This window comes from Solanum lycopersicum, chromosome 10, assembly GCF_036512215.1.
Source record: "Solanum lycopersicum chromosome 10, SLM_r2.1".
NCBI lineage: Eukaryota > Viridiplantae > Streptophyta > Magnoliopsida > Solanales > Solanaceae > Solanum > Solanum lycopersicum.
In genome coordinates this window covers 654,513-857,788 of record NC_090809.1, presented here as the reverse complement: position 1 = coordinate 857,788, position 203,276 = coordinate 654,513, and the positions used below count along the sequence as shown (strand labels likewise).

The 203,276-nt window shown below is 34.5% G+C and overlaps 23 protein-coding genes and 1 non-coding gene across 32 annotated transcripts; 14 read left to right on the top strand and 10 right to left on the bottom strand.

Moving 5' to 3' along the window:
• Window positions 1-5,618: 5,618 nt before the first annotated feature.
• LOC101257412 (WPP domain-interacting protein 1) lies at window positions 5,619-10,246 on the bottom strand. The gene is made up of 3 exons (XM_004248268.5): window positions 9,902-10,246; window positions 8,254-9,354; window positions 5,619-6,531 (listed from the first exon to the last, which is right to left on the bottom strand). Exons 2-3 carry the CDS (start codon window positions 9,272-9,274, stop codon window positions 5,792-5,794), a joined length of 1,761 nt encoding a protein of 586 aa, XP_004248316.1. The 5' UTR covers window positions 9,275-9,354; window positions 9,902-10,246; the 3' UTR covers window positions 5,619-5,791.
• A 3,706-nt stretch (window positions 10,247-13,952) lies between these two features.
• On the bottom strand, window positions 13,953-18,333 carry LOC101254538 (uncharacterized protein At4g26450). The gene is made up of 5 exons (XM_010328917.4): window positions 17,882-18,333; window positions 15,609-17,789; window positions 15,167-15,368; window positions 14,934-14,988; window positions 13,953-14,494 (listed from the first exon to the last, which is right to left on the bottom strand). Exons 2-5 carry the CDS (start codon window positions 17,480-17,482, stop codon window positions 14,442-14,444), a joined length of 2,184 nt encoding a protein of 727 aa, XP_010327219.1. The 5' UTR covers window positions 17,483-17,789; window positions 17,882-18,333; the 3' UTR covers window positions 13,953-14,441.
• A 2,367-nt stretch (window positions 18,334-20,700) lies between these two features.
• Window positions 20,701-28,345, top strand: LOC101252124 (chloride channel protein CLC-f-like). Its single transcript, XM_004248250.5, has 9 exons — window positions 20,701-21,366; window positions 22,053-22,455; window positions 23,569-23,763; window positions 24,554-25,008; window positions 25,104-25,208; window positions 25,995-26,231; window positions 26,364-26,576; window positions 26,736-26,968; window positions 27,897-28,345. The coding sequence occupies exons 1-9, from the start codon at window positions 21,019-21,021 to the stop codon at window positions 27,976-27,978; spliced, it is 2,271 nt and encodes a 756-aa protein (XP_004248298.1). The 5' UTR covers window positions 20,701-21,018; the 3' UTR covers window positions 27,979-28,345.
• Window positions 28,346-30,408: 2,063 nt separating this feature from the next.
• Window positions 30,409-31,525, bottom strand: LOC112940039 (probable WRKY transcription factor 2). Its single transcript, XM_069290273.1, has 2 exons — window positions 31,340-31,525; window positions 30,409-31,198 (listed from the first exon to the last, which is right to left on the bottom strand). The coding sequence occupies exons 1-2, from the start codon at window positions 31,450-31,452 to the stop codon at window positions 30,673-30,675; spliced, it is 639 nt and encodes a 212-aa protein (XP_069146374.1). The 5' UTR covers window positions 31,453-31,525; the 3' UTR covers window positions 30,409-30,672.
• Window positions 31,475-32,513, bottom strand: LOC104649509 (probable WRKY transcription factor 2). Its single transcript, XM_026027812.2, has one exon. The coding sequence runs from the start codon at window positions 32,407-32,409 to the stop codon at window positions 31,576-31,578; it is 834 nt and encodes a 277-aa protein (XP_025883597.1). The 5' UTR covers window positions 32,410-32,513; the 3' UTR covers window positions 31,475-31,575.
• A 7,694-nt stretch (window positions 32,514-40,207) lies between these two features.
• Window positions 40,208-43,249, top strand: LOC101250931 (putative 4-hydroxy-4-methyl-2-oxoglutarate aldolase 3). The gene is made up of 2 exons (XM_004248332.5): window positions 40,208-40,417; window positions 42,536-43,249. Exon 2 carries the CDS (start codon window positions 42,542-42,544, stop codon window positions 43,040-43,042), a length of 501 nt encoding a protein of 166 aa, XP_004248380.1. The 5' UTR covers window positions 40,208-40,417; window positions 42,536-42,541; the 3' UTR covers window positions 43,043-43,249.
• A 1,170-nt stretch (window positions 43,250-44,419) lies between these two features.
• LOC101259087 (COP9 signalosome complex subunit 6a) lies at window positions 44,420-49,326 on the bottom strand. The gene is made up of 9 exons (XM_004248273.5): window positions 48,914-49,326; window positions 48,520-48,608; window positions 46,590-46,683; window positions 46,238-46,299; window positions 46,056-46,134; window positions 45,821-45,913; window positions 45,369-45,469; window positions 45,031-45,086; window positions 44,420-44,664 (listed from the first exon to the last, which is right to left on the bottom strand). The coding sequence occupies exons 1-9, from the start codon at window positions 49,197-49,199 to the stop codon at window positions 44,583-44,585; spliced, it is 942 nt and encodes a 313-aa protein (XP_004248321.2). The 5' UTR covers window positions 49,200-49,326; the 3' UTR covers window positions 44,420-44,582.
• A 3,138-nt stretch (window positions 49,327-52,464) lies between these two features.
• On the top strand, window positions 52,465-65,752 carry LOC101251822 (peroxisome biogenesis protein 5). The gene is made up of 15 exons (XM_004248249.4): window positions 52,465-52,833; window positions 54,535-54,663; window positions 54,743-54,899; window positions 55,377-55,570; window positions 56,630-56,878; window positions 57,437-57,559; window positions 60,178-60,342; window positions 60,707-60,903; window positions 61,404-61,650; window positions 62,481-62,565; window positions 63,278-63,387; window positions 63,679-63,903; window positions 64,506-64,571; window positions 65,037-65,131; window positions 65,213-65,752. The coding sequence occupies exons 1-15, from the start codon at window positions 52,720-52,722 to the stop codon at window positions 65,289-65,291; spliced, it is 2,235 nt and encodes a 744-aa protein (XP_004248297.1). The 5' UTR covers window positions 52,465-52,719; the 3' UTR covers window positions 65,292-65,752.
• Window positions 65,753-65,984: 232 nt separating this feature from the next.
• LOC101260276 (probable protein phosphatase 2C 6) lies at window positions 65,985-71,316 on the bottom strand. Its single transcript, XM_004248277.5, has 5 exons — window positions 70,658-71,316; window positions 68,971-69,348; window positions 67,505-67,622; window positions 67,166-67,389; window positions 65,985-67,040 (listed from the first exon to the last, which is right to left on the bottom strand). Exons 1-5 carry the CDS (start codon window positions 70,958-70,960, stop codon window positions 66,393-66,395), a joined length of 1,671 nt encoding a protein of 556 aa, XP_004248325.1. The 5' UTR covers window positions 70,961-71,316; the 3' UTR covers window positions 65,985-66,392.
• A 2,493-nt stretch (window positions 71,317-73,809) lies between these two features.
• LOC101266872 (cold-responsive protein kinase 1) lies at window positions 73,810-78,486 on the bottom strand. Of its 2 annotated transcripts, none has more exons than XM_004248299.5 (7): window positions 78,203-78,486; window positions 76,815-76,938; window positions 76,558-76,673; window positions 76,245-76,455; window positions 75,033-75,270; window positions 74,721-74,871; window positions 73,810-74,417 (listed from the first exon to the last, which is right to left on the bottom strand). In XM_004248299.5, the coding sequence occupies exons 2-7, from the start codon at window positions 76,882-76,884 to the stop codon at window positions 74,046-74,048; spliced, it is 1,158 nt and encodes a 385-aa protein (XP_004248347.1). In that variant the 5' UTR covers window positions 76,885-76,938; window positions 78,203-78,486; the 3' UTR covers window positions 73,810-74,045. The 2 variants fall into 2 exon arrangements, with proteins under 2 accessions (XP_004248347.1, XP_010327222.1); XM_010328920.4 differs by having other exon boundaries at window positions 76,815-76,945; window positions 78,203-78,475.
• Window positions 78,487-80,752: 2,266 nt separating this feature from the next.
• LOC101259984 (uncharacterized) lies at window positions 80,753-84,766 on the top strand. The gene is made up of 9 exons (XM_010328921.4): window positions 80,753-80,985; window positions 81,075-81,174; window positions 81,257-81,437; window positions 82,152-82,224; window positions 82,326-82,505; window positions 83,287-83,384; window positions 83,520-83,608; window positions 83,783-83,956; window positions 84,425-84,766. Exons 1-9 carry the CDS (start codon window positions 80,943-80,945, stop codon window positions 84,594-84,596), a joined length of 1,110 nt encoding a protein of 369 aa, XP_010327223.1. The 5' UTR covers window positions 80,753-80,942; the 3' UTR covers window positions 84,597-84,766.
• A 2,637-nt stretch (window positions 84,767-87,403) lies between these two features.
• On the bottom strand, window positions 87,404-88,879 carry LOC101244039 (uncharacterized). The gene has a single exon (XM_004248307.5). It carries the CDS (start codon window positions 88,619-88,621, stop codon window positions 87,506-87,508), a length of 1,116 nt encoding a protein of 371 aa, XP_004248355.1. The 5' UTR covers window positions 88,622-88,879; the 3' UTR covers window positions 87,404-87,505.
• A 4,915-nt stretch (window positions 88,880-93,794) lies between these two features.
• TRNAH-GUG (transfer RNA histidin (anticodon GUG)) lies at window positions 93,795-93,866 on the bottom strand. Its single transcript has one exon. It is a non-coding gene; the product is annotated as a tRNA-His (tRNA).
• Window positions 93,867-94,992: 1,126 nt separating this feature from the next.
• Window positions 94,993-102,682, top strand: LOC101268724 (BTB/POZ domain-containing protein At1g04390). Of its 3 annotated transcripts, XM_010328923.4 has the most exons (10): window positions 94,996-95,220; window positions 96,873-96,999; window positions 97,757-98,264; window positions 98,357-98,490; window positions 98,582-99,027; window positions 99,264-99,733; window positions 99,814-99,893; window positions 100,018-100,388; window positions 100,834-100,986; window positions 101,717-102,682. In XM_010328923.4, the coding sequence occupies exons 1-10, from the start codon at window positions 95,111-95,113 to the stop codon at window positions 102,165-102,167; spliced, it is 2,850 nt and encodes a 949-aa protein (XP_010327225.1). In that variant the 5' UTR covers window positions 94,996-95,110; the 3' UTR covers window positions 102,168-102,682. The 3 variants fall into 3 exon arrangements, with proteins under 3 accessions (XP_069146571.1, XP_010327224.1, XP_010327225.1); XM_069290470.1 differs by having other exon boundaries at window positions 94,993-95,220; window positions 99,264-100,378; XM_010328922.4 differs by having other exon boundaries at window positions 94,994-95,220; window positions 99,264-100,388.
• Window positions 102,683-103,611: 929 nt separating this feature from the next.
• On the top strand, window positions 103,612-110,367 carry LOC101257116 (serine/arginine-rich splicing factor SR45). Of its 2 annotated transcripts, none has more exons than XM_010328924.3 (12): window positions 103,612-103,987; window positions 105,170-105,244; window positions 105,736-105,824; window positions 107,802-107,848; window positions 107,967-108,047; window positions 108,149-108,314; window positions 108,398-108,608; window positions 108,682-108,747; window positions 109,190-109,300; window positions 109,601-109,667; window positions 109,786-109,826; window positions 110,041-110,367. In XM_010328924.3, exons 1-12 carry the CDS (start codon window positions 103,755-103,757, stop codon window positions 110,102-110,104), a joined length of 1,251 nt encoding a protein of 416 aa, XP_010327226.2. In that variant the 5' UTR covers window positions 103,612-103,754; the 3' UTR covers window positions 110,105-110,367. The 2 variants fall into 2 exon arrangements, with proteins under 2 accessions (XP_010327226.2, XP_019071656.1); XM_019216111.3 differs by having other exon boundaries at window positions 103,655-103,987; window positions 108,679-108,747.
• Window positions 110,368-111,245: 878 nt separating this feature from the next.
• On the top strand, window positions 111,246-116,181 carry LOC101261167 (uncharacterized protein At4g15545). 2 transcript variants are annotated; one of them, XM_004248280.5, is made up of 10 exons: window positions 111,246-111,723; window positions 111,820-111,888; window positions 113,938-113,991; window positions 114,476-114,539; window positions 114,685-114,756; window positions 114,838-115,095; window positions 115,276-115,321; window positions 115,412-115,490; window positions 115,594-115,706; window positions 115,784-116,181. In XM_004248280.5, the coding sequence occupies exons 1-9, from the start codon at window positions 111,427-111,429 to the stop codon at window positions 115,684-115,686; spliced, it is 1,032 nt and encodes a 343-aa protein (XP_004248328.1). In that variant the 5' UTR covers window positions 111,246-111,426; the 3' UTR covers window positions 115,687-115,706; window positions 115,784-116,181. The 2 variants fall into 2 exon arrangements, with proteins under 2 accessions (XP_004248328.1, XP_069146380.1); XM_069290279.1 differs by having other exon boundaries at window positions 111,279-111,723; window positions 115,594-115,813.
• Window positions 116,182-117,846: 1,665 nt separating this feature from the next.
• Window positions 117,847-122,077, top strand: UBQ7 (ubiquitin). The gene is made up of 3 exons (NM_001368699.1): window positions 117,847-118,067; window positions 119,966-120,225; window positions 121,768-122,077. Exons 1-3 carry the CDS (start codon window positions 117,975-117,977, stop codon window positions 121,877-121,879), a joined length of 465 nt encoding a protein of 154 aa, NP_001355628.1. The 5' UTR covers window positions 117,847-117,974; the 3' UTR covers window positions 121,880-122,077.
• A 4,627-nt stretch (window positions 122,078-126,704) lies between these two features.
• On the top strand, window positions 126,705-128,141 carry LOC104649494 (transcription factor MYB58). The gene is made up of 3 exons (XM_010328925.3): window positions 126,705-126,941; window positions 127,089-127,218; window positions 127,302-128,141. Exons 1-3 carry the CDS (start codon window positions 126,803-126,805, stop codon window positions 127,762-127,764), a joined length of 732 nt encoding a protein of 243 aa, XP_010327227.1. The 5' UTR covers window positions 126,705-126,802; the 3' UTR covers window positions 127,765-128,141.
• Window positions 128,096-131,584, bottom strand: LOC101265175 (tRNA (mnm(5)s(2)U34)-methyltransferase, chloroplastic). The gene is made up of 6 exons (XM_004248293.4): window positions 131,244-131,584; window positions 131,099-131,165; window positions 129,873-130,065; window positions 128,929-129,002; window positions 128,668-128,823; window positions 128,096-128,357 (listed from the first exon to the last, which is right to left on the bottom strand). Exons 1-6 carry the CDS (start codon window positions 131,485-131,487, stop codon window positions 128,234-128,236), a joined length of 858 nt encoding a protein of 285 aa, XP_004248341.1. The 5' UTR covers window positions 131,488-131,584; the 3' UTR covers window positions 128,096-128,233.
• Window positions 131,585-133,349: 1,765 nt separating this feature from the next.
• LOC101249122 (nuclear cap-binding protein subunit 1) lies at window positions 133,350-150,547 on the top strand. The gene is made up of 19 exons (XM_004248239.5): window positions 133,350-133,558; window positions 133,641-133,700; window positions 134,930-134,986; window positions 137,516-137,587; window positions 138,244-138,306; window positions 138,828-139,004; window positions 140,129-140,260; window positions 141,361-141,427; window positions 141,704-141,903; window positions 142,337-142,407; window positions 142,605-142,689; window positions 144,817-144,885; window positions 145,005-145,123; window positions 145,887-146,025; window positions 147,066-147,563; window positions 148,948-149,247; window positions 149,366-149,538; window positions 149,669-149,780; window positions 150,234-150,547. The coding sequence occupies exons 1-19, from the start codon at window positions 133,475-133,477 to the stop codon at window positions 150,339-150,341; spliced, it is 2,586 nt and encodes an 861-aa protein (XP_004248287.1). The 5' UTR covers window positions 133,350-133,474; the 3' UTR covers window positions 150,342-150,547.
• Window positions 150,548-151,185: 638 nt separating this feature from the next.
• On the top strand, window positions 151,186-157,129 carry LOC101259679 (putative DEAD-Box RNA helicase). The gene is made up of 6 exons (NM_001301280.2): window positions 151,186-151,899; window positions 152,532-152,854; window positions 154,527-154,730; window positions 154,812-154,893; window positions 155,964-156,062; window positions 156,773-157,129. The coding sequence occupies exons 1-6, from the start codon at window positions 151,303-151,305 to the stop codon at window positions 156,932-156,934; spliced, it is 1,467 nt and encodes a 488-aa protein (NP_001288209.1). The 5' UTR covers window positions 151,186-151,302; the 3' UTR covers window positions 156,935-157,129.
• A 2,459-nt stretch (window positions 157,130-159,588) lies between these two features.
• On the top strand, window positions 159,589-165,230 carry LOC101256813 (glyceraldehyde-3-phosphate dehydrogenase GAPCP1, chloroplastic). The gene is made up of 14 exons (XM_004248266.5): window positions 159,589-159,828; window positions 160,000-160,097; window positions 160,180-160,247; window positions 160,345-160,383; window positions 160,577-160,677; window positions 161,259-161,371; window positions 161,461-161,560; window positions 161,655-161,801; window positions 161,895-161,955; window positions 162,057-162,154; window positions 162,290-162,432; window positions 162,528-162,611; window positions 164,697-164,786; window positions 164,920-165,230. The coding sequence occupies exons 1-14, from the start codon at window positions 159,766-159,768 to the stop codon at window positions 164,972-164,974; spliced, it is 1,260 nt and encodes a 419-aa protein (XP_004248314.1). The 5' UTR covers window positions 159,589-159,765; the 3' UTR covers window positions 164,975-165,230.
• Window positions 165,231-165,998: 768 nt separating this feature from the next.
• On the top strand, window positions 165,999-168,533 carry LOC101261962 (metal tolerance protein 9). Of its 2 annotated transcripts, none has more exons than XM_004248283.5 (6): window positions 165,999-166,630; window positions 166,889-167,001; window positions 167,076-167,321; window positions 167,394-167,474; window positions 167,742-167,972; window positions 168,081-168,533. In XM_004248283.5, exons 1-6 carry the CDS (start codon window positions 166,408-166,410, stop codon window positions 168,423-168,425), a joined length of 1,239 nt encoding a protein of 412 aa, XP_004248331.1. In that variant the 5' UTR covers window positions 165,999-166,407; the 3' UTR covers window positions 168,426-168,533. The 2 variants fall into 2 exon arrangements, with proteins under 2 accessions (XP_004248331.1, XP_069146407.1); XM_069290306.1 differs by having other exon boundaries at window positions 166,275-166,630; window positions 166,897-167,001.
• A 1,292-nt stretch (window positions 168,534-169,825) lies between these two features.
• LOC101248817 (protein FORGETTER 1) lies at window positions 169,826-198,077 on the top strand. 3 transcript variants are annotated; one of them, XR_011212218.1, is made up of 32 exons: window positions 169,826-170,516; window positions 173,457-173,522; window positions 174,045-174,218; window positions 174,293-174,423; window positions 174,641-174,717; window positions 175,358-175,539; window positions 175,706-175,783; window positions 178,450-178,582; window positions 182,018-182,078; window positions 182,153-182,234; window positions 182,937-183,065; window positions 183,180-183,323; window positions 183,481-183,580; window positions 183,657-183,782; window positions 184,415-184,488; window positions 184,584-184,756; window positions 184,872-184,965; window positions 188,351-188,448; window positions 188,525-188,660; window positions 188,869-188,975; window positions 189,190-189,285; window positions 189,378-189,465; window positions 189,572-189,692; window positions 193,203-193,314; window positions 193,390-193,513; window positions 193,580-193,657; window positions 193,729-193,847; window positions 194,753-194,806; window positions 194,927-195,029; window positions 195,852-196,232; window positions 197,016-197,127; window positions 197,668-198,077. XR_011212218.1 is itself a non-coding variant. In XM_004248238.5 (32 exons), exons 1-32 carry the CDS (start codon window positions 170,073-170,075, stop codon window positions 197,697-197,699), a joined length of 3,777 nt encoding a protein of 1,258 aa, XP_004248286.1. In that variant the 5' UTR covers window positions 169,826-170,072; the 3' UTR covers window positions 197,700-198,077. The 3 variants fall into 3 exon arrangements, 2 of the variants coding, with proteins under 2 accessions (XP_004248286.1, XP_010327228.1); XM_004248238.5 differs by having other exon boundaries at window positions 196,104-196,232; XM_010328926.4 differs by lacking the exon at window positions 195,852-196,232.
• Window positions 198,078-203,276: the final 5,199 nt, after the last annotated feature.

Genomic DNA, 203,276 nt, shown 5'->3' with positions numbered 1-203,276 from the left:
CAAAAAAAAGAGATAATCTTGAGTTCCTATTTGTGACCTAGAAACTTCAAAAAAGCAACATCGATCATTGAGAAACAATGAGTATCATCCACTAAGTGATTTCGAACGAATTCAAAAGATTTAGGGCCAATAAGAGTCGGTGAGATGATGTAAATATGAAACAATAGCCTAATTCATGTAAATTCACATGTAAGTACCAAAAAATATCGTAAAATATGGTGAGACTGTACGTATTGCTCCCCCAACTCCGTATAAAAGGTTCCACAAAAATTCTGCAAAAGAATCATATAGGAGTCAAATCACCACAATATTCATGGGCTAACACACACAGAAAAATCAGAAAATCACCTACTTCCCATAAATTAGCATCTAAATGCCCAAAAATATCGTAAAAATGGTGCAGCCATGCATAATTTTTTACCTGAGTCCCTACGGAGGGTTACATAGAGGTTTCACAAAAATATAACTCAGAAGTGATATCACCAAAACAAGCATGAGCTAACACACATGAAAGCCTGAAAAAACCCACTAAATTCTTGAAATTGACCCTTAAATGCCGAAAAATCACTACAAAAATTGTGATATTATACGTACTACTTTCCCAACTCCGTATGGAGTGTTCTGTAATGGTTTTGCAAAAAGTTCGTCCAAAAGTCGTATCACCAAAATAATTGTGGGCTAACACACACGAAAATTGAGAAAATCGCCTAATTCTTGTAAATTGATCCCTAAATGCCCAAAAATTACTCTAAAAATGATGAGATTGCTGCTTCCCGTACTCCTTATGGAGGATTCCGTAATAGTTTCACAAAAAAATCTTCTGAAAGCAATATCACCAATATATTCATGGGCGTTATAACACACATAAAATTGAGAAAATAGCCCAAATCCTGTAAATTGTCCCCTAAATGCCCAAAGAAAACTCTAAAAATAGTGAAACTTTACATACAACTCCCTTAACTCCCTACAGAGGCTTCAATAATGATTTCAATTTTTCTTTTGTCGAAAATCCATATCACCAAAATATTCATAGGCTAACATACACAGAAATTGATAAAATTGCCTAATTCCAGAAAATTATCCCCAAAATGCCCAAAAATCATCTAAAAATGGTGAGACTGTAAAAACTACACCCCTAACTCCTACAAGGGGTTCATCAACGATTTCACGAGAAATTCATCGAAAAGTCATATCACTCAAATATTCACGGACTAACACATACGAAAAACTAAAAAAATGGTCTAATTTCTTTAAACTGGTACCTAAAATGCAAACAAAACATCACTCTAAAAATTACGAAACTGTATGTAGTTTTCCCTAGACTCATTATGGAGGATTCGTAATGGCTCTGCAAAAGATTGTCCAGATTTCATATCACCAAAATACTTATTGGTTAACACACATGTAAAACTAAAAAAAATTCTCTAATTCATATAAGTTGGCCAAAAAATCACTCTTAAAATGGTGAGATTGTGCATGTTGTTCCCTAACTATCTACAGAGGGTTCCGTAATGGTTTCACAAAAAATCGTCTGAAAGCATATCGCCAACATATTCATGATCTACAGACACAAAAAGTTGAGAAAGTAACTCAAATCCTATAAATTGTCCCCTAAATACCCAAACAACACTCTAAAAATGGTGAGATTTTACATACTGCTCCTCTTAACTCCATACAGAGGGTTCGACAATGGCTTCCAAATTTTTTTTGTTCAGAATCCTTATTACCAAAATATTCATAGGCTAACACACACAAAAAATTGATAAAATCGCATAATTCCTGGAAATTAGCCCCTAAATCCCCAAAATCACTCTAAAAATGGGGAGACTATATGTACTGCTCCACCAACTCCCTACGAAGGTTAAACAATGGTTTCCCAAAAAATTCATGTAAAAATCATATCACCAAAATATTATGGACTAACACGCACAAAAAACTAAGGAAATTGCCTAATTTCCTTACATTGGTACCTAAATGCATAAAAATCACTCTAAAAGTTATGAAATTGTATGCACTGCTTCCCAGACTCCTTATAGAGGATTTCGTAATGGTTTTTGAAAAAATCGTCTAGCTATCATATCACTAAAATATTTATGGAATAACACACGTAAATCTAAATTTTTTTGTCCAATTTATATAAATTGGCCAGAAAATCACTCTTAAAATAATGACATTGTGCGTAATGTTCCCTCACTACCTAGGAGGATTATGTAACGGTTTCACAAAAAATTTGTCAGGAAGTCATATCACCAATATACTCATGAGTAAACACACACAAAAAAAACTAAGAAAGTAGTCCAAATCTTGTAAATTGTCCCCTAAATACCCAAAGATCTCTCTAAAATGGTGAGACTCCATATAGAGGGTTCATTAATGGTTTCACAAATGAATTGTCTAGAATCCATATCACCAAAATATTTATAGGCTAACACACACCAAAATTGATAAAAAAAATTGCGTGATTCCTGTAAATTGGCCGCTAAATGCCCAAAAATTACTCTAAAAATGGTGAGGCAGTACGTACTGCTCCCCCAACTTCCTACGAATCAACAATCGTTTCCCAAAACTAAGAAAAAATTGCCTAATTTGTTTAAATTAGTAACTAAATGCAAAAAAAAGAAAAAAAAATCACTCCACAAATTATGAGATTGTATATACATCGATCTCCCAAGATTCTTTACGAAGGATTCCATAATGGTTCCACAAAAAAAAACATCTAAATGTTATATCACCAAAATATTTATAGGCTAACCCATTCGTAAAACTGAAAGAATTGTCTAGTTCATATAATTGGCCAAAAAAGCAAGAAAATCACTCTTAAACTAGTGAGAATGTAGGTAGTGCTCCCTAACAACCTACCGAGGGTTTCATAATGGTTTCAAAAAAAAATTGTCTACAGCCATATCACCTAAATATTAATGGGCTAACACACATGAAAAACTAAGAAAATCACTGAAATCCTGTAAATTAGTCTCTAATGCCCAAAATCACTCTAAAATAGTGACTTCCCCAACTCAGGTCTCGTAATTGTTTCACAAAATTTCATTTAGATGCAATACATTTAGATGCTATATCTCTAAAATATTATAGGTTAACACAAACGAAAATTTGAAAAGATCGCCAAATTTCTATAAATTGGTCCCTAGATATCCAAAAATAATTCCAAAATGGTTAAACTTATGTACTACTCCGTAATGATTTTGCAAAACGTTCGTACGTCATCTAATAAAAAAAATACTTATGGGCCAACACACACAAACTATTGAGAAATCGCTTAATTCCTGTAAATTAGCTCCTAATGTCCAAAAATCACTCTAAAAATAACGAGACTTGGACATATTGCTCTTCAACAACCTACGGAGGGTTTCTTTAATGGTTTCGCAAAAAATTCATCTTAAAGTTATATCACTAAAATATTTATGGGCTAACATATACGAAAAACTGAGAAAATCACCTAATTTTAGTAAATTGGCTCCTAAATGCCAAAAAAAACATTCTAAAATGGTGAGACTGTATGTATTGCTACCCTAACACTCTACGAAGGGTTCCAAAATAAAATCGTCTGCATGTCTTGTCACAAAAAAATTCGTGGGCTAATACACACAAAAACTGAGAAAATCTGCTATCTGTTGATTCCACTAACTTGGTGCATAAATGCAAAGAAATTACTCTAAAAATGACGATATTGTACATATTGTTCTCCAACTCTCTACGATGGGTTCCGTAATGATTTTGCAAAAAGTCGTCTGAAAATCATATTACCAAAATATTTATGAGCTAACACACGAAAAATTGAAAATTGAACATTTAATTGAAATAGGACCTATGATTTTTTTTTTAAAAAAAAGAGATAATCTGAACTCTTCTTTCAGAGCCAAAAACTCCAAAATAAAAAAATGATGTTGGTCAAAGGCAAAAGTATCGTTTACTAGCCCATGACAAATGAACCTACAATATTTGGGGTAAAACGGAGTGGGTCAGTTATATTTCGAAACATTCATGACCTAATACATATGAAAAACTGAGATAATCTTGAATTGTTGTTTCATGACCAAAAAAATAACTGTCATTGAGAAGTATCGTTTACTAGATCAATTACAAATGAACTCTGGTTCATACTACAATTTAAGCATGTGTAAATTGGGTGTAGTCTGGGGTTCAGCATAGGAGTATGGCTGGCCAGTGGGAATTTCATGGTTGCCTTCTACTTTTCAAGCTTTGTTGCTCGAAGTCTTCAAAAATATTGACGGGTGTATAGATCCTCCAAAAAATAGTGTATTTTGAAGGATCCGACACGGGTGAGACAACATTTTTGAAGAGTCCAAGCAACTTAGGTTTCAAGAACATAAACTTCTGTAAACAAGTTAAGTGATATGCATGAGGAAAGGAATAGGGTCTATGAATTCGTATAAGCATCCATCCCCTGATTCAGGTTTCAGCCTATTCAAAAATGCACTAATGGCATGATTGAGGTCTAAAGTTAACCTAGTCGTGGCTCTATCAAATGCCTCCTGAATCTCACTCATGGTGTCATCAAATTTAGTACCAAATCTGTCAGACAGCGCATAGATGTACTCCTCCCAGCAAGGAGAGGGCAGATGACTTTTACTCCGCAAGTAAGCTTGGTGCATTGCAGTGCAAGGTCATCGAAATGCAGAGCTGCAATGTCACCTTCTACTGAGACTGAGCCTCATCAAAGAAGAATTGATCCACCATAGACGTAAATCGTGGAGTTGGTTAGGTTATGGTGTTTTGGTACTGGGGGTGGTAGAAGTGTTTGACATTAGGTGGGGTGGGGGTCATTTGTAGAAGGTTTGTGATACAATTGGGATTGAAGAGACTCTGTAATTGGGGAATTTGACGAGGAAGAGATCTCGTAGTGAACTGTGCTTGCATGGTTGAGGCAAGGCTAAATCGATTTGGATTTGCCAGAATAGGTAGGAACTGATTGGGTTCAGCTGCGAGATGGACCTCTCAATATCAGAGTACTCACCGTGGGTATGTTAAATAGTGGAGGAGGTGGAAACGAAGATAGAGGAGGAGCTGAGATCATAATACCTGGCATAGCTAGTGGTCTGACCGTGGCTGAATAGATTTCTTATGAGAATCTCATCGGTGCTACTGGTCTCTTCCCTTGATCGGGGTCCTTGCCATTCTCAATCGCCCTCACTTCTCATTCACCAACTCCATCTAATTTTGTAGAGCAGCAACATTAGCCTTGTCAATGGCCATTCTATCCAATCTTATGAGAACTTCCTAATTTCAATTGTCATGGATGAATTCCCACAGTGCTGGAAAGTGCTCTGATACCACTGATAAGAATTATGCTAATACTAGAGAAAAACATTTGAAGAAGAAGAGTATTAAGAAGCAGCAAAAACAGAATAATTATTCAATGCCTTCCTCTTCACTGCTTCTGGTTACCAACAGACTAAGGGACTAATTGTGAAAGATAACTAATATAGGGACTATTATGTATAGACAATAAAATAAAATAGACGGTCTAATAGTTAAGTGGGAACTGGTTAACTAACATAACCACCTGATGAACACACAATACAGCCCATATCATATCAGATTACAACTATTTGATGGTCAATATCTGCAAATGTCAAAACTTATGAGCCACCAAACCATTTTTTATATTTATCATTGAATTCAATATCGACTTGACAAAAAAGAAAGTAGGTGTTCCATCTATCTATGAACACATAAAACGACTAAATTAACATTGGTCGTTGCTCTATGTTGAAAATACAAGAGAAAGGGAAAAAAGGCTCACATCTCAAAATTATGTTGGCACAACTTCAACAGCATCAGATGACATCTGCAACATATACAGTCCAAAGACGATAACCAACAATACAAATTGTATCAAAAAATAGGAACTATACTTGCAGACTCCCTTCCGCAGCTCCAGTGTTTTATTAGTGCTGGCTACATTATCACAGTAATTGTCCAAGATTTCAACCTGTAACTTGTGCATTGCAACCTTTGTTTCTGAATCTCCGAGCTTCTTTACCATCTGTGCTTGTTCGGTAGCTAATATTTTTTGTTCTTCCATGAGAGTAACTTGATCAACTGCTGCAGCTCTCCACTTTTGGATGGTTCTTGATATTACTAAATACTCAAGTTCAGCTTCAATCTTCTGCCTAAAGAGGCCCTCAAGCTCTTTTTCAATGTCCCCACTACTCTGGTGCAAGTCATTTCCTGTTCTCTTTTCTTCCTTCTCCGTGTTACTACTTAAGATGGCTTCCAGTTCAGCAACTCTGGCTTCCTTTAACTTAATCAAGTTTGCTTCATCATTAAGCTTGTGTTGCAATAGTATAACATTCTGCTTTAAGCTGACTACTTCAGACTCCAACGAGTTAAATGAATGTTGCACACCGTTACTGGGTTGTGACTGTTCAGATGTGTTTGGTCCAGGAAAATCTGTGTCACCTGAACTGAAGTCTGAAATAATACCAACATCCCGAACAGAATGGTCAATGACATCATCTTCTATTCTAATTTCTTTCCATTTCCGAATTTCTGCAGAGAAAAGCATGCAAACTAATTAATATCAGATAATAGGTATTAGATGGAGTAACTGATTTCTTCGTTATATTATGGGTTGAAGGGTAAATATAGATTGATGAAGTCAAAGGCACAAAGAAGGTCCAGAAGATACATGTAAACAAAGTGACTGAAGTGCTAAAGAAACAATAACTAAAAGAGGTCTAAAGAGCTCAAGAACAGCATGAGATAATCATCCCAATCTGCATATTTTCCTTGCAACAAAAGCAGGGCAAGCTTAACGACAAAAAAAAAGAAGCAAGAAATTGGTCCTTATGCTTTGCACTGCAGCCATTCATAGAAAGAGAGACCAATAACCTTTCACCAATATAAAAGCCCTTGGGTCCATTAGAAAGTCAGAACAATATTTACTAGAATCAGCTTACCATTTGCTATTGAGAGCTTTAGGTCGGATTTAAGTTTAATCTGTTTGCTTCAAGGAGCATAGGATACTCTTATCATATTGCAGAAAGAGATCAGGTGTAGCCATTCTTTCAATTTATTTAACTCTTCCTCGTTACAGTATTTGATATAGTATTATGAGACTTCTGAGACAATTTTTTCATTTTCCCTCGTGATTTTACTTCTCCATCTTCTTGACTGTTCTGCTGCTTTGCAATTAATACAAACACCAAAAACAGCCTAATCCTCGAGATACTCTTTCTATTCCGGAGTCCCTACTTTTATACCAATCACCACAGGAATATTTGTAGAAACAGAAAACTGTAACAGGAAAATATTCCGAGGCATTTAAAAATCCTTGTATTTTTATCAGGACCTTTTCTTACCCAAATCACTTCCTCAACTTCGGCTGAATAAAACCTGTAGTTTTAAGTCCCAAGTAAACCACTACACCTTCTAACTCCCCATATTCCAAAGAAACATGTTGGCTATTCATGCCTTAAATTGGACAGAATTATCTCTCCTCCAAAACCTTTTTTGTGGTAAAAAATAGAACAGAACATGTTAATTACAGCCAATGAAAATGCACGTCCTGGTGCTTAAACTACATATCTTGAGCAAGCCAACAATATCAAAATAATAAATAGCAACACATTTATCCACCTTCAATGTTGCAATATCAGAATTTATTATAACAAATAGATATCAACTTTTCAAAGAGTATAACCAATATTTCATCATAAAAAAATAAAAAAAAGCATAACCAACATCTGTTGTACTAGCTACGAACAAAGTTAAAGGATTATTTTAGGCAAACTGAAGAACTTAATGGTATTGTTTCAATAACCTTAACTCTTTTGACATAATCTTGATTCTTGAAGCAATAAATGCATCATAGCGAAAACCATTAGAACACACTCAAATCCTTCTATTATGTACATAACCATTAAGATTACCAATACTACATCAGATCGAATTTCATGACTTGCTGTCACCTCTTCCTGAAGCAATGCCAGTCCTAAATTCTTGGGCATGACAACAAAATGTTCAAATTTGGGGAAAGCAGGGACGCGTCCGGGTCGCGGGGTGTGGGGACGTCGCACATAACTATGCAATGACTGCAATCATTCTAATACTTCTTTGAACTTAGAATAAACTTCCACCCAAAAAAGAAATTTGCTTCATACAATATGCTGAAGACTCCAAGCAGAAAATAGAAGGCATAATCAAAACCAAAAAAAGAACATACTAGAATAGGCTCAAAATCGTATACTTCAAAGAAAACTGAAGATCTACCTCTTTCAAGATTTTCCTGAGCAGCTTGAAGGGTGAAGATAGACTCCAGCAGAGGATCATGATCTGTGGACAACCCCTGATACCCACTCCTCTCTTCTTTAACCTCCCAGGCGGATTCAACGCCTAGATCTTCTTGAGTTTCACACTCCTTATCATTTCTTCTGTCTAGAGCAGTCTGAAGTTCCTCGCTGAATGGTCTTTCTCTGGTGAGAACTTCATCACTGAATTGTCCATCATTATTCACTGAGCTTCCACCTTTCATACCATTACTTGTTGCATGATTATTACTCTGCATAGGTAGAAAATTGGAGCTTTGTGAGTCGGATTCCATGCTTGAATGAGAGTTTTCCTTCTCTATTTTGACCCTTTCTCCTCTAGGCTTTTTACTAATTTCAGCCTGACCCTTTCCCCGATGAGATTGCTGAGCTGAAGTACCCATCTTCCCACCCAAAGTACCTGGCCCATTCTTAACAGGCATATAACCATGGAAAACAGGTGCTTCGTACCTTGACTTTGGAGCACTGGCTGCAGTCGAAGACCTACTACTCCGATCCTCACTATTTTCCGAGTCTGTTCCACCCAAAAATATAGGATGAATCGCCAACCCAGAATTACCAATAAGACCAAAGCCATCAACAAGAACATCAGGGCTACCCAATAGTGCATTTACTGAAGAAACAGATCCATCACTATTTCGGATCGATCCAGTGGACAAATGTACAGGTTTTGCTGAGTTTGCAGCAGAGCTCGACAAACCACGCTTCAACAACTTAGCATTGTCTGTGTTACTGTCCTCATCCTTGTGTGCTTCCCGCCTGATCCTCCTCCATTTCTTCAAGCCAAATCCTTTAGCTGTTGGTGAGGATTTCACTGAGGGAGGTGAACCCACTGGGTCCGCAGTTTCAATACCTTTACCTTTAGACTCATCTAAAATAGGGGTATTGTGATTAATAACACTGGAACCATTGCTTTCAACCTTGTTCCGATCTGGATCATCCAAATCTTGAAGTGTGGTGGTCATTGCTTCATGTCTTCCACCAACTAAAGCTCCAAACTTTGACCAATCAAGTTCGATTACAGCATAAAGTTCAGGGTTTTAGCCTTTTAGACAACATAAAGAAGAAGAATAAGTCAGATCGAGATCGAGAATTTACTTACATAACTTGGATAAATGAATTGGATTATCCGATCATTACACTAACAGCAACAAACTAATTGGATTTAGCTAAACAAATCATCACTATCGATTATACTCAATCTGGAACCAAAGATGAATCCAGTAAATTGATAATGAACTGAATAGACAAATAAAAGTTGGGAAAGCGACAGAACACTACATAAACAGAAAGTCCAATATAAGCAGATTAAACTGCACTCATTATTAAATGAAAAAAACAGAAATGAAGAACTCAGATCAAGATCGAGAACAAACAAACAACCATCATTCCAGTTCATGGAAACTGAAAATCTATCAAAATTCACTATAAATTGAATTGCATAGCTTGAGTAAAAATTCCAGCTAAAAACACTAACAACAACAGCAAAATAAGTGGATTCAGCTAAATGAATGGATTATGCTCAATTTGGAACTAAAAATGAATTCATAAATTTGTGAAGCTATATAAAAAGAATACGAAATCGTTCATACCTTCTCCTCCATGATCGATGGATTTGCAGAAATGAGATGGAATTGAGGAATATGGAAACCCTAGATTTGATGTGGATTCAGAAATTTATAGCCACAAAATTGCTACAACTGATAATTTGGGGAAGACGACTTGAAAAGGAGTGGGGTAGATCGGGTCGGGTTGGGAGTTGTTAATAATACGTAATTGATTATTATTATTTTCAATAATTTTATTAATTATTATATGAACTATAGGAAGAAGTTGACAACTTCAATTTTTTTTTCTAATTTACTATTGACATTACGAAAGATTAAGAATTTGGGGGATTACTTTATGTTTGCGATGGAATCACTACACAATAACTCGATATTTATGATGCACGATTTGAAATTTCAATAAGCAATAAACTCGCTTATTATTATCTTCCACTTAAATTTCTAACTTGATGTTTAAAATTCATAACGTGTATAACTCATAGTCACAATATATTCTATATCTAAGTGCAATATCACTAAGAAAGGTCGAATATTAGTAGTGCACGATTTGAAATCTCGATAGAAGATTATACTTTTTAACTTAAATACCAAATGTGACCGTTTCATCAACAACATTGTTTTGTTTGGTACAAATGTGATAATTTCTATAACATGCTATTACACAACGGTAACCAAAATTAAAACGTTAGCTTAACTTATTATATCAATCAAATCATTAAAAATATATATATAAAAAGAAATCATATTAGTTTTGTAAAAATTTAACACAACCAATTTGATTTAATTGGTTAAAAACTATTCTTTGTACTTATTTTTTATAATGAATAAAGTTGTGTTAGTCCACGTGAAATATTTCCTTTAGATTAATGAACTAAGTTAAGAATTATGCAAGTATCGAATATAAATTTTGTAATATCTTTTCATTTGTACATAACTTTATGTGAAAAAAGTTTACATATATGTATTGATGGGAGGTAAAGATTAGTAGATATCTTATTAAAATATAATCGAGATACGTATAAACTAACTCAGACGTCACGATTATAATAAAAGGATGTGGATAGAACATGGGAGAGCCAAGAAGATAAAGAGACCAAAGTGGGGCAAAGTAGTGTGCAGATGATGTGGAAACCCACATGATGCAGTGTTTTTTAGGGGAAAAAAATGGAAAATGACACTGCAGAAATAACTAAGTGGAGGTCAAATCTGTGTGTTCAATTATTGATGGAATCTTCTTTGTGTGAGAGGAAATAATTAGGCACTTTGCCAGAGTATTTGACAGAGAAACATGTTGCATTTAATTGTTACCTTCCCATATATTTGTATTTTCAAAAACGATCTCTCTATCTTCACGAGTAAGATCTATATTTATTTTTGAAAAACGATCTCTCTATCTTCACGAATAAGATCTACATTTATTTTCAAAAAAACAAAAGAGTTCTCTTCGAATAAATGGATTGTTCTATCTTTTTGTTTCCTTCAATAAGGAACACTTCACCTCATGGCAATTTCCAACACGAATCCAAATTAATTGATTCTAAAGCTAATATTGTACCTCGAGTGACAACAAAAGAGGTACCCACTCTAAAAGAATAATACATAAATATGACTTTTAAATTGGCTTCAACGAATAAGTATGCCTTTCCACTTTGAGTGTGCACAAATAGTCACTTACACTTGTATAAAATTGAACAAGTAGACACACGTGTACTACAGGACGTAATACATGTAGGATGCCACGTAAAGTTAAAGATTATAGTTTTAAGTGTCTACTTATGCACAACTAAAGTTAAAGGTCATAGTTGTCAACTAACGTCAAATTAAGGTCATAGTTGTCCACTCTAAATGGTGAAAAATGGAAAAGTTCGAGGGCAATACAGGAACTGACGACATCCCCCATGTTTGAGTTCTTACAAGCATTTGGACAAACTTTGTCCCCATTAGTTTAGTAGATCAAAGTTATCTACAGAGAGATAAATCCATTCAACCACTTGAAAATGTGAAGCTTAGTCCACTGAACACACGAGGGTAGATTTAAAGAGCAGCCTCGAACAAGGCCATACAGTGCACATAATCTCGACTAACACTTCCATGAGTGACTGAGTCCGACCATCATCAAAAGACCAAACCAGCCAATGTAAAGACGGCTTCAGCACTGTTTTACAGTATCTCTTGCTTTAGAGACTCCTTTACATGCAGAAGTCATAGCAGCTATGGAACTCTGTAGTAGCATCGGCATTTCAATACAAGAGGACCATAGTTGGCCAGAAATGAAAGCATTTCAACAGGGGCCAAATGTAGTGTATAACTTATGGGTTCATCAGAACCAAGTAACTACTAAATAAGTACAAGGAATAGATCTTGACTTCTATACAACAACATATCCGGTATTGTCCCACACATGGGATCTGGGGAAGATAGGATGTATGCAAACCTTACCCTACCTTTATAGGGTAGGAAGGTTGTATTCGATAGGCCCTCAGATAGTGACTTTATATACACAGTATAAAGTTATCTTTAGTGTACTATGCATCAGCATTTCCTTTTTGCGGATTCTCATCAATAGTACACTTACATTACCTATCCAAAAAAAAAGTTTCTGAAACATTTTTTCTACTACATGGCAGAAGTGTTGTATTTGCCACATTTTCATTTCATACTAAAAAACAAACATTTCTTCTTGTCCATATACCACATCTTCCTTGATGCTCCAGAGAAAAGCAGCCTCCACCCCCACCTCCAAACCACTATAAGGACCCAAAGGAATAATCACAACACGAAATGTAATACTACAAAAAAGGCACATCTGTGCTTGTCAATCCACTATTTTGTCTCAGCCATTATTAAACAAATGGAACTTACACAAACTGGTTTGATTCATCCAACAATGTTTAGCCTATTTCTAGATAGGATTTTGAAAACTTTACATTGGCTTCACAATGGAACTGGCACTGTGAGTTCCACGAACCAAACCTGCTATTTGCATTCAACTTTGCCTCCATGGCTCCTAATACTCTACTGATTCTTCCCATAACATAGAAAACCTCATCATCAAAAAAAAAAAAAGATCCATTCTTGAAGCTATCTCCGCATGCAGCACGCACGCGCAGAATGGTAAACCTCTGCCTGACTAGAAAAAATGTTAACATGACCAGCTTCAAACTCACCAAATTTTATGTTCTAGGATTTAGATAAACTCACCGTTAGGACCCCAATCATAAAATTTTAATCATTATAATTTAAAAATAACCAGCTTCAAACTCTCCTAATTTTATGTTCTTGGATTTAGATCAACTCACCATTAGGACCCCAATCATAATATTCTAATCAGTACAATTAACACATATTAGGTGATTGTATGGGCAATACAAGTTTAACTTATCGTCTTATCAAAAAAAAAAAAAGGAAACCAATCATAAAATTTTATGAAATAACAAGGTGCAAGAGATGAGCTGTTTTACATAAAATACAAACACAAGGTCATTATTCTTGAGAAGATTGTATGTACTACTTGTGAAAGACATCCACAATCAAAGAGAAGTTCAACTTTATAGGAAGGAACAGAAACAAAAAAGAAGAGGGGGCTTTTCAAAGATCTATGTACTTAGATGACCATCAAATCCCAAAGATTTGCTCATCCAAATTTGACTCAACATACAAGCAAGTATGCATAATCAACAGGATAAAATGTTATGAGAAACATGTGATGATGTTTGCATGTACATACACAAGTCCAAGATTTAAAGATTCTAGCTTAACCAAATTTCAATGAGTGGAGGTTTTATTTGTCAAGAAGCATAAAGGACACAAAGGTGTCGCACAACCACAAGTTACAATGCTAAGTACAGAGTACAGACCCTTTTTGTTAACTCAATGTATACTTCAACAGCCAACAGATTTCAAGGAGCAGAATGATTGTTGTGGTTTTGGTTTAAATTAAAAACAACTAAACCACACAGTTGTTTCATGGTTACAATTTTTGTCTGACAGAGACAGGCTTCAATTTGGTTTCTCAAAAGTTTCCATCAACTGAAACAAGTTATTGCATGCCAAAGCACTGCTATAAATTTTCCAGTTTAGCTTTTAAATCCTGCAAGGAGGTAGCAACCTTTTTTCCAATTCAATCAAGAGGTGAAACATGAATTGAGTTACAAAAAAACACACTGCTGCCTAACTTCAAACAAGAGGGAGAGGAAGGGGGAAAGGGATACATCATCAGCCAGAAACAAGCAAGATTTTGCATAAGGCATACAAAGTTACAAAGTTGCACTCAGCACTACTAAAGAGCTAGTTTTGAGAACTGATGTTAGGTATAAAGAAAACATTGTGATAATTCATCAGCCCCAGGACTTTGATATAGTGGTAACAGCGCAGTGTGATATGTGTGGGTTAGGCACACATCAGGGGTTAGAAACTTGCCACAGACAAAAGCCTAGAATTTAAGTGGAGAAGAGTAGAGAGCAATCCATTATCCACCTGAGTTTCGAACCATGCACCACTGACCCTTGAGATTTCTTGGTTATCAAAAAAAAATACATCTCAAGAAAACATGGATCATAGCACCTCAAAATGGCTTTCCAAATTCTTGTGCCGGCTGCTCCCAGGGTGACAGAAAACCTACAGCAAATACATTCAGAATGATCAGAAAAGAAAGAAGACCTCAGACACCTAGTATCTTAATTCTCATCCACAAGAGATTAGCAGAAAAGTGCAGACATTTTTGTATGTGCTTATAGCCAAGTAGCAGTACGTGAATCTGATGGTAAGAAAAAGCACAATAGTTTCTTAAAGAATGAAGCCCTGGTAAGTATGGCAAGCCACTTGATCAACATAATGAAATTAACATAATGGGATATCTTTATCAAAGAAACATGGTTTTATTTTTTTTTAAATAGATCAAAGGAACATGATTTCATAATATGCATACTGAGAATCAAATGAATGGTGACTGCATTAATGCATGGACAGATGCGCGCACACACAGAGGGCATTGCATTCAAAGACAGCTCGATAACTAAATTCAGATCAAGAAGTGTTGCTAAGATCTTTAGCATACTTATCGGAATTTCTCCCAAGGACATATATATTGAATCATCATCACCAAGCATGCCCTGAAAGAAAAAGACAAATACTTAAGAAAATATACAAATAGGTGTTTTCAAAACATTCAACTGTAGATTAACATATTAAATTGTAAGTGAAACAGAGAAGAACAATAGTAAATGGACTTGTTAAATGCATTACAAATATCACTGCAAAGATTCCCTATCAGAACTGTGGCACTAGTACCTCTCCATTATGGAGTCCATTGTGGAGGCCCATATCATTGTGCAAAGAATCCATATCTGCTGGTAAAGGAGGACAGTTTGCTATATCATTCCCAAGTAATTCTGAAATCATAAGTCCATAACCATCCTGAGCATGGGGTATATTGTTGGTACTATGTGCATTATCAGAAAAGCCATCTGCTCCAGTGAATACAATTTCAGACCTGTGTAAAGACATTCAACAATTAGAATAGAACCAATGCAAGCAAAGCAAAGCAGACCAGGTAGAACCATTTTAGGGAAAACTTTTGCTAAAATAAGTTAACAATGATCCTAATAATACAAACTCCATAAATCAGCTAAATCAACATGAAGATGAAATCAGTAATCAATTCAACAAAATGAAACTTACACAAAAGAAAAAGTGATGTAAAAGGACAAGTAAATTAGAGGTGTAAACTTACTTTCTCTCAGGGTTGATGAGAGCCTTCTCTTCTTGTTCAGAATCATTTTCCAAATCAATCACCTCAACATCTCTCCCATCAAAGCTAGATTTAGCATAGTTACTTGGTATATCAGAGTTACTACTCATGGTCAGATGAATATCAACTGGTGCTTCTTGTTTTACACCTTCAGTAATCAAAGGGAAGATATGAACAGGATCAGCATCATGGTTCTCATTCACATCAGAAGTTTCCATAAGATTGAGATCGAAAGCCTTAAAGGAACTGGGCGAAAGTTGTTTTTCTGTGAAGTCACTGCCCAGCCTTGCATCACCCTCGGGTATCATAGAAATGTCTACCAATCTCTTCTCCTCAGATGGAAATATTAACGGCTCGCTATGTGATCTCCTCGGTTCCTGTGAAATCTGCTGCTTTTCCATTGAACTAGAATGGTACAGAAAGATATCTGAGAAAGTACTTGTTAATGAAGCCAGTTCTCTAGGTCTCTTAGTTACTCTTCCTTTACAATCATCATTATCATCCAATTCCCGTTTCTCACCTCTTCCCATGGCTATAGAACTGCAAGTTTCCATTTCAGTAAGTCCCTCTATTTTCTCTCCCTCCCTCATTAACGTACTTCCAGGAAAGGATGAAGAGCTTGTCTCATTTAACTGCTTATTGGCATAAGTAAGACATTGTTCTTCCTCGGTGGACTGCGGTTTCAGTTTGTCAGAATCAAGGCTTTTCGCATCACGGTTTTGATCTGATAAAATAACACCAGGGGAAACATCCACAGGGATGTCTTGGGAATGCACTTCAGTTTCTTTAGGGATATCACTCGCATGAGCATCCTCATCTTCAGAATCATGACAAACCTTCAAACCTCTGTTTGCCAATGAAGAACGTGTTCTTGTCGGAACTTTCTCAAACCTGCATAAGCTAAGTAAATCATTATCAGTCATGCTGGTCTGGTTATGTTCTTGGCTGAACAACTTGACTTCTGTATCCTCGTTAACACCTATTTTCTCCAACTTATCAGTACTGTGGGCATGATTAATAGGATCAGCTTCTTCTTCCAACATTCCAATGTCTACAGACTTCTTTGGTTCAGGTTCACCATCTGATGGGAGATCATTTCCAGTGTTGATGGGACCTGTCTCTTTACCAGAATCTCCCAGGACAGGTTTTGGATCACAGCATATAGACTCCTCCACACTCTCTATATCTGGATTTTGTTTACCAGGAAGGGAACTAGGTAACATCCCATTACTGTCTTTAACCACTTGCTGTTCATCTCTATCACGTGGGAAAGCTTCATCTTGACCATTCACATCAGGGTAGGCCCTGGCTTTATCTGACGACCCAGTCCTTTGCAATTCTCGATTGAACTCAGAGCTGTAACTTCGAAAGGACTCGTTTCTTCTCCTTCCTCTCATATAATTTCTTGAACCCATTGGTTCATATTCATCAGAAAACCTTCTCCTACCAGGACCCACATCACTCTCCGTTCGTGAAAGAGTTGATGTCTGACCTTCATCAATATCTTGTTGCTTAAATCCCAGAAAATTCCCAACTGGGCTCTTTAAGCTACCATTCGGCAACTTCCCTGAAAGAGCATTCGGTGGTAGCAACCCCTTGGAAACAAGATACTCAGCTGCTAACCGTCCAGCTTCCATGAAAATGTCATTCCCATGCGAAGGCTGCTGAAATCCAAACTGCTTCGATTGCTGTCCCCGCCCAAATCCACCTCGGTTATAGTTTCTGTACTCCGAATTATGCAATCCACGACCTCTCCCTGTTCCATCAGGTGAAACCCGCGAGGCAGTAGCCACACCACCCATTCCCATTGAACTAGACCTATACGCACCTACCGGACTCCGATGCCTAGCATGCATTTTAAAAAGAATAGACACTCTAACTTCTACAAAAAAGAGGTTTCTGACTTTCCAAAATCCAGAAAAATGTTCTCAGTGGTTCACTTCTTCACCAATACAATCAATACTTAACACAGTTTGGCTCCTGAAATACCAATTTCTCCAACAACAAACAATCACCTCCCCTATTGACGAACAATAACAATAATCCGAATATCTCCCACATGAAATTTCAAGCTAAACACCAATTGCAGTTCTATGAAGAAGAAGAAAAAACCTTTTTCACTGAGCAAATCATTCTTCCAAATTCATGGTTCATCAATAAACCCTAAAATCAAACACACATTAATCCAAAATTCATTTCATCTCAACAGATCTGATAAATCGAACAATCAAAAATTCAGTATCAATTTTGTTTACCTCTTTTTAGAAAATGATATCAACTGGTTATTCTCGAGGTTTAGGGTTTCAGATCCATTTCAAATCATCATCAATCGCACCACTCCTCCTCCACATTTCCATCAATGAAACTACTCTACACATAAATTTACATAGAAATCCATCAAATTTAAAACAGATTATGCTTTTTCAATTTGAAAATTTTGATCTGCTCAATGAAATTCAAGCTGTACTGGGATTTGAGTCATTCACAAGTCTTGTAGATTGGACTATCGAAAGCAATAGAAGGGCAAATGGACCTTAAAGGGAGTCCAATTTATGCATTTTCCGATGATTTTTTTACGATAGAAATGTGATGGTTGATATTGGTATAGTGCTAAAGCTATGGGACCATAAGAGATATTGTTAATTTGTTAGGGACCTATTGTGTCAAGAAAATGTAGACCATAAGATTTTTTTGGAAAACAAAGAAGAAAATTAATAGGATCTTTTTAGCTCCATTTAAGCTAAATTTATTGTTTTTATTTTGAGAGAAACTATTTAATTATTATATCATATTTATTGATCTTCTCCATATTTTAAAATAGGAATAATGCATAAATATATGTTTTTAACTTATTCTCATTTTATATTTATGCCCTCCAACTTTAATTGTGCATAAATCGACACTTAAACTTATATAAAGTTAAACAAATAGACACACGTGTTCTACGTGTTACCAAACACGTAGAACACCACATAGGACAAAATTTTCAAGTAGGTTGTATGTGTTTATTTGTTAAATTTTATACAAGTTTAAGTGTCTGTTTGTGCACGCCCAAAGTTTGAGGGCATAAATGTGAAATGAAACTAAGTTAAAGGACATATTTATGTATTAGATCTTTAAAGTAATTAAATTTTATCGTACTAATAAATAATTTTATATAGATTTCAAGTCATATATATCGACTATATACGTGTTTTTTTCCTACCACATATAATGAAATAAAGATAGATTTTAGCGAGAACAGAAAGAAGGCTAGCAATATTTATCTCTTATCCCATCTCGCTCGCTGGTCGCTAGTCTCATATCTCGCTCGTGTATTCGATATCTCAGATACAATTGAATCACACCAGACGTATATGTTATGTGATTCACATGGACCTGGATACTAGATCTACAACGAGATATGAAAATGGTGAGCGAAATTTATTTATGTATCTTAGATACATATAAAGCTATTTGGATATAATGTATTCATAACTAATTACACATAATATTAAATTATTAATCCATGTATTTTAAGATATATTTATCTAAACACTTCAAATTTATTTGTAACATTACAAATTTTGTATATCTAAATAACTATCAGATTAAACTAAGGAGATTTTTATAAGATATCCTTTGTTTTATGTGTTTTAATTTGATGAAGGACAAAATTCTAAAAAAAAAGATTTTGGATTTTAATGATCAAATATATGTGCATATAATATTCTAAAAAAACACTTTTGAATTATATATTTTAAACATGCCATTTTACTTTTATAAAAGCATATTTTTAAAAGTATAATACATGCTTATTGTGTCCTAATATTAATTTTTCATATTTTTTTCTTTACAGATCTCTTAAGAATTCATTAATAAAAATATTAATTTTATTAATTTATCTTTTAATTTTTTAGTTTAATTTTGCAAATTTATTTACATATTCAGATAATTAATGATAAGGATAGAATGAAAAAATTTAGTAATCCTATGTTAATATGTAAATTGATAAATAATTTGAAAAAAAAATATTTTAATAATATGAACAACTAACGTGGATCAAATAAAATATTTGTCAAATTATGATTAGAGTAGTCTTCATAATCATATTTGTATATTAAATGTTGAATATTTTTTAAATGAAAGTTGATTTTAAAAATTGTGTAGTTACTGGACAAAATAATTGCTTATTCTAATTTTATTTAAATAGTTTAAAATAAATAAAGCATTTGAGGCAATCTTCTGAAATATAATTTACAATGAAATATTTAATTATATATATTTCGCTCCTCCATGTTAAGATATCTCTACTTTCAAAGTCGGAAACCTCAACGGGAAACCTTTCACCGCGCCACACGATTCTTTCGCGAAGCGCTCTTTCCACTCCTGCCCCCGCAAGCAAAGAGGAGAGGGGCTTCGCCTCGAATCCAAATGATTTCTCTTCTTCTCTTAAGATATTTCTAGTTAGGACTTGATCGAGGGATCAATTGACATCGAATATGTGTACACGTTATTTTTTTTATTTCTCTTTATAGTTTTTATTATTTTATTATATTAAACAAGATATAAATTCTGTTTTATCAATATATCTTTATCATAATTATATAGAAGTAATATTACAATTTAGAGCTCAATATCTCGTCTTATTTGTTTTTATTAAAACTAATAAATTTGATTATGAATGCATATCTTAATGTCAAAACATGCATTGAAATTTGAATATATAATGATTAATTGTTAAAAATGATGATTTATAAAATTGATAGTCAGTAATGATGATGGGGTATTAATAATTTTATCTTAAAAATGGTGGATGATAATGACGCGTACTCAAGAAATGAATAGAATAAACACAAATTCTTATTTTTATACTAAATTTTAAATAAACATTATAATGATGTTTAAATCTGGTTATAATTAAATTTCAAATTTATATAAACTTAGTGAGTGACTATAATAAATAAAATATAACATTTAATAATTATGATTATAATAATTTTTATTTACTTTTTTAGAAGTGTAAATAAATGAAGCATAGAGACCAAAAAAGAAGGTATTAATGATCTTAAAAATGTTAATAAAGGGCTAAATTAAACATTTGTAAACATTTAGGGGAAATTTGAATATTTTTTCCCAAAAAAGATCAAAATTAATAGCGGCAAAAAAGATTTGGCGTTCGTTAGCCAATAAGCTCAGTCTTCACCATCACCGACACCGGCAAGTTAGCGATTCCACCGGAGTTTGACCATCGGAATTCCGATTCCGATCTCCGGCAGCTCATTTGTCTCGTTCTCTGTAAGACTTCCTGAATGCGTGTTGCGGAAACGAAGATATTGCTTTGAAAATACTCTTCGAAGAGTATTCACCGATCTGTATAAGGAGGATGACATTGTGAGAAAGGCTTGTGGAGATGTCAGGAGGAGAGTATAGTGATCGCAATGTGCTATTGCGTTCGAGTTCATCGGCGTCGGATGGAGATTTAGAAGGTCAGTTTCCGCATAGGACTGGTAATAAAGGCATTACTGATCTGTTGAAGCGATTGGATCGAGGATTTTCGAATAGAAGACTATCGAGTGTAAAGCGGTCTGATAGGGATCAATCGTCATCTTCTGATCACGGTGTTTCTTCTAGCGTTACTGGTAATTATAGAGATGATGAGATTCTCGGCAATAGTGCCCCACCGGAGTGGGCATTGCTGCTTGTTGGATGTCTACTTGGCCTAGCTACTGGCCTTTGTGTTGCGGGTTTTAATCGTGGGGTTAGTCAGGATTCTTTTAGTTTTCATTGTGTTGTGATTATTATTAGCTTAGTTTCGAATTCCATGCTCAGAGAGCCTTTAATTTAGCTTAAAAGACAAATAATTTTCTGGTACTGAAACAAAATGTGTTGGAATTGGAACTGGATATAAAGGATTCAGTCAGCTGATCCAGACTAGTTTCTGGTTAAGGCTTTGTTTAAGTTCGAGCAACAATGAAAAAGGCGAGAGCTTTTTATGTCCCATAGCTTTCTGAACTTCCTTCAGGAATTATATAATGTCATTGATTTAGTTATGTCTGAGCAAGTGAGGGAGATTTTGTAAAACTGGCATTAGATAATCTGCTCTGGTGATGAAAAGCTGCACATTGAATGTCAAAGGACACCTCTTGTATATTTTCTTGTTTATCTATTTTTTGTTGGGGTTGAAGGTTATCAGTTGTAGATGATTTTAATGTGCTGACACATTTTTTAGTGACTTGAGCTGATTTCTATTTGGGGGAACAGGGATACAGAAGACTGATTTAATAATATTGTGTCTTGTAATGTCTGTCCATGTTCATGCCAAATAAAGGTGAAGAATCTGGCTGGTTTAGTTAAACTGTATTTCTGATGCTGTTTTGATGATAGACCAGTAGTTTGAACTGTAGTGCTTCTCAGACATTGAATGACAATGAGGATATTTGTTAGGTGCATGTAGTACGTGAGTGGGCTTGGGCTGGTACTCCCAATGAGGGAGCTGCTTGGCTCCGTTTGCAAAGGCTAGCTGACACATGGCATCGGATACTTCTAATACCAGTCCTCGGTGGAGTTATTGTGGGCATGCTGCATGGTCTGCTTGAGATATTGGACCAAATAACACAATCCAGTTCTTCTCAGGGACAAGGGTTTGATTTGTTAGCTGGAGTCTTCCCTACTGTAAAGGCTATTCAGGCTGCTGTGACTTTGGGAACTGGTTGTTCTTTAGGTCCTGAAGGCCCCAGTGTAGATATAGGTAAATCTTGTGCCTATGGATGTTCAATGATGATGGAAAACAACCGAGAAAGGCGAATAGCTCTTGTCGCTGCTGGTGCAGCAGCTGGAATTGCTTCAGGTATGCTGCTCATTGAGAATTATCTCTAAATGTCGAATTTTGTTGCATAGTTTTCATGTTTGAAAGCTTTTTATGGATGATTATTTCTTTTAATTGCAAAACTATCATGTTTGGAAGGTTGTGTAGTCCTCTCACTTGTTCAAGTGACAATATGAGGATCAGAATTTAAATCTTACTTGGTTTCCTTGTAAAAAAAAAGAAGAAGCAGGTTAAACAGGAATTTTGTGATCCGAATAGTGAAAAAGATAGAAAATTGAATTCTTCTATTGTTCCCATTATTCATCTTAAGCGAGCAATCGTATTACAGGAGTTTTGTTGGTATACAAGGTATAGAAAATGACTGTGCCAAACTGCAAAAAATTGTAGAAAATGAGTGCCGAACTGCAAAAAATTGCAGAAAATGAGTGCCAAACTGCAAAAGTTTGTAGCAAATGAATGTGCCAAACTGCAAAAGTTTGTCATGTGTATTGGGGAATTCAGGTCCTCTTCCTTAAGCTGTGATATAAACTCATTTGACTTGTTCCATGCATTCATAGTATTCAAGCAATGACACACCCTCTTATGCTGATTGCAAATGAACACATGTGCTTTAGAACTATGCAGATATGTACGGATGCAGATCTGTCTTGTTATCACTACTCTCTTTAGGCCCTATGCTCTCACGCTTTTCACACTCTTGAACAAGCACTAATAAGCTTCACATGATTTGATAAAAAAAGGGAAAGTATTTCTTTTGCAGAATTTATCTATGTTACTGCACTTTCTGAACCTGTTCTCGTGGGGATCTTAGAAGTGTCGTTTAAACTTTCTCTGCTGCTAAATATGCAGGTTCTTGGCTGATTATAATCATTGGGAGACTAGTCTTGCCTATTATGTTTGTGTATATCTCAATCACATGCTTACATGTGAGTATTTATCTATAAAAGATACATTGTGTGTATGTGCTTCATCGAGGAGGGGATTTTAGATTACAAGGTTTAAGGACAGCCTTGTTGTCTTTGATTTTGAATTTTTGTCCAGATTGAATGAAAGATTTGTCTCTCTGCATCTTTTGCAGGGGTTCTCCTCAACTGGTGTATGAATATTCAAGATTTAAGTTCTTTTGTGTTGCAGGTTTCAATGCAGCAGTCGCTGGCTGTTTTTTTGCAATTGAAACAGTTTTAAGGCCACTTCGTGCAGAAAACTCACCTCCATTTACAACTGCAATGATCATATTGGCTTCTGTCATATCATCTACTGTTTCAAATGCTGTCCTTGGAGAGAAACAGGCTTTCAATGTGCCCACGTATGATATGAGATCTGCTGCTGGTATTTGATCTGATTCTAGTTTAATTTATTGTGGCAAAACATTAGCTCATGGGGCACCACTGTTCACTTTCTTGTATACAATTACCAATACTTATGTGAATATACATTCTTTTATCAATTGACGTACTTCTCTTCCCTAGTGTTTCTGTTTGTGTTTACTCCTTTGGATGGAAGTATTTGTAATTAATGATTTTGACATGCGATACGTGGTCCCTGGTCGTTTTTCTGCTTTCTTCTCTATCTTTGCTGTTTCTCTTATGATAGTTTCTCTCTGTTTTTGATTGTTCATACTTACTGGTTGTCATTCACATGCTAGTGTTTACTAACAATGGCAGGGACAAACAATTTTTGCTGCCGTTCTCTGATTTCTCATTTGTTTAACAAATTAAAATAGGTATATTCCTGTATTGTTGCTGTCAAGCATGGATCACATAGCTCTTAATAATGCCTCTATGTGATTCGGGATTATTTTGATTTAACATATATGTATTCTCCACATTGGTCATCAAGATTCTGCTCAGGAATTAACTCTTTTTCTTTCCTGAACTGGGTTTCTCAGATGTTCTATTCTGGTAAAGTTGTCTGCCGATTCTTTCTGTGAGATGAACTTGGATAAAGGGATGGTTGTTTAGATAATTTTACCTTGTTTTGGGATGTCCAAAGGGGGGAGAAGGCTTTAATTATCTGGATGGAATGTGTCTTGATGCTTTTATAGATTAAACCTGGTTTTGATTGTCACTTTATTCAGCCAATATTTCTTCCTGAATACTAAACTGTGTGTCCTTAACAGAGTTACCTTTATATCTAATACTGGGGATGCTGTGTGGAGCAGTAAGTGTGGTGTTTACTCGGCTAGTTGCCTGGTTCTCTAAAGCATTTCAGTTCCTAAAGGAAAAGTTTGGACTTTCTGATGTTGTCTGCCCTGCTTTGGGTGGTTTAGGAGCAGGCTTAATAGCTCTTAGATATCCTGGAATTCTTTATTGGGGTTTCACTAATGTTGATGAAATTCTACATACTGGTAAGACTGCATCTGCACCTGGAATCTGGTTGCTAGCTCAACTAGCAGCTGCAAAAGTTGTGGCCACTGCTCTATGCAAAGGTTCTGGTCTTGTTGGTGGTCTGTATGCACCAAGTTTAATGATAGGTGCTGCTGTGGGTGCTGTATTTGGAGGTTCAGCTGGGGAACTGATCAATTCAGCTATTCCAGGAACTACTGCTATTGCTCAGCCGCAGGCGTATGCTCTGGTCAGATCGTCTACTTTTACATCTTGCAAGTAAATAATTTCTAGACATGGTTAGACTTCAGAAAGTAACTCTTTATAATTATGTAAAGAATGCAGGTGGGAATGGCTGCTACATTGGCATCAGTTTGTTCAGTGCCTTTGACTTCAGTTCTTCTTTTGTTTGAGTTGACAAAAGATTATAGAATATTGCTTCCCCTCATGGTTAGTCCTACTGTCCAACGATTTACAAGCTCTAGTTGGTGTCGATGTGCATGTAAATTCGATGCTGTTCACAATTATGTAAAAAACCTTTGTATATGGTAATTGTGTACCTTCTGCTTAATTGAAGCATTCTCTTAGGTGATCATCATTTTAGTTAATAAGACTTATGTAAAATTCGTTGTGATTAACTTACACAATGAAGGAAGTTTTTGGAATTTATCAAAACATTGTTAAAGGATAATCAATTGTCCAAAAGATTTCTCAAATGATATTTGCAGTCACATTTTAAGAGCTCTTTTTAGTCATTGACATAATAGTAGCAATATCATTATTCTGCCCTTGGATTCTAAATTTTAGGTGATCCTGAATCCGTCTCCTACATCCATATGTGTGTTGGATGCTTTGTACCTTAGTCCATGTAACAGGTCGAGAAAGATGATTAAAAGGTAGAATTCTTCTTCACACCTTAGTCCATGTAACAGGTCGAGAAAGATGATTAAAAGGTAGAATTCTTCTTCACTCCTGTCATCTTCTTTTTTTTTGGGTGGGTGGGGTGGAGTGGGGGTATCACTTATTGCAGTTGCTGAGGTTCTCTAACAATAACTGGAGCCATTGTCTTTAAATTGTAGTATTCTACCAGACCATCTGGTTGTCTGGTTGAGTGAACTTTTGTTTTCTTTGTTTGATCTGTCTGTATTTAGTCATTCCTATGTTATTTTTGGGTGAAATTACAGTGCTGTTGACATGATTATTGGAATAAACACACATTTTTAATGATGTGAACAGGGTGCTGTTGGACTGGCAATTTGGGTGCCCTCTGTAACCATTCAGACAAAGGAAGTGGAGGCATCAGACTCCAAATATGTGTCAAAAGGATACTCTGTCCTTTCGCCAGATGATGAGAAGAATGAGGAGAGTGACTGGAGGCACACGAGTGAGAGGAATGACTTGGAACTAAGTGTGATTGGATATCATAGCAGTCATGAATCTCTTGATGAAGGCTTAATTCTGGAAGATCTAAAGGTATGATCTTTAACTTTCTGCCTCTGGTTTGTGACAAAGTTCTCCTCTTATAGGTTTCTACTCTTTTTTCTTCTGTTGAACTATCATTTCATCTTGGTCCTGTTATTCTGAACTGTTTTTGTCAATGACCAGGTTTCTCAGGCTATGTTAAATGATTATCTGAAGGTCTCTCCAAACCAAACTGTGAAAGAAGCATTAGAATGCATGCATGAGGGTCGTCAGAGTTTTGTTATTGTGGTTAATGCTGAAGATTATCTGGAAGGAATTTTAACATATGGTGACATTAAACGCAGTTTGTTTAACAAGTCAGGGGATTCTTCCAACAGGGATTTGGCACTTAAAAATGTACGTATCTGTTGAGTGCCACCATAAATAAGTTTCTTTTGGTTCTCATTATGCAAGTTCCTTTTCAATTAACTCTGTTTTCTCCTCTTTCATTATGTAATCTTTGTTTCTTGGTTTCTCTCTTTAATAGCTTTATTGATTTCTTTAATGTGTCTACAGGCAGATACTTGTCTTGTTTCCGCAATTTGCACAAGAGGGATAAACTATCGTGGGCAAGAATGTGGACTTCTAACTTGTTATCCTGATACCGACCTAGCAATTGCTAAGCAGATAATGGTGGCCAAAGGAATCAAACAATTGCCTGTGATCAAGCGTGGTGGAGATCTGAAAGGAGAAAGAAAGCTCAAAATTATAGCTATTCTGCATTATGAGTCCATCAAAGAGTCTATCAGGTGTTGCTTCTCTATCTGTTATTTACCTGATGTGTCTTATCGTGTCTTCTCTCATGTAATCCAGCATTTTAAAATAGGATTTATTACACTAAACACCCCTGTAATATGACTCAGTTTCAGATATATCCCTTGTATTTTGAAATCAAATACCTATACCCACTATACTATGAAAATCATACGCTTACACTTGGTTTTAAAAAACAAGGGGCTATCCGAAACTAAATCATATTATAGGGGCATTTAGTGTAATTAACCCTTTAAAATATATGTTTGGTTCTACGCTGTACTTGATTAAGGTAAAGTTGTTATTTTGATGGATATTAAGAAAATGAAAAAAAGATAATCGATTTCTGGACTTCTTCTTTCCTTAATTTAAAATATTCTTTAGCAGTTTTTTCCGAGGGAATGTAAAGAATGGTAACATGTCTACTACAATGACTGCGTTCTGGAAGTCCAACTGACATTTTTGTGTTATGTGAGAGATAAACATAGTGGCATCGAAGATGTGAACTAACTGATAGAGTCCCTCCAGTATTTGATGAATTATGGCTTAAAACTATAGTATGAATAGTTTTTAGAACACCTTTGAAACGTTTATGAGGCTAGGCTCTGGGGGAAAAACAACTACTGCGCCGTCTTGCCTGCTTTTATTTTGGATGAACTTACTTGTTTTGCTTGGAAGAAGAGAAGTTGGCCGCAAACATTGTAGTATTATTGAGATTGTGGATGAACTTTTTATGATCTATACTCTAGTTCCTAATGGGGATACATCTATCTTTCCTCGTATTTGTGTATCTTGCTATAAATGACTGAGAGAACACAAGATACGAGGTATCAATCTAGCGATTACAAATTTGAATCTCCATTTGTTTAGAAGCAATTCATTTGTATCCTTAGGGCATTTTCTGATCATTATAAATTCCCACAGGAATGAAATCACTCGCCGAAAGTCAGTATACCAGCAGAGAGAAGAAGACAACGACAAGCAGATGGTGACAAACGGTCATTAATTGTCGAGAGGGACCGAGTATGAGAAGCAAGCTTCACCAATTGATTCTTGTTTGTTGATGAGTCTGAGCATCAGCTGGTTATGCAATATGACTACACAGTTGTTTCAGCTCATAATTTTGGTTTGAGTTCCCTTCAATACTTTATGGACTCCATAGCATACACTATATAAATCTTATTGTTATTATTTTTTGGGTGTGATTTGTATTAGATAGTTGTCAATAAGTTTACTTGTGTAGTCCAATACCTCGTATTTGTATATGAAATTTACTCTATAGTTTTAGATGCCAATATAAGTTGAATGATAGTAGATTTAGACAGATTTGAAGGCAGACTATTCATTATTAATGAAAATACTCAAAGTCCCAACCATTTGTGTTCTTGAGACAATCTAATTGCCAAGAATTCTAATGTTTTAGCTATATTTTCCTTTTCTCATTGACTATCCCATTGTGTTGCATAATGGCATAGTATTGTAGTTCACAACAATTACAACAATAATGTATTTAGTGTAATTTTATATGTGCGATCTGAGGAGGATAGAGTGTACACATGATCTTATTTCCCTACCTTGTGGAAGTAGAGATGTTTTCGAAAGACCTTTAGCTCAAGTGCAGAAAAACTAGTAGAAATTTTACAAAATTAGAATAGTCGTGTTTCTCAATAACGTTTCAAACTATGTTTTATTCAAAAACAGGCACAAAACATTAGTGTAACGTCATATTAATTTGTTACATCTGAGACATGTTTTATAGCTAAAACGCAACTGATAGTAACAATTCTTTAAAGTCTAATTATAGACAAATATATCTTGCAAATTTGGAATCAAAAAGTTATTGAAATTAACGTTTTATATTTGTTTACTCCGTTAGAAGTTTGTCTTTTTGCCGTTATTTTATTTTTTATAATAAAATATAAATATAGTCAAACGTCACTGAGAAACACAGTCATTTTAATTTTGTAAGAAAATTTTAAATATATTATTTTGGTGAATTCATCTAAATAATAGATGATTCGGTCAAAAATTCATTCATTTTTTATTGACTATATGTAACATATAACACACTCTTTTAAACCTTTATACTATCTCTCTTTGAACTAATTTGTTAATTTTTGACTTGACTCACCTATTAAAAATAATACTATTGATATACAAATTTTATTATTTTATCCGTATTAATTAATAGAATTTCAAATATATGTACTTATTGCATTTTTCAAATGCACTAATACAATATTTAATAAATTGAGAGTATAATAGGAAAAATATTTTTATTTGATTAGTCAGTGACAACTAAATATAGAAATCAAATAAAAAAATATTTGACAAATAAACGAGGGAGCCTTAAATGGTTTTGCTTAATTTTATTAGCATTTATACTCATTGCTATCATTCTTAAAATCTGCAGTAATTATCAATTGACATTACAATTTATTCTACAATATTGTTTTGTTACAAATTGACTCTAGGGAGAAAGAGTGAATAAAAATATGTTATTTTACTTTTTTTTTGTGCTCGATTTTTATTTTTTTCTTGAATTTTTATCAATAATTTTTATGCTTCTAATTTTTGTTAAATCTGCAGATACACCTTTATCAGAAGAAAGATCGTTAAAAACATTATCTCTTGACATGCCTCAAGCTACGAGAATTTTTCATGAACTATTTATCGTAAGATTTTATATAATTTTTTTCATATACTTACATGGTTTGAGTTATTAATGATTAGTTGTGGCTTATATAGATACTTTTTTTAGGTAAGTTTTATTTCAATAAATTTTGAAAATTCTATCTGAATTTACGTCAAACATTAATTAATTTGATCTTCATTTTTCTGAAACCCAAACAAAACATAAATATGTGCTTGAGAGATAATTTTTCATACCCTAATTAGGAATGTATGGATTCTCGAGAATTGAGGAATTATCGAGTACATTATCAACTTTTCACACTTATCATGATAACATCACCGACCTTATGGGGAGCAGCGAGGGCTAAGGTGAACTCGGGTTGATAATGAGAAGCGGTCAATTCAGTAACAAAGGCACCAACACAAATGGTTGGTTGAATTGGGTGATAGCTCAGTGACAAGGTACGACCACTTAACCAAATCAAATTGATTTTCTTTCATGCAGAAGGATTCACATTTTGTGTACTCAAAAAATTTCCTTGATGTCTTAATTAGAAAGAAAAATCATATAGTATATCAATGCAAGCATATCTAGAGCCCATTTGGTAATCATTTCCACTTAAACAACAAGAAGTTGGAAGCAAAAAATTCAAAAGATATTGAATGTTGATGCAGTATTTTTGGTTATAAAATGAACCTGTAGGATATACTTATAAGGGGGAAAATGCCCATAATATTATAGAATCAACCAAGTTTAGGAACTAGTTGAACTTTCGAAACTCGAAAGAACACAAAACCATTAGAACCAAGTCTAGGAACTAGTTGATCTTTCGAAACTCGAAAGAACACAAAACTATCAGACTAGTTGATACTTTCGAAACTCGAAAGAACACAAAACTATTAGAACCAAGTCTAGGAGCTAGTGGATCTTTCGAAACTCGAAAGAACACAAAACTATTAGAACCAAGTCTAGGAACACAAAAGTATTTAGAACCAAGTAGGTTCTCAGAGTCAAGCACAAGGCTTGTGACACAGTTGATTCTTTCTTTCATAATAAGAAAAAGTTTCACATCTGAGGTCCAGGAGGCAATCCATTCATAGTTTGCTGATAAGTTGATGAGGCATTGGAGTAGTTCATGTTAGGATTTGGCATTGGTTTTCCTTCTGGAAGCACGAAACCAGCATCGTTAACAGGTTGTGGCCATCCTGGATATGGATAGGCAGGGACTGAAAACTGGTGCTGCTCAGAGTTGAATCCGGTCATAGAAGGACCGGTTAGACCTTGCTGCTGGTTAGTTTCGGAACTGTTAAAGCCTGAGGTAGAACCAAACGGGGGACCCCTTCCGTAACGCCTGCTGTTCTTCTGAAGTTGTTTAGGTTCAGGCCTACCTACCTGGTCTTGAGCATTAGTAATTATCGGATTGGAGCGATAGATTGAAGCAATTGAGCTAACTTGGATACTGCTGCGTTCTTCTGGAGCGTCATGGTTGTGCTTCCCATCATAACTGGTAATAACGGACATCTGATCTAATGGAGACCTCTCGACATGTTTCCTGACACTGCAGCCGGAGTTTGTGCACTTGTAGTAACTCCTGGCAAAGGAAAGTAATCTATCAGTTCAAGCGAACAATTCAGTGAGTGATGCGTGTCTCAGGCGCACGCCACAGGTTCAAAGTTACAACAGACAAATTAGGAACTTTTAAGAATGAAATAGGTCAATGAACATAACAAACCTAGGATTTGGATTGCCTTTAACCAACTTTTGGCCATACTTGCGCCAGCGATATCCATCTTCAATGACGTCTACCTCACTGATAGTTTCTACCACAATTCTTGGCTGCTTCATTGATCTGCTGACGCTGCTCGTATCTGTTGCATCCGCTTCTATCTTCCTAGATTATCAAAGAATAAAGAGAAAAGAAAAATGACAATAGGTCCATATGATGTAATATATCGGAAATCCTACATTTTAGTGCAGAAGATGTAAAAACCTTATTTTAGACTCGGGGTCATATCCTCCATCGTCACAATCTAGAGGTGCACTTCCACAAGTACCATGATCATCTCCTTCAGTTGAAAAAATAGATGCTATGTCAACTGTATCGGCTGATCCCAGCTGAGCATCATTTGAATGTAAAGTAGCAGCTCCCCTGCAGTATTCAGAGTGCAAAGCTGCGAATGATATTGCTTCAAGATTGTCGTTCTTCCGCTTGAGGCCTCCAGCAGTAGGTCCTTGTTGGACGGTTTCCAAAGCCAGATCACTGTTAACACCTGTTCCAGTTGGATCCACATTGTCTAGTTGGAGGTCACCAAATGAACTTGAAGATCCGGGGCCTGATATCTGATTTGGCTGTGGTTTTGGGTGTTTGTGAGCCCCATTGTATATAACTTCCGTGACATGACCTTGATGATATCGCGCTATTTCCTTCTTGACAAGACAATTTGGATGTGTGCACTTATAAAAACTCCGAGGATACTCGCTTCCTTTAACTTGATTTTCCCCATATTTAATCCAATTATGACCATCTTCAACTGAAGTATCACCAGCAGCACCCTCATTTTGTTGCTTTTCAAGAGACGGAGGATGCTCCGTAATACCACCAACTGCATTAAAGGCCCTTACCTCTGGATTCTTATCACTACCCCGGACATCCTCTTCAGTAAACATAGGGATATCAGTTGTTTCATTACATATCTGTTCGTTTTGAGTTGCTTCCATACTGTGAAGTTGGAGAGAGTTATTTGGATCAACTGAACCCTCAATTTGAAACTCGTTTACCTGCAACCGATAGTAAAAACACATTCAGAGACTGGAAATAGACAGGAAACTATGCAATATGAGTGTACATGTGTCCGTGAGAGAGAGAGAGTATAGTTACTCCGCCAGTCTCCATAATTGGATTGAAAGACAAGTAAGATGAACTATTAGTCCCAAAAGCAGTCTCATTCATCTTATCTGCAGCTTCAGTCATCAACATAACGCTTCTACCCTCGTTGCCAGAGGCACATGGTAATAGTCCAGTTGGAGGAGATACCTGTGGCAAAATGGTCTGTTTGAAATATATCTACATCAAAAGCAAGAATTTTGGCGGCTGATAGCCGGTTGGCAGCAAGTTTCCAGACACCTTGCATTTCTGCTCGGGTTGAGGATACTTCGGAAGGAACTTTTGGAACACCAACAGCATTAAAAGGAAAGAAATAACAAAACTCTACCATATTTCAGTTCCGGAATCACAGGCTGCTGATTCGTGTTAACTATGCATTGTCAACACACTTTCGAAAACTTCAACAGAAAAATATGGTGCACTAAATGGACCAGGGACTGTTCTGTTAGCGAACTTCTTTGACAGTTTAGACAAATTCCTGTTTCACAACATAATCTAGAGACTAGCCTATAATAAGCAAGACAAATCCAGCACATTATCTATGTGTGGATTAGACGCACGTCATCAATTCAAACCGTGCTGCAGACAAAAAGCCGGATACTTAAGTGAAGAAGAATAGAGGGACGAGTTCATTATTAACCTAGTTTCAGACCGTGCACCACTGGATTTCAGAGATTTCTCAGTTATTAACAACAACATACTCCGAGTGTACACAAAACTTACCCCTACCTTGTAGAGGTAGAGAGACTATTTCTGATAGACCTAGGGATATTATAGAGCATTTTGAATAAGAGAATATAGAAATGAGAGCAATAACAACACCTAAATAACGTGAAATGAGAGCAACACAGAACATACAGAGGAAAGAACAGTATTACCAACAAAATAATGGGATTACGAAAGCACCAAAAATACAGGTGATAATCGAAATCAAAGAGTAAAAACATTATGCTATATCTCGGTTACTAACAAACAAATAAAAGAGAGAGACATTCGATCTTAAACAGGAAGTGTGAGGTACATACCAGTGAATTATAGAGTGAGGTACATACCAGTGAATTATAGAGCATAACAGGTGAATATAAGAGGATTGATGGACTGAGACCAGCAGCAATACTCAAATAAGGAGACTTAATCTCTTGATTCTGTGACACAAAAGAAGGTCTAAGTCCATCTGTGTTCAGCCTCGAGACGTTAAATCCAGTTCTAGCTGCCATTCTTTCCATGAGCCCTCCACGAGAACTCGTGTTCTGCTTTGATGGTGCACTCACATTCACTGTTTGATTAGTCATTGCACCAGTTTGTGCCCCATCATTTCCAACAGAGTTGCTCCAGTTGACATGCTCTTGAGGCTCGACCACGAGGTTTTTGCATGTACTTTCATTAGCTTCCTCCAGATGAGCTGGCCATCCAAAATCATCAGCTCTCAGTGAAGAGATGAGTGCTCTTGAGCTCGGGCTGGGGCTCGGGCTAGTTGGTAGCCAATCTCCATTAGGAACAAGATCATTGAACCCGGACATTGATCGTCAACACTTTAGCACAAGCAACACAAAGGAGATTTAAACTGCAATATCAAAAAACTATATACATGAACTTAATCCTCAAATATATAAACAACACATAACCATTTGCATAATACTTCAAAATAGTAGTAAAGAAAATTACATAGTATATTAATTACATCGACCTGTTTATTTGTCATAACATAATTACAATATCTATTTGGAAAAGAAGATAAACAACATTGATATTCTAGGCCTAAAAGCTACATCCACAATTTTCACGAAAGAGATTCTGAATATAACGAAGTAAAGAAGTCAAAGGTGATTCAACATTTACTATATTTGACGTTATATACATATATATGTATATATATAAGACATCCCTCCTTCATCTAATTTTGTTTCAAATGCATTAACAAAAAGGGCAAACAAGGTGAGCTAATAATAATCTAATGCATATTTGAGATTTTAATTGAAATGAACATGCATTTCCAGCCAAGGGCGGAGTTAGGGGCGCAAGGAGTTCATCAGAATCCCCTTTCTTCGAAAAAATTACATCGTAAAACTTAAAGTTCACTATCTTTTTTACGTATGTATATTAGATGTCGACTTAATCCTCGTGGGTTCTTTCTTATGTTTCTTTCTATATATTTAATTATCTTTAGTAAAACTCTAAAAAAAAATTACATCGTAAAACTTAAAGTTCACTATTTTTTTTATGTATGTATATTAGATGTCGACTTAATCTTCGTGGCTTCTTTCTTATGTTTCTTTCTATATATTCCCAAATTCGAAGGGCTCAATTTTTTTATAATAATAAAATTATTATGTGCCTTAACAAAAAAACACTATATATTTTAATTTATTTTTTTTAGTTTATTTCAAAACATTAAAGAATGATTTTTTTGGGTCAATTTAAAATTTAACTTTCACATAAAATATATAAGACTAAGATTAAAAAATATTTTGGTATATATATATATATATATAGTTAGACCATAGAAAAAAATAGAGTTCTTTTAATTAAAAATAAAGAAAGAAATTTGAATCTCATAAATAAAAAATAAAAAATGAAAAAAATTAGGTTTCGAATTTATTTTTGGTTTTAAAACACTAATTAACTTGCGCCGCTACTAAAATATTTTAAATAAAATTCTAACTTCGCCGCTACTTTTTTCCTCTTAGTAAAGTAAGTAAATAAACACTTAAACATTAATAAAGATTCAGTAAAAAAAATTAAGAAAGTCAAATTGATATTGGAACATAAGAGGATCAAGATTATGCAATGAACAAAAAGGCAAAAAAAAAAAAAATTAAAAAAAAGAGGAATCAAAAAAATCTTTTTTCTTTGACCATCTCAAATTAGTTTATGCCTAAATGGATTTTCTTTTTTCATTTCATGAAAATATTTTCCCAAAAAAAAAAACAGCAAAAAAGGGATAAAGGGGAAAAGGAAGGATCAAGCAACCCCAGCATAACACTTGTTTGTCAATTTTACCCAACACACAAAACAAAAAACTAATTTGTTAATCTTAAATAGCTTAGCACAAAGTAAAAATAAATAACAACGTATACAGTATAATTCAATAAAGTGGAGTGTGAGCAGAAGAAATTAATTTGTTAATCTTGAAACAGCTTAGCACGAATAAAAATAAACAACCTAGTCATCATAATTCAATAAAATGGAGTGCAGAGAGAACAATGCTTAGCACAAATAAAAATAAACAACGTGCTCAACATAATTCAATAAAATGGAGTGCAGAGAGAACAACGCTTAGCACAAATAAAAATAAACAACGTACCCAACATAATTTAATAAAGTGGAGTGCAGAGAGAACAACGCTTAGCACAAGCAAAAATAAATAGTAACGTACCTAGGGTAATTTAATAAAGTAGAGTATGAAAAGAGTAGAGCGTAAGATGTACGCAGACCTTACATTGACTTAGAGATAGAAATGTTATTTCAGACTAACACAAGTATATATATATATATATATATATATATATATATATATATATATATATATATACACATACATAAAAGTTATTTTTTTTAGGTATATTTATAATTGGACCTAGATAATTTTAGAAATCTTGTAATGACCGAAGAAAGAATTAAGGAGACTTTCATAGACAGACTATATAAATGATAATAAAACTCGAGATTCGTATATTTGACTAAATGTATTGACTTTCAATTAAATTAGAAAATGTACTTTTAATCCATTTACTTGTGAATATTTACAAATATATTATGATTATCAATTGTTCATCACTCAATTACTCATGTGATACATTATATTCCATACCTAAAGGAATTCAAAACACACATTTTCAATTAATTAAGAGTTAAATTTGCTTTATCAAATATTATAAGAATTAAAATAAAAATTATTAATAATTGAAGGACCAAAGTGCTATTGTTCCTTGTTGCCTTATACTTTTTTTTTTCCATATTAAGGATTTTAAGTGGGCTGGGCTTGATTTGGGATTTAAGGCCCAATTCTCAAATTATGTGAATTTATCAAGTTTGACCAGCCAATGTCATGTGGAAATAAAAGTTTGACTAGTAGTCAACCATTTTTTTAATTTTCAATTATTTTAATTCCAAAAATAACACTTTTATAGGTCAAAAGAATTAACAATAACATACCATATATTATAAATATATTTGTATTATAATAAATGTTTGATTATGTTGAGTGTTTTTAGGATATGGTCAGAAATTCTATTTGAAAATTAAGTTACATTTTTTCTATAAATAAAGAGGTTTTTATTCATTGTAAATAAGATCTGTTAATTTTGAATAAGAAGTTTTTTCTTTACTACCTACTTTGTTCTTTTTCTAAATTTATATAGTTTCATAATACTATATATAATTTCTCAAGTAGAGATTGATGACATATGATATATGTAGATTTTATCTCTATCTCGTAGAATAGAAAAATTATTTCTGAAAAACTATCGATTCAAATAATAGATATCAAAATAAATTTAAAAGAAGAAAATAAAAGTGATGAAAATTAAGATATCAACTTTTAAATTCTTTTGAAAATGGAGTTATTTGGGGGAGAAATTAGAGTAGTATATAATTAAAACTTTATAGTTAAAAAAGTTTCTTCATGAAATTGAAAATTTGAGTTAAAAAAGTTATTTGACATCTAAATAATAAACAATTCTAGTGTAATTTTCTTTATAATAATAACATTAAAAATTCATATAATTAACTGTTATAAACACTTAAAATGTTTCTTTTATTATTATACAGAATTTATTAACTCAATATTCACATACTTTTATGAATAACTAATTTTTTTATCTAGAATTTGGATAGAATCTTGTGTTAGATAAATTTTTTTAATGTTTTTTTTTATATAATTGAGTCGTTTTTCTATTTGTTTTTATTCAATTATGCAATGATTATAGTTAATTGATTGATCAATCATTAATGGTGTTGTTATATCTTATTATTCTCAATTTATTTTTTTGAAATTAGGTATTAAATTAAACAACGTTGCTTTGAAGTTTGAAGCATTAATAGATTAATGATTGTTATTTAAAAGTGAAGGTTACAAAATGATAACGTAATCTAAGTGAATAGATTAATAGGTTAATTGCGATTTGTTTAAGAGAATAACGCTATAAAATTAATACAATTGATAGAAAAATTTGAAGTATCAAGCTGCTTAATTTTGGTATTAAAACATACACTAATTATTACACACTTTATTTGTTACAATCATTAATCTCGTCTACATCTTGAATGTATTAACTACAATACTTGAGGATTATACATAATCAAGGATTTCAATTGTTGATATATCGAGATATTAAAAATAAATAAATTTGATTAATTTTAATTTGTATTATATATATGAGCTAATTAAAAGGAAAAACACACTATATCAAGAGTGTTTTTAATTTTATTTTAAATTCGAATTCAAAAAACTTATAATTAAAAATAAAGAAACTCTATCCGTTTCATTATAAATCTCGATGGTAAGCGTTTATCTCACTATGTAAATATACTTGCAACAATAAATAAATAAATATAATTTATTTTGCTCCATAGTGAACGTACCTTAAAGCTAAAGTAATTTATTCGGAAGTTGAAACTACAGGTAAGATTTGGAAAGAATAAAATTGATATAAATTGTGCTTCTATTTTTTTTTCAATAAAAAGTTGTTTTAGAAAAAAAAAAATTGAAGCATGTGGTTATTTCGTTGAAATAAGAAATTTTGAGTTGAAGTTGAAGTTTTATTTTGTTTGGATATGCAATTTAGACTTTTTATATTGTATATATTTTTTTATAAGTATTAAAAATTCTTAAGTTGTAAAATTATTAAAATTATCTCAATCATTTATGTAATTTTACCAAATAAATAATAAAATTATAAAATCGAATAATATATAATCACAAAGCAATTTTAAAAAGTACAATATTTATTAATCAAATTTTAATTTAATAAAACAATAAGTTAAAAATAAGTTATAGTGTTCAAGTTGTTAGTAACTAAAACAATACTCATCATTTATTAATTTGAACTAATATTTGTTTCTATCTCTTCTGAAAATGTTTGGATTCTAATTTGAGTGATAAAATTGAGAAAAATGAATAATTTGAGAACTGTTTGACAAGTTTAAGTATGCGATTAATGTATTGTTTTGTCTATATTGTTATTTTATTGTTGTTGATTGTTATCAATTACGCATTAAAGTTATTTTTAACAGAACATATTCATTATAAAATGATAATATAAATTTATAGATATTTCAAAAAAAAATTAAAACTTATGAATATAAATTATATTTTTTAAAATAGTCAAATATTTTTAGAAAAATTTGAGCCAAACAAATAGTGGGAAAAACATCACAAACAAAATAACACATTAGGAAACTTCGACACAACTCCAATTAGTTCCCTTTTCTTTTCTTAATCAAATTTTATTATATTAATATCCAAAAAATAAGAACATTTGTGGACAAAATAAAGAAGCCTACGAAGCTCAAAACAAAAACAAAAAACATTTATAAAATAAAACAACACATTAGGAAACTTCAACACAATTGCATGAGCATTTATTCAAATGAATTTTACTCTTATCATTTTCGAGTTATACTGAGATAAAATCTTTTTCTAGATTAAGATATGCATTTTTGTGACTATATTATTTAAAAAACGAATTTAACAGGAAAAAATGATACTTGAAAGTATTGCTAACTTAATATTTAAATTTTAATTTAATAAAAGTTGTACTACAAAACTATGCGTAAAGAGAATAATAAGTGTCTAAATGGCAAAAAAAATCTTTTAAATAAAGAATCAGCCTATTTATGGAAATTATATTAAATTAGAAGGCGACTAAGGAAAAATTATTTGAAAAAAAAAACTATTATAAAATTCATATTTCAAATTCATATCAAATTAGAAAGAGAATAAGAGAAAAATTATTTGGTGATTTGAAAAGAGTCGAAATTAATATTGTATTTTTTGTGTTATTTTTATGTTCATGCATCTTTAATTAAAATTAATATTGTTAACATTATATGCTTTACGAGTTTTTTAATAAATAAATAAAAAACTCTTAAAAAGTTAATTATTGAAAAACATAGCATGATAGATAAAAATGGATAAACAGAATAATAGAACCCTTATTATTTATTGTGTTATACAATTATTATTAGACCGAATATCTTATATAATTATAACTCTTAAATAGGGGAGAAAATCATATAATAATGAAAAATATTAATAATAATTTGGTAATAATTAACCAAATTTTCAAATTATATTTGAAATTCCAATAAAAGTCACCACCTCATATCTTCCATCATTATAGTTATTATATAATATAATTATGAGTATCAAATTGCATTTGAATTATTATTTTATATTTTCCTCTTTCATCAATTAATAATTCAGATTTTTTATATATGAAATTACATAAAAAAAGAATAATTATTTCTATTTTAGTAATATTTTAATTTTAACTCTCTACTTGATATATTTAAAATATTTTTATATATTTAATATATTTTTAATTTTAAATTATAAAAAATAAAAAATAAATTATTTTTAAAACTTTTTATCAGGTGCTATAATATTTTAATTTTAACTCTCTACTTGATATATTTAAAATATTTTTATATATTTAATATATTTTTAATTATTTTAAAACTTTTTTATAAGGTCAAAATAGACGATAATATACTATAAATTATACAGTGACCAATTAAAAATTGTTGATGAGTGGCACAAAAACCAAAAAGATATGAGAGAGGTCCATCGTCACTGTATGAATCAATAAACAGTGATGCTGGATTTTATTTATATATAATATATAAATTAGATCTACTTCGAAATTTACAATTTCAACATCAAAAGCTTCATTCTTGAATTCCATTAAAAGTTCATAAAAAAAGGTAAATTTTTTTATTTATATGGGTGTTGATTTTATCTGTTTTGTTTATGAGTTTTGATTTTTTGGTTTTGTGAATTTGGACCCAAATTTGGGTTGAGGCTAGGAAAATATGAAATTAGCTTCACACACTCATAATTTTATTTAGTTATAAAGAAAAATTCCATCTTTGTGTGTTTTAATGGGATTGGAGGTCTCTGAATTGTAACTGATTGATTTCTCGTATGGTTACTCAACTAATAGTTATTATGTTAGAAATCGTAATCAATTTGTACTTTGTGGTTATTAGGCTATAACTTTAGTCAGTGAAGTCAATTTTAATGAGTACAACTGCAGAATTGTGTTACTTTTCTTACGATTATGGTATCGTGATTTAAAGTTTATGAGTTTCGAAACAGTCTTTTTTTTTTATTTTCATGAAATAGTGTTAAGTCTGCTTATATCTTAACCTTCTCAATATTCACTTCTAGTGAAATTATGTTGGATATGTTGTTGTTGTTAAATTCGGGATTTTAATTTTCTCAAGTTACTAAGTTTTAAATTAATATTTGTACATATTTTGTGGATTTTGTCGTCTCAAAGAAAAAAAGAATTATCTCAAAACATATTTAGTGGACTTTTAAAGATGAGTATAGAGTTTGAACAAAAGCTATTGAGCTCGACCAAACATGTCAATTGCACTCTAGCTCCTCCCCTGCCTCCCACCAACATACGTACTGGATAACCATTTTGCTCGGACTCTTCAAATATGTTTGTGGATGATATTGGATATTTCGAAAGTAGTGTAATTTTTTAAGGATTCGGTGCACAGGTATGACAATTCTTTTAGAGTCTGAGCAACATAGACGGATAACTTTGTTCATCTAGTCTTGAACATATGGAGAAAAAAGATCAACTAGTATTGCTAGAATCTAAATATGAAAACTTACGATTCTCAACTTGCTTCATTGACCCTAGGTCATACTTTTATCTGCATGTTTTGTTGCTTCTGGGAAAAAGTGCAGTGTTCTTATCTGTTTTTGTTTTTGTTGTTGTTCTCAATCTGCTTGCTTAAATGTCATTGGAGTGTCTCTTTAATGGTAGTTTTCTTGTATAGACATTTGATATTGTAACATTTCTTGCTTGGTGAACTAATATATTGCTAGTATAACAGTAAGATAAGAGTATCCAATCCCTATATTGTGAATGCTGAGAGTTATATCTTGCAGAATGCCAACAGAAATTAGATTTCTTGATGTTATTTCTCGTATGAATCTTGCGTTGAACGTATTAATCAAATGTAGTTCTCACGGAGAACCTATAGATATTATCAACCATTTCATTACATTCAGTATTGGACTATCCATAGCGCGTAGCCATATCTATCCTTCTAAGTTATTCAGTAATTCGTTTCAGTTGATGACTTAGACAATCTTATTATTGGTTGTTGTTGTTTTATGGATTGTGACAGTTCTATATAAGTTTTTTTCACATCATTCTGATTTCTGAGTATGTATGTCATGCAATTTCGAAGGATTTTAGGGAATAGGAAGCTGATCTTATGGTAGAACCTTGATTCGAGATACAATTTTCATCATGAAGTTCAATCTTTTCAATCATATGTACTGCCTTCTTATTCTGGATTTGTGCTTTCGCCTTACTGGTTTAATACATATTTGTGGGTTCTGTCTTCGCGTAGTTGATTTACATGAAGAGTTTATGCACGGTCTCAACGTCTTTCTGGCTCCTACAAGGCCTATCTAGTAGATTTTTACACATTTGTAATGAAGATATAACTTTAGTTCTAAGAATTCTGTTCATTCTGATTCATCCTTTTGACCTTTGTTCTTCAAGCTGTGACAACTTAAGATAGGATTAACATCAATTCGATTGAAAATTTCAAATATATGTTGTGTCATTTGATCCGTAATACATACATAGAAATGCAACCGTTATGTCCCCGGAGATTTTCAGGCAGGCCACATGAAACATGATAGGTAAAAACGATGCAAAATATCATCATCCTTAACCATCTCATTCTGTAGTCTATATTACATAAATCTCTATATATTTTACTGGCATATGATTGATAATGGCTGCGTGGGGGAAGAAAATGAACTGATTCAGTTGCTAACGTTTACAGTTTTACATGGCGTCCTTGGCAACAGCAGAAGTGTGTGATGTGAATGCAGGGCATCTGTCAAATGGTGATCTACGAGTTTTGCCACCAGTTTTCAAGATATATGGTCAATGCCGCGCTTTTTCAGGCCCCATTACCACCCTTAAGGTATTCGAGGACAATGTGTTGGTTAGGGAGCTACTCGAAACTAGAGGTGAAGGAAGAGTTCTTGTGATAGATGGTGGAGGGAGTATGCGATGTGCTTTAGTCGGAGGAAACTTGGGACAACTAGCCCAGAATATGGGCTGGGCAGGTATTTTAGTTAATGGATGTATTCGTGATGTAGATGAGATTAACGGTTGTGATATAGGTGTTCGTGCATTGGCATCACACCCTCAGAAATCAAACAAGAAAGGACAGGGCGAAAAGCATGTTCCTATTTACATTGGAGGCATGATGATTCGCGAAGGAGAGTGGTTATATGCAGATAGTGATGGCATTCTCGTATCAAAAACTGAATTATCGATCTAATTTTGAGAACCATGAAGTTATCTGCACCATCTCTGTGTGTGTCTTTTAGATTTGTGATCAAAGGGAGTCAAAAAATTCTTGGACTGTGTTGTGTTTGTTTGAAAAGATGTATTTGTTATATTCAGTACAATGTAATAAGGATGTACCAGTTACTATTTTCATGACTCTCTTGTGCTTTTGTACCAAATAAAAGAACCTATTTTTTTATTGTTTCGAGGGTAAATTTGAATTATTTCTGTTGTCTGCCTAGCTACTAAGCTGGATATTCATGGATTAACGAGATAATTGTTCGATTATAAGTTTTGAGTTTTATATCTAGACTATTAAGTGTTTGCATCTTTTATCCCAACTATCATTAATTATTTATCAAAACACACCTCAAACTTGATCATAATCACCCAAAAGCACGTAACAGTTTAACATATCCATAAAATTCATCTATATGAGAGTCGAGTCATTAATTTCAACATGTGTTTTAATAAAGAATTAGTGAGTTAAAAAAAAACTTTATAGTTCAGATAGAAATTCTCAAAAAAATGACATTTCATGTGCATTTTCTCACCATTATCTCTTTTTATTTTTTTAAAAAAATCAACTAATTTCTGTAATTAGCCGCGTTGAGTGCCAATTGACACTATTTTTAAACATAAAAAGCCTGTACGAGATCATTGTTTGATTATAAGTTTTGAGTTTTATATCTAGACTATCAAGTGTTTGCATCTTTTATCCCAACTATCATTAATTATTTATCAGAACACACCTCAAATTTGGTCGTAATTACCAAAAAGCACGTAATAATTTAACGTACCCATAAAATTCGTCTATACGAGAGTCAAAGTCATTAATTTCAACATATGTTTTAACAAAGAATTAGTGAGTACAAAAATACTTTATAGTTCGGATGGAAATTCTAAAAAAAAATGACATTTCATGTGCGTTTTCTCAACTAATTTCTGTAATTAGCCGCATTGAGTGTCATTTGACACTAATTAAGGTGTTTTTTGATGGATAATGAGTAATAGTTCATATAGAAAACGCAAAAACATTTAATAATCCAAGTAGAAAACTCACAAAACAGCAATACTTAAAATGTAATTTTTGACTAATATCTCTAAGTCGAAAGGTAAACAAAAGGCAAATACAAGACACATAGTAAAAGTTAATGGATCAACACTGACTCATCACAATTTTTTGGTAACTCACAACACAGTTCTTTCGAATTCTTTACTAAATTATGACAAATGGAATAATCCTCAGATAAAATTACTACTGCAGAGAAGGAAGCAAGAAAATGAAAGTGTTTAATTAAAAGCTTCTCTGACCAAAAAGGCAAAAACATCTGCTCTTTTCTACATATCTATGATAGCAACACAAGAATCAAAGAAGATGGGCAGGCTAACATTAAGGACAAGCAAAAGAAAAATGAAGCTACTAAATGATTCCTATATCCTCATGAATGGGATACCTAAACTCACCGATGCTGTAACAACTGAAGGAAATAAATAGTACAAAAAGGCAATACTGGAGATATAATCAACTTTCAGATGAAAGAAGTTCTCCCGCCCCTACTACTATGCCGTTCATATGCAGTATTGAATTTGTCAACCAACTCGTTCATTGTACTGCAACGAAGAAAATAAAAAAACATTAGCTCTTAATAAACAGGATTCAAGCAAACAAAAAATAGGGAATTGTTTCTCCGGCTTGTCAATAAATATAACTTACAAAACTCCTACCATCTTAGGCTGCACTAAGCTTATACATGATATCTTAACCAAATTCATAGGACACCTCAATTTTATCTGGCATTCCCACTTAGACTTAATGAGACTTCGGAAAAAACCATTATTATCTGAACTTTATTATCTACACAATCATATTGGACATTTCTTTAACAATGAAAAATGAAAAGGAGAATTAGGGGAAGAAGAGTTAACTACTTATACAAATCTCAAAAGCATTAGTGCAAGAAGCCTTAGACATCATACCTAGAGCAGTTGGTGAACATGGCCAGGTAACTAACTAACAATGTGTCATTATATTCCTGCACACAAGAAAAGAGCAAATAAGAAAATACAATCAGTAAGTGGCAAAAGCTGATTGGCACACCTAGAACAAATATGCAAATTTCTAGTGAGCAGTTTCCACTCAACACTGCCGTTACATAAAACTATTTGAAGCTGATGAAGGTCTTCTTAGAAAACTTTTTTAAAATATTCGGCATATAAAGAAACATTTCCACTTCCAAAGTAAAAAAAAAAGAACACTAAATAGGCTACATTAATATAACCATGTCAACTCCATAACAAGGTCAAAGAAAACCTACCATCAAGAAATCATCTCGAAATTTCTCCGACTCAATTGTTGGCAATCTTCTTAAAAGACTGGAGACCTGCCTGAGCAATGAATTCTCACAGGGAATTTCACCTACACTCACAACAGGGAAGACATTAGAACTCTAGAGCTACTGCACCATGAAAAGATGTTCTCTTCCATTTCCATATTAATTTTGGCGAAAAAGTTTTTGAGACTAACATTCTCGAGAGCAATTTCAAGTAAAGATACATTTTGCTTGGTCTGGATAGTTCATGACGCTATCTAAGCATCTTAAACTTTCAGATGCAAAATATATATGTTAAACTTGTATCTAGATTTTATCTGAAACTATATTTCTTGGTCAGTATCACCAAGTAAATTTAAAAGCATCTTCTCCACAATAAGGAACTTCTTCGACAATCAAGTAGAATATAGCTTCAGTTTCTAGTCAAAACTGGATACCTTTTTGCATAGCAAGAAGATAATGATGTAGCACTCTAATTCTGCTGTTCAGCATCTTGATGGCACTATGTGTGCCTGTAAGGTGCGCAGCCACTGCACAAATAGAATTAATAAATAAATAATAGACAAACCATGCCACTAAAAAAGTTAGGGCAACAGTAAGATCATTCTACTTTGTATAAGCATTAACCAAAGCTTGAGCTTTGCAAAGATAAATGAAGTTAAAGGTGCTCACACTGAGTTGCGGCAGAGCCTCCATCAGATGGTTTAAGATGTGCAACATGATCAACAGATATCCGTTCAGCTTCAACGGTCTAGCAAGCAGTCAGGTATTGCAAGTGAGGAAAAATTTGTTAGATGTTCCAAAGACTTTGTAGTTTGTGGAAAAAATGATATGACAAATGAATAAGGAGATACCTCTATTGTGTAGCTTGCTTGGACAAAAATAAGCTGTGGGATGCCATCAATGATGTGCAACTCTTTGAGTATCAATATATAGTTTCAAAACCCAAAAAGAAATTAGTAAATTCTCATTGTATCGGTAACTTTAAAAGCGGACACAAGAAGATATTCTAATTGGAATTTCTGCAAAGTTTATGAATCACTGTTTCACAAGGCATAAACCCCAAGATAATTTGAGAAATGGTTAGAACAATAATGAGGGCCGTGGTGGAAGACTCTGTATAAAATATGTTATCTTTCACCCAGAAAGGAGATAAAGAAGTAATATGACAGAGGATCAGTAATATGACAAATAATATATACACACCGCTTTCATAGATACTGATTGGCAAGTCCTTCTGTGCATGGTTGATAGAAGGATTGAGAAGAACGTACAAAGGGCTTTCATTGATATACATCAACTGATACAACAAAATATGCTATTGTTATGCCTTGACAAAAACTGAAGGGAAAAAACAATGCTCTATAGGAAAAGCAAATGTAGATTATTCATCAAGAGGGCAGAATAAAGTTGTACTTGAATCATGGGCCTAGATGCCATTCTCAACACATTCTAGAAAAGTAGATGTTATAACAATTTAAACTAATGCGATGTCACAATTCACAAGCCTGGACCTAGTCACTAGATTATAGGCAGCTAGTATCACCCAAAGAACAAGTATACATCAAAGAAGTCAAAAAATCTCAAGGAGAATACTGTTACAAAATGCAATTTGAATTAGCTTATAGCATTCATTTTGTAAGAATGCATACAGCACACATGTGACTCATTCTCCAATGCACAGTCTGCACACACAATACTCTTCAGTCTGTTGAGTGCCAAGCCAGTTTATGCCCCTGGTATGGATCTTGGATTATATATGTTGCTTCAATATTTTCAGTTTTTTCCAGAGTTGTGGGTAGGGTTGCCTCAGTTACTCCTTGATTGCTTTTCATTCACATGGTTATTTGTACCTCACACCCTCGATACATTTCTATATGATCATTAAGATCATCATAGTCACCAGTGTAATCAAATGCGCGCTTAAGCCCTGAAGTGAGGCTCAAAACATGTTGAGCATTTCGGCTCGTTTAATGTGTACTTCAGTGTCGGCATCAAGGTTCTAAGACATACGTTCCTTGCCAATGAACCTTCTCTGAAGAGATGACAATAAACAATTGATGTTTCGCTTTATTGAAATTATTTTCAATGTCTTTGTTCATATATCTGATATTCATGCTTATAAGTAATTAGTCTTACACTAAACATACATATTTGTTTCTCTCCTTTGTGCCATTTTTTCATGAAAGACCACGTTTTATTTGCGCACTGCCCTTAAAGCCGCAATAGACCTTAGAGTTTTTTTCTTTTGATACACTAATAGTCACACACACACACACCCTCGAAAGAACATTCAAACACTAGACCTTGCACTTACCAAGTGGCTAGAGTACCATCAGCCAAGAAGAAACTCCTACAAAGTGTGATGCTATGGCATCTCACATGCATCTCCAGGAAGCCTATAACTTTTCCAGTTATATAGGTGTCAGTATATTTTCCTCAGCGTGCTATTGATATCTTACCCTAAGACTGACTTATCAAATATATGCACAGTTTGATACTTTATCTTTTACAGGTATTTTATGAAGTATCAGCGTGTGTACTGTAGTGTCCAAATTCAAATCCTATTCTCAATTTCTGCAACTTCACTTGACCTAATACAAACAAAACTAACAACTAAGTCATAGCATGCCCATGTCTAAGATACATAAATTCTTCTAATTTACAAACATAGCCTCCTAAAAAGCGTCATTTTTTACCCTATGCTCAGATGCCTCACTTGAATGCGATTGGGACATGTGGGCACACAACTTGAGAATGATTGTTGGGTAACCGAGGTTAATTATGACTGCTTCCATGTGTAGGGTGATTGTTTCCAGGTGAGGCTTCTCTCAGATGCCGGGCTGTGAGACATCCTGCTTGAGCAGGTGTCCAAGGCTTCTTGTGACATACCGAAGAGAGTCTTCTCGGTTATCCCCGTATCGTCTGTAGACGGTCTTTCGTATATTAGGTCTCACCATGTGTCATAGTGTGATTCACTATTTCCAATAGATCCAAATTTGCCCCATACAACTATTACTATATTATTTCACTTCACTACCACAAATGTAACATCTAAATAAGAAAATAAATTCCATATCTAGATCAAACCAATGCATTTAATAAGCACTCCTTCAAGCAAAGAAAAAGAACTCACAGCTCTGTGAATGTTCATATCTGATTCCTGAGCATCACTACCAGTTGAATACCATCCCAATATATAGAAATTAGGAAACACCTTCTTATCTGCTCAAAATTGCAGACATTAGTATATCAATTATATCACCAAAAAATCCAAGGAAACCTAGGTGGAGTGTAAAAAATCTAACATCACTTTGTTAGAGCGATTTTCCGCCCATATATTACTGTTTAATCTCAAACATCACCATTGGACGACGAAAACAATGAGAATATACCATCCAAGCACAGCTTTAATAGAAAATTTAAACAATGTTTTGCAAAAAAATGTTTATGCAATCAAAGAAATCATCAAAACTCCACCTAATTCTCCTTGTATAGAATCATAGCATTTAAGGAAAGAATAAACTAACAGAGCTCCTGTTTCTTCTCAAGGAAGGCACGGTCAAGTGAGTGAGTAGATGGATCATAAAGAAGTTCGAAGCTGTTGAAGATCTCAACTGTTCGGCCTCTCTGTACACCGATGACGCAACCAAATACCCTAGGCGGTGCCGGAGGGGAATCGGCGGTGGCGCTGGAACCGGCACCGGCATCAGCACCGGTAGCCTGAGATTTGACCCGAGTGTAGTGATCGGATATGTTGAGTAAAACGAGCGGGTGGAGCTTGAAGGTTAAGCCGCTGCTGGATGAAGACGCCATTGTAGTACTACAATTTTCTCTTCGTTCTCTTTCTTTTTATATTCTTAGACGGTCGATAGTACAAAAAATTGACACTAACAACCCTTTAAAAGCAAGTATAAATAAAATCGGGAATTTTAATTAATTTGATTTTCCATTTAAAAAAGAAATATTTATAAAGTTTAATAACGATAAAAGGTAAAAATAATTTACTTTTAATCGTAAAAATAAAATTAAGAAATATTTTTAACTATTTTCCTCATTTTTATAAGTAATTAAATTTATAGACTGGCTCAACAATACACAAATTAAAACAATCAAAATAATATGTGATTTTATAATTACATCATGTTTAATTAATGTGAACATTCCAAAATATAAGTAAAGATGATGTATGATATTTATTTTATTAAAAAGTAAGTTATTTATATATATTTTTAGTATGTTATTTGAATTATAATTTATAAATTAATGTAATAAATGCACATAAAAATTATGATGCAGACTCTATTTTATATATGATGGAAAATAAAATAATTAAATTTTACATAACTGATATATATAAAAGATAATATAATAAATATTTATAATTATCTCTATACATATATAATTCTAACTACCTATTCAATATCTGCTTAATAGGTTGTTTAATAGTTAATGAGAGTTATATATATATTATATAATACATGAGTTAGTTATGAAGTTTTTTTTGTATCTTTCATGCCAAAATTTGTTATATATATATATATATATATAAAATATGAAACTTATATATATGCATTAGTTATATACATTTTTAAAATACAAATCAAACAACATGTCAATGTTATACGTAAAATGCAGTTCATAGTTGTCAATAACATTTATGAATGTTTTGATTTTACGACATGATTCTAAATCACGATTTCTTTTAATTGTCATAAATAAAATGATATGATTTCTGTTAAAAAATAAACGAAGGAGAATTAAGATATGGAGGACATGAGGAGTGCAATATAAACGAATCCTTTTAAGTCCTAATAACAACGGCTATTTATAGGTGGCGATATTTGCGAGTCGAATCTAGTCGGTTATTGATCAAAATTTAATTGAATTTTAAAATCAAAATAAAATACGATATACATTTATCAGTTTGATTGTTACATATAATTATTCGATTTAATTTGATAATTAATTATTCAAAAAAATTATAATTAAAACGACTAACATTTTAGAACTTTAACCACTCAATTTTTTATAATAAAGCTCCATACATACCCACGTACGTAATGAAACCAATGAAATAAATAATTTGATCTTCACTCAAACATCCATTTTTACTCGTAAGCTAGTGACCATTTTGAAGTTTTTACTTTCATAAATAATTTCTAGTATATATATATTAAAGAATATATACGGATATACTTCTTACATATGTATATAGTTTATCAGAATGATTCAATCATTTCTATATTTTATTTGATTAACTTGATTTGATTTTTATCAAAATCGTGATCATTCATATTTATATCTAGTAATTTTTTTATATATTTAAAAGAAAATTGTTGAGTTAACGTTTGATCATAAATTTTTAAATATTCTTAGAAAATATTAGTTGGGTGAAAATTTGTCTGAAATTTCACCATGTGTTTGATCATAGTATTTGAGAAACATATTTCACTTTTTTTAGAAAAATATGATTTATACCTATAAGTTTTAGAAACAACCATAAGTTTGTATTACAAGTCAATTAAATCTTCGTTGCAATAAATATCAAGTAACGTACATGACACTGGAGCAATATAATAGTTTGGAGTCACTGTAACAAGCATCATTGTTCCATAATCGTAAAGTAGACAAAGCACATGATTTTATTTATCTTGAGCCGATTGTTCATCATTTTCATCAACAACCATATAAACACTTTCATATTCGTATTAAATATTTCATCACTATTTTAGTATTCACATAATAAAATATGTAATACTATCAAACAATTACTACAGAGGGTGTTTTTATAAGAAAAAATTGTATAAAACGACAAACTAATAAATCAAATTAATTGTTATAACCACCCTTTGATTTAATTGTGTCCCATAACAAACTGTTTATCAGTCACCTCTCTCCCTCGAACTCTTGCTCGCCACTCTCCTCTCTTGCTCCATCTCTCGCTTGCTTCCTCTCACTTTTATACAAATACAAGTGTATAAAATTTGTTTCTATTTATATAAAGTAAGAGGAAATTGTATAAATACATATACTTTTGCCCTCTCTCCCCTCTCCCAAATCTCACTCGCTACCCTGGACTCTCTCGCTTATACAAATAGAAACGAAATGTATAAATTGCATTTATGTTTGTATAAAGCGAGACAAAATTGTATGTACACATGCAAATACATATATTTTCGTTCTATATACTTATAATTATACAATAAAAATACTCCCCTGCCCAGTTTCTTTTACCTTTATCTCTTTCTCGTTTTATACAAATTCAAATTGAATATAATTTTTCTCTTTCTCTTTTTCGTTTTATACAATTCGATTCAATTGTATATTTCATGCCCAAGTCTCTTATGCTTACTCTCTTTCTCATTTTATACAAATTCAAAGTGTATAATTATACAATTCTCTGTCCAAGTCTCTTTCTCTTTCTCGTTTTATACACTTTTTCATATTGCTTCTTTCAAGTGTGAAACAGGTCCAAAGTTCGGACTAGGAATTATTATTTTTTCAGAGAAGAAAAACGGCACACGGACCGTACTCGAGCTTTGGATTAATGTCCCCAGAAGCAAGGAGCATGCCTGCGTGTTTCAACGAGAACACCGAAAAAATCTAACCCCAAGCTTGTGGTCCTCCTTTGAGTGTGCGTTCAATTGAATGAATCTGTCAAGTCAAGGAACCCGTACGTAGCAGCAAGGATGGTGCATCGCCTATTTATCGTTCTCGCTCGGGAGCCAAAACGAACACGCCTGCTACCTACTGTATTGGACCTTCGACCAAGCATTCTACCTTTGTCGAATCGGAACCAACACCATTGCATTACCCTCAAACTTTATACAATTCGCTTCAATTTTATGTGTATAGCGAATTTATACATTTATATGTTTTCTATGGAGTACATTATGCAAACTTTGCTATAACATATAAATATAAATTTTATGTTTGTTATATGTGAAAGTTATCCTTTTAATAAATGGTAAAAGTTTGATGTAAAATTTTAATTTTTGAAAGATTTCAATTAATGAAATTTAATCCAAATATTTAGAAAAAATTAGTATTTAAAATATTTATTAAATAATAACAAATTATATAGCCTGCTGGTCACATTTCCCAATAGCGATAAAAACGACCAAACCCCAATTTCTGTCCATCACAAATAATCACGACTCCCTTCCCTATATTCCCACACAATCACTACACAACAAGTTTTACACCTCACCGTCTCCTCCGTCGACCGTCGTCTTCTTAACCGCCGGCACCATCTCTCCTCCCTTCAATCGACTACAATTCGTATAATATCATATAATACTGACAAAAGAGGGAAGAAAACTCGAACAAAGTCATGGCGATGAGAGACTTGGTCACCGGTGCTCCTAGTTGTGGCGAACCTTCTTCTTCTTCTAATCCACTTGGTGCTCTCGCTAACGCACTCATCGGTTCATCATCTAAGACTCAGGTATATCGTAATTCTCTCTTCCTTCGTGAAACAGCAGCTTATGAATACTCAATTTGGACAGAAATGGATGTATGTTATTGTGATTAAGATTATATTGTACTTGATTGATTGATATATAATCTCATACATGAAGAAATTTGTTCATCCATGTCTTCTATATACTTGTTTGCTTACGCAGTGTTAAATTGCTAACGAATTAGTTAGATTTGCTGATTGAGTTGAGTTTAGTCGGTGAAGCATCAAATAGAGAAAATCGCGATAAGGTTATTTTATATAGCTGTGGTATTTTTGAAGCATATAAGCAAGCAACTTATTAATATTGAATTCAGAGTGAAATGGATGTATATAACTGAGATTAAGGTGCGGTATATTTATTGATATATACAGTTTCATACACTAAGAATTTCATTCACAAATGCTTTTCTAGCTGTTTGTTTGTTATGTGTTGGATTTTAAGCACTACTACACCAACATTGTGTATTTCCTTTAAATTGCTGGCTAATTAGTTCGATTTGCTAATTGTGAATCTGTGCTGATCTTTGTGTAGTTGAGTTTAGTCCACTTCAATAGGCACATCACTTCTTCTATAGGTTGAAGCACATATAGATTCTCAGCTGAGAAAACATCGATAAAGTTATTGTTTGATTGCTCTTAGGATAATTTATGATTGGGAAGTGTTACAACTGTGATATTTTTGAAGCATATAAGCAAGCAGCTTATTAATACTGAATAAGAGGAAATGGATATATATCATTGTGTTTAAGGTGCAGTTGACTGATTGATTATTTGATATACAATCTCATACATGAAGTAATTCGTTTACATGTGTTTCCTCTAGCTGCTTGTTTGTTCCGAATTCCTATAAATCGCTGATTCTTTTTCCAATTTGCTAATTTTGTATATGTGCAGAACTTTATGTAGTTGAGTGTAGTCCATTCTAATTGGAAGACCACTTATTTGGGTTGAAGTACCTATAAATACTCAACTATGTAAACCTCTATAAGGTTATTGTTTGGTTTCTCTTTTGAATGATTCATGACTGGGAAGTGACTGATAACTATGATATCTTGGAGCATATATAAGCAAGCAGGTTATCTATCCCACTTTCAGACCGAAATGGATGTATTGTTTGATGCACATTTCAAGTAAATTGCTGATGAATTAGTTTAACTTGCTAATTGTGAATCCTAGCGGAGCTTTCTGTAGTTTAGTTTAATGTCTACTCTACACTAGGAATAGGCGTCTCTTAACGTCTAGTCTATACTAGCATCAGCATAGTTGTTAATTGTAGTGGTTACACACATGTATCTATACTGAAAAATTTTGTTGACAGAAATAGCCTGAGATGGACAAAAGTGCTTAAATAACATTTCAGGTTATCCTTCGGGGTCGCCCAGTGGTTTGGGCTTGGGACTTCCATTGTTGGAGTTCTCAAGTTCGAAACCCCTTGCCAATGAAAGCAAGGGGTTTGCCTTTTGGGTCGAGCTCGTTGCACTGGACTTGCCTAGTGTGGGTTACCTCTCCTATGTGGTTTGCGAGCTATTGAATAGGAAGGGGGGTTTTACCTTGTGCGCACCCAAAGGGTAGCGGCTGCGGATTTCCCTTGTCATAAAAAAAAAGACATTTCAGGTTCAAAGTGTATTGTGTGTAGATGTGTTATGGACTTGCATTAACCTGATTGATGGTTCATCTCTCTTACAGGAGAGGCTAAAAGAGATCCCTACATCAGTAAGTACATCGTCCAATGGCAACTTCCTTGCGGGTGTTGAAGAGCCATTTGTCTCGCTTCCAGGATCAGAGTTTGAACATCCACTTCAGCCTAATATTCAGGTTAATGTATATAGATGCTTGTGGGTTGTGAGGGATCCAACTTTGAGTGCATTACTCATTTGTAATTCAACTTTCTCAGGGTTCCCAATTCCTTCAAGGGTATCGTTCTGCTGATCAAAATAAGCTTGCTGATGCTTGGGATGAGATACAAAGGCCTCAACTTCCTTTTCCTCATGGAAGTCAGAACATGACAAACATCCCTTTGGAGCATGCTCGGCTTCAACCCGATTTGAATGGTAACACTAAACAGTCTCTTCAATCATTACTTTTATGAATTTGAACACGACTAATATGCAAATGGGTTGTTGTGTGTATTTGTCAATATGGCAATGAAAAACTGTAGTAGAAGGATCCTGTATGTGTATGTGTGTGTGAATTATACCGTGGATGGAGAATACTCATATTTGATTGTTGAGAAGCCTATACGAGTTCATTTATTGTGCTTCAACTTTTCAAAGGACATGATAGATATCGATATGTTGATCATATAGGTAAAAGGCACATCAGAGAAAATGATTGAACTTGTACCTGGTTGGCATTTCACATTTCCAACCTGGTGCTTTCGTTTTATTGTTGATAACTAGTTAATATCGATAAGTTTATGTGGATGGTGATTGCCAGTATGTGTGAAGAAAATAGTATGATATGAGGAACTAATTTCATGAACTTTGTTGTATGTTCATATGAGTTTGATTGCCTTTTCCCCAATCTAGGGCCTCCACAACAAGTATTGTCTAGCTTTCTGCACTCGTTTGTCAACAGCGGTCATGGTGGTGTTCCGTTTCGTCCTGCTTCACTACCATTATTAGGTTTATCGGAAGGTGACAAGCAATGCATACGGGACCGTAGCACGATCATGGCCCGACATTTTTTTGCTGATAAAACTGAAGACTTCATAAATGGACAGGTTTGGTTCTAGCTATGTAATTCTACTCAATTGTTTTATAAAAAAAATGCTACTCAATTTTGACATTGAAGTACTATCATTCAGTCTTAAATTCTGAACTATTTCAGATATCCATGAAAAAGTTTTCACCAGTCTGTTGTAACAGATTTTACCTTTTTTCGAACTAGAAATCTAGTATGGTATTAGAAGTAGACATTGGTTAGTTGATGGAAGACATAAATGATAACTATCTCTTCCGTCTGGTTGTTCATAGTAAATATCCAAAACAGAAAAAAGTAGCTTTCTTTGGTGATGTGATGTGTGAATAATGACGTTTGCGAACTGTATTTTCCATCCATCAGAATTCATTATTAGTTCTTCGTCAAAAAAAAAAAAGAATTCATTATTAGTTGTGAGATTTTGTATATGTGAGTCTTGGCCTTTCCGAACTCATGGCAGTTACACAAAGTATCGTCTCAGCTCTTTTGTACTATAAAAAGGAAATTGATGGGGCATGGAATATGGTTCCACTTGTGCTAATGTGGGTTGTTTTGAGAGAGAGAAATGGAGAGCTTTTGAAGGTGTAGAGTCGAGTTTTTCTCAGTTGAGAAGCAGTTCTTTACTTCGTTCCCTTATTTTCTTTTGGTGCTCCTACAAAAGTCCCTTGATTGTATAGAGGATTGCGTTGGAGTTTGTAGAGAATCGTATCTTTTTGTACATTCTCTACTTTTTGCTGTAACTTTTGTATAGGATCGTTATGCCATCTTTATGAATGAAAATACTTTTACTTGATCAAAAAATGAAGGAAATTGAAAGGTAACTAGGAAATCCAAACAGATGTGAGGACTGAGAAGAATGTGTTTTGTGAGCAAGAAATAAGAATAATTCTTGTTTCAACTCCACTGACAGAATACTATGGTTTGATGAGCGAGAGAAATGAGTGTTGTTTCAATGGTAATACTGTACTGTGTTGCTTTGGTCCTTCAATTATTCAAATGTGCCAAAATGCGTCTGTGCTCACGTTTGTTTATCTATTTTGCTTCCTATAACTATTGTATAACTAACTGTCTTATTCATCAGGTTAATGCTCTATTGTCTTCATTAGAAATTGATAATCATGTTAGGGCAAGGGGCCCTCTGCCTGGAAGATATCCCGAGCTTGAGGAGTATTGGAATGAGTCATTAGCTATGAAACCTGTGCCTCATGTTGCAGATGGATGGATTAATGAATTTGCACAGAACCGAGTAGGACATGCTGACCCCAATGCTTGGGCCCAATCATTTGAACAACAACATGGTGCTAATGGCTGGGCATCTGAATTTGAGCATGTAAGATAAAGAGAAGTATCTAGCTTTCTGAATGTCATGCGTGGTGGAATTATATTCATCATAGAATATATGGATCTTTACTGAAAAAATACATATAATTTGGATACGAGTTCTATTAAGTTGTCAGCTTAAACTTCTGAACAAAATGCACCCGAGCTGAGTAGAGAGTACAGTTATATGTAGACGGACACATGGTGGGAGGTGAATTAGAGAGATCTTACTAATTATGTTTATAGCATTTGTATTCTTTAGCAGTCATAGACTAAAGCATCCTTATATAGAAGCAATACAGAAACATAGATGTTCACCTACGCGTACACAAAATCATGGATAGAGGTGGAAGCACAGACAATGCCGTATTCAAATATCAGGGAGCATGCTCAGAGAACACATTAAGGCTAATTGTGTTTCATCATTTTAATTAGGCGTGGCTTATATCACATGCATGTCAGAGGGACTGATGATGTCTGCTACCCTCTCTTTCCAATTTCCCTTTATCTTACTCTCATCTTTCTTTGTTATCTGTTTTTTTATGGGTACAATTTCTAACTATTGCAGGAGCAATCCCAACTTGGAATGATTGGTCAAATGAGAGGTGCAAATATTCCTAATCTAGCAGCAATGGAACAAACACGCATGTTGGCCCATACTTTAGCTCAAAACAGTGACCCAAAATTTCAGGTTTTGTGCTAAGGCTTATCATTAGTGTTTATTGTTTGCTTAAATAAATGTTGTCATTCTTTTGTGCCTACTTTGACCCGTTATCAAAGCTAGTGGGGTAATTGGGACCACCCCCAAGTTAAGGGTTAGTATAGTACCAGAAGTGATCAACTGTTAGGTTCATCATGGTTATTTCGACATGTGCCACCTTCCATTTTCCTTTGCCTTATTGAAAGTTTCATATGTCTACACTTCTTATGCATGGAATAGGGACGTCTGAAGTAACTTTACGTACCAAAAGATCATCATACTATTCATGGAAAAGAGGGCCTCATCATGTCTTCTGCCCTCTAAAGCTACTCTTCACTTGCTACATTTAATGCAACTTGACATGTTCTTCCATAGGATGTCTGCATCCCCCTTTATGTCTCATGCTCCCTCCTCCTATAGTTTTTCTAGAAACGCTAGCTGGTTAGCTCCCTTAACACCGACCACCGAATTCTCGGTTGCTTACAATCCTTGTGGTTCTATCAATATTCCAATAAGGATAAAGTTTATTTTACTATGACTACCCTCATACTTAAGAAGTTATTGGGTGATGATTTATTTTTTAGAGTATTGTTAGTTACAACTAATCATAAGCTAAAATTCTTCTAAAAAAGCATAAGCTAGAATGAACTCTAGGATATTCTTTTCCTTCATTGTTCTTATTCCATAACCATATCCCTCATGGTCTAGGTTAAGGCACTAACTATCGTTATCACATGACCATTTAGTCTCCCCCTAAAAAGTTATGTTGGTTGCCTGGATTCCCAAACGAAGGTGTCCATATTTTCCCAAATTTTAGTTTTAGATTCCACAAACTAATCCAATTTGTGGAGCATATGTACTCATTAACATTGATAGTCTCATTTTCCCATACAAGAGTTAAATAAGGTTATCCTATCCTCATGTCCTGGTTCTACAATAGTTCCATGACATCTGTATTTTCATTGATCTCACAATACCATAATTTGTGTTCTTTCTTCCCTCTCTCTAGACAGAATTTGCCTTGTCCATTTAGTTTTCTGTAGGCGTACAATGTTGACTCTCATTTTATTAAGGTATCCAATATTTCTGTAGACTTTCTCGCAAAAATACCTTAATACTCCAGCTGCCTACCTGAATCTCTCTCTCTCTCGGACTAGCTCCTTTATCCTCATCCAACCACGATGCGGAACTGTTTCTTATTTTGCACTACATCCGCGTGGATGAGGCCGAGCCCGCTTATTTACCCATACCCGTCCATGATGTAGGGGCCCTTCCTGATTTTGCACCACACTTGGATGCTGATGCAGTGAAACTAACTTCTTTTCCTACAATTGACCATGATGCGGGAACCCTTGCTCATACTCCCTCGTATAACACTTTGCTTATTCTTCATCACACCTGGGTGCCAATGTGAAGTGTGGCTAGATGAGCACGTTCCAATGGTATCTACTATAGTACTATGTGAGGATTCACTATAAATTGACTAAGTTTGTGTTGGCTGGCTGATAGCCTACTACAACCCTCCTTGTGCTGGAGATCTCCAAAGTTAAGCAAAAAGTAACTAATTACAGTGAGCCTAAAAGATCTATGCTGTTCAGCTTCTTCTATACAATGTTTCTTGCACCAAAAATAGAAAGTTGCTTGTAGTTTCATTTGATCTTCTGAGTTGTGTTGGCCCAGTCTTCACAGCATCTTCCATTCCTTTCTTTCCAATTGTCCCCGAATATTTGAGGGGATTACTCTCCACCACTACTTCCAGCGGCTTAACTGATCTGTGTATGCTCAGGCATTTACCAACTGGTCTCTGTTAAACTGAGGAACAAAGACCACAACTGTGAGGAGCAGTGTTATCAAAGGCGCGCTTCCCTAAAGCCTCGCTCAAATCATATTGAGCGCTTTGCCTCGCTTTATTTGCGCTTCAGTGTCGTCATCAAGGTTCTAAGACAAACCTTTCCTTGCCAATTAGCCTCTTATAAAGAATTGACACTAAACAATTGATATTTCACCTTATAATTAAAAAAATTCAATCTCATTGGTCATATATTTGTCATTCATGTTTATAATTAATAGTCTTGGACTAAACATATATATTTATATTTTTTCCTCCCTTTGCGCCTTTTTTCATTAAAGTCCACGCTTTATTTGCATTTTGCTCTTAAAGCCCTGACGGACCCTAGAGCTTTTTTGCGCTTTTCGCTTTAACACTGGTGAGGAATGAAGAAATAAATGATTGTTTGTCTCTCCTGCCTCATTGCACAACAAGCACCTATAAGCAATTTGAAATTGCTTTTTCTGCAATATCTCATGATTACAAGCATCCTTTCAGGCTTAGGATTGGCTATGTGAGCTACCTCACACAGGTGGCGTTCTGCCTGTATCAGGAAATGGTGACTACTAAATATCAAGTAAATCAGAAACTGATTGCTAACCTGAACCATCACAAGGACATACTTCCTATGTAATGAGGGTTGTTTAACAAATTGAGTAGAATATATCGAGTGGAGGAGATATTAGCAGATAAATATTTTTGTTCATTGGTTCATTTTTGTTTGTTTTTTAATTGCATTTGTACCTGCAGTAGTATATGACTGGTTAAATAATTCATGTAGAATTCCAAGTTTCTCCAATTTGTATCCAAGATGAGTCGTGGTGAAATTTCTATTGAAGAAAATCAATTCAAGCCTGCTACAGTTTCTTCTGGGGATTGGGCAGCAGAATATGAACAGAAGCATAATGGAGGTCAATCATGGGCTGATCAGTTTGCACATGAGGAGGCAAGTAGAAGTTCTTTGCATTTTTTTTTTGGATGTATGGATTAAAGCATTGAATGTGTTTATCTTATTCCAGAAGTTGTGGGTTATGTCTTATCTAGGATCTCATGAGTCATGAGTATGAAATGCGTTTAGATCTGTTGAACCTGGAATTTCCTCACCTAAAATGTTTTGAGATAATGTATAAGCTATTTGGAGGTTTCCTTGTTAAATTGTTGACTAGTTTTGTGGCAGTTGTTATTACTCTATGAGGAGAACACCTAATGTACGAGGTTTGGAACATGATTGTGGTTGCTGAATCTCCTTTAATATGTTATCAGGAAGTCCTTTCACATTGATGTTTGTACGCTTCATCTGTTGTTTTCAGCTTTCTCGTGGACCACAAGGGTGGGTGAATGAGTTTTCTGCTGAACGTGCACAGCATGGATCTGTAAATGATGAGTGGGTAAGTGAATTTTCAAAGTTGAATGTGAATGATGATTGGGCAGATGAATTTGGGCGTCAAGTTGCTGAAGGTGCGTTTGGTGAAACCTCTGCTGATGGTTGGGCAGAGGCTTATGATGAGTAAGTTCAGCCATGCTCGAGAAAAATCTGAATTATCTGGCACTCCATTCGTGTTACTTTTCCAAATACTGATTTCTGTAATTTTGGCATATTATGATTTTTTCCAAAATGAGGACCATGAATCACCTGTTATGAAAGAATTCCTCCTATTTTTTTGTTCGTCTTCCTCTTGGTGATTTTATGCTTTTCATCCATCATTTACTCCCGCCCGTCTTCTCTTGTGCTTTGCCCTTTTTATAAGGAAATATGTTTTGAAAGGAGAAAGGAAACTCTATGCCCTCCTCCTTTATCCCCGTCCGTGTTAGTACCTCCCTCTTTCTGAGGCTTTCCCCCTATTTTTGCCCATTTCTTTCATTTTATCCTTTTCTTTTTAAATCTGTATTTCCTGGCAGAAAGTGGCAACCCAATTCATATCCATTGTTTCTTTTTATTTCCTTACCACTATGCAGGGTTCATGCATTTCCCTGACTTTGTTGCTTGGTTCTACCATTTTCCAATAGGTATATGAATGAGCAAGCTGCTCTCAAGCAGCAATCAGACGCATCGAGGGGAGTTTATGTGTTCTCTGATATGAACCCTTATGTTGGTCATCCTAATCCTTTAAAAGAAGGGCAAGAATTGTTTCGTAAGGGTCTCTTAAGTGAAGCAGTTCTTGCTTTGGAGGCTGAAGTCTTGAAGAACCCTGAAAATGCTGAGGGTTGGAGGTTACTTGGCATAGCACATGCTGAAAACGATGATGATCAACAGGTTGACATTAGTTTAGCCATTCTTCATTCACTAATTTTTCTGCATCTTTCTTGAAGCATTTCCATATGTGTTTTATCTGCAAAAGGATCAAATTTCTGCGTGTGGTTGATGAACTGTAACTGCATTTGTGTTCTCCCAGTGTTCCAAATTAAAGAATTCCTATGCCAAGTAGAGGTTATAAAACATAAGGTCTTTTCTTTATAGTTATCTTCGTATCAGATTCTTTTTTAGCAGTTATGATACAACCCGGAAGATCCTGAGATGGTCAAAAGCCTAAGTTGCATGTCTGGTTCTTGTTGAATGATAGAAGTATGCTACATATGATTAGATAACATTGTAAGAAGGGTTCACCGCCTAGTTTTTGATCTCTTGAAACAAATTTACCTTCAATGTGTTTGTTGGGTTGCCAAATGGTAATTGGCATACAAGACCCTTGAATCTGCGAGGTTCCCCTGAATCAAGCTCAAGGCATTATCTGTTCTACGATTTTGATTCCTAATCTCTATTAGACGGTCTCACCTATTGAACTTGTGATTTTAGTTGTTTCACTGTTATATGGTCTGTGATCCTTGAAGAATTGTGTGAATCGATTCTCTCACCTTTTGCTGTTTGATTGGAGATCACCTAATTCTGAACATAATTTATTTCCCAAGTAGCATTAACCATTTAATTTTGAAGCAAATGTGGGGAGTTGGTGCTGAAACCAATGCAATAATGATTCATGTTAATATGTTTAATGATTTGGATCCTTCTCTGTCTAGTGTTCCTTGAGTAAAAATGCGCAGCTCAATATGTTTATAAGTCATGACATCATAATCATCTTTTCACAGGCTATAGCTGCTATGATGCGGGCACAGGAGGCTGATCCCGCAAATTTGGAAGTTCTTCTTTCCCTTGGAGTAAGTCATACAAATGGTAAGTAGTTAGCTCAATGGAGGTTGCTTATTATTTCAAGTTTGAAATTGTAGTGGATGTGCCTTTTTTTAATAAGTGAGGGAAGCATAGTAGAAAGGACCATCCACCTTCAACTAAGAGATTGGAATACTGAGTCGCACCACAGGAGCGAAGTGGAAAAAAGTCCACCGTTGACTCTTGGACGGGAGTGTATGGGGTTCATATTGGAAAAATAAATAAGATCAGCCTAAATTTTTATAGGATACTGTTCAAACTTTATTGCTACTTATGTGATATAGGTTCCTAGTAATGATTGCTAACTGTACTTGAAACTTCATAAATATAAGATCAAGAGAATTATTTTTTTGATAAGGAGAAGAGCAAGAGTATTATTGTTTAGTTAATATAGTCATATGACGTGAAGCATTGAGGCGACTTTGTTTTGTAGTGGCTTTAAAGTTCGATTACATTAGCATTATCTTTGGCCCTCTAGATTTATTGCTTTTTTTAGTCTCAAACTGAGTTCAGAAATGTTTGCTCCATGATAAGTACATAGCATAATTGGGCAGTGGACATCCATTCTCATTAGGAACACAACAACATCCAGAGTGACTTTTTTATTAGATATTGTAGTTATCCTGATTTTACACGTAGTCTGTAATTTTTTTCTTGTAGGATTGTTAATTCTAGCTTATTCAAAAAGATATTATTTTCCTATTTTGTAATTTTCCAGAACTGGAGCAACAAGCTGCATTGAAGTATTTGTATAGTTGGTTACGCCACCACCCGAAGTATGGGAGTATTGCGCCTCAGGAGCAGCCCATTTCTTTCTATCATGCTGATGTAAGACTCTTTACTTAGCTTCTCTTCCTACATTTCCCGTCCCATGTTCTCCTTCTCAGGTGGATACGATCCTGAATTATTCAATTGCTGAATGTTGTTGAGGTTTCATTTTAAACTTGAAATTACCAAAATGTAACTCTAGTTTTCGCTGTTGTGGCCAATCTACTCATTCTATCTCTTTCTTCTGCATCCTCTTTTTCTTTTGTCGGGATCAGAGGATGGAAGGAGGCTAGCATAGGAATTGTAAATGAAGGGCAACCTAACTGAGATGTTTGTCTTTATGTGATACAGGTAGCTAGATTGTTTACAGATGCAGCTCAAATGGCACCTGAGGATGCTGACGTACACATTGTACTTGGGGTGTTATACAATCTATCAAGAGAGTATGACAGAGCTATAGAGTCTTTTAAGACAGCACTAGAGCTCAAACCTAGGGACTACTCACTCTGGAATAAGCTTGGTGCAACACAAGCTAACAGTGTGCAGAGTTCTGATGCAATATTGGCTTATCAGCAGGTATTCTTCATTTCACCTAATGAATATTCATTTTCCTCTATTTTGGACATCTAATGGTGAATTTTCCTGGATATATTACCTTGTTGCTTATTTACAACCTTACAAGAAGGCACCTATGATTTGGATATTGACCCTGCTAATACAAGTGTACTTCTATATAATACAGTTAGGGAATGTGTGGATATTCTTAGTGTTGACTCTTTGCAATTCTACAATGTAATTGCTCCAGGATTGGTAGCAGTATATTAGTGTGCTGAACTGAAAGATGTTACCCGTCAGATGAGCTTGTTGTGTCCATCTTGGATCTGAATCTTTTATAGACGTGTTTGAATGCTTCTTATGCACTTAGATCTGTACTTGAACTCCTTGTAGATGTATTAGTCCAATAGAGCAAGTATAGAATCTTAGGTACAGATGAAGCTGTAACTTTACTGTTTTGAGCTATGGAGAAGTTTTTTTAGTAGATCCCCACCATTAGATTTTTTCACATATGATGCCTTTTCTTTTGTATCATCCATCCTGTTTGTGTGTGCATATATCCATATCTGTAGATTTGTCTGAAGTACAATTGATTTATTTACATTTCAATTTTGAATTCTCAGGCGCTAGATATAAAGCCTAACTATGTACGTGCATGGGCAAACATGGGCATCAGTTATGCCAACCAGGTGATATTCTATGCCTTTGGAAGTTATAAGCCACACTTGTACACTTCATTCCCAAGTTAATAGTAGTAAGCATGTTTTTCGAACTTCGGTTGTGATTCTGGTATTATCTGCGCGGTTGATCAGATTATTTTGTTGTTATCTATCTGTTTATTGTTGTTCTAGATGAAGTCCTCATAATCCTGTGCTGAAGTGCAGAGATACAACCATGAAGTTGTTTCACTCATCCCCCCTAAAAAACAAAATTCCAATCATGAAGTTTTATATCAATAGTTTCCCCGAGCAAAGGCAAAGAGACATCTAATTGCAACATTCTCTCTCATGTTCTTGACTGTTATTCGCAGTGCAATGCTGTGTTCTTTTTAAATCTAGAAAAATAGAATTTCTTTTATACCTCAAGCTTAATTTATTTCATTTGTTTATAGAAAGTCCATGTCGTATAATTTAGACATATTCTTTTGCATACAGGGTATGTATGAGGATTCCATCCGTTATTATGTCCGGGCACTAGCAATGAATCCCAAAGCAGATAATGCCTGGCAATATTTGAGAATATCTCTGAGGTACAACATCACATGATGAAAATTTCATGTGTTTGCAGTTTCATTAACTGCGTTTTTGTCTAATCCTATTTTGTTTGGCAGTTGTGCATCTCGAAATGATATGTTAGAAGCATGTGACTCGCGTAATCTTGATGTTCTCCAGAAGGAATTCCCTCTCTGATACACTTTGGTCTTAAAATGGTGATATGAGAGTAGAAGCATTCGATTTCCCTCGTCTTAAAGGATTCCAAGATTCACATCCTCTTTAGCCTTGTGGACTTGATTTGCAATAATTATATTCACTGTTTTTATAGCTCATTGGATCCCTCAACGCCTGCAAGCTATAATATTGTTTATCCCCTTGAGATTAGAACTTAAAAGAGGACATGACAATGGTCCGGAACTAGCATAGTGCCAAGCTTACATCTGTCAATCATTCAGTGATTGTATTGTAGGAATGAAATCATTATGTAATGAAATAATAAACTAGTGAGAAGGTGGGTTTTGGGTGGGGGTTTGAAGATATAAAGCCGCAAGAGAACATAAATAAGTGTAATAATAGCTAGTGTAAAGTTGTATCTTGTGAAATGGTGTTTCATTCTGGTATCAGCCGGGGAAATTCCTCGACTATTTCGTGTTGTATTTGGGAGTGATGAAACCCTTCACCAAACCAAAAGAGTTCTTCCCTTTTCTTGTTCATAAGAACTCTGCAACACAGTCAAAGAGGTGAAAGGTGATTTAATTCAGATGTTTATTCTTCGTCATTTATCATCGCAGTCACACAAGCAACAAGTTCAAAACACACATAAAACTGAGGATAAATGGCAAGAAAAACTAGATATGTGCTACCTGGAGTGAATTAGAAGCTCATAACTGCACAAAAGGAAATCAATTGAAGAAGATAAGACAGAAAAGGGAAAGGGAAAGAAACTACACAAACAAATACTAGTCTCATTTCCTCATGATCCCTCTTTCATGGCCCTGCACACAAATTTAAGCAACAAATACAACTTTTCCTACCAAAAAGAATTAACAACTTGGACAGTTCACAAGAACAACAACAATCTGTCACTTTAGGCCTGTGTTGCTCCAAATCTTCAAAAGTCTGTCCAGAGTAGGATCTTCCAAAATCTGCCATTTTTAGAGGGTCTGAACAACATAGCTTAAGGTTATTCGGCCATGTAGTTTGGCAATTTAACTGAAAAGCTACACCTATAAGTCTCATTTACAGATCTCTGACAGCAGCAACAGGGGATACCAATGATATCGAGGCGTTGATGTCTCATAACCATTTTCTTCTCCAACTGTTAGACCTTCTTTCAGCAGACAAGAATCTAGGAAGACTAAGAAGACTGTTAACCCTAGTGATTCCCTCGAGGGCTGACCATTCATCGTCTTGTGCAGTTGAGAGGAACTCAGCGATACTTCTCTTAGACTGGCCAAGATCCTTAACCGGATGTTGTTCTTCCAGTGACTCAAAGACTGGAACTATCTCACTGAGATCTTCACAACCGGCAGTCTGAGATGTTGAAAGAGCTTCAGTATCTGATCTTCCAACATTTCTATCTATAGTACTTGTCTTAATTTCCACATCAGGGGAATTTGTCAGCTTATTTCCATTTATAGTGTTTGTCTTAATTTCAGCTTCAGGGGAACTTGTCAGCTTGTTTCCATTTATAGTATTTGTCTTAATTTCAGCTTCAGGGGAATTTGTCAGCTTATTTTGATCTTTTATCACCTTGACATCAGGTTTCTCAGGTGTTGAGTTTAGGTAAAGGCATACTATAGCACAGTCGTCGTTCTTAGATGTTGGATATTTTAGCCTCCATGCTCTGGTAGCACATTCAACAAGAGCTCGGCCAGCTGTTGTACGACTTGGAGCGGAGGCCACAATATCCACAGCTTCCTTATTAGAAAGGACATCCCAAACCTACATCACAGAAGTCAACATGTTAAGAATTCAAAAATATAAATGTGGTATCACAATAAATAAGATGTTGTGTATTTTCGGTATGGCTGAGGCAGAATAAAACAACATGAGACAAAGAAGAATACCCCATCAGTTGCTAGGAGGACAAACTCATCCCTTTCGGTAATGTGGTGATAGTACACATCCGGGACAGAAATTAACCCAAAATCTTTGAGACAAAAATCACCAAAGGCTCTGGCCATTGCCAAACCTGGAGAGTCACAGTTTGGCAACCACACACGTGCAACCTCTGGCTCATCTTGCAGTGCAAAAACCCTTCCTTTACATTTATGGATTCTAGCAGCTTCTCCTACAAGCAGAAGACAGAAACTACTGAGTTCAAACAATTGAAATAAATATAAGTGCAGCTTCAGCTAATGTGCACTGTGTTGGGTGGGGCGGGTAAGAGAAAGAGACAAACAGACTTGGAAGATTAGGCTTCAAATCTACTGTCAACTGTACAGCCATTAAGGAGTTGTCTTTATCTCTTGTTGCCAAAACTGCTCTCGAGTCACCAACATTACCAACAAATATATCCTGGCCCTGAGGACATTCAGAAGATTGGTTATATCCTCTTTCAAGACGCTAAGCAATTAGTGATGCAAATATAACCATGCTAAAGCAAAATCATGTGCAAACCTTCCAACTCAATTGATATTATTTTCTGAAAGTATAATGTTTCAACATCATATCCTGGTCAACAGAGATATTCATCAATCCAAAATTTACACGACTTCACGTATACACAGTCATGAAACAGTTGACTAAGGAAGAATCACAAATTAATTTCTAAATAAGTCAGGACACAAACTAATCAAACATGCAACATGATGTGCAAGGTAAAGAAAATGCCCTGCATTCTAACAGCAAGTGAGAAGCACTAAAATGCACTTCCAGTTTACAAGAATATTTTTTGAATGTTCTCACTACATATTGGCATATATATACTGGTGGCAGAACATGAATTCAAAACAGTAGCCAACTTATTTGTAAACAACAATAAGAAAAAAGCTCACATCAAACACTGTCTGTAGTTCATCTTAAGGTGCAAGCCACTAAGACTATTTACAGCATCATGCTGACTATAACTTGCCCAGTTCAAACTGAACATGGAAGTAGAAGTATACTATAAATAAATCATCAAGCAGAAAGAGAGAGGCCCATGTATAAAGTGTAGGTCCTCCTCTATATAGTGAACTCCATCTCACGTTGATTCATAATACCAGTGTGTTAGGGGTCTTTAAATGTAAGAAGAGAATATGAGTCAATATACTACAGCTTCATGTTTAATCCAACCTATGCAGTCAATAAACATCAAAATGAACTTTTTCTTTCTGGCCCTAAGAAAAAAAATGGACAAGTAAAAGTGATAGGCCAATTATAGGTGAGGATGGTTCTTTTACTATCAGCTCATTCTATAAAATACTAAATGCTATTCAGCCGATGTAAGCACAATAGTGGTCTGGGAGGCTGATCTGGAAGACTACAGGCCCAACGAAAGTTACCTTTTTTGGTTGATTAGTGTCTCACAAAGCGTGTCTAATGCAAGAAAAATTGACTTGGGAGGGACTGGATAATGAGCAGCAGATTCTATTTATGTGAAAAAGCTTGAGAATCTGGGGTTCATATTTTTGTGCGCATTGTGAATTTCACTTGGCAGGAGTAAACCACGTTCACATGTAACTTTGGCGTAAGTATAATTTTGATATTGGATGACTTACTAGAAGAAACTATTTTATACATGCACTTAGATACTGATGCACAATGATTCATACCATGCATATTGGACAAGTATGGACCACACTGCTTTCCAGCCTCAAAGAAGTTACACTAGTTTTAAATGCATCAATTCTAGCTGAAGCTTAAAAGAAACCAAGATTATGGTAACTACCTGCTTTACCAAAGTAACAGCAGTTGATCCGCTGCAGAAACAGTCAATTGAGGGGTGTAACTTCAGTTCCTTATCCATTGATCTAAAAGCCCTTAATATTGACCTCTTAATATGTAGATGGATTTCTGGGAATTGTACATTGTTCTCATCTTCCACTGATTCAACCAAATCATCATCCACAATGTCGTCAAAATGTAAGCCTCCATTAGTATTTTCATTCTTGGATACATCATTTAGATCACTACAGGATTTAGTTTCCCATTCTGATCGCAGCAAGATTGGAAGATAATCTCGAACTTTACTGGCAACCATATGACCATGAGGACCATGCCCATCAAATACTCCACATAGGGTTGTATCGCTTCTCGAACAATAATTCTATTGTAGAAACATTCCAACCAAGTCATAAACTGACCCAATAGACAAGAACAAATCAATTTATCATTTGTCAAATAACAGATTAAACAAAACACAAGAGATAATAACTAATGTTTTTTTTTGGAGAAGATAACATGTTACAGCATATTATAAGAATCATCACCACAAAGTGGTGATTGGTTATATGCAGTAAAGTTGTTTTTCTAAGACAGCTATCCCACCTGACAAATTAAAGGAGCGTAGGAACAAAAAGACATGTGTAGACAGTTAAAAGATTCAACTTTTAGATTCATGACTTCCAACATGATGCAGTCAACAAGCCACAACCCAAAAGCAAATAAAACGGCACTAGAAGAAATAGAGCAGTCTGGAAATTTAAAGCTAAAATGAAACTCAAGAACCAAAGGATGCTACTTAAAAGGAAGCTCAAGCCAAACTAAATAGAGAGAAAAGATATCCATCACCGAGAATGAAAAAACTTGAAATTTGTCCATTTTCAGATTATTCATCATTTTACTCCTCCCTAATCAATCTCTGATGAGCTCCTTTGAAGATTTTAACTGTTAACACTATGTGGGATTCCATTTTGACATATACAGCGAAGCATAATCCTTTAAATAAACTCAGCACTATTCATCCGATTCAAATCAGCATAATGAACTCCAAAATGAAGTCCATACAATCACAGTAAGCAACAACAACATACACGGTATAATCCACAAAGTAGGGTCTGGAGAGGGTGATATGTACACAGACCTTACTCGTACCTTTGTAGTAGAGAGATTGTTTCCAATAGACCCTCGTCTTAAAAGGGAGGGTGAGATGTACACAGCCCTTACTCGTACCTTTGTGTGGTAGAGAGATTGTGTCCAATAGACCCTCGTCTTAAAAGGGTATAACTTTAAGCATACACATCAATCTAATTTCATACTTGACATAGTAAGTATCACCAAAATTCAATTCCTACACACACATTTAGGTGTTAATAAACAAATAACAGATTCACACTCAAGGATGCATCCAGACTCCACAATGGTGAATATTACAGGTACATGAATCATGAGGTCTCAAGTTCAAATACCAGCGAAGATAAAAAAATTAGGTGAGTTCTTCCCTTCTTCCCATTTGTCATAGCCTTAGTGTACAGAGTTAGCTAGTGCATATTACTAGTGGAACTTGACAGGTGGCAAGTATCACATCGAATAACTCAAGTTGCACGCAAACTGTTCCAGACACCACAGTTGTCAAAAAATTAGGGAAAACAACACACATGCACCATTTCATCATCCACAGAGTTAAGTAAACAAACCTCCCAAATGATCATGGCATCTTGATTGATACCTTTTTTCCCTTGCTGTGTATATAAACAACCAACATTATTAGCACCATTCCCAATTAACCTTCCCGGAATCTGTTGAAGCCCTCTCTCCTCAGCTCCTTCTCCTCCTCCTCCTCCTCCGCTGCTGCTCAACTTACTGATAAATGTACTAAAATCACCGTTAGAACTGCTCTTCCTCAACTTCAAATCAATTTTTTTGCTCTCATTCTTACTATCACAGTCCTTCTCCTCACTCTTCTTCCCTCTATAACTTGAAGAATAGCAAATCCCCATTTTTTTGCTTCAAAAAACTCAAAAATTCACTACAAAAATCTCACTTCACATTCATTTTGTACTGATTCTTATAAAATTAACAGAATTTGTTAATCAAATTGTTACAGAAACCCTAGAAATCAACGAAGATCAAAATGAAATTAAAAAAAATAAATCAAAAATTACAGATAAAAACAGATGGAAAAAATAATCAGGTGAGGGTGTAAAGTATGAGTAGGTATAGAATTTATGAACTGTTTATATATTTTAATTTTTTTCGAAACTATAGGTTATATAAATATTAAATAAATAAATTTAATTTTTGTTTTGTTTTTTTTGCTATAAAATATTTAGTTGGTCGTGTGTGCTGTTGAAAAAGTAAATATTTGAAATTAAATGAAATTTGGACTTTTGTTCCTTGGGTCCTCAGTCCGCCAATTATTAAAGTTCTGAAAATTACATAACCAGTCCCACTAGTTTATATATTTAGGGAAACATCCTTTTTATGTTTCCAAATTGACATTTTGCCTCGTAACTTTTATAATTGGAAATAATAGCGGGATAGATTTTTTTTATTCGTAAGTGGTTATTAGGTAAGATAAGTTGTTGACATGATTATAATTATATGATAATTTTGTAGTCTTGGTAGCTACTTGTATTATATATATTACGTGTTGTGATACTGTAATATCGATTAGATAAAGTTGTTAAAATAGTGAAGAAGATTCGAAATGAATATAGCGAGAAGATTAATTTATATATTTACTTTTTATAAAGTTATGTAGATTATATATAGACTATAATTATAGATATTAAAAACGGGCATCAGCTACTACTAAAAAAACACTAGTTAGTCACGAGTTTTGTATGTTACATTGTATCAAATTTTATTACATTATTCATTAATCTTTAAGAGTTAAAAGTCAAATGTTATTTTACTTTTTAATGTTATAGAGTTTGTTATCTAAAAAACCTACTCTGATATTTATGTGAACATAAAATTATGTTATTATTATTATTATTATTATTATTATTATTATTATATATATATTGATCTAACCACTCTATTATTATATGCAGTGGCGTAGCCACATAGTGATAAGGGTGTCCAATTGGATACCATTTGTCGGGAAAAAATAGCATATATACAAGTAAAATAATATTGAAAATGGCTAAATAACATTTTTTGGACATCTTTAATATAACAAGCTGCTATTTTTTGACATTTTTTATGAAATTTCTGGCTCCGTCACTCTATATATATATGTGTATTATTTCACTTTTAATAGAAATATAGAAATGAATTAAAATTATTAAATTTTAGAGAATATATAATTATAATAATGGATTCGCTCCGATAGAACAAGACACTAAAAACTACACATACTGAGTTGGCAATATAATTTTTTAATTATTACTATGTGAAAAAGAAAATAAAATATACGGTGCATGACAACAAGAAATTGATCATTCAATGCATATCATATATTATTATTGTTGTTATCATGTTGTACCAAAAATTAAAAAAAAAAAAAATATATATATATATATTGTATTATTATTATTATTATTATTATTATAAAATGAAAATATGGCTCAGAGACAGAATCTATCAAGAGCCCTGACCTTTTAACAAACAGAGAATCCAAGGACAATATTTTGTCATGCCCCACTGTTTTTGTTCTTTGGACTCAATCACATATCTCAAAAAAATTATGAATTAATAATACATACAAAAAATTATTCAAAATTTTCAAAAAAAAAAGTGATACATGTTTTTTAATAATTAAATTATCATTCATTAGATCGTGATGGATCGATGAAATTTAGAGTCAATCAAATTCGAACGTACATGAAAAATCAGAAATAATTTTAAATTTATATTTTGTGCTTCAATAATTTCAAAAAAAAAGTGTTTTCTTGAGAAATAATGAATATCATTTACTATGTCGTCACGAATAGATCCACCAAATTTGGAGCCAAACAAACTTAGTCAGACTAATTGCAAAAAAAAACATGAACTATACTCAAAGAAAGTCGAGATAATTGTAAATTTTTATTTCTAACCCGAAAACTTCACCAAAAGAAAAAAGAAGAAAAAAGTATATCTTATCTTTTAAAAAATAAAAAAATAAAACAAAGAGTATTACTAGGTCTTAACGAATGAACCCAATCCGATGCACAATACAAGCAACATGTACCAAAAAACTCTATTAAGATAAATAAAAAAATTACTTAATACTTTTTTTAATCTCTATTAAATCTAAACCTGATACTTCACGATTCTTAGCCATTTTATTAATCACGAACCCTTGATACTATTATATTCCCTAATGTGCAAATGCTTATTGCATCCCTCTGTTATCATCAAAGTTCAAAATTTGGTTCAATTAACATTATTCACACTCTAATATATAATTTATAGCATTAACATTTTTTTTTTCGCTTGATCACTTTTAATTCATTTATAATACAATTTTAATACATATTACAAAGATAAATTTATTATTTAAATATAATACAAGTTTTGATGATGGATAATACATTTATCACACATTTTAATACACTTATAATACAATGTGATAATCTTTTACCAAACAAACATAATATATTTCAAAAATAATTATAATTCAAATATATTGCATACATAATTCACTTTTAATACATATTACAGATTTATCACAATATTGCTATAAAAGATAATAAACAAAAAATATCGCTAAAATCATTAATTATTTTTTAAAATGTAATTAATATAGAGAGTAACATAATAACCCAAGTAGCGTTAATTGAGTTATATTCTATTTTAATAAACATTTATAAATACAAAAATACTAATAAATATAAAACAAATTAGTAAGTATACCAGCTAGAGAAAATTACATTTCTTGAATTCAACACCTCAAATTTACAATATACACTCTTTCTAACAACATGTGAATAATTTACATATACAGATCAACCAAAGATTTTTAAAAAAAAAAACAAGTATAGAGGAAAAAGAAATAGAATAAAACAAAGTTGAAAGTAATATTCAACCAAATACAAACTATTTTACCTCCCTCCACCACACCAAAATTTTCCAATTAACTCCAAAAATCTAAGCTCAAATGCTTTGATCATATGCAGCGGTAGTGAATGTCGAGTTACCTTGAGAAGAACTCGTGGATGGTAACGTTGTATTGTCTGATAAGACGTAATCATATGCTGCATTAATTTGTTCAGGCGCGCTACTTTTAATCTTGAGATCCATGAAATCGGAGATCAAGCCTGGTTTTGTTATCTTATTGTCATTGACCTCCATCTCACCGTTTAGCATCTTGAGAATAGTAGACATGGATGGCCGCAGCTTTAAGGCGTCTTGAGTGCATAGGAGCCCAATCTTCAAGTATCTGCAGGCCTGTTCAGCATCAAAATCCCCGTCTAGAGACGTGTCTACTAGCATTACCAACTCGTTTCTTTCATAAAGTTGCCACGTCTGTAGCACAAACACGAAAATAGTCAAACACAGCTTTCAGCATATACATTTGAAGATTGTAGACACTTGAGGAAAAGACAGAAGCAAAGAAAATGATTCATTCTTCTCTTTTATGTTCCATGTTGATCTTGCAGTGATGATTTCATTGTCGCTTCGCGTGGATATTTCATTTTCTTCCGAAAGATTAGTTTTTATAGCTTGTGAATTCATGAGTCAGATAGCATCATGTTTTAGTTTTTTTTTGTGTTCTCGCCAGCAATCATGCAATAATTAAAAATGAATGTATGGTTTGAAAAGTCATACCCTTTCAAGGAGATATTGTTCGTCAATAGGTAAACGCGAGTTTGTGTTGCATCTTCCAGTGACAATTTCTATCAGAAGAACACCATAACTGTAAACATCTGATTTACGTGTTGCCTGACCTCTAATTGCATACTCTGGTGCCAAATAGCCACTGGAAAAAAGACATTAATGAAATTAGATACTCACTACTCGGAGCATTTAGTAGAAAAGAGCAAATAAAAGAGAGGGAAAAGGCAGTGAAGATAGCAAAAAGACTGGAGTAAGAACATGGAATTACTTAGCAGAATGCTATTGTACCACGCGTGTACTTACATGGTTCCTGCCACACGTGTACTAACATGAGTAGCGTTGGGGGGAATGAGCTTTGCCAGGCCAAAATCTGAAATCTTGGGTGTCAAGTCTTTGTCAAGGAGAATATTACTCGCTTTGATATCACGGTGAATTATATGTGGCTTCACTTGCTCATGAAGATAAGCTAGCCCCTTCGCAACTCCAATGCAAATTTTAGTCCTTGTTCGCCAACTGAACTGGATGCTACTGTGTCCTCCACCTGTATGCAAAATATCCAGAAGAATTAGATTTGAGTGTTTAAAGATAGAACTACAATGAACTAGAACATTTGACAGATAGTAGTGGAAACAAAAGCATTTCACCTAATCTAAAGCTGATAGGAATTGGAACAATGTGTGTATCTAGTTTGCATTCACAAAATCACATCAGGAATCTGTATTTAGTGATTAACTATATAGAAATCACAAGAAGGAGCAAGAGATACAGCGACAGAATTCTTCAAGATTCAGTAAGGACGACAGAATCATTTTTTCTCATTTGACAGATAAATTATTCAAGTACATGTGTTTTACATCAACTTTGTGGTGAATCATGTGAAGCACATAACACTCCTCAGACTTCTCGACTTTTCACTTTTAACTGAACTAAAACCTCAAACATCTTGTTACAAGAGGTTAGCTTGGTAAACACACTACATAAATCCCCACCTCGTCCACCCCACTAAGAAAAAAGAACACCTTGCTTAAGGACAACTTTAAATACATTTGCCATGTTATAAGCATAAAATACAATCCAGTCAAACATTTGAAGATGATGATTGACACAATCGTCAAGAAACACTAGTTGGTTCTTACTACAACAATAACATACCAGTGTAATCCCATAAGTGGGGTCTGGGAAAGAGAGGATGTACACAAACCATACCCCTACCTATGTGGGGTTATAGAGGTTGTTTCCAGTAGACCCTCGGCACAAAGACATATTACTGAAACAGGCTAACTAGTTGGCTCTTGCTACAAACAAGAAAAAGGTTATTTGGGTAATGCAATTTGTTAATGTAAGAAAATAACAAATTAGCTGGTTTGCACCCATCCAAGAGTGAAAGCTAGTTTTAGGCTCACCAGAATAGTTGAGCTATACATGCAAAGGAAGATAAACTGACTCAATATTACGTCCGAAACACTCAAGTGACATCTAACAGTATTGTTGAAAAATCCAGAAAGATAAAATTACCGAGAAGCGTTTGAGCAAGGCTGTTGTTTTCAAGATAGTTGTAGACCAATATCCTGTGATCGTCTTCTATACAACAGCCATAGAGTTTCACTAGATTTTCATGGTCAACGTCTGAAATTACTTTGATTTCTGTCAAGAACTCCCTGACACCTTGCTTTGATTCACTTGAAAGAACCTTTATAGCAGCCATCTTTCCACTTTTTAGCCTTCCCTGTTCATAGCATCATATAGTAAAATCCCATAAGACTTATTAAACATATAATATTCGAACCCCTAATTCATAACAAGGTAGAAGGAGAACAGTTGTCATTACCTTATAAACAGAACCAAATCCACCCTCTCCAATTTTATTTAAAGTACTAAAATCATCTGTGGCGATTCTTAACTGCTTATAGGAGAAAAGAGTGACATTCTTGACGCCAGAGAGCTCTGTTGTGGATCAACTTTTTAGTATCTTTTTGACATACATAACAACTTATATGTGGTATACGAAAAGATAAAAGAATATTGAATGTCACAATTACTAAGAACATCCAAAAATTATATATTGGGCAGACTTTTAATGCTTACCATCATCAAATTCAGATGCATGCCTAGTTGATGACTGATGTTTTCTATGGAACAAAGGGAAGCAAGTCATAACTTTAGGATGCACCAATGACCTTCTGTATATGATATCAACCAAAATCAGAGCCTGCAAACTTAAAGAAAAGACTCATTATAACTGCCCAGCAAATCGGCAAATCTAGTTGACTAGAAATGCACTAAAATATAAAAGGATAACATAAGAAATCATGACAAACATGGTTATAAGAGGGTACTTCATGCCTAGTAGAAATCGAGCATGCAGCCCAAACCAACATCAACTCTGAGGGGGGAATGAAGTCCAAACTGCTAATTGTTTAAGTAATTTAAGCTCAGATTCACTATCCTTTTGTCAACTTGCATTTAGCTGTAAAATCTTCAGAAACAAACTATAGCGAGCTGCTCATTCATGACAATGGATGCATGTTTATCTCAAACCATCCTCAATATCTTTCCTCTAAAGCTACAATTTGTTTTGTTCTTTCCTTCTTCATTTTAACCCAAGCAAAAGGACTTCAACTCAGTTTATCAACTTGACGGGGTATGTAATGTTAAAGAAACAAACTTTTAGCCTAACTCAACCCGAAAAGCCAGCTCATGACGCAAGGATTTTCCAAGACGATATAAAGAGACTACTTTGACCCTATCTATAACCAAAGTAGGACTATTTTAACTTGGAAGCATACAAGGCTAGAAGAAATGCACCTAAGAATGGGTACTGGCAGCAAAGCCTCATGGTTACTTCCCAATAAAATGGTAACTCAAAGCAAACCATGGACACAACAACACATACTCAACGCGATCCCACAAATGGAGTCTGGGAAAGATACGGTGTACACATACCTTAACACTACCTTTGTCGGGGTAGACACTCAACACAACGACTAAAAAAGGTGGACACAGTGAAGCATAAAAAAAAAACAATTTATCAGCCAAAAACATAAAGTTGGTTCAACTGTTTACCAGATTGAGAAAAACATGAAAGAAAAGACCATAAACAAATACTAGAAAAATATAGCATATATACATGGTTTATCTAATTAAGCAAAATTTACCTAATATCTGACTTTCAAAGCTCATGCTAGAAGTACTCTAGCTCAATATTTGCTTCAAAATCAACCCCAACAAAATCCAAAAATAAAACAGGACAAAACAGAAGCAGCAATTATTTAGAGCATAAAGATTTAAACTTTGAGAAAAGAACAACTACAAAATTACATCAAATAGGCCATTTTTCGCAAGCTCAACATAAAAGATGAGGGAATCAAGATTCATAAAAACAACAAAAACAATAGTTTTGAAGCAAAAAGAAGAAAAACCCATCAAAGAACAAATCTTTAAGAAGCCAAAAGATATAACTCAAATAAAATTACCTCAAAAAATAGCAGAAAACAAAAGCAGGTGACCTTGCTGTTTTTTGGGTTCCTTTTCTTTTTTGAGTTTTCCAAAGAAGTGAAATGGGATGGATCCCAACAATCTTGAGAGTCTTATGGAAGCCTTTTAGAGGGAAAATTTCTTGTTCACACTAATAATTGCAGACACGCCCCAAAAATAGTACATACATGAAGAAGAAGAAGACTTTGTCTGTCCACATGAGGCTACGAGGAAAGTGAAATAACAAGACGTAACCTTGGTGCTTACTAGTCAAATAAAATTTATTTTACACCAACATGTATCTTCGTTTAATTATACGAGTGAAGTCTACAAAATAATTTTTATTTTATATAATTTAATTTGATACGTAATTTAAGAAATAATGAAAATTTAAAATATTTATTAAATTACTCTTTAAAAAAATAAATTTATTTTTCTCTTTCCTTATAAATATATTAGAGTATTTAAATGGAATTAATAAGGATAAAAGAGAAATTGTATTTTTAAATACTTATTATATAAGAAAACGTGATATTTCTTTTAGACTGACTAAAAAGGAAATGGTATCACGTAAAATGAGACGAAGGAAGTGTACACAATCTTATTTTTATCTATTCGTACTCTATTTATACAAGTGAAGTCGGTGAAGAGAAATAATGCATGCAATACATTTTTTATCTTATAAAATTAAATAAATTATTGTTTTTATAACCTTACTTCTTAACTACGTTTTAATTGATATGATTGTGTGAGGAGATTTAATTCAAAATTTAAATATGAAGAAAATATTATTACGATAGCTAAATAAGATAGATAGTGTGCAATTCAAATTTAATTGTTGCTTTAGGTGATGAATTTTACCCACTAAATATAAAACTAAAATATTATTTAATTTTACCACTTAAGAATTTAAAATAAGAAAGTAATCTCACTTATTTATAAGTGCTGTAAAATGTAAATTTTATATCTTGAATTTGTCTTTTATTTAATTATTAATTATCTGGTATTTTTATTTGATTATTATTTTATTTTAATTATTTTTTTAAAATATTTATCATTTTTTACCAATACTTTTATTTGATTATTATTGTGTTTTTAATTATAGGAGATAACAAATGACTATTGATGTTGGTGTGGCATTGTCAAATGTTTTATTTGGTGCGAACACGTGTCTGGGACCCCATGGACAACTAACTTAACAAAATTCTATTTAAAAAATGTCAAAAAAATTATCTATACTTAATAAAATAAATATTTTAATTTTTAGATTAGACTTTATACGAGTTGTCGCTGTGATATTTTAGAACTTAAAATTTATGTAATTATTTTTGAAATATGAAAAAGAAAATAGAGTAATGAGTAAACGGCTTCTTTTTCAGAGACTTTGAATTAAAATTCTCAATATGAAAAATACAATTATAATACAAAATATTCTTTTCGAATAAATTCCTAAATTAAATAAATTCAATTTAGTTAAGCTTTAATACGATATTAAACATTGGGTAAAAGTTTTTCAGTCAAATTTGAAACTTTTTTAAAAAGTCAATAGTTACTGTTCTAGCTTATACTTCTTATTATATTATAATATATAATATTTGATCAAGAATATTGTCTGTAGAAAAAAAATATATCCATATCTGAAAAGTGAATTGTGTGTGAATTTTGAATTTATAAATTTCAAAAAAGTAAGCAAGTTGATTAAAATTAAAATATTGGGAGTTGACTGATAAAATTATATTTTAAGAAAATTATAAGCAGCCATTTGATCGCATTATTCCAAAAGAGTTAATTGTCAACAATTACAATTTCATAAAAGACCAATTAATGGGAATATTAATGACCAATGTGACATAAAAAAGTTTTTAATTTTTGCATGTACGTAATTTGACATTTTTGAATCAAGAATTTCAAAGTAGTGGATTTATTTTTGGCCAAATCAAAGAATTTTGAAATTTCTTGCCAAGTTATTTTGACTATATAATAAAATTATGACAATTAAGATAGAATAGAACAAAGTCATTAGTTCAAATTAATTATTTGATTTTTTATTAGATTTTTCTCTAAATTTTTTATTTAATTTTATATAATTTTAAATAGAAAAACATCGAATGTGGATAAATATAATATTAATTTCCAATCATACTAATTTTATATGAATTAATATTGAAAATTGTGTGTGTATCATTTAATTTATGACTTCGAGAATAAAATAAAGATTCCTTATAACATTATCAAATTCAAACTTGTAATTTAACGCGAAAAAAAGTTATTGATTCAAATATTAAAAAACAAAAAAAGAAAATCAACATACCTTTGTCTCACCACCAACTATCATACTATATATCGAATCGTTCAAAAAATAAATATTTCTAAAGATTTCAACATCAATATAGATAATAATACATATCACAATATTCTAATACTTGAAAAATATAACACATATTAAAAAAACATTTAAAAATAAATAAATAAAATGACTCCTAACATAACAAAGTCTTTTTCCTAATATATGATTATTACAACATTCTAATATTTGAAGAATATAACACTTTTATCAAACAATATTTTAAAAAATTTGAGCAAAATAACTCTTAATCATAATAAAGTTTTTTTCCTAATATATGGATGTGGATAAATAACAATCACTTATTTCTCTAATAAAAACTAATAAAATAGTAATAAATTTCTAAACATCAAAAAAATTCCTCTTTCTTCCCTTTGAGTTGGAAGAGAATAACAATGGCAAATGTTGCTGCTAAAGTTGCTGTAATTGGTAGTGGAAGTAAGCACAGACCCCACCCCCTACCCCCACTAAACCAAAATTGTGAATTTTTTACTGTAAACTGATCAAAAGGGGTTCTTTTTCCTCAGTTTCAGGAGCTGTTTGTGCATCTACTTTAGCCAAGAATGGAGTTTCAGTAACCCTTTTTGAATCTGGAAGAGGCCCAGGTGGCCGTATGTCTCAAAGAAGGTATTGGGGTTTTTTTTATTTGTGGAATTTTTTTTTCATGAATTATGTAATGGGGTTTCTTAAAAATTGAATCTTGAATTAGAGAAATGACAGAAGATGGAAGGGAGCTGCATTTTGATCATGGGGTTCCTTATTTCTCAGCTAAGAATCCTGATGTGTTGAGACTTATTTGTGAGTGGCAATCAAAAGGACTTGTTGCAGAATGGAAAGAAAAGTTTGCTACTTTTGATTGTGATTCTAAGCAATTTCTTGATATTGAACAGGTTACTTGTTTGTTTGTTTTTTTTACTGTTTCTAGTAGTTTTGTTTTGTGTTCTCTGTATGTTCTTCTGGAATATGCTGACTGTTTTCATTTGCTAATATATTAAGGACTATTTTTTTGTAGATTGTGTTCAGCCTGCTTTCTTTTACTTTTTTTTTGTTTATTAGGAGTACTGTTTTTCAAAATGTGTTTTTGATGGAGTGGTTGGTAGGTTGTGTTCACATTGTTTATATATAAGACCAAAAAAGAAAGGGTGTTTGTATGTACACGTTTTTTTTGACCATTCATGTGGATTCTTATAGCCTATATGTATACATTTATTTATTCAATTCATTCACTAGAGGAAGCTTTTATGCACATGTTGTAACTAAGGGATTATTCAATGTGTAAGTGGTTTATGTTGGAAAGTTCTAAGTAAATGGTATTGAGATCAAGAAATATGTTGTGTTCTTGGCTGATGTCCCAAAGGATTCTCATTCCTTGCTCACCTCGTACACAGGAGTGTCAGGCGTCTTAGTTAAGCGTCTGCATTTCGTATATAGTGTTAAGGGAACAACTTAGGTACAATATCGGAAAATGATAAAAGTAGTTTCCTCTATTGAAAATTTGCATCTTACTGCCGTACAATTTAGTATTAGCACTTCGCCACAGGGTCACATGCATATAGTATGAGCTTTTACTGGTAGTATTGTTGCTTACTCGTACTTTAATTCAGGAAGGTTTGGAGAAGAAATATGTCGGTGTTCCTGGAATGAATTCAATTTGTAAATCGTTATGCCAGGAGCCTGGTATGCGACTAGTATTGCTGAATTTCATTCATTGAAATGTTTCTTCTCTAAGATGAACTATTACACGAGATTTACTTTTTTTTTCTGTTTGAACTATGTAGGAGTTCAAAGTAGGTTTGGGGTAGGCGTTGGGAGGTTGGAGTGGTTGGATAATGAAGATTCATGGTCATTGACGGGTTTAAATGGTGAAAGTCTTGGTTACTTTAAGGGAGTGGTGACATCAGATAAAAGTACATTTTCACAAAGGTTCACTAATGTAACAGGGAAACCTGTACCTATTGGTAAGAGATATTTCTACATTCTTTTGTTGGTTAATAATTTCATTGGGTTGACCTTTATGGTTCTGTGATTACAGTTGCATTTTTTCAAGACTTACATAATAAAATATGTTGCTGTTTTGTGAGATATGTCACCTACTACTTCCAGCCAGTTGTTCACTTTGACAATCGCTGGCGTGGACTTTCCTTTTTTTAATGGTTCTGGCTCCAGTAAGCAAAGTTTAAATAGACTTGTAAAAGATCAAGTGCATGTTTTGTCAACTGTGGTCAAGAAGGGATAATATGAGATTTCATATTTGGTGTCTGAAAATATGAGAGTCTAATATTATACAATGTACTCAAATAATAGCCTTTTTTTTTTCCAAAAGTGTCTCATATGCTTGGAGATGTTGGAGGCCATCGTATCAAGTTGCCGCTACATCTTTGTGATGATTGTATTTGACTGAATTTGTTTATATTTAATCGTCTTTACTCCTTGCTTTTGTGTTGTCACTGGTACTGTGGTACATAAACCTCGCCACGTACAACGTCTCAGCATCCTATCTGTTCTTTTATACATTAAGCTCATATTGACATGCATCTTTTCATATGGACTGTTCTTGGTTTGTTCCTTGCTGTTTTGCTTTAATAATATTGGCATCCTTTGATAAGTTAACAAGGTCTGCATTTAACCGGACAATTATTGTATCATGTCTAATTTTTTTTCCCAGTAAAGATATGTAACCTTCCTTCAATCTAGATAAGTTAGCAACATTATGTATTACATCTTGCTTCTTTTATGTAGACATGGAAAAATTTCCGGAAATATCGTTGAAGATGATGGAAATTCCTGTTAACCCTTGTTTTGCTCTCATGTTGGCGTTTGAAGAGCCTTTGACAGAGGTAAGATGTGCTCTGTAACCACGGATTGCTTTGTACTTAGCCTACTAGCTAATACTGTTGATAAGAACTTGTCTTAATGGCTATCATACCTGAAATTTCCTGATGGAATATGTCTCTCTTCCTACGATATTTGAGATACCAATACGAGGATTCTCATTCAACAGCTCAAAAGTTCTACATCGAGCATTCTGTGACAGCAGCAAACCAGGGCGTTCACGCAATAGGTATATGTTTATATTGTTTGTGAGCATATCAATATTGTGTGGCTGACAACAAAAAAGAAAAAGAGAAATGCAGTAGATGAATATTGCGAGTAAACTGACCATCGTATTTGTAGAATTTCACCTATATTTATTGCTGTATTTGATTATGTTGTTCTTTTCTTTCCCCCAATGAAGTGAACGCTGGGTGCTGCATTCCACGGCGGAGTATGCTCAGGATGTTATTGCCCAGACAGGACTTCAGAAGCCTTCCAGTGCAACATTAATGAAAGTAGCTGAAGAACTATTTCAAGAATTTCAAAGCACAAAGCTCAGTATATCTCAGGCATTCTTTAAGAAAGCTCATCGATGGTCAGTATCTAACATATACAGCTGCTCATCTCAGTTTCGCATTTAGCTAGCTGCATGCGTTCCTTATTTTGAAATAGACAAAAATCACACTTATAAATTTACCAGACAACAACATTTCTAGTGGAGATATAGTGTTAAAACAGTGCCTCAGGTTACCAAAAAAATCATACTGTTACTCGATATCTATATTAATAGGAAGATGTATGTACACGATGGATAGGTAGAGCCTGTATAAGTACTCATTCTAGCCCGGGCAATCGGGCACAACCATTATTCCAAAGGGAAGAAAGAAAAAGAAACAAATGTTTGAGCTAAAATTGTGTCTTGGAATCATATCAGTCTCAGATGGCAGTTGTGTAGTCATGTTAGTGGATGAAGTACTTAGACATGTATTCCCTTCTTCTTGCTTGTTGCTGTATGTGTATTTCACGTCATATCTATCATCACTATCGCTTGTGAATTCGTCAGGGGCAGTGCTTTCCCAGCAATAAGCGTAGCAGAAAATGAAAAATGCCTTTGGGACGCGAAGAAAAGGCTTGCAGTATGCGGAGACTTTTGTGTTAGTCCAAATGTTGAAGGGGCTATCATTAGTGGCTTGGCTGCTGCTGCAAAATGTTCTGAAGTTCTCTGTCGCTTATAGTAAAATGACATATAGAACGTGTATCACAAAATACTCATTATACTTGACTCGGATTATAAACTGTACCAGAAACCAGAAATAAACTGTCATAAATATTCTTATTTGACAATTTGTTGTAAGCTATTACTAAGGAATTCCTACTTTTATATAACAACTCAGTTCACTAGTGATATTATTAGCTTTCGTCCTTGACCTACACGACTTTAAAATGAGTCGTTAGAGTTAAGGTAATGACGAGGCATATAAGGTGATGGAAAAGACGCAATCAATTTAGAATTTTTTTTTTTTTAAAAAAGGATTATCACATGCATGTACAGCACTACCGTACGTGACTATTGATTTTGAGTTGAACCAACCATTTGAAGTTAAAAAGTAAATACTTAGTACTTTCCACAGACTCTTTCTTCCCGACCTATTTGACTCTCTGGCCGTAGTTATTTAGGTGGTATTCCGAGATCGAATTCCTCCCAGGAACACACGAAACAAAGATATGAACTGGGTAAATAGAAATGGAAAAAAGTGCGATTTGAAGAAGGAGATGAAGTGATGTTAGCATTATTAAGTCTACCGACATTTTACACATGAAAAATTATAGTTTTTGAATATTTTAACTCAAGAGATTGGGGATCGAGCGAACCAACGCCATATATCATAAGAAAGAAAATATTCAATTTAATACTATAGTGTGTTCTTTGCAACCTCTTGTTGCTGCTTTTGTCCCCTATAGCTCATCATAATCTAATTTTACAATTGATAACAGCAAGAAAGAGCCAAAGACAGTTCAGTTCACTGTGTGTAGTCACTATATAGGAAAAAAACAAAAGAAGCAGATTCATAAAGTCATATGAACCTTATCGTGATTTTTTTCATCAGTAACTATTGTTGACGGGAGATGACATTGTATCTCATGGAATTAATTAAACCGTGCGAAAGCTGATTTGAATATCATGATTATAAATATAAAAAATTCAAAAAAATCATATGAAGACACCTTAGCTATAGCTGTCTAACTGAGACTTTGAACTGCACAAACTTTAAATTTTGTGTTTGTTGGTTTGTAGAGATTATTAACCACACAGATTAATCATAATTCTTGATTTATCAACCCCCACCCCCCACCCCGCCCCTTAAATTACGATTCATCAAAAACTTACAATAGCTTACAAATTACACATAAAAAAAGATCAACTGTACTAGATAAATTAGCTCCGTCTGGTACGATGAGTCGACCCAAATAGATTATAAGCGAGGGTTATCGAATTTGAGACGATTCAAGTTAAAAGTTAACCGTATAACCTCCATATGTCTTATTCCGGACATATTATTCTTTTCCATTTGATGTTTAACATCTATATCTTTTAACGTGTTTCTTATTCAAAGCTTGAATTTAAAAACACTCTAACTATTTATTTGAATTGACAGTTTATTTATTGCACAGAAACGACAAGCAGTTATTTCTAAATCGAAAAAAAAACCAAATGGTCCAACACATTATTTATTTTACAGTTGCAAGTACGTTGGCCACTACATTTTATACAGTGATCATTTATCATAATGGACCGTATGTATAACAAACATCACATGAATAAATCAATTATGATTAAAGAAAAAAAACATCAATCATGCAAAGAAATTTTTTTTTAAAAAAAAGAGCTCTGATTATTGAAATATATTTAGTGCGTACAAACGGATTAATAGAATCGATAATTTATCTCGAAAATTACTTTATCGTCGTATATATTTATTGTATCAAGTGAGCATTTTATAATATTACTTATAGAGTGCATATATTACAATATTTCTCTCAACCAGCTATATAAGTAATACTTCTTTGTCTTAATTTACAATTTTTAAATATTTTTTAAATTTTATAATTTATAAATATATAAATTTTAGTTCGAAAATTGTTCAAACTTTAATAAACAAAATGGCAGAGAAAGATGCCAAAACTCATGCATTGCCACAGTTCTCAAAGCAACAACATAAACACGTGCTTTTGCAGTTCACACTGATTCAAACCCAACACCATCATTATACTAAAAGAAAAATAAATTATTCTACTTTTTCTAAAAGTTATTCAATCACACAATTCTTTCAGTTTAACCCAAAAGTTATATCGTAATAAAGTTAATAATTACTTTTTTTTTATCTTAGATTTATTAAATTCGAATTATTAGAACATTTTATCATTCAACATTAACTTTAATATAATAACGAATATTGGATACAACAAAAACTACAAAGGAACTTTTCAACTATTTATCATAAAATATCTAGATTAGTTATCGTATATTGATATAATATTTTATTTTTAATCAGAGTTTTATGAGTTCAAATTTGAAAATTTTATTGAAAATTTCACCTCCAAATAGGTGATACGTAATTCAAATTTATTCAAAATTTTAACGTAGACTCAAAAGAATATCGAGTTGAAAAAGACGATTCATCAATTGAAAATGTTACCTCTTATGCAATTCAAATTTAATCGAAATTCTAATGTGAGGTAAAAGGATATCGAGTGGAAAAAAGCAATTCGTTATGAAATATTCTCTGTTTTAAATTATGAAATTTTAATAAATTTATCTTTGATCATAATTTTTTTTATATTCTTTAAATATTATGAATTATTTATTATTGTGAGTCTAGTACTTTTAGGTAAAGTATAAATATATAAATTTTATTTAAAAAAAATTATTATATGAATAAATTTTCGATCAAACTTAAACGATAATTAGGAGCCGAGAGATTAATTGGAAAATGATTTCAACATAGATTTAGGGTTAACTAAACAAAGAAGCAAGAACATGTAAACAAGATTAGTTAATTAATTCCATGCATATTTACATAATCTTCTAAGATTTGTAAAAACCAGAAAAAAAAATAATTGAAATTGAGGATTTGATTACCATTTACTTCATTCTATGGCCTGTTGCAGTGTTGCTGTTACAATGGTGTTTCTTGTTTACAGTAGCAGAAGAAAACAGGGGAAACCCAAAAACTCCAGATTTTGAAGAACCTCGAAGAGAGCTGCAAACGGGAACATTCAGAACTGTAGTAACACGAACATTAGCTGAATAGGACCTTTCCACCCCACCTCCATGTTTGTACCTTGGTGCACCATTGAAGCTGCTTGGACTACTTGAGCTTCTTCCTAAGTTGTGAAAAATTATCTTCCCTGAAGAATTCATGCGAGGACTATCATCAATGGAGAGTCCCCGGAGAGTAGAATCAGCTGGTGGTTTGTTTATTGGGCTTCCAGCTAATCGAGTAGGGACTGGATTTTCCGACGACAAAGCTCTATGTTTCACTAATCGGATTCTAGGGGGATTAGGATTGCTATTGTGGTTTGTTTGAGTAGTTGGTTTATCAGAATCAAGAGAAAGTCTAGGAAGATCATCGTGTTCATGGCCGGAAGAGGAAGACGATGAAAGAGATAAACGGGAACTAGAAATTGATATGGACTCGTTATCAGAGTCCTTATTGAGCAAAGGAAGATGAAGAGTCGAATCATTGGTGGATGATTTCGAGCTGCGATTGAGGAAATTCTTCAGAGATTTATGAGCATTGGAGCAATTTTTTGTAGCTTCGTGCTTGTCATTTTGCAATTTCTTCAACCCTAGAATCTCTCTCCATCGACTAGAACACCTTGGAGCTTTCGGAGAGAACAGATACGGGTCCTTACGAGAAATCTCATTATTTCTCATACGAAGTTTCGGCGTCTCCGGCGACCTTACACCGGCAGACGTAGATACAGCCGCCGGACGAACCGTCGGGAGTTGCAGAGGCATTAATTTTCCATCAGAAAAAAGCTCATCCGCCGGTAACATATTCACCGGATCTTCAAGTCGGAACTCGAAATCCACCATTTCATTGACGGAAACTTCCGGATCTATTATTACTTCCGGATTATCCACAGCTGTTGATATTCTAGGACTCAACCAACCATATGACTTGTACTTGGTCGGAGAACAATCGAGAAAATTCTCCGGCGACACCCCGACGTTGTTTATACAAGCTGAAGCCATGGATTTAATTGGTGAAAAAAACAAAGAAAAAAAACCCAAAAACAAACTTGTAGTAAAATCAAATTCTGCAGTTGAAAGAAGAAAGGAGAGGTACCATTTGTATAGAACCCCGGGAGTTTTCAGAAAAAAAGCTAAGCTAAGCTAGCTAGGGTTTAGCGAGGGGGTTGTGAATATTGTGGAGTTTAGTTGAAGCTAAGCATAGCATAGTAGTAGTATAGTGTAGTGATGAATGGGATACTAGTAGATTAGAAATGCCAACCGATAATTCGGTGCATAAATCATTTCGTATTTATATAAATTTTAATAAATAAATAACTTTTATGACAATAAATATGATGAAAATTGTATATATAAATCATAATAACGAATTACATTTTGAGAGATATGATGAAAATCGTATACGATAACTGTTTTCACTACTCGAAACATACTAATATAAAAGCATAATACAATAAACATGAAGTTTCAGCGAACAACTATGTCCTCCAATTTTGAACGTGCACAAGTAGACTCTTAAATTTGTATATAATTGAACAAGTAGACACACGTGTCTTACGTGACATAATACATATAGTATGCCACGTAGGATATAAATTTGTTATGTAGAGCCCATGTAGGACGAATAAATATATTTTTTTCAATTCTATACAAATTTAAGTGTCTACTTGTATACACCAAAAATTAAGGATCATTGACGTCTAAGAATCACGTTTGTTTATTTATTATGCCTGATATAAATTATAACAAAGAATCATATTTTGAGTGATATGATGAGAACTAATGTATAATAAGAAACAAATGTTAATTTTTTCCATACATCCCATACAAGTGATGTATATGAGTTTCAATTAGCATAATTAAGGAAGATTCAAACTAACTTGAATCATTCATATAATAGTATTAATAATATGTGGATATGATCAATCATATACAAAAATATCGAACTTCGTCCTCCTTCTTCCTATATATCCTCTTTTAATTTATACTTATCGTAATTTTACCTCAATTTATGATATAAAATTTACACTAAATAAATATTATCCTTATATTTAATTTTATCGTTAAAATCTTTTTATATAGTAAAATTTCGAGAGAAAAAACTAAATTATAATTAAAAATATGATAATCTTATTTCATCTAAAGTTATGATTTTAACAAATTGAATTAAAGAAATAACTTTTTACTTCATCAAGGCTATTTGAGTGCAAATCATTCAAATTCTTTTTAAAGTACAATAATTAGTAATAGACAAATAGAATTAAACACAAAAAATATAAGCATATTTTTTTTTTCATTACACCCATAGAAGTAATAATATGATTAAGGTTCTATCAATTTAAGTTATTGATGTCACAATAATTCATAGTATATGTGGATATGAACAATCACATATCAAAATCAAACTATAGGATAAATTACATTAATAATGGTGGGGTTCTTGCTTAGTATTTTTGAGCAAATGAGGAGTTGAAATGTGGATATTTAGTCAAAAAAAAAATTGGATGTGACTTTATTTTTATTATTTTATGATAGAATATAAGGGATAATCCATAAACAAAATTACAAAGAAAAGATAAAAATACCATAATTTGAGGAGGATGGTTCTTGGAAATATCTGAAATGAATAAAATATAAAAATGACATGTGCTGCTATTATTTATTTATTTAATTAATTACAATAAGCTTAAATCAACGTGCTATGGAATAATTTTACTCCATATCCAAGATTTCTTCAAATTTCGAGGTAAATCTTGCATCTTATCTCATGTCATAAAAATTATGACGAGAAAATAAATAATTATTTTAATATTCGATTACTTTAATATTTCTTCCATTTCAAAATTAATGATATAATTTGAATTATAACGGAATTTAAGAAAATAAAGAAATTTTTTTAATTTTGTGATTTTATTAAAGTTATGTTTTAAATATGCTACCTGGAAAGTTAAAGTTAAAGTATTGTCAAAAAAAAAAATGAGTCATTTTTTAAAAAGAAATATGATCATTCTTTTTTAAATGGAGGAAGTATATATTTTAGGGAAAATGAAAAAATACACCCCGAACTATCTTTAATGGTATGCAGATAACCTTCATCATACTTTAGGGACATTGTTGCCCCTGCTGTCCAAAAACTAGAACATTTATGCCCTTCACTCTAACGAAAGATTAAATAGAGACACGTGACACAATTTTATCCATCGATCCGATGTCGGGTCGATGGATAAGATTATGACACGTGTATGTCCGTTAGTATAAAGGATATATATGTTCTAGTTTTTGAATGGCAGGGACATCAATGTCGCTAAATATGACGGAGGGCATCTGTATGCGATTTACGACAGTTCGACGATATATTTATCTTTTTTCCCCTATATTTTATATTTGAAATAAAACTAATCTTAGTCTCAATATTAACGTATTTAAAATCGTAAATTATATTTTTTTTAAAATCTTTATGTGTCAAATTTATGCCTGATTTAAATTTTATCACATTAAAATAGAGAAAGTATTTATATTTATTGAACTAGATTAATAAATGAAATAATTATTTTTACTTGAAAGAATTCTAGACTTTTCAAGTAAAAAAATATTATATACCAAACATAGCCACTTTTACAACTTTATTTTAAAACTTGAAAGCATCATTTGGATAACGACTTATAAAGTGTTGGAAAAGACCACTTTTCACTTGTACTTTGTTTTCTTGAGGCTATATGACAAATAGTGGCTAAATACAAATAATTGTAACATAAATTGTCACCTAAAATAATATTACTAATATTATTTTTTGAATTTTTACTTGGTGTTCAGAGTTTATATTAGAGTTTAATTAAATTTAGATCGCACACTGTAAAATTCATTTGAAGATGATGATCCTAACATGATTTTTTTTTCATAACAGGGCTTGAACTTAAAATCTCTAGATAAGGATGAAAAAATCTCACCATTGTATTGCGATTCATGTTGATATGTTACTAATGTTGATATACCGAAGTTATTTTTATCAAAGATCTTTATAACAAGGAAAAAATTTGAAACATCAAATTTGTGTTGAAACTAAAATAAGATAAATCAAAAGACGAAGTTAGAATTTTTTTTACGTATTCTACTACTCTTTTGACAATTTTTATTATTCTATATCAAATAAGATTTAAATATCAGATAATATTTTAAATACATGATAATCAATTTTTATAATAAGTGAACGAAAACCTTAAAAATAAATGAAAATATTGTAGAGAAAATCAATTATATAAGTTGGATGTAGATATTAGTTGGTGCTAACCTATCCACCTTACCTAACAATTTATGATTTCATAAGAATTTTTTACTAGTTTCTTATTTTAAATGTTTTAAGAAAAAGATAGTGATCGAGTTTTTTCAATAAATAATGCTAAATAATCAGAAATTTTGATTAAAATAATTTTAATAAAATTATAAATAGTTTTTTATTTTAAAATAAATAGATTTTTAATATATTAAAATAAAAATAATAAAAATATTTTAAAAAATAAAATAACATAGGTAAAATGTCATTATCACATGAACAAAAGGATTTTTCCTTTTCAACGACCATCAATTTTGAAAAGTAAAAAAAACAAAAACATCACAATTCATTACTATGAAAACTGAAAAGTCAGTGTTTAATTTAATTCAGTTGAAATAATTATGGATTGAAAGTCTTACTAATCATTCAATTTGATTATGAATAGTGATTAATACCCCCCCCCTACCCTACCCCCCACACTTTTTGTATATAAAAAAACAGGAGGGCCAAAGTTGATTTGACCAAAAAAACAAGGAGGGACAAAGTTAAGAAATAATCTCCCAATAAAATACTATGAGAAACAATAAAAATAATCACTTTTAACTTATGTTATTAAATATTAGATAATTTTATGTGAATATCTGTTGAGAGTTAATCATATTTTATTTTTATGTTTATCAAATTATAAAATTTTATACATTTAGTGGTATCGGAGTACGTTTTGATATAAGACGTCCCAGTTTCGAACACATTCTTTAATATCTTAAAATATTGTGTCTCAATTTTGGATATATTACTCAACGTCTCGATACATCACGTAAAGTGATGTATCCGACTTATACATTGCGTACAATGATATATTCACGAATAAGCGTGAGTAAAGACTTTTATAGTTTCTTTAAATAGTAATTTTTTTAAAAAATATAATAAAATAAGTTTTGTATTTCCATAACTTTTTTCTAATTATTAGCCATTAATTTTTTAAAACTACTAACATTTAATCATTTTAAAAAGAAAATATTTTTAGACACAAATATTTTGATTAAAACACAGAATAACTCTAGGAAATATTGTTTGGAATTCAAAGAATTGGACAAGTGAACTTGAATTTTTTTTTTTATCTAAGTCCAAAAGCAAAAAATGATTCACAAATCTAAAAAATGCTAGAATTTATCTAAAAAATGCTAGAATTTCAAATCTCATGAACAAAATATGAGGTTTAAATTTTAATAAAATCAAACTAAAGAACAATTGACTCAATTGTCACTCAATATGATAAAACTATTTTAGGAGGCACTTGTCCATGAAATTCTCCACTTTTTTCTGAAATTGAACTCTAGCCATGTTATTGGTATCTTTTTTCGGGAAAATTTCACAATAAAACATGATCTATCGCTCACTGGCTATTAATTCTAACACTAAACATGGTATTAGATTGGGCTTTTTGTTGCTGTTTGGTGAATTTTCCAATAAAACATGATCGATCGCTCACTAACGTGGCTATTAATTCTAACACTAAACATGGTATTAGATTGGGCTTTTTGTTGCTGTTTGGTGAATTTTCCAATAAAACATGATCGATCGCTCACTAACGTGGCTATTAATTCTAATAAACATGGTATTAGATTGGGCTTTTTGTTGCTGTTTGGTGAATTTTCCAATAAAACATGATCGATCGCTCACTAACGTGGCTATTAATTCTAATAAACATGGTATTAGATTGGGCTTTTTGTTACTGTTTGGTGAATTTTCCAATAAAACATGATCGATCGCTCACTAACGTGGCTATTAATTCTAACACTAAACAAGGTATTAGATTGGGCTTTTTGTTGCTGTTCGGTGAAAAAGGGCTGCTACTTTAAAGCCCAATTCAATTGGAAATTAGCCCCAAAAAAAAATTGAAAATGTGGCTGCTGGGATTCGAGCCCAGGTCTCCACGGCCACAACGTGGAATTCTTACCACTAAACTACAGCCACTTGATATTGCAATAATTGATTTAATTTATATAGTTCCTTTGTTTCAAAATAAGTAATTTTTACATTTTGAAAACTATATTGTACTCTTTATTTTACCATAACTATTTAGTAATATATTTACATTAAAATGATATTTACAAGTCCCACATACATTTAACAACCTTATACTTTTTTTTATAGGTTTGTTACTTATTATTTCATAATGTACTGTATAGTGTTGTATTATTTTAATGTGTATAATATTTAGATAAATTCTGTCAATTTTTGAAAGCAAAAGTTTTAAATATATTATCGAACTTTGAGAAAAAACTTACTAGTGTCATCTGTTAAAAGTTTGGCTCATCTAATCATTTTAATTTGAGAAAATATTCATCCGTGACACTATTTGTTAACTGAGATGACATAAATGAGTTAGAATTTTAACGAATGACACATATGAATCTTTTTTCAAAGTCTGATGACATATTCAAATATTTCCTCTTTAAGAAATAATCACAATTTTAACCATGTGTAAAAAATAATTTTATAAAATTTTGGCTCATCTAATCATTTTAATTTGAGAAAATATTCATCCGTGACACTATTTGTTAACTGAGATGACATAAATGAGTTAAAATTTTAACGAATGACACATATGAATCTTTTTTCAAAGTCTGATGACATATTCAAATCTTTCCTCTTTAAGAAAATAATCACAATTTTAATCATGTGTAAAAAATAATTTTATAAAAATCAAAACTTTTTGAGTTATAAACAATGAATGGATAAGTCTTTCAAACAAAAATAACATAGATGACTAAAACTTTTAACAAATGCCATAAATTACGCTTTTCTCAAAATTTGATAACATATATGAACATTTTCAATAAACAACTAAGAAAAAAATGTTAAGGTAATATACAATCATATTTGATTGTCACATAAAACGAGACTTGTTAAAACAAACATGACATTTAAATAACTATACAATCAATAACAACCATCTTAAACAAGGTGTTGATTAATTTTTCGAGTTTAAAAAATGAAACATATATTTAATATAAGCATAAATTTAGTGTTGATAAATTTTTGGAGTTTAAAAAATGAAATATATATATCTAAAATAAGCGTAAATTTAAATTTAGTCGGATTTCGACAGGAAAGGATCAACCCCCATCCCCATAGGAAGAAAGAGTGCATTTGAGCGGCTACACAACAAATTGCGTGTTTTTTTCTCAATTGAAAAACTTTTGGAGTTTGCAGAAATGAGGTCGTCGTCTTCTTCAAAGCAAGCTGCAGATAACAGTCGTGGTATTAATGGTCACATCTTGACTCTTCATCAACGCCTTTATCATGCTCTCAATCTCGGCACTAGGTAAACATAACTTCATATATTTTTCTTACAGTTTTTCTCTTACAGCATTTCATATAGTATTCGAATGTGTTGGGTCCTGATTAGACGTAGATGACAATATTTATTGGTTCTTGGTTTATTGATTGATTGGAGATTGGGGAATTTTGAAGATTATTGAGACTCTGATGTTTCTATGAGATTTAGTGAAGCTCCTAGAGCTTTGGTTCAACTGCACGAGATGTGTTGGTGAACCTAAGTGTGGTGTTTAAATGGATAAGGGTAGATGTATGGGTTCTGTATCTGCTGAGTTTCCAAGCTGGAACAATAGATTTTTGGTCATAAACGGGCGGAGCCACCTTAAGCTTTGTAGGAAAATTAGGTGGTATACATGAGGTTAACTGTTAGATATTATGACTGTGCATAAATTTTGCATACCGTTAATGCAACTGAGAGGAAAGTTGCACAGTCTTTGCCAAATTCCTGGCTCCGCCACTGTGTGGATTTCTCGTCAGCTCTTGTTGCAAAACGTCTCACTGTAAGGGGTCACCGGGTGGAGCAATGGTCTCGGAAGCGAGTTTGATATATTGTGGTACTTGTCCAGGTGGTTTTCAACTGGTTATTGTAAAGAGATGCTTGTTTGACTAACAGAAATGTTGCACTGAGCTGCATATTGTTGAGCCGGTCTTTTGGGAAATCAATTTTGGCTGTAAACGAAGTTTGAAAGACGCACGAATGGTAGTAAAGAAGTTAAAGGAATTTAAATTCTGAAGCCTAGTAAGCATATGTGGCACATTGAGTTGTTCCAAGCTAAACAATCCACCAAGAGTACAGAATTGACTTTTGGATGGGTGTAAAGGATTCCTGCCGACTCTCATTGTTAACTGCATATTCAAATTTGAAACATAGGTTTCTATATGCTTAAAGAAAATGGGATTTGCAGGGTCAAACAGAATTTGAAGGGTCCTAGCTTATGTTATGCGTTCGATACAAAATCTCACATATATTGCTTCATCTAGTGGTCCCTAGGTGCTTGTTGGAGCTGCTGAACCCTTTTTTAGAAGTTATTCGAAAGGGGTTCAACATCCTATTGCCACTACTTGGAATTCAATTGAAAGAACAAAATGGACAAATAGGTCGGGATGCATTGGCGAAGAAGAAATTGCAAGTCCTGTTTTCCACCACACTTTAACAGCATATCAGAGTTGTTCTTCATTTTCTTTATAGAATTAATTTATCCTCTTTTTATTACTGCTATCAGTTGTTCAATCAATCACCTCTTCTCAAACCAAAGTAGTTGGGGTTGTTTATATGAATCCTCTTAACATTTTTCACAAAAAAAGTCCATTTGCCTTTGGATGTAACTGATAGCTATGTTTCATTTATCTGAAAAATGGACAGTGCTGAATTAGCTACTATCTTCACTAGAACAGGGACTTGAATAACAGCGGAATTTAGGGTCGATAATCAGAGTGAGCATCATTCTCATGATTTTCACTTGATATGCAATAGACCTATATTCTCTATCCAGTGTTCCTCAAATGCTATTTTTGAAACACCATTTGCTCCTATGGACATTGAAAACTGAAGACATAATAAGTGCATGTTTCTATTGGGCCGACAATCATTCAAATATGACACATCCTATTCTTTACTACGTTGGTTGTTTCTTGTAGATGTTGCGATGACAAGGGTCAAAAGTGGCACTATTCTGATATTGAGACACAAAGACTTGTGGTTCGTTCAGTTGATGCATTTCTTGATAGTATATCTGCTGAATCATTACAACACCAAGTTGTGAAGGTAATTCGTCTTCCACTTACTAATCTTGTATAATTTTGGAGAGCACTTGATCTCGTATTTTTGTCATTTGGATCACCTATCATCTGTTGATAAGAACGTGCAAGAGACAGAAATGAACTGCAACTTGGAGATGCATCATGTTCATGCACTTTTTGATTTTTCCTTTGTTATGCAAAAGAAAATTTTGGGAAACCTTAAGCCTTCCTGAATAAATTGAACTGGAATAATAGATCCATGTGATGAAAATCACACAGAAGGGCAATACCGCCCAGTGTACTAAGCTCCTACTATGCACATCCGGATCACCTTGCTCCCCAAAAATTTACCTCTATTTACAAAAAAGAGCGGTGAATTTTGGTTGCCTTTGTAACAGCGAGCTTTGACGTTAATTCTCCGGTTGAGATACCCAACCTCTTATACCGAAACCAAAAGATTAGATGCCAGATAGTTGATTTCTTTCCTATGAAAACACATAGTTGTGATTATTTTAACTTGTGGATACTGGTATTTGAAAAAGAACCTTCTACCAATACTTTCCTTCTCACTAATTTTAACTTGTGGATACTGGTATTTAAAAAAGAACCTTCTACCAATACTTCCCTTCTCACTAATTTTCTCTTATTTTCCTTTTAAAAGCATAATTATAAGTATTTCAAATTCATTATTTTATTTTTGGGAGGCAGTATAGTTTTGTGTCTCTTGCGGGGATCAACCTATTTGAATAACTTTCTGCCTCTGTTATTTCTTTTCATATCAGGAATCAGTTGGTGACATTGTTGGAGCTGTAGGAAGTATTCTAGCATCAAAAAGTGAAGCCACAATGAGACTGGCCTCAGATGTTGCTGTTAAGATCGTCCGCATGATACCAAGTTCAATGCTGCAGCCTCACTTTTCCAATCTCATTCATTCTTTGTCATCCTTGTTAAGTTTCCGGGAATTACGAGTCGCCATATCTTGTGCCTCGGCCTTGAATTTGATTTTGGCAAATCTGACTTCTAAAAGAGAGAAAGAGGTATGGGAGATCTTAAAATCAACAAATGTGGTTGGTGATCTAGTTGAAAATGTAAAAGGATACTCCACTGAAAATAAAGCAACTGAGTATTTTCAAGAGATGGCTTCTCTGCTAAGTAAAATTTTGTGGCGTTGGCCTCCTTCTCGGTTTCATGTTTGGACTGATAAGAAATTGTTTAGTACCTTGGATACTGTCAAGCTCAACCCTGACCGCTCCATCAAAGTTGCTGTTATGCAGCTATTTTCTGCTTTAGGTATTTATATATCCTGCAAATTTCTTACCTTTCTCCTCTCTGTGGCGTAGAGCCTTAGACTCATGATATTGCATTCTTACTTTGGGTTGCAGCTCTATGCGGCAATGGAACTAATAAGCTTTTGGAGGATGGAGAAGGTCTTGTAAAAATTATGGTGGACAGTTTGGACAGTTCAAACCCGTATACCGTCCAGATAGAGGGATTAAGACTTGCTCAATGTTTAATGGTAGCAGTTGACACTAAATTGTTATCCTTTATCCTGTTTAGGAGCTCAAGTTTTTTTGTGTCGCTTACATTGATATATTTTAATTGCTCAGACAAATGAACAAGGATGTTCAAAGATTATTAAATTGTCTTGTGAGCCTATTGTGAAAGCCATTATTACCTTAATGAGTAACTGGAGTTTGGATGCTGGAAAGCTTGCTAAGGGCCAAATGTCCATACTAGTCGAGGCATGTCGTTTAGCTCTGATCACTCATTGGGAAGGGGACCACCACTTCTATTTTTGGAAGGCAGGAGTTGATAGGGTTCTTCTTAGACTTATCACAGGAAATTCTGACACAACTCAGCAGTCTCTACAAAGCTTATCTCTACAAGAACAAATCATCAAGTTAGAAGAGGTCGTTGATACAGATGTTCTTCTTCCACTGAGACCGTTTGTTTGGGATATCCTTGGATGCCTCACAGCAAATTGTATGGAAGATTTCTTCCCAAAGATGCATGGAAATGAGACCGTGTTTAATGTTCTCGTTGTTTGTGCATGGTAATCAAACCAAAGATCTTGGTACAATTTTAATTTTCTCCAAATTTATTATATATGTATACACATACACACACCACATACATACTACATATATATATGTGTATGTGTCGGTATATATATATTAAAGTTATTTTGTTTACAGCATGTAAAAATGTAGAAACTCCTAGCGAGTGTATTGACATGAGAATTTTCCCTCATCACTGTCATGTGCTTCTGCTTGTTTTTGTCTTTGAAAGCTTGGCCTTCGTGGACTCGATCCTCACCTCTCGCCAAATTTCCCAAGGGAATGCTTGTCATTCATCAGAGAGTGAACCAGCATCTAGAGCAGTCCTTATGATGATTTATTCTCCCAGCAAGTACATTTCTTCCAAAACAAGATTCATACTATCTGAAGTTCTGGCACTGAAGGGAAAAGACTATGTGGGATATTTACTGGATAGTTTGAAAGCCACATCTTCTGGAAACAAGTTTGGAATACCGAGTAACTTTAGACTTGTCATAAACTTGACAAGTCTGGCATGTTATTCAGCTCTGCCAAAATATCAGAAGCATTTAATTCAGCATGGAGGAATAGACATTCTGTCGAGCTTCATTAGTTGGTGGTTTGACAATCCTGTCCACCTAAATAGATCTAGTGTGGCAACTCATGTGCAAAACGGTTTCAGTGGAAGGACTTGTTGCTGGCCTTCTCCAGAAGATTGGGAAGGTGAAGATATGCTTTTACTTTTTGGACTTGTGGCTCTTGCTGAATTGATAAATGTGGAAAATTGCTGTGGCATCTTTCAGAATCAGATGGATTTGCGAGCTGCTTTTATAAGAGATCTCCAGGAGATCTGCATAAACAATTCTTACTCCGGACCACGATGGTACGCTGCTTATATTCTTCGCCATCTTGGATTATATGGTTTTCCAAGTAAGTTTGGGAGAGAATTTCGGGAGCTCCTTACTGACAATGAGCATTCTGATGTGGAACTTATCATTAAAAATCAGGAACCTGTGCGTGTCCATGGTGTTATTCTTCTGGTTAGATGCCCATCACTATTACCTCCTGAAGAATTGCTTAAAGAGAAAGCATTTGATTCTTCTTTTAAGCAGGACTCAGATTCATGCAATAGGTTAATCACCAAAGTTCGCCTCTCAGCTCATGTTGATTGCCAGTCATTGACGAAGTTATTAGAGTATATTTATTCGGGATCCTTTGAAGCTGGAGAAGACCTTGTGAAGAAGTTGAAAATTTTAGCCAAACATTGCAATTTACAATCTCTAGTACAATTGCTCTGTGGAAGCAATCTGAAATGGGGAACTCCATTCCCAAGCTTTGACTTTACCTCTGCTCTTGAGCCAGCTGGACGTAATTTTTCGTATGAATCCTTTTTTCACTATTCATTTTGGGTATTTGTATGTCGTGTTAGACTTAGGGACTTTATTTGTGTCTTTTTGGCTTAAATTCTCGTCCAGAACTCATCTTTATGTTGTGGTGGATGCACGGAGTTGCTTTAGCTTTATCTAGATATAATAGTTTATTTAGCATGAGGCTGATCACTGGCCGACAGCCTGCAGACGTTATTAATGGATATCATTTGGATCTATCCTTAATGTGTGAAGTATGTTTATAGATATAGATAAATACTAAAAGACTTCCTGATATGAGCTGTTGGAATTTTCATCGACTTCTCTACTGTGTTAGCTATGTAGAGACACCTGAAGGTGTTTTAACTTTTAGCAATATTTTTGTTGTATATTAATTTATGCTTTTTGTATAGACTAAGATATGACAATTTTTGCCCTTTTCCGCTTGCAAATCAGGGACATTATTTTGGAGGCTGAAACTTCGGGATCAAGTAATCAGGACTGCAGTTATTGCTCCATATCTGTTTTACACCTGCATGTTCACAAAGTTATACTGTGGCCAAGTTGTGAGTACTTACGAGCCCTCTTTCAGTCAGGAATGCAAGAAAGGTATTCCAAATAAGTTGCTTTAACATTATGTGGATTCATAGTTATAACATGGTTTACCCCACAGTTGGATGATTGCTAATACGTAGGATTTTTCATGGTTGTACAGATACTTTAATAGCTTGATCAATATGAATTTGTGACTTCTTAGCAGTTTAAATGCAAGCGTAAAACATCTCTCAAGATATCCTTTTCTGTATACTGGTTGCTCAGAAGATTATGTTAATTTATGATCATAGCTCTCAATTCTTGTGCTCCTCCCGGCTTTTCTACATTATGTGCTTATGAGTGATTATTCCTTCCCATATATTGGCTTGGGTTGCATGAAATCAGTTTATGACAATACTTTTTTCTTTCCAAAATTTCCCCATGTACATGTTCAGATTAATGCAGAATCAGCTGAAGTATCATTTGGCTAAAGATTGTGAAGTATATGATTGTAGCTCTGAAGAAATTTTTGACTAGAAATGATTATGTATTGTTGAGACAATATTTTCTCCTGTTGGTGCATATGCTAGGTTTGGTATTCTTACTGAACCTAGTTCTAATAAGTGTCAGCCGATTCCGCTTTCTCAAGTTTAGAAGTAGTTTTTCTTTCCTTCTGAAGGTAGAATGTTACGAAAAGAAAAATAACTACACTATGGAGTTTATCCTTTATTTCTGTTGCTACATGTCTTTCTCCTTTTTTCTCCCAAATGTTTGGCTAATACTACATTTTCTGCTTTTGTTTCAGCCATTCACTGACCATCAAGGTGCCAGTTTGTTGGGATTCCTTGGTTAAGTTAGTCAGCTGGTTCTATTCTGGTGAGTTGCCTCGACCAATATCTGGCTGTCTATGGGATAATCTGAGTAAGGAGGAAAAGCTAAGTGAACTCGAGCCCTATGTGGAACTATGTTCGCTTGCTCAATTCTGGCTCTTAGAAGACTTGCATGAAAAATGTTTTAAACTGATTGTATCCATTTTAGATTCCTGTCAGTACTTGTCTATAAAAATTATCCAGATGGCTGCTAACCTCAATCAATGGAAGCTAGTTGAAGTTGCAGCTGAGTATCTAGCCCCTATGTATCATCATCTACGTAACTCAAGAGAGTTTGATGCATTGGATGAGCATCTCATTGAAATTATCCGTGCTGCCTCTGTTCAGTTTTCTCAAAGAAATGGACACTTGGTCACATTGACATGATGTTTCTAGTCAGATTTTAGATAAAACGTCTTTTTGGACATGGACAACATACTCTCCAGGGATTGAAAAGAACAGAGATCGGTTGAGTTAAGGTGTTCATTAATAGTTTGAACGATGTGATGGACATACTTCACTATCTGTCCACTCAAGGTATTGCAAGCAAATGGCTTGATATTCAGTTTGGAAGTCTTCTAACTCAATCAATCAATATTGACAAGCTGTCATGATCGATTATCAGCAACTCTGTGTTTGAGCTGATACGGGAACTTCTCTACGAGAAATATACTTGTACAGCTCTGTATGTGCTTTGATTATACTACTTCTGAACTTCGTGAGCTTCATCTGTTATAAGCCTAAAGTACGCGTGGTGTTAAGACCTTGTTCATTTTCGCTCAACCAGAGTAAGGACATTCGAGTCATTGCCTCTTGTTGCTGTCCCTGCTTTGATTGTTATCTGTATGTCATACATAGTCCACATTAAGGAAACAATGTATATATAATGGCTAGTTTACTGATCTTTGTTGTGAGCCATAATTTGCTGTGTGGTGGCTGGCATTAAGTAATGGTTTCCTATAGCTCAAATTACATCCTTTTTAGGATGTCATTTCCTCAAAAAAAAGTCTCTCAACTATCTCAAACTCTTCGACTTTATATTACTTGTTGTATACATTAACCTTTACTTTGAAGTTTCATGTTCAAATCAAATTTTTTTTCTATCTGTTCAAATCTTAATGAATATAGTTGATAATTATTGATCGAGATATGCGCAACATTATTAAAGTGGTATTAGTCCAAATGCAAACAAATAATTTGTCTAAATGTGTACGAACTAGAATTAGAAAATCAAAATGGCAAGTGTATTAGGAAATTTAGTATGTGTATAGTCATTTGTTAATTAATAATTCTTTATTTAGTATGGTTTTAAGTTTATGTATGATTGATCTATGTTATTTAGTATTATATGGTATATAACTAAATAATACTCTTTCTGTTTTAAAAAAAAAGGCCTTTAACTAGGAACGGAGTTTAAGAAAAAAAAAATTTAATGTTGTGATTCTAAATTAAAATTATGTCAAATGTATCAAAATGCCCTTTAATCTTGTGGTTTTAAATATACCACGTGAAAAGTTAAAATTAAAGTGTTACTAAAAAAGGAAAGGGGTTATTCTTTTTGAAACAGACTAAAAAAGAAACAGGGACATTTTTTTTGAAATAGAGAAAGTAGTAAATTATCGTATTAGTTATACAAAAACTATTTATACATAAATAAACATGATTAAGAACAGAATTGCTGTTAGTATATTTAATCAAATTATAATTAAAAATATATCTAAATATTACTAATCCAATTATTACAATATCTAAATATTACTAATCCAATTATTACAAAATATTTTACTAAACGATCAATGTATACTCTATCAAACGACTCGTAAGTCCCAGTGAATACTCTTTGGGGATACAGCCCACTTCGGCCCATTTGTTTTTCGGGGCTAGAAGCTGATAACCTTTTTGCCCAAATGTACTCTGTCGACAGTTCTCTGTTATTAGGGTTTATCACTGGGGTTTCGGAGTAAGCTGTTGCCAATGGCGAAACCAGGTCGAGGCCGTGCGGCTTCACCGTCAGGCTCGTCTTCTCGTTCCCGGTCTCGTTCCCGTTCCCGGTCTCGCTCTTACACTCCTTCAAACTCTCGCTCCTCAAGTTCGCGTTCTCCATCTCGATCTAGATCCCGCTCCAGATCAATTTCTTCATCTTCCTCTGCTTCCCGGAGTGCAAGTTCTCGCAGCCCTAGTCGTCGCCCTCCATCTCAACGAAAAAGGTTTTTACTCTCTCTTTCAAATGTGTATTAGTTGCATAATGCATTTCTGTAGTAATTTCCCGCTTTTTCTTTTTTATTACGTGATACTGGTAGTTTGAGATTCGTATGCCATCAGAATGTCTGATGTCGGAGAGTTAACTTGCAAACTATAGAGGAGAAATAAGCCCAAATATGCTTTAACTTCTTTGAATTGAGGTGAAGTAGTTGCTGCTGTTGGTTAATGTGCTTATGGCTGCTTGAATTATGTTAGATTTGCGAGGTTTATGACATAGAAAAGTCTTATGGTTGAAGTAGAGTCGGGCACAAGTAGCACCAAGTCGCATTAAAATTGCTAGTTGCTGAATCTGAGTCTGATTGTCGTCTGGTTAGATATAGAATGGATATATGTTCTGTAGTTTTGCATCTCAAACATTATATAGGTCAAGAGGCTATTTTTGCTATGTAATTCATAGTTGTTCCATACCTTTCCACTGTCTGAAGAGTGTTAAGCTGTGTCCTCTAATTCCTGGGCCATGTGACATAATTCTCTGCTGCACTTCGCTTCTGCAAGTGCAGATAGCTTATATTTGATAATTTATGGCATTTCCTGCTGCTTTTCTTAAGTTATTCCAACATGCAAGTAGCAAAACTAGAATATTGGTTGCATCGGTTTTGCTTTTCTTGCCTTTCTTCCATTTAGACAACAAGAAACTGATTTCAATCCTCCGCGACTGTATAAAATAGAGTTGGAAACACAACTCAAGGGTGTAACACAGTGGTGAAAGAAGTGGGCGAAAATCTTGGAGACCAAGTTTCAAATCCAACAGAGACAAAAGACATTATGTTATTTATTTCTTTCCATCTGTCTAAGCTAGATATCTAAGTATTGATAGACAGAGTCATCCGATACGTGAGGTAGCAGGTACTTGCTTGTGGAGAAGTTGAGGTAGGCACATGACTGGAATAGAAAACTGGAAACAAGATATACTATGGTTAATCTTGAAGATTGGCCTCTTTTTTGTCGTCATATATTTTTGTTTATTTGTTATTGAGCTTAGACAGGTTGGACTAGCATGAAAATTTCTTGAAATGTTGCTGTTCTATTAGTTTTCTATCTTGCAAAATAGCTAAAGTACTTCACCAATCGTCCTATTTCTGAATGATCCTAAACCCTATCCTTTATTGTTTATATGGTTTTGTTAGCCCTGCTGGAGTATCTAAGCGAGGCCGCTCGCCGCCACCACCACCAGAGTCTAAGAAAGCTTCTCCACCTCCAAGGTAATGTTGTTTGTTTTTAAGCTGAGATTCGACTTTGGTTTATTCATTGAATAACTACTTATAAACCTCTTCCAATAACATCCAAATTTCTGTTTTTTTTGGGGGGGGGGATACCTTTCTTTTCTTGGTTTGTTTTTCTCCTCTTCCAAATGAAATTAACATACAGTAGGGTGCTGGGTTATTGTGAGCTATTTTGAATGTGGACTCAGTTGCATTTATCAGATCTTTTTTTGGAGAATGCATTGCAGCTGGACACGATTGTTCATAAATGATTTCGAATGCTCTTCAATTCCTTTCCATCCCAATTACTCAGACATGCGTGCTGTTGGTGCAACATTCAGTTATGCATCACATCCATTTTGGATGCAGTTGATAAAGATAGTTACTAATACCAATATCTTCTGATGATGCAAAAATGTTACTGCATGTAGCACTTCTGACATATGCATTGATAGGCTTTTTGATGTGTAACACTTGGGATCTGATTCCAGGAAAGTATCTCCTATACCTGAGTCGCGTGTAATTCATGTGGATCAACTCAGCAGGAATGTCAATGAAAACCATTTGAAAGAAATATTTGGTATGTTCTGCACTTCTTTTTGATTAGGTGAAGTTTATTTTGCCTGAGTTGTAGAAATTCTACACTAAGCTAGGGTTGTAACTGTCAACTGATAACCCAACAGCCCGTCCAGGGTAAATAGCCCATTATATCAGGTCCATACAGAAGAACCTAACAGAACTGAAATTCGGTTTGGTATTTGGTACTTCAACAAGTGAAGAGTCTAAAACCAAAGAATTGAACGCCAACTTCTAGTTCATTACTGTGAAATGGTCCAACCTTTTGGTTATAGATTCTATTTATTCTGTTTATTTAGCCTGGTTATATGTCAGACGTTCTAGTCTAATCCTGTTATTATGAGTTAGTTGACGAGCACAAACACACTATAGATTTAGCGCTTCATGTTCTCAAAAAAAAAAAAGAACTATAGATCTAGCGCTTCACTAGTCAAAGATAGTATAGCATAAAGATCGTCTCCACAGAGATTGGTACAAATAATAATTCAATCAAATCTTGCTAATTGTTATTTAGGAGATCAAGAGAAGAGAGTTGGTTGTGGTTATTAACCATGACTATAGACTATTTGTAACTTTAAGCAATTGGTAAATACCATGCTTAATAACAATTATAGAAGATAGGGTACAAAATGGAACAGGTGCATAATGATAGCTGGAATTCTATCGTATTTGATCACATCTAAAATTTTATCTATTCTCTCGAATTTGATAGTTGATTAGAGTACTCATAAAATTTAGATTTCTCTTCCAAGTTAATCTCAAGTTTAAGAATAAACTAATTATATATTATAGTGATCCTAATATGCAAGAACATGTTATGTATTATTCTTGAGGAAATAATGTCCATTGACTATTCCCTAGGATTCAATCAATAATTGTCAACAAGCTTTTTCGATTACTTAGAAAAGATATATTAATTCAATCCAAACAAGACTATACAACAATATTCATAAGTATTCCTCTTTTGAATAAATAAGATAATGAATAAAGTTGCAATTTAATTCAACTCCCATAACAAGTTCAAGCATTATAATGGAAACCAAAATCCCAAACATATTTATCAATACACTCACCATCTTAAGAAACTACTCCAGGGAGGAGAATAAATCTACTTAAAACAAGGAAGAACAAAAAGACATAACAACTACACTCTTAATCCCAACTTCTGTTTTGGATTTGAGTGGTGTACCATGTTTTCCTTCTCTCCTTCATAACCTAGTCTTCTTCTTGCTCTTATTCTCGATGCCCTATCTCCGGGACAAGTTCCAAACTCAGCATATTGTCTCATGCGAAATCCCAGAATTGATCCTTGATTTGGTGATCTGCACGCCTCTGCCTTGTGGGGCCCCAGCTGGGCCGATCAGCACGCGGAGGACCAGTTGCTTTTAAGCCTTTCATCTTTGCTGCATGCCAGTAGCTTCAGTCTGCATGGTTGCACAGCTTCGCAGTGGAACAGCATTTTGCATTTTTGTGCTCTTTTCCTTCCTTTACTATTACCTGTTGGCCTTTTCCACTAATCACATTCAAACTTGAATTGGCAACACCTGCACATACAAAAGGTTGAAAAATAATGGCAAAATTCACATCCTTAACTGTCTAAAAACTAGCTCATTTCATTGCCCAACATTAGTAACAGTTAAAGTAAAGATAATTTTTTTAAAATGTTCTTTTGGAAGCCAGGGTATGCTTGGTATCCTCATGGCGACTGAGTCAGTTTTTCATTAATGGGTTCTCCCAGCAGTAGCTCTAGTGTAATCAATCCAATCAACATGCCTGTGCAGTGCGCTAGTTCCAGTGTATATTAATCCATGTACAATAAAATAAATAAATGGGAATAAAAGAGTTGAACAAAATTGTTCAGAAAATAGAATTTCCAGGTTTACAGGAAATGATTGACTGGATGCCATAGGCAATTTGATGTTGCTCTGTCCATCTCATGATCTTCATGATGGTTAATGTCTGTAACTTTTCCTTTTCTCAGGTAATTTTGGTGAAATTCTGCATGTGCAGTTGGCCATTGATCATGTTGTAAGTTAACAAGTGCCATATCTTTCGATGGTGTACAACTTATGTGAAATTCCCACCCATCCCACCCGCGCCTCCTTTATTTTTTTTTCTTTCTAATATAAGAATTCACTTGTTGCAGGTTAATCTTCCCAAAGGGTTTGCTTATGTTGAGTTCAAGACTAGAATTGATGCTGAGAAAGCCCAACTACACATGGATGGTGTATGGTTTTAAGATTTGTACATTCAGTTGGTTATTGCATCCAATCATTTTTATTTTTGTAATGGGGGATTAACTAAAATATTTGGTTGGTGTTAATGCAGGCTCAGATTGATGGGAAAGTAGTTCATGCCAGGTTTACCCTTCCTGAGCGAAAGAAGGCTGCCTCACCTCCAAGGGCTGTTGCAACTTCCTCAAGAAGAGATGCTCCGAGAACCGATAATGCTCCTGTTGATGTGGAGAAAGATGGACCAAAACGGCAACAAGAGTGTATGATACCCTTGTTATATTAGGAATTGTTCATTGTGTCTGTATGATGCATTGTTTAATTTGGTTTACTTTGATATAATCAGTATCTCCTCGTCGAAAGCCTGCTTCTTCACCTCGGAGGTCCCCTATAGGACGAAGAGGGTCTCCTAGACGTGGGCCAGATTCTCCTGTTCGCCGTCGAGCAAATTCTCCTTTTAGGCGCGGCAGTCCACCACCCCACAGGAGGAGGCCTGCATCTCCCATGAGGCGCCGTTCACCATCCCCTCCACTAAGACGTCATCGGACACCTCCTAGGTTGGGTATTTCACATTTGCGTTCGAAATCTTGGAATTTTGATGTGTACCTTTACTGATTAAATCTTCAGCAGGGGCTCTCCCAGAAGAATTCGTGGCAGTCCTGTTAGAAGACGTTCTCCCCTTCCGCCAAGGCGTCGGTGAGTTAGCATTTTGATCTCATAAACTTGAATAGTTGAAGGAAATGTTGAAAATATCTTTTCCTTTGCTCCATAACTATAAAGTCCCTTAATGGTTCGCATAATGCTGTAGCCTGTAGGGATAAACCTGATGTTACGTACTTCAAAGAGGTTCTTTTAATTGTTAAAAATGTGTGGTAGCTTAGATATGTCTGATATATATATATATATATATATAAATACATATATACATGATTTATGCCATCAGTTACTGTTGACATAGTGTTGTCCATGATAGGTGACAATTGTTTTTATTGTTAGTAGATGCAATGCTTGTTATGTTAAAAATATAGTAAACTGTAGCCTGTACTATTTTAAATACTTCGTTTTGTGTTAACTAATGTATTTTCATAACTGACAGTGGTAGTTCATGGTATCTTTGTCTCCTTGTCTTTGTTTGTAGTTCTCCACGACGTGCTAGAAGTCCACCCAGAAGATCTCCGATTGGTCGTCGGTCCCGTTCACCTATTAGAAGGCCTCTCCGGTCACGATCAAGATCCATTTCTCCTAGGCGGTAATACATAAATTTGTATCATCTTTGTCACAAATGTTTTAGTGTCTAATTACAGCTAATTTTGTGTTATTTCTTTGAATTAGTGGGTCTATTGCCATTATGTGTGGTCAGTAGTTTTCCTTTTATGCCTCTCTTGCTCAATTTAAACTTACATATTCTGATGCCTGGTTTCTTTCTATTGTGTGTATTTAATTACTATGACCATATTATCAAGAACATAACGCTATAAAATTTCTGAAAGAAGGCAGTTTCTTGTTTATATGAACAAGCAATACTTATTTTTGAATGCTTCATGTATAGGGGAAGGGGTGCAGCTGCAAGACGTGGGAGGTCATCATCCTACTCTTCTTCTCCCAGTCCTCGCAAGGTCTGTGTTTGGTTGGGTTTTTAATTTAACAAACTTACCTGTTAGATTGTTTGTTTTTTCCTTTGGGGTCAACACTTGAAGATTGTTTGATGTGGATGTAATTTGCTTATTGGTTTAGGGACCCCGCAAGATTTCAAAGAGTCGCAGTCCTAAGAGAAGGTGGGTTCCGTGTAATCTCTTGCTATTGTTTTGGATTCTTGCTATAATTAGTCATATTCATATGGTAGGTTTTTCCTTCCACTTGGAGAAAGGTTAACTCCAGAGCTACAAGACACTTGCATATGGTTTTGCAATCTTAGTATAGAAACGACTGATGATTATGTTTGTTGTTATTATGTTGGTTATGATATGCTGGTGCTTCATAAAAATGCAGGCCTTTAAGAGGGAGGAGCCCCAGCAACAGTAACAGCAGCAGTTCACCACCTCGTAAGCCCTAGGTTTGTTGCTTGCGACATGTACGTCCTTGACGGATGAGCTTTGTAATCTTAATCCTGCTGGAGAAAGGAGCCCCTTAGGACAACTTGATTACTTCATTTGAACGTATGAATGTGAATTCTTTTAATGATTGTATACTGATGTCCAAATTCACATTATTTTGGTTTAGTTGCATTGCTGTGCCTCAGATATCTTCCGACGACAGTAAACATATTAATTGAAATAGTGGGAAGAGAAACATCAGAAAATGTTAGTTAGCTGTGAATCTTTTCTCGTATCTGCACTTTTAATTTGATTTATTACTTTACATTATCACTAATATGTTTCAAAATATTACTTTCTACTCCATTTTATCTTTCATAGTTTCTTCTTTTAAAATTATTTTAGTAGAGAAATGATTTCAATCTGTTGAATTTGGGGTTTAATTATACTTGGAATGAGCTGTTAGCCAAAGTGATGAGAATAATCAAGTCCATGGCATCTAAAAATTAAGATTCTAAACTACCAGACTTGGTGTTTAATTAGTTGCCCACGTTGTATAGGATTGTTGAATTAATTTAGAATTTTAGACAATAACATATTCAACACGATCTCACAGAATAAGATTTACTTCAAATCATAGTTGATACGGGAAAAATATATTTATACACAAATATATTAGATCTAATATATATTATGGATTCGTCATTGCCCAATCAAAACCAATATATAACTATGCGTGGAATTGTCTCATCCCTTTGAACCTACTTTTTCTTGGTTGTGAAATAAAATTTGCATCAATGCACACATACATTAGATATATCATGAATATATTAGATATATCAATGCACAAATACATTACATACATCACTCATACACCTGATTCATTAGTATCCTATCAAACTTAATATATAACTATACATAAATACACTAGCATTACGTATAAATATATAAAAAAAAAATAGAAGGACGAGAAAGAGAAAGATGAATAGGTAAATAATCAATTTTAAAGTATGGTGTTAGCGGGTTTAGATTAGGGCCCATAGGCCCAAGCGGACCAAACCGAAAAGGACGATTAAGCTTTGGAGGGAAAACAAATAATAAATTCAAACTCATAAATGAGACAAACCACCATAAAGCATGTCCCATTTGTTTCTTTATTTTAATTAATCATTTTTAAATTCAAAAACACAAGTCAAACAGAATCAAAATTAATTGAATTAATTCCTAATTAACTCATTAATTACCTCATTTCTTCTGTTCAAATTCTCCATTGGATTCTCCGTAATCCATTTTTTCCCCCAAATTTCCATCATTGGGCGTTAGGGTTTTTGGGAATTCGGAGATGTCGTTGGATAGCAGCAGCGATAGTAGCCGGAGTCCCGGGCCGGACTTTCATCTTTCCGATGAAATACTATCGGTCATTCCAACGGACCCTTACGACCAGTTGGATCTTGCTAGGAAGATTACTTCCATGGCTATAGCGTCTCGTGTTACCAAACTTGAGTCGGAGACGGGGAGACTTCATCAGAAGCTTAACGACAAGGATCGGGTCATTGTGGAGCTTCAGGACAAGGTCTCTCAGCTCGAGAAGGCTTGTCACGAAAACGAATTGCGGTTGCAATTTACTTGTGAAGATAATGTACTGCTTGTATTTGCTTGTGTTTTCATTTCTAACGCTTGCATTTGTTTGGAACGGAAAGGCCTTAATCTAACCTTTTTTGGTAAAAAATGACAGATGAAGCTTACGAAGGAGAGGGATTCATTGGCCATGACAGTAAAGAAAATGGCTCGAGATTTAGCAAAGGTGATAAACCAGTTATCTCTTTTAAACTATTGTTGTTGAACTCCTGCTGGATTAATGGAGAAAAATATCTAAGTTGAACATTGTTTAGTACATAATTTTGTTGTTGAACTCCTGCTTGATTATTGGATTAATTTTTTTTAGAGGGTTATGCTTCAATTAGTCATGGGTTGATTCTACTGCTTGGCACTCCCTCTGTCCATTTTATAGTAATGTAATATGTATGTCAAATTAACATTTTAAGCTCAATATACAGTCTAACACTGTATATTCAGCTTAAGATGTTTATTTGGCATCTATATTATATTAGTGATAGTGAACAGAACCTTGCAGTAATAAGTGAAAAGTTGGTTTGATTGAAATATCACCACATCAAGATTTGAACTTTGAATACTTAATAAATTTGAATTCTTTGTGAAAGTTACAAATTATACTACTATTATATGAGTGTTTTCAAACATTTTGGGATGTTCTAAAATGTAAAGACTAAGACTATCATGTAAGTAGGTACAAAGAGATGATGGTTTCTTGAGGGGATCTGTATCCTTACTTAAAATATATATTTGATTTTCAAGTAGATGACTGTGAAACCTCTGTTCACTGGATACTACTAGATTGATTTTCTATGCTGTAGTGCCCCTTAAGTTATTTTTACTAGGTTATCTGATGCAACTAAGATTTGGCACATCGAGTTCAACTTAATTGATTGCAGTTTGAAGTTCCTGATCATTTGATAAATCCAAGGTGGCTCAAGAGGTTTGGGTCTTGAGCTTAGAGCGTAGGCTTGTCAATATGAAGAGTGGGCACTCCAGGGGTAATGAGAGAAGGCTCAGCATGTTAAGAAGCATGCCTGGAGCATAGAGAATAGGTTCTACAGTTGGAAGAGTAGATTTATAGTTGAGAGAGAAGGCTCAGCAGGATAAACAGGAATGGGTCTTCTGAGCAAACCTATGGCTCAATGAACTAAGGTCAGAGAGAGAGTCCAGAATGTTACAGTAGGTAGAGACAAAGCTGTTGTGAAAATGAATTTACAAAGTTTGCCTTTTAATGCCATGTAAAGAATTTGAGTTTCCAGTCCAAATCTTAAGGTTGGAGTAGTTGAAGTAACTATAAATAGAATTAATTACTTCATAAAAAAAAAGGTATCTATAAACCTTTTTGAGAACCTTTTCACAACGAACGTTGAACCGCTTGAATGTCTAACAAATATTAGCTGTAAAGTAATGAGAAACAAGAACTTAACCGTATTACCAGTCACAGGCTCCCTGATTACATATTCTTTTCTTTATGAATAAATGAAGATAACCGTTCCAAAGTGCAAGACAAAAAAAGGAATGAATGTTTAACTCTTTTGGTCAGTGAGACACTGAGATCCCAGTTGTAATGAATATCAAGGAAAGATACAGATACACAGTACATGATAAAAGTAATGAAGTTATTTGGGAAGGCAACCCAATGCAATGTATCTTTAAAGCTTAGCCCATTGGCCCATTTTCAAGGCTGTGATAGTCATAACTCCAACATCCTTTTAGATTTTCCTATCCCGTGAATCAACTATTGGACCAAAAAAGGGTTATCTATAGCACTGCTGCTATATATGGAGCTACATTGGTGGAAGGTTTTGAACAGTTTATCACAGGGGCAATTAACTTTTAGCCAAGATTTTGGTCATTGTTTTATAAATCATCAATCACATGAGACTGAGAAGTGGGCCTAAATTGGCTTATATAGTGAGAATTTTCCACCTTAGACATAAGTGATTCAGATACATTATGCTCTTTCTCAGAGAAGCCAGATCCGTCAACTTCCATATCTCTATCTTGTGATGAGAAAGCAGTCTCACCTTTCAATTTTCTTCTTCATCAAGAGCCGCATTCATGACAAAATTAGAGCATTATAGGAGAAAGAGATTTGTCAATATATCCTCAACCTGACAGTGGTTTCCACGCCTCTGATTGTTTGATTGAAATCTTAGTTGTAGCTTCTGCCTCTGCTATGTCATTTATTGCTTACTTGTTGCATAGCATAAACTTGCTTTCTTTATTTTTACAGTTGGAGACTTTTAAAAGGCAATTGGTGCAGTCTCTTAGTGATGATAATTCATCGGTAAGATTTCAGAATTTTGATCTCTTCACATTTCATTTTAGGAAAATCATGTAGAGAGTAACTTAGGGCCCATTGGACATACAATTTTTTCCTTTTTCAAAAAACTGTTTGGTCATACATTGTTGTCAATTTTTTGCTCCAACTTGAAGTTGAGTCTTTCAAGTTTGAAAAAGTGGTTGTAAATCTTATCCCCGCGCAAAACCTCATCTATTTTTCAAGTTAAATGCATATCCAAACACTATTCCAACTTCCATATACCCTTTTTTGACTTAACTTCAAATACTATTTTTTTCAAATATCATCAAATTCATGTCCAAATTCCTACTTAAACTTCCTAAAAGATTTTTTTTGGTAATAATATTGGAATTCAGATATTTGCGCTAGTCAAATTTCTGCTTTTTAGTAGCATTAGAGCAAGACCATTTTCTTTTCTATCATGTGCTTCTGCTAGACTAAACTACCAATCTTGTTTCTGCATCTTCAGCCAGCTGAAACTGTTGATATTGGCACTTACGACCAATCTACCCATAAGGCATATTCCTTGAAGGGTATGTCTTGGCTTCAATTTATATGTATTTCCTCTTTTGTGCTCATTTGTCATGTTCAAGATGTTATGTCACACTTTTGGCTGCCTCAAGATATGGTGTTCTATCTTTGATGTTCTAAATTTTGTTTGATGATAATATCGTGCAGAGGAGGTGAACAGCTATGCAGTACACCATTCTTCCAATGGTTCTATGGACAGCACAGTAATTAATGATGATGGTATTTGAACATTATGTTTTCTGCTTATAATATCATAATGTTGCAAAAGAAATTAACTTTGTTCCATTTTCTTGGATCCAGCCTCAAAGCGAGCTTTGCAAAGTTATTCCATGTCACCCTACATAACACCGCGTTTTACTCCAACTGGGACTCCCAAAATAATCTCCACTAGTGTATCTCCTAGAAGATATTCTGTTGCTGGATCTCCTCAGAGGATGTCTGGCGCCAACTCTCCAACAAACTCTCAATATGAGGGACGTGGTTCAATGTCGTCTTTTTTCCCATCAAGTCAACAGTCATCAGCAGCTAATTCCCCTCCCAAGTCACGCCCATTGCCAGGTTAACTAACTTTCAATTTTCTTTTGTGAGCTTTGCAAATATTACTTTTTTCTGTTGTATTGCACTTATGGTGTTGCACATTTACAAAGGCATTCTTGCTTGAGATAATTTCACAAAATCTTGTTACTGACTGGTTTATGTATGATTCTCTAATCTGTTTTCATTAATGCGAATTACTAGGTCAAACTCCTCGAATTGATGGGAAGGAGTTCTTCCGACAAGCTAGGTGGATAGCTAAACTACTTTCTTTCTCGAAAATTTTATTTTTACTAAGCAAGTATCTTTCACCTGATAGTATCACATGTTGTTGATATAGGAGTCGCCTATCCTATGAGCAGTTCAGTGCCTTTCTGACCAACATTAAGGAATTAAATGCACAAAAGCAGTCTCGTGAGGTGATGAGCATTTTTAGTTGCCTTAACATTCTATGAATTCCTCCTATTTGTCTACTAGTAACTGAAAGTCTTCTCCTATTCCTTTTCGCCATTATAAATTTAGGAAACTTTGAAAAAATCAGAAGAGATTTTCGGAACGGAGAACAAAGATCTTTATCTGTCATTCCAAGGTTTGCTTAACCGTAGTGCTCGGTGAAAGCAATAGAGTAAACACAGGTATGCGTGATTTCCCATCATATAAACTTACAGTGACATTTTGTTTCGTGTCTCATTATTTTTGCATGTGTCTAAAGGTGACCAAAGGCACCACTTCAAAAACAGAACCAGCACTAAGAGATCCTCCTCAACGCAGAAATGTGCTTAGGGAACGCAGAGTTTCTAGCTTATGAACGATTGATGTCAAGTTACATTCACTTTTTCATGGAGGCATTCTGTAAATTACTGCTCTTTTTCTTTTCGTTCAATTTCATCGTACTACATCTGAAAGCAATTGGATTAGCAGATGACAACCACAAATTGAATGAGTTTTCGAGTAGATTTCCTTCTTTTTCCGCCAACAGGTTCTCTCTCTCTTTCTCTCATGCGCGCCCACACACTAACATGTTTGTAACTCATTCACAGTGAAATGAATATCAGCAGTATTGTCAATGTGTTGTTTGCTTCAGATATGAAACAAAAATATTGTTGTTAATGTGTTGTTTCCTTCAAGCTTCATTTGTGAATTTTAACGCATGTCAAGTGAGAAGTAGTACTTTTGTCCAGAATTTGCTTTATAGTTATTATTACAAGTGAACCACATGATACCATCCAACATATGACCATTTTTAAGTGCAACAAACATAAATAAATTAATTTTGGGTCTGACTCAATCCCATAAACTAGCTTTCAAGGGTGTTAGTAGTTCGATTTGGATCGGTTATTGATTGAAATCAAAATAAAATCAATCTAGTTGGTTTTTTAAATTTCTAAAATCAAATCAAATTTTTTCAAAAAAAAAAAAACCATCGATTTGGTTAGTTGGTTAGTGTCGGTTTGGTTCGGTTTTTCTAGTTTATTCGGTATGAAAGTAATAATTTTTGTTAAGACCTACGTATCTCGATAGACACAAATAACAAGTACATGAATAATTTACAGAAAAGCTAATATCGGTTTAGTCAAGCAATTAAGCAATATTAGAGTTATCATTATACGAACAAAGTGATTCATTTAAGAGTAAGTATGACTATTTTATGTGAAGGTAGAGTAGGTAAAGATTAAATGGATTTTGATGGACTTGAATTTGAGATTGTTATACTTGGGTTAAAGTGTTGTGCTTGATAAAATGATAAAGTTAAAGGCTTAAGTTAATTAACATTTAACAAATATTTTTAATTTATTTATGAATAATATATAAATAATTATAAAATTTATACATCTAATTTATCGATTCGGTTTGATTATTTTTGCAGTTATTTTTTAGTAAAACAAAAATCAAACCAAATAGTATCGGTTTTCAAAATTTAAAAATCAAACCTAATCTAACCAAACTAAATCAAATATCAATTTTTTTAATCGATTTGATACGAATTGCGATTTGATTTGTTGTTAATCATAACCATGAACAAGCCTAACCACACCCAAAGCATGCTCTATACTACTATCGAAAAGCATGCTCTATACTACTATCGAAAAGCATGCTCTATACTACTATCGAACATATACATGCACAAGTAGACACAAATTTTATATGACTTCATAAAGTTCAACACAACATACATATTAGTTAAGGTTAAGTTAATTAACTATTTATGTATTAAAACATGTTTAGAAGAACTTTCTAAGATCTTAAAAATTAATGTACTTTGTATTTGTCAACAATAAACGAGAATATTATACAAAATAACAAACCTTTAGACTTTATTATGTTCTATAGCTACAATTTAAGAAAATTATAATTCATAACTACAGTTTCTCCAATTCTTGCTATAAAACCGTGACCAACACGAATTTACATCAAAATATAAATATATCAATTAAGCGAAATTAATCGAAGAGATATATAAGGTAATTATTGAGTGAAATATAAGTGTAAAGAGGTATATATTTATAATTATATTGCTTTTATGGAATATTAACTTAATTTTCCCTTAAATTATAGTTATAGAAAGTAATTAATAAAATTATAGCTATAGAAACTTATTATAATATTTATATTTGTTATTTTTGAAATTTATTTTACTAGTAATAGAAAACCTTTTACCATATATTATTTGTTGTTTGTGTGCTATTAGAATAAAATTTAAAAAAAAAAAAAGTGGGTTATAAAAGAGGAATATATTTGATGGGTCGGAAATTTGTTTGTTTTTAGGGCCAATAGAATAGAACAAATAAATAGGGTTCCTATTCTTTTTTTCCTTATTATTTCATCATCCGAATTTTTGTGCTTAGCGTAAAGTGAACGAGCTGTTTCTGTAGGAACCAAATCGATCGATCACTCAATCAATCATGCAGATCTTTGTGAAAACCCTAACCGGAAAGACCATCACCCTCGAAGTTGAGAGCAGCGATACCATCGACAATGTTAAAGCCAAAATTCAGGTACTATTTTTCATGCTTCACAATTTTTTTGCTGTTGCTTTCATAAATTAGGGTTTTGTATCTTGTTGTATGTGTTGAGATTGATATGATACGTATAATTGCTCAACGTGTTTGTGTTTGTCAATTCGTGATCTCAATAGTTGATTTTGTTCTATATGTACTGACTTTGGTGGACATAGTTAGGCACTGGTAACTGTTGTGGGTGTGAGGTGACAGGTATGATGTGCTTGTTTCCGGTTAAAACGGATGTGGGTGAGTTTAATTTGGTTTTTCTTAATTTAGATGTATCTTTTGCTTTTTTGGCTGATTTAATTAATCACTTGGAGTGTCATAGTTATGTACAAAGCTGTATGTTAAAATATAATGGCATTGATGACATATTTATTAATACACTAGTTTTTTGGATATACGTCTCATCTGTCCTAGATTTGATGGACAGAGTTACCAAATACGTGTTATGGGAGTTGAGGCAGGCATTCTGTTGGAAATAGTCATATAAAAAATATATATAGTTGCACTGTCTTTAAACACTAGCTGAGTCAGTGGATTGCTTGCGGGTTTGAGGTGATAGGTATCCCTTTGAAATTATTCATAAAAAAAATATAGTTGCACCGGCTCTTAGCACTAGCTGATTTAGTCTCATTGTCCTAGATTTGGTGGACAAAGCTACCTTACACATGTTGTGGGAGTAACAAATTGAATTTAGGGAGTATTTCATATACTTAAGTATGTTTCCAATAAAACAAGGGACTTTCAAACCCTTTGTGGTAATACATAGTTCCATAGATACAGACGTTATTGGCGCATACAATGCATTTAGTCTGTATTGTCCTAGTTGTGCATAAATGGGATATGCACTTCAAATTGATGTTCATCTTATGAATGATAAACTCTCTTAAGCTACCTGCATCAAAAAAGGAACTTGCCTATGCCTATTTACAGGTGATTAAATACATTATTTTAAGTATCTCCTGAAGGTAAAGAGACCAGATTTTGATTGCGTACTTTCAGAAAAATTTGATAGAAAACAGACAGAAGCATGCAATGATGTGTTGACACCAGAATGTAGTCTCGTGTGTGATCGATGGTGGCTTAAGTTAAAATATTCTACTGTTCTTTCTTCTCTTTTTTGATAAGTATTTGGTGGAGCATTTATCTCCTTGCATGGTCCAAGTAAAGTCCCCGTTTCACTTCCAAAGGTTATCTTCACTTCTTGCTTGCCCTTTCTAATCTTCCTCGAGATGCTATTGGAGTGAATGTACAGCATGTGAAGAGGATTGGTGGTGCTATCACGCTCTTTATGATATCCCATAGGCCACTGTTACAAGATATTCACCTGTTTGGAGCTTGTTTTGAAGCCTTTTATCTTGTTTAGGCACTAGGTATTGTGAAACCTTTGTCAAGCAGGTCGCAAAGATGCTAGAGATCTATGCTCCCTAAATTATGATTTTTCCCTAAGGCTAGAAAGACCTGGTCAAAGACAGCTCAAGCTTATACTAAGTTTTTTACTTTCTGACTAGTTAATTTGAAGTCAACCGTAATATTTTAAGATATGCTTTGCCAAAATATGACCAACCCACGAAATGTAAGAGCCCACCATAACGCTCTAGGAAAACCTCATATTTGTACAGTCCCTATCAAAGCTATGGTCTTTAAATTACAATTGTACATACATTAACTTCTAATTGCCTAAAATATGTGATTTGCTGCATGTTTTATGGTCAAGTGTTGCCTTCTGTTCAGTTTGCCCCCTTCTTTTGCTATCTATGCCCTGACTTATCCTGAGTTTGTCCACTTCTCTTCTGTAGTATTTGTTAACTGTTGGCGCTAGTGCTAACATGTAATAGTCAATCTTCTGTTCTTCTCATTTTACTAAGAGCTGATGTGTTGCTTACCAGGATAAAGAAGGCATACCTCCTGATCAGCAGAGACTGATTTTTGCTGGAAAACAATTGGAAGATGGTAGAACCCTGGCTGATTACAACATTCAGAAAGAATCAACTCTTCACCTTGTTCTGAGGCTCAGGGGAGGAACCATGATCAAGGTGAAAACTCTCACTGGAAAGGAAATTGAGATCGACATTGAACCCACTGACACCATTGATCGTATCAAGGAACGTGTTGAGGAGAAAGAAGGAATACCTCCTGTGCAGCAAAGGTTTGTATTAAATTGCATACACTAGATTTGTGGTTTTCAGTGTTTGTGTTTTCTCCTCTTCCTCATGCCATACTACTTCCTCTCCCCCCAAACTATGAGACCAAAAGATCAGTTATGTTGTATGTGCGATGCTGTCTGCCTGGCCTATGAATCTTTTTTGGAATTCCCTTCAAATTTGTGCAGGTTGTCATGTTTCTCTTCCCTGTTATTTCTAGCATTCCAGTAATAACTGTACTTCTTTAGGACTTGAAAAGATTTCTATTATTCAATGCCCTACTATGCCCGATTCCATATTTGTAATCATCCGTAGACCATAGCTGTGACAATTGAATGTCTCATATGATTTGCTTAAATGCAGTGTAATTAAGGATAGAGGGAATTTGAAATCCTCATGTCCATTTTGGGTCATACCCCAGGTTTTAGATTATACAAATGAACTTTTGTGTGGTTTATTTGATAGCATAAAATTAAAGACTTAATGACTTGAAATATATGTCAGGTAGTTCTTAAAAAACTGGTAGTGCTGCAAGCTTAAGTGCGTTGTAAATAGGGAACGGGTCTAATAGGTCTTGCATCTGCAATTCTGCTTAATACATCGTCTAGAAAACTCAGCAGGTCTCATAAATTTATAGATCTTGCAATCTGCTTCTGCTCTCATTAGTCATATTTTATCAGGCTTAGTTGAGACCTGCCTGCTAGCATTGCCAGAAAAATGGTGGGCATCGTGGTGTTTGTTTTTCCTAGTTGGGTGTAAATTTTTTTTTTTTTGGGATAATCATGACATCCTTGGGGTGGTGAATGATTAGAAGCTCTATCAACAATGTTCTGCCCCTCTGCCTTTCTTGAATGATTAGAAGCTCTATCAACAATGTTCTGCCCCTCTGCCTTTCTTGAACACAAGGTTTTTGTCTTCAGCAGAATTCTAACCCAAGACGTGCATCTTACCCACATCACATATTGCAATCTTACCACTAGACAGAAGCCCTGGAGACTTTCAATTCTCTCTCTTTTTGAGAGACATTTCGCTTAGTATTGACTTCGTAAAAGGATTTTCTTGCTAGTACACAGATAAAATCAATATGTAGTTTGTTATAATAATTTGGACAAGTTTGCTTATTCGCTTTCTTATCAGTGACAGTGAATGCCAAAAAACAGAACTATATGAGTGCTCAGTCTATGGTGTTTGTATCTTATCCGATTGAGATAATAGAAAATTTGAAAACATTATATTTCTCTTCATTTATTTTGGCAGACTTATATTTATCTGTCATGATCATTATAGTACTATAGCACATCAGGATATGGCTTTTACTGGCATACCATTTTAGTTTATGGAAATTCATGGTGTACTAATTGAGATGTAGGATTTCACCTTCATCTTATGGGCAGAATGTGCACAGTGTCTCGGAGATATTGAACTAGTTGATATATCTATTTTTGTGAACTACCTACCCTGTTTATCTTTACGCTATGCGATTCAAGTTGTGTGTTATTTATTTTTGGCAGTTTGAGACAGTGGATTATACTTTTGGTTTAATGCAGGCTTATTTATGCTGGAAAACAGCTAGCAGATGACAAGACAGCTAAAGACTATAATATCGAAGGTGGTTCTGTTCTTCACCTTGTTCTTGCACTTAGGGGTGGCAGACTCTAGGTTGCACTTAACTTGGTGAAAACTTAGATGTCCTGTCTTTATTCCATGAACTTGGGATGAACATTTCTTCTCTTCCCTTTTTTGGTGATGTACTATTGGAATAAACAGGAAAAAACATGTGTTTGAACATTTTGTGATTGTCTGCACCTTGTGTTAAATTCAGGTTTAATTTGCTATATGTAGTCTTCTTTTTTTCCATTTCTTGCTGCAATATGAGGAGGCTTTACTCCCTTCAATTATGCAAATATAAATTGCTCCGCTGCGAACCAAAAAACACTAAGTGATTCTTTCTGTTCTAGTCTTGGTGGATAGAATTACCTATTAATGATGGCAGGTGGTGGGTATTCCGCTAACAAGACAAAAAAAAGCTTTTACACAATGACTCATTGGCAAAACAAAACTACTTCAATCATTGTCATTGTTGTTGGTGAAGAGTAATTTGGACTCTTTAGCTTGTCAAAGAATGCTGCAACCATAAACAATATTTTGTCAAACATGGTCCCATTTTTTCTGCCGTCCTTTCACCTGTTTGGATTCTTAATCTTTTGATAAAAACTCTATCAATCTATAAAGTAGAGCAATCTTGATACTGCACGGATCCTTTTACCTGCCAATGTGTGAACACTTTGAAAGTTTCATGTGCACACATGTTCAAACCACCAAATTCACATGATGTAAAAACATTATTAGTATAAGTTTATTTTTTCATCGAGTATTCAGAGCCTGACTATTCTTAATTCGTATCACGTAGAATCCTATCCCATTTGCGGGAAATGCTTTCTATCATGAATTTCTCAATTTCTAGGGTTCGAATCCGAAATCACTAGTTAAGAAAAAAGTAGCTTCATCCACTGCACCTGCACCATACGGGCTTTGGTGATTATTGATATTAGTTGCTTGTAAGTTGATTGCCCAAAAAAATTCCATGCCGCAACTATTATGGTTTGACAAGTGACAAAAGAGTGTATTGTCATCAATTTCAGGTCCTTCAAAATAACAACATTAAAAATACATGTAGTTGATTTGTTTGTGAATTAGAGACATAGATTTATAAAAATTTACCAATTTTGTGTTTAAATTATAAGCACCTAGGCTAATATAGTATTTTGATAATAATATTATTTTTATATTATACTATAAGAGGAGCTTAGTAATATACATATGGATAACACAAGTTTGATGCGTGTCAAACATTATGTGCCTTTCACCCTCCAACCAAATTCAATACATTAACTAATTATTAGCCACATATATATAGACTTTTAACTCAAATAAACATTAAAAAATTAAGTATGCATGCATAGAAAAACACAATTTGTAAAATTATTATACGTGACTAGGTGTTTAATTAGGAAATGGCATTAATTGTGATGGTTCTCAAGTTCAACTGATAGATGACTTTTAATCAAATTTACAAATCCACTATGTTTAGATTAATCATGTCATGTCATTAAATTTAGTGATCATAAAAAAAAATAAAAATTGCAAGTCATGACACGTCAACTATATTTGGCAAAAACTAATTAATGATACTAAAAATATGGAGTTTTGTGTGATCCCAAGTGGCAACTCCCTAGGATAAAAGGCTACATTAAACTATTTAAAAAAAAAAAGTTTATAAGCACATAAAAATTATGTTGTTGTTTAAATTATAACTGATCATATATAGGAGATTAATATTATTGGTTCTTAAAAGTCATCAATGCAAACAATGCCGTAATTCAAATTTTAAAATAATTAAATGAATAAAGATTAACCTAAAAACAATATTGGCATATATACTTCATTCCATTTATTTTTACTCTTTCTTTTTTTCAAAAATAGATTTTCGCTATTACCACTTGATATTTTTAACAAATAAAAAAATTCATATTTTCCTAATGATTACACTTATTTTTTTAATTATTTTTCAAGACCTAATACCAAAAAATCAATTAACATGCAATTATGTCAAATACTCGTATCAACTATTATATTTTAAGAGACGTGTAAAGTCTAAAGTGGACAGATAAAAGTGAACAGAAGTTACCCTATGGTTAGGGGTCAATCTGAATTATCTTCGATGAAAAATTACACTATTTATATATGATAAAATAATTTTTTGATATATATATAAGAGATGTTACACCCCTTTCGATTAATTTATATATCTATTTTTTTATATTTTAAATATTTTAAGTGGAAATTTTTGACTCCGAGCTGAGGGGATGAAGTTTTTATTTGCTGAGGCAAATGCTAAATGCATGCTGCTTTTAATTCCTTATCCATTTTAATAAAGAAAAAATTACGTTTAATTGTCATTTTAGAATTGTGAAACTGACTGTCCCATGCATTTCTTTTAACTTTTTTTTAAAAAAACATCTTTTTTTAAGTATATGTATATATGTCAACAAAAATTCACCTAAGTAGCTTTCTGATTTTTTTTATTTAAAAATAAACAAATTAAAAACACAACTTTTACCACTAGATATGTGGAAAACTAAAGTAGTAATATTTCTACACAAGGGACAAAAAACACTACTAATAAAAACTACTCGTTTCTGTTTAAAAGATGATGGTCTAGTTTATTTTAAACGAAGTTTAAGAAAAAAAATAGATTTTTTAATTTTGTGATTCTAAATTGAAGTTATGTTGAATGTACCAAAATATCCTTTAATCTTGTGGTATTAAACATGTCACGTGAAAAGTTAAAATTAAAGTGTTGCCAAAAAAGAAAGGGGGTCATTCTATTTGAAACAGACTAAAAAGGAAATATGATCATTTTTTCACTACAAAATGTTCAATCACTATGTGCATAAATATTTTGATTAAATTGGTGCGAAAATAATAATAATATTTTTATAAAGAAAATTAGAAATTTTTCACTATTTTAATAAAATTAATTATTTTCCATTGCAAATTTTTCGATGAACTGATTAGATGAGAGATAAATTGCGATAATTATTTTTTATAACATAAATTTTCTACTAATTCGATACGGGAAATATATATTTATTTATATATTGGAAGTTGAAAAAATGTTTCAACGCTTTAGGAAATCGTACCAAACTTATTGTGACAACATATATATCACTGTGTAAAAGGATGTCCACTTTTAGTCTAATGTAGGTAAGAAAATCAACACTAATCTTTCTAAATTATTTTATATATATATATATATATATATATATATATATATATATATATATATATATATATATATATGACTCAAACACGTGTTCTTCTTTTGTTATTTGTGAGTATTATTTTCAAGTTCGTGGATCGAACTTTTCGAAATATGAATAAAATTTTATATTGATAACTAAAAAAAATTACTGTAGTACATACAAGATGAGTAATATTATTAGTGATGTAAGATCTTTTGAGAAAACTATATGATCTTAAACAACATTTTTAAATCAATAATCTTACAATACTGTTGATTTGCTTATTAATAGTGATAAAGTAAAATATAAAACGATATCTATTAAGAAGTTTTCCTTTCAAAAACTCAAATAAGCTAAGATTATGATCGATTAAGAGTGAAAAGGAACTTCATTCCATTACATAATTTCTTTGTGATAAATCTTACAATAACATATTTAGAAAAAATCAATTAAATGAAATTTAGAGAGAATAAATATAAATAAATTTGACTACTATTTGGTGAAGATAAAGAGGTAATTTTTAAAATATATAAATTAAGGAGTAGTTGTATAGTTCTATTCGATATTTCTTCAATTTTGAAAAGGTGTATTTGTTATTTTTGACTCACTTTTAAGGAATCCGAAACTAAAACGGTACAAAATTTTAACAAAAATTCTAAAACGGTATATAAAATTTTATATTAACCTAAACGGTAAAATCGCTGCAGGCGCAGCGACTTACTTCACCTGAAAAAGTAAAATCGCTGCTGAGGCAGCGATTTTGAAAAAATTATTATTTTTTAATAAAAAACTGAAATCGCTGCCTAAGCAGCGATTTCAAAATTTTGCTTCTTCCAAATCGCTGCTTTGGTAGCGATTTCATATTATTTTTTAATTATAATTTTTTTTTAAAAAAATAAGGTATATCGCTGCCAGTGGAGCGATTTACCAAAAAAAATTTAATAATATAAATTACTGTCAGTGCAGCGATTTATAAAAAACTCATTAATTTTACTTTTTTTTCTAATGTAAATTACTATATCTCAATAAACAACTCATTAATTTGCTTTTATTACAATCTTCTTAGTCACATCATCACATCCTATAAATTTTTATTTTTTTTATAAATCGCTGCAGTGGCAGCGATTTATATTATAAAAAAAAAATATTATTTTTTGGTAAATCGCTGCACTGGCAGCGATATACCTTTTTTTAAAAAAAAAAATTATAATTAAAAAATAATATGAAATCGCTGCCAAAGCAGCGATTTGGAAGAAGCAAAATTTTGAAATCGCTGCTTAGGCAGCGATTTCAGTTTTTTATTAAAAAAAAATAATTTTTGCAAAATCGCTACCTCAACAGCGATTTTACTTTTTCAGGTGAGGTAAGTCGCTGCGCCTGCAGCGATTTTACCGTTTTGGTTAATATAAAATTTTATTTACCGTTTTGGAATTTTTGTTAAAATTTCGTACCGTTTTAGTTTCGGACTCCACTTTTAAGTACTTTAAATTGCTTTTTTACTCGTAAAACTTCAACATTTTTCTCGTAAAATATATGTTTAAACATAACTTTATCAGATACTATTTATTTTTTAAAATTCATATATATGGGTCCACATGAAATTCTTGGGATGGACCCACTCCTTATTAGACATCTTAAATCCTCCTACTATATATATATTGGTTCATCAGAAAGAATCTAATATAACATATATATGAGTTTATAAGAGCTTATTGATCATATCTTATCATATATAATATATATATATATATATACACAAGTAATATTATTAAATATTATGGGTAAAGGAAGAACAGCTTGTTGTGATAAAAGTAAAGTGAAGAAAGGGCCATGGACTCCTTCTGAAGATTTGAAGCTTATTTCTTTCATACAAAAACATGGCCATGGAAATTGGCGTGCCCTTCCTAAACAAGCTGGTACGTATCTTTATTTGTTGTAGCAGATAACACGTGTCTCATAGTCTTATTTTAAAAAAAATTATTTATCGACTTGATTGTTAAGTTAGCATGCATGTCAGGGTATAGAAGTTTTAACTCGTTATTTATATTGTCGTATGTGTATAGGGTTATTGAGGTGTGGGAAGAGTTGCCGGTTGAGGTGGATTAACTACTTAAGACCTGACGTAAAGCGAGGGAATTTCACCCCACAAGAAGAAGACACCATTATTAACCTACATCGCGCTTTTGGCAACAGGTATAGATAGAGTGAGTGAGAGATAGATGATTTACGTTGTGTATCTATGTTTTGAGGTTAATTTCACGTGTATGATGGTACAGGTGGTCAAAGATAGCATCTCATTTACCAGGAAGAACAGATAACGAGATTAAAAATGTGTGGAATACTCATTTGAAGAAGAGATTAGTTGTGATGAAGAAAGAGGAATGCAAGTCTTCTTCATCATCAACTTCAACAAGTAGTCATCAAGGCCAATACATGGATAATAATAATAATAATAATAGCAATACTTTAGAGTCTTTCTCTCCCACTTCTTCCAAGGCTAATGATCAAGTTATGGACTTTTGGGAATACATGTTGGATACTAGTAGTACTACTACTAGTATTAATAATTTGGATCATTTAGACAGCTACTCCAAATTGGACATTACTAGTGAACATCATCCTCAGCAGCTTGTAGATGAATATGAATGCCAAAAGTGGTTGACATACTTGGAAATTGAACTAGGACTAACAACAAATAATCAACAGGAAGACCACCAAAATAACTTCATGCAACTCTAGATGGGGAGTTTAAGTTCTATACATTGTCCGTCCATGTAACAATTTTAAATTTACATACACTAACAGCGATGTATATTACTTAAACGAGCTAGGAATAACATTTAGTACCTGGCTAGCACAAAAACTCATTGTACCTTTCAGCTAGAAATAATAAATAAAGGCATGTGTGCATGTTCATCATATATACTAGCAGTGATCAGTTTCGCTATTTCTGTTGCTAACTATATATCTAGCGACTAGCATATAGTAATTGTAACTTCTAGGATGATGCATGGATGAAAAGTGGAGATTGTTGTGGCAGCTATACAAATATAACTGTATCTCATGATGATATATTCAACTCATTTTTCATTTATTGAACTAATAATTTATCAGAACTACAATATCACATTGCACTACACTTTTTGATGAATTATATTTCACTTTGACATGATACCAAGTCTCATTTTGGTAAAAGAAAAAACCTGTTCTATCTTTTGAATAAGAATAACAGCATGGGAGCTAGTGGGCGATTTAAAGTATGTAGTTTGCAACAGTTCCAGGCCTCAACAGGTAGTCCCGAAGCAAATTCTTCAATCTTCTCAAACTCCTCCCTATATGATAAACAAATGTAAATATGTATCTAACATAAACACTAACTACTATAAACTAAACCCATTGCAAATAGGGTACCATCACACGCGAGATAATCATACAAATACTTTCCTTATACATAGGTCGGTTGGAAAGTTAAAGGGTGTTAATAGAGGACAATGAGAAAGACCATTGAACAGAACTTTTCCAACTTAAATAGTCAAGACGATTGAATGTATAGTCAGCAAGTGGATATATGATGACTCTCAAACAACAAAAATTGGAACTTTCAGCTGAAAATGGTTATGAACATAAGGTTCAAGAATTTACCTCCCACCAGGATGGCCCACATAAGTTACAATGCTGATGAGTCCGCCAGGTGCTAAGATTCTCTTAGCAGCCTCTAACGCAAGTACAGTTGTTTCAGACCTGGTAATGATTTTTTTGTCACCTCCAGGAAGGTATCCCAAGTTGAAAGCAACTAACCTGACACAAGCATGGTGCAAAAAAAAAATTGGAGGTGATCATTCGGATGCTAAGATCATTCAGAGTTTAAGTCATTAACATCCCTTATTTGAGAAACAACAATACCTTACAGCCACATCATTTGGAACAATGTCCTCCATTTGACTATGAGACATAACAAATAGCTCAACAAGTTCTTTCTGCATGAAGAACAGCAGATTTGCTTCAAATGTATGTATAACTGATGAAGTGGGTAAACACAGTCATTTTTGAAAGAAAGCTGATAATTAAAGAATTGTCAGAACAATGGTCATTAAAGAAGCTGCGTCCGAAAAATAATTAGTAAGGAGAAATAGTTGAATGTCAAGAAAAGAACACAAGTTCTGCCATTTGACTCTTCCTGGATGCTCAATCTACGTCTTCACATGTTCAAGAATTAGAATGAAAATATAAAGTGCATTAGCTCACAAGACACTGGTAAAGAGGGTTAAATCCATTCACCCATGTGTGAGCACTAATGAGAGTGGGTCTTGCAAACTTTCGAATGAAGTCTTATGGTGAGCCTCGCTGTTCCATATGCACACTTGTGAAATATTTAAACTAATTCTTGTTCCAGTTGTCTTTGGACTGAAAAGGGCATAAACAGAGAGATCCCTGCATATGTTAAGCATAGTATAACAGACTATCATTAGTGAAGTTTGGCTGGTTCTAGTAATTTGGAGCTGGAAGTAGAGTTACCAGGGCAAGATGCCGAGACCTGACTCTTGGAAGGCAAGTGCAAGTTACGGCTGAGATAAACTACTTCACACTTTTAGGATGGTGTTATATCTTCAATTTAGATTATTATAAATAAATGCAAGCGACTGTATGCTATGTGCTTATAGCATAAGGTATAGATGCTTTAAACCAAACAGACTGACAACTTTATGGGAAGATGTATCTGAACTGCCATTCGCTCTAGCAATCTAGCTTCCGGCAAGATAGTTGGGACGGTCTATTTGTTGGGATCATCATCAGTAAAATGTCATAGCTAATTAGACCCTGAGATACAAATTAAGCAGCAGCAGTACCTCATCTGGACTAGCAAACTGGTCCAGTAAGGATGAAGTGCTTTCTAAAGCAATTTTCTGAACATCCATGCCATAAACTCGACCTCTCCGTGTCTTATCTGCAACCAGTTTCAACAATGCCAAGGTATCGTAACCATTTCCACAGGTGGCATCAACAACTGCATCCCCCTTCTGAACAATATGCTTCCATACACTGCCAGAAAACGCTGATAAAATTATATGATACCCTTGATGTTACCCAATTATAGAAAGAGGTAAGCGAGCATCTGTGGTCTCCTATTATCATACAGCTACAAAATCAAAACAAGACAATGCATTTAAGCTTTAACTTGTATATCTTCAATAACTGTAAAGAAGAAGCATTTGCTGAGCCTTTTAATAGTCAAAAGTTAAGTATTTAGAGTAATGAACTTTTGAACAAACTTAAGATTTCAGAATTCTAATTGATTATCTGAAATATAGAAGACAGACGCAACCAAGAGAAATCAGTCACAAATAATTTATCACCTTTATTATTGATAACACTTGATTGGAATAAGGAACTGTCGAACAGACTTATGAGCTCATAATTCGAATTGATTAACTGGAACATATAAGACAGATACTCACTAACTAGAGAAATCAATTACTCCTGTCCATTTTAATTTGTTTGTCTAGTTTTGACTTGCACGGAATTAAAGAAAGTAAAGAAAGACTTTTGAATCTTGTGGTCTTAAACTAAAGTATGTAGAATGTACCAAAATGTCTTTCAATTTCGCAGTCTCAACTCTCAAACATGTCACCAACCAAATTGCCATAAAAAAAGAGGAAAGATACATTCTTTTTTGAAACGGGCTAAAAGGAAATTAAGACAAACAAATTGATATGGAGAGAGTACAAGCAATTTGTGAACTTTATCAGTGGTAGCACTTCATTTCGAATGTGTGCAGTTCATATATGTATACTGCTAGGAGTCATTCAGAGAAGATAAAAGACAGAAGGGCTGGTCCCATTGAGCAGTTTCTAGCAGCATAAAAACATTACTCCATCATACTTATTACCAACCAAATTGCAAGTATGAAACTTTAAGTAGAAATATCACAATAACACAAAGAAATACAGATGCTTCCCCTTGGAAAAAAGAACTATCTTGCACATTGCATGGAGGCAAAATGTACCCAATTATAACGATGAACCACAAAACTAGACACTAAAAGAGTTGAAGATAACGGGACCCGGGTACCTACTAGTGAGCAACTTCAGTTGCTTTTTTCCTCCCGAAAACATATTCCACCATTACTTGCTCCATAGACCCTGAACAAAAATTAAACACTAAATGTAATGACTTGATTTCTGAACCAATCACTGTGACAAAATGGGAATAAAAGGAACCTGAAATGGGGGAATCGCGAAAAAAAGGGATCGACGAAGAACTTTCAGCTCCAGCTACTGAAATGGATGCTCCATTTAGCTCCGACGAACTTGCAAATGCTGCTATACTTATAGTACTTTTCTTAGATGAGAATAACAATGGAGAAATGGAGAATTTCAGGTTCCATTCGCATTGCACCATTCTCCGAGCTAAGATCGAAGAATATGAACTGAGATTCATTTGAATCGACTCCACAAATAGCATACAGCGTTGCTGGTGGCGCTAAGGATAAACTCAAAATCGTATGAGGGGCATGGTAAGGCAGCGTTTGGCACTATCCGTTTGCCGGGATTTTGTTTGAATTAAGCTATGAACATATGATTTATTAATTGTAATTGACATAGTAAAAAAAAAAATCAATATTTAAGTTAATCGTGTAAAATATTTTAGATATATTAAATTTAATTGGAACATATCTGAGGTTAATGTATGATTTATTGAGATTAATATATATAATTAACTTTTATAGCGATTTTTTTTTAAATATGAAATAAAAAATTTATTAATATCGTAAACTTGCTAATTAATTGAAGTTTGGAGTCAAAAAGGTAACAAATTTTGACACCGTCTAAATTATGTTTCTCTTCGCAAGACACCAAAATCAATGTGCCTTGTAAGGTGCATCAACCTTGAGTCTTGTAAGGCTCGACTGACATGTGCTTTACAAGGTTCAATATTTCAGCATTTTGCAGCCTTTTATATATATATATATGTATATACACGCTTTTAAAATGTCTATTAGATAGTCTCTTTTGAATCTAATTAAGTTATGTGTATTTTAATATCCTCTTATTGTCATAACATAGAATTTGTCTTTCTAGGTAAAAGAAGAAAAACACATCGACTAGACTCAAATCTTATTTTGCTGATTTTTGACAGTTGTATTTTAATTGTAAAGCAGATTGATGCAAGTGTCATTTAGTTTTTCATTTTATGATGGATTTTATTCACTGGATAATATTTTTCACTTTCCTTCTTTAGCTAGTTGTTTGGATTGGGTATGTGTTATGACGAGTTGAAAACGATCAGATATTTTCTTTTTTAAAATGACTGCAAAACGTTGAAATCTTGCGCCTTGTAAGACGCATGTTACCCGAGCCTTACGAGGCTTAAGGTTGTTGGGCCTTACAAGACGCATTGAATTCCACGTCTAACTTTGTTGCCATTTTAATTTGATAAAATTTTTTGTTGCCCTTTTGAATTTTTTGAAAAATTTGGTTGCGCTTTTAACTTCGAACCTCCAAATAATGATGATAAGCGCACATTCAAATACTCTTTATAAATTAAACGTTGAATTATTCTAAAAAAAAATCTTCATTGTAGATCAAATCTTGCACTCTATATAAAATAAAATTTAATCTAATTGATCACAAACATCATACTTGATTTTTAACCATAAAACAAATATTGAATTTTATATACGAGTGCTAAAATATTATCTGTAAAAGTTAAATTAAACAATTTGTTTGAACTTTAGTGATAAGTGAGTAACATTACTAGATCAATTTTAATTTTACATCAATCTTCCAAAGATGTTAATATAGGATACTTTTCAGATAAAAAATTTAAATTATAAAAAATATTACAATGCTATATCCTCTTTTAATATTTGAGTGAGCTCCGATTATTATACTAATTAACCTATACACAAACTTATTAATATCAATATACTATAGAGTTATCTTTTATTTTTTTTAAAATAAATTAATAAATAAAATTTTTTTCTAAATAATTTGCTTTTCTTGTCATGAATCATGACTTCTAAATTCATCTTATCTATAATTGTAAAGATGAATTTCTCAATTTATCCCGTATAAAAGAATTATTATTATATAGAAAATAATTTAATTTAGATAACTTAAGCGACATTCGTAATTTAATTCATGTTTATTCAATTTATGTTTTCAAATGTTCGTTATATAAATAAATCAACGACTTGAAATATGTTCTTTATGTTAAAGTTAACACTATTTTTATACGTTATATCAAACGACCCCTTAAGTAAATTTTGTTGGTGAACCAAACAAGCCCTCAAGTACCTTGATTTGAACCGGGTCGGGTCTTTTGTAATAAGAGGTATATGAGTGGAGTAAAGCCCAGTGAAGAGTACAAAACCCTGCCCTTCTTCTTCTTGTTCTTCGTTGCATCAGTTGAGTCCTTGCTGCTGTAATTTGCTTGTAAGAAAAAAGGAATGAGTAGTTGGAGGAGTTTGCTCTTGCGACTCGGCGAGAAGTGTCCTGAGTACGCCGGAAATGCTGATTTCAAAGATCAAATAGTCAGTACATCCGTCTTCTATGTTGTAACGGATTTCACAATTCAAACGGTTTGAAATTCTCATCGTTTTTTTGATATTGCAGGATGCATGCCATAGTTTGGTTCGCCGAGAAATAGAGCATTCTGGGGACGATGTTTTTCCAGTAAGAACATTATCCTGTTTGTTAATACTCCTCGTTACCTCTATTACTCACTGTTGTTTTTATTTTTGTTGTTTGTATTGAGAAAGCTCATGTGAGTTAATTGGCTCAACCTCAATTATGGTGCTCACAGGTTAGAAAGTATGAGCACAGTGCTCCCACTTAGCAGAGCGAGTGAGCTGTACCTACCCATACTCCACTTTTTGTTTACTTAGCACTCGAACAAAGCACTGAGGACTACCACTTTTTCTGGATTGTTTTTGTTGTTGTTGTGTATGTATGAAGCACGATCCTAGTATCCCACTCATTTCCTTTTCCACTTTGTAATTTCACTTAATGTATTAAATTGTGCATGTTATCTTAGTAGCATGGGGCAAATATTGTGGTAACTGGTAATCAACACTATACTTTAGACGACATGTTGGCAGAGACACAGATGATCGGAAATGTTTCTCCTTCCTGTAATGACCAAATATGATGTGACCTTAGAAAAGAAAAAGGAAATTGTCTATGTGTTCCAAAAGAGATGTCCGCATTTAGTTCCTTCTCCATAGGCGTGTTATATATGAAATGTTCTTGCTCGGATGGAAGGCTATTATCCTGTTGGTTATCATTGGGTCTAATAATAGTTAGATATTGATGTAAAAATGTGGAAGTTAGGTTCAATGCTACTGAAACTGCAGATGAGGTCCAGGCGTCACTGCTTCAATATATTTAGAGCAATTGCATTTCAGAATGTCTGGTTTCAATTTAAGCATCTTCTGCGTTAACATAAAAGCAAAACTTTGGATTAGTTTCTTATGTTTAATAAATTAAACTTATAAAATTGTCAACTCTTCCACCGCTTGGCAGATCTACTAGTTCTGATAAATTTCAAATGGATACTTTTCACCTATCAAACAAAAAATTTAGTTCTGATAAGTTTTCTTGGCATATTGACCAGTCTTTATAATGCAGTGCTTTTGGCATTAATTTTTCATTGGGGTGTATATATATAATGTAGTTGAAGATTTCGGTTTTCTGGCTCTTTTAAATGTGTCCCATCATTTGCTTTATTGAAGAGTCATCCTCCACACCAACCTTTCATTGCCTAAGAGTTCCCTTGCTGTAAAAGCTTTGCACTGTTGCCATCATTAATCAAGAGTTATCCAATTTGTGCTTACAAGGAGGCTTAGTGTTATACTACTGAATTGCATGCTGAATTATGTACTTTATTTCCCTATACCTTGCAGTTCCTTCTCCAGTGTGCTGAGCAATTGCCTCACAAGATACCTCTGTATGGAACACTGGTAAGTTATCATACATTGCTCTTTTCTAGTTTGAGTTCTGTTCAGTGCATGTTTTTTCTTCTTGATCCTTATGTTTATCCTCTTGTCTGTTTTCTTCACATACTTATGAATATATATGCGTTGATGCCATATATAGACAATTGATGGTCAATAGATCTATATTGTTAAAAGCAACATTGGTTCAGCATTTCACAGTTGAAGCTCAAGAAAAATGTGCAGCAGATACAGTTATCGAAACATTTTTCCAGCAGGCCTCAAGGTTTTTTAGAAACATATATTTTGATTCTGCTAATCAGGAATAGACACACTGTAGATGAATTAGGAAAATGATTCAATGGGAAAATATGATTTTTTAATGAAGTAAGAATATTATTAACAAAAGGGCGTTAACTAGCCTTATACTAGAAGTATTTTTGTTAAGAGATTCTATGCATAATTAGATAATCAACTTCTGTTTTTGGCAAGAAATTGTATACATGTTAAGGAAGCGACTCTCAAAGTATTGTGTCCACACTACCTATGACCTCAAAAACTCACCCTACTCAACTCACCCATCCAAAAAGATGTATTTTTTTTTTGAGAAGGTAACAATTGGTATTATAAACCAGTACTTGTGTAGTACTGAAAGCCCTTTGCAAAAAGTATGAAAATCTAGGAATAAAAACAGCAAGCCTAGCATGATTCCAATACTTCTAAGGTTGCTTCCCCATCTATAGGGGAACTCTTTGTACACCAAAAACGTAATAACAGAATACAATCTGTTTTGATCATTTGTAGGGATCTGCTTCCATCCTCAAAGCTTCTAGCATTCCTTTCTCTCCAAATGGTCCACCAGATGCATGCTGGAATGATCCTCCAATAACTTCTGTTCTTTGCCTCAATTCTTGCTTCCTCCCAACTTGAGAGAGTGTCAACAATCTTGCTAGGCATTGTCCATTGAATGCCTCTGAGATTGATGCAAATTTTTCCACGGTTGATCAGTGATTTTGCGATATAAGAACAAATGTCTAACTGTCTCAGCTGCTTCCCCACATAAATAACAATGTGTCACCAGAATGTTGATTCTTTTCCTTAGATTCTCATGTGTTAGTACTGCCTCCTTTGCTAGCAGCCAAGTGGAACATGCTACCTTAAGTGGAACTTTGGCTTTCCAGATTTGTCTCCAAAGGCCATTGAGGGTTAGAAGAGCCCTGTTTATGACCTTGTAACCTGGGCTCACTTTGAGTCTTCCTTTGTTGTGCTCTGTCCACTGTAGGCAGTCTCCCCTTCCTTCAAACCTTGAAATGATTCCAACCTTTTAAAGAACTCAACTAATCTACAAACTTCCCGATCATTTAAATTCTTTCTGTGAGATAGATCCCGACCTTGGGGTTCAGCCACTGTTCTGTCTTTATGTAGACCCCAAAAAGATGTATTCTCGTTGAACTCTTGCCGTCCTTTTAAAATGGTCCTCCATAGGCCACAACCGTTGGGAAGTGGGGCATTTTTAGTCCTCCAACCCCCCTCTAAAGCCCCATGCTTCTCCACAATTTCTCCAAAAAGCATTTACCTCTACCCAAATCTCTATAACCGCTTTCCTAGAAGTGCCTTGGCATAGATTCACTTTCCCTAACATGTATAGAATTTCTTGCCATGTGTACACTTTCCTAGAAGTGCCACCGTAATGTGGAAGGCCTGAATGTTCTTCAACCCTCATCCTTTACAATATTCCAGAACTGCTGAAAGAATGTTAGAGTGAAATAATCAGGTCCCAAAGCTGTATCTCCCGTATAACTTTCGATTGCCTCCTTCACCTCCTCTTCTTCATCACTCTTTTTAGTCACCCCTCTTTTCTTCCCCCTTTTGGTTAAATTCTAAATCCCCCAATCTAAGCCTCCATTCTGATTTCCGTCTCCTCCTCAAAGGGAAAATATGATCTAATACCACACAAAATGGTAGTGTCAGTTACCTTTTTTTCCCTATAAATATGAGCGAGGGGATTACAAGGTGGGGGATTGGCCCCATCCATCTAGGCGGAAGCTTGGTGAGGATCGGACCCCCACCATCAGGATTAACATGTTGCCTTAGCCCTTATTTCCCCGGGCAATCTTTATGTTATTACTGTATTTCTTTGTTACAGAGAATCTGTATAGGTTTATTTATTTATCTGGCTATTGTCACATCAGTGCTTGTGCTGAGCAAGAGTTCATATTTTTATTCAGTGTAGGGCTATTTGAAATTTAAAGAACTTCTTGTATTATGATTCCCACTAGTCGTCTTACAAGTCAAGATTATTGGGTGTTGGAAAGAGATAGGTTTCAAGTAGAGTTAAAAGGATGTATAAGATCCATACAACTGACTTAAGTAGCTCTGGGTGGGGTATATTTGGTTAATTGCACTATCAATTCATTAATTGGGATATTTTGCATTTCATGGTTATTATTTCCGCTTATTAAATTGTTCTCGTGTTTTCATTTTCCTTTTTTATAAATGTTCTATTACTTTGTTTCCCTCCTCCTCTCTGCATTTACGACATCTGTCCGTCTGCAGATTGGCCTTTTGAATTTGGAAAATGAGGAATTTGTCAGGAAATTAGTGGAGAGCACTCAAATTAATTTACAGGTCAGCAAGCTCCAATATTTGGTTATTCTTGAGCATTGGGAATAGTGATCTTGCTTTTTTTTTTTAAAAAAAGATGATCTTTTGTAGTAAATGGAAGTGGCATTTACCTTGATTTTGCATCTCTAAACTCCATGTCTGTTACTGGATACAGCTTAAGTCTTGTTACCCTGGGGTTATCTGCTACATTATTGTTTTTTTACACTATAAAAATCAACTTGCCAGACACATCTAGATTCATTTGTTTCAAATTTTCTTCTTGCTGTTTCTCTATTAATGCAGCAAAATGGTGCTAAAATATTTAGAATATGGTACACAAAGGCATGCCCAGGATATGCAATCTTTGGGTTCCTTTAGTAATCTCAAATTAATTGACGATGATAACTGGGTTCAGAATTAAATATTTATACATTTTTAGTGGATGTTTTAAAACACATAGTGTATGCGTAAAAGCTACTAGGTTACTCCTAGTTTTGGGCTTAGAGAGTTCTTTTGCTTATATGCTTTTGGCATTTCCATCTCCTTTGTTGAAGAAAGTGGTGTGAAAGGAGTTAAAGGAAGTTCCATCAATGTTAATTTTGTTGTCAAATTTGTAACATCGGCTTGTATTACTCTGGATGAGATGTCCTTTTGATAATTGCTATTTTCCTTCGTTTCAGGATGCGTTGGAGACTGGACAGTGCAACAAGATCCGTATATTGATGAGGTTTTTGACTGTTTTGGTATGTTCTAGGAATCTGCTATAGTTTTTCTGTTCTGATCTTATTGAGTTTGAAAACTAAGTGGTCTGTGAGCAGGGTGTTTGGTAGCCTTTTGGTTAAGGTATGGAGATATTTGGTAAAAAATGTAAGTATGTGTAAAGTATATTTACCAAAGTTTTATCATCTATGATTCCGTTCTTTGTGGGTGAAATTGTCCCAGCATTCAGAACATTCCTCAGGACCAAGTTCATTTATAACCATAATTTGTATCCTTCTCTCTCTCTCTCTCTGTAACTTTGTTATGATTTTATTAGGATTGAGTGCAACATTCGAACATCAAAGTGACTATTTTTTTTTATTAGGCTCGCCCATGAGATTATTTTCATCAAATTGAGTTCATTCACTTCTTTACTCAGTTTCTGCTTTACCTGAAACCTTGCATCACATTTGCTTGTGTCCTCACAGACAGTTTTGAGTATGATCTGATGCCGCTAGTTAATTGGTAGTTGTTAGTGAAGTTAATATATTGTTTGTGTTGTTAGATGTGCAGCAAAGTTATCCAACCGAGTGCATTAGTGGTTATTTTCGAAAGCTTATTATCATCAGCAGCGACTACTGTGGACGAAGAAAAAGGAATTCCCTCTTGGCAAGCACGTGCTGACTTCTATATTACTTGTATTTTATCGTGCCTTCCTTGGGGTGGTGCTGAACTTGTTGAGGTAACAATATGCACTTGATCAAAATGCCAAACCTTTATAGTTCTTGCCTGCAATTGGGTGACGAGTTCTTATTTTCCCTGCTTGTACTTTTTTTGGTTATTTTCTTTTTTCTTTCACGAGCCGGGGCGAAAAAATATGGATCTTAGAGATTCATCATAGCAAAGCCTCTTTGCTGGTTTACTGTACCCAAAATTGTAACTAAGCTTGAACTGCACATTGGGGTTGGCAGATTGGCAATATGAGTAGGAACTAGAGAACTTTATCCAAAAAAGGAGTCAGGTAAAAGATTTATGGCAGTATCCCGAGTAGATTGGCATTTAGGCTTACTTGATTGATCTCAAAATTAAGACATCTGTTACAAGGGGCAAAGTGTGGGAATATATTTCTATTTCTGTTGCTTACACTTATAAGTTCATTACACGGACTTTCCTTTTTGACGTAGTATAGATTTCATCACACATTGAATTAGGGTTATACTGTTGATTATGAGTATATACTGCATGCTTGTAGATGCCTGGAGTCATGATCATGAAGGCTTTAAGGCTTGTGCCTCAGCTTATTTTGTATTATTATTGTTGTTGTTATTATTATTATTATTGGTATTGTATTTTTATTACTGTTACTATTATTACTGTTTTGATGATAGCTGAGATATCCCTGAGGTCAATGACGCACAGTTCAAAACTTGGTGGATAATGAGCCTGCCCCTCCTTGCTTCTCCACTTTATCTGTTACAGGTTTTGAACCGTGACACTTGCCTAATTCACAAATCACGCGTGCGCTCTTACCATTAGACCAAAAACCCGGAGTTTTTTGTATTATTTCATCGTCTTTTGCTTGGTTCTTTCTGTCAAATTACTTTTTTGTTACGAAAACTTAAGTCCGAGGAGTAACTCAAAGTGTCTTGAAGATTGTCAACCATTTTTGGTTTTTGTGCATTCACAGTGAATTTATGTATTTTATATGTCTGTATATATTTTCTGGTTATATTTGTGGTTCTCTTGTAGTTGTGTAATGTGCCAATTTCTTCTATTCCTTTACTAAATCATGTGCTTGCTTTCTTCTTATTTACTTCATCTTTCTCAGCTAAAGCTGAACTACCTACCTCTCATGTCAATTTTCAGCAAGTTCCTGAGGAGATTGAAAGGGTTATGGTTGGAGTAGAAGCCTATTTAAGTATTCGAAGGCGTGTGTCTGATGCTGGGGTTTCTGTCTTTGAGGATATTGAAGAATCCAATAATGTTGTCAATGAGAAGGTATATATTCGCTTTATGTTATACTAGCTTGTGTATTTGCACTGTCTGTTTTTTTTCCCTTTCTTTTAAGACCTTCAACATCATATGTTTTCAATCATAGCAATAGTATCATAGAGACAAAAGTTCTAGAGTAGTGGGTGATGAATTTCTCATGCGTATACTTGTCCCTTGAACGAAAACAATTATCAGCATCAGTATAAAGATGTAAATTCTTCATCTTCTTCTGTAGTTTCTGCTTCAATTTCGTTTTACTTGCTTAAACTAAGATGAACCCTTTCAACATATCCCTACCATAATCATCTCTTCCTCTATGAATGCCAAACTAAATGAGTCCTCTGCCCTTCTCTAAAATGGTTGATCCAAAAGCTACTTTATTGGACAAAGTGATGGTGCCTTGTTGTAAATCTTTTCTATTTGGGATTTAAAAAATGCAGGAACTATGAATGTTTTCATACAAGCTTCACTTCTTATGAATAGAACCCTGTTATCCTCTTGAAAACAAATCACCTTCTCGTCTTTCTTAAGAAAAGAACTTGGGAATAAGGTGAAACTTTTATGAATATGACTCGTTGGTGTTCACAGGTGGGTTTTCTGACAAGTTTCACTACTCATGAATAAGATCCTGCTTAATCATTTTTGAAAATAAATTACCTTTTCCTTCTTCCAAAGCAAATGATTAAAGAAAAAACAATGAATTGAAGGAAAGATAGTATGAATTTGGAACCATGCCCTATTGGTGTGCACTGAATTGACACTGTTATCTAAAAAGGAAATTACTGAAAAAGAGCATGATTGAATGTGTATGATTTGGTGTCTGATTGTTGTCTGTGGCCAGTTAGAGTACAACTTGAATCAATTTGTAGCCTTGGACTTGGTGTCTCTACTTTCTAGCATATAACAGGTAGTTTCCTTTGTGGTTCTTGATGGTTTTTCTCATATTATCATTTGACGGACTCGAGTGATAGAAGTTTGCTAAACATGTGAGATTCTCCAGATGCTCTTCCATCAAAGTTGTTTGTTGTACCCCCATCCTTCCTCATCATTTATATGCCTATGCCGCAATGTTTGTACTATTAAGAGTTGAGATATTTGATGTACAGGATTTCTTGGAGGACTTGTGGTCTCGAGTTCAAGATCTTTCTAATAGAGGGTGGAAACTCGATAGTGGTATTCTTACTTCTTATTTATCTTAAATTTGTTTTATTCCTTGATTGTGCAATTGGAGAGATGTACTTGAAACCAATACTAGGCTATTGTTTTTCCTTGATTGTGCAATTTGACTTCTTTAAGTCAAGTGTGATTTTTGTTCTTCTGTATTTCTTAACTGTTTTGAGCGTCTTTCTCTTGATGTCCTTGCAATTCGTTTTTCTCTTTCCCTTTTTAATTTAATGTTAAAAGTGTCTTGTCTTGAAGTCCATTTCTTTTTTATTTGGAAAAAACTAGTTCCCAGACTGCACCTATCTTTTGAGGCACAGCTGGTTGCTGGTAAGTCTCATGATTTATCTCCAGTAAGCTGCCCTGAGCAACCAGGTCCTCCCGGAGCATTATCTGGAATTGCCTTCGGTAGACAAAAGCACGAAGCTGAGTTAAAATATCCTCAAAGGATAAGGAGGCTAAATATATTTCCTTCAAATAAAACTGAGGTAATTGATTAGTTTATGTTTTGATTATTGAATTGATCCTTCATCCTAGCATAGGAAAATGGTGGTTGATCAGTTGATAGAGGTTTTGATTTGCATGTATCCAGGTGTGTTAGATATGAGTATGTTATTACTTTGTTGTATTTTTAGTCTTGTTATTTGTGCCTGCCAGTTCTCCCTAGAATCTACCCTCCTATCTCATCCTCCTCTCAGGAAATCTTCCACCAATTCTTGCAATATATCAGTGTATATTGTGTAATTGAAGGGATCTACTTGGCCTTATAGCTATAGAGCCAGCATGTTAGAGTTTAGTCAACACTAGTTGGTTTCTTTGAACATCTTGGCTACGGCTGAACTTGATTTTTGGGGATGCGTTACTCTCACTTGTTATTTCTACTTACTGATCTTGCCTTCTATTTTTTTTTTTGAATGGCAGGATCTCCAACCCATTGATCGCTTTGTTGTGGAAGAGTATTTGTTGGATGTGCTTTTCTTCTTGAATGGATGGTTTGTTGATTCTCCCAATTTTTGGTTCCACTAATTTTTAGTAGGATTTCTGTTTCAGTTCATTGTGTTAGGGTGTAGGGTTTAAGGTTAGAGGTGCGCTTGTGTATATATGATGTACCTAGTTGCAATGTGCATTTGTAGATATGCTGAACTTGATGATTTTTCTTGTTCCTTTCTCTTTGGTTGATGCAAGCTAGTCGAAAGGAATGTGCTGCGTACATGGTTGGGCTGCCTGTACCTTTCAGATATGAATATCTTATGGCTGAGACAATATTCTCTCAGGTAAGAACTGTTGCGGTTGCTTATAGAAAAAAGATTTATTGTAGGTGGCAGTGTTAGAGAATATTAAACTTCAGCAATGCTATTTTCCTTCCTTTCTTGGTCACTTATTGCGGTAGCTCCTAGACCCCCTCTGCCCTCTCCCTCTCTTTCCCTCCCTTTTAGAACCTGTTTGGATTTGCTTATTTTAGGTGCTTTTAAGCCAGAATAGCTTTTGAGTGGTTTTGTAGTGTTTGTGTAAGGTAAAATAGTGTTTTTACGCTAAAAGCATAGGTGAGGATTCCTAGCTTATGCTTTATACTTGTAAGCCATAAGCTATAAGCCCATCCAAAAGACTCTTATATATATATATATATATATATATATATATATATAAAATCCGTAGTGCAATCATCTTTCTCTCCGTATGCTTGTTAATTCATGAATATAAATGTTAAGTCTTGCACCACTTTGAACCAAATTAATAACCTAAACAAATGTTGAAGCTTTCTTACCTATGTTACACACGAAATTCACGGATCATTAACAAATAATTGCGATATAACCATTCTCCCCTATCTTCTGCTCACCTGCACAAAACCCCACAAGAAAACTAGTGCCTCCATCACAATAAAAAGAATAGCAACAGAGATGACCGCCAACTCCGTGCACCTCAACTAGTTCCACGGGGTATGTCACGTCCCAAAATACCCCTTAGACGTGACTGGCACCCAACCAGCAGTACCCGCTAGGCGAACAAGCTCATACCATGCACTTAACATTTAGTCAAGACTCAATCGAAAGAAATGCAAGTTACAACACTCCAATAATTAAATACGAATAATTAATGATCCCAATTGTTCCATAAGTATTTACCAATAATAATGATAAAATGAAGGAACAAAACTCTACTCCAAGATCCCACACTAGACCATGGAACATCTAAAAAATTATAGAGACTCAAAAGTTGGTGTGCAGTTATAAACAAATGGTATACCTCTTTTTGGGAGCCTCCTCGAACAATTTGGAGGCTCACCTCAACAACTGGATCAACTCTCACAAGCTCATCTGCTTCTAGCTTCATCCTTAATAACAACATCTGCATGGATATACCCCCCTCATCTTGCGCTACCTCTCGTTATAAAAGTGGTTCACACATACCCCTACCGTTACAAAAGTGAAAAATTAGTCTTCCTAAAAAAACATCTGCATGGACATGCAGGTAAGTAGTTAGTTATGCATAAATATAACCCAGTAAGATCCTTGACCCCCCACTTTAGATACACAAATACGCTCTGCACAAGAATTGTATCATTATATAATAATATGTCCAACAAGGTCCACACAATTTTTTATCAATAATACTATTCATTCAACACTATCCACATAAAGACTTGTCACAAATGTCGGATAAAACAATTAATCAACACTATGAGTCCCTGACAACATATAAGGTGTGCCAATTCTTAGAACTCTTTGGTCAAGTTAGAAGATAAAAGTGGTGAAAATGGTGTTTTGTTTCTGTTTTTTAGAGGATCGCTGTAAGGCTCACATAATCCCATCCATTATTTTTTCGGACTGAACATTTTGAATTTCAAGTGCATATATATGCTTTTCACACCGGATCAAAGTGAGATATCCTTTTTATGCTTTCCGGAAGTTATAGTGAATATTTTAGTCACTGGGGTCTGGTGTCCAGGATATCTGCTTGGAACTTTATTTGCTGCACATGTGGATTAGTGAATACTTGTTAGTTGTTATAGCCACTACTTTCTCATCTATTGCTTTTGGAAGAGAAATATATGTAAATTGCTGAACGAATTCTTTTTTTGTTTGAACTGGTAAAAGTTAATTGCTGCAGGTATACCATATAGAGGCTATTGGATTTATACCTACAGACCTTAACTCTGCCATCCACCTGAACTGGCAGAGCTTAACCTACAGTTAGGATGAAGAACATGTATTTATTCTCTTAAGGGGGGCTAAGTTTTACATAACATTAACAGCATAGAAGTAGTGGAACCTTATTATTGATAGTGTGTTCTCAGTTAACTTTTTGTTCCTTGGGATGTTGCTTATTTCATCATTGATGCATGATAACTTTACGGGAGCTTCTTCTTAATCCCTCCTGATATCTTTTGAATCTTGCAGCTTCTCTTGTTGCCGCAACCGCCCTTCAGACCGATATATTACACATTGGTTATCATTGATTTATGCAAGGTAATCACTAGCTTCTTAGAATTTTCATAAACTTCCTATCAACTGCTGTGGAGCTGAAAGTTTCCATTTGAAGATATTTCCACTAACTAGTACTCATGATTGTGTGTTTCTCATTTTAGGCTCTGCCAGGGGCCTTTCCGGCGGTAATAGCTGGAGCTGTTCGTGCTCTTTTTGATAAAATAACAGATCTAGACATGGAATGCCGTACACGTCTTGTACTTTGGTTCTCACATCATTTGTAAGTTGAAATGCTACAGTTGTGAGAGATGTTCCATTATCTTCAGCAAGCTCTTGTTGTTAACAGTTAGGCCAGTAATGGCACATTGCTTTTATGAAGAGTTTTCTTGACGTTGCTCAAGTGGCGTATTATTGCTACTTATTGGTGTTTTTAGCTTATTTGTGGTAGTGGGTTTTCTGTTCATGAACTTCTTGTTGGTGTTAATTCTGAATTAACCGCAACCTTCTACCTTTTTGATGTTGAAGTGTGTGATGATCTTTGATGAAATGATCATACGTTCAACATGGTACCTAGATCTATTCCAATTCATTGTTTGCTCGATGTTATGCCCCATATTATATCATCCACACCCTAGATGTCCAGTCCTTGGTGTGCAAGAAGTCCCACATCGGTTGCGAGTTAGATAATTGGTCTCCTTACATATTGTTGGGCATTCATCACCCCTTGAGCTTGATTAGGGGTTTAGTTAGTCCCAGGATCTATCTTTTAACATGGTATCAGAGTTGGTAGAGGTTCTGGGTTCGAGTATCACTACCAGGCACCAGCCATTAGAAAAACAGAAAGAGAATTTTCATGTGCTTGACTCATGAAAATGAATCAAGCACACAAGTGAGGGCCTGAGGGGGCGTGCTGAAGACATTATTAGATATATTAAACTGTGCTCTCTAACAACTTGAGCATTTAGATGTGGACACACTCTTTAATAATTCAGTCGTGTTTGTGTACAAACAGTGAGATCATTCTGTTTGAAATTGTGTTGCAGGTCAAACTTTCAATTTATCTGGCCATGGGAAGAATGGGCGTATGTGTTGGATCTCCCAAAGTGGGCCCCACAACGTGTTTTTGTTCAAGAGGTTTTGGAAAGGGAAGTCCGTCTTTCATATTGGGACAAAATCAAGCAGGTATCTGGTTACTAGTGGAAAATACCAACTTATTGCAGATTGTTTTTGAATTAATTTTGTCATTAAAGTTTCTCAAACGAGTTATAACACACTAATGGGGTGCTGTACTTATATTTGACCAATGACAACCTATAACAAGTTAGACATTTGGGACTTAAGTTATTTCCATGGCAATTGTATTGATTTTTCTTTTTGAAAGAATTTCACCAACTCGTAACAGCTAGGACAAATCTATATTTTCAATTCTTTCGAGTTACCTTCTATGATATGCCATTTTTATCCTTGGTAACACTTGCTTCAGCCATAGAAGAGGACATACAATAAAGCTTTAAAAGTTTCCTCAATGGGTTTATAATATTATTTAAACATATTTTATTTCTTTCACATAGTTTATAATTTTCCATTAACTTTGTTTCTCCACTCTTCAAAGCAATAGAGCTTAAAATCAATTTGAAATGTTGCAAGACAAATGAATTAGTTTGCTTGATATGATTCCCTTTTTCTTGAGTGGGGTTGCGGGGGTGTCAATATACAAGCATTGATATTCATTTTTGTTTAACCTGTAAACATGTGAAGTTTATAGCTAAAAGCAATATTGCGTGAGTTTAGGTAGACGTTGGCCTGATTTCACAACATTCCTTTAGGTGATTTAGACAAAAGTGAACAAGATTCACTTGAAGATAAAATGGGTTGCTCAAACAAATCCAAGACTGAATTGCATCAAGTAATAATGAATAATGTTTACTGTGTGATACTTCTATGAGTATCAATTTAGAAGCAGATATTCTGTAAGTTAAAGTTAAAGGTTTTTGCTTCTATTCAGGCTGATAATTGAAGTACTACATGAACATGTTCTCTAGGAAAATATTTTTGATCTTTATCTTACCTCTATATATCATTAGATAATTTTTAGATGGAGTAAACACTAGAAATAAGTTAGTGATGTTGTCTTCTTTTTTTCCGGGAAGAATTAATAATCTATTTCCTTGCGCTTCTTTTAGTGCAGTTTATATATTTCTACTTTCTTTCATTTTCTATAGAGCATTGAGAATGCCCCTGCTTTGGAGGAGCTACTTCCACCAAGAGGTGGACCACAATTTAAATATAGTGCGGAAGATGGTACTGATCCAACTGAGCGTGCACTTTCTTTAGAACTCAAGGACATGGTGAAAGGTAGGAAAACTGCGCGGGAAATGATCTCCTGGGTAGAAGAAAATGTTTTTCCAGCCCATGGGTTTGATATTACCCTTGGAGTTGTTGTTCAAACACTTCTCGACATCGGATCAAAAAGCTTTACTCATTTGATTACTGTCTTGGAGAGATATGGCCAAGTCATTGCAAAGATGTGTACTGATGATGATCAACAAGTTAAGCTGATTACGGAAGTAAGTTCTTACTGGCAAAACAGTGCGCAAATGACAGCTATTGCCATCGACCGGATGATGAGTTATCGGCTTATATCTAATTTGGCCATAGTGAGATGGGTTTTCTCTCCACTGAATCTTGATCGGTTTCATGTTTCTGACAGTTCGTGGGAGGTAAATTACCTGATTTAACTAGTGGGAAGTCATTTACTTAGAGGCATATTTATTCTCATTCTCCTTTTGAAAACTCAGTGTATGTTCTCTTTCTAAAACTTACCCACGTACTTTTGTGTTGTGTGCTTTGTAAGCTCTCGTGTCTAAGTAATACATACCCCTCCAACTTGTACAGATCTTCCTTTTACACACGTCAATACATGAACGACATTATACACATATATTTGTAGCAAGTACCTAATGGTTTTACCTTGGACACTTTTAAGCTTGGAAGGCATGAAACAAACACCTCGTTACGTTAAAAAAAAAACTAAAAAGCTCTCCCTTGCTCGTAACTTTATTAGTTACAATCCAAATTATTTTTCTTGCAAAATTACCATCTACTCCTCTCTACCACTACCACTTTTCTCCTCCATCTGGTTCGCCCTGTCACAGCCTCCACCAATAAAACCACCATCTTCGAAATATACCACCACTCCTTGCTCTACAATAGTTATGTCCCTCTTCTGGGGCTGAACTTCCCATGTTTACAACAGATATAAGCTTTCTTTTTGTTGTTGTATGTTGAAGATCGCTCTTACATCTGATCATGCCACCTAGCGCAGTAGAAAAATAATATGGTCAAAAGGCTTTTTGTTGGCTTATCTTGATTTTGTCTTCACAGTTGGATTCATTTCTGTGGTTCTTTGTTTATGTGGGTTTCTGGTCTGAAAGAGTGAATAGATGTCAATAAAAACATTGGGGGTATTTTGTCTTTTCTTGAATTGGAGCATGTGATCGAGGTTTTGGTGGTGGTAGAGGCTCGGGAGAAAGGCATGGAGAAGAGTGTGGAGCTGATATGGAGTAGGTGGCGGTGCTGGGTGGGGATGATGTTGGTGGAGTAGATGTAGCCTACTTGATCAAAAATAAGAAAATGAAAATGTTTAGGCCATTTGATCAAATATGAGCCGTTGAATTTGTCTCAGATTTTTTAAATTTAGCCCTTCAGACACTAGAAGTTTTGGCAATAAATGCCCTTGCTATGTGGTGAAATTGTGGAGTATTAGCTATGGATTTTTCAAGTTATGGTGTATATAAGGTTTGGCCATGTATTTAGGGTGTGCAAAGGATATTCCCCAAATTTGTATGGGGACAGGGGGTGGGGGGAATCTTATGAATTAACCCTCAGTTGTAAGTTGGAACTCTTTGGGCTCAATGTTTTTATCCTTTCCCCCTTTTTTTTAATGGAAACCTGTAATTTGTTTTCTTGCCTGATTATTGTAATACGCTGTTGGGCTCCCTCTGCATTGCTTGCTTGTTTTTCTTCTCTTCTCCAACACTACTTCCGGCGTTGTTATAATCTAGTTTGAGTTATGAATCATTATTTAGTGTTTTGTGGCTGTAGATCCTCAGGAATGCTGTCAGTAAGACGTATAATCGGATTTCTGATCTGAGAAAAGAGATTTCATCCCTTGAGAGAAGTGTTGTCTTGGCTGAAAAAGCTGCATCTAGAGCCAGAGAAGAGTTAGAATCTGCCGAGTCTAAGCTGAGTGTCATAGATGGGGAACCTGTTCTTGGTGAAAACCCTGTAAGAATAAAACGGCTGAAATCATATGCTGAAAAAGCAAAAGAAGAGGAGGTATCTGTTCGTGATTCTTTAGAAGCAAAGGAAGCTCTCCTTGCTCGAGCTGTTGATGAAATTGAGGTATTTGATGTTGGTCGTGATTCGTGAATATAGATGAATTAAAATTGACTTGTATAGACTTGTATCATATCTTGGATCTGGAATGAGGGCCCAAGTGCTGACAAAAATATATTTACAGGCTTTGTTTCTTTCACTGTATAAAAGCTTCTTGACTGCTTTAGCGGAACCCCTTCATGATGCATCCAGAGATGGAACCTTGCGGCCCTCTGGTCATGTAGATGATATGACCATTGACCTTGAAGATTCTTCAGTAATGGAGTTAGACAAGGATGACGAACGATCAAAGAAAAGGTGGTGTATCCATTGATTACTCTCATTCTGATGCTATTAGGACAAGATTTTATTTTGTGTTTTTTCTTCTGGTTTCCTTTGTCCTTGATGATTTTTAATTATTCTTCTCTTTTATGTGGGCGAGTTACAGCCATCCGAATGGGAGCGGAGAAAGAAAGGGCTATAATCTTGATGAAAAACAGCAATGGTGTTTAACAACTCTGGGTTACCTCAAAGCCTTCACTAGGCAATATGCTTCAGAGGTAATTACTCATTGACTTGTCATGTAGCAAAAAACAATATCTGACCTATTTCTGCATATGTTGCTTAGACTCTTAAAAAGTGTTGATAGATGTTTGTCGGATCCTCCATAAACTGTGTATTTGCCGAGGATCCTAGTAACATAGATGATACCAGCTACGATTACTTTTATCAGCCAAATTGATGCGTGAGCTCTTTTTTTGGTGAAAAAAGTGCTTAAGTGTTGGTTAAGAGTGAAATTAACCCATTTTTGTAAAGTTCCTAAAGTAATGGGTTGATGTCACTCTTAACCACAACTTAGGCACCTACTCTAACCACATCTTGGTGAAAAAAGTTCACTCGAAAGAACCCAAAACTGCAGCTACCTACTTAATGTGTGAATTACTTTCATGCTGCAACCTAACCGCTACAATTTCTTATCGTGGTCTTTGTTTAATTTGTTTGGTGATGTACAGATATGGCAGCATATTGAGAAGCTGGATGCTGAGGTACTAACTGAAGATACTCATCCTCTGGTTCGAAAAGCTATATACTGTGGCCTGCGAAGACCTCTTGAGGAATGATTTACAACTTTGTTTATTTTTATTTTCTACTTTTGCTTGTTCCTGATGAGTTTTGTTGGTGTATCATGAGTAATAGATTTTGTTGTGTAGATTAGATGTTCAATGTAAAAATAGTTGGGAGCAAAAGCTAACAGCAGTAGTAAGAAGAATCGTGCTTTATTCAGAAATTCGTTTCGTTTAATGATATTGAAACTGATTCAGCCCTATGACTTTGCATTTTTTGAACTTCTGGGGGGATCTTCATTTGAGTAGTCTCTTACGTTTCTCATTAATTTTATTGATCGCTAGGTCACATTTTTAGTGTTACTTATTCGTAGCTTAATATAGTTTCAAGTTTATTATCCAATACATTAGTTTATGTTTAAGATCATATACAACAAACTATGTTGTTTAATCCATAAACTATGGTCTGAAGGTGTAGAGAAAGAATAAAACAAAGATAGTCAAGATCGATAAACATTCTAAACAATAATCCTAACTAGATTCAACTATAATGACTAAACTCAAATGACGAGAAACTACTGTAGTAATACGACTAAACAAAAGTCAAGTAGCTATTGTAGTTGTACGTGAAAGTGAATTATTTTGTGGTTTGATTCGTATGTGAACGAATTGTTTTGTGGTTCAATTTGTATGTGAAAGCGAATTATTTTGTGGTTCATATGTGAAAGTGAATTATTTTGTGGTTCTATTCGTATGTGAAAGTGAATTATTTTGTGGTTCGATATTTGATATCTATTTTAGTGTTCAAATAGGGTTGCATTTGACTTAAACCCAAATTAATAGATTTATTTGGGCTTTTCCAAATCGGCCCATTTATAGCTCTGAAAACTGAAAGCCGCCGTCTTCCATCTCTGTCTCCGGCACTGTCTTCTCTCCGATAACCGCAACTTTCTCAGAGTCTAACGGAATTTCTCTTTGAAACCCTAATAACAGTTACCTTAGTTGAGTTCTGTATACAATGGAAGAGGAAGTCCAAGTGGATGAGAATTTTCCCTTATTCTCCCGGAAAACTAAACCGGCCACAAAAAAACTCGTTCCTGCTCCAACCTCCATTGAAGAAACCCCAAAGCAGCTTGACAAGGAGACTAACTCTGGTCCAACCCCTAGTTATATCACCTTCTCTGACTTAGGCCTCGCCGGGTGGGCTGTACAGACCTGTAATGAGCTGGGCATGAAGAAACCCACTCCTGTACAATATCACTGTATACCCAGAATACTCTCCGGACAGGATGTGTTAGGTTTAGCTCAGACTGGTAGTGGAAAAACAGCTGCATTTGCATTGCCTATTCTTCATCGTTTAGCTGAAGATCCTTATGGGGTGTCCTGTCTTGTGGTTACTCCGACACGGGAGCTTGCGTTTCAGCTTGCCGAGCAGTTTCGGGCCCTGGGATCCTGCTTGAATTTGCGGTGTGCTGTGATTGTGGGAGGAATGGATATGATAACCCAGACTAAGACTCTGATGCAAAGACCTCATGTGGTGATAGCAACTCCCGGAAGGATTAAGGTTCTCATTGAACAGAATCCTGATATTCCCCCAGTTTTCAGCAAAACTAAGGTAAAAACTAAGAGCTCGAGCTCTTTTTAGTTCTTAGAATTCCATTATTGTAGCTAAAAGAAACTATTTTTGAGAGGAAAGAATAAATTGAGATGAACTAAGGTCCAAAGGGTACATTTTAAAGGAGATTTCATTTAAAGATGCCTGTCGGAAGATTTGTATAATCAGTGCACTGTCACAGTACTAGTTTTTGTCAAAAATAATACAAAAAAGCTTTTTATCTCTTTGATAATTCATGTACGAGAATCATTTTGATATGTGGGTACACAAAAGTACTCGTAGAGCTTCACAGGCAAAATAGCAACAAGGCAGGTTTTGCAAAAAAATAAGTTCCGAATTTGTGTAATGATCATCTTTGAGCCCTCTGAAATCTTTTTCCATAAGGGCCAGGACTAACAAATGAAGTTTTAGACACTTTATTTTTCATGGAGACAAGAAGAGCAACAATCATTTTCCTTGTTTTATGTGTTTTATGTTTTTATGGCTGGCATCATATCCTGAAGGGTGAATTTATTTACTTAAAGTCCCATGTTCCTGTCAGGCTCCTTTACTGTACCGTTAGTTTAATATTTGAAAATGCAGAGAATGGATTCTCTTCAATTGTGAACTCTTATTTGTATGTTGCCTTTCAGTTCCTTGTCTTGGATGAAGCAGATAGAGTTCTAGACGTAGGCTTTGAAGAGGAGTTGAGAGCAATCTTTCAGTGTTTGCCAAAGAATCGACAAACTCTTCTGTTTTCTGCAACAATGACTAGCAACCTGCAGACGCTACTTGAGCTTTCTGCAAACAAAGCATATTTCTATGAGGCATATGAGGGATTCAAGACTGTAGAATCACTTAAGCAGCAGTACATTTTTATTCCGAAAAATGTGAAGGATGTCTATCTGCAATACATTTTATCCAAAATCAAAGATATAGACGTTCGCTCTGCAATTATTTTTGTTTCCACCTGCAGGTAGAATTATTTCTGAATCCCTAGACTCATTTTACTAATTAAAATTTCTCTTATGTAGTCATAGAAAAGATTAAAGCATTACCACTAGGGATATCTTATCAATCCAATAAATATTGAACAGTCACATGCTTTATTCAGGTTATTGTAGCTTCATATGAAAATTCTTTTGAGTGGTTTGCATGTGTGGAAGGATAGTCAAAATATGACTCCCATTACAATTCTATTGTCTAACTATGCACAGGGTCACAACTTTAATTATTGACTGGGGATTTGTCTGTAGCTTATGTAAAGGTCCAACTGTTATGTTAAAAGTTTCATTTGTCGGTGACTCTGACATTCCTCTTGGTAAATGATATTTGCATTACTCTATGTTTTTCATTTTTTCTGATTGGAAACTTCTTGCTGATAAAAGATAAGCTAGGATTTTTTATTTTTTATTTTGAGAAGGTAACATTGTGTATATTCATTGAAACCAGTGCTTGGGTTGCACTAAACCATATTTACAGCTTGTCAAAAAGTAAAAAAACTGAATCTGAATCCTAACAGGAACCTAGGATATCAATAATGGATTCAATGTCCTCTAAATACTTTTGGTTGCACCAGAAACAAAAGATCCTGATACAATCTTTTGAAGATCACAACTCTTGCTCCCAAAACATCTAGCATTTCTTTCTTTCCAAACAGTCCACCAAATACAGGCTGGGACAATCCTCCATCTATCTCTATCTGCAGCTCCCACCCTTACTTCTCCCCAACTGTATAAGCTAGGATTTATACAGTTATTTAGTCATATTGACCAATTAGGTGTAGATATGGTCAGCAAATTTGGTAGTTGCGAGGTTTATTAGCAGACTCTGGGTGTGTTCGGTATGGGGGAAAATATTTACCAGAAAACAATTTACAATTTCGATGTTCGGTTGATTAAAATTTTTGAAATTTCTTTTTCTAGGAAAACAAGTTCTTTATAAGTGAGGAAAATGACTTCCCTCGTGCTTATGTCCTTCCCAATCTCCAGCACACCTTATCTTCACCCCCATTCCCACCACCGCACACCCCTACCCTCCCCACCAGTCACCTCCCATAGTATTTGTCTAGTCTAGGCTATATTCACATCCTTCAGGACTATAATTTTTGCTTACATACCGAGCACAAGAAAATAAGTAAGAAATTCACTTATTTTCCATCATACAGAAAACACTCTTAAAGAGAATGTGCAAAGATACATGAATACACTGTTCATTTCTTAGCTTCTCTTTTGTGTGATGGATGAAAATTGTATAAAATACGACATTCAAGTTACACATGTAGTACGAGAAAGATATATCTGAGAACAGAAGGAACTGAGAGTATATGGAAACAGGAAAAATGTGTGTTTTCTTTTCAGCATTACTCTACTAAATGATAGTTTCTATTCTTCTGCTGTGGCATGCAATGTTTGTCAGACTAACAGTCGAGAATATGAAAAGCAGAGAATTCACGTTTGAGACCTATCTAAATAAATTAATGCATCTTGACTCTCTCTAATAGCACAAGCTTTTAGGAGGTCTCAAACGTTCGAACAAGTATCATAATCTTAGAGGTGACAGTACTCGTTGATGCTTTACTTATCAATCGTAAAAAATAAAAGAATGCTTTCTGTACATTCACAGTCATGTTTTACTATTTTGACTAGGAGTTGTCAGCTTTTGGGCTTGTTGTTGGAAGAACTCGAAATTGATGCTGCTGCATTGCATTCATACAAGTCCCAGTCACTGAGGCTTTCTGCTCTTCATAAATTCAAATCTGGGCAGGTCCCAATATTGGTCGCTACTGATGTCGCGAGTCGTGGTTTAGACATTCCAACAGTTGATCTGGTGGTAAATTATGACATTCCAAGGTGCGAATATGGTTGGATCTTTCCATTACAAGTTAATTTAAAAGATGTTAACATTATAAATGTAGTGATTGTTTACTGCAGGTATCCACAGGATTATGTTCATCGTGTTGGACGTACTGCAAGAGCTGGACGAGGTGGACTTGCTGTCAGCTTTGTTACTCAGGTGAGAAGTTTTGCTGAATTAGCACCATCTAAAGGCAATACCAGCCCTTTATTCTCTTCTTCACAATTTTGAAGTTGTTGCCTGAGCTTGCCATGAGCATCCTCTAGATGACTGCACTGTTCCTTTTGTTTACTTGATCTGCAAACTTCCTGTTTTCATCATCCATTTCCAGTAGCATTCATCATTATCTCTCAGTATTTTCTTGCTTTGGCTCACCTATCAGCTTCTGATGCCTTTTTCTTCTGTGAAGTCTACGCAGGTCTTAGCCTCTCAATTTCTTGTTTGATAGGATGGATATATTGTTCTTGATTGATATTGGTTGCATTAGCACCATCTAGTGCCATTGCTGACCGGCTATTTTCTTCACATTTTCAAAGCATCTCAGCATAGTCAGCACAAAGCTTTTCAAGTTAGCTTAAATGGTTGACAGCAGTCTCTTGTTCCTTTAGTTTTGACTCGATTGCTTCATAGAATTGTTTCGCTACATCGTGCTCATCTTCTTTCCAATTCAATTCATGAGTGAGCTTCATTGCTTTCGAATTTGCCTCCTAATCTTCTTTTTTTTCCTTCAAGTTCTTGGACGCAACTTGGCTTTACTTTTGATATCGAGTTTGTGCTGAGCTTCAGTCTCAAGCTCGGCCTCATCTGTTGCTTCATGTCGTGTACCCATTTCATCAATATACCTGACAGTTATATTGATGTCGTCTACCAAAAATACCTGACAGTTAGATTTTGGGTTGTAGTCCAGCCCAAAAGGGAGAAGAAAAGAAGTGTGTTTAAGTTGGAAATGAAGAAATTGAATCGAGAGACCTTTAGTCAAAAGGGTGTGTTGCTAATAAGGGTGATTCAGTATTAGTACTGGTTTTCTCTGAGTGAAGTCCTCTTCCTTTTATTTTCGTCAAGCTTACTTACCCATTTCACGGAAAAGGTGTTAGGGTATACACCAATAATGATGTTTGCTGTGTTTGATGAATGTTTTTTTTTGCCTTAGGACTAATCAGGAACTTCTAGGACTTGAAGCTTTAAAATTTATTCTTTTGTTTGCTTAGTGTAAAGATTATTTCTTGCAGAATGATGTGGATCTCATTCATGAAATAGAAGCGGTGCTTGGGAAACAATTGGAGAAATTTGATTGTAAAGAGAATGAGGTGCTTGATGATATATCAAAGGTAAGACAGATACCTTCTTTTCCCCTTTTTGAAAATGTCTGGCCAATTTAATAAGTTTAGGATATGTCAGTTTTAGTTGCCTGCTTTGGATACTTCTATGCAATGAGTATCCCACAGGATTAAAGGGTGTGTTTGGTATGGCAGAAAATATTTTTTGATTACCTGTATTGATGCAATAAGTACCCAAGAGGCTTAAAAGGGTGCATTTGGTGTGGCAGAAAACATTCTTCAATACCTGTATTAATACCTTGATACAATACCAACATGCTTAAAGGTGTATTTGGTATCGCAAAAGGTATTCTTGAATACCTGTATTAAATACCTCGATGCAAATGGCAAAGAGTACCGACAGGCTTAAAGGGCGTGTTCTTGTATGACAGAAAATAGTTTTCAGATATTTTCTGGTACTTGATACTTCAGGGAAAATATTTTGCTCCAAAAGAGGGAGAATGACTTCCCTTTACTTAAGGTGAAAGTCATTGTCTTTCACAACTATCACATCTCTCAACTTCATATCCTTGCCTTGACCTAATGGTGTTACATCAAAACAATATCTGGTTTGCAACCAAATACCAGTAAACACCTTTTAGTTTTCCAGAAAATGACTTGTCAAACCAAATACGCCTCAAGTGTGTTCAGTACTAATTTTAGATTCCTTTAGATTGGTTGAAATTCTTTTAGCTTGACATGAACTTTTGTGACATGTGAAGGTTTACAAGGCGAAGCGTGTTGCATCAATGAAGATGATGGATGATGGGTTTGAGGAGAAAGCAGAAAGTCGTAAAGCCCAGAAACAGAAAATGCAAAATGAGAGAAAGGGAAAGAGCAAAAAGCAGAAAAGAGAAAGAGTAACAAAAGATATAGAAGTTTGAGATCTCCTATATTTGTGGATAGCTTAGGAGAAGAGAGTTTTTTTTTTTTATGTAAAAGAGTTCTATTTTACACAAGTGGCTAAGATGTATATGATTTGGGTTTGGTTCGGATTTTTCAAATATTAAATCAAACCATTTGTATCAAATTTTTAAATTTATAAACAAAGTCAAATTAATGAAATTTGGGTTTTTTAACCTTGGGTTTTTTCCGTGTTGGTTTGAGTTTTTCAAATACCAAATCAAATTGTTTGTATTGAATTTTTAAAATTTCAAATTAAATCAAACTAATAAATCTCGGATGATAAGGTATTCATACGAACATATAATTAATTTGTGCTCCAAGTATTTCTTTAGTCTAATTAAAACATAATTATCTGAGGTACTTCTTAAGAAATTAACACAAAATATGAGATGAGTGATGATACTAAAATATTCAAGAAAAAATAATAATGAAATTGTATAAAATAAACATTGTAAATTGATAAGTCATAATGAAAATGATCATAATTTAAAAGTATTAAATAATGGTAAAATAAGTCCGATAAGTATTAGTTACATGATTAAACATTAAAGAAAAATTAAAATTAGATTATATATTTTAAATGTCAAAATCAATGTAAAACTAAAGAAAAAATATTCAACATTTTTGAATTCTTAGGGCCCGTTTGGATGGGCTTAATAAAAGTAGCTTTAAAAAAGTACTTTTGAAAGTGCTGAAACTTATTTTTAAAATAAGCAGTTATGCGTTTGGATAAAAGTACTGAAGTTGCTATGTCAAACGTGAAAAGGAAAAAATGGAAGAAAGAGATGTTAGGGTTATATGGTAATTTGGAGATTGTATAAAAATATTAAGGGCAAAAAGATAAAAATGTGGTCAACTTAAAACAACTTATAAGCTAAAAAAAGACTCCTACCCCAGCTTTTAACTTTTGGCTTAAAATAAGTTTTTTTAAACTTAAAATAAGTTATTTTGAGTATTGCCAAACAGTTAAATAAGTCAAAAACCAACTTTTAAGTCCGTTTGACTAGCTTTTAAGCTGAGCCAAACAGGCTCTTAGTGTTGATTAATTATTTTATTGGCATTAGCACTGATTTGATTTTGAATTGAGCTTTGTTAGATTTATAAACGTATAAGTAATATTTAGAAATTACACCAAAGTTATTCATAATATAAATTTGAAATAACACATATAATGTCAGATTGATTAGATTCCGAATTAACTTTTCTTTAGTTCTTTAAAATTAAATCAACCTATATATAATTAAATTTTTTTTCAATATCAAATCAAATCATTAATCAATTTTTTTCCTTAATTTGATAATTAATATTATGATGTTCGTAGTTGAGAATCATATTTGACTTTTCTAGTATTAATGATCAATGTACTATATATAAAAATATAAATTTTATATTAATTAAAAGATGATGATATTTAAAATGAATTATTTCCACGTACAAATATATATATATCACATCATCCATCAGGTGCAAATCCAACATCCATCCTCCCTTTCACATTTACTACACCTAACCCGCATCTTCTTACGGGCCTCTTCATGTTAGGTTAGGCCCGCCCTGGCCCGAACATATTCAATTTATATAATTCATTTTAAACTTTAGTAGGTGTTTAAATATATAATTTTAGTTGGTTTTACTTTATATCGCGATTTTTGAAAAAAAGATTAATACGAAAATTGACTCATAAATTTAGATTTGTAAAAATAATATCTACTAACCATGTATTTCATTTGTAAATAAAATCTATAATTTATATCATTACTTTTTAAATCACTTAAACTTATATAACGATTATTCTAATCAACATAAAATATATTATTATTTCAAATCATTTCATACTTTACCATTTATATCCACCAAATTCTTTATTTTTTTAATCAAATTTATTTCCCGACTAAGTTGTTCAATAAATGACTCATATTAATAATGTTGGTTCATCTTTTCAATCATATGATCGAGAAATGCATCTTACTCAAAACTCAAAATCAAAATACTGTCACATTTTAGAATAATAAAAAAAATCGAGACAACCTAAGATAAAAATATGAAACTACAATATAAATATAATTATTTAACTTATAAATCAAATAACCCATTAAGAAATACTTCAAACAATTAGGAAACAAACATCCAATAATAATAATTAAAAAAATCATTAGCGAAATCGTTACATTAATAATTCATTTACTGATAAGTCAATAAACAATTAGAAAACAAACATCCAATAATAATAATTAAAAAAAATCATTATCGAAATCGTTACATTAATAATTCATTTACAGATAAGTCAATAAACAATTAAAAAACAAACATCCAATAATAATAATTAAAAAAAATCATTATCAAAATCGTTACATTAATAATTCAATTTACCGATAGATCAATAATTTTGTGGATTCGATTTTGAAGGTGGTACCATTTTTATTTTGTTTATGTCCATTTCTCTCCCCACATGAAACATGAGTTTTTATAAATAAATAAAAAAAAAAACTCAAAAAGGTCATAAAGAACATTTGAAGTTAACATGTCAAAAAGGCAAAATCCAATTAAATAGACATGTAACCGGGCCCATCTGTCGGCCCAGTCAACTCCAACATGTGTTATATATATTCGGCCCGGACCGGCCCGGCCCATTATGGGTTCAGCTGGTCACTTCCCCTCCCTCTATACTGTACAACAATACAACAGCTTCTTAGAATCTCCGCTCACTTTCTCATTTCCTTTTTTTTTTTCTCGTTTGTCTAGGGTTTTTGACAATAGTATATAAACACTGTTGCATAGAGATTCACCAAACTCTCTCGTATTCATTACAATGGCTTTTTCTTCTCTTCTCAAACCTGCCGCCTCCTTTGTTCGACCTTCACATCGATCTCAGGTAAATATGCTGTTATTCGGATCTATCTTTCATTTTCTTCAACTTTGTTTTGTTTGCGTTCGTTATAAGCTTTGTTACCAGTCGATCTGAATTTCTTCAGCTGCATTTTGATTTATTTATTTTAGTTTATGTATTAATGGAAGTGTTTTGACTTTTTATGAGTTTGTTCAGGTATCATGTGCAGGACTTCATCATAGTAGTAATTCTGTTAAATTACAATCGTCTATCTTCGGAGATGCTGTGACAATTTTGCAATCTTCGTCTTTACAGTGAGTTGTTGAGTTTAAATATCTTTGATTTTCGTTACTAAGTAAAGAGAAAAGAGCTGATGTACAAAAGTTAAACCTGCAGAAAATCTGGTGCCTGCAGTATTCAACCTATCAGAGCAACTGCTACTGAGCTGCCTCCAACAGTTCCAAGTAATTTTTTTTTTACATTTCTAAGTTTAAACGTTGTGCTTTGATGATCAAATGGATGTGTTGTTGATATGCTTGAATTTGTTTGGCATTTGCTCAGGGTCACAAACTGGTGGGAAGACAAGGGTTGGCATCAATGGTATGTTGCTTCGTTTTGCTTTAGATTATGTAGTTCTCAAGGTTCTAGAGTTGAAAATATTAGCTGCTTTGTTTAAGATGTTCTCTTGATTTTCTGTCACTTGTAGAAGTTTATATCAAATTTCTAGTGTGAACATATATGGTTGTTACAGTACCTGCAGAAAATGTATGTCTAAGTTTTTCAAACATTGCAGGTTTTGGACGTATTGGGAGATTGGTATTACGAATTGCAACATTCAGGGATGATATTGAAGTGGTCGCAGTTAATGACCCATTTATCGATGCAAAGTATATGGTAAGAATGTATCCCATGAAAATATGGTGTGTGATTCTGCATGGAATTGGGATTGGTAGTGTTAATTCCCCCGTTGTATAAGCTCTGTAGAAATTAATATTGCCTCGCTAGGACTTCTGCTGATGTTAGTATGTCGAACTTAAGTATTAACACCTTAATAGGAAGGGTTGTCAATTGAATGAACTTTCCTGATATTAACAAGGATACATTTAAAAAGCACCATCATTAAACAAATAGTTCATTATATTTCTTTTTGTTTCTGCATTTATGAAGTACTTCTTCCTCCTCCTCCTCTAGTGGTCTATTTGGTGCTTTCATCTTTTGATGGGACCACACCTTCCTTTCCTGCACAAGAGTTCCTTCTCAATTGTCCTTTATGTGCTTCTGCGAGTAGATTTTTAGCTCTCTGTGGTATAGCTGACAAGGGAGGGATAGCCTAGCAATGAATCAGTGAAGAATCTCTAATGTATTTATCACTAAGGGATTAAAGTGAGGATGAGCCACAGGGGTTTTGATCATATCAAAAGAAAAAAAACACCTTCTGGGTTAAAGATGTGATATTTTCTGTTTGTTCATTTTAGGCTTACATGCTCAAGTATGATTCCACTCATGGAGTCTACAGTGGATCCATCAGTGTCCTGGATGACTCTACTTTGGAAATCAATGGGAAGCAGATTAAAGTCAGTAGCAAAAGGTATGTTAATTAAGGTACAAGTAAAACAAAAAAAAAGATAAATCATGTTAGTTTATTGCTATCCCTCATGCAAACTTCTCTTGATGCAGGGATCCCGCAGATATTCCATGGGGTGATTTAGGTGCAGATTATGTTGTTGAATCTTCTGGTGTCTTCACAACTATTGATAAGGCATCAGCACATAAGAAGGTGGAGGACATGCAATTGCTGGCCTTAAACGCTCTTTCTTTGCCCACCTTATTCATGCAGCTCTTGTGTTGATACTTTTTGTTTGATTGTGCAGGGTGGTGCAAAAAAGGTCGTAATCTCAGCACCATCAGCTGATGCACCTATGTTTGTGGTAGGAGTGAATGAGAAAACTTACAAAGCCAACATGGATGTTGTTTCTAACGCTAGCTGTACTACCAATTGCCTTGCTCCCCTTGCCAAGGTTTGGCTTAACAACTGGTTTAATTGAACAACCACACATGATTTGCTTGTTCTCCACTTTTGACGGTCTTTCCCATGCTGTTTCTCGTTGCAGGTGGTTCATGAAGAGTTTGGCATTGTTGAGGGATTAATGACTACTGTGCATGCAACAACAGGTATGTCTCTTCTTGCTTAACACACATGTAAACCATGTCTACCTTCTCTTTTGTTTGTTTACATTCTTTGGATGTTGTATTTAAATTGATATCATGGTCAGCTACCCAAAAGACTGTTGATGGGCCATCAATGAAGGATTGGCGAGGAGGCCGTGGTGCTGGACAAAACATCATTCCTAGTTCAACTGGTGCTGCTAAGGTATTACATAAGTTCTTGATATATTATTTACCTTTTCTGATTCTCTTTCCTTTTTTTTTTTTGGTTATTGGGGTGGGAGAGAGAGGGGCAAGTTCAATTTCGTGATGGAAGATTAATGTTCCTCTTTGATTATAGGCTGTAGGAAAAGTTCTGCCAGAATTGAATGGGAAGCTCACTGGAATGGCTTTCCGTGTCCCAACACCTAATGTCTCTGTTGTTGACCTGACTTGCCGGCTAGATAAAAGTGCTTCTTATGATGATGTGAAAGCAGCGATAAAGTACGCTTTCTATATGCTCTATCATCTGGCTCTTGTTTAATGGGTAATCGTGTTTTTGGGCCACTTTGCCTGATTTAGTGCTTTCTTTGCTCTAGGTATGCATCGGAGGGTCCACTTAAAGGCATTTTGGGTTACACAGACGAGGATGTTGTCTCAAATGATTTTGTTGGCGATTCCAGGTAGATTTGCTCATTCTCCTCTTTTGATCTCTAACTCGGTAATCTTAGGGAATAGTGGTCATATAGCCAGGGAGATCTATTGTGATTTAGAAGTTCATATTCTCTGAATGCTTCCATATATCTGTTTCCTGTTGCACCTTTGACGAGATAAAATGTAAAACATATTAATGGTTGTGGATAATTATCACTCCATTATTGCCCCCGGGTAGATGTGCTACTCAGAGACTTCCAGTTTCATGAGCCCAAAAGAGCACAAACAAAAACATATTTTTTTAAAAAGAAATTGTAAAATAAAATTCACCCGTATTCTGCAGTCGTTCTCTTGAATGTTTTTCTGTAAAATAATTGATTGTCTGCCACACAGGCTTTTGTATAGTGGTTAGAGCACTGGGTTTTGGTGCATGTCATGAGTTCAAACCCTGGTGCAGTCAAATCCGGGTATTTAAGTGAGTAAGAGTAGAAGAGTGCAGGTCGATTATCGACCGAGTCTCAAACCATGCACCAGCTGGCCCTCAGGAATTTCTCGGTTTGAAATAATTTATGTGTGATCTTAACTTCTCATTCTGAAGTTTCACGGTGAAACACTATTAGGGGAAAGCAAGATGTCCCTCTATATACAGAAATTGTTAGGGGATTTGCATGACTGTTCGTTCTCTTCTTTATTTTGTGGAAGTGGAAGATTTCTTGCAACAGCTCATTAAATTATGCATGCAAGCGGAATGTCTGTCGTCTTCAAAAGTTGGCTTTAGGTATTGAAGAGGAGAAAGGTTGATATGCTCTCCTCTTCTTAGCTACATATGATTATATGGTTGTTTGTCAAGCTCGTCTTATAAAATAAAGGAGGATAAAGTATCTGAGTTTCTGGTGCTCTTGTATAAGACACTTTTGACCTTCATCTGAATAAAGGATGATGAAGTAATACTAATATCTGAGCTTTCTGGTGCTTGTGTAAGACATGATTAACCTTAGGGGCTGTTTGGTAGGATGTAATAGATAAAATAATACTCCCTCTGTCCCATTTTATGTGGCAACATTTGACCCGGCACGGAGTTTAAGAAATAATGAAGACTTTGAAATGTTTACCAAATTGCCCTTCAAAAAAGTAAACTCGCCTTTCTCTCTCCTCATAAATGTATTAGAGTACTTAAGTGGGACCAACAAGGGTAAAAGAGGAATTGTACCTTTAAATACTTACCATATAAGAAAATGTGACATTCTTTTTGGGACTGACCAAAAAGGAAATGGTGCCACATAAAATGGGACGGAGGGAGTAGTACATTATTAGCCAACTACTACTTTTCTCATGAAGTCAGAGACTAGAAGGAGAATTCACTTGTGGAAAGGGGGCAGGGCTAGAGGACTGTGTGGCTCAAGACACAGAACGGCAAGGAAAGTCACCAGCTTAGGTTGAAAGCACACTTCCCTTTGAATTGTGTTTGTGGGCTTCTTGCCTCTGGCATCTGTCTTGTCTGTCTGAATGATGGAACTCTCAATATAATGGTATAATACCTTGTTTGATAGTGTTTTCAAGGTATGTATAACTAATAATTATATGGGGGTGTACATAGTAGCAACCCATAGTATTAGCAATATCAGGGTTTATAATACATGGATATTTAAATACAGAACTTCATTGAATATACCAAACGAAAGTGGCTAAAAACTAATCCCAACATTACGTTACATCCTATCCGGTACTATTCTTAGACACCCTACCAGACGACCCCTAAGTGTAATAGTATTTTGGAGTAGCCAATATCTCAACTTTTGCTGAATAAACAACACGTTTTTTAATATGATGCCAGATTGATTTATTAACAATAATAGAAAATTCCTCCTGATAAGTAACGACATTTATATATAAATTAGTCATTTGGCAGTGCCATCATTAAGTGGTACACTAAAGTATAATTATCCAAAGATAAAAGGGTTGTGCTATGAACTGAGGACACGAGTATTAGAGGACAGTGCCGTGTAGGATATAAGTGGACAAAACTGCTAATAGTTTTAATTTTGAATGATATACTACTACAACTACTGATTTGAAGCTATGCTGAATTTCTAATTAATTAATTTGGTATGTAGATCAAGCATATTTGATGCTAAAGCTGGTATAGGCCTGAGCAAATCATTCGTGAAGCTCGTCTCCTGGTATGATAACGAGTGGGGTTACAGGTATGACTTTTTATCTCTGAACCAACCATCCCAAACAAGAAAGTTAAATGACAAAAAATGAGTTGAAACCTTGTCCATACTACTATATCACATAACTGTTGACAAAGTTGTATTGTAATCTTAACCTTTGCAGCAACCGAGTATTGGACCTCATCGAGCACATGGCGTTGGTTGCATCCATCCATTGAAATACAATATAATACTAGCTACTGCAGAGTTTGGCGCAAGCAATATTTTGTATTTGAAAAAGTTGTGGAGTAGAATGCTCCATTTTGGTTATGGATTGAGTTTCATTACTATCGTACTTTAGTTTACAATAATTAAACAGTTGGACATGTATGATTGATTATATGCTGTCTTTTCACAAGGATGTAATTTTATACTCTTGCTACTATGGAGAAGTGGCAATTTTCTTGCTTAAAAGGAGAGCACACAATTTGTTAATTTGCCGATTACTTCTGAACTTAATAGATGATATCTAACTGCTACAATTACACTCTTGATTCTCTGATTCACATTGTCATCGTGAAGGCTTATATATATCAAAAACTAAATAGTTTAAAAACAAGTGTCTCTGATTTGTAATCTACTTGTAGTTGTAGGATGAGTGGTGCTTCCAATTTGTGCTTTATGAAGCACTTGGAATAGAAAAGGACAAAAAAACGAATGTTTAGTGCATATTCTTTTTCACTTTCATGCCTTGTTTTTAAATGTATAATGGAGAATGACGCATCATAAAGCTAGTAAAAGAAGAAAAAGGCTGCAAGATTCATGCAGCAATGTTATATGTGGAGTAGTTGGTTTTTTTGCCAATTAAAGTTTGAATGCTACGTACTCCGTATTTCTTATCTGATAAGACTTACTAGTACTCACTTAAGGGTTAAGAGTTGTAGTCCATTCGAATTATTGAGTTTTAAATTAATAACTTATACATATCTAATATATTTCTTGAGGCAAATATAGAAATTTGCTCAAACTACTACGTGCTCAAAAGGAGTACTATAACTTTATCATTATTAAAGAAGAAAGTATCTAACTTTAATTAAATGACGACTTATACAGACTTGCTCAAGTAGTTGAACAGTCATCACTGATCTGATCGGTTAAAAGTTTGAATTATGTTAAAGGGTAAGTGAGAATATTATTGATCTTTTCGAAATGAGTCGGATAAATGAGAACATTATTAATCCTCTCGAAATGAGACGGATAAGTGAGAACATTATTGATAGTCAGAACATAGATATGGATAGATGACTGTTGTCGTGCTGCAATGGAGTAGATATCAAATGCATGATGACTGTTAAGTAAAACAATATTTTTATAATCCAATTCTACGTCCATACTAACATGTACTAGGGTAATTTAATTCATTTTTTTGCAAGTATTTTAATGCCTTTTTCATTTCCTCAGCTATTTGATTTTACATGTAAATTAAGAAGAACGAAAACATTTTTATATATATATAAGAACTTTCAAATATAAAAATGCATTGTTAACTGATTTTATCATAAAAATATTGTGGTTAACAATAACCATAAAGATGATGACTCTTACTATATAAACAGCAGAAAAACTAATTGTTCAGTAATATCAGTACGTAACTATTACGACTACTATAAACATGGAGATCAGTCGGAGTAATGTTGGTGGCGGCAGCAATGACGGCCCTCTGTTCGACAGTTTTAGGACGGAACTGCTGTCTCCGGCTGCCCAGGCGGTGGTTGATCAGATTCAGTCATCATCTTCCGCGTCATGGAGGCTTAACGTTAGTGAATTTCATCTTCCAGAGCAACGACGCTCTGATCCTCGCTGCTTCAGTGTCCGTCGTCTCCTTCCCACTCCCAGTATGTATCTGTTCCAATTTATGTAGCACAGTTCAAATTTCGAGAGTCAAATAGTTTAATTTGGGCTTGTAATCTTCAAACAATTCCAATTTATGTAGCACAGTTCAAATTTTGAGAGTCAAATAGTTTAATTTGGGGATAAATCTTCAAATGTAAAATACAGTCAATTATAAACTTGTTTGAATTTCGAAATTCAAAAAGTAAGTAGGAATTCATTTTCCAGTCGCGATTTCTGTTCTATTGCGTGATAATTTACAGGGAAACAGGGTAAAATCGCGGAATATTACAAAAGGCAGGAAAGGCTTGTAGAAGGGTTCAATGAGATGGATACCATTAATGAATCTGGTTGTTTACCTGCAAGTCTAACTGAGGTTTGTTTGTTTGTTTCTTTAAATTGCTCGAGAAGGCGTAAATTGACTCTTGCAATCATTGTGTACTTTATCAGGACGAAATGAAGCAGCTTGCTAGGAGTGAAAGGATGGCTATTCATTTATCAAACATGGCTAATGTGTTACTATTCGTAGCAAAAATATACGCATCTGTTCAGAGTAAATCATTGGCTGTTATAGCATCGACGTTGGATTCTCTGTTAGACCTTTTATCCGGGTTTATTCTGTGGTTTACTTCTAATGCCATGAGAAATCCAAATCAGTATCACTATCCTATTGGGAAAAAAAGGATGCAGCCTGTGGTGCGTGATCATACTCAGTTTAATTCATTTGTTCTATTGTTTTCTTAACTCATTCATTGCTATTTCGTTCAGGGTATTATTGTTTTTGCATCTGTAATGGCAACACTAGGATTACAAATACTGTTTGAGTCTGCAAAAGAACTTATAAATCAGGTATGTCAATTGCTGAGAATGGATTTTGCACAGCAGCTGCTACCTTATGATGATTGAGTTTTGAAAATTTGAATTCGTACTACTAGAGATCAATCGTTAGAATTTGTCCCTCGATTTTGAAATACTAGGAAACGGAAGGGCAAAACGATAGGTTTTGGTACTTCTACTGTTGAATAGATATTGCAATTTCACTAGCAACTGCATTACACTTGACTTGTTAACCTGCATTTGTTGTTTGGATGGTTCTATCTATGTGTATGAGATCAGTCTCGCCCTGAGATGGATCACGAGAAGGAAAAATGGACGATTGGGATTATGGTCTCGGTCACAATGGTCAAGTTTCTGCTTATGGTCTACTGTAGAAGGTTCAAAAATGAAATTGTAAGAGCTTATGCCCAAGACCATTTCTTTGATGTCATAACCAACTCAGTTGGATTAGTGACTGCTGTCTTAGCAGTCCGATTCTACTGGTGGATCGATCCTGCAGGAGCTATCATAGTGAGTTCACAATCACAAGTCACAACTTTCGATTAGTAGCAAGACATTGTTTCACACTGCTGATAATCTTAAAAGTCTTTATATATATATAACACATTGTACTTTCAGATAGCTCTGTACACAATTAGCACGTGGGCGAGGACAGTAGCAGAAAATGTCTGCTCACTCATAGGAAGAACAGCTCCACCAGACTTCCTTACGAAATTAACCTATCTTATATGGAATCATCATGAAGAGATCAAGCACATTGACACGGTTAGAGCATATACTTTTGGCGTAAATTACTTTGTGGAAGTTGATATAGTGTTGCCAGAGGACATGTTTCTGAATCAGGCACATAATATTGGTGAAACACTGCAAGAAAAACTGGAGCAACTCCCTGAAGTAGAGCGTGCTTTCGTCCATATTGACTTCGAGTTTACTCACAGGCCAGAACACAAAATCACAGTGTAATGACATACATACTAGTTGCATCAAGGACCTTTACTCAAAATAATATTTATGTTGAGTTGAATCCATGAATTATTCAAGATCATTGGCTTAGTCCAGATGAAAGAAAAATCTAGCGAAGTTTCTTTGTTTGATAAGGTAACAATTTTATTATTGAATTGAGCAATAAAAAGCTAGTTGAAAACAAGAAGTATATCAAAATGTAGAGAACTTATAAAAAACGGATATTCAGATACTTATTCAAATTCACACATCTTATGAGATCTTAATATGAGACCTCAATCTTATTATAAAAAAATGGATATTCAGATACTTATTCAAATTCACACATCTTAATATGACCTTAATCTTATAAACAAAAGAAATACTATGGGTGCACCAAAAGGAATCATGGACAAAAGATTTACTCTTCTTTTTTTAATCAAGATAAAGAATGTCATTGAGATAGATTGTTTTTGTTATTTTTATTGTTTGAACGCCTCTAAAGAAAAAAGGTGATATAATAGGTTAGAATTTGTTCTCTCGCTCCTTGCTGGAGGAGCGACATACCAGAAAAAAAGCCCTTTTTTCATGAGCTTAAGTATTATAATCACTAATGAGTTGTTGGCGAGAATTATACAATTTTGATATCGCTTTATCTTTAGCTTGTATAATTACAATCATAAATTAGATTTTTAAAGTTATTTAAGAGTTGCAAAATTATAGTTATTAAATAAGAGATGAGATTTAATCGTGAGCTCAAACTTTTGAAAAACGGGTCAATGAATCAGGCGAGTAAATTTTTTAAATAAATGAATTTTATTTTAATATCAATCTATCACGTTCAAATTTAGAAATATCAAGTTCTGAATATTTTATTTGATGTGAATGTCCACTATTAAATGTAGTTTCTCCATTACGATTCACTATTGTGTTCCACCTCCTCAATGATCTCTATTTCTTCTAACTTCCATGTCTCCCATATTCTCCATAATCTTTTTCTTTAGGAGTCTTTTGATAATTAGATAAGAAATGAGTTATTTATATATTAATTTTCATGTAACTTAATCAACATGTGATTGATAGAAAGAAAATAAGTTATTAATTATAGAATTCATAAAACGTTTGATTAAACATCCCATATAACTAATACCTGGTTATATGTATATGTTGCAAGAATATTTACATATTATTTTATGCAAGATGAAATGTATAATAACAATCTTATGAATAACTAATCCCTGCATGTGCATGATTAATACATTATACATAAATTCGCTCATAATAATTTCTACATCACTATTTACATAACTCTAACTAGCTATCAAATAAAGAATGTAAAAAAAAAATTAATCGAGGATATTTATGTGTCATTCTTAATACATTAGGGGTAACTTTAGCCATTTTCCATTCTTTTATGGGCCAAACAACTCAAATAAAAACTCACTCGTCCATTTATCTGTGTAAAGTATTGCGACTCGCCGGAAGCGGGAGCATCAGCCCCAAAGCCCATGAATTAAGGACAACCCAAAACTCACCGGACATCGCCGGCCTCCTCCGCCGGCTGTTTAGTTGACGGAAACTTCTGTTCTCGCATCGTCACTACTGAATTCAGTCACAACATTTCAGTACATTTTGATTTCAACGTTTGTTAATACATATAGTAATAATATGGGACAGCAATCGGTGCCGACACCTTCAGTTAATCTTCCATCTCTACCACCACCGTCGGCGAGTAGTTCAGATAGTGGAGGAGGTTGTCAAGTTCGATGTGCTGGTTGTAAGATGATTTTGACAGTCGCTCCCGGACTGACAGAGTTTATATGCCCTACTTGTCAATTGCCGCAGATGCTACCTCCGGAACTCATGCCTCAGCAGCAGCGAAGCAGTGCCCTGGCTCATGGAATTGATCCTACCAAGATCCAGTTGCCCTGCGCTCACTGCAAAGCTATACTCAATGTCCCTCACGGCCTGTCTCGCTTCTCCTGCCCTCAATGTGGGATCGACCTTGCCGTTGATGTATCTAAGATTAGGCAATTTCTTCCTCAGTCGTCATCGAATCCTGCTGCTCCCCGTCCCCCTGCGCCACCTCTGCCTGAGGAAGAAGTCAATGAGGTTTTCAGTCAAAACTAATCTTCCCAACCCCATTTTATTGTATTCTTAACAAAATAACCAAAATTTGAAGGCAATGTTTTTGAACTTCCCCACTTGTGGGATTACACTGGGATTTCTATGGGATTTCCAAAATCAGTGTTCGTTATTCCTTTTCTGCCACGATGAGATTAGTACCTATTGGATGGCTTTTATTTTATGTATTGCGCGTGGTTGCCAGTTTTACTTTAACCATACTAACTGTTTTTTTGTTGCTCTTAACCAAAATTTTCCACATAAAGCTAGCCTCGCTAAACAACCATATATTTCAATTAGTTGATTTCTAAGTAGCTTAAGGTATAAAAAATCAACTAGAAGGTTATTGACAAAGTTTGAATGCCAGACATATCTGTTGGAGCATCTTATAAGGATTATGCTGTGTAGAATCCTATCATAGAGAAGTTTGAGAAACATCTTGCATGGTGCCCAAAAAAGAAAACTTTCATAAGGAAAGTAGCTTTGAATCTTGATAGAGAGTAGGGTGGAGCTAGGAGGGTGCAAGGGATTCACCTGGATCCCTTTTCTTTTGGAAAAGTATACTACATTGTACATGCAAGTTTAAGGCTATTCTTTAATATATAGTAGATGTTGAATCCCTTTGGCTTCTTTGTTTGTTTACTTTCTTTGTTTTGAATCTCCTTATTGAAGATAGTGGCTCAACAACTTCTCTAACATACCAATCTATTATATATCGTTGATGTTCATCCATGTAAGTGTGGTGCAAAAGTTGGAAAGAATGCTGAGGAACGTCTGATGGTATGAACATAGGAGGTGAAGAAGTATCCTTGAGTTAAGTGGGGACCCTTGGCTCGAGTATAACATATCAAAATAATGAAAAAAAAGAGGGGAAATGATAGTGGAGAAACAAAACAACTAATAAGGAAACAGTAACAACCACAAAATAATGCAATAAGCTAAACACAATCAACAACAAGTAATGCTGGAATCAGAAGCCAGATTCTATTAGAAAACAGCTAAACCCCTCAAAAATCAAGACAACACTCTATACTTACTAACCTTTTATCGCATTACGCGATATATATATATATATATATATATCAATCTAAACTTCTCGCCTTGGTCATGGATGTAGTCAAGGCACCCAAGGTAAGTTGACCAAATCTGGTGTGGATCCCGTACCCACACCCCTGTTGTGTCGACATGGTGTCCTTCCTCTGGCATACAAATCCTTCCATTTTTTTTCTTCTTCCCTTTCACTATTGTGTTATCAAATGACCAGTTATCAATATTGTTCTTTGTAGGTCTAGTGATAGTTATTGTTTCCTCTAATGTAGATTCTAACAAGTAACATGTAGTTTTTTTTATGGGAATCTCTATATGTACCCTGTTATGCAAAATTCTTTGCTTTAACTACAGGTAAACAATTTCATATTATAAACCAAAAGGCCAAAAAAATCTGCTGTATACAAGAAGTATACCAAAAAGTAAAAATCTACAAAAGATATGGTTCTCTACAAAAGACGCCCAATCCTCTATAGATCCCGGTAGCCTTATGTTGATGATGCCTAGTCAGAAGCAAAAAATTAATTTCCGTATCCAACATCTATCTGGTTTATTAATGCCCAACAAATTATCTCTCGCACATTAGATCTCAACATTAGCTCATAAGAAGCAAAAACAAAAATTAGGCATTAAATCAGTTTAGCATTAACTTACAATAATTTTTTGTAGAGACACCCAAACGGAAACAAAAGAAACAATCAACCTTTTGGGAAAGAGGGTGATGCACGGAGAAACTGATAAAACTCATGGAGGGACAGAGGGTTGACAAAAATATGAAGCAAATGCTAAAAATAAATAATATTCCCTCCGTTTAAAAAAGAATGACCTAGTTTTCTTTTAGTGTGTTTAAAAAAGAATGACCCCCTTTTTTTTGTCAACACTTTAGCTTCAACTTTTGATGTGACATGTTTAAGGCCCAAGATTAAATGACATTTTGGTACATTTGACATAACTTTTATTTAGAACCACAAGATTTAGAACTCTTCTTTCTTTTCTTAAACTCCGTTCCAAATTAAACTATGCCATTCTTTTTGAAATGGAGGGAGTAATGGACAGCACTGTGTCAAAGAGGTTAACACCAAGACCAATGAAGATCAGGTGTAGCGTAAACAGTTGAGCCTCACCATAACATTATTGATATTCAGCAAAAATCGATCAATAAGCACAGACTAATTTAGGGTTAACACTGCAACAACTTCTTGTTGAGGAATTTTATATCCTCTGCTTAAGATATCAAATAGTAATAGAATTAGTAACAGCAAAATATAAAGACATAAGTGAGAGTAGAAATAGAAGAAGGAACCATAGAAATTGTACTATACAAAGAACCATCCACTAAAGAAGGAACAAAGAAGCAGAAGGAAAATGGGAAATAAAAAGGTAAACACGTGTCACGAAAAAGAGGAGAATTGAATTGAAGTGTATATAAGAGAAGAGAAAAGATATTCAGTACCAAAGACATATGTCCATGTATGATAAAAAAGAGTAAGGTTCAAGTGTATAGTTTATATTACTTTTGGTACAATTGCCCAGTGCAATGTTCGTACATCCCCTTCGTAAATATTTGTTACTTTTGGTATAACTGTGCACTTCAGTGTTCATCCCCTCCTCATTTATATATAGTAGAAAAGTACAAGTCTAAGTAGCATTTTCTGTATCACCAGAATAGTGTTCTAATGAGAAAGGTTGTGCTCAACAATTAGAACTTATGGAACAATTTTTGATGGATCAGGCTCAATAATTGCAAACTCTTCTGGTTAATTATTTCTGCCGCTCTCTTCTGACCAGATGATGTGTATACACCAATCGACCTTATTTATATCGTATAGGAAACTTTGTTCCATATTTTTTAGTTCTCAACATTGCATCGTGATGTTTCAGGTGGCCATTGAAGTAGAACGTGAAGAAGACGAGGGTGGCATGGTTGGAGAAACTTTTATGGACTACGTATGTTTTCTTTGCTATCTCAGCATTTACTCCTAGTAATGTAATAGTGGGAGAAATATGTGTTTTGCCTTCAATTATTTTTAATATGTAAAATTCTGTAATGTTGTAGAAGAGAGAATGGGAGAACACGAAAAGCCTGTGATAATGGCTGTAGAGAGTGGGATGGAGTAAAAGAGAGATGAATATGTTACTTTTGTTACAATGACTGACAACTTAGCAATGACTTTATTAACTGTTCGAATTTCTTTGCTAACCAGTTTAAAAAATAGAGAGGTTATTGTAAGCCTATCATTGGAGAAACGTGTGATACCGTTTTGTGGATGCTAACTCCAACAATCCCCTCCTCTCCCTAAATGTGGTCGCGTGATACCGTTTTGTGGATGTTAACTCCAACAATCCCCTCCTCTCCCTAAATGTGGAAGCACATAATATCATCATTGAATATAACCTTTTGAGATTTTCATGTTAGCATGTTCATGTTGATCCTCTTCATTCTTATTTTCTTGTCCTGTTTTAACACAGCGGCCTCCCAAGCTATCTATTGGACCTCCGCATCCTGATCCTATCGTGGAGACATCTTCCTTATCTGCAGTACAACCACCTGAACCCACCTATGATCTTACGATCAAAGAGGACTTGGAAAGCTCTAAAACATTGTCCTGCCTGCAAATTGAGACATTGGTTTATGCTTGTCAGGTTGCTATTCAAACTCATGTTACTCAACTCTGTTAGTAGGCTCTTAGCTTATAGTTACTGTTTTCCTGTAACAGAGACACCTTCAGTTCCTTCCAAATGGTACTAGAGCAGGATTTTTTGTCGGTGATGGTGCTGGTGTGGGGAAAGGACGAACAATTGCTGGACTAATATGGGAGAATTGGCACCATGATAGAAGGAAAGCATTGTAAGTTCTCAAGTAAAAGAAGTACATTGCTGTACTTACCACTTAAAAGATTGCATTATTGAATCTTAATCTATTCTAATATCCATTTAATGGTTGTCTCCTTGTTGCTAAAATGATGACTGTACTCCTAAAGAATCTGTTTTTCTTCGTTTATGATCAAACACATGATAGTTTCTACGATTAAATCTTATTGTTTCCTCCTAATGCTTTTCCCCAGGTGGATTTCTGTTGGTTCGGATTTGAAATTTGATGCAAGACGAGACATGGATGATGTGGGAGCTACATGTGTAGAAGGTAGTTACTGAGAATCTTCAGTATGGTCTTGGTTAAATGCTGCATACGATCTACCTATTCCTTTCTCCGTTTGTTTATGTTAGTTTGTGCTTTTGTGTTCTTTGATGCTTACCCATTCCTTAAGCTTTTGAAGTTTAAGGGATATAAACTTCGAGCACCTTTTTGCTTTCTATGTTCTTTTTTCTGGGAACTGCAGAGATCAACTGATAACTCTGGGAGCCTGGATAGACGCTGTCGCAATGGGGTCTTAACTACTCTATTAGAATCTAAGAAAGGAAATACAGATAAGATGTTGACTTTGTAGTTTGGGACAGTTATGACTATCTTTCGATATATGTACTTGGGTTATTTGTAGTAAGTGGTCAAATTTGGTTATTTTGGGTCAATTCATGATGTATATGTACCACATTCTACTGTTTTCTATGAGTTGCTTTTGTTGGTGGAATGCTACTTAAGATTTTTCTGAGTTATCAACTGAATGTATTATATTGTGAAATCGTGCATGGATTTTATGTGATTTTTTTTTTGGATAAAAGTAACATGGTTTTTTATGCAAATTTTTTCCTTTTATCATTTCCTATTCAAATGGTTAATGACTGAATCGATTTTGTAACTGGAAATCTATAAATTTCTCTTGTAGTGCATGCTTTGAACAAGCTACCTTATTCTAAGCTTGACTCAAAGTCTGTTGGCGTCAGGGAGGGAGTTGTTTTTTCAACATACAGCAGTCTGATAGCATCTTCGGAGAAAGGTCGGTCCCGTTTGCAGCAGCTTGTACAGTGGTGTGGGCCAGAATTTGATGGTCTTGTCATATTTGATGAGGTATAATTTCAAAATAAAAAAAATTCCTTTTGGACCAAGTTCAGTATAGTTTGCACAATGAATATTATGTATCATTGTAATGGATTTTATCAGTTGTGCAAATTCTTGAAAGAAAGAGACATCCAATTTGTTGCACTTAGCTATAACTTTTATTATTCATTTGTAGTGTCACAAGGCAAAAAATTTGGTCCCTGAAGCTGGGGGACAGCCAACTCGAACTGGTGAAGCTGTACTTGAAATCCAGGTTTGTTTTTCAAATTGAGTCATTGAATTTCGGTAAGATGTGGTTTCCACCCAAATTAAGTCATGAATCGCAGGTTGTCAAAAACAAATATGCATCTTATAAGTTAGTTAAATGAGAACAAGAAACGTGTTATTTATATTTGAAAAGAGCGAGTCTTATAAGTTAGGAAAGTTAATGCATATAATACAGTGGAAAGTAGTTAAGCTGGAGATTTGCACTCCCAAAAGCAAGTTTAGATCTCTTCCCTCCATTCTATATATATTCTTTTGAAGTTGTGAGCTTGGGATGTTTGCCAAATATATTTGCCAAGTAATGGTAAATTATATGGCTAAATAATAGTTCCCAAATTCTCCCCAAATATATTTGTGGCCAAACGGGTAGGTGTAGTCGTGTTCTCCTTTTTGAATTTTGAATTTATAAGTTAGTTGTACATTTTCAAAAAATTAAAGCACCTAAATCAATTTCAGAAATTAAATTATCCAAATCAATATTAATAAAAAACTAGAAAAAGAGCCACTTATATGTGAAAATAGTCACTAGAAAGATACACGGTGACCCAACCATAATCATTGGCCGGACAGGCAACATATATGGATAATAGCCCGCCGGCAGGGCTTACTCTCTGATTCTTTATCAAGATCGTAGAGGCTCTGATACCATGTGTGAAATATAGAAGAACATTATTGAATTGTTGTTTTTTCTACATTATTACATTGAGACCCTATTTACACGCTACAATACAATCCTTTACCAAGTAGGATACTATTTAGTATTCCTATTTCTATTTCTATTCCTATGATTGTATAAACCTATTTCTACTGTAATAGGATTGTATAAACCTTTTCATATTCTAACAGTTCTTGTGGGGAAAAACCATGGTGGTTGGGCATCAGAAACCTGAAGCTTCAGAGTAGGGCTCTTAGATTTCAAATGGTTGTGGAGGTAAAGCAGAAACTCTTTCAAATAGAGCCAAATAGTTCTAAGAATTCTAAGTTGATCCTCACTAGCACCACAAAGATTTTTTTTAGTTTCAAAAAACATATTCTGTGTGGTGCTGATGACGATTAACTTAGAATTCTTGGAGCATTTTGCTCTACTTGAAGGAGTTTTTGGTTTACACAAACTAGAAAAAGAGCTACTTATACCTAGTTAATGCAGTACCTAATATGGAGGGTTTGAGATGATTCTGGGTGGAGAAGTGGGCACACTGCCTACCACTAATTTGGGGATGTCTTTTGGTGCCATAGCAAAGTCCAAGAATATCTTGAACACAGTAGAAGTTAACTAAGTGGAAATCACAGTAGTTGTCAATAGGAGGTAGAGTCACTTTCATAAACTCAGTTCTGAATGCACTCCCAGCATATATGATGTCCATTGTAGACAAGCTTAGAAGGGATTTCCTTTGGCAAGGAAATGAGGACAAGAAAGTATTGCATCTTGACAAGGTTCTTGTGGGGAAAAAGCATGGTAGATTGGGTTTGTGGTAGTACTTCAGTGTTATCGAAAGCGAAAAATGCAAAAAAACTCTAAGGTCTGTGGGGGCTTTTAGCGCAAAGGCAAATAAAACATGGGCTTTAACGAAAAAAGGCGCAAAGGGAGAAAAGAATAAAATATATATGTTTAGTCCAAGTCTAATAATTATAAACATGAAATGACAAATATATGACCAAAGAAATTGAAAAAAATTATGATAAAGTGAAATATCAATTATTTAGCTCCAAATTCTTCATAAGAGGCTCATTGGCAAGGAAATGTTTGTCTTAGAACCTTGATGACGACACTAAAGCACACATAAAGGGAGGCGAAGCGCTCAACATGTTTTGAGCCTCACTTCAGGGCTTAAGCGCGCCTTTGATAACACTGTAATCGCGAACATCTCTCCTCTTCTCTTAGCGTGCACAGTTTGCTTAGGCACATCTCTCTTTCTTAGTTTCACGCTGGACTAATGATAATGAATGAAAGTGTTGTGGAGATATTCTCAAACACCTCAATCCTACTGGAGTAGCATTATCAAAGCAAAGTATGGTGAGGAGAACAAATGGAAGTTTAAAAGATCTTTTCCTCGATATTTATGGGCTGACCTAATATATTTCTTTTACATGTATAATATTTAATTATTTATTGATCAGATTTTGCCTGTTGGTATATATAGTTTGATGATTTATTACTTGATGAATGGATTGATACAACATACCCGGGGAAATTCCACAAAGTAAACACGAATGATGGTTAGCTAAGCCTAGCATGAAAACTGCTCCTTCCTAACCTTAAGATACCCATAGCTTTATGTTTTACCATATTATTCTAAAAACCTTGATCTAATGTTTCCTCTTAACGGAATCCTCAAGTTATTTCAGCCTTTTGAGTGGTATAACCTCCAGGAGAAGCTAGAGAACACAATCTAGTCTGATCAACATTAACATCTGCATCACCCCATTTAGCATATTTATATACAGTAAAAGCTTGTCCTTTTTAATATGTTCACATAATCATTGAATACAGTTGCTATGTTGGGTTTATTTGAAGCAGACATTATTGGGTCATAATATCTGCTGGTCCTGATATCTGTTGCACATGAACAGCTATTACGATCGATCAAAGTAATTTTACTTTTCTTGTTTTCTTGGTAAGTTATATTTATGAGCTAGTTCCATTTTGTATAACAGGCTCGTCTTCCTCAAGCTCGTGTTGTTTATTGTTCAGCAACTGGTGCTTCTGAGCCTCGCAATATGGCCTACATGGTTCGCCTTGGGCTTTGGGGAGCTGGAACTTCTTTTCTTAATTTCCGTGACTTCTTAGGTTAGCCTTCTGTTGCTAAAATTAACTGTTCTTTAGCATAGTTCTTTTTATTTTAGAAAAAACATTGATCAGTAAGCAAGATACATTATAAAATGAACAGAAAAACCAGCATTAAAGAGGTGCTAACCAGCACTAAGGAGGTGCTTGGATTCACATATATTTATCTATGCTTCTTATTGTTAAAAAAGTCTGATCATGAAGTTACAAGTAGCTGAGGAAAAGGTAGCAACTTGTAATGCCTCCTTTTTAATATCTGTGCTAGTTGGGTGGTTTCTAATATTTTCAGTGGGTCTCCATTCTTCAGCTTCTGTGTACAACTTCTTGTAGAAAAAAGGGATCTCCTCTTTGATCAGTTAGGCTCAACTATAGTCTCTTCATGTACTACAATTTGGTCAATGTGATTATATCTTTGGTGAGCATTAGCAGTTTGGTGGAAAAATTTGGTGTTTCTGTCCCTCTCCCTCAGCCATAAATCCCTTGATCTCTCCATCTTTATGCCACTTTTCATTCTTCAGACATCCTTCATATTCCATGAACGAATTGGCTTCCTTAGCAATTTCCTCCTCTGTCAATGATCTATCCTCTAAACAAGAGTCTAGTTCAACCATCTGGCTAAGCAATTTATTCTTTCGAAGCTTCAGATTCCCCTACTCCATTCTTTTAGCTTTCCTTTGAGGGCTTTGAGTTTACAGGTTAGAATCTAATCTGGTTTCCCAGAAAGAAAAATCATTCCAGCAGTTACTAACTCTTAATCAACAAAACCTTCTGAGTCTAACCATTCAAATTTAAAATATGACTTAGATTGTTCCCAAGGTCAATAGAAGAGAACATGATCTGAAATCACTCTCTGTAAAGTAGATTGCTTCATGTTGTTGAACTGGGTATTCAATTCTCTGGAAACCAATATCCTGTCTATTCTAGAGGCAGTAGTGTGATTGCCTCCTTTAAATCAAGTGTGAGTACCACCATCTAACTGTAAAATCAATGAGCTTCATATCCTCTGTATAATCTGAAACTTCCTCCATAGCTCCAGTTGTCCTAATGCAGTTCCTTTTTTTCAGAGGGGAATCTATATTTTAAAGTCACCACAGATGTCCCACGGTCCCTCCATGAGACCCCTGACATGAACTAATTCTTCCCTTACCAATCTTCTTTCCAATTTGCTATTAGGAGCACAAACACCAGTGATATGATGTTCAGAATCACTTAACTAGGCCTTGAAATTACAAGATAATGTGTAAGCTCGAACCTGTAAGATCTCCCTTCCCATAGTCCCAAAGTAAAATATTCCCACCTCTGGTTCCACTAGCTTCAAGACATGCACTTCTGATCCATATCCCTGCCCAAATTTACTTGATGATATCCTGCACATTATCCTCTAGTTTTGTTTCTTGGAGGCAAACTATGTCTGCGGTCTGCCTTTCAATCTTGAACTAAACTCTGTGCAATTCTCCTCTTCCCCAAGTCATTTAACCCCCCTAATTTTCCACAATATTAAGCTTCATGGGACAGATTGTAGACTTCCCTTCTGCTTAGATCTATCGTCATTACTTTTGAATTTAACATCAAAGCTGATCAGATTCTTTAACTCTTGTGTGTCTTTAAACCTGGTTCTTTAAATATCCGTTGTTTGCTCCATTCTTTTCGTTTGGCTACATGCACCAATCTGCTTGAGAAGCTCAAGTGCTTCCTCGTCATGACCCTGAAAGTCTAGTCCAAACATCTTGTGTAGTTTGAGTAAATTTTTCTGAGCCCATGCTGCAGCCTTCATCTCCTTATCAAGTAGAGATTCTTGGTGATGAACAAGAAGAGGTTTGCCCTCTTAAACATCTTAGATTTCCCCAATGTTAGCCATCCCCAACTGTAAATTCTATTCTCTCCCATTTTAGTGTAGAAAACTGTCTAGTTGGATCTGAAAGTAAGAAGGTTTGTAGCTATCACAGAAGGTGGTAACTGAGAATGGTTTAACAATGTAAGGGTTGAATTTCCGACTGGAACCACCGACAAAGGTGTTCTGCACTCCTATGAAGTAGGAGAGAAAAAATCTTGGGAAGATTGCCTGAGAACATTCCAAAATTGTTTGGTCATAGGTGAGAATTTTTATTGATCTCTGATATTATTTACAAGTTTCAGTTTTGTTGCTCCTCTTTGCTTGGCCACTTGCTTTTACTAGTCAGTCAAACACAATTTTCCCTTAAAAATTTGACTTTTTAACGTAGTAAAGAATTCATTTGGCTTATTGTTCTCTATAAAGTCTACTTATTAGAAGCTTCTGGTTGGGGAGGAGTGTACTTATCCATATAATGCCGTATGGTATCCAAAGGTGCCGAGGAAGGTATGCTTCACTTGGCTAGCCATTAGAGGGGTGATTTTAACAGAGAAAAATCTTTGGAAGTGGAAGGTTGTCTGCGCCAGTTGGTGCTACATGTGTAAGGAGAAAGGTGAGGACATCGATTATCTTTTGCTACACTACAAATTGACTATGAGGTTATGGTGGGATATGCTCATGTGGTTCGGCTCTACATGGGTAATGCCATACACGGTAAGAGAGTTGATATCCAGTTCGAAGAGCGTGAGAAGAATGAGAAGTCAGAGGGCATGGACTATGGTTCCACTTGTGCTAATGTGGGTTGTCTGGAGAGAGAAACAAGAGAGCTTTTGAAGGTGTAGACTCGAGTTTTTCTCAGTTGATTGTATAGAGGATTGTGTGGAACTTGTAGAGAATCATATCATTTTGTAAATTCTCTACTTTTTGGTGTATCTCTTGTGTACAACCATGTTTAGGAATGAAAATACTTTTACTTGATTTTAAAAAAAAATGACTGGGATCTGAATGATTAAGATTAAGACCTTTATTAAATGCAAACAAATGAGACTTAAGAGTTTGTTAGAGATCATACTTATTAAGATATATTCAGATCCCTCAAGTGATTGTAAAATTAGAAAAATAACACACTTAATGATTAAAATCCGATTGATTAGGTTTAGATCTAAAAAACTTATAGACTTGGAGCCATTTGAATTGGCTTATTTTAAGTGCTGTTGAGACAAAATAACTTTTAAGCACTTTTGTGGTGTTTTTTTTTTGAATCCTCAAAAAGAAAAAGGTGCTTCTAAGCAATTGTTTTTAAAGCCAAAATTAAGTCAAAAGTTAAAATTTTATGGTTTTTAGCTTATAAGCCTAAAGCTGTAAGCTTATCCAAACAGTCTCTTAATGATTATAAATGTGAATGATTAATATTAAGACCTTCATTAGGTGCCGTACAAATGAGATTTTAGACTATTCGTTTTCTTGAGGAAAAAAATGAGACCTAAGATTGCCTTCTGTGATTTTTGTTCTTAAGTCCTATTTTAATATGTTGTGGTTTAAACTGTAGACGTCTTAGAAACTCTGAAGCTGATTTGTTGACTCCTTTTTCTCTTTGGAAATTACAGTTGCTATGGAGAAAGGTGGTGTGGGGGCACTTGAACTTGTTGCCATGGACATGAAAACAAGGTTTCTTTTGGGCTATCTATGTCTAGGTGATCAAGTCAATCTATCTATATACTATTAACCTCTTGATGTCTCAGGGGTATGTATGTGTGTCGTACACTTAGCTACAAAGGTGCAGAGTTTGAAGTAGTTGAAGTACCTTTAGAGGCCCAGATGCAGGTATGATATTTTTTTTATTGGATGATGATTGGTAAAATGTGGTCTTTTGCTCACGTTGGTCCAGAATAAAATCACACTAATGCTACAAGGTGGGAGAAATTGTATCTGTCTTCCTAAATTGCAGCGGCAGTGTAGTGTCAGATTGGGTGCTTTAGATGCCTTGCGGTAGAGCTTTGTATTCCTCTAATGGGAGCATATCTCCCCATATAGAGTCTTTATTCGATCTGGCTTGATTCTGATGTCATTTACTTGCTTTGTGTTTCTTAATAGGATTCCTGGAGGGTCCATAATTTTATGGGTCCTTGAAAGAAACAAAAGGAACAATGTATTTGATCTTTACCGTGCAGTCAAATTTTTTTGTTGCTATGTCAACTAAATTTGCAGTTGGTATTTTGATACTTCATTGTCTGTTTTGTGCTTTAAATGGTAAAAGTGTTTTTTTTACTTCTTTAGCTTATTCATGGGCATGAAAGATTGAAATTGCCAAAATATTCTGCCTCTTTTCTCATGAATTGTGATTGTGATTTTTCACTTTAAGCTTCATTATGCCTGATTTTTCGAATATTTTTAAGGGAGTATGTGCTGCTTTTTTGTTGCATACCCCCGACTATAATGAAAATCTTCCTTTATGTTGATTACCAAATATTCTTATTTTTCAGTTTGTGCATTTTGTCCATTTGACTCGTTATTTTATGTTTTCAGGACTTGTATAAAAAAGCTGCTGAATTCTGGGCGGAGCTTAGAGTGGAATTGCTGTCAGCTGGTGCATTTCTCACTGATGATAAGCCCTCTTCTAATCAGCTCTGGAGACTTTATTGGGCTAATCATCAGGTTTAAGACCTCCATGTTTTGTGGCTGAAAAGCTACTTGATGCAAACAATGTCTTTATTATGTTATAAGAGACGTACATCTCAGTTACCTCTTTTTTTCTGTTCTAAAATGTAGCGCTTCTTTAGACACTTGTGTATATCCGCTAAGGTGCCTGCAGTAGTTAGAATCGCAAAGGAAGCATTGACTGAAGGTAAATGTGTGGTCATAGGGCTTCAAAGCACTGGAGAAGCAAGAACTGAGGAAGCTGTTTCGAAATATGTAAGTCACATGTCTTGCATCATGTTTGTTTTCTCTGTGTTTACATGTATCTACATTTTCTGAGATACTTTTTGTATTCAGGTTTGGAAATAAGCCAAGTGACATATGAAAATTGTGTTCCTTAACCTATTTTCTTGTGTTTCTTGAATCTTGATAGGGTCTTGAACTTGATGATTTTGTTTCTGGACCTCGTGAGTTGTTACTTAAATTTGTAGAAGAGAATTATCCATTGCCTGAAGAACCTGAACCACTTCCTGGTATGTGTATTTATAATGGCTTTGTGTATCTTCCTCCAATGGCCGCCAGTTTGCTTACTTTCTAAGTCATGCGTAGATGAAAGTGTCAAAGAGCTTCAGCGAAAGAGACACTCTGCAACACCTGGTGTATCAATTAGAGGGAGAGTGAGAAAAGTTGCTAAATGGCAAACGGGTGATCAGATGAGTGATGAAGAATCAGATAGTAAATTTCTAATCCTTAAATTCTGTTTTTTTCCTGTGTCAATTATGCCTTTCACTTTCAATTGGGTAATTTGGTGTTGGCAGTAGTTTGATATGTATCATGTTTTGCAGTTCAACTAATGATTGATTTCCAATGAATTTCTTGCAAATGAAGAAATTTTGGGAAACAACTTCCTTCCATGTCCAAAATTGATGTTTCCATACCATGTATATGCTAAAACTAACCAGATTCAGTACTGGTACTAGGTTGGTGGTGGTTATCATACATGCATTTGATGTCTTATAGTATGTATGCATGCAGCATGTGTAGTCTATAAGCTTTGTGTTTATCTTCGAAATGTCAAGACCTCTGGATCTTCTTGAAACCCTCTGGTTGTACATGATATATTTTTTCTCGAAATAGATTGAACTTTACATAACAATTTTGTAATCACAGGATTCACGACTAGTGAAGGTTCCATAGACATAATATTTCTTCCCTCTTTAACAGTTAAGGTGTTTAAATAGGATTATTTATTGAAGTTATCCCGAATTCTCTTAGCATTGTTATTATTTCTGAGTAAAATACATGATGCTTCATAGAGTTTGCTCTTGGCATTTTTCTCGCTGCTGAATTATTTTTACTAAGTACAGCTGATTCTGAATATGAATCTACCGAGTCCGATGACGATGAATTTCAGATCTGTGATGTTTGTAGTTCGGAGGAGGTACTAGTCTCTGATTATTGGTGCTTCTATTTCTGTTGGTGTGTTTGGTTCTTTTGTATTGATCTTCCTACTGCTATTGGTGGCCATCCAATTAGGAGAGGAAAAAATTGCTCCAGTGTTCCTGTTGTAGCCAACTTATACATCCAGCATGTTTAGTTCCACCTGTTACAGAGCCAGTTTCTGCGGATTGGTGTTGCCACTCTTGCAAGGAAAAGACAGATGAATACATACAAGCAAGACATGCCTATGTTGCGGAACTATCAAAAAGGTGAACTTGTGAAAATGTGGTTCTTGTCTGATTGTGTTCACTTTTTTTCTTCGTTATAGATCTCTCGGTCAGTGTTTGTGGAAGGTTCAATACTAACCACCTGTGTGATGTTAAGGTATGAAGGAGCTCTGGAGAGAAGGTCCAAGATTTTGGATATAATTCGTTCTTTGGATCTTCCAAACAATCCGTTGGATGATATTATCGACCAGGTTTCTTCCCTATTCTTTATTTGGAAATCCCTCTCTGTGTTGATTCTGGGTGCTCTGTGTACCTTAACAAAATGTTAAATATGGTTAAACAAAATAGTGCCTGGTTACATCCCCTAAAACCAAAAAAGTAATCCCGACTTTTTATTCACTGTAACAGAGTTTCAGCATCATTAACCCAATCCATTTTACCACCGGTCCACCCCAACAGGAGACCGAAAAAACAGTCAGATTTAATCCGTTTTATACCCCAACAGGCAGTGCCATCTTGTCTATATCAAAACACGTTCCTTTCTTTCCCTCCATAGACACCACCATATACAGGCCGATATTATGATCCATGTGTCTTCACTACTTTTTGCAGTCCTGCTCCAGCACATAGGGTGCTCAGCGTACTTTTCCCGAACATTGTGGTTTAAAGTAAAAAATAGTAGGCAGTGGTTCTCTTTATGGCTTTATATAGGTATTTGCACTTTAATTGGGAGATAGGTACTTTTACAGTCTTTTCAATTCCATAAAAAAAGGGAAGAAAATAGCCTTCGAATTTAATGATTATGACTAGACAAATTCGTCAATCTTGTTGAAAAATAAACTAGGTTCATCTCAAGTACATGAATTAAGTAAATTCATGTATTGGGAAATTTATGAGGATGCATCTGTGATTTTGTTCATGAAGTAGCCAACATAAAAAGTTTTGAACTAGATTAGATGCTGCTAGAAAAGTTCTATAGATACCTATGTATTTATGTAAGCAAGTTAGTGAAGTAAAGAAGAATTACTTCCCACTTGTCTTCAAAGAGAATTTGAGTGATTTGAGGTCCTCCCCTCCCCAAATGTCTAATATTTAGTATCAGAGACATTTGTCTTGAGGGACCTGTGCAGAATCCCAACTTGCAAAGATTTGAAAGAATGAATCTTCAAATGAAAAATGAATATGACTGAGATTTGCTACTACAGCTATGAGGATGTTGAGCTAGAGAAGCACCATCTTGAAGAAACTTTTTTGGTTGGTGGGGACAGTGTTGTGAAAAGCGCGCTTCAAAGCGAGGCGACCCTTGTGCGCTTTTTTTATCTTGAGGCGAGACGATCTGAAAAAAGCTCTCGCTTCATCAGATGAAGAAGCGAGAAGCGACCCTAAGGCAAAAGCGTAATAAAGCGCGCTTTTTATTAAAAAAAGCGACAGTTAGGTTTTTTTTTAAAAAAAAAATTAGGTTTTTTTTAAAAAAATCTGAAATATAACCTTCCCTCTCCTCACGACTCTTCTTTCACGACTCTTTCCCTTCTTTCTCTCCTCGCGACTCTTCTTTCACAATACTTCTTTCCCTTCTTTCTCTCCTGACGATCTTGACTGAGGCTGCCTCTCTCTTCAACCTCGACCGCCACTGCAGGTAACTTTTTGTTCGTCTCTTTTTTAGCTAATGTTTATTAGTTCATCTCTATGAGTTTCTTTTCTCCTGAAATATACAATCTTCGCCTGTGCTTCATCTCTTCATCTCTCTGAGTTTCGACTACTCTAGTGTTTTCTTCTTCTTCTTCTCTTCTTTTCTTCATCGCTGCTGCATTACTGACTGCTGCATCCTCTGTTTTTTTTTCAATTCTTTTGCTTTTTTTTTTTGTGATCAGTCTAGCAGCCTTGTTGAAGAATAGGAGTTTGAATCTTTGTGATTTAATTATGTTTTTAATTTTTTGCTTTATATATTATGACTTATGAGTATTTTTGCCTATGTAATTTCTTTCAATCTAAGACTATATTACCTCTATTTAGTTATTTAATATTTCTTTATTTTTATACTAAATGTTGCTTTTTTTAAAAAAAGCGCGCGCTTCGCTTCACGCTTCACGCTTCTCGCTTTTGTGAAGCAAGCCCTCGTCACTTTTTCCGCTTCTCGCTTCCCAAAACATTGGGTGGGAATAACCAAGATCTCAAAATTTATTCTGAAGAATTTTGCTGATGCCAAGGAGCCCAACAAGAGTGTCAACCCTGTTGAAGTAGTTGCACGACAACGAATCTTGAATAGAGAGGTAACGAGTGATATTACTGCCATGAGAAAGATGAACATGAAATGTACACTCTATAAGGAAGAGAAGTCTCATAAGGAAAAGATTGAGATTATGACAACAATGATAATTAAGAGAAGATATGAAGAAGATTAGAAGGATGGTTGGTCATTGCAAGAGTATTTAATCTTTGAATTTACAATTTAATTTTGTGGTTGTTGATGAGTCCAAGGATTCGGACATCATGGCCATAGATGAACTTCAGAGTTATTTGATCTTTGAATTTATGATTTAATTTGCGGTTATTGTTGATGAGTCCAAGGATTTGGACATAATGGCCATATATGAACTTAATGGATCTTTGCAATGAAGAAAGATCAATCTTCAAAGAAGTCAGAACAAGAATTTGAACAACCTTTGCAATCAAAGTTTTCTTTGAAGGAGACTCTCCATCAAAGAGGCCATGAACATGGATGAGATAGAGAAAAACCAAAGAAAGATTGACGTCTTCCAAAAGACTTTTGGAGTGATGAATCTAGTTTAAAGCGGGGTTATTGAAAAAACAAACTAGATTGCATATATGATTTTGTTCATGAACTAAGGAAGATATATAATTTAGAAATAAATTTAGGTACATGTACTAGACTAGTAAATAAATACCTAGGCACTATAGCTATTTTGTGTAAGCAATTTAAGTGAAGTAAAGAAGAATCATTTCCTCACTTGTCTTCTACGAAAGATACGATTGATGGAGAGTGCTCCTCCTCCCTATTTATCCAACAAATCTCACCTCTTTGGCAAAAGAAAGTATGAGTGAAGTGTATGTGTTTTTTAAATGATGAACATTAGGCTCTTTTAGACATACTGCTTCTTCAATATACTTAAATACCTCTCAATCATACAAGGCTCTTTCCTCCTCGCTTCTCCACAACCACACCCATATGCAACATCACATCCCTCTTCAAGCTCCTGTAGCATGCACGGCCCTTACTCCTTATAGCCATCAGAACCAGCCCACCTCCAGCTCTCCTGTCCCCAAACTAACGTAGCGACCTTTGGTCTCCCTCATCTTCACTCTCTTTTGCCCTTATCCTCCTCCCTTTTTTCTGGTACGTCTCGTAGCTCCTATTATCCACCTTACTACTCAACCTACATTTTAGAAGGACAAAGGGTTAAATTTACAACTTTACTATTTAAATTTTTTTATATTTGACCTTCATTATGCTTTCTGAACAAAGGACTCAAAGACAAGTTTTTTTTAACTTGAAAAAGATTCTTTGCACCCACCTGCAACTTTCAAGGCTTTGCAAGATTCCACATTTGTACCCAACCAAGCGCCTCTTGGAGGTATTATATAATCACAGATTTACATATTTCAAGTCTTATGCAGCTTGGGGGCCCGGAGAAAGTGGCAGAAATAACAGGGAGAAAAGGCATGCTTGTGAGGGCCGCTAATGGAAAAGGTGTCACCTATCAGGCGCGAAATACGTGAGTTTCTGATGTTTAAATTAAATTATAGATTGTTTTTTTCTCATAATGGCTGAGCGATTTTTTCTTGCTTTAGGAAGGATGTAAGCATGGAAATGGTCAATATACATGAGAAACAGCTCTTCATGGAAGGGAAGAAGCTGGTAGCTATAATATCTGAAGCTGGATCAGCTGGTGTTTCTCTGCAAGCTGATAGAAGGGCCTTAAACCAGGTAGCTTTTTTGTTTTTTTGTTTTCATCATTTACTGCATGGAGCAAAAGACATCATCTCTTATATGTATATATGTGTGTGTGGAAATGTAGTAGACACTCTTTTCTCTCTCTCTCTCTCTCTACATATATCCTCCGATCCTCAAGGAATGAGCTGCTCTTGATAGTTGTTTTCTGATTATGCCGTTTGTATTCCTTCTCTTGTGTCAGAGAAGAAGGGTCCATTTGACTCTGGAGTTACCTTGGAGTGCTGATCGGGCAATTCAGCAGTTTGGAAGAACTCATCGCTCTAATCAAGCTTCTGCACCCGAGTATAAGTAGGTACCGTGTCTGGTTACATGTGAATAATGGTTATGCTATATGATGGCAACCTGGTTTATACAAATTACCATTGTAACTATTTGGTGGCGTACCTGGATTGTTACAAGTTGCCATAAAATATGCTTTTCATACTTGCCAGAAATAAATCCCTGTAACAATCACTTTTTCATATTTTGCACTTATGATATTTTTCTTTTTCTCAATATACAGGCTACTATTTACTAATCTTGGCGGCGAACGGCGGTTTGCATCCGTTGTTGCCAAGAGACTTGAATCACTTGGGGCATTGACTCAGGGAGATCGTCGGTGAGTGCGTTATTGTTTAGCATATGTTGGAAGTGCGATTATGAAAACATGCAAAGTTACGGCTCTTTTTAATTGCTCTTTATATATTGCAGAGCTGGACCATCTCTTAGTGCTTATAACTACGATAGTTCCTATGGGAAAAGAGCCCTTGTGATGTTGTATAGAGGGATCATGGAGCAGGTGTCTATGCCTTTTGCTTGATACTGTCATTTCTTGTATTACATTCTTTTCCCACTTAAGCATGTATGTGTACAAGTGAATATTCAACATGCTATATGGTTTGCAGGATCCTTTTCCACTTGTACCACCAGGTTGTTCTGCTGATATACCGGATGCTATACAGGATTTTATTTTGAAGGGGAAAGCTGCACTTGTTTCTGTTGGAATAATAAGAGACTCGGTTCTAGGTATGACATTTACCTTTTTAATGAATCAATTTAAAGAATTATTCATGTAGCAAAATGTATGCTAGCATAACAATTTTATCGGGACCATCTAAGTCATCACAGTTTCTCGATCAATTATCTATGATTGTGGCAAACTTCTTTAACCAAAGTGTAAGTCAATACTGGATAAGTAAAAATGGATGGGGGGAGTACTTCCTTACGACAATAACTTCATCTCAGTTGCAGTGTGCTGCTTGAATCCTCATGTTTCCAAATTAAATTAAGGGAAAAGGCTCAAATATGCCATCGAACTTTCAGAAAAGGCTCATTTACTCCATCAGTTAAAAGTTTGGCTCATTTATGCCATTACTGTTAAAAAAAAGGCTCATTCATGCCATTATTTTTTAACGGTAATTTTGCTAAACCATTTTTGACACGTGTCCAATTATAATTCTGCCATGTCATCAATTTTTAATTAAAAAAAATCATAATTCTAAAAAAAATTGAATTAAGTTTTTATTTTTTTTAATTAAATAAATTGATGACGTGGCCGAATTATAATTGGCCACGTCATCAATTTTTTTAATTAAAAAAAGTCAATTCTGAATAAAAATTGAATATTGTTTTTTGATTTTTTTATTAAAAAAATTGATGACGTGGCCGAATTATGATTGGTCACGTGTCAAAAGTGGTTTTGCAAAACCACCATTAAAAAATAATGGCATGAATGAGCCTTTTCTTTAACGGTAATGACATAAATGAGTCAAACTTTTAACTGATGACATAAATGAACCTTTTCTAAAAGTTCAATGGCATATTTGAGCCTTTTCCCTTAAATTAATAATAGGCCAAAAATTTACCAAACAAAAATTAATAGTATTACAAGTACTCTATATTTCCTACTGGCATAAAAATCTGTAATAGGGCTAGAAAAGTGTTATAAAGCATAAAACCTAACATAAACTTATTAGCATGACTAAAGTAAATTTCAACTAATTGGTATCGCTTATTACAATCTGTTATACCCATTGTGCCCTATCTTTTGCATTCTGCATTGCTTCCAAGTGACTATTGGTTTTTCAAGACAGATGTTTTTCATGTGATTTTAGGTGTACCTTTGTTCCGTCTAAACATCTTCCCTCACCGTGGTTTCACACCTACCAAACAGTGGATCTAGAGGTCAATGTGAAACATGAAGAAATCATCTCAAACGATGTTCTCTTATTTTATCCTTGATATGTGTGGTCATTTTTACTCTTGTATAATCTTATATGTCCGCACATCTATCCTAGGATTCCCATTTCTGCGACATCCAACTTGTGAATGTGCCGTGCCGGACTTCAGCAGTCTAACATTCACTCCATACAACATTGCTAGTCCTATAACCGTTTGATTATCATGTAACATTTTCATTTATCATTCTTTCTCTTGAAATACAAGCCTAGATATCCAAATTATTTGCATTTAAGCCTGAATTTCTTCCAGATTCACCTCAAGCTGCCTGTTTGGGGTCTGAAAACGATGTTTATGATTCTTGAGGGGTGATTAGGGGGGTCGGTTCAGTTGGGATTTTTAGGCAGGAGGTTCAATTGGAGAACAGGGGGAATATTTTTAAGGGAAATTGTTATAATTCTTCTTCCTCTTTAACTTTTGGCCATCAAATGGGTAGTGTTAGGGACTGTTATGGGGGCAGAATGCAGATGCTAAGCCTATTCCTGAAGAAATCATTGAGGGGGGGGGGGGGGGGAAATTTCCAAATGGGCAATCGAGAAGTACATTTAACTTTGGGGAGTTCTATATCCATCATCTCACACCTCCGTACTGCATCTGTGTATTTCTTCACATGCTCAAACCATCTCAATTTTATTTCCCTAAGCTTGTTCCTTACCCATTTGGTCTCCCGAACACACATGATGCCAATCTTCATATTCTTGAGAAATTTTTCACTAGCTCTATAGTCTATGGACTTCACCATCAATGTCCCTATGTTCCAACACCCCACTTTCAGGTTAGAAGAACCCTCAACGCACTTACCACTCCTGTCCCTCAACCCCAGTACCGACCAAAGGCATTGCCGTAGTCAACTATCGTTCACCAGAATCTCTAAAGTAAACGCAAACTAGTCGGTTATAGAAAAATGAAGTGCACAATAATCAACAAACTAACCACAAAAAATACCAATAAACAAGGGCAACCTGTAAATCAGAAGCAATAACTGAAGTAAATATACCAGATCAAAGTAGGAGCCAAAAAACGCAGTACTATTTATAATATTGCACCAATAAATTCATGAACCCAATATCAGATTTAAGGAAATCAGTTAACAATCAAGCTACAATAAGGGGCTGCACAATCTGTTAAAGAAAGAAAACAACGGATGCACAATATGTTAAGGAAAGAAATGAACGGAGGTGGTGGATCATATTTGGGAATCTAGAATAGAAAAACTACTATGGGCAGGTTTGCCGAAGTCCGGCAAGGTCTGATGTACCCCCTGGTCCAACAGTCGTCGGGATGGGGTCGCTGGATTCCTGTTGACCGGTGGTGACAGTGCAACAATTAAAAAAATAGAGAGAGTGAGAATGTGAGAGAAAGGGATAAAGAAAGAGGGTGTAGGGAAATCGTACATGGTCGCCGGTGGTGGAGGGTTGTCATCAGGGAAATGACGTGCAATGGTGAGTGGTGGGTGGTGGTTATGTGGTGATGATGATAGTGGAATTGTTTTATCATTGATCTCTAGAGAAGGAGAGAGAACGCTAGGGGAGAGAGTGAACACTAGAGGGGTAATATTGACGGCAGAAAATCTTAAGAAATGAAAGGTTGTTTGCGTAAGCTAATGTTTTCCTTGTAAGGAGGGAGGTGAGGTTATGGATCATATTCTGTTACATAGTAAGTTAGCCATGAGTCGTGGTGGGATATTTCTAGATGGTTTGGTGTCTCATGTGCACTGCTCTGATCTGTGAAAGAGTTGATGTTCAATAGGAGTCGGGAAGAGTGGATCTGGGAGAAGAAAGCACAAGTTGTGGAATGTTACTCCTCTTGTTTTAATGTGAGTCATTTGGAGAGAGAAATAGAAGAGGTTTTGAAGGGGTATAGATGAATTTTGCTCAATTAAAGAGTAATATCTGTTTCCTTATTTTCTTTTAGTGCACCCATGTAGTTCTTGATTTATAGAGGACTCATGTTGTGTAGGTTTCTTCTTTTTTGGTATACCTCTTGTATACAGCCAAGTTGGCCATGGTATTATAAATCTTTTGTTTGATAAAAAACTCCATAGTCCCATTTAATCTCACCTCAGTCTCACTCTTCTTATGCTCACTAAACTTGCAGTGTAGAATCCTTATTCTCCAAATTGTTTTGTCATAGTTCAAGCTTTTGGTTGACACTCTCACTAGTTTCGTCAATTATCACAATGTCATCAACACATAGCATGCACCTTGGACCTCATCTTATATTGTGTTGGGCTGTTGGTTAACTCATCTCATCCTTAACTTAACCCCTTTCTACTCTTTGCTTTTGTTGATTGTTAAGGTAATGGAAAGGATTCTGGGAAGCTTTCTGGCCGTATAGTTGATTCAGACATGCATGATGTTGGGCGTTTCCTTAACAGGCTCTTGGGGTTGCCACCTGAGATCCAAAATAGGTCTATTCTCTAACCATCTAAATATGGATGCTTGTTATCCATGTCTATAATAATACAAGTTTGTTTTGAAACCAGGTTATTTGAGTTATTTGTCAGCATTCTTGATCTTTTAGTTCAGAATGCACGTCTTGAAGGACATTTAGACTCTGGAATTGTTGAAGTGAAAGCTACCACTGTTGAACTACAAGGGACGCCAAAGGTTATGCCGTTCCTATATCTCTTTGCTTTCTTACATAAAACATCTTGTGACATCAATGTATTACAGACTGTTCATGTTGACAACTTGTCTGGTGCTTCAACCATATTGTTCACTTTTACATTGGACCGTGGATTGATGTGGGAGGTACCGTTATAAACTTGATTAGATAGTTACCGTCCAATTTCGCTTTGTAACCTTTTTTTCTCTACATGTAGTGTGCATATGCGTTGCTTGAGGAGAAGCAAAAGGATGAGTCTAGCTCAACTTATAATGGATTCTATGAATCCAAACGAGAATGGTTGGGAAGACGACATTTTTTGTTAGCATTTGAAGGGTATGGAAATACTTGGTTGGTTTAATGCACCAGATTGTATTTTTTTTTGTATACAATAAATTATGTCTAGACCACTCAACTGCCTTTCAATCCTGTAGAATTGGAGAAAGAAGAGAAGGCTTCATTATATTGCACTACATCCAATGAGAAGGGGTATTTATACGAGTGAATACTAACTAATTAAGGAAAGGCAATCAATTACAATAAAATGAAATATTCTATTTACGCTAGGAAATGGAAAAATAAAGTCTTCATATGTTACTATTTTCTTCCATGTGACGCCTAGGGGGATGAATTTGGTTCCACTAGTAGTATTATAGACAAAATGTTGTACTACAAAACAAGGGGCCTACAAATCAAACTTCTATATTTTCGATAGATGTTTATGTGTGTTGGGATTCTGGTGTAAACTAGAGGATGTACCTTTATATATTCCTCAATCCTCTCTACTACTTATCCTAAAGCCCTTACTCTCTGTAGTTTCTACTTTTGGTTAGTTCCTTGCTTATTTCATCAATTAACACTATTATCTACGAACAGTCTGCAACATATATACATTGTGAAAGCTTTGAAGCAAAAAATGTATCATTCTCAAGCTTTTTTAACAATTTTAAATTTTCATTTGTATTGGAAAGATACGTAGGGTGACATTTCCATTGCTTCCTTCCTTTCACAACTAAAACTATCATGAATTATTGTGGAAGCTGGAAGTATCTCTTATTTCTTATATATTGGTTCCACCTAAGTGCAGGCTCATGCATGGTCTAGGTCTTTATCTTGTCATTGGATTTTTGTCTTAATGTTCAATTTTGAGTTCTTTTAAGCATGCAATGTTAATTTTATTCATATAAGTGCCTTTGGTTCAAATGCTCGTGATTTGATCTTTCTATTTATGGTTGTTCTAGTTCTGCTTCAGGAATGTATAAGGTATTTCGTCCTACTGTTGGAGAGGCCCTAAGGTACTAAAGGCTTTTAATTTTAGGCTATATGTTACCTTCCTTTTAGAAAATTGACTGCTTCATCCTCTGCACCCTACCTTATCTTCCACTGTGTATACTTTAACACTTCTCGATGTTTAGGGAGATGCCACTTGTAGAATTGAAAGACAAGTACCGGAAACTATCATCCTTAGAAAAGGCTCGTCGTGGATGGGAAGACGAATACGAAGTTTCATTGAAACAGGTAAAATTCTTTATGATCATATATCTTGCAGGATATGCTGATGAAAAATGCATTGGGCAGCTTCCTTTATTTTTTAATTGGATAGAACATATAGTATCGTCATAATCATAGAATCAGCACTCTCGGGTGTTTTTCTGCATCCTAGTTTCACTTATAAGCTAGTCCCTTGATCCCTACTGTAAATCTTCTCTGCACAACTTCTTGTGAATTGGTCATCTAAAGAGCAAATAAAACTCCCATTGAACTTCAAGTTTTGCTGCCATGATATGGAAGAGTTTATCTAGTAGAAAATAAAAACCTGGCGAAATTGAACAGTTTAAATTGCTTCATTGGAAACTACCAATTCCCTTCCTCCTTTCTGACACAACATCTTCTAGAATAGGTTAAAATCGGCATTTCAGCAGAATTGGTATTTCCTGGGGACCTGATGAGGAGAAATCTAAAATCTATTGATGAGTTGAGAGAACTCAAAGGCTTAAATGCATCTTTAACTTTGATAGATTAGAAGTGGAAGAGAAGATTAATCTTGCTAGGTAGGATATGGATTGACTTGGAACAGTTTTACTGTATAGATTTTGTATATAGCTGGTATGTCTTGATTTGAACAGAGTCATCCCTCCTTTCAATGTGTTTATAGTATACCTTTATTTGCCCCTAAATAGATGAAAAAATGAAATAAGAGTAATTTGATGTGAATCGATCATGTATTTTTTTATTTTTTTTGATGACTGGTTCTGAGCCAGCTTAGTCTCACCTCGGCTATTTCAACGGGTATCTCCTATCTCGCACCATAATAGTTACAGGGTAATTCTTTATATAAAGGTTTGGACAGATGGAAGTGAAGCAAACTTGTACTTTCCACATGAAAATGTCGATTCCAGCTAGGCTTCATAAGCGAAAACAAGAGGATCACCTTTCGAAATTTATAGCAGGCCATGAATGTAACTGAAAGGAACCCTCAGAGAGGGGCTTGCCTGATTACTGATAATGAAAAAAAACCTTGTAGTATCGAGGGATTTTTTTTTTGTGCAAGAATCAAATGCTTTCAGAACTCATTCTGGTTTTCATCTTTAGTGCATGCATGGCCCAAAATGTAAGCTAGGCAGTTTCTGCACAGTTGGTCGAAGAGTACAGGAAGTGAATGTATTAGGTGGGCTTATACTTCCTGTGTGGGGAACTGTTGAGAAGGCGCTCTCTAAGCAAGTAAGATTTTCTTTCATTCTTTTATTTTAATATCATTTTCCTCTATATCTCTGATATGCCTTGGAGATGTGTCACACTTTGGGATACAAGAACTGAGAAAGCCAAAAAAATAACTCATCTTTCTTCATGATGACTATCTAATCCATAAGTACTAGTTTCGACTAGGAATATGCAAAAAATAGAAGTATCTTGTTACACAAGAGATGGAGAAAGTCTACAGAAAAAGAAAATTTATGATGAATAGGGTTTAGAATCATAAAACTCTTTTTATGAGTAATCAATTGGTCTTTTTCATATGGATTTCATTTGTTTAAATTTCAATTTTGATTATCCCTATTTCCTGAAGTTGTGGGGACTCTTCACTTTTGATGCCGCACCCGTGTTGGATTTCCAAAATTATACTATTTTTGGAGAATCTGAGACGCACCCGTTGACATTTTGAAGAGTCCAAGCAACATAGCAGGCTATTTTGCCATTTTGTGGCATCTAGACTCTAACCTGAGATTAGTTTTAGCTACAAGGAGCTCAAAAAGGTGGGAAACTTACTAGACTAGTTTTATAAATGGTGTCTGCCCAGAAAAAATCAAAGTCTGTGAACATTTTCTCTTAGGGCTTCTAGAATCTTGTTGCATGTTCATTGAAAAATCTTCTACTCTCTCATTGAAAAGTAGAGTGACAGCTTTCCACATTTTTTGGAGTTTCTTTGGTACTGGATCTCCTTCCCACATTTTGGAATGTACGGTCACTCACTCGTTTATTGGTTTTAATTGTTGTTGGATACAGGCTCGCCAAAGCCATCGAAGAATCCGCATTGTACAGATTGTAACAACTACTGACAATCAACGGATTGTAGGGTTGCTTATCCCAAATGCAGCAGTAGAAGCAGTGCTTCAAGGTTATATTCTAGATTCTCTCCTTTCACAATTTTATGGTTGTCTTCCTCCATCAAGTAATGGGGCACAAAACCAGCCTGAGGGTTTGATTCGTTGTGTTAACTATCCCACATTGGGTAAGGGATGGTTTATGTCTCATAATTCTTTTTGGTGTAGTCCTCACTTTATGAGCTATCTTATTGGGTGAGTTATGTCCAGTGTTTATTTCTTTAGGTCCATCTTTGTTATTGTGTTTTCCCAATGCTGGGCTCCCATGTTATGTTATCCATGGTCTAGTTGACGTGCATTGGTGAGGGAAGGTTGTCTGTCTTCTCATATGATTCTGGGTAGTCATCACCTCATGAACTACCTTTTGGGTTGAGTTAAGGCCCAAAGTCTAATTTTAACACCTCTAGACACGCCTTCTCGTCAATTAGCATTTAATAAGAAAAGTTTCATTATTCTGTCAAATTATTATGTCTTGTGATTAGTTTGTAAATTCAGAGTGGTGTATATTCTTCACATGTCTGGTTGAGTTGCTATTAAGATGTTATTGATTGCAGATTTGGCATGGGTTCAAGATGTTGATGAATGAAAGAAGTGTAATTAAAATTGTGTCAAGAATATATGATTACAAAAGTTTCTGGAATAGCCTGGCAAGATGCAGTTTCAGTAAGAAGCTAGCTCCCCCTGCATTTTATGGTTGTAGAGAAGCAGTCTTGGTTACAAAATCCGTTGAATGAGAATGAGCACCATAGAGTACCTTTCAAAATTCTTTTTTGCATCATAGTTTTTAGATATCGATTCCTTGTAAATCAGATTTAAGAAAGATTTTTTTTTTTCTTAATCAATTTAGTGGAGTGATTATTTGAATTTTGAGATCGTTTGATAGAATGGAATCTCCAGGATCTTTGAGTATTGTTTATCACATGAAATGATTATATAATGTTAAATTTCCGTTTCATGATCGAAATCCAAGAAAAATAACGAGTATCGTTTAATAGATATTTTGGAAATTTATAGACAAATGAAGATAAATTTGAAATTCTGATATGTGACGCCAACTCCAAAAGAAGCAATGTCCTACTTTTGAAACGTTAAGACTCATTTAATAGAACAACAAATGAACAATAAAATTTGTGCTCATACAGTGTATGACACACAATTCGAAAAATTGAGACAATTGTGAATTTCTATTTTGTGACAAACGCTAAAAAATTTCACAACACAAACACCAAAAATGTAATAAATGCCTTTTGAAAATAGTGAATACATAAAAATCTAATAGGTCGTCACTAATGGTTGTTTTTCGTGGCAAAATAAACCTTTTTGCAGTGATTAAAGTTGCCACTAAAACATACTTTGGTGGCCAATCATAAATGTTTTAGCGGCAATAAAAGTAGTCAACTAATACATGTTTTTAGTCGCAAAAAGAATACTTTTTAGTGGCGACAAAAGTTGCACTAAAAAATACTTTTGGTGGCCAATCATGAATGTTTAGACAAAAGCGGCGACCAATATATACTGCAACTCATATATTAGTGGCAATTAATGAGTTTTAGAAGCAATATACCTACTTTTAGTGGCAACATTATTAGTTTTAGCGGCGATTAAAGTTGTCAATAATTCAACTTTTAGTGGCAACTAGTATAAGTTTTAACGGCGAATAAAGTTGCTACTAATACCTACTTTTAGTGGCAACTAATATGAGTTTTAGCGGCGATTTAAGTTCCCACTAATACCTACTTCTAGTGACAACTTATATGAGTTTTAGCGGAATTTAGAGTTGCCACTAATACAAACTTTAGTGGCGACTTATATGAGTATTAAAGTTGCTACTAATATACACTTTTACTGATGACTTATATAAGTTTTAGCGGCGACCATAGTTGCCACTAATACATACTTTTAGTGGCAACTTATATGAGTTTTAGCGGCGGCAGTAGTTGCCACTAATACAACTTAGTGGCGACATATATGAGTTTTAGAGGCGAAGCAGGTGCCACTAATAACTACTTTTAGCGGCGACTAATATGTGTTTTAGCAGCGACTAGAGTTGCCACTAATACAACTTTTAGCGGCAACATATATGAGTTTTGGCGGCGACTGTTGTTGCCACTAATACTTCCCTTATGGCGATATATATGATAGCAGCGACAACAGTTGCAACTAATACATACTCTAGTTGCCACTAAAACGGTCTTTTAGTGGCGACTTGTATATCTTTTAGCGGCGACAGCAATTGCCTAATACAAACTTTAGTGGCGACATTTCTGAGCTTTAGCGGCGAATCTAGTTGTCACTAATACGATCTTTTCGTGGCGCGGCGACTTAAGTTGCCACTAATACATACTTTTGGTGGCGACATATACGAGCTGTAGCGGCGACTTAAGTTGCCACTAATACATACTTTTAGTGGCGACATATACGAGCTTTAGCGGCGACTTAAGTTGCCACTAATACATACTTTTAGTAGCGACTTATCTGAGTTTTAGCGGCGACTTAAGTTGCCACTAATAAAATTTTTAGTGGCGACATTTCTGAGTTTTAGCAGCGACTTAAGTTGCCACTAATACATACTTTTAGTGGCGACATATACGAGCTGTAGCGGCGACTTAAGTTGCCACTAATACATACTTTTAGTAGCGACATATACGATCTTTAGCGGCGACTTAAGTTGCCACTAATACATACTTTTAGTGGCGACATAAATGAGTTTTAGCGGCAACTTAAGTTGCCACTAATACATACTTTTAGTGGCGAAATATATGATCTTTAGCGGCGACTTAAGTTGCCACTAATACATACTTTTAGTGGCGACATATACGAGTTTTAGCGGCGACTCTAGTTGTCACTAATACGATCTTTTAGTGGCGACTTATCTGCGCTTTAGCGGCGACTTAAGTTGCCACTAATACATACTTTTAGTGGCGACATTTCTGTGTTTTAGCGACAACATATGTTGCCACTAATACATACTTTTAGTGGCGGCATATACGAGTTTTAGCGGCGACTTAAGTTGCCACTAATACATACTTTTAGTGGCGACATATACGAGTTTTAGCGGCGACTCTAGTTGCCACTAATACGATCTTTTAGTGGCGACTTATAAATCTTTTAGCGGCGACTGAAGTTGCCACTAATACTCTTTTACTGGTGACTTATATATCTTTTAGCGGTGACTCTAGTTGCCACTAATACGACCTTTTAGCGACGACTCAAGTTGCCACTAATACGATCCTTTAGGGGCGACTTATTTATCTTTTAGCAGCGACTGATTTGCCACTAATACATACTTCTAGTGGCGACATATATGAGCTTAGCGGCGACTCTAGTTGGCAACTTTTATATCTTTTAGCGGTGACTGATGTTGCCACTAATACATACTATTAGTGGCTACTCTACTTGCCACTAATACGATCTTTAGTGGCGACTTATCTATCTTTTAGCGGCGACTGAAGTTGCCTAATACAAACTTTTAGTTACGACTTATACATGTTTTACCGGCGACTAAAGTTGCCACTATAAACACTTTTAGGGCGACTTAGATGAGTTTAGTGCGACCAAAGTTGCCACTAATACATACTTTAGTGACGACGTATATGAGTTTTAGGCGGCGACATATATGAGTTTTAGCGGCGACTGTAGTTTCGACAAATAAATTCATTTAGTGGCAACTTGTATGAGTTATAGTGGCGACTTAGTTGCCACTAATACTTTCTTTTAGTTGCTGTGACATATATGAGTTTTAGAGGCGACAGTAGTTGCCACTAATACACATTTTAGTGGTGACATAGATGCGATTTTACGGCAACCGCAATTGCCACTAATACAACTTTTAGTGGCGACATATATGAGTTTAGCGGCGAATGTAGTTGCCACTAATACACACTTTTGGTGGCGATATATGCGTTTTCGCGGCGACAGCAGCTGCCACTAATACATACTTTTGGTGGCGACGTACTAGTTTTAGCAGCGATTGTAGTTGCTACTACTACATAGTTTTAGCGGCAACATAGATGAGTTTAGCAGCGACTGTAGTTGCCACTAATATATACTGATATATGTTTTAGCGGCGAGAATAGTTGCCACTAATGCACACTTTTAGTGGCGACATATATGTGTTTTGGCGGTGACTATAGTTTCCACTAATACATACTTTTAGTGGCGACTTACGAGTTTCAGCAGCGACTGTAGTTGCTATTAATAATACATACTTTTAGCGGCGACTGTAGCTGCCACTAATATATACTTTTAATGGTGAGTTATATATGTTTTAGCGGCGACAATAGTTACTAATACATACTTTTACTGGCAACATATATGTGTTTTGGCGGCGACTATAGTTGCCACTATACATACTTTTAGTGGTGACATATATGTGTTTTGGCGGCGACTGTAGTTGCCACTAACAATACTTTTAGAGGCGACGTACGAGTTTAGCAGCGATTGTAGTTGCTCTAATACATACTTTTAGCGGTGACATAGATGAGTTTTAGTGGTGACTGTACTAGCCACTAATTTATACTTTTACTGGCGAATTTAGTTGCCACTAATACATACTTTAGTGGCGACATATATGTGTTTTGGCGGCGACTGTAGTTGTCACTAATACATGCTTTAAGTGGCGACTTATATCTGTTATAGTGGCTACTGAAGTTGCAATTAATACATGCTTTTAGTGTCGTCTGATATATGTTTCACCGGCGACAAAAGTTGCCACTAAATAAATACTTTGTGGCGACATAGATGAGTTTAGCGGCGACCAAAGTTGCCACTAATATATACTTTAGTGGAGACTTTTTTGAGTTTTAGGGCAACTGAAGTTGCCACTTATTCATGCTTTTAGTGGCGACATATATGAGTTTTAGCAGCGACTGGCTTGCCACTAATACATACTGCGACTTATATGTGTTTTAGCGGCGATAAGTTACCACTAATAAAATACTTTAGCGGCGACTTATATGAGTTTTAACGGCGAGTAAAGTTTACACTAATACCTACTTTAGTGGCAAATAATATCAGTGTAAGTGGTGAAAATGGTCATCGCTAATGCTAGTTTCTATTGACAAAAATATACCATTTAGCGGCGATTAAAATTGCCACTAATACATACTTTTTATGATGAATCTTGTTTTAGCGGCAATTAAAGTCATCACTAATGCAAGTTTTAGTGGCAAAAAATATACCTTCTAGCAACTAAAACATACTTATAGTGGTGACACATATATGTTTTAGTGGCGATAGTAGTTGTCACAAGTGCTAGTTTTTAGTGGCACAAATATACCTTTTAGTGGCGTGAAAGTTGCCAGTTACTTTCTGCAATTGCAACTTATGTATGTTTTAGCAGTAATAATTATTGTTAGTTATGCTTGTTTTAGTGACAATGATTTGAAAGTTGATGTAGGGCATGCGGACGAACTAGACCAACACTATGATAATCTTACATATCTAGAAGAACAAAATTCCTAGCGAAATCGATGAAACTCAAAGAATGCTCGAAATCGTAGTTTTTCTCCTCTTGGAACCTTGTTCTAATGTTTTGAAGTTTAAATGAACATAAAATAATTGATCAACGCTTTCTAAGTCCTTGATTAGGTGTAAAGCGTCGCGGTTTAAGCTTAGAGTAGGGGTTATCTGCCCGACATGGCTTCACTTAAATAGTCATAACGTTTTACTAAGAATTTGCAATAAGGAAAACTTGGTGGCGCATGAAATAAGGCTCAAAAGGCTTTAATTTGATAGTTTGTAGATCACCTAATTCATTATGTTATGAGAGATATGATCGACACTAGCTAGGAATGCATACGGTTGGCCATCACGGCTTGTCCGACCCATTTGGAGGGTCGAACGATCCCCGAAGCGAGCATACGCCTCATTTCGACGATTTTGGTGTGCTATAGCACACCATTTTTTGGGTGATCCGGATTCCGACGTAAAAAATGCCAAATTTTTAGTGGACGTCCGTCAAGACCTTGTCTATGCATACGGTTGGCCATCACGGCTTGTCCGACCCATTTGGAGGGTCAAACGAGCCCCGAGCGAGCATACGCCTCATTTCGACGATTTTCGTGTGCTATAGCACACCATTTTTTGGGTGATCCGGATTCGGACGTCAAAAATGCTAAATTTTTTCGTGGACGTCCGTCAAGACCTTGTCTATGCATACGGT

Coding starts and splice junctions, on each gene's coding strand:
- LOC101257412 (XM_004248268.5), bottom strand. CDS start 9,274: ATGACCACCACACTTCAAGATTTGGATGATCCAGATCGGAACAAGGTT. Junction 6,532..8,253: donor TCAGGAAAATCTTGAAAGAG/GTAGATCTTCAG, acceptor TTTTCTCTGCAG/AAATTCGGAAATGGAAAGAA.
- LOC101254538 (XM_010328917.4), bottom strand. CDS start 17,482: ATGCATGCTAGGCATCGGAGTCCGGTAGGTGCGTATAGGTCTAGTTCA. Junction 14,989..15,166: donor ATGGACTCCATAATGGAGAG/GTACTAGTGCCA, acceptor TTTTTCTTTCAG/GGCATGCTTGGTGATGATGA. Junction 14,495..14,933: donor CTTGGGAGAAATTCCGATAA/GTATGCTAAAGA, acceptor TATTTGCTGTAG/GTTTTCTGTCACCCTGGGAG.
- LOC101252124 (XM_004248250.5), top strand. CDS start 21,019: ATGTCAGGAGGAGAGTATAGTGATCGCAATGTGCTATTGCGTTCGAGT. Junction 22,456..23,568: donor AGCAGCTGGAATTGCTTCAG/GTATGCTGCTCA, acceptor TTTGTGTTGCAG/GTTTCAATGCAGCAGTCGCT. Junction 25,009..25,103: donor AGCCGCAGGCGTATGCTCTG/GTCAGATCGTCT, acceptor TAAAGAATGCAG/GTGGGAATGGCTGCTACATT.
- LOC112940039 (XM_069290273.1), bottom strand. CDS start 31,452: ATGAAGCAGCCAAGAATTGTGGTAGAAACTATCAGTGAGGTAGACGTC. Junction 31,199..31,339: donor AAAGGCAATCCAAATCCTAG/GTTTGTTATGTT, acceptor TTCCTTTGCCAG/GAGTTACTACAAGTGCACAA.
- LOC104649509 (XM_026027812.2), bottom strand. CDS start 32,409: ATGTGTTTTTACTATCGGTTGCAGGTAAACGAGTTTCAAATTGAGGGT.
- LOC101250931 (XM_004248332.5), top strand. CDS start 42,542: ATGGCGTCCTTGGCAACAGCAGAAGTGTGTGATGTGAATGCAGGGCAT.
- LOC101259087 (XM_004248273.5), bottom strand. CDS start 49,199: ATGGCGTCTTCATCCAGCAGCGGCTTAACCTTCAAGCTCCACCCGCTC. Junction 45,914..46,055: donor AGGCTCTGCCGCAACTCAGT/GTGAGCACCTTT, acceptor CTATTTGTGCAG/TGGCTGCGCACCTTACAGGC. Junction 44,665..45,030: donor ATGTTCACCAACTGCTCTAG/GTATGATGTCTA, acceptor TCTTCGTTGCAG/TACAATGAACGAGTTGGTTG.
- LOC101251822 (XM_004248249.4), top strand. CDS start 52,720: ATGGCGATGAGAGACTTGGTCACCGGTGCTCCTAGTTGTGGCGAACCT. Junction 52,834..54,534: donor GTTCATCATCTAAGACTCAG/GTATATCGTAAT, acceptor TCTCTCTTACAG/GAGAGGCTAAAAGAGATCCC. Junction 54,900..55,376: donor GCTTCAACCCGATTTGAATG/GTAACACTAAAC, acceptor TCCCCAATCTAG/GGCCTCCACAACAAGTATTG.
- LOC101260276 (XM_004248277.5), bottom strand. CDS start 70,960: ATGGGGATTTGCTATTCTTCAAGTTATAGAGGGAAGAAGAGTGAGGAG. Junction 67,623..68,970: donor CTGTTACTTTGGTAAAGCAG/GTAGTTACCATA, acceptor GAATGTCCTCAG/GGCCAGGATATATTTGTTGG. Junction 67,390..67,504: donor TTTGAAGCCTAATCTTCCAA/GTCTGTTTGTCT, acceptor TTCTGCTTGTAG/GAGAAGCTGCTAGAATCCAT.
- LOC101266872 (XM_004248299.5), bottom strand. CDS start 76,884: ATGACTTGCTTCCCTTTGTTCCATAGAAAACATCAGTCATCAACTAGG. Junction 75,271..76,244: donor CCTTGCTCAAACGCTTCTCG/GTAATTTTATCT, acceptor TTTTGCATACAG/GTGGAGGACACAGTAGCATC. Junction 74,418..74,720: donor AACAATATCTCCTTGAAAGG/GTATGACTTTTC, acceptor TTTGTGCTACAG/ACGTGGCAACTTTATGAAAG.
- LOC101259984 (XM_010328921.4), top strand. CDS start 80,943: ATGGCAAATGTTGCTGCTAAAGTTGCTGTAATTGGTAGTGGAA. Junction 81,438..82,151: donor AATTTCTTGATATTGAACAG/GTTACTTGTTTG, acceptor ACTTTAATTCAG/GAAGGTTTGGAGAAGAAATA. Junction 83,957..84,424: donor TTTAAGAAAGCTCATCGATG/GTCAGTATCTAA, acceptor TGAATTCGTCAG/GGGCAGTGCTTTCCCAGCAA.
- LOC101244039 (XM_004248307.5), bottom strand. CDS start 88,621: ATGGCTTCAGCTTGTATAAACAACGTCGGGGTGTCGCCGGAGAATTTT.
- LOC101268724 (XM_010328922.4), top strand. CDS start 95,111: ATGAGGTCGTCGTCTTCTTCAAAGCAAGCTGCAGATAACAGTCGTGGT. Junction 98,491..98,581: donor GACTTGCTCAATGTTTAATG/GTAGCAGTTGAC, acceptor TTAATTGCTCAG/ACAAATGAACAAGGATGTTC. Junction 100,987..101,716: donor CAGTCAGGAATGCAAGAAAG/GTATTCCAAATA, acceptor CTTTTGTTTCAG/CCATTCACTGACCATCAAGG.
- LOC101257116 (XM_019216111.3), top strand. CDS start 103,755: ATGGCGAAACCAGGTCGAGGCCGTGCGGCTTCACCGTCAGGCTCGTCT. Junction 103,988..105,169: donor CCTCCATCTCAACGAAAAAG/GTTTTTACTCTC, acceptor TGGTTTTGTTAG/CCCTGCTGGAGTATCTAAGC. Junction 108,609..108,678: donor CGTCATCGGACACCTCCTAG/GTTGGGTATTTC, acceptor TTAAATCTTCAG/CAGGGGCTCTCCCAGAAGAA.
- LOC101261167 (XM_004248280.5), top strand. CDS start 111,427: ATGTCGTTGGATAGCAGCAGCGATAGTAGCCGGAGTCCCGGGCCGGAC. Junction 115,322..115,411: donor GAGTTCTTCCGACAAGCTAG/GTGGATAGCTAA, acceptor TTGTTGATATAG/GAGTCGCCTATCCTATGAGC. Junction 115,491..115,593: donor CACAAAAGCAGTCTCGTGAG/GTGATGAGCATT, acceptor TTATAAATTTAG/GAAACTTTGAAAAAATCAGA.
- UBQ7 (NM_001368699.1), top strand. CDS start 117,975: ATGCAGATCTTTGTGAAAACCCTAACCGGAAAGACCATCACCCTCGAA. Junction 118,068..119,965: donor ATGTTAAAGCCAAAATTCAG/GTACTATTTTTC, acceptor GTTGCTTACCAG/GATAAAGAAGGCATACCTCC. Junction 120,226..121,767: donor ATACCTCCTGTGCAGCAAAG/GTTTGTATTAAA, acceptor GGTTTAATGCAG/GCTTATTTATGCTGGAAAAC.
- LOC104649494 (XM_010328925.3), top strand. CDS start 126,803: ATGGGTAAAGGAAGAACAGCTTGTTGTGATAAAAGTAAAGTGAAGAAA. Junction 126,942..127,088: donor TGCCCTTCCTAAACAAGCTG/GTACGTATCTTT, acceptor GTATGTGTATAG/GGTTATTGAGGTGTGGGAAG. Junction 127,219..127,301: donor CATCGCGCTTTTGGCAACAG/GTATAGATAGAG, acceptor ATGATGGTACAG/GTGGTCAAAGATAGCATCTC.
- LOC101265175 (XM_004248293.4), bottom strand. CDS start 131,487: ATGCTATTTGTGGAGTCGATTCAAATGAATCTCAGTTCATATTCTTCG. Junction 131,166..131,243: donor TCGCGATTCCCCCATTTCAG/GTTCCTTTTATT, acceptor ATTTTTGTTCAG/GGTCTATGGAGCAAGTAATG. Junction 130,066..131,098: donor GCAACTGAAGTTGCTCACTA/GTAGGTACCCGG, acceptor GTTTTCTGGCAG/TGTATGGAAGCATATTGTTC.
- LOC101249122 (XM_004248239.5), top strand. CDS start 133,475: ATGAGTAGTTGGAGGAGTTTGCTCTTGCGACTCGGCGAGAAGTGTCCT. Junction 141,428..141,703: donor AGGGTGGAAACTCGATAGTG/GTATTCTTACTT, acceptor GGAAAAAACTAG/TTCCCAGACTGCACCTATCT. Junction 149,248..149,365: donor GAGCTGTTGATGAAATTGAG/GTATTTGATGTT, acceptor ATATATTTACAG/GCTTTGTTTCTTTCACTGTA.
- LOC101259679 (NM_001301280.2), top strand. CDS start 151,303: ATGGAAGAGGAAGTCCAAGTGGATGAGAATTTTCCCTTATTCTCCCGG. Junction 154,731..154,811: donor GTAAATTATGACATTCCAAG/GTGCGAATATGG, acceptor TGTTTACTGCAG/GTATCCACAGGATTATGTTC. Junction 156,063..156,772: donor TGCTTGATGATATATCAAAG/GTAAGACAGATA, acceptor TGACATGTGAAG/GTTTACAAGGCGAAGCGTGT.
- LOC101256813 (XM_004248266.5), top strand. CDS start 159,766: ATGGCTTTTTCTTCTCTTCTCAAACCTGCCGCCTCCTTTGTTCGACCT. Junction 160,248..160,344: donor GCTGCCTCCAACAGTTCCAA/GTAATTTTTTTT, acceptor GCATTTGCTCAG/GGTCACAAACTGGTGGGAAG. Junction 161,372..161,460: donor ATTAAAGTCAGTAGCAAAAG/GTATGTTAATTA, acceptor CTCTTGATGCAG/GGATCCCGCAGATATTCCAT.
- LOC101261962 (XM_004248283.5), top strand. CDS start 166,408: ATGGAGATCAGTCGGAGTAATGTTGGTGGCGGCAGCAATGACGGCCCT. Junction 167,002..167,075: donor TACCTGCAAGTCTAACTGAG/GTTTGTTTGTTT, acceptor GTACTTTATCAG/GACGAAATGAAGCAGCTTGC. Junction 167,973..168,080: donor ATCCTGCAGGAGCTATCATA/GTGAGTTCACAA, acceptor TTGTACTTTCAG/ATAGCTCTGTACACAATTAG.
- LOC101248817 (XM_004248238.5), top strand. CDS start 170,073: ATGGGACAGCAATCGGTGCCGACACCTTCAGTTAATCTTCCATCTCTA. Junction 182,079..182,152: donor GCCATGGACATGAAAACAAG/GTTTCTTTTGGG, acceptor TTGATGTCTCAG/GGGTATGTATGTGTGTCGTA. Junction 188,661..188,868: donor ATAGAAGGGCCTTAAACCAG/GTAGCTTTTTTG, acceptor CTCTTGTGTCAG/AGAAGAAGGGTCCATTTGAC.